A 238,732-nucleotide genomic window follows, 5' to 3' on the forward strand; every position below is an offset into this window, starting at 1 on the left:
CACCGTCTCTCCTGCACTTGTGGGCGTGGCTCAGAGACCACCTCCTCTGACTACCAGGGACCACTTCCTTTGAAGCTCCCTGCGACTTTAAAGTTCGTTTTTATTTTTAATTGTAATAAAATACAACATAAAACTTACCATCTTAAACATTTAATTAAAGTGTTTAATTTTTTGTAAGGGAGATAGACAGAGATTGTCCATCTGCTGGTTCACTCCCCAATGGCTGTAACATCCAGGGCTGGGGCAGGTTGGAGCCAGGAGACTGGAACTCAAGCCAGGTCTCCCAGGTGGGTGGCAGGGCCCCGAGGACTTGAGCCATCACTTGCTGCCTCCCTTGGAATGTATTAGCAGGAAGCTGGATGGAAAGCACAGGTGGAACTCAAACCCAGGCACTCTGATCTGGGCTTTGGTATCCCACGTGCCATCCCAACTGCTGCACAAACCCCGCCCCCATCTTCAACATTTCCGTGTACAGCTTGGCAGTGCTGAGAAGATACCTTTTTCATCCTGCAAAACTGGAACACTGTATCCGTTACAAAGAAGTCCGACAGCATTTTGAATGGATTCATGCATACATATCTTATACGACCAGCTTGCATTCCTGAAAGTCACAATGCACTCCCCACCCCCCCACCCCACCCCACCCCCCCGTATCCTACCTCGCTGGTGTGAGATGCTTGCAAAAACTGCACACAGACGAGCCACGTCTGTATCCCTGCCTCCCTGATTCCTCTGCCCAGGCCTGGAGCAGCGGGCTCCGTAGGAGCAGAGGCACTAAGCGGCCCCCCGTGGTGCGCAGGGGGTGCTCTGCGGAGGGCAGGGAGGAGTCATCGTGTTGGTGATGGGAGCACCTCAGCGTCAGGGGGTGGGGTGGGGGTGAGGGTGCAGAAGGGAGACGCTGGGGACGGAGGGCTGAGTAAGCAGGACTTGACACTGACAGACTGAACGAGGGGACAGACAGGGATGAAGTTGACCAATCACGTGTGACCAAGACACGGAACACGGAAAGGCGAGGGGCCAGCGAAGCCTCGGGGAGCCCCTCCCCATTAGGGCCCTGGGGTCCCAGGTCCCCACGCACAGACCGCGTTCCGAGACGAAGGTACGCGGAGGGCAGCGAGGGCGTGCAGGGTGCCGGAGGGCGGCGCTCGTGGGCCCAGGGCTGCGCAGGCGCCCCCCAGGAACCACAGAGGCAGAGGGGCCGCGCGGGCCCCAGTGTTTTCCCCGCACCCCCAGCCCCCGAGGGAAACCGCGGCGCGTGCGGAGACCGAAGGGAAAGGGGCGTCGGAAACGCGGGGAGGCCGAGCGCGCGGCGGCGGAGGCGGGATGGCCTGGGTCGGATCGGGGGCCCCGGGCGGGACCAGCACGGTCACCTCAGGGCGCGGAGAGCCGGCCGGGGTCCGGGCGGCCGGGGCGCCCCTTCCCTTCACCGAGGGCTCCGGGGGAACGCGGCGGCGGCGGCGGCGGCTGAGGCGGCTGAGGCTTCGGAACAGGGGCGCCCCGCACACCGCCTCGGCGGGAACAGGCTCCGGCAGCCCCGTGCTCGTCTCGCGGCCTCTCGCCGCGCCCAGTGCCGTCCAGGAGCCCGGCTTTGGCTTCTGAGCCGGGGGCAGGCGCGGGCAACGCGGACGCACCCTGGGCACTGCGCAGCCACCTGCCCGCGGCGCGGGACCTGGGCGCGTGGAGCTGACTCCGTCCCGAAAAGCAAAGACCGTTGGGAAGCGAGGGGTTTTGTGCATTCGCCTTAGCACCCAGAACGCCTTCGTGCGCCCACAGGGGGACAAACAGGTGGCCGTCCTCGGGCGTTGCTGTCCCAGGGCGGCGGGGGCAGCGTCCCCACCCACACGCGGCTGTCGTGTGGCCGCCACAGCGGGCGAGCGGTGACTTCAAGTCCTGATGTCCCTGCTGTCAGGAAGAGTTAGGACCAAGACAGCCCTCTAAGGCTCAGCCTGTGGAAGGAGAAGACTCACTGTTTTCACGATTAGAAACTCATTCTTCGAGAAGTTTCCACAATTTGAAAATCCAGGGATGTGCAATACATCGTTAAAGCAACTCAAGATGTCCATAAAAGGAAGAGCACTGGCTAGAATGAGAGTGGAGTCATAGAAGGCATATGTGTATGTATTTTAAAATCACTTTTTATTTATCTGAAAGGAAGAGAGTGAGACAGACACAGAGAGGTAGAGTCTCAGTTCTTCCATCAGCAGGCTCACACCAAGTTCCTGCAACAGCTGGGCCTGGTTCAGGCTGAACTCAGGGGCCTGAAACTCAACGCGAGCCTCCCACGCGGCGGCTGCTTCCCAGGGTGTGCTTTAGCAGGAAGCTGGAATGGGAAACAGAGCTGGGTCTTGAACCCATGTGCCCCAATGGTATCTTAACTGCTGTGCCACATGCCCGCTTAGGTTGTTTTTATAGTGTCCAAAAATATAGGTTCTGCCATAACTTACCTTTTAATAATAATATTTGTTTGAAAGGCAGTTACAGAGAGAGGGAGGGAGAGAGACCGAGATCTTCCATCCACTGGGTCACTACCCAAATGGCCGCACTGGCCAGGCTGGGCCAGGCAGAAGCCAGGAGCCAGTAGCTTCATCCGCGTCTCCCATGTGGGTGGCAGGCGCCCAAGCACTTGGGCCATCACACACTGCTTTCCCAGGCACATTAGCAGGGAGCTGGCTCTGAAGATGGCGCTCACATGGGATGCTGGTGTTGCAGGTGGCAACTTTACCCATTACAACACAATGCTGACCCCATAATCGATTTGCAACTTGTGTTTTTTTCTATTATCCCAAATGAGTATTAGCTCTAGGCGTAGCTTGATGAGCACATTTCTACACAAATGGAATTTGGGGAAACTACTTATGTTAAAGGTTAGTGCACAGGCAGTCTCTGTATTCTTTCTAAAATCTTTTGCCTCTTGGCATTCATAGGGTCAAAGAATGCCAGTGACCAAAATGTGGCACACATTTGGCATTACTAGCAAGAAACAATGTTGGCCCTTATATTATACACTGTATGCATGCAGTGACCTGTCTTACTGTACCGCATAAATATGTACAATTATGTGTCAATTAAAAATAGGACTTTTTTGGTTACTTGGGAGGGAAAGAGGAGAGGTGACAGAGAGAGGCCCATCTGCTGGCTGACTCCCTAAATGCCTACAACTAGTGGCTGGGGCCAGGCCGAAGCTGGCAGCTGGAAACTCAATCCAGGTCTCCCAGCTCCTTGAACCATCATCCGCTGCCTCCCAGGGTCTGCATTATCAGGAAGAGGGAGCTGCAGCTGGAATTTCCAACGTGGCATGCAGGTGTCTTAACCTTTAGGAAAATAGATTAAAACAGCAATATATTTGCTTAATCTATGTTTTGCAACAGATGCATCAACTGTTGTATTTTCCTTTTTTTTTTTTTTTTTTTTTTTTTTTTTACAGGCAGAGTAGACAGTGAGAGAGAGAGACAGAGAGAAAGGTCTTCCTTTGCCGTTGGTTCACCCTCCAATGGCTGCCGTGGCCAGCACACTGCAGCCGACGCAGGAGCCAGGTGCTTCTCCTGGTCTCCCATGTGGGGTGCAGGGCCCAAGCACTTGGGCCATCCTCCATTGCACTCCTGGGCCACAGCAGAGAGCTGGCCTGGAAGAGGAGCAACCGGGACAGAATCCAGTGCCCGGACTGGGACTAGAACCCGGTGTGCTGGCGCCGCAGGCAGAGGATTAGCCTAGTGAGCCACGGCACCGGCCCAACTGTCATATTTTCTTTTTTTTTTTTTTTTTTTTTTTTTTGACAGGCAGAGTGGACAGTGGGGGAGAGAGAGACAGAGAGAAAGGTCTTCCTTTTGCCGTTGGTTCACCCTCCAATGGCCGCCGCAGCCAGCGCGATGCGGCCGGCGCACCGCGCTGATCCGATGGCAGGAGCCAGGAGCCAGGTGCTTTTCCTGGTCTCCCATGGGGTGCAGGGCCCAAGCACCTGGGCCATCCTCCACTGCACTCCCTGGCCACAGCAGAGGGCTGGCCTGGAAGAGGGGCGACCGGGACAGAATCCGGAGCCCCGACCGGGACTAGAACCCGGTGTGCCGGCGCCGCAAGGCGGAGGATTAGCCTAGTGAGCCGCGGCGCCGGCCCCCAACTGTCATATTTTCAACAGCTCCCTTCCAAGGTGTAGCAATGGTTGCAGCTCCTAATGCACTTAGATGACATTTAGCTGATTATTGCTCTAAAGCAGGCTTCAGAAAACTCTAGTATGCACGTCGAAGTTCACCTGCCATCAGTTATGTTGTTCAGCTTTCAATTTTGAAATAAGTATAGATTCACAGAAGTTGCTAAGATAGTAGAGAGGCCCCATGCACCCTGTCCCCAGTTCCCTCTGACATACAAGTAGAATAGCAAAGCCAGTAAGTTGACCTTGGTAAATGTTCCTATCTGATTTTGTCACATGTGGGATTCACCCAGCTGCCACTGAGAAGCTACTTCGTCACCATGAAGGTGTCCCACTGTGCTACCCTCTTAAAGTCACACCCCCTCTCCCCACCCCTAACCCCTGGCGACCACTAATTTGTTTCCATGTCTATTCTTTTGTCATTTCAAAAACATTTCACCTGTGCATTCTGTAAGGTGAGATTCCACTGAGCTGGTGGCTTTGCCTCCAAAGGTAGCCACATGTCTGGTAAAATTCAAGTACTTCAAGTGGAAGCCTCAGATGTATCATTTCCATTCAACTAGTCAAGCCTGTCAGAGCCTTCCCATCGTGTCAGTCCTCCTGACAAGATGATCCACCCCGCAGGGGTGATGTCAGAGCGGCAGGTGACAAGGCTTCCATGAACTTAGCGGTGAGTCATTAGCTGCCTAGTTTCAAATCGGGTGCATTGCCGGTTATATCCAGCAGGTGGCGATGTGGCGCTGCGCGAAGGCTCAAAGGGTGCGGCCTCCCAGTAAGTCTAGTAAAGCACTGGTTTCCCTTTCTCCTTCTGGGTTCTCGTAGCTTCTGTGGTGACCTGAGAGGGGCAGGGACACAGGCTGGGGAGGGACTTACATGCCCCAATACCCCTCTCTACAGGTGGCAGCCCTTGGAAGGAGAATCCCACAGACAACCATGAGGCGGTACTCACGGGCGTCTAACCCATCAGTTGCATTCCAGATTTGGAAGCCACATTGCATGCAGGCAAGCCCCCTTCCGTTCCCCACCACGGAGCGGGTCCGAAGGCCTTTTCCACTCCAGGAAGGCGGATGGAGTTGAGGATGTGTGGCAGTCAGGAGAAGGACACAAAAGATGGCAAAGTGGTTCCAGCTCACACAGCCCTCAACTCCGGGGGGAGAGGGGCAGGCAGCGTGGTTGAAGCGGCTGCCTATGGGAAAGAAACTTATGCGTTCTTCTCCTTCTGCCCCTGCTCCAGGCTGCTTGCCTGGACAGCACCCTCTCCCAGCATGGTGGTGATGTCTTGCAGGTCAGAACCAGGGCCCAGGGGGCTCCCCTCTGCCACCCCCCTCCCGCCCCGGGCATACAGCCACGTCTGACCTAGCCATCTGGGGCACCTTCTGTCACTCTGCACCCAGCACCTTGCCCTCAGGGGTGGTCAAGTCAGCCGTGGCAGGGGTCAGGCTCTGCACTCTCAGGCAAGGCTTCGCATTCACTTCCACACTGGAACTGCGCTGCCAGTTTGTGGCTCAGACCTTCTAACCTTTGCAATCTCCCCGAGGCTCCCAATCAGAAAGACTCGTCGCAGGCCTGTCCCCAGGAAAGCACCCGCCCCCTCTGCCCGCCCGCAGGGTGCCCACCCGCATGCTCAGGACGTGGCTTTCAGCCCCTCTCCTCACTAAACCTCTAAAGCAGGGGTGGGAACCTTTTTCCGCCAAGGGCCATTTGGATATTTGTAGCACCACTCGCAGGCCATCCAAAGTTAACTTTAAAATGAACCTTGCTGCAGATTTACTGAATTCCAAGCCCCGCCTGTGGTTGCCCTGGCAGGGCCAGACCAAATGATTTCGCATTCCACGGACTGGACGTTCCCCACCCCTGCTGGCTGATAGGCAGGACACTAGGACGGGAGGCACGCTCAGTCTCCCCCAGCCTGCACCCCGCTGCCCATCACCTGGGTGAGAACACCTGCTACCAGACCCCAGGGCGTCTTACTTTCCTGAGCCTGGCTCAGGGCTCCTTTTCCGGAACACGTGGTCAACAACCCCTCCTGGGCGCCAAAGCTTCCCGATCTTAAGCTTTCATTTTGTGCTACTTACAAACAAGTCAGTCATCCAGCCGCAGTCTCAGGCATGCTAACAGAAGACAAGAGACTCCTGGGTCAGAGACAAAGGACTTTATCACAGCACAGTAAGCAGACAGAACATCAGCATCTTTGTGCCAATTCCCCATTTCCAGTTCCACAGGGGCTACGCAATGGGCCCGGGTGGACACCAAGCACACAGTGGGTTTATGCTGAAGCCCAGAAACAGAGTGTATGGAATTCACTGCTTTTATAGCAGGACTTAGTCCTGCTCCCTGTCTTCAAGGTCACAAATTGCCTGTATCCGAAGAGATGGCCCAGGAAAAGTGGGAGTTGTCTCTCCCAACAACTATCATGTTCTATATTGTGCTTTGTTCACTCTTTCATGTATTTACCTCTCAGTCTGTAAACTTACACCTCATCAGGCTAGGTGCGTGTGTAATACTTAGTAAGACTTACTTGCATAAGACTTAATGGCTAAACGATGATAAACAGTCTGGTGAAGAATACTGTTAAGAGGCGGTCATCATGAAGTTCAAGTTCTGGCTGTTCCAATTCTGACCCAGCTCCTTGCTAATGAGCCTGGGAAAGCTACAGAAATTGGCCCAGGTGCTTGGGTCCCTTGCACCCATGTGGGAGATCAGGAGGAAGCTCCTGGCTCCTGGTTTTGGCATAGCTCAGCCCTAGCTGTTGCAGTCATTTGGGGAGTGAACCAGCAGATAGAAGATCAATTTCTCCATTTCTCCCTCTTTCTCTGTAACTCTGTGTTTCGAGAATAAATAAATCTTTTTTTTAAAGGGAACACTGTCAAATTACATTTTTAAAGACTTCAAGAACAATAATCACTTCAAAAGTGGCCACCACTTTTTGAGCTACCTATCAGACCTAAGTGGAACTGAGAATTAAAGGAAACTTTGGGTCCATCTTTCTTTAGGAGCTGTGACTAGGGGCCAGTGCTATGGTATAGCAGGTAAAGCCACCACCTGCAGTGCCAGCATCCCATATGGGTGTTGGTTCGAGACCCAGCTGCTCCACTTCCAAATCCAGCTCTCTGATGTGGCCTGGGAAAGCAGCAAAAGATGGCCCAAGTCCTTGGGCCCCTGCATCCATGCGGGAGACCTGGAAGAAACTCCTGGCTCCTGGCTCCAGTTCAGCACAGCTCCAGCCATTGTGGCCATCTGGGGAGTGAACCAGCAGATGGAAGACCTCTCTCTCTCTCTCTCTGCCCCTCTGTGACTCTGCCTCTCAAATAAATGAGTAAATAAAGAGCTATGACCCCTGTCAGTTCCTAAAATAAGGACTGTCATGTAATGAAGTCTAGAAAGTCACTTCCACCTCTCTAGAAAGAGATCTGTCCGTCTGAGGAGGAGGTTCTGACAGCTGGCAAGGCAGTAAGGCGATGTTAAGAGGACCCAGGAATACGTCCGCAGCACAACGCTGAGCTGAAACTACCACTCAGCCAACAGCTGACCACACGCATCTTTTGCTATCGAGTTTTTATGCCAGCCTTAAAAAAATCCCCTAATTTACCACTTATTATCTAGATTCTAAGGTTATATTTTTTAGAGCTGAACTAGAACTGTTTTGAAATTATAAACAAACTTCACTAAATCTCCTATTTGAATTCATAACAGGTATGTGACAAATGTGAGGATAAAAAGGAACGAAAATGAGATGAGTGCTGTAACAACCAACACCACTGAAGGAATGATTCAGCCCATGGATACCGGCAGTAGTTCAGTTTCAGATTCACACAATTAAAGGCAAAAATATATGCCATGACTTGAAATCATTTTCACTGGCAGACACCATGAAGCACCAGCCAGCGGCCTGGAATCTGTGATGTGTACTAAGGTCTGATGCCAAGGCTTGGTTTGTAATTCAGAAAGAATACAATAATAAAGTGATAGAGAAGCAATCATTGGTGTTCCAATTGGCATAAAGTTTTTTTCTGTCCTAAGCAATTTCACAAAATACATCGTACAGTTATATCCTTTTTTGATGTGTTTCTGCCAGAGATTCCAAATACAAAATCCTAACTTTTTTCTCCTTAAAGCCATGGAGATGAAAAAGAGCACGGAAATTATAATGTTTCAACACATTGTCATACAATGCTTTGCGGTTTCTCACTGCAGTGTAAGATGCTCTGTAAGCTGCCTAGTGTGAAGACTTTAGATACTCATCAGTTACATGCAAAAAACCCACATCTTAATCCCATGATACTGGAGGGGATTTAGCTTGAAGAAACTCAGCTTCCTGACTTGGCTAACAGTCTATAATGTAACGAGACAAATGGAAGTAGTTTAAGTAATAAATGTTTAATCAAAGAATTTTACATATTATTAACAGCATTCATTTGGCCAACATCTACACGTTTGTAGAATCCTACCGTATATAAAGTGGGAATGTATCAAGTATAGACTATGAAAGTGCAAATAACAAGTCAAGGTTAGATTAACTTTTTTTTTAACATTATAAAATTAACTGTTTACAAAATAGGCTTTGCCAAACTTTATTACTGAATTGTAAAGTCAATGACTGTGTTGTTTTTAAAGTATGTCCCAAGGAAATACAAATTGGATGATGATCATTTTTCATGCTCAGGAGAGAACGGCACAGAAACTGCACAGGGTGCAAGGCCCTAGGCGCCGCTGCAGGCGCTGCCTCCACACAGGACAGGCGTTCTCCCCTGCCCGCAGCTGCGCGAGACGCCTCCGCGTGATGCAGACTCTCTCGACTGGAAACTCACAGCATGGTCTACAAATTACTGGTGTTGAGATTTTTTACTCCAAAATAAATTTGTAAAAAAAATCCTTGAATGGACTAGTTCAGTTTAACATACAGTAATACACTGTAGATAAAGTCCCCCGCTAACTCCGTAGGGATTGGCATCAAGAGTCTGATAACTGGAGAAACAAAACCGAATGTGGACCTTTTGCTATCCATGGCATAGGAACAATCCTCACACACTTTATCCTAGCAGAACCTGGGAATATCAAATATTTTCATTAAAATGTTCTTGCCATGTGAAGTCACAATACAAAAATATTTTAAAAGCAGGGTTTGGGGGCAAAAAAAAGTAAAAAGTAATCAAAAATCATCATCACAACTCATGAGGCTATCGCTACTAACAGAACCTTTCCCCGGACCCAGGGCTTGCCCGTACAAGTCAGTGCCGACATCCTGGTATCTGCAGATTCCTGCTAACCATCTGGCCAAACAGAAACAGGGTGTTGCACAGATCTACTTTGCTTATGTAATGCTAGCGCTGAGAATATGTAAGTAAAACAGCCATTCCAACAGTTTTCTCTAGTTTTAATTACACACTGTACCACTGTATCTTAATTACAACTAAGACCAGTATTTGCTTCACAGTAAGACACTGATTTTTTTTTTCAACACTGAACAGTAATCACACAGCAAATGAGTATTGTGCAATAGAACACACACACGTCAGCATTGGCAATTTAGGCAAACAAACTGAACATTTAGTTGTTTTATTTACTTTATAGGCAAGGCCATGGGTGGTTTTATGGAGGTCTCTGCAATTCATAGCATAGTTATTTCAGAAGAGACACTGAAATTTGAATTACTCACTTATTTAACTGGCAACTATCCATTCAGGTTAGGCAAAGGCACGGTAAAACATGTTGCGCAGGATGTTTTATTGAATTTTTAAATAATTGTGGGATTTACTATAACTCATGAAAACTCCACTTTTTTTTCTATTTTATAAAACACTTACCATTAAAAGTAATTGCACCCATTAGTAATTAGAATGCACTGTAAAATTGTGAAAACAAAGAACTATGATTGCACTTCCAATAAAGTGTCTCTTAAAATACAGCACCGCTGTTGCTAATCAACTGTATTTTCATATTAAAATAAACTGTTTTTAACAGCAGCATTAGGTTTAGTTAACTTAAGCTACAGGCTACATTTATTTAAATGCAGTCTCCATGGCAACAAAAGCCCATTAAGTTCCGGAATCTCTTTGCTACCAAGTGGCACCTTTTACTCCCGGGACCGCTGGCGCTGCCCTGAGCGCGCTAGGACACTGCACACCTACACGCCTTGTCAGTCAGCGCACAAGTCAGAGTTTGGCACAATGGGGCTGGAAAGGGTCGTGAAAAGAAATCTCTGATTCAGGTGAAAATGAGAACTCACTACGCTGTGGCAGATGCGGCACTACAGAGAAGCCGTGGTTAGCGCAGTTCACGCCGCTCAGACAACAAGGGGAAGGGGGCAGTGACGGCGGGGCAGGCGGGGCAGGAGGTGCCTGCGGACGCACGGCTCACCGGGTCTGTCCGAAGGAACCGCTCGGATGAAGCAGATGGGCGGGAGGGTGGTTTTAAAGGAAAGCCACCCCCAAACCAGGAGGGCAGCCTCGCACTGGAATGGTCCATGTGAGCACTGCAGCCCGGGCGAAACAGAGGGCTGCTTTTTCTCAGAACGTGGAACACGGCCCGTTTACTCTATCTGTGTTTCTCTCCCGCTCTTCTTTCTGTCAGCAAAATGGGGGAAAAGCTATCCACTTAAACACGGAACGCATTCCCTGGATGGTTACAATCGAGAACGAAGCTACCACTTCAGGGAACTGCTTTGTAGGGAACCCCAGGGTCGGTGGCTTGTCACTGAGTTGGGGGTTGAGCGAATCAAAGTCTCTGTGACGCACGCTCGGCCTGGCACCCCTGTCCCTGCAGTGACTCCTAGAGCCCGCGTGTGCGCTCACACCAGGTGCACCTGCTCCAGCCAGTCACTGGAGGCTTGAGGCGTCTGACTGGAACCCCCTGAGCCAGCCCCTCTGCTAGCTGCTTCACGGCCACTGTCACCGGCTGGAGGCGCTGCTTCCTCAGCCGGAAGGCTTCCTCCCGAGGGCGCGTCTTCTGCCTGGCTGCCTCTCCCCTCAGGGACCCCAGTATCCTGGCACACGGAGTCTTCCTGCAGCGGCGCTGGCTCCACGTGCCCCGCGTCCTCTGACCCGGCTTTGGCACACGGGAGCTGCGGTTCTGCACTGCTCTCCGCGGGGGGAATCAGGGCGATGCTCTGCGGATTCATGTCGTGAAACCAAGCCATGATATTGCCGAGCAGATTGTCGTTGATGCTGGGGTCCTGGCCGGCTGAGTCAGGGTCACTGGAAGAGGGGCAGAGACCACTGCCCGCCTCGTGGGGAGGGTGTGAACGCCCCGTGTCAGCCGAAAGCAGGTCGCGCTCTGCTCCTAGCCTCAGGAGGCTGTCACCGAGTTCCAAGAGCTCGGAGCTGCTCAGTGCGGCCCGAGGGCTCTCTGCGCTCCGGGGGAGCGAGTGCAGCCTGGAAGGCAGAGAAGTGCCTATCGCTCCCAGGGACGCTTCGCTGCGGAGGGGCTCTCTCGTCTCCTCGTCCATGGCCAGCCCAGACTCCTGCAGCGACAACTGTATTGCGAGAAGTATGTTGGGGTCATCTTCATCCAAGGAACTCAGGGCCTGAAGCAAGAAAATGCAAAGCCACTTTAAACTGGGACTAAAGGGAACGCTGAACTCAATCAGGCCATCACTCCTGCTTTCCAGGCAGAATTACTTCTAATTCTACAGGTTATTTCACCTACTCAAATCTTCCTCGAACCTTCTCCTTGCTCGTGCTAAAGGAGAACAAAACACCTTACGATAAATCTGAAATACCGCAATCTTCCCGTAGGCATCTTTGAAACCAGGATTTTAGGAGGGAAGTAAGAGAAAGGAAAGCAATAAAAGTGAAAACAGGAAACCATGCTGAACAGAAAGAGCAGAGAAGCAGGGGCCCAGAAAGGCTACCTGAAGAGAGTCCTGGTTTTCCGAGCGACTGGCAGGGGTGTAGTCTTGCAAGGAGGAGCTGTGCAGAACACTCATGGAGGCAGAACTTACCACGGACGTGCCAGGCCTGCGGCCGCTGCCACCTTCCGAAACATCTGTTCCAAAGCAATGGACATCACAGTTACAGACAGGAAGGCCTGTTCTTGCTCCCTTGCATCTTGTTGTTTATGTTGACAATTTCTCTTTCAGAGCTGCTGTCCACAGCTCGACACAGTCTTCCTGGGATTTCTCACCTCCTTCTGCCTCATCGCACTCCCTGATGTGCATCTAATGCTATGGCTTCAAATCCTCGGCGTACGCTCTCCAGGGCTCCCTTCCTACGTGCAAAGCACATCTCTTCCTCTTTTCCCTCAAGCTATAACACATCAAGGTATTTTTACCTCCAGACTTCTGGAAGTTCCACATTTCAACAGTTTGGGAATTCAGTGACCCCCACAGCTTCTCTCTAGCCCCACTGAATAATCAGTTTCTCCCTAATTCGAGTTCTCTTTGTTTTAGAGTCTAGAGGAGTACTCAGGTATCAACGCTACAATAGTGACCGGGCGTTCAGTAAGTGCTAGCGTCTGACCCGCGGCCACCAATTCCGTGCTCACCACGAGCCTGGAAGGTGGCCCCGTCACACCAAGGAAGCGGAAGGGTTGAGTGACCAACTACAGTTACACAGCCACGCTCGGGGTCGTGAGTGCGGGGCTGCCTGACTCCACACCCACGCTGTGACCGCCCCCCACCTGGTTTTCTGTATCCTGTGACAACTTTAGAAGCATTTATATATTCACCAAACATCTCCATTACAACAGCAACGTCATCGACAGCAGCCAATGTTAAAAACAAGCTCAGGAGAATGCAGAGGCTGAGGCGTGCTCAGGCCCCGGGCTTACCTAAAGTGCTTTCGCTTGGCTCGTCGGGGTCGGGAGCGCTCCTGAGCAGACTGTGCACGTCCCCGCGGCGGCGCTGCCTGTGCCGCCTCCGATACTGGAACTCGGCATATTCCTGCACAAAGCAGGGTTATGAAATACGCGGCGGCACGCGGGATTTTAACTGCAAATAAAACCACACCTTTCCCCCAGGGAGGAAAACTGTGCGATTTATAGGCACAGCATAAAGTCACTTGGCCTTAGAACATTAAAAGGCACAGTGGAAAAAGAAAATTTTCAAGTAGTCATTACAATTGCTTAGATAAACTGGGAATATTGCAAGCCCCAAGGCTAAGTTATAACTGAGTCGTATTTCATATCTCATGACATCAAGGTCTTCTCTAATATTATTACTAATTCCGCATTCCTTTCACTGATATAAGTCAGTTGCTACCTTGAGGTCAGGCTTTTAAAAATGACTATGAGAGATGCAGCAGAGGGGGGAAGAAAGAGCACACACGCACACACACACTGCTCAGTACTTGTCAGACGACTGGATCTGCTATTCTTTGGGACTACTACAAACCATATTCACAAGTCAAATAATCGGATGATGATAAAAATATTAAGTTAGCTTTAAAGAAGATGTGACTCGGCTCCTTTCCTACATTGGCCAGTATGTAGTGTTGCCCACAACTCAGGAAGGGGAAGTGTTTCTGTGTAGCATACAGGAAGATCAGATTTAGGGAGATGTCCATGAGTCTACTTCACATTTCTGACAACCACTTACAGTGGGTTTGTTACTACAAGAGGCTACACCCTGAGAGCACCTGCTATTCCCTGGGTATAAACATACTGCTACAGAATTGAGTGACAGAAGAAAAGAGATCAAAGGAGAGAGCAGGGGACAAGACACCAGCAGAAAAAGGCTAAGGATCACCACAGGATCATTCAGTGTCTAAACTTTAAGATGATCCCAGTTGTCCTAAAATATTCAATATACTTATATGGTGAAAGTACTAGCAATATGAATTCAAGTTTTATTTTATTTTTTAAAAGATTTATTTATTTTATTTGAAAGAGTTACGCAGAGAGGAGAGGCAGAGAGAGAGGTCTTCCATTCACTGGTTCACTCCCCAAATGGCTACAATGGCCAGAGCCGCACCAATCCAAAGCCAGGAGCCAGGAGCTGCTACTGGGTCTCCCACACAGGTGCAGGGGCCCAAGGAGTTGGGCCATATCCTACTGCTTTCCTAGACCATAGCAGAGCTGGATCAGAAGTGGAGCAGCCGGGACTTGAACCAGCACCCATATGGGATGCCAGCACTGCAGGCGGTGGCTTTACCCGCTATGCCACAGTGCCAGCCTCAAGTTTTATATCCTAAATAAAAGTTCCGCATCAAACCACTCTAGTGAAATTTATTTAAACTCCTTCATCTGGTTAAGTAGCTGGATGTTCAACAAGAGGCAGGAGGCATCCTCCCAGCTTCGAAATCAACCAATGAGAGACACTGTAGGCGTCCCAAGGGATTGTTTAGGCTCTTGGCGATTCCTGGCTGAGCTGCTGCATCATTTCCTCTGTTCCCGGAGGCCCACGCCCTCGAAGTGGAAGATTTCCCAGGGCTCACTGGCCCACCACTGCTGAGGACCACATTTCTTCCCAATTTCCGATTTAAGAAAAACAGCTTAAAAACAACTGCAAAAGAAACTTTTTAAATTTTTAACTATCTTGATAGGAAACTCTCAAATGCCATTTTCTAATAATGCAATAGGCCTAAAAAACTGTTCTCATACAGTCAAATTTATCTGAAAAATTAAGAATTCCTGAGATCTGAAAATCAGCAGAAGAAAAGTCTTTAGGTGGCAGGTGCTGTGGTATAGCAGGTGAAGTCGCTGCCCGCAGCGCCAGCATCCCATACGGGCGCCCGTTTGAATCTCGGCAACTTCACTTCTGACGCAGCTCCCTGCTAATGGCCTGGGAAAAGCAGTGCAAGATGGCCCAAGTGTCTGGGCTCCTGCCACCCACATGGGAGACCCAGAAGACTCTGGCTCCTGGCTTTGGCCTGACCCAGTCTTGGCCATTGTGGCCATCTGGGGAGTGAACTAGTAGATAAAGACCTCTCTTTCTCCCATCCTCCCTCTCTCTATATAACTCTGAGTTTGAAAATAAATAAATAAATCTAAAAAAAGGAAAAGAAAAAGGCTTTAATCATGAGGGTCCAAATGGCTTAAGAGTGTTAAGGCTAGCCGGCGCCGTGGCTCACTAGGCTAATCCTCCACCTTGCGGTGCTGGCACACCGGGTTCTAGTCCCGGTCGGGGTGCCGGATTCTGTCCCGGTTGCCCCTCTTCCAGGCAGCTCTCTGCTGTGGCCAGGGAGTACAGTGGAGGATGGCCCAGGTGCTTGGGCCCTGCACCCCATGGGAGACCAGGAGAAGCACCTGGCTCCTGCCATCGGATCAGCGTGGTGCGCCAGCCGCGGCAGCCATTGGAGGGTGAACCAACGGAAAAAAAAAAAAAAGGAAGACCTTTCTGTCTGTCTCTCTCTCTCACTGTCCACTCTGCCTTTCAAAATAATAAATTAAAAAAAAAAAAAAAAAAAAGTATTTCAGGATTCCTAAGGCTGGTGTCAGAGCCAGAAGCTGCAAGGTGACAGAATCACAGGTGACTGTGAATGCTCTGACATGGGTTCCATTTTGTTGTGTTTCTTTTATTTGTTTATTTATTTGACAGGTAGAGTTACAGACAGTGAGAGAGAAAGAGAGGGAGCAAGGTGTTCCTTTTCCGTTGGTTCACCCCTCAATGGCCACTACGCCCAGCGCTGCACCAATCCAAAGCCAGGAGCCAGGTGCTTCCTCCTGGTCTCCCATGCGGGTGCAGGGCCCAAGCACTTGGGCCATCCTCCACTGCACTCCCGGGCCACGGCAAAGAGCTGGACTGGAAGAGGAGCAGCCGGGACCAGAACCCAGCGCCCATATGAGATGCCAGCGCCGCAGGCAGAGGATTAGCCAAGTGAGCCACGGCGCCAGGCCCGAGCTGTGTTTCTATCTTGAGATTCTGACATCTTTAGTACTTCGTTTTTTGATAATTCAAACCTGTTTATTCCTCCTTTTGGGCAGAAATTTCCCACAGTACTCCCAAAGCCATAATCATATCACAACACAGAAATAATAAGTGCAGGATCTGAGCAAAGAAAAAGGCTGGTAGTTTATCTTATAATAAAAATTTCACTCATATATTAAATACTTTGTGTAATCCATGTGGGCTTAAAATTCTCAAATCAGAATGGAAAAACACAAATTTTCCCAAGTCATTATTTTCCTGGTCACAAGGTCTGCAAGCATCCTCAGCACTGATTTAAACACACCACAGTCCTTTCTGGACATAATGTAGCTGGCTCCCAGCTGCAGTAACCAATGGGCTAAAAATGATAAAGCTTTCATCATTTGTCCTGGTTCCTTCCAAGAATTACCTTGAGGGGTTTTCATAAAATCATGGTACATTATACTCTAAACAGCAAGGGAGGAGACAGAACACAGAGGACTGCTGAAATCATTTTACAGACTCAGCAGTGACAGTGGCAATTTAAATCTCAGAGAACTTCAGGGTTAACATTTCCACCTCGTCTATTTTTATTTGTCACAACTGCTATTTGCAGTATTAGTATTTTAGACCTTCTGCATTTTAAAATACCAATAACAACAACAATAAAAAGAAGAGTGTGGAAGGGGAAGTGGCAAGCAGCTAAGCAAAGCATTTCTTTCTGCATAAACGTTATTGTCAAGTTTTCCATCTTAGCACTAAGTGGTTATAAAGCAACTCCCTCAGGTTGTTGCATGAAGTTCAAATCACAGATTGTTCATTCAGGTTTTTAACAGGTTCAGACTGAAACATAATTTCAACTAGAAAAATATTTCTAATAAAGTTCATATCCCTATTAACATATAAGTTTTCTTTCAGAAAATCTGTCTGTAAATTTGTCTTAATTCTCTGATTGTTCAATAATTAAAAATAATAATGGGGAGCCGGCGCTATGGTGTAGCAGGTAAGGTTGCCGCATGCAGTGCCATCATCCCATATGAGCACCGGTTCGAGTCCTGGCTGTTCCACTTCCGATCCAGCAATCTGCTATGGCCTGGGAATGCAGTAGAAGACGGCCCAAGTCCTTGGGCCCCTGCACCCACGTGGGATACCCAAAGGAAGCTCCTAGATCTTGCTTCGAATCGGCACAGCTCCGGCCGTTGCGGCCATCCGGGGAGTGAACCAGCAGATGGAAGACCTCTCTCCCTCTCTCTCTCTCCACCTCTCCTTCTCTTTCTGTGTAACTCTGACTTTCAAATAAATAAATAAATCTTAAAAAAACAATAATAGGGGGTTTAGTTAACAATGTGATGATATTCCAAAACCATAAATAGCTGAATGCAGGCCATGTCAAGCACTGTTGATAAATCTCAGAAGGATTTAGAACAGATGAGGATGCAAATGCAAGCGGGACTGTACTAAGGAATAATACAAAAGACAAAGCTCCAGAAAACAATTACCTCAGGTGATGCAAATCCTAAATATTCCCAATCCCAGGTTCCACCAGCAAAGCTACAAAGGAATTAGACACACCATTTGATTTATTATCAGTACTACAAAGTACCCACAGTTAGACCCTTACCCTTTGAATATTAATTTTAATTCTACTTTGAACTTACTTAACTAAATAAATCAACCATGAAAATATAATTAAAATTATATTCTGTGTTTAAAATTTTAAGTTACTTTATATTTGTGTAAAATGATGGAAAAATAAAAATCAGCATGTTCTAACAAAGTATTTCATGATTGCTTCTATTTTTATAAGTATATATATTTATTAATATTTATGTAAAAATAGGGCCAAAGGAATTTCTAATGCTGATAATTATTACAAATAAGAAATTATACTTCAATTTTTAATGGCAGATGAAGTACAAGTATCTGAATAAACTCAATTGGTCTTTAATGGATGAATCTAGATCATTTAAATAATTTTACTACAATCAGTTTCTCATTTCTTCACAACCTTTTAACATGAAAATACAAATATGACCATAACTCACTGGTGAAGTTACACTATGTAAGTTCTACACTTACATAGTGTAAGTGTGGCTGTTCTATCACTTACATACTTTACATGTTTGAAATGACACATTCGAATGCTCTTTGAGTTATGAATTCATGTGAAATGTAAAATTAACCTACTCTAATTTAGTCTGAGGAATTGCATGATGACAAACAAAAAATAAGTAAGAAAAATAAAAATAGTACTTGGGAAAAATAATTAAAATAGGTTAGTATCCTTTTTTCAGCTACCTACATTTTGGGTGTAAATATAGGAACATGAACCTCACGCGGATGAAAACCAAAACCGGCCAGCATTTGTGGTTGGAGCTGGGATGATGGTCACGGGGTAAATCCTTACCTGCGCCTCGGAGCCTCTGGAGAATCTGCAGGAGCCACGCCCCGGGCCACGGAGGCCAGGAATTCTTGTCTCTTCTGCTGGACAAGGCATGCCGCCTTGATGATCTTGTGGCGGGGTGTGCGAAGGTAAGGCCTATTGACTTTCTGGGCAAGGTCTTCAGTGACCATTTCTAGGTCTGTCTGTGTCAAGACAGGAAAAAAAAAAAAAAGGATTACAGGCTGAGCAGGCTAGTCAGTAGCACATCCAGAGTCTCTCTGGTTACTCAGTTAAATTTAACTCTTCTGAAGTCAGAAATTACTCTAAATTTTTATTTATTTATTTTTTTTTTATTTTTTTTTTTATTTTTTTATTTTTATTTTTTTTATTTTTTTTGACAGGCAGAGTGGACAGTGAGAGAGAGAGACAGAGAGAAAGGTCTTCCTTTGCCGTTGGTTCACCCTCCAATGGCCGCCGCGGCCAGCGCGCTGCGGCCGGCGCACCGCGCTGATCCGATGGCAGGAGCCAGGAGCCAGGTGCTTTTCCTGGTCTCCCATGGGGTGCAGGGCCCAAGCACCTGGGCCATCCTCCACTGCACTCCCTGGCCACAGCAGAGGGCTGGCCTGGAAGAGGGGCAACCGGGACAGAATCCGGCGCCCTGACCGGGACTAGAACCCGGTGTGCCGGCGCCGCTAGGCGGAGGATTAGCCTAGTGAGCCGCGGCGCCGGCTACTCTAAATTTTTAAATAACTTACTTTTTAACATGCTTTCAATTTCGTGCATGTTTTCCAGGTTATGAAAGAGACAGAAGGATCATATACAGGAAGTCATTTTTTAAAAAATATTTATTTATTTATTCGAAAGCCAGAGTTACAGAGATGGAGAGGCAGAGGCTATGAGAGATCTTCCGGCCGGCGCTGCAGCTCACTAGGCTAATGCTCCGCCTTGTGGTGCTGGCACAATGGGTTCTAGTCCCAGTCGGGGCACGGGATTCTGTCCCGGTTGCTCCTCTTCCAGGCCAGCTCTCTGCTGTGGCCAGGGAGTGCAGTGGAGGATGGCCCAAGTGCTTGGGCCCTGCACCCCATGGGAGACCAGGAGAAGCACCTGGCTCCTGCCATCGGATCAGTGCGGTGCACCGGCCGCAGCGCACCGGCCTTGGCGGACATTGGAGGGTGAACCAGCGGCAAAAGGAAGACCTTTCTCTCTGTCTCTCTCTCTCACTGTCCACTCTGCCTGTCAAAAAAAAAAAAAAAAAAAAAAAAAGAGAGAGAGAGAGTGATCTTCCATCCACTGGTTCACTTCGCAAATGGCCTGAACAGCCATGGCTGAGCCAGGCCACAATCAGCAGCCAGGAGCTTCAATCAGGGTCTCCCATGCAGGTGCAGGGGCCAAAGCATTTGAGCCATCTTCTACTGCTTTCCCAGGCCACAGCAGAGAGCTGGATCAGAAGTGGAGCAGCTGGGACTCAAACCAGCGCCCACTGGGATGGCAGCACTGCAGGCAGCAGCTTTACCTGCTATGCCACACAGTGCCAGCCCTGGGAAAAGCTTAAATTCAGGAAATTCAGGAAAACAGCACTCATTTGATGACAGGTTGCTACAGAAGTAGTGAGTGCATTGGCTGCCTACAAAGAATTTATAATTTGGGTGAAGAATACGTTTAAAGGTACCATACGTATGAGCAAGTGCATCGTGCCATGGTGCAGATTATCCACACAGGCTTACAGAATCTGAGGCAAGACTACTGAGACTCGTGGTAAGGTCTGCAGGGCACTTTGCAGGAAATGGATGTTAACTTCGAAAGAAATACTGGATATAAATTAGAAGGCAGTTCAAAGGGATGACATGAGAGCTGTAATAAAGAAGTTTCGTGGCTTCAAAAAAAGTTGACGGTACAATGAAGTTAATTAATGACAGTGATGTCAGCTGGCTTAGGTGTTTGTATTTTCAACACTGTGATTTTTTTTGTGTTGTACTTTTACAATAAACTGGCCATCAGCAACTTTTTCATCTGCTATAATGTGGTTTCATCTTCAAAGAGAAAATTTCTAATTATATAATCAGCAATACTCAAGGTTTCAGATTTCAGTTTATTACTGGTAACTTTTCCTTTATTTAGATAGTTTTAAATAGGAAGACAAAATTATTATATTAATCAAAATAAAATTAGATGAAACTTAAATGACTTAAAAAGAAAAAAATCTGCTTTTCATAGTAACTGTTACTATTTAAGTATAATCTTAAAAAGACATCTTACTTGCATTAGTTCAAAAATTTCTTTCTTTGTGCTTTTAGGTTCTAAGAAGAATCCATATGGATAAGAACACTTGAGAATGCGTCGAGTTTTTAAGAGCACATGAACTGCATCTTCAATGAAAGTGGTATCTGGACAGCCTCCTTCAGCTATAAAGAAATTAGGGTACACAGTGAAAAGTCTTTCTGCTAATGTGCTATTATAAAATTAAATAAACTACTATATGTTTTCTTTGAAGAAAGAAAAAAAGGACCCTTAGCAAACTGTCTGAAGTAGCTGTATGATAACACTTCTCTGAACTGGGCTGAAAAGCACCATGAAGCGCTCCCGTGCGTCACGTGAGTGTTTCTAAACGAGACACGTGCCCGGCAGTGCAGGGGCCCGGGAGGCAGCCGGGAAGGGACGCACACCATCATTCAGGATTCTGCTTCCGCCCTACCGGCAAACAAACAGAGCTTCTGGTCATTCCACAGTTTCCATGCTTCACTAAATTTTTTTAGATTATCCTCAGGGAAATTTAGTGCTTAAGAAACAACAAATACCTCTGCTAAATTCCTTGTTAGACGTTAAAAGAGGCCTAGTTATAATACGCCTCTGCTAAAAAAACCCGCAACATCATACAGAAAAAGACACAACCTTCAGGTCACAACTGGGTAAATAATGCTGGAAGGTAAACTTCAGGGGGAGAAAGAAGGGAAGAGTGAGCAAGAAGGACAGAAGCATCTGAATGCTTCTCTCCGAAAATATTCTAACATTCCTCCTTTTTCTTCCACTTTGAGTAAATGGAAATTAAGTAGGAAACTCTAAACTGAAAAAAAATCAGAAAAATTCTGCATGCAAGTAGAGAGAAATTATATATGTATATACATAAACAGGGACCACCCTAACACTGACCACTTCTGAGTACACACAGTCCCTAGCAAGGCATCTGAAAGATCAAGTCCAAACCAAACACGCACTCCTCCCCTATGCCTCACTGAGATATGTGTGAGAAGTCCACACTTGCTTTCCAACTGTTGTAGTGTTTAAAAAAATACTTATTTTATTTATTAGGCAGAGTTACACAGAGTGAGGGGAAGACAGAGAGAGAATCTTCCATCTGCTGGTTCACTCCCCAAATGGCCACAATGGCCTGGGCTGGGCAAAGCCAAAGCCAGGAGCCAAGAGTTTCATCTGGGTCTCCCATGTGAGTGCAGGGGCCCAAACACTTGGGCCATCTTCCACTGATTTCCCAGGCGCATCAGCAGAGAGCTGGATCAGAAGTGGGGCAGCCATGACTTGAACCGGCACCCATATGGGATGTTGGTGTTGCAGGTGGCAGATTAACCTGTTATGCCATGACACTGGTCCCGCAACTGTTACATCTTTTAGTTCCTCCCATAGTTTCCCATCCTGCCTGGAAACTCCCGAATACTGAGCAGGAGCAGTACTTTCCATCTACAAATGCTAACTACACATCAGGAATGTTCTCTCCATCAGGGCCACTTCAGTGATGAGACAAAGATCCCAGCTGAAGAACTAGGGAACCTTGAGGGCTTTTCACTGTGGAAAATGCTTCAAGAGTTCATTACTGGTGGGATATACTTTAATCATTAATAAAGTCTAAGAACTAATAACTAACAAGGAAACAAAGCCTGTACTGACACTCCTCTCTTCACGCTAACTTACGGTTATGTCTTAATGATGGAGTTGTCCTCATGAAGAGGGTGTTAATACTCATTTTTATAAAATAGAGCAAACACAAGTATCACATTTTTAGGCTTACAATATATCTCCTATGTAAGTTACGTGCATTTTAGAAATGTGACCTTCTACAAACAAACATACCAGAACCTGCGCTCCATGTGAGAAACTGTTCTAGTGACGTGGCCCATACTGACTCCGTACTTGGGAGATGTTCTAGTAGCTTCCAGTTAGGATCCACAGGCTGGCCTCTTCTCAGGGATCTGCTCTTTGACCTCAGTGTTCATTATTCACCAGTGAAATGATTCTTTCCCATCTGCACTTGGCTTCTACTCCATCAGGCACTTCGCTAAGTGTTCACAGGATCTCTGGGTGTTCAGTTCTGTGACAACGTGTATCCTGCTTCTTTCACGAGGTCATGCATCCCCCTAGGGCCCCACTTTTTCCAACATTGTAAACTCGCAGGAGTAGGGAACCTATTTTCTGCTAAGGGCCATTTAAACATTTGTAACATCACTTGTGGGCCATATAAAATTATCAACTCAAAAATCATCCTTGGGGCCGGCACCGTGGTGCAGTAGGTTAATCCTCCACCTGCAGTGCCGGCATCTCATATGGGCACCGGGTTCTAGTGCCGGCTGCTCCTCTTCCAGTCCAGCTCTCTGCTGTGGCCTGGGAAAGCAGTGGAGGATGGCCCGAGTGCTTGGGCCCTGCACCCAGTGTGCAGAGAGGAAGAAGCTCCTGGCTCCTGGCTTCGGATCAGTGTGGCTCCGGCCATTGTGGCTGCTTGGGGAGTGAACCAACGGAAGGAAGACCTTTCTCTCTGTCTGTCCCTCTCTTTGTCTGTAACTCTACCTCTAAATACATAAATAAAATCTTTAAAAAAAATCATCTTGTTGTAGATTTACTGAATTTCAAGTCCTGTCTGTGGCTGCCTTGGCAGGCTCAGATCAAATAATTTCTGTGGGCAGGACGTTCCCCACCCAACTGGCAGTGGCACAGAGGAAGCAAAATCGTGATGTGCTTTTATCTAGGCTGCATTAAGAGCAGCAGGTTAGCTGCTGAGTGGGAATCCAGTCACACAGGCCTCATCTGCTAAGCTGCGCTCAGGGCTCCAGAGAACAGTACCAGAGGCGCTAATGGATACGGCCGATGTATCCCTTTAATGGCCTAACCTCCTACCCTTGGATGACTTGGCATGGAAAGATACTTTATATTAATGATCACACACACCACTTACAACTTACTTTCTTTGAGAGCTCTACTCAACTGCTCCATCTTTTCTTTGGCTGTTTTAAGAAGGCGTTGTTCTAACTAAAGAAACAGAAATAAATGATTTAAACCATTAGCTCTATATACAACAGTGCAGTGTAGCTCATCAGAAATGATTTGGGACATACCTGGTAACTATGCTCATGGTTTTTAAATCTCGTGTAATAGTGCATAAATCTGTCAAGCTCCTGAAACCGTTTGTGTTTTTTCTCAGCCTAGGAAACAAAAGTCCACAAATGACTTTTTATAAGAACCAGCAGCTCCTACAATTGTATTAGGGGCATTAACAATAGTTAGGAATGCATACAGATTAGCTGATTATTTCATTGACAAGAAGGAATAACCAGTGGATCTTAAGGGTGCCCTGAACAAAGTCTCACATTTGTATTCTCTGTGACAAACCACTGGATCCACAATCCCAAGGCCCAGAAGGCAAAAGGTCTCTCAATGCCTATGTTTATGAAATTGCCAGTGTTTTATCATATAGGCTCATGGCTATGGGCTGATTTGTGCCCCCTGAAAATTCCTATGTTGAAGCCCCACCCCCACAGGGACAGTGAAGAGGTGATAAAGGTTAAATCTGGTTGTTAGGGTGGGGTCCTGTTCTAACACAGCCAGCACCCTCCTAAGGAGAGGAAGGGACAGGAGAGCTCCCTCCCTTCCCAGCCCACGTGAGGACACAGTGAGGAGACAGCCATCTGCAGGCAAGGAGCATCCTCACCAAGAACCCAGTCGGTTACAACCTTGATACTGAACTTCCCAGCCTTCAAAGCTCTGAGAAATAAATGTTTGTTGTGTAAGCCAGCCGGTCTATGGTATTTTGTTAGGGCAGCTGAGAAGACTAAGATACCTAGAGCATGTCATAATGTAATAGAATATTGTTGATATTGTGTTAAAATTGCTTCTAAAGTCTTTACAGAGGCAGGTTGAGATACTCTAAGACTTTTCATATCTTTACCAAAACAAAAAAAGAAAAAAGCTTAGAGAGTTCTTTTGTTTAAATTAAATGCTACTGTACAAGTATCCAATTTAATGCCTCATTAAGCCGAAGACAGGAGAAGAAGGAATACAAGTACTTCCGCTGGCTCTGAGGGGCTCACACAGGGGTCCTGGCTCCATCAGGTCTCTTTACCTCCACAGTCATTTCCTTGGACTGCTCTTCCACGTGCTGAATGACTTCGTAGCGAGTACATCTGTAATACCCTCCAGTGGAAGAACTATGCTTTTTCCATTCTTCTAGGCAAATCCAGCAAAAGTCATACTTGCACTTCAAGAGAAAACATGTACACAAACATCTCCCTATGTTAGTATGAAAATTATTTCCTGCTTCCCCCTCAGTTTGTAAAGATTCAGCAATACTGCCTGTGTGACCAGGAACGAATCTTCTCATGTTTCTTGCATTTTGGAAAGGTGTGGGGGGTAGTTTAAAATTATTGCTTTATAAGGATTAAGTAAAAGCAGCTTATTTTGATACAAAATTAAGTTACAAAATTTTTAAAATGTATTTATCTGAAGGAACTTTAAAAAGTACATGCAGAATGCTATTATGAAAAATCTATGAGTTGTTTAAAGTTTACATTTTTTACTTTTAAAATTTATTTAAGAGACAGAAAGAGCTCTCATCCACTGGTATACACCCAAAATCCCACAACATTCAGGGGTGGGCCAGGAACTCCATCTGGGTTTCCCACATGGGTGGCAGGAACCCAAATACTTGAGCCGTCATCTGCTGCCTCCCATAGGGCCTATGAGCAGGAAACTGGATCAGAAGTAGAGGAGGCACTAGAATATGGGATGTGGGAGTCCCAAATGGCAGCTTAACCCACTGCACCAAAACACCAACCCTCCAACCTATACCTTTTTCTTTGAAAGTTTTCTAAAAATTGGCTGTGAATTTTTTGTCAAACGCCTTTTCAGCATCTGCAGAAAATACATGGTGTTTTCTCCTTGGATGTACCAATAAGATGAGATGCTGCAACAGCTTTCCCAATACTGAATCATTCTGTATTCCTGGAGGACATCCCCCTTGGTCAACTGCCCTTTTCATATGTTCTGGGAGTATGACTGCTAATATCTGTAAGATTTTTTTCTAATACCTTATTTAGGACTTCTGCATTGTTATTTATAAGTAAGATTAGTTTACTGTTTTATTTTTATAATTTTGTCAAGAAGGATCAATGGGCCTGGCATGGCACAGCACCTCTGATACCAGCATCCTGTATGGGTGCTGGTTCAAGTCCTGGCTGCTCTGCTTCCAATCCAGCTCACTGCTAATGAGCTTGGCAAAGCAGCAGATGATGGCCCAACTGCTTGGGCTGCTGCCACACCCCCCCCCCCCCCCCGGGAAACCCAGGTGAAGCTCCTGGCTCCTAGCTTCCACCTGGCCCCAGCCCGGACAGTTTCAGCCTTTTGGGGAGTGAACCAGCAGATGGAAGATCTCTCTCTCTCTCCTTTTCTCTGTAACTGCCTTTCAAACAGATGAATGAACAAATCTTGAAAAAGAAGAAAAAAAGGATTCTGAGCACTTTATAAAAATGATTTAAATGTTTAAAATAAAAAAAAAAATCTCCCAGGAATCATTTACATAGCATTGGGATTATCTGTTCATTAAAGGTTGAACAAATTCTATTGTGAAACTGTCAAGACCCATCACTGTAAAGAGGGTGCAGCTGGGGACAGCTTTCAAGAACTATTTTTCTTTTATCTATGAAATGAGTTTATTTGGATATTACATCTCTTCCACAGTCAGCTTTAATGAATTTACATTTTCTTAAGAAAATCAATCCATTTCAAACCCAAGTTCAAATTTATCTGCAAGAGTTTGACAAAATTATTCCTCATTATTTTACTTTGCTTTGCTTCCCCTAATTTCCCTTTTTATAGGGAAATGACTTATTTATTTGTTTGGAAGATAGAGAGAGAGAGAGAGACAGACAGATACATCAATCTTCTATCTGCTGGTTCACTCCCCAACTGGCAGCAACAGCTAGAGCTGGGTCAACCTGAAGCCAGGAGGTAGAAACACTATCCTGGTGTGAGTAAATGTAACAGAAGATTAAGCAGAATGTATTTAAACTATATTATTTTATATAATTAGTCTGATTAATTCATGAAAACATTCATCCATATAGTACAGATATATGTATCAAATACTACTGTTAGGGGCTACAAAGGAAGGGTAGTGTAGAATTCTGCCTCAGTCTATAACTGCTGACTTAAGGTTTAGCTACAGTTTTCTAAACACCTAGGTAGTCTATACCAGATTAAAAAAAAAAAAAAAAAAAAAAGAATAGTGATGTTGGAAAGAATACACAGATGAAACAATTTAGGACCAGTCCTACGTTGAAGTGATGACACTTTGGAGTGTTCTGTTCAGAAACACTGCACTAGAGGTCTTCCCTTCTGCCTCTAAGAGACTGCCACTGTTTCACTAATTGGCTTTTGTTACCTTTATAGTAATACAGACTTGTGAAAGCCATCTGGTAACTGGTGTTCTTTTCCAAGTCATAATAATAATGTTCATTAAACTTCAGGGTTCAAAAGTGAGAAACATTTAAAGGGTACTGATCCATTTTATGGGAATCTTCATAACTATTTGCCTTTCTTTGATTTCCTAAATAGAAAATACAACACTATCTTTGGCATAATTTTAAGTCGCCTTTTTAAAACACAGATAATACTTCTAATGAAAGGAAAAATTAGAATGTCATAGTTTCAAAACAAGAATGTTCATAAATGTTGGCATCTATGATAAAACCTTATCCAAAATATTTGTTTTAAACATATGATAATTTCTAAGTCAAGAGGGTATACTTTGGTTATATCATATATTATTTATATTAATTATTCTCAGCTAAACGGATCTTTTCTGGCACTTTCATTTTCAATATAATGGTTATTTATTTAATTGATGGTTTTATTAGCAGGCTTAAAGTCAGGCCACTGTTGTACATACTTATACAGACACCCATATATATATACTACATCAACTTGGACTTAAAGAGATTGCCTGGGGCCTGGTTTGGGTCTTCCTTGAGTCTAAGCTGTATGATTACAACTCTTTTTAAAAGAGATCTATATACGGCAGCACTTTATGATTTGCATAGATTTCCAAAAATGTTTTGCACCAAAATAAACATCTTTTAATTCCACTTTCCATGAATTCTTGGGAGTACCCCTACAACTCTCTCAGGACTCTCACAGGAGGGAACAACCAGCAGGGAAGGATTCAGGCATTTCAGATCTCTGGCCCCAAACAGAATCCTTACCTTGACTTTTAACATTCACTGTGAGTGCACAATTTAGTAATATACACCAATCGTTAAATTATTCAGCTAGAAATGTAGAATGCAATCTCCTAAACACTATCTGAAACCCGACAAGATGTTTATGCTTTTACTATTTCTGCTTTGGACTGACAATCCAACTAAACTGAGATTCCAGCTACAAAGCCTGCAAAAAACCCTCTTTAACCTCTTACCTTGGCACACTGCATGTGATTGCAGCCTTCATTCTTCTGTATTGGAGACTTACAGTTAGCACAGGGCTTGGAGTTGGTTAACAGCCAGAGACAATTGGCAGCATCCTCATAAGCTTCACTAACTCCAACCACTTTGGGTATGAAGCACAAAGACAAACACAAACGACTTAGAGTACAACTTCAGTGGGAAAAACAACCCCGTCTTTTCTTTGTAGGGCATCTCTCCATTTTAATCAATATTTATTTTCCAACTGGGATCTGTGGCAAAGTCATTAAACAGCTTCATTATTAATAGCATAACTACAAGATAAGGAGCCCTACTCCAAAGCCCTGTTCATGAAATCTGGTATGAAGGAGATTCCTCCATGACCTTGTGTCCAAGTAAACTGGAGAAGCACAAACCAAAGGGAGCAATAGTTACTCTCCTTTCTACAGACCAACATTATTTTTAGCTCAGAGGCCCTAACATATTCTTACGGCTCTTATTGTTCATTGTCATAATAAATAAAGCACAGAGCCAAAAAACAAAGCAGCTGTGTGACTTACAACATAACAGTGTTTTTCTCCCGCCCTAGGAGAGAATGCTAGCTGCTAACTGCATGGAATGTCATGTTCAGGAAATAACCAACTAGGACTATGCTAAAAACTTGTGCTGGAAAAAATGCCTCCATTTCCACTTCTCTGCACATGCTTTTCCCACATACCTAAACACACTGTTTACAACACTTTCAGTACCTTACTATCTCCCTTCAACCTACCTGGTGGGCTTTCTTTATCCCTACTGACTTTCAAACTGTCTACTCAGTCACATATCTATTTTATCTTGGTCTTCTTAAGAATCTATTGTGTTGGCGCTGTGGCACAGGTTAATCCTCTGCCTGTGGCACTGGCATCCCACGTGGGCGTCAGTTCTAGTACTGGCTGCTCCTCTTCCAATCCAGTTCTCTGCTATGGCCTGGGAAAGCAGTAGAAGATGGCCCAAGTCCTTGGGCCCCTGCACCCACGAGGGAGACCTGGGAGAAGCTCCTGGTTCCTGGCTTCAGATTGGCTCAGTTCTGGCTGTTGTGGCCATTTGGGGAGTGAACCAGTGGATGGAAGACCTCTCTCTCTGTCTCTCCCACTCACTGTCTATAATTCTACTTCTCAAACAAATAAATAAATAAATAAAATGTATTAAAAAATAGGTCTCCTTGAAAGAAATATTAGCCTCATTTAATAAATTACCAGAGTATAACAATCTAAGATCTATTAGTTAAATCAACATTGATGCACGTGAAAACAGCTGCTTTTTAAAGATTAAATTTTGAAACAGAGAATCTGAATTCCATTGAAAAAACATTTACTGAGTATATAGTATGGAAAAACTAGTTTGAATATTTTATAAAATAACCACTTCACAGAAAATAAAATCATTCCTGCTTCTTGCACTGATTAGACACACAACAGAGGCAATTTCAGTGCTTAGAAAACATTGAATCTTTATATGTAATTGATTCTTTGAATTGATTTCAGCATGCTTTCTTAATACTTTTTTTTAAAGATTTTATTTATTTATTTGAAAGGCAGGGCCACAGAGAGACAGAGGCACTCCCCAAATACCTGCAATGGCCACTCCGCAAATGGCTGCGATGGCCGCAGCTGGGCAGATCTGAAGCCAGGAGCCTCCCCCAGGACTCCCATGTAGGTGCAGGAACCCAAGGACTTGGGCCGTCCTCTACTGCTTTCCAAGGTCATAGCAGAGAGCCGGATCAGAAGTGGAGCAGCCGGGACCCAAACCAGCACCCACATAGGACGCCAGCACTGCACATGGCAGCTTTGCGCGCTATGCCACAGTACTGGCCCCAATACTTTTTCTCATGAACTACACTTCATAACTTTTTTTTTTTTTTTTTTTTGAGTCTCAAGATTCAAAGACTTTGGAACACTACGAGGGGGAGGAAACTCATAAATCTATAGTTAGGTTAAAAATGCTTCTGTGATTTCCTGAATGAAATATAAGGAAAAATGCCTATGCTCCAAAGTGAAATGTAAACTATAAACAGCATTTCATCATATGTCATCAACTTAGTGGTCATGAACGGCACTCCACTGGTCACCGTCCTGTAGCTTGGACAACGCCATCAGCACACTGAGAAAACTCTTCACAGCTGGGCCTCTCTTTGCATTCATGGCTCTCACTCTTCATCTGGCAGAACACTTAGGCACCCTCAGTCTCTTGCCTCTCCTAACAACCCTCCATTGTTCTAACTCAGAAATCCCATCGTGCTCTTCAAGGGTGATCTTCAGGGTTTTTTTTAGTCTCCCTCATCTCTGGCCAACAGAGGAAACCGTGTACTCTCCATGTACACCATTCCCCCCAACATTTCTATTTCTTTTTTCTTATCATCAGGATCACTGTCACGTGCGTGGACATTCTTTCATAGTCCCACCAGTGACGCGTTCTCACCAGTGAGGTCATTCCTCCCTTCCTTCCCTAGGGGAAACTTGTCTGTGGTTATGGAATGGTGGGTCCAAGTTTAAGATGGTAAATGATAATTGTAAGTTAGTACCAATTTCTTTTTTTTTTCCTAAATCTTTTTTTATTTATTTGAAAGTCAGAGTTACACAGAGAGAGGAGAGGCAGAGAGAGAGAGAGAGAGAGAGGTCTTCTATCCGCTGGTTCACTCCCCAGATGGCCACAGTGGATGGAGCTGCGCCGATCTGAAGCCAGGAGCCAGGAGCTTCTTCCAGGTCTCCCACACGGCAGGAGCCCAAGGACTTGGGCCGTCTTCTACTGCTTTCCCAGGCCATAGCAGAGAACTGGATTGGAAGAGGAGCAGCCGGGACTAGAACCGGCGCCCAAATGGGAAGCCGGCACTTTAGGCCTGGGTATTAACCCACTGTGCCACAGCACCAGCCCACCAATTTCAAAATATTTGCTTTGTTCTCAAATAAAACCCTTTTGGGCATCCTCTACTCAAGAATTACCTAACGTGCTGAACTAATTACTTCTTGTGGCGCATTAAATCTTTTAGGCAACTAGGAAGTATACAAGATTCACTACTTAATAATATCATCCTCCCAACTCTCTTGTACACACCCCATCTGCTCTCTATCTGCATTGTCCCTGTACTGTTGAAAGCCTCCTATCCTCCCAACTGGAAGTTCTGACACTGCCTCGGAAAACAGTCCTTACCTAGGGTCTCAATATTCTTTTTTAAGCTTTATTTTATTTATTTGAAAGACAGAGTTACAGAGAGAGGTAGAGACACAGAGAGGTCTTCCATCCACTGGTTCACTCCCTAATTGGCCGCAATGGCCGGAGGTGCACTGATCCAAAGCCAGGAGCAAGGAGCTTCTTCCAGGTCTCCCTCGTGGGTGCAGGGGCCCAAGGACTTGGGCCATCTTCTACTGCTTTCCCAGGCCATAGCAGAGAGCTGGATCGGAAGTAGAACAGCCAGGTCTTGAACCAGTGCCCATATGGGATGCTGGCACTTCAGGCCAGGGCGTTAACCCGCCGTGCCATGGCGCTAGCCCCTGTGCCTCCGTTTTCTCTCTCCTTCAGTGTGCCTTTCATCAGTTATCTTGATAACAATCTGATTCTGCCACTTCGCCATTTAAATAATGTAATCCATGGCTTATTCTGCTAAAATAATAAAGTCAAACAATTTGGCAGGAACACCCCAATGTGGCAACACACATATTGTGGTTTCATCTTTAGCTAACTTCTCCCCTGGATCTTCACCTTAAGTTCTGAAGAAATATACACAGAAACATACGTGGAAGGGCAGTGTAAGTCACTCCTAATAGAAATACAGATTTTTTTTAGCTGCTATAAGTAGGAAAAGAGAGCAACAACCCAATAGTTTTGTGTGTTCACGTATTTGGAACACACAACACACGTGCACGTGCAATAGCTAAAGGTACTAGTGAGTAATTGTGTTCATGTATCTGGAACACACACACACGCACACACACACGAGAGCAGGGAACATGGGTGGGTACCAGGAGCACTGGCAAACACCACCTGGCATTCAGCGGAAAGACACAATGAATCAGGGCGCCAGCACAATCTACACAGGCACTTGGGACTCGGAAAGGTGCCCTGGCACACAGCAAGTACTCATGGAACACTTGCTGCTGGTGGATGCATGAACGTGCCATAAATGTTTAGTCAGGCCTCATGATAGGACATACTGAGAACACCCACCTCTCTCTTCTCCTGGTAAGGTATAGGAGCTTTCTCTTCTCTCATTATCATTTAATAATCTGCCATTCTAGTTGACACAAGAGTCTCAGAGGACAAAATGAACCTCATGAATCTAAAACGCAGAGGGCGAACCCTCCGGCAATGGCAAATCCCTTTATACCACACGTCTGTAGGGTCTCACAGCTGCCAGCCAGTCTCTCCCCATGCCTCTCCGTCGCTAACAGGAATACCGACCACATGTCTGCCTTCACAGATATACTAACACTCAACACACGGCCCCCTGCCTTCTGGAAGATTCTGTGGCGTCTGTTTTCCCCAGAACCTGGGTCAGTTGTTTTTGTTTCTGCACTATCAGCTACCTCAGTTGTCAGATGATACTGTAATCATCTCACTGCTTTCCATTAGCCTCTGTATTCCCTCAAGGTTGGCATCTTCTTTTTCATATGCTTTGTTGCTAAGTGTAGACTCGCTGAGTGAACTTTTTTTGGGGTAAGATTTATTTATTTGAAAGGCAGAGTGAGAGACAGGGAGAGACAGAGAAAGAGATATCCTCCAACTGCTGGTTCACTCTCTGAATTGCACAATAGCCAGGTCTGGATCAGGAACACGATCCTGGTCTGCCACATGGGTGGCAGGGGCCCAAGTACATGGGCCATCTTCTGCTGCCTTCCCAGGCACATTAGCAGGAAGCTGGATCAGAAGCGGAGTAGCCGACACCTGAACCAGTGCTCCGATACCGGTGGATTAACCCACTGCACCATCACAACTGGCCCCACCGAGTGAATTCTTGATCCTGATTTGCAATCCTCAAACTAACTCCATTATCTAAAAAAAGAAAAGAGAAGTTTACAAGGAAAATCAAAAAGACCTGAACTAACTTAATTTTCAATTATATTAATTTGTAAGAAAATAGTTGTCATAGTACATTTTAGGAAATGGGAAATTATGGCAGATATATTATTTGTTAAATATGGGAACTGCTATCGGGAGTGATCAGAAGGAATCCTCTCAGAAATGGAAACCCATTTCGCTCACAGGCACATGCGCTCTGTCACTCAACCTAACCTAAGCATTAGCCTCCTCTATAAAGTAAGATTACTAACAACAACTTCGACATTTCTGTGAGGATGAACAGAGGTAATAAATGTACAGGATTCTTAGTGACGTATAGATACGATCTTTAAGTCTACAGAACGGCAAGAAGTTCACTTGTCTTAGCCTTCACGGGCCGTGCTCAGGGACATGAGAAGCATCCTCCCACTACACATCATCTACTGCTCCCCATGAAGTACCAAGGGGCTGTTCAGCTCACCCTGGGGTGAAAGAGGAAGGCTTGGGGGGACAGTTAAACGTGACCCCCACTGGCCCTTTTCTCCTAGGCTGGAAAGTAAGTCTGCAAACACAGAGTCTAGGACTCCTCCTTGCAAAACCGCCATGATCCCCGCGAACTCCAGCAGGGTGTTAGACGTGGGTGCACTAGTGTTAATAAACGTGGCCACTCAGATGAAGAGAGTAAGAAATATGACACCGTCTTTCGAATGCTATTAGGAAACATGAAACAGAGCTTCCTAAAATTCCTCTTACGTTCTTCTGGTTTCATTTCAGTGATTTTTTGTAGCCAATTTTTCCATGTCTGGCAGTCACAAGGCTCATGTGCTTCACCAAGGCACTCCCTAAAGAAGAAAACATAGAAAAGGCAATTTAAAGATATTATTCATTCACACCACAGTGAAAAAAATATAGGTGGGAAGTAACTTCCAACTTTAAAATTGAAAAAAACTAAGGCACAATGACTAATGAGAAATGAAGCATTTCAATAGAGGAATTGAAAATACGATTCCAAATCTTGACACCATCATACCAGGTTGTTTGCAATCGATGCATTCATTTATATTTTCAAAATTTCCAAATAGATCACCTGATTTTTGTAACTCAGTTTTGTGTACATTAAGAGCTGTAAAAAATATTTTTTTTTTGACAGGCAGAGTTAGACAGTGAGAGAGACAGAGAGACAGAAAGGTCTTCCTTCCGTTGGTTCACCCCCCAAATGGCCGCTACGGCTGCCGCTGTGCTGATCCGAAGCCAGGAGCCAGGTGCTTCCTCCTGGTCTCCCATGCGGGTGCAGGGCCCAAGCACTTGGGCCATCCTCCACTGTCTTCCCGGGCCACAGCAGAGAGCTGAACTGGAAGAGGAGCAACCGGGACAGAACTGGCACCCTAACCGGGACCAGAATCTGGGGTACCGGTGTTGCAGGCGGAGGATTAGCCTAGTGAGCCGCGGCGCTGGCCGCTGTAAAATATTTTTATTAATTAAGTTTTATTCTGTTTTTTTAAATTCTTGTTACTCAATGTGTGCTCCCCTGGCTAGCACCATTGCCATTCCTGGGAGTTTGTTAGACATGCAGAAAAACAGGCCACATGAGACCTCTGCTTTAGACTCTCCATTTTATCAACATTAACACATAACCCATCTTCATTGAAAAGTTTGAGAAACACTGTGTTAAGTCACATTCTTGCAGTTAGGTTTTACTTCTGAATCCCCAGGTAACAGCGAGGGCAAGCCAATGTACTTTTATTAAAATTTAGTGAATTTTGACTTAAATAATTAAAAATATCAAATTATTATTTATAACTCAATTTTATTTTCTTTCTATAGGTATATAGGAAGTTAAACACTAAAAAGAAAATAAAATCCTTCAGGATTGCTCACTTTAATTAGATATGATGCTCTGTTCCTACTGGTTAGTACAAATAGAATTATTATAGTTAGTTTATTACAAAATATTATTTTGAGGAGAGAAAAAACACAATCTGGAAGTGGTATCACTATCACTACCACCACCACCACCATCATCATCATCATTTTAAATGAAGATCGATTGAAAAAGGTTAAATTTGTTAAAAATATACATCAACAGACTTAAGTAGTCATAAACTAAGAGGTACCATTTTACTCTATTAACAAGGTACCAATCCTACTTCACCCCTCATTAAGATGGCTATTACCAAAAAAGCTGGAAAACAATTAAGTTGTTATTTGCTAAAACTGGAACCCTTGTATATTGATGCAAAATAAAAGCATACAAAAGTAACTGCTGATGTAGTTGTTACCGAAAACAGTCTGGTGGTACCTTATAAAGTTACAAATAAAATTATACATTATAATTCTACATTTAAGCATATACTTTAAGGAACTGAGAGCAAGGGTTTAGACTTGTTCAGCAATATTGATAGCAGTATTATTCACAAAAGTCAAAAAGCAGAAACAACTTAAGTGTCTGCCAATAGATAAATTCATAAATCGACTGTGGTATATACACACAATGGAGTATTATTTAGCCATAAAAAAGAATATTTTGATGCCTGCTATGACATGGATGAAACTTGGTTTTGTTACATGAAATAAGTCAGAAGCAAAAAGACAAGTATTGTCTTATGTTAAATATCTAGAAGAGGCTAATTCATAGGGACAGAAAACAGAATGGTGGTTATTAGCAGCTGGGGGAGGGAGAGTTGGGAATTATCCCGCAATGGTTATACAGTCTCGGGGAGAACTCGTGAACACAGAGAGGGGTGACAGTTGCACTATAAATGCAAGTAATGTTCCATACCACTGTAGGCTTAGATATGCTAGCTGGGAAGAGCCACAACAAACAGCATCGTGAACACGCCCGATCTTGTCTGAAAGCATCATGTAGTTTCCTAACATTCCTGACTTATCACCTAACCTGATATTTGAGAACTCTTCCCCCATCTGTGGTTTTACATAGCTCCTAACGACACAGGGGTAACTTAGGCATCCAGAAAACACTGAGTTGATTAAAAATGGAAGAGGGCATATTATATACATTTCAGTGCATACTAAAATCCACACTGCTTTCCAGAAACTAATCAGTGCTAATTTTAATTTAGTACACACTACAGCAGGAACCAAGCTGCAGGTCTAGGAACAGTGTTTCCACACCATGCTTGAGAATACACATGGAACGCAGAGTCTACACTTCTCAGGACTCAAAAGAGAACTCTCTTAATTCCAGGTCAATCAAGTGTGTGGGGGGGTCTTGAGGGGCACAATGCCTTTGTACATCTGCAGTATCTAAAAAATGAAGTTGATGAAATAAATTATTTCTATAAGGTGAAATGTCCCCCTGGACATCAAACAGCACATTCAGAAATCTTTTCCTTGCTGACTCAATACTAGCATACAGGTTCTGCTGTCACTGAAAAAAAGAACTAAAATTAATCATGGGGGTGAAAAGCCTAATATTTTCAAATACAGATGGAAAAAAAGATCACTGTTTAAAAGGCCACAGTTGCTTATGAGGGGGCTTGATTCTGTGGGGCTGGCTTGCAGTAGATACCACAGGTTTTCTTTTCCAAAGCCTCACAGGAAGACAGAGACTCACTGCTTCTGCAGGGGCCAGCCCAATCAGCAGGATCACGACGAGGTGCTATATGGCCCAGTTTCTGTTTCCATGCAATATTAAGAGTGGGCATAAAAAGAGAAGGTTATAAATAAAGAAGCTACACGAAGGGCTGTGAATTACAGACAGCTAGAGGTTGCCATTTAATACTATTTAACAGCCTTGAAAACTAAGGCATCTGGAAAAATATTCTTGGTAATGATCAATTCTACCAGACATTAATAGGTGACTGATGAGCTGGATTATCAATGGAGGGAAGAGTTATTCTGAGAAAAGTAATGGACAAATTGGAATGTTCTGTGGGCACTGGAAAACTAAATTCCTAAAGAAGCTCTAATCACTGAATGGTGACAAGTATTTAAAGGATCTGGTACCTTTTGTTGAAACTTTCCTTTTTTTTTTTTTTTTAAAGATTTTATTTTATTTATTTGAAAGACAGAGTTACAGAGAGAGGTACAGCCAGAGAGAGAGGTCTTCCATCTGCCAGTTCACTCCCCAAATGACTGCAACAGCCAGAGCTGAGCTGATCGAAGCCAGGAGCCAGGAGCTTCTTCCGGGTCTCTCATGCGGGTGCAGGGGCCCAAGGACTTGGGCCATCTTCTACTACTTTCCCAGGCCATAGCAGAGAGCTGGATTAGAAATGGAGCAGACTGGACTCGAACCGGAGCCCATATGGGATGCCGGTACTGCAGGCCCCGGCTTTAACCCGCTGCACCACAGCACTGACTCCAAAATTTTATTTCAAAATGGTAGTAAAGTATACTGGGAGGGGAATCTTGGCACACAGACAGCTAAACGTTAAAGTGAGTTAACAGAAGACAAGAGACAAAAAAACTACCTTTGTAAAAGATGACAAAGAAAAAATAGTTATCTAATCTCAAACCCTCAACCCTGTCCAAAGATGACTGGATGGTGAGCCTAACATCAACAGAACCGGGAACAGCTCCTTCCTTGACAATGTGTCAGTATGCACAGCTGTCAGCAGGAAAATACACAGTAGGCTCCAGGCAGTTCTGGAAAAGGAAAAATCAACTACAGTTTCAGGCTTCGTTACTTGATGACAGAAAGGTTTCATTACTTGATGGAAGAAACTGCTGTCAAGAAGTTGGCAATTTTAGTTCAATGCCATTTGGGAACTTTATTAACAATACCTAGCTAATTAAATAGAAATCCTCATTTTTATGATTCTCCCCTTTAGCTAACATTTTTGATACCACAGGCAATGTTCTAAACACCATACATGCACTGACTCATTAATCCTCCTACAACTCTGAAAGTTGTTCTGTACTTTCTCCTTTTAATGTACAGAGAGGTTCAGTAGTCTGCTGAGGGTCATAAGGTATCGAGGGGATGAGCTAAAATTTGAAGCTCAATGGTTTGGCTCTGGAAGTAGCGTATTTTATGTTGACTGCATCAGATAAAAAGCCTTCTGTTTTGTTGCCGTAAGACAGGGTACTTATCATGAAGCCGCACAGCAAAGCAGTGACAGAGTTGAGTCTCAAATGTAGGGCTGTGTACCCATATTAATATCAATCTGTGCTCTACTGAAATCTGACAAATCACACTGCTAAGTACTATTTATTAAATGAATTTGATTTAAATAGTGTGTATGTTACTCTGCACGGAGTACATGATATTCGAACAAGTTCTGAAGATCAAACTCTGTCAAGGAATTTGCATCATGGTTTTATTTCTGCGCCTGTGTACAGCTGGGAACTGTTCTGCTAGTTGGCAGGACTTGGGTACTTAAGTAGCTAGACACTATCTGAAAAATCTAGAAACATCTTTTTCTATAACCAGAGCTATTAGGTGAAGGGTTTGAGACTTGATTTTCCAAGAGAAAATGAAATTCCTCTATTAGATACACAAGCAAAGGATAACTTCATCTGTTTTGCCTGGAGGACTCCTGGCGTCCCTTGGCCTGTGAAATCTACGAGAAAGGAGAGGAAGCATGAAATGATGGCTTTCATTCAATTAAGAGGCAGGCTCCTAGCAAGGAGGTAGGTGCTATCAAGCTTCTTATCACGGGTGTGGGAGAAAAGCAGAACTAGCTGATGACAACTCAAATCTAGCCACATTCACTTTCATTGGTCTCCCTGAACATCTGGGTAAGTCTGCACATTGTATCTTGATTCACTGGAAACTTCAGTGGATTAGAAACCCGATGCTGTGGTTTCTCAACTGGTTCATGCTAGAAAGTCTGACCTTCCTATCAGGGTTTCTAAGTGTTTCTCATTGGTGGTGACATGGAAGGCTTTTTGCAGTTTTAGTAAATAGATGATCTATCACTGAGTGATAGAGCTACAAATCCCACATTATTATTGTGAATATCCTTGTCAGTGAATTTCAGTGTACTACTCTAAAGTACATATAAAAGAGGAATTCCAGGTAAGTTTCTCAGTTCCCATTGATATTAATGATTAAAAGATACAGGGGCGGCTGGCGCGGTGGCTTACTTGGCTAATCCTCCGCCTGAGGCATCGGCACCCCGGGTTCTAGTCCCGGTCGGGGCACCAGATTCTGTCCCGGTTGCCCCTCTTCCAGGCCAGCTCTGTGCTGTGGCCAGGGAGTGCAGTGGAGGATGGCCCAAGTGCTTGGGCCCTGCACCCGCTTGGGAGACCAGGAGAAGCACCCGGTTCCTGGCTTTGGATTGGCGCAGTGCGCCGGCCGCAAAGCGCCAGCCATAGCGACCACTTGGGGGGTGAACCAACAGCAAAGGAAGACCTTTCTCTCTGTCTCTCTCTCTCTCACACTGTCTAACTCTGCCTGTCAAAAAAACAAAAACAAAAACACAACAAAACAAAAAACAGGGGCACTGTGAATAAAGTAGGGAAATGACCAAGCCCGAGGTTACATTTGAGCTCTTCTCTTCACAGATCAGGATTTTGGTAACTAGAAGTGTTGTGAGAGTAAATCTCTACATCGTTATCAAAGAGAAGAGTTCAGAGGGCAGAGAAGTTATCAAGTAGCACAAAGAAAAACAGGGGAAAGGTGACTGGCTCAAGGCAGAGTCCATCCAGGTTTTTAGTATCATCTAGAGAGAATTCTGCCCAGATAGACAAATCCAACTATCGAGGCTAGGTGGCGGAAGCACCCCAGGTTCAGTGACAAAGGGCAAAGAATTTATTGGTGAACAAACACAACAGCAAGAGCTGCCCTGTGGTGGAAAGGGAGATAACTACAAGTTCCCGCTGCCAACAAGAACTACATTCAATTATATCTCAGCAGACATCTCTTAGGGATGCTCACTGACTCTGTCACGTGTGGTTCATAAAACAAAGAAACTGCTAGTGCCATTTATGGTGGTTTTTGTAATCACCTTCAGATAATTATTTCTGAGCTTTTTGGGGGAAGAAGAAACAAAATCAGAACCACATGCTTTTATTTTGTGAAGATCTCTCTTCCAAAGCTTCCTTTTCATGAGCCTCGCTGAAATAAAAGATAAGAGCAGCAGAAAACACGTGACCACTTCTACTTGGAATTTCTCATTACAGTCAAAGCTCTCATACTGTATAAGAGAAGCCAAGCATATAAGATTATCATAATCATAAAGCCTGAGAAATACCAACTACAGGGCAACAAGATTAAGTTGATGAACTTAAATCTGAAGTTGCTCTTTATTAAAACTTACTTAATGTAAGGCTGCCATGGAACACACCAAACACCAGAGCAAGGGGAAGGGTTTACTGGGGGAAACCCAACAGGCCAGAGGAAAGCGGTGAAGAAGGAAAAAGAGAGAAGGAGAGCGTAAGAGAGAGATTGAGAGTGAGTGAGAGAGAGAGAGAGAGAGAAAGAGAGATCAGGGGATGGGGAGAAAGAGAGCCACGTGTTCAGGAACAGGTCCTTTCAAAACTTTTCCGGGGGACAGGCAGGTAAACAGGAGCAGTGAATCCCATTAGGATGGGGGTGGAGCTGACACCGGTGGGTTGTGCCATGGGGTCACCTGGCTTCTAGCCATGGAGGCGGGGGCTAGAGCCTAGGATGGTGTCCAGGGTATAGATCGCACCACAGGGAAGACTGCGCCATTTTACTAACACTTAGGTCACCTTCTTCTCTCCCCCCCGGGGTGCTATGTTCAGCAAATGATGACTCTACTTACTAAGTTCTCTACTACCTTAGAAAAAGGAGAAAGTAAATCATTACCAGAATTGATCTTAGCTCAAGTAGCCACACACAGATCCCTTGAACTAGGGTAAAATTCCAACTAGGGTCTGTGATCTTGGCTTATGCTCTCCAATGGATGTTGAGTATAACCAGCCTAATATTTTAGGGTGTCGGAAAAGAGCCAGCTGATGCCTTTCTTCAAATATTGATCTAGAATTTTAGAGTTTAAAGCATTTTTTTTTTTTTTTTGACAGGCAGAGTGGACAGTGAGAGAGAGAGACAGAGAGAAAGGTCTTCCTTTTGCCGTTGGTTCACCCTCCAATGGCCGCCGCGGCTGGTGCGCTGCAGCCGGCGCACCGCGCTGATCCAATGGCAGGAGTCAGGTACTTATCCTGGTCTCCCATGGGGTGCAGGGCCCAAGGACTTGGGCCATCCTCCACTGCACTCCCGGGCCACAGCACAGAGCTGGCCTGGAAGAGGGGCAACCGGGACAGAATCCGGCGCCCCGACTGGGACTAGAACCCGGTGTGCTGGCACTGCAAGATGGAGGATTAGCCTAGTGAGCTGCGGCACCGGCTGCATAGTCTTTATACTTGTATATTTTTAGAATATGATCTCTACTGCTAGGTTTTTCCATTAGTTTCTGTATCTTCAGTCTAGGCAAACTTACTACGCACAGCATTTACAACAATGGGGAAAATAAAAGTAAGTAAAAGCTAAACTACAGTGAAAACTAATACAAGCTAGATTACAGAATCCACAGAGCATAAGAAATCACAGGTGTTTCTTCTTGTGTCTGAACTTTATTTTCTCTGATCTCAGCAAATGTTCTCTCTTCCTTTTAACTTTCATTTTGCTCATTTATAGTTTCCTTCTTTGGAACCTCTTCTATTTTTTAAACTGACTCTCTCAATCAGGATCCTCATTCCAACCAGAGAACTCGGAAACTGATATGATTTGAGCAATCTTTTTTCTCCATTTACCCAAGGACTACCATTCTAGATGCACGGATTGCATACAGTGGGTGGGTGCCATGCGGTCAGGCACTAGAGTTTAATTTTCTTAAGAAACATCACACTGACTCAGAAATGTTCTTACTCTACTGTAAAGTAGGTTTTCGCATCTAAATTCCCCTCTTTTGCTAAGTTCAACTGCATTCATTAACTCTTTTATTTCTGTAGCTTAAGCCTTACCTCTCGCATGTTGGGTAGTGGAGTCAGGAACCAACCGCAGACTAAAAACCTAAAACTTTAAAAATGAGGAGTATATCTTTTTCATGTTTTGAAAAAATCACTTTAAAGTAGGTGTGAAACAGGTGGGCAGACAGGATAAATTGATTAGGTTTGTGGGCTGGAAGACGGCGCCTTCACCATGCCCTTTTGTGATCTCATGCCCCTACCTGACTCCACCTGTATGCCCACTTACCAATCAGGCTATGTGACCACGCCCCTTTGGAAGTGAATAAAAGGCCTGGACTGCAGTGGGCCCAGCCCTTCTTTCACCATTATTGACCTCTGTTGCCCTTGCTGCCTCACACCTTTGGGGTGCATGGCCGGCTGGAGCCCACTTTTCTCTCCGCCTTTGCTTCACTGCTCGTGCTAATTTGCTTGTGGCTGCTATAACCAAACGCTCGCTGCATGTGGCTCCTGGCCTGCTCTCTGCTTGGTATGGACCCCAACTTAATTTCTGGACTTTTTTCTCCCTTAAAGCCCTCACTCATTTATGCATTTCTCTCACTAAATACAAAGCCGCCTCGTCTATTTGAGCCAGTATTCAGAATTCTCTGAATACATGGCAAGAAGCCACACAGCTTATTAATTTTGAGAATATTGATAAGCAAAATGGTTTCAGGTGGATATAACCTATTGTTGAGCATTCTGTTGCGTTTTTATTTGCTCAGTCTGATTTAGCCACAAAAGCAGTAAGCATAGCTTCGCTTTCATTAATTAGTAAATCCAAGTACCAGGGGTCAGCAAAAAATTTTCTGTAGAGCGTCAGACACTAAATATTTTGACTTTTGTGGGTCACAAGACCTCTGTTGGAACTACTCCATTATGCCGTCACATCCCCAAGCAGACACAAACAATATATAATTCAATCAGCATGAAAGGTTGTGACTGCGTTTTGATAAAACTATTTCCAGAAATACGTACAGATTGTAGCTTGCTAATCTGTGACCTAGAATTTGGTCCTATACATAAGTTGACAGATCAATAAACATTTTTAGTTAATAATGATCATAAGAGTAAGGAACAGACCGTAGGGTAGTGGTAATTTGACTGACTACCTAGCAATACTAAGATCAGATTTTGGTTTCAGAAAGTATAAAAGTAAAAACTAGAGTTTTATCCCCAAAGTATATCTAGACATATGTGGTAATTCTGGAAATGAACAAAAAAGCAGAATAAATATGACTTCTTTTTTTCTGAGTATTTAATGAACAACAACAAAACACTAAATTACTCTGAATCAAGTAGAATGCCAATGGCTGAGCAACTGTCTAACCAGTATACAGTTACATACCTTTTCCGTTACTGATTTGCCTATCATCAGTTCATAAAGTGAGGAGTCAGATGGGTTAATAGGCAGTCAGGGTGGTCCCAGTGGAATCAGGGGTGTAGAATGCTTGCTTTCCCCCAAAAAGTTATCTTTAGTAAGAACAAAATGTCCACCCTCAATTTACCCTAAGAATAGCAAAGGAGTGGTGATGACAGTTTATTGTGAAAACAAATTAGGTATTCCACTCTTGTGATGGGTTTCTGTTTTATGGTGAGCAAGACAGACAGGATAAAGAATTGTAAATCAGGTCTTTTGTTGGAGTTGCCCCCACCTTATTGATTGACAGATTCATCCCCAAAATTGCACTTGAAAACCCCAGTGCCCTGGGGTCCTTCGGGTTTTGCTTCTCTTGCAGTCCCCCTCCATGCCACTCTGGCTGGAGGTCTCTGGCGCTAATAAATCTTGCTTTTAAGTCTTTAAATCTCACTTTCCTCTTTGCCTTGTCCGCTTGGAAATTCTTCCATGTGAGACAAAGGACCGAGGTAATAATATTTTCCCCACTATCGTTTTACAAATACTAAGTATTTATAAAACACAAGGCACAAAAAGCCTGCAGGCACTGGTTCCTTAGTAGGACTGTGCATTAGAATCACTTGGGAGCACTTCCATGCCTTCCTCAAAAACCTTCTAAATCAAAATCTTACCTGGGGGGACTCAGGATAAAAACTCAGAGAAAGTCTCCATGCAATTCTGGAATCCCTGTTTAAAAATCACTGCTAGAGGCTTCTATTTTAACAAGAGAAGTTAAATATTTTCGGATCTCTGATCAGCAGTTGGTATTACAGTTCAAGCACATGGGCTCTGGAATCAAATAGGTCTAGACTCCAACCCCATTTCCACCGTTGCCCAGCGGCATAACCCTGGAGAACTTCTCTGTGCCTGAATCTCCTTATCTGTACATTAGGCAAACTAACAGCACTCAGCTCATAGACAGCACTGTTGACAGAATTCAGTATTTAATGCCTATCTGACAAGGTACTTGGCACTTATCAAGCACACCATAAAAATATCAACTATTACTACTTATTACACATTTTTAAGATGAACAGGAATTATAGCAAGTATACTACAATTTAAAAGCCTGAATCAAGGTATAAGTTCTCTTTGAAAACTGTAAGAAAGGCAATGAGACTGATTCCAACTTGTCTTATACCAACCAGCAGAAGAGGTGTCCTTTTCCACAGTCCACAGCAGGAGCTCTCAGCAATGGAAAGCTCAGTGTATCAGATCCTGATGTACTTGACCCCTGCTTCGTGAGTCTGACTGCTCTTTCACAGCCTGGGGTAGGACACCATTTAATGGCAGGATTATTTTCAACAAAGGCCTGTTCAAACAGCAATAACAAAACACATAAAAAATTTAAATTCTAAATAGAGTAGACTGTTACTTCAAAGCAAAAAAAAAAAGTGAAATAAAATATAAGGAGTTGTCAGTTTCAATAAATATTTGTAAGAGTAATGCAGAGTATAGAAAACACTTAAGTAGTAACAATATGTTTTCTATTTATTTTAGTATTTAATCAATTATCTGAGAGGCAGAAAGAGAGAGAGAGAGGGGAGCGGGTTGGGGCGGTGAGCAAGTACTCTCCCATCTATTCCCATTTACTCCCCAAATGTCTAAACTGAGGCTGAAGCTAGGAACTCAACTCAGGTCTTCCACATGGGTGGCCGGAACCCAACTACTTGAGCCATCACCATTGCCTCTTGGGGTCTGCATTAGCAGGAAGCTGGAGCCAGGAACCAGAGGCGAGCATTAAACACAAGCACTTGGATGTGGGACACAGACATCTTAACCACTAGGTCAAACTCCTGCTCTGACAGAATTTTCTTTAATCTAAAAGAGGTAAATGATGATAAAGTAAAAATGCAATTACCTGGGCCGGCGCCGCGGCTCACTAGGCTAATCCTCCGCCTAGCGGCGCCGGCACACCGGGTTCTAGTCCCGGTCGGGGCGCCAGATTCTGTCCCGGTTGCCCCTCTTCCAGGCCAGCTCTCTGCTGTGGCCAGGGAGTGCAGTGGAGGATGGCCCAGGTGCTTGGGCCCTGCACCCGCATGGGAGACCAGGAAAAGCACCTGGCTCCTGGCTCCTGCCATCGGATCAGCGCGGTGCGCCGGCCGCAGCGCGCCGGCCGCGGCGGCCATTGGAGGGTGAACCAACGGCAAAGGAAGACCTTTCTCTCTGTCTCTCTCTCTCACTGTCCACTCTGCCTGTCAAAAAAATAAAAATAAAAAAAATAAAATAAAAAAAAATGCAATTACCTAAAAACACCTAATTTAAAAATCTTTTCTAATATGCCACTTTTGTGTTGAAATACAAGTAGATCTTATATGTAATGTAATTAGCAGTTGTATTATAACATTAAGCTTCCAAAGGGAACTTTAATAATCCATAAAAATTAATATTACAAATTTTTCTCTTTTTTTTGGTTTAAGATTTTAAAAAGTATTTTATTTGAAAGGCAAAGTGACAGACAGAGGGAGCGACAAAGATCTCTTATCTGCTGGTTTATTCCCCAAATGCCTGCAACACCCTGGGCTTTGCTGAAACCAGCAGCCGGGATCCCCATCTGGGATCCCATGTGTGGGGCAGCGACCCCATGTACTTGGGCCACCATCTGCAGCCTCCCAGGTGCATTGGCAGGAAGCTGGATGGCGAAGTAGAGGCAGGACTCAATGCTAGGCATTCAGCCATGGGGTGTGGGTATTGCAAGCGTTGCTCAACCCCTTACGCTATAACACCCACTTCTATTATGATGCTTTCTACGAAAAGGAAGCAGGGCATTTTTAAAAAAGTCCTTAGATTAGGGTATATACTGGGAAAAATCTGCTCAAGGTAGCTAAAATGTAACTTTTAAATCACACAAAAGAGATAATGACTTCCATATACTTTTGAGTAACTTCTGAATGAATATATAGAAAAGATGAAATAAACATTCTGATTCATTATACGAAACTATTACTTAGAATGTAAAAATCATAAATTTCTAAGTTCAGAATCTTTTTTTCTAAACATTTAATGTCTTTGGAAAACTTAAAGCAGGTACTACTTTTAATATTACCTCAGTCAGTCAGTTATAAAAGTGTAGTAGGCCAAGCAGTACATAGTTCTGAGCAAAAATTTAATTCTTAACTATTTTATCCTTTCATTTTTCATTTTCTTTTAAAATAATACTTCAGCTGAGAACTTTAATGCCAGCATTCTTTTTGGTAGTTTTTCTGAGAAATGAAAGCTGGAGTCCATGATTTTGTTTTCAAAAATAAATAAAAATAACTAAATATTGTACATTTGAAATTATGGAAACCAGACAGATGATTGGCAGCACACCTTAATATCAAACTGTAGGTACCGTTTATCCATCTCCTTAGAAACCACACTCTCTATGATGTCCACAGGCACCAGCTGGAAGCAATCGTACGCAGGGCAGAAAATGTTGTGAGCTTCACCTTCTTGAATTTTTAGATTCAAAAACCTATTCGCATCATCAGTTGACAAGAGAAGAGCAAACACAAGTTATTTGCACATTCTAAGGACTTTTTCTTTATGCTGAATTTTCTGTTATGTGTGTAATTTAAAAAGTACCAATAAAGTGTAAAAAATCAAGTAATCCTAATTACTTACCCAGGTACTCATTTTTCATATATAGATGAATATATGTATATACATACTTGTGTTTTATATATTTTTACATGTCTATGTCCTGCTTTATTCTATTTTAAAGTCTGAAACAATATTTTTACTTAACATTAAACATTTAGAAATGAGTGGAGTAAAAAGGTCATATTCAATTCTCAATATCCTACACTATATCTTTAAATGAAAGGGGACAATGGTACAGAAATTAACCATAAATAATTCAAGATATTTTGGAGTTACATGGGATATAGCACAAATATTTGAAGAAAAGTTTTTTTTTTTTATATTTCATTTAGATAAATATCAAAATCAGTGTTAAGACCTACTCTAAGTGGGCCTGCACCAGGGTGCAGGTTAATCCTCCGCCTGCGGCACCAGCGCCCCTTGGCATCCCATATGGGCACTGTTTCTAGTCCTGGCTGCTCCACTTCCAGTCCAGCTCTCTGCTATGGCCTGGGAAAGCAGTAGAAGATGGCCCAAGTCCTTGGGCCCCTGCACCCATGTGGGAGACCAGGAAGAAGCTCCTGGCTCCTGGCTTTGGATCGGCACAGCTCTGGCCATTGCGGCCATTTGGAGAGTGAACCAATGGAAGGAAGACCTCTCTCTGTCTCTACCTCTCACTGTCTGTAACTCTACCTCTCAAATAAAATAAACAAAATCTTAAAAAAAAAAAAAAGACCTACTCTAGATACACTTGTCAAGACAATAAGAAAAAAATCACTCTGTAAAGCAGCAGGAATAGAGCTCAAGATCAATTAAATGGTTAAGAGCAGGATTTTGAGTTGGAAAATTCCCGATCTGCCACAAACTGTAGGATCTTAAGGAACTTATTTATTCTTAGCCTTAGTTTCACCACATGTGAAACGAGGTAACAGTCTGTACTTCCCAGAGTTGTTTTACAATATATATTGTTGTTTTACAATATATATATACAATATATATAGTTACAATATATATAGTTACAATATATATAGTTGTTTTACAATATATATATATGAAATATCTGCATGGTGTCTGGCACAGAGGAAAAACTCACAAATTGGAGTAAGGATTATCATTATTAATGTTATTTAATACTGCTTGTGGAAAAGCAAGATTACATTGGATTTAACACTTAATCCTAGAGAAAATAAATGGAAAACTGGACATTTAAATCACCACTCTTGAGTCACACCATTAACAGTTTATTCTACTGATGATACCTTTTTCTTTTAGTTCTCTCAGTCTTAATTCTATTGTGCTTATGACCAAACAAACCTTAATCAGACCTCATCAGATCTGCTCCCTTGGCTCCACACATCATCTTCCTCCACACCCTCAATCTCAGCACCTCACAGAAAACGGAGTCCCCCGGCAGCGCTCTCGGAGTCCTCGCCAGCGCACCCCAAACCTGCCTTTTGCTGTCTTTGCTTTCTCCCCCTCAGTTCGCTGACACAGGGCTTCTTCCTCTCTTGCTCAGGCTGTTCCTCACACAGTCTGGCCAGCTCTAGGACCTGCACTGCCCCACTAACCTGCCCTCGTCTTTGTTACTTTAACGGCTCTTACCCTGGTCACAATACACATATTCAAGTTTCTCCTTTCTTGAAAACCCCTTCTAATCCACGACTCTCTGTAGTTCCACTTATCCTTCACGTCAACGTGTCTTGACAAAACGGCTTATGGTGATTTGTCATTTCTTTCTCGGGTCTCTCTCATTGACTTTTCCACTTACAGCACTCTGGCTTCAATTGGCTGGCTCACAACAGGGCCACGGCAAAGAAATTAGCCCAGTTTATGCAAGACTTCTCCTTTTTAACGTCCCTGGCATCTCTGGAGCATCAGACACGGCTGAATGATTTCCTTTTTCATAGCTCAACAGCTTCTCCTCTCAAATTCTCTCTTCCCTCCAGGTTCCTGAATTTAATTTTTTTCTTCACATGCTTCTTATTTATTTATTTATTTTTTGACAGGCAGAGTGGACAGTGAGAGAGAGAGACAGAGAGAAAGGTCTTCCTTTTTCCGTTGGTTCACACCCCAATGGCCGCTGTGGCCAGTACTGCGCTGATCCGAAGGCAGGAGCCAGGTGCTTCTCCTGGTCTCCCATGCGGGTGCAGGGCCCAAGCACTTGGGCCATCCTCCACTGCCTTCCTGGGCCACAGCAGAGAGCTGGACTGGAAGAGGAGCAACCAGGACAGAATCCGGTGTACCGACCAGGACAAGAACCTGGGGTGCCAGCGCCGCAGGCGGAGGATTAACCTAGTGAGCCGTGGCGCCGGCTGAGACTTCTCATGCTTTTTAACTGTATTTCCTTGTCCATTTATTCTACTAGTGCCCTTGTTACTCCTGACCCCTTATATTTTACTGTTTACTGGGTTTCCACCTCAAAATTCTTCCCTCCCAGTTCCATCCAAACACCCCTAACAACCTGTACGCTAATGACTGAAATTTGAAGCCCAGACTGCCTTCCCTAGCTAGATATCTTAATTACACACGGGATGTTTTCATTTAAATGTCCCACAGGCATTTTAATTTCAACTTGTTTAAAATCTTCCCCTCTAAGGGCCGGGGTTGTGGCACAGCAGATAAAGCTGCCAACCTGCAATGCCAGCATCCCAGGTGGGAGCTGGTTTACGTCCCAGCTGTTCCACTTCCGATTCAGCGCCCTGGGAAAAGCAGTGGAAGATGGTCCAAGTACTTGGGCCCCTGCCACCCATATGGGAGACCTGGATGAAGCTCCTGGCTCCTGGCTTTGGCCTGGCCCAGCCCCAGCAGCTGTGGCCATCTGAGGAGTAACCAGGGAATGGAGGATCTCTCTCTCTGTCTCTCCTTCTCTCTCTGTAACTCTTTCAAATAAATAAATCTTAAAAAAAAAAAAAAAAAAACTTCCCCCTCTAAATTTAGTATAATTTGAAAGCCACACTGTTTTCACATAAAACTCTGATATATCCCAACAGAAGGGCATTTAGTAACTAACTAGCCCCCAATCAAAAGTTGTATGTATTCCTCTGGATGTCAGGGAAAACATTTCGGTGGAAGGATGAATGAAGCACTGAAAGGAAATGCCACAGGGAATCCGTTCTCAAAACATGCTCTTCCGGGCTGCGGGGCTTTCTGGTGGCTTTCAGGGTTCATGAGGTCAGCACTAGCCTCACAGTGGTACTAAGACTGTGTTTTGTTTTGAACTGCTGGTGTTTCGGCATGAATCCCCGCAGCGACACTGAAACTACACCAGCTGTTGTCTCTATCTTAACACTTAGCATCCCACATTTATAGTTTAAAAAAGTTTAATTCAAGAATGTCACTGATGAAAGACTGTTCCTCTTCCAGTCCAGCTTCCTGCTAATGTGCCTGGGAAAGTAGCAGAAGATGGACCAAGTGTTTGGGCCCCTGAACCCGTGTGGAGACCTGGATGAAGCTCCTGGCTCCTGGTTTTGGCTTCCCCTAGCCCTGGCCATTGTAGCCCTCTGGGGAATGAACCAGCAGATGGAAGATCTCTCTCTGTCTCTCCCTCCCTCTCTCTCCCTCTCAAATAAATCATAAAAACAAGGAAGTAAGCAGAATAAACTTCCATACACTAAGACAAGATGGTTGTCTTAGGGAACAACTCTCTGAGATGGTTCATTTGCAAGCAGACACAACTGCTATTTTCATTAAACACTATGTTATCTGAAAAAGTGACTACAAAAATAATTATTCAGAGTTCTGAAAATGACTTTTTTTAAAAAGTGAATTGAGTCTGTCACTTCAAGTATAAAACTAATAGCATTTTTTGCCCATGATAAACTCAAGGTGTCAAGTAAAAATTAGAATTTTGAAAAACTTTTATCTGTTATTGTGAACTTGACAAGCTTCTTAATACTTAAGAGACTTTTTTTTTATTCAAGAGACATGTCAACTTAGAAGATTTACAAAAGTTAGGGGACCAGAATTTTCCAAGTGATAAATGAATGATGCTAAAAATCATGCATTTATTCATGATTTACTCAAATCATAAGACAGATGGATTTTAATGCAATAGAGTACAAAGAGTCTATTGATAAGGTTTCAGAGTTTGCACTTCAACTAAACAACAAAAAGTTATCACTTGCTAAGTTCTGATGTGTATCAAATAGTGTCCATAATTATCTGAATGGACTACTAATATACTTCTCTTTTTTTCACTGTCACATTTGTGTGGCCTGGTTTTCCTTATATTTGTTAGTCAAAAGAATATAGTGCAGCAGATCAATGCAGAAGCAGATTTGAGAATGCAGCAATCTTCCATTAAACTAGACATTAAGAAGATTTGCAGAAAGGTAAAACAATATCATCTTTCTAATTCAATTTTTGGAAATTATAGCTACTGTTCACAGTAAATATTACTTAATATATTATGGAGTTTATAATTGTTATTTTTAAAACGTATTGATAAACTTTTTCCATTGTTAATTCCTAATATATTACATATGGCAATACATAACCTGTAAACGCAAAAGCTTTTAGGAGTTCTTAACAATTTTTAAGAGTGTAAAGGAGGCTCAAGACTAAAAGTTAAAGAGAATTGCTATGGGGCCAGTGGCCAGTTTGAGTCCCAGCTGCTCCACTTCCAATCCAGCTCCCTATAAATGTACCTGGGAAAGCAATGGAGGATGGCCCAAGTGCATGGGCCCTGACACCCACTTCAGAGACCCGGAAGAAGCTCCTGATTCCTGACTTCGGATGGGCCCAGCTCTGGCTATTGTAGTCATTTGCGAAGTGAATCAGTGGATGCTTCCCTCTGCCTCTCCATCCTCCCCCTCCCCATCGTAACTCTGTCTTTCAAGTAAATAAATCTTTATTAAAACAAAAAAAAAAAAAAAAAGGAGAATTGCTATATGTAGATGTTCTTTTTGCATGTAACAGGAATCTCTTCCTTTTAACTATGAATAGGTTCCCTGGAAATTTGGGTATAGTTTATTTTAATACTTAAAAAAGTCCCCTGTCAATGTACACAGTTTTCTTAGACGATGTTTTGAATTGTATGTATTCTAAATACATCAGAGCAGATTTAAATGTTTCTAGGGGTGTATGACAGAATTGAGAAGACCTCACAGAAGACAGGATCAGTTCTCTGCTAGCCATCAACGTCCACTTTTCCACTAAGTCTTAAGAGCAGAACCAAGAGTTGATGAGTCAGTAAAAGGAACAAATCTGGGGCAGACTTTCCCTGTATTTTTATCCTGTAGGTCAGCTTCACAGTTAATCACATGCTTGCTTTGCTTATTACAATGCCAAAAGATATTTATTGGATAATTTTATTATGTGCCAGGCCCTGTTCTAAGCACTTTGCCTGTATTAAGTCACTTAATAAACTGACAATGGTCCTATGGAGTACTTAACTACTATCATAATTTCATAGATTAGGAAACTGAAGCATAGGTAATTTACCATTTACTTAAGTCAGTAACTAATACACAGCAGAGATGGAATTCACAGCCCAGTAGCCTAGTATGTCTAGAACCTGAACTCTCATCCTCAGTACTGAGAAGGCTATTATGGTCTGGATGGGAGACAATCATGACAGTTCATTTAAGCCCTTGGTACAGGTGCTTCATAGCATCTGGTGCACCTGTAAGAGGGGCTGGGAAGAGCAACATAGACTGAGGAGCTTTCAAGTGACGTGAGGATGTTAGAAGCACTTCCTGGTTTTGAGACAGGAGCTTCTTTTCTACAAAAAGACTGCATGAGTTAAAAAGTGATTAAAAAAAAAAAAGACCTAAATGAAAGATCTCTGTGAGTGAGATCCCAGTGGAAAGAACAGGTCTTCAAAGAAGGAGGTACCTTTCTCTGAAAGGAGGAGAGAACTTCCACTTTGACTATGACCTTGTCTAAATAAGATCGGAGTCGGCAAACTCAAAAGGCTTCCATAGCCTTGGCGACTCAAGACAAGAGCCTCGGGTGATTACTGATGCCATAAACAAGAGTGTCAATTTGTTAAGTCAACAACAGGAGTCACTGTGCACTTACTCCCCATGTAGGATCTCTGTCCTTAATGTGTTGTACAATGTGAATTAATGCTATAACTAGTACTCAAACAGTACTTTATACTGTGTTTCTGTGTGGGTGCAAACTGATGAAATCTTTACTTAATATACACTAAATTGACCTTCTGTATATAAAGAGAATTGAAAATGAATCTTGATGTCAATGGAATGGGAGAAGCAGTGGGAGATGGGAGGGGTGCGGGTGGGAAGAAATCCAAAAGCTGTACTTTGGAAATTTATATTTATTAAATAAAAGTTAAAAAAATGATTTTTATCAACATATGAATCGTCCACCATGTAAGTTGTTTTACTGGTGCTTGACTTGAAAGGAAAAGGCAGAGATGGGCAGTAGAATTCCAGGTAGGCCTGTTAGATGCCAGGAAAATAGCAGTGGTTCCTGTGATGTGAGGAAGGTGAGGAAGGTCAAGAAAAGTTCAAAAAATTTCGAGTAAATCGAAAACTGAGAGCTCAGCTTTCACAGCCACTAAGGCCAACAGCTGCAAACCCAGCAGAACCAGGCAACACCTGCTGACACAGCAGAGCTAACTACTTTAAGCTAAATAAAGCTCTGTACCTGGGCAAAATTTAGAGTCCAGGATGGCTTTGGACGGTGAGTGCTGAACCTTGCCAATCAGTTTACTGTGTCAGCCCCACTGATGGCAGCCTACCTAACTAGACTCAGAGTACAGTCTAGCCTGTTTTAAAAGGAATGACTTGATATTCTTATTCATTCTTTTTAAAAAGCAAGCTTTTTTCCTCTTCAAGTGAAATTTTGCCTCATACTCCAATTTGATAAACAAAAATAAAGAAAATGTACTAAAAATGAAACCAGAATGACAGATTGGTAGGCTGCCTTAACATCAGGGGGTACAGTGGGTATAGGAGGGTGAGCGGGAGGCAGAAGGAGGAGGTCAGGAGGCATTGAAGGGGAAATGAGGACATTTTCAGAGTATGGATATAATCATCCTGACTGTGGTGATGATGTCATGATTGTGTACACACACAATCACATAGATGTGAAAAGTTACAAAATTTATTTTTATACATGTGGTTTGACGTACGTCAATAGTACCCCAGTAAAGCTGTTAAATGAACAAAACAAAAACAGAAAATTTGCTTGGGTTCTTGCTCTTTCACTCATATGACGTTCCCCACCTCCCTGCACTTGGTACACATGAAAAAAGTTTGAAAACTTCTGATTTTTAAGACTTCCTTACATACTAACTAACATGTTTCATGTAACATGTAAGTCTCCAAACTGTAGCTCTGTGTTGCCAGAGATAAGGCGACCTCCTACTCTCGTTATACTGATCTTCGTGTTTACAAATCTCTTCCAAAAAGTGTAATCTGAGACCAAAGTCAATGGATAATGAGAATACATTCTGATAAGATAATGGGAAACAGATTAAACACAAACATTTGTAAGATATACCTAACCACGTCTAGCAGAGACATATAACTATACATTGACTAAAAAGGAATTTTAAATATGCACATTCTTATAGATTTTCAAGGCTAACTACTTGTCACAAAATATTAAAAGAAAGCACAAGATCAAACACAAACTTTGGGAGTAATACAGAAATTAATTCTTACTATTTAGGGATAGCTGTGAAATTTACATTTGATGCAACATAAATTAAACCACCAAGAAAATTTGTTCCCAAAAGTACCTGACATTGAACTAAATAGCATTAAATAATATAGCAGGGAAGATGTGAAAAATCAGAAAAATAAACATATTCCTCCCTAGTAGTAAAACACATTTCACTTTAACTCTGAGACTAACATAAAGAAGCCATATTGTTACATTGCAAGCAAACATTTTTCATTACCAAATCAAAATGCTATCATGCAGTAAGAAATGCTAAGTTGTTCATATACTCACGACTCCCAACATCCTCTACAAAAGTCATGTCCACAGGGCATATCCACTGGGTCTTCAAATACAGAGATACTACACATGCAAATGTCACACTGGAGAGGAAGAAGAACAGTGATTGAAACAGTCTCACGCTGTGGGGCAAAGAACAACGCATTCATTTTGTTCATTAGCTTGAAGGCAAAAATATGAGTACAGTACGTATGAATTTTAATAGTTAAGCAGCTCAAAGTTATAAGGGCAGTTAAAATTAGTGTACATACCTTTAAATAACAAACATCATGACTAACTCATTATCAACTACTGTGGAATTTAAATGTTGCATTATAAAAGTCAAACCCTTCAGTTCTAAATTTATGTATTACTCAGATTTATTCAGGTCAAGAGCAAATTGCATGCAAAATAATCACTTCCATATCACATCCTTTTCCCTATACTTACCCTGGGGAATCTGTAAAAACAGAGTAACTTTGTATTTAACACAGCAACTCAGGATATTCTGAGTAGCAACTTGAGGCTTTCTATCCAGGGAATCCTGCTAGAAAACCACGCATCTTCTAACAGACTTCCTGGAAGCAGTCTCTATGTTACAAATGCAAATTACACAGCTAGGATTCTGTTTTCCAAAATGATCTAGATAAAATAAAATATGTAGTGGCTAAATCATTCAACAAGTATCAACGTTTCCTAACACAGCACACCAGCGGTATGATGATTTAAAAACCCAGACAGCGGCAGTACTACTTCTTCACAGGAAAGAAATATCACTGTGGAGATGCATCTGCAGGACAGACGCCAGAGGCTTTACTGAAAGTGCTTTAAAGTGAACAGCTTTTAAGAAACTATAAGAATGTTTTTATATTTTTGGTTTAACTTGCCTATAAACTCAACTTCTAATATTTCAGTAGCTGTGTTCAAAGCTTTAAGCACCTGGAGGTTTTAAGTAAAAATATAGCAGATGACTTCCCCAAACTCTATCTTGAAATGAGCAAAGAAAATCTTTTGTTTTTCAATCTATACTGGAGAAGCCACAAAAGCATTCTGTGATAGTAAACAATAAAGCATGGAAGTAACTAAGCATTCAAAGAATCAGTTACAAACTTAAGGATACTCCACGGAGCAATATTAAACTGGCAAGACTAACAACAAAGTCATGGAAAGGACACTGAAAGCCCAACCATACCAAACTGGTGTCCAAATCCCCAGGAGATAAGCTGATTTCATCGGGAGAGGTGACAGAAGAGCGTGTGGTCCTTGGAGTTCTTGGAGAAGGCAGTGTGTCCCAGGCGTTGTACCCGCTTGGTGGTGGAGTTGGCATCTGTACACCTGATCGCTGGCAGCAATTCTCTGGGTTGGACATCCACGCTTCAAGTAACTTCTCCCTGTCCCAGTCTTTAGGACAAATGGAATAGAGATCTCTCAAAATACATGGAACACTGTAATGTTTATTTAAATACTACATTAATGAAAGAAAAAGTGAGGATAAATGAAAAAGATACAGGTCATTCAAGGGAAACAAGTATTTCTGCATAAGCAGTCACTGCAAATGAGTATCTAGGTATGTTATATTCATTAATGCTTCTTAAGGAAATTAAACTCTTTTATAACCTACTGTGGCTTACAGCCACGTCAGCATCTAACAACATGCTCCAAATTCCCAGTAACTTTTACTGATATTCAGCACAGCTGGCTCAAACCAAATTCTTGTTAACATAGGCTTAATTTAGCTTCTCCATTCTTTCAAGAAAAATATATAATTTTGAAATTGTCCTCACTAATGTCAAATTGTGACGTGATTACGTGTAGCTCACTTTCAGCATGTCAAAACGCAACCGTCGGGTTCTAAAAATCACTTGACAGCTTGGAGGCAGAAGGGACTTCTGAAGGGATCAGGGCTCTAATAAAGCTCTAGTAAACTGGGAATAAATTCCGTTTAACTGAGTTCAAACTTGACTTAACTAAAAAAATTATCTCCCTATTGTGAACACTTCACATTTTTTAAACTCATGGGCAGAAAGAGAGGAAGAGAGTTACCATTTCCTGGTTCATTCTCCAAAGGCCTGTAACAGCCAGGGTCAGGCCAGGGCTGAAGCTGGGAGCTGGGGGAACACTATCCAAGTTTCCCACATGGGTTGCAGCTTCCCAATTACTTGAGCCTATACTGCTGCCTCCCAAGTTTGCATTAGCAAGCAGCTGCAGTCAGAGCTGGGGCTGGATTTGAACCCAGGCACTTTGTACAGGGCCATAAACCCAGTAATCATTTCTTTAAATAAGTTCAGGGCTCATCTGGCTTCATAAGCAGTTTTTCCAAATATTCAAGCAGCAATTAATTTTTGGGTTATTTCATGAGTATAATGAATGAAAAATAGATTCCAAGATATTTTTAAAAAGCTATTGGGGGGGCCAGCGATGTGGCATAGCGGGTGAAGTTGCTGGCTGCAGTGCTAGCATCCCATATGGGCACTGGTTTGAGTCTGGGCTGCTCCACTTCTGACCCAGCTCTCTGCTAAGGCCTGGGAAAGAAGTAGAAGATGGCTTAAGTCCTTGGGCCCTTGACCCAGGTGGGAGACCCAGAGGAAGCTCCTGGCTCCTGGCTTTGGATCAACGCAGCTCCGGCCATTAAGGCCATCTGGGGAGCGAACCAGCGGATGGAGAACCCCCTCCCCCCGCCTCTCCCTGTAACTCTGACTTTCAAATAAATCTTTAAAAAATAAAAAGAGCTATTGGGAAAATATGAAATACCAAAACCCAACTTCACTTACAAATAAATCTTTTTTTTAATTTTTTTTTTATTTTTTATTTTTTGACAGGCAGAGTGGACAGTGAGAGAGAGAGACAGAGAGAAAGGTCTTCCTTTGCCGTTGGTTCACCTTCCAATGGCCGCCGCGGCCGGCGCACCGTGCTGATCCAATGGCAGGAGCCAGGAGCCAGGTGCTTTTCCTGGTCTCCCATGGGGTGCAGGGCCCAAGCACCTGGGCCATCCTCCCCTGCACTCCCTGGCCACAGCAGAGAGCTGGCCTGGAAGAGGGGCAACCGGGACAGAATCCAGCGCCCCGACCGGGACTAGAACTCGGTGTGCCGGCGCCGCTAGGCGGAGGATTAGCCTAGTGAGCTGCGGCGCCGGCCCCAAATAAATCTTGTTATTTGACATTACCATTATACAGAGTTGGTCAGTTAAAATGTCAAATTAAAAGAACAATTATATACATATATGCCAAACATTTAACAAAACATATGCATTAATTTACCAATCCTGTTTATGTAGAGCCAAGTCCTTTTCTTTGGATGTTGTTCTGCTTCTATTTCCTATTTCTTGTCTAAACTACAAACAAAAAAATGCTGTCTGCAATTTCTCATTGTTATTTCCTCAAACTAAGTTTTTTAAAAAAGATTAATTTGTTTATTTGAAAAGGCAGAGATATGCAGTGGAGGGTAGAGGAAGACAGATAGACAAAATCGATCTTCTATCCATTGATTTACTCTCCAAATGGCCACAATGGCTGGAGCTGGGCTAATCCAAGGCCAGGATCCAGGAGCTTCGTCTGGGCCTCACACATGGGTGCAGGGACCCAAAACATGGGCCACCTTTCACTGCTTTGCATTAGCAGGGAGCTGGATCTGAAGTAGAGCAGCCGGGACTCAAACCGGCACCCATATGGAATGCTGACACTTCTTAAGCTTCTATGTTACAGTGCCGGCCCCTTAGAGTAAGATTTTTTTTTTTTTTTTGACAGGCAGAGTTAGACAGTGAGAGAGAGAGACAGAGAGAAAGGTCTTCCTTTTTCCGTTGGTTCACCCTCCAGATAGCCGCTACGGCCAGTGTGCTGTGCTGATCCAAAGCCAGGAGCCAGGTGCTTCCTCCTGGTCTCCCATGCGGGTGCAGGGCCCAAGCACTTGGGCCATCCTCCACTGCCTTCCTGGGCCATCCTCCACTGCCTTCCCGGGCCACAGCAGAGAGCTGGACTGGAAGAGAAGCAACTGGGACAGAATCCGGCGCCCCAACCGGGACTAGAACCCGGGGTGCCGGTGCCGAAGGTGGAGGATTAGCCAAGTGAGCCGCCGTGCTGGCCTAGAGTAAGATTTAAAAAGACAATTGCTTGGGCGCCGGATTCTGTCCCGGTTGCCCCTCTTCCAGGCCAGCTCTCTGCTGTGGCCCGGGAGTGCAGTGGAGGATGGCCCAAGTGCTTGGGCCCTGTACCCCATGGGACACCAGGAAAAGCACCTGGCTCCTGGCTCCTGCCATCGGATCAGCGCGGTGCGCCGGCCGCAGCGCGCCGGCCGCGGCGGCCATTGGAGGGTGAACCAACGGCAAAAGGAAGACCTTTCTCTCTGTCTCTCTCTCTCACTGTCCACTCTGCCTGTCAAAAAATTAAAAAAAAAAAAAAAAAAAAAAAGACAATTGCTTAAGGTATCTGAATGCAAAGTCAGTTGTTTTATTCACACATAATAGAAATTTTCAAAGTAACTTGTCTTTATCAAGGATGTCCAAAGCATCTAACCTTTGTTTTTTAACACATGCTTTATCAGTAATGGGTCATTATGTTATATAATCACAATAAGTGTTGTAACTGAGATGACCAGTTTGGTAACTGATGCCTGACAAGCATGCAATGGAAGGAAACTGGGAATTCTGAGAAGGAGCCTCCCAGCCAGGGGCATCCTGTCTGTTTGACAAATAGAATCCTGAAATTTGGTTAAGAAGAGCACCTAGGGGCAGGCGTGGTGGCACAGTAGGTTAAGCCACTGCTTGTGACACCTGTATCCTATATTGGAGTGTCAGTTTGAGTCCAGGCTACAATACTCTCAATCCAGCTTCCTGCTACTGCAGCTGGGAAGGCAGTGAATGAAGGCCCAGATACTTGGGTTTCTGCCACCCACATGGGAGACCTGCTTGGAGTTCTTGGCTCCTAGCTTGGGCCTGGCCCAGCTCCCACTGATGTAGGCATACTAGTGGGTCGAAGATCTCTCTCTCTGTCACACTGCCTTTTTTTTTTTTAAATAAAAAAACAAACCACATTTATTTATTTACTTGAAAGGCAGAGTGACGGGGCGGGGGGAAGACAGAGAGAGTGGGAGAGAGAGAGAATCTTTCATCCACTGGTCCACTCCTCAAATGGCTGCAATAGCTGCAATTGGGCACATCTGAAGCCAAGAGCTTCTTCCGAGTCTCTACTTGGGCATCTTCTGCTGCTTTCCCAGGCACATCAGCAGGGAGCTGGATCAGAAGTGGAGTGGGCACCCATATGGGATGTTTTACCCATTAGGAAGGGCTTTACCCATTAGGCCACATCACCAGGCCCCACTCTGCCTCTCAAATACATGAATAAGTAATCTTTTAAAAAAGATCATTTACTATATGATGACACTTCAATCTAAGTAAAATATTAGGAAATCAAACACAGTATGACATATACTCAAAGACCAAGTATGTCTTCTTCTTGGAGTAAGAGAACAGCTATGCATTAAGAAAGATCATTTATAATAGTAACATAGCAAAGAAGAAAAATAGTATTATCACTTTTTAATATTTGAAATAAGTGAGTCAAATTGAGTGCTCTTAAAAAGCAAGATAGTTTCTAACACGATAAAGAGAATCTGATTCAAAGCAATAGCTTCTTTAAAAAAAAAAAAAGATTTATTTATTTATTTGAAAGGCAGAGGCAGAGAGAGGTCTTGCATCTGCTGGTTCACCCCCCAGATGGTCACAATGGCTGGGGCTGCACCGATCCGAAGCCAGGAGCTTCTTCTGGGTCTCCCACGTGGGTGCAAGGGCCCAACAGCTTGGTTTGTGCCTTCTTCTACTGCTTTCCCAGGCCATAGCAGAGAGATGGATTAGAACTGTAGCAGCTGGGTCTTGAACCAGTGCCCATAAGGGATGCCGGCACTGCAGGTGGCAGCTTTACCCGCTACACCACAGTGCCGACCCCAATAGCTTATTTCTTAATTTAAAACGCTGCAGGGAGAGCCGGTGCTGTGGCGCAGTGAGTTGAAGCCCTGGCCTGAAGCACCAGCATCCCATATGGGTGCCAGTTTTAACCTTGGCTGCTCCTCTTCCGATCCAGCTCTCTGCCATGGCCTGGGAAAGCAGAAGATGGCCTAAGTCCTTGGGGCCCTGCACCCACGTGGGAGACTTGGAAGACACTCCTGGCTCCTGGCTTCGGATCGGAGCAGCTCTGGCCGTTGTGGCCATCTGGGGAGTGAACCAGCAGATGGAAGATCTCTCTCCGTCTCTACCTCTCTTTGTAACTGTTTCAAATAAATAAAATAAAGCTTAAAAAAAAAAACTACAGGGATTTTCAGAGTTTCAATTATTATCTATTCACTGATGCATTACCAAAATCTATTTCCTGCCCAACTGATTCTGAGCTCTGGATAGTTTCTCCATTTGGATTTCTCAAAGTCTACTACTGCTTAGTACACAGTAAGGTGACACAGAAATTGGTGACTGAACTTCAACTTAGGCCAAGAAAATGATAAGCGTCAACAATACTGAATGTTACTCAGGAGTATTGGCCAATGTAATTAAAACAGATAGGGGCCAGTGCTGTGGAGCAGAAGGCTAAGCCTCCACTTGCCAGCTGGAATCCCATATGGGTGCTGGTTCTAGCCCCGGCTGCTCCTCTTCCAATCCCGCTCTCTGCTATGTCCTGGGAAAGCAGTACAAGATGGTCAAAGTGTTTGGGCACCTGCACCCTCGAGAGAGACCTGGAGGAAGCTCCTGGCTCTTGGCTTTGGATCGGTGCAGCTCCAGCTATTGCAGCCATTTGGCAAGTGAACCAACAGATGGAAGACCTCTCTCAGATCTCTCTGCTTCTGCCTCTCTGTAACTCTGCCTTTCAAATAAATAAATCTTTTTTAAAAAAATAAATAAAACATAAAAGGTAAGAAAAACATGGGGACAGAATTCCCATTATTTACAAATGATATGGTCCCCTCCTTGTAATCCTGAGAAACCTCAAGAGATACTTTGAACATAACAGATTTTCACTTCTGGTAATGGTGATGTAGCTCCTATCAGACCGACCCTGTTACACTTAACAAATATAAATGTTGAACAAAACACAAATCACAACTATCTGAAGCCATTAGACAACTGTGGGGAGCAACTGGGAGCAACTCGGACTAGACTAAGTTACTGGAATTAAGACTTATTCTATGCATCTGCTCTCCCACAATATGGCGCTGGGAGAGGAGGAAACAGCTTCTACACAGCTGCCTCCAGTTCAACCAATAAATAGCAGGAGCTGCTCCTGATTGGAGGAGAGCAGCGTACTCGGTGTGTGGGTAGCAGAGTTGGGATTGGTGGAAGAGGACTATAAAGGAGGAGAGAGACAACATGCACCAGGAACATCTATCTGAAGGAACACCTGTGCAGCCCCTGAGAGAGCCGGCCGGCGGTGTGCCGCTCCCCCGCGGAAGTGAGGAAAGTGGCAGGGGGAACCGCCCTTCCACGGAGGTGGAAGGTTGGTAGCCAACCCGGGAAGAACCAGCAGCAAACCCGGGGAGGGCTGAGCAGACAAAAGAACAGCGCAGGGTCCTGTGTCGTTCCTCCACGAAGATGGGGAACGACATAATGGTGCCGTGACTCAGATAGGAAACTTAGGAGGGAAGAAACGGGAAGAAGTGGGAAAATACCGGAGAGAGAGACTAGCAAAGAGCCTAGGGAAAAGCCGGACGGAAAAGGTGCCGGAAGAAGCTATTGAAAGCCTAGGCATAGACTCGGATACGGACAGGGGGAAAGAAGTTAGGATTTAAAGTGAAAGCAAGAAGAAACTTAGACTCAGATACGGACTGCAGGTTGAAAGCGAAAGTGAAACCTAGAAGAAACTTAGACTCGGATACGGACTGTGGGGAGAAGCCAGGAGAAATGAGAGGGGAATATTGTTGGAAGAAAAGTTAGGAAACATACCGGGTAGAGAAAAATGTTAGGGAGGATGAAGCCACGGGGGCAGGCCGAGGCGGAGACGTAAGCTATGTTGGAATTCTTCAAGTCAGCCCGGGGAGCAAAAGGCGAAATGCTAAACCAGAGGCAGAGACGCGTCAGCTAGGTTGGAATCCGTCAGATTAGCCCGGGGAGCAAAAGACGGGAAGCCAAACCGAAAGGCAGAGACGTGAGCCAGGTTGAATTCGCCAGGTTAGCCCGGGGAGCTTAGACTGAATACCGGTGGCGGAAACGTGAGCTAGGCTGTGTGATTCGCGGAAGCCGCTGCGTGCAGAGAGAGCACGGGGCGTGAATAGATAGGGAACGCGGGGCTGGCGCGAAGGCCGTGGAGACCGCGGAGCGCGCAAAGCCGAGCCGCGCAGAGCCGGGAGCCCGCCGCAGGGCGGGCGCCGGGAAGCGGCGCAGAGCCGGGAAGCCGCCGCGGGGGAGGCGCCGAGAAGCAGCCTCGGGGCGGGTGCCGGGAGGCCGCGGAGATAAGAGAAACAGAAGTTTGGAAGTAAAATGAGAGAAATAGGAATGCTGGCAGATAGAAGTAAAATAGGAGAAACAGGAATGCCCGGAGATAGAGAAACAGAAAAATAAGGCCTCCCCACAACATGGCAATGAGAGGGCTTGGATTCGGTCTGCCTGATTAGTAAGACGATAAGCACCTGTGGGCAGCTGCAGGTCACCGAAGACAGGCACATTATCAACACCAATAAGTCTCCCCACAATACGGCAATGAGAGGGCTTGGATTCGGTTTGCCTGATTGCTAGGGCTTGTAAGCACCTGCAGGCATTTCTAGCAGAGCAGAGCATGCGCTGCAGGGCACCGAACACAGGCATGCATCAGCGCCTAAAAACCTCCTCACAACATGGCAAAGAGAGGACCCGGATTCGGTTTGCCTGATTGGTAGGGCTTGTAAGCACCTGTGGGCAACTCTAGCAAGCAGAGCAGAGTGTGTGCCGCGGGGCACTGAAGACAGGCGTGTATCAACGCCAAAAATAAAAAGAAAGGGGGATCTGTGGGGAGCAACTGGGAGCAACTCGGACTAGACTAAGTTACTGGAATTAAGACTTATTCTATGAATCTGCTCTCCCACAATATGGCGCTGGGAGAGGAGGAAACAGCTTCTACACAGCTGCCTCCAGTTCAACCAATAAACAGCAGGAGCTGCTCCTGATTGGAGGAGAGCAGCGTACTCAGTGTGTGGGTAGCAGAGTTGGGATTGGTGGAAGAGGACTATAAAGGAGGAGAGAGACAACATGCACCAGGAACATCTATCTGAAGGAACACCTGTGCAGCCCCTGAGAGAGCCGGCCGGCGGTGTGCCGCTCCCCCGCGGAAGTGGGGAAAGTGGCAGGGGGAACCGCCCTTCCACAGAGGTGGAAGGGTCGGTAGCCAACCCGGGAAGAACCAGCAGCAAACCCGGGGAGGGCTGAGCAGACAAAAGAACAGCGCAGGGTCCTGTGTCGTTCCTCCACGAAGACGGGGAACGACAGACAACAATCAAAAGCTTATGATGTACATAATATGATAATTACAAAGGATGGAGCAATGGACTCAAATAGGTATAAGATTCTAACACCGTGAAGTGGTCAATATTAATTCTAAGTAGTTTGTAAAAAGATATGAATGTATATGGTAGTCAAGAGAGTATTTCTTAGAAGAATGCAAAGAATGATAGTTAAAATCCCAACAGATAATTAAGATTAATTTCTAAAACTATTCAATTAATTCAAAAGACAGCAATAAAGGAGAAACAGGAACAAGAAGCATGCAATGACAAAAAAAAAACCCATTGAAATATAAGACAAATTCAATGACAACAATAATAAATATGAATGAACAAAAAACAGGTCAATGAAAACTTACAGGGTGTTAGAGTGGATCAAAAAAGCAAGATTTAACTATATGCTATCTCAGACATGTAAATGGCATAAGAAACCTTAAGTGCTATGTTAAAATCACACTAAAAAACAAGTATAGGGGCCGGCACTGTGGTGTAGCAGGTAAAGCTGCCGCATGCAGTACTGGCATCCCACACAGGTGCCGGTTTGACACCCCAGTTGCTCCACTTCCGATCCAGCTCTCTGATGTGGCCTGGGAAAGAAGTATAAGATGGCCCAAGTCCTTGGGCCCCTGCGCCCATGTGGGAGACCCGGAAGAGCTCTTGGCTCCTGGCTTCGGATTGGCTCAGCTCCGGCTATTGCGGCCATCTGGAGAGTGAACAAGTGGAAGAGTTCTCTCTCTCTCTGCCTCTCCTCTCTCTGCGTAAATCTGACTTTCAAATAAAATAATATTTAAAAAAAAAGTATATGAAGGATACTTCATGATGAGAAGTGTCACAAAGACATTAAACGTGCATAAACCTAACATTAGAGGCTCAAAGTATAGTAAGCAAATTGACAGTCCTAAGGAGGATACGTACACAAATCCACACATGTGAATAGAAATTTTAACATTCTCTCATCAACTCACAGAACCAGGCAATAAAAATTGACAATGACATCTTAAACTACATCATCAACATTAATTAACATTTATAGAATACACAAATGCAGTCTTTTTTTTTTAGATTTTTATTTGACAGGTAGAGTTATAGACAGAGAGAGAGATAGACAGAGAGACAGGTCTTCCTTCCGTTGGTTCACTCCCCAAATGGCCGCTATGGCCAGCACTTCGCCGATCCAAAGCCAGGAGCCAGGTGGTTCTTCCTGGTCTCCCAAGCGGGTGCAGGGGCCCAAGCACTTGGGCCATCCTCCACTGCCTTCCTGGGCCACAGCAGAGAGCTGGACTGGAAGAGGAGCAACCAGGACTAGAACCTGGCGACCATATGGGAGGCCACAGGCAGAGGATTAACCAAGAGAGCCATAGCATTGGCCCTGCACAATGCAGTCTTTTCAAATGTAAATGGTACACTCACAAAGACAGACCATACCTACTCAGATTAGGTCATTAAACAAGTCTCAACAAATTTCAAGGAACTGAAATTTTATTGCCTGTGTAAATATTTAACAGTAAATTACCCAGAAGAATAAACTATATCCTAAATAGCAGATGTTGTCAGAGAAGAAAGGGGAATTTTAAATGAATGATGAAAATATAACATGCAAATCTTTGGCCTTGGAGGAAACAAAACAAAATATGTGAACAACAAACCACAAGCAGAAATACAAATTTCCAATAAACATGAAGATATATTAGATCTCACTTGTAGTTAAGAAGTTCAGAGTTTTGGTTAAAACATATTCATGGAATTTTTAATTTCATCGTAAGGAATTTTTGTAAGCAAATAAATAAAGATATGCTTTAAGGATGTTAATTACAGTAATATTTATAATAGCAAAAAATTGTACAAATAATCAATAGAGGATAGTATGTTTATGTAACCTGATGATTACGTAGCCATATATTCACTTATATAGAAAGCTTATTTTTTTAAGATTTTTATTTATTTATTTGAAAGTCAGAGTTACACAGAGAGGAGAGGCAGAGAGAGAGAGAGAGGGGTCTTCCGTCTGATGGTTCACTCCCCAATTGGCCGCAATGGCCAGAGCCGCGCCAATCTGAAGCCAGGAGCCAGGAGCTTCTTCCAGGTCTCCCACGCGAGTGAAGGGGCCCAAAGACTTGGGCCATCTTCTACTGCTTTCCCAGGCCATAGCAGAGAGCTGGATCAGAAGTGGAGCAGGTGGGTCTTGAACCGGCACCCATATGGGATGCCTGCACTGCAGGCGGCAGCTTTACCTGCTACACCACAGCACTGGTCCTTAGAAACCTTTACATCACATATTAATTTTAAAAAGCACATTATAACATAATATTATTGTTAAAAAATGTTGTTTTCCGTGTCCTATTTGATTTAATATAGATGATATATTATTTTTAGAATCACATAAAAATCATCAGAGCTGTTTTCAATTTGAAAATAACTACAGAAAATTCATTTTTGTTTCTTTTATCTTTCTTCCTGGTATAATTACTATATTATTTTATGTTTTAAAATTTTATTCTCAGCAAATGTTTCTTCATGCCTAAATCAGTAAATAGCTGTTTTTGTTAGATCACTTTCTACAGCCTGACAGTATAAGCACATCGGAAATGCATTCCCTACGTAGTTCCTTAAAGCTTCTCACTTTTGCCATTTGAAATGCTGGTAATTAGCTGTCATATAAAGATCATCCTTTGGAATCCAGCAGTCTTGAGTTCGGTTTTACCCAATTTGATTCTAATTCTTTCAACTTCCAGTGTCTGGAAAATATTTGGTATTGGGTCTGCAACACAGAAATGCTAATGGTAGCATTAAGTGGTATAATGTGTTAAAAATATATCTTTGTAATAAAGTAATTCATGAGTAAGCACCAACTGCCAAATTTACTTTAGTTCAGCAAATTAAAGAATATTCTTATATAGAGCCAATTAGACCTGTTGGAAAAGTTTAGGTGTATCATAAAGAAATTGTACTAAAAACAAATTGACATTATGTAAAAATACACCATGTATTATAAAAGCTTGAGATATACAAAGCAAAGATTTTTTTTTTAAAAAAGATTTACTTATTTTATTTATTTGAAAGGCAGAGTGATAAAGAGAGAGAGAGAATCTTCCATCTGCTGATTCATTCTCCAAATGGCCACAGTGTCCAGGGTTGGGCCAGGTAAAAGCCAGGAGCTGAAGCTTCTTCCAGTTCTCCCACATGGGTGAGAGTGCCCAAACATTTGAGCTGTCTTCTGCTGCTTTCCCAGGCACATTAGCAGGGAGCTGGATTGGAAGTGGAGCAGCTGAGTCTCAAAACTGCACTCATATGTGTTCACATATGTTGGAATTATAGGCAGAGGCTTTACCCACTATGCCACAATGCCGACCCCCGAAAATAAATTTTTTAAAAAGGTAAAACTATTTTTTGTGTTATAACAAAGGAAAAGCAACAGCTACTATACACAGATTAAATATGCTAACGTTTACTCCTATCTACCAATAATTTTTTTTTTTTAATTTTTATTTTTTTTTTATTTATTTTTTTTTTTTTTGACAGGCAGAGTGGACAGTGAGAGAGAGAGAGAGAAAGATCTTCCTTTGCCGTTGGTTCACCCTCCAATGGCCGCCGTGGCCGGCGCACCGCGCTGATCCGATGGCAGGAGCCAGGAGCCAGGTGCTTTTCCTGGTCTCCCATGGGGTGCAGGGCCCAAGCACCTGGGCCATCCTCCACTGCACTCCCTGGCCACAGCGGAGGGCTGGCCTGGAAGAGGGGCAACCGGGACAGAATCCGGTGCCCCGACCGGGACTAGAACCCGGAGTGCCAGCGCCGCTAGGCGGAGGATTAGCCTAGTGAGCCGCGGCGCCGGCCCTACCAATAATTTTTTTGGTGACAATTTCGGTTTTGATTCTATCGTATCAGTTATTCAGTAAGTATTTATTGAATGCTTATATGCCATGAACTATATCAGGCAGTGGGAGATACAAATGTCTGGGAAAACCAGATGCAATTCCTGTCTTCATGAATTTATAGTCTAGGAAGAAAAAAGATATTGGTAAAATAAAAGCATAAACAAAACAATCATCTCTGTCAAACGCCATGAAGAGACAGAGAATTAGAGTGAGGGATGCTAGAGACGGTGACGCTGGAACATGGCCTGGAGCGGGCATGTAAAGGATGAATGGGAGTTAACGGGGTGAAAGAAGGCGGTGAAGACTTTCCAGGGGGCCGGCGTTGTGGTGTAGCAGGTTAAGCCACGGCCTGCAATGCCTACATCCCACATGGGCACCGGTTTAAGTCTCGGCTGCTCTCTTTCGGATCCAGCGCCCTGCTAATGCACCTGGGAAAGCAGCAGAAGATGGCTCAAGTCCTTGGGCCCCTGCACCCGCGTGGGAGACCCAGAGGAAACACCTGGCTCCTGGCTTCAGCCTGGCCCAGTCCTGACTATTGCGGCCATTTGAAAACTGAACCAGCAGATGGAAGATCTCTCTTTCTCTAATTCTACCTTTCAAATCAATCAAATTTCATAAGCAAAATGGGAAAAAAAAAAAAACTTGCCAGACATACAGGACACAGCACGTTCAAGGTCCTTAGGAAATTAGAAAATTCAGTGTAGCTGGAACATGGAGACTAGGAGGGAAGTAAATAATTCCAAATTTAGCTTAGAAGTGATAGGAAATCAATGAAAAATCAGAATTGGGGATAGGAAGGACAAGCGGTCACAATTAGATTTGAGAAGATTTCTTCTGACTACCATAGAAACAAGCAAAACAAACTGCCTATGGGAAGAAGGAAGGCAGACCAGACATGAGTAATTGGGAAATAATGGCAGCTACAGCTGGGTGATGGCAGTGGATATGAGGAGAAAACAAGTCCAGGATTTGGGAGCTGACTGAGAATTTGGTGATGATAGAACACATGGGGGTGAGGCAGAGGGACTGTCAAAGCTGATACCCATGTTTCTCCTGTGGCTGGCTGGCTGCTTGGCCAGCACCAACACTGAGATATAGGGAACCAGGGACGGCTGGGAGAGCCTGCCCGCAGTTTCAGACATGTCGAGGTTAAGGTACTTCCAAGATATCTTGGAGTGGCTTTCAAACAGGCAGTTATAAGACAAGGAGTTCAGAAAAGAGGTCCAGTCCAGAGGGAGAAAACAGTATTTATAAAAGCCTTGGGAGATGATATCATTTCCTAGGAAGAGAGGAAAATGAGAAGAGAAGATGTATCCACCGAGGTTTATTGCTCCTTGAAGATGATGGACCTCTAAAGAAGTTAAAAATAATGTTTCAATATAAATTTATTCTATGCACAAACAAATTATCTTTGGTCTCATATGCAGTGAATTTTCCTTATTTTCTCATTAGGTAGCATTTTATTATATGCTACCTTATTATTAAAATAATCATTAAGTAGCATTTATCATTAGGTAGCATTTTTAACTTACATTTATTACTGGGGAAAACTCACAGATCTCCCTTTATATTCCCAACACAGGCCTTCTTAAAACTCAATTACTGGGGCTGAGGCTGTGGCACAGTAGGTTAATCCTCTGCCTGAGGTGCTGGCACCCAACATGGGCACTGGTTCTAGTCCTGGCTGCTCCACTTCCAATTCAGCTCTCTGCTATGGCCTGGGAAAGCAGTAGGAGATGGCCTAAGTGCTTGGGCCCCTGCGTCCACATGGGAGACCCAGAAGAAGCTCCTGGCTCCTGGCTTTGGATTGGCGCAGCTCCAGTCTTTGTGGCTATTTGGGGAGTGAACCAATGGAAGGAAGACCTTTCTCTCTGTCCCTCCCTCTCATTGTCTTTAACTCTGCCTCTCAAATAAATAAATAAATAAAATCTTAAAAAAAAAAAAAACAAACCTCAATTACTACTTAGTAAGTAAGTACTGTCCAGCATTTATGCCTTCTGTTGATTCTAGAACACCTTTGTTACTCTGGGACTCAATGTGACAACAGACAGTATAAAACTCTATTTTCCTGTATAAAGCTGAATGCTTCCCGTATACAGCTGAGAGAACGCTAATAAGGAAATAAGCTACAAACCTCCCGAACAGTTCAGTTTAATAGCTCTGAAACAGAGTCTGTCCTGGCTTTAAAGAGCAATTACAGTAAACTGTGGTTCTGTGCTTGTCTATTTTATTCAATAACGTCATTTATCTCTCTCTGTAAATCTTATTTGATTATCAAATGTCAGTGATACTATCTAGAAAGTACAGAAGAGATGCTCAACTGAAGACCTGCATTACCTCCACTTTATGTCTAACTGGGGAATGAAATATAGAAGAGTAAATTATCTGGCCAGTGCCGCGGCTCACTAGGCTAATCCTCAGCCTGTGGTGCTGGTACCTGGGTTCTAGGCCTGGTCAGGGTGCCGGATTCTGTCCCGGTTGCTCCTCTTCCAGTCCAGCTCTCTGCTGCAGCCTGGGAGGGCAGTGGAGGATGGCCCAAGTGCTTGGGCCCTGCACCCCATGGGAGACCAGGAGGAAGCACCTGGCTCCTGGCTTCGGATAGGCGCAGCGCCGGCCACAGTGGCCATTTGGGGAGTGAACCAATGGAAGGAAGACCTTTCTCTCTGTCTCTCTCACTGTCTAACTCTGCCTGTCCAAAAAAAAAAAAAAAAAAAGAATAGTAAATTATCAAAAAAGTTATTGCAGGATATACACATGTCAAGTAGGAAAACTCAATTAGATTTCACCCTATTAAATTTGTTTCTGTTATGTGAAAATAATTTGGAGAACTATCAATGGAGCTGACCACCTTATAATACTTGATGGTTTTATAAACATATATATATATACACACACATATATATACACACATATAAAGGAATGTTCCTTTTAATTACAATGAATTTAACCATAAAGTCAGTCTTGGATTCTATATGCTACTTTTAATATAGTAAGTGTGATACAATATATCACCTGCTAAATGCAGATGCCTGTGGCAGAGATGGCTGTCTGTACAGGACAATGGTGAGTGTGGAACGGTTGCTCGCAGTTACTGTGGTCACGCATCTGAATTACAGCTAATGGAGTATGTGCAGAAGTGATGTCAGCCACCTCTTGGCCTGGCTCGAAAAGCTGCTCACACTTACTCCTCCTGTCTTTTCCTTCCTGGCTTGTTGGCTGGAATGAAGATGGTCCCAAAGGCCACCCCAGAAGACACTTGTTCAGCATGGCAGTCACAGTCAGATGAGGGCCTCTGAGACAATGTGGAGCAGAGCCCCCATCCCACCTGATCAAAACCAAGATGCTTTTGACCTACTATGTGATTAAGAAACATTCACATGCTGGCGCCGTGGCTCACTAGGCTAATCCTCCGCCTTGTGGCGCCGGCACACCGGGTTCTAGTCCCGGTCGGGGCGCCGGATTCTGTCCCGGTTGCCCCGCTTCCAGGCCAGCCCTCTGCTGTGGCCAGGGAGTGCAGTGGAGGATGGCCCAGGTGCTTGGGCCCTGCACCCCATGGGAGACCAAGATAAGTACCTGGCTCCTGCCATCGGATCAGCGCGGTGCGCAGGCCACAGCGCGCTGGCCACGGCGGCCATTGGAAGGTGAACCAACGGCAAAAGGAAGACCTTTCTCTCTGTCTCTCTCTCTCACTGTCCACTCTGCCTGTCAAAAAAGAAAAAAAAAATTCATAGTGTGTGAGCCTCCGATTTTGCCTCGCAGCCAGCCTACTCTAACCAGCAGAGGAGGGAGGTCCCCTTATCTGCTGAGGGTGTATTCTAAGACCCCAGTAGATGCCTGAAAGTGTGCATGGCACCAAACTCTTTCTATGAGTATACTGTTTTCTACTACTATACATACCTATGCCACTGGTTAATTTGCAAATTAAGCATAGTATAAGATTAACAACCAATAATGAAATAGAATAACTGTAATAGGATATTGTAACAAAGTTGCTGGCAGCGTGACATTCTTGCATTTAGAGGTCATTCCTAAGTAAAATAATGGTTATCTGAACAAGACTGAGAAGACTACTAATATTAGCAAGTGGGTGGTGTATACAACATGGATACACTGCACAAAGGGAGGATTCATACTCCTGGGGGGACTGTGTGGGATTTCTTCACACTACTCAGAATAGGGTATAACTCAAAACTTACAAATTGTTTATTTCTGAAATTATCCATTTAATATATATTCAAACTGTGGTTAAGCATTATCACTGGCTAAAAAGGAAATATTTGGTCTTTAAAACAAAAATGTAGACAAAATATTTTTACATATATGTATATATAAAACATTACCTATTTATTCCATCATTTTCTGAAGGATTAATGTTAGGTATTGTGGAAACAAACATACAAAAACATATTTAAAGCTGCTTTCCAAGAACTCCCAAATTCATAAAAAGAAATTAAGATTATAATACTGTATTCTAAATATATGACATGTATATTTGATGGGATATAAGGTAACAGATAGGAAAAGTCCCAGTGGAGACTTAGAAAGACATAGCAGAAGTTTCCCAGAAAAGATAATTTCTAAAGACAAACTGGAGTGAGCAAGTTAAAGAAATGGGAGACTGACAGCCCAGGTAAAGAAGCCTGCACCTGGGGCTGGTGCTGTGGTGTAGCAGATAAAGCCGCTGGCTGCAGTGCCCGCATCCCATATGAGTGCCGGTTGGAGACCCGGCTGCTCCACTTCGGATCCAGCTCTCTGCTACAGCCTGGGAAAGCAGTACAAGATGGCCTCAATGCTTAGGCCCCTGCACCTGCATGGGAGACCCAGAAGAGCTTGCAGCTCCGGCCACTGTGGCCAATTGTGGAGTGAACCAGCGGATGGAAGACCTTTCTCTCTCTCTCTGCCTCTCCTTCTCTCTCTGTTTAACTCTGACTTTCAAATAAATAAATCTTTAAAAAAAGAAAAAAGAAAGCCTGCACCAGGGACCAGAGTTGTGGCACAGCAGGTTAAGCCCCCGCCTAGAATCAGTAGATGGAAGACCACTCTCTATGCCTCTCTCTCCCTCTCTCTGTCACTAAATCTTCAATTAAATAAATAAATCTTAAAAACAACAATAAAAGAAGAAGCCCATGACAGTGAAGAGTTTTCAGCAGAGTGACAGCTCAGATGGGCATTTTAAAAGAACAACCACAGGGTCCTGGTAGTAGATAGAGCCACTGCCTGCAGAGCCTACATCCCATATGGGCATCCCAGCTGCTCTGCTTCTGGTCTAGCTCCCTGCTAATGGCCTGGGAATGCAGTGGACGATGGCCCATGTGTTTGGGCCCCTGCACCCACATGGGTGTCCCCAAGGAAGCTCCTGGCTCCTGGATTCGGATCCACCCAGCTCTGTCCATTGCAGCCATTTGGGGGAGTGAACGAGCATATGGAAGATCTGGCTGTCTGTCTTTGTCTCTTTCTGTATCTCTGCCTTTCAAATAAATAAACAAATATATCTTGGAGTTCAGCTGTGGACATCCTTATGGTATGAACAGAAAATTATCAACAGGCATCTAGAAACACAGTCTCTAACATTTGATTAAAGCCGAATGGAAGATACAGGCTTTATTGTTTTGGTGGTTTTAAAAGCCGTTGGTTACATGTATCGTATAAATGTGCTGAACAACGATTCTCAGAGAGTAAGCCACTTGTGAGCTTTGTTTACAACACAGTTTTATGCCCCATTCCATACCTGAGGAATTAAGACTCTCTGGGGCTAATCCTAGGAGTTTAGGTTTAGCTTTTATGCTGTTCTTGATTCCCATCAAAACTGAAGAGCCACAGGTATACAAAGTGGGAGAGGGGAAAGAATGTATTCGAGTCAGGACATCAGTTCAGAGGGCTATTTACCAAGTTAGGAACAGCAGTGATCCATGAATGATGGAAAATGGAGTTCTACATTTTCTTCTAATCAAAAGATTACACAAAAGTTTTAGAAGGTAGTATTTTAATTTAGACGACAGACTTACAGTTAAAATAGACAAGCAGAGCCTCGAAGTGACTGGAAAAGAATATCCGTTTACTTGTCATTTTCTTTCTCTTTAAAAAATTTATTATTGCAGAATACTGTTCTTTGAAACCTGCCTAAATGTCAAATATCAAATATGAAACCAGAGGGTCCAATTCACCATGTGACAACTCTCAGAATGGCTATCTTAAGAATCACAGAGAGGGTCGGTGCTGTGCTGGCATCCCACATGGGTGTCAGTTCGAGACCTGGCTGCTCCATTTCTGATCCAGCTCTCTGATGTGGCCTGGGAAAGCAGTAGAAGATGGCCCAAGTCCTTGGGCCCCCGCACCTGTGTTGGGAGACCTGGAAAAAACTCTTGGCTCCTGACTTCGTATGGGCTCAGCTCCGGCTGTTGGGGAGTGAGCCAGTGGATGGAAGACCTCTCTCTCACTATCTTTGCATCTGTGCCATTAAATAAATAAATAAATCTTAAAAAAAAAAAAAAAAAAAAGAATCCCAAAGAACTGGGAGCCAGTGTTGTGGCACAGTGGGTTAAGCTGCTACCTGCCGCAGTGACATCCCATATGGGTACCGGTTTGATCCCTGCTGCTCCATTTCCAATCCAGTGCCCTGCGAATATACCTCTGAAAGCAGTAAAAGATGGTTCAATACATGGGTGGTGCCACTAATGTGGGAGACTTGGATAGAGTTGCAGGTTCCTGGCTTTAGTCTGGCCTAGGCTTGGCTGTTGTGGCCAGTTGGGGAGTGAACCAGTAGATGGAGTTCTCTCTCTCTCTCTCTCTCCCTGTAACTCTGACTTTCAAACAAATAACTTTTTTTATTTTTTTTATTTTTAAAGAATCACAGAGAACTTACAACACAACCTGAGACTTGATGATTTCTTGATGTATTCTAAATGCATGACATATATAGTTGATGGGATATAAGGTAACAGATAGGAAAAGTTCCAGTGGAGGCTTAGAATTTTTCTCTCTTTAAATCTACCTTTCAAATTAATAAATAAATCTTAAAAAAAAGACCCGAAAAAACAAAAAAGCACATTCTGATGTTGATGCTTTAACTTCACTTTGTGCATTTCATAGTAAGAGGAACTGCATTTACAAAAAATAAATGCTGTTAACAAAATTCTTAGGTATTTACTTGAACTGTATACTTGACTGACTTCAACAAAAATTACTGTCAAAAGCAAGATTAGGACTATGCATTCCAATGCCCAATCTAAGTAAAATTAGACGTATTTCTAAAAGGCGACAATCAAAGTTCATTTAATAGTTCAAGTTTTAAAACAACTGCTCAGTTTCCTCCCTGCGATTTGAAGCTAGTTTATAGTGCAAATACAAGGTATTATGAGGATGAGGCACTAAGAAACCCTGGGCTAATTTAACGAGACTCACGTTATCTGACGCGTACGGCATTTCTGATCTTACCGTGAGCGCGAAGCAAAGCTTCAGCAGTGAACAGCGGGGCCTGCAGCATGTCCGCAGTCTCCACAATAAGCATGTCTTTCAGCCTGCGCAGGTCCTGCGGCCTCAATCCTTCGTACGGCTTCAACGAGAAGAAACAGAGGTCGGTGAACTAGCAAGCTCTTAGCAAGACTCAAGATATCCATAAACACATATATACGGCGATCATTCACTCAGTCTTCCGGTCTCAGTTTGGTTAGTGAAATTCAGAAGTCCACTGTCGTGGATTTCACACTCCCCTTCCAGAAAGCCTATTTTAACTGGGAAGCAGGTGCTGGGCTCATGCCTCTTACCATTCTGAAAATCAAAGTATCATCCTATCACGGCAAGGCTGTCTTACCTTACAATCTGAAAATTTGGTTAACAAAAAAGCACTAGAAACAAAAATCTATAACGATACTACTATGCAATAATCATTATTAGAGTTCTTATGTACTTCTACCCAGCCTGTTCTTTCTGCAATTCAGTCACGTGTGAATTCAATGTGTGTGTGTAGTTAGGCAAAGTTTGAGTCACTGAACCATCAAAACATTTACACGCAATCCAGCCAGACTCTACCTGGATTGCTGCTGCGGTTATGTGGGCCCTATTAATTAACTTGGAGAGAAATGACTATGCCGTACTGCTCAGACTTCCTACTCAAGCTCATCTTCTCTACTGCCCCTCTGTTTTCTTCCTAAGGTACTGGATCCTCTCAGGTTTTTCAGTCCTTTGTTATCCTTCATTGACTTAACTTTTAACAGAAAATACAGAGAATAAAGGTCACAATGGTCTTACCATTCAGAATCAATTACTGGTAACATTTTTGCCACACCTGTTTCAAGGCCTTTCTGAAACAAAACCTGTGACATGTTTCTTCATTCTATTTCCCTAATTTTCCTCATCTGTGCCCACAGCAATCACTATCATAAATTTGATTTATAGCCTCATAATTTTATGGCAAAGCATTATATACACCACAGGCAACGTGTTTTCTTCTATTTTTATTCAATATTATTTTACCATTAATTATACATGTGTGTGTGTGTATACAAAGGTATATGTGTGAATACATATATTTCATTCCTTTTAACAGAAGTAATCAGCTTACTGCAGTAAATATAGAACCAAAGGTCCTAGCTTAAAAGTTCCCAACTACTGCTCAGAAAAACAACCCTGGGATGTGCTTTGGCAGCATCTATCACGGTTTTCCTCCCTGCCTCCCTCCTTCCCTCCTTCCTCCCTCCCTCCCTCCCTTCCTTCCTCCCTCCCTTTCTTTCTTTCCACACTAACTGTGAATTTAATTTAGTGTGATAGAACTTCACTCTCTTTGTGTGCACTGATAAAATCATGTCTCCAGAAGTGTATATCCAGGACCATTGTGCACACCAACTTGAAACCTTCCTCTTCAACTTCTCTCTTAACCATCTTTTTACAAATGTTTATGATTATTTAAAATTTCTGATTAACATAATACATTTTTCTGAGACAAGAGCATTAACTGCTCCAATAGGGCAATCAGCATTTCCATTTCTTTACCTTTTATGTTTGCAGCACACCAGCTCCTCTCTTCCAATTCTTTGTATAGTATCTAATTCATAGTTATGAATTCTAGTCACCCCTCTGTAACCCTCTTCTGGTTTAACAACACAAAGTTGGGGCTGGGACTGCAGTGCAGCAGGTAAAGCTGTTGCCTGCAGCGCCAGCATCCCACATGGGCACCGGTTTGAGTCCTGGCTGCTCCGCTTCTGATCCAGCTGCCTGCTAATGCACCTGGGAAAAGCAGCAGAAGATGGCTGAAGTACCTGGGCCCCAGCACCCATGTGACAGACCCAGAAGAGGCTCCGGGTTCCTGGCCTCAGCCTAGTCCAGCCCTGACTGTTGTATCACAGCTTTCTGAGCGCTCGGGGGAGTCAACAAATCACCTCAGCAATTGTAGGTGATTTACATATTCTATAATTAGATATTACTTTTATTCCTGGCTTTGTTTTTTAGAATTATGGTAACAATTTCATCAGTTTTCACTTAAATCCATGGCTAGTTCTATTTACCAGTGGTCACTTCTCCTAGCTGCTCTAACCAGGTTAACTTCCTGATTCTTAGACATTTTCTGCCAGGGATGCATAGGAAAACAATGAGTATGTTAATAACCTAAAAGACTAACACTCTTTGGGCTGGCGCTATGGCATAGTGGGTAAAGCACTGCCTGCAGGGTTGGCATCCCAATTGAATGCCGGTTCAAGACCCTGCTGCTTCACTTCTGATCCCACTCTCAACTATGGCCTGGAAAAGCAGGCCATATAAGATGGCCCAAGTGCTTGGAATCCTGTACCCAAGTAGGAGACCTGGAAGAAGCTCTTGGCTCCTGGCTTCTGATTGGCCCATTTCTGGCCTTTGTGGCCCTTTGGGGAGTGAAACAGTGGATGTTAGATATCTCTCTCTCTGTCTCTCCCTCTTTGTAACTCTGCCTTTCAAATAAATAAATAAATCTAAAAAAAAAAAAAAAAGACTAACACTTTTGACCACGTGAAAATCTACTGAGACTGGAACATATTTTCCCTTTAATGCACAAGGAATCAGTAAGATTTATGATAAGCAGTGAGTTAAAAAGAATTTAAACAGTAAAAAAAATACAAACATCCTCAAGATACAAACTTCATCTAGCAAAATGGCCAAAGTTTAAAAAAAAGACAATATACTTAATGTTGGTAAAACTCAGTGAGCTGGTCCTCAAATACACTTGGGTGAAAATAAAGAACAGTGTATCATTTAATAACTGGGCATCTTTTATCATGAACCTTTAAAATAATCATCTTTTGATCGCATATTTTAAGTGTTGGAATCTATCCTTCACTTAACACAATTTAACATAAATTCTCCTCAGAAAAAAGTCCCCAACTATATCGTGTACAGTCTGCTTTTAACCTTTTTTATGAAACAAACTTTCATCCTCATTCGTGGTCTGCAGTGTTCACTCCATTGTGTGTTAGACACTGTACGTAAACACTGCTCCTAGAAAATGTGCTCCAAGTCCAGTCTGGGATTCCAGAAACCTCTCCCTGCCTCAGCAGTGACAGTGTTTCACCTTATTCCCACCTGCAGCATCTGCCTTTTTCCTGGTCTTATTTCCTAAATGTTCTTTTCCAAATTAGCCATACTTCTACTTCATTCATGCTGAGCCAAATAAGTAGAAGGTGAATGGTGAATTTAATCATGACTCACAAATTAGTGTTATCCAGAAACTGATAGTGAGAGTGACTAATAGGGAAAAAATTGATTTGCCGTGCAATTTTGATATGATATAGTAAAAGATCTGCTTTTAGATACACTAAGAAAGAAGAGAGAAGATAAAGCAATCTTAGATGAAGATAAAATGCATGCAGTTTTAAATTTAAATAGGAAACAACGGAAGAAAAAAAGTTGTTGAAGGACAAAGAAATCCTGCCTTCATGAACACGTTATATATTCACTCCAAACCTCGGCAAGAGAACTGTAATTCAGGTCATGTGAAGCATTTCAATACACTGCTCAGCCCCAAGTGTGTACTAGCTCTCTCTTCTGCAGGAAGGATTAAAATGAAGGTGCCTTTCCCTTTCCTCTTATAAAGATAAACTGCTTCTATTTTCAGATTAAACACAAACCAGCAATAACCTTCAAGGCAGTCAGTACTGATACAGAGAAAGAAAAAGGAAACCAAATTAAAAAGAAACAGTGAAATAAAGGTACCTCTTTTTCATCAGTGCATACTACTGTTACCAGAAGACCACGGGAGAAATATGACACAGTCTAGCATACAAACTGCACTGCTTTGAAAAAATGATAGTTATTTTAAAAAACTGTTTCAGAAAGACTGTAACATAAAGGAATTATGAAAAGTATTTTTAAAAATATTTGTTTATTTGAAACGCAGAGTGACAGGCAAGGGAAGAGGGAGGCTTTAGAGAGACAGAGGGAGCCAGGGTGCGGGGGAGAGACTGATTGATTTTTCTGTATGCTGGTTCACTCTCCAAATGGCCACAAGAGTCAGGGCTGGGCCAGGCCAAAGGCAGAAGCTAGGAACTCTATTCAGGTCTCCCTTGTGAGTGACACGAATGCAAGTACTTGAGCCCAGGAAGCGCAGTAGCAGGCAGCTAGATTGGAAGTGCAGGTAAGATTCTAACACAGGCACTCTGATCGGGAATACGGGCATCCTAAGCAGCGGCTTAACCAGCTGCACCACAATGCCTGGCATGAAAGAAGTATTTTTTTCCCCAAAATGAAAACAGGCTGTTGCTTCACTTGCTGCCCCCAACCGTAAAGGTGAAACATGTTCATTGTCAGAGAGAAAAAGAACAGGTATTTATTTACCCAAATGTGCTGGTAACTGCTTAAGTTTTAAAAGATGTATAAGACATATGGGGGGATAGGCTATGTATTTCTGATTCCTTTTCTTTCTTTCTTTCTTTTTTTTTTTTGGACAGGCAGAGTGGATAGTGAGAGAGAGAGACAGAGAGAAAGGTCTTCCTTTGCCGTTGGTTCACCCTCCAATGGCTGCCACAGCTGGCGCGCTGCGGCTGGCGCACCGCGCTGATCCAAAGGCAGGAGCCAGGTGCTTCTCCTGGTCTCCCATGGGGTGCAGGGCCCAAGCACCTGGGCCATCCTCCACTGCCTTCCCGGGCCACAGCAGAGAGCTGGCCTGGAAGAGGGGCAACCGGGAAAGAATCCGGCGCCCCATCTTTTCTTTCTTTTTAAAAGATTATTTTTTATTTGAGAGAGACAGAGAGAGAGAAAGAGAGAGAGAGAGAGAAAGAGAAAGGTCTTCCATCTGCTGGCTCATTCCTCAAATGACCACAATGGCTGGAACTGGGCTGATCCGAAGCCAAGAGCTGGGAGTTTCTTCCGGGTTTCCCAGGTGGGTGTAGGGGCATAAGCACTTAAGCCATCTTCCACTATTTTCCCAGGCCATAGCAGAGAGCTGGACTGGAAGAGGAGCAGTCGGGACTTGAACCGGCACCCATATGTGATGCCTCCACTGCAGGTAGAGGTTCAGCCTATTGCACCACAGTGCTGGTCCCTCCAATTCCCTTTAATACTAATCTCTCATTAGCTGATCCATAAGCTTTGCCAGAGAGGGATGGAGAGGGAAGAAACAGCCAGGAAAAAGTCTATATTCTATTTTATTTTATTTATTTATTTTTTTTTTTATTTTTTTGACAGGCAGAGTGGACAGTGAGAGAGAGAGACAAAGAGAAAGGTCTTCCTTTGCCGTTGGTTCACCCTCCAATGGCCGCCGCGGCCGGCGCGCTGCGGCCGGCGCACCGCGCTGATCCGATGGCAGGAGCCAGGAGCCAGGTGCTTTTCCTGGTCTCCCATGGGGTGCAGGGCCCAAGCACCTGGGCCATCCTCCACTGCACTCCCTGGCCACAGCAGAGGGCTGGCCTGGAAGAGGGGCAACCGGGACAGAATCCGGCGCCCCAACCGGGACTAGAACCCGGTGTGCCGGCGCCGCTAGGCGGAGGATTAGCCTAGTGAGCCGCGGCGCCGGCCAAAAAGTCTATATTCTTAGACACTTCCCTTCACTTCTGTTTCTTCTCTTCTCATCCAGCTGTTCCTGCCTGGGCATCAAGATCAACACTATCCCTGGCTCTGACCCAACAGGAAGGCGGCTGCTCCTGCAGAGCAGAGTAGGGTAAACCTACTAAGGCTAAGCAGAGCTAAGCTAAGCCAGCTAAGGAAACCTCCAATACAGCTCAGAAAAGAAACACAAGCCTTCCTGAGTTACAGACTGGGACTGGGGAGGAGCAGGAGAATCTTAGATGGGCATACTGCTTACCTTTCCTTCATCGCTCGGACTCTGTCACACAGTCTCCTACAAAGTCTGACCCCCTCCCTATGCCTAATATTCCCTGGGTTTTCTGTTCTTTCCTCTGGGGTTTAAATAAAATGAACACAGTCTTCCAAGATATCACTCTTAGTTTTATTTCCCTACAGTGTTATCACTCTCTGACATTAAAAACTTATTTGTGTGTTTCTCCTTGCTAGGATATCAATACATAGAGAGCAGATGTTGATCTTTGCTTCTCACTGTTATTTCTAAGAACCTAAAATAGCTAAATACTTACATGGATTTTCCCTGATTAATGGGGTTAAGAGGTGAACCTTAAATTAATCACTTAGAGGGGATGATTGAATTAATATGTGTCAAAGAGAAGTTACTGAGATGCAATATTATCTACTATTCAGACTACTAACAATCAAAACTTAGTAAAGAGCTTGGTATTGTGAGGCAGCGTGTTAAGCTACTGAGTGCCAGTCCAAGTCCAGCTGCTTTGCTTCCAATCCAGTTCCCTACTCTTGTGTCTGGAAGGCATGAATATAGCCCAAGTGCTTGAATCCATGACAACCACAGGGGAAACCTGGATGGAGCTCCTGGCTCCTGGCCCAGCCCTAGCTGTTGTTGTCATTTGGGGAGTGAACCAGTGGATGGAAGATCATGCCCTATCTTTCCCTCTCTGTCGTTCTACCTTTCAAATAATAAACAAACAAACAAATAAATGTTTTTTGAAAAAATTTAGTTAAAATAGACACTTTACCAGAACATAAATTTTAAATATCAAATTACATTACAAGGAAAGTCACATAAAACTACTAACATGGGCAATATACTCAAAAGTTGATCACAAAGAGCAACAAAAAATTAAACTTTTTTTTTCTTTATTTAGTTGAGAGGGAGGCAGAGGCAGCGAGAAACAAGGTCCTCATCTGCTGGTTCACTCCCCAAATGCTCACAATGGCCAGGAACTCAGTCCAGGTGTTCCATGTGGGTGGCAGGAACCCAACTACTTGAACTTTCAGGGCCTGCTTCCCAAGGTCTGCATTAGCAAGCAGCTGGAGTCAGGAGCTGGTGCAGCCTATTGAACACAGGTAATACAATGTTGGATGTAGGCATGTTAATTGGGGCCTTAACTGTTAGGCTAAATGACTGCTCGCTCCCCACCCAGATAAATTTTAGAGAAAGCATTCCCTTGCTGTGGGTGTGGGCATCACCCTTTCAATGAAGTAAAATTCACACAACATAAAATTAACCATTTTAAAGCGTACAATTGAGAGGCATCCTGTACATTCACAACGTTGTACAACCACCATCTCTATATAATTCCAAAAATTTTCATCACTCCTAAAGCCCCAGATCCACGAAGCAGTGACTAGTTATTCCCCTATCCTTGCAGCCCCTGCCAACCACCAATGTACTTTCTGCCTCTACAGATTTATCTATTCTGGGTATTTCACTGAAGTGGAATCATTCCAATACGTGACCTTTTGTGTCTGGTTTCTTCCACCTAGCATAATGGTTCTGAGGCTGATCCATATTAAAGCTTGTATTATTACTTTGTTCCCTTCTATAGTTAGGTAATACACCATTGTGTGTATATACCAATCATTAGTTGACAGACATTTGGATTGTTTCTACCTTTTGGCCATAGTGAATAGTACTACTGTAAAAATTTCTGTACAAATATTTACTTGAATACAGAAGTATTATCCTTTATATTATCAAGGCAGTAGATAAAAACAAATCCAATATGGATTCAAAACTACAAAACTAGAAAATAAATAGAAGCATATGGTTATAATATTAGCATGTCACAAATTCATAAGTCATAAAAAATTGCACCCCTTCAAGTGAAAAACTTAGGATCTTACAGGAGGTTACTTAAAAGTAAGCAAATACTCATTGTACTTTGCTTTCAAAGGTAAGGATTTCTAAGTTACTTTAATGTTTATCAATAGGTAAGTGGTTAAAATATGTAGATAATATGTTCTAACTTGGGAGAGCTGCTCAATGATTTACTGTTGAGTTGAAAAAATATTTTAGGAACCAAAAATATTTTACCGTTACATTAAAAATCTAGTATGCCTATGTGGTTGCTTAAGTCTGGGAGAACACAATAAACTATTAGTTCTCAGGGGTAAAGTCAGAAAGGAGAAATTTTTTCATTTTAGTTGTGAATATTTATTATAAATTTCAGGAAATGGTTGAAAATAGAAAACATGAGGCTGGCGCCGCGGCTCAATAGGCTAATCCTCCGCCTTGCGGCGCCGGCACACCGGGTTCTAGTCCCGGTCGGGGCGCCGGATTCTGTCCCGGTTGCCCCTCTTCCAGGCCAGCTCTCTGCTGTGGCCAGGGAGTGCAGTGGAGGATGGCCCAAGTGCTTGGGCCCTGCACCCCATGGGAGACCAGGATAAGTACCTGGCTCCTGCCATCGGATCAGCGCGGTGCGCCGGCCGCAGCGCGCTGGCCACGGCGGCCATTGGAGGGTGAACCAACGGCAAAAGGAAGACCTTTCTCTCTGTCTCTCTCTCTCACTATCTACTCTGTCAAAAAAAAAAAAAAAAAAAAAAAAAAGAAAACATGATTATACCAGGGCACTGCAGAAAGCTCACGGGAGGAACGGATGCGCCTGGTGGTTAAGACACCCATGTCCCACCGTGCAGCATCCCTCCAGCTTCCAGCCAACGCAGACCACTCGAAGAGGTGATGATCAAGTAACTGGGTTCCTGCCACAAACATGGGAAACTTGGATTTTGTTCTTGGCTTTTGGCTCTGCCCTGGTCCAACCCTGGCTGCTGAAGGCCTTTGAGGAGTGAAACAGCAGAGGGGAGCTTGCTCTCTGTTCCTGGCTTCCATCAGCTGCCTCTTTCTCCAAATGCTCACAACAGTTGGGGCTGGGCCAGGCCAAATCCAAGAGACAGGAACTCCAGCTAGGTCTCCCACGTGGTGGCAGGGACCCAAATGCTGCAGTCATCATTGGCTGCTTCCTAAGGTGTACATTAGTAGAAAGCTGAAACAGAAATGGAGCCAGTGCTCAAAGCCAGGCACTCTGGGATGGGATGTGGGAGGCCCAGGCAGCGACATCTCTGCTGCAACCAGAGGCTAATCTTCTGCCTGCGGCGCCGGCACTCCAGGTTCTAGTCCCGGTCGGGGCGTCGGATTCTGTCCCTGTTGCTCCTCTTCCAGTCTAGCTCTCTGCTATGGCCCGGGAGTGCAGTGGAGGATGGCCCAAGTCCTTGGGCCCTGCACCTGCACGGAAGACCAGGAGAAGCACCTGGCTCCTGGCTTCGGATCAGTGAGGTGTGCCGGCCACAGAGGCCATTGTGGGGTGAACCAATGGAAAAAGGAAGACCTTTCTTTCTGTCTCTCTCTCTCTGTCTCCTCTGCCTGCCAAAAAAAAAAAAAAAAAAAAAAAAAAAAAAGTCACTCTGGTTCTTGTGTACAAAATGGGTTCCAAAGGGACCAAAAGGAAGGAGATGAGTTAGGAAGCTGTGACAATGGTTCAGAAGTGAAGGTGACAAGGGCCTAGGGAAGCAGAAGCAGAGACTGGGAAGAACAAATGGATCAAAAACACATGCATGAGGGTAAAACTGATAGGAATTCCTGATTGGCTGGATGTGATGGTTAAAGAGATGTGCCCAATCAAGAATGCTTGCCATGTTTATGTCTGAAGCAACTCAGCAGACGGAGGTCATGTTGACTGAGTCAGGGAAGAGAGAAAGGAAAGTCAGAAGAGAATGTCCTCCCTAAAGCCAAGGGAAGAAAGTTTCATTAAACAGGGAGTGGTCAATTGTATCCAGTGCAGCATGCACTTCAAGAAAGAGGAGGAGGGAAAGGTACCTCCTGGATTTGGCACTATGGGACTACGACATCACAGTCAAAGGGCAGAAAGTCATACAGCAATGGGCTGACTGCAAGGTGAGGAAGCTGATATGTATAGACAACCCTTCACATGAACAGCACAGATGGGGTTATGAATAAAGGAGACAAGGACCGGACTAGAGAAGGATGCTCAGTAGTTCTTAACTTTATTGCTTTTCAAATTTTTTGATTTTAGAGGCAGTGATAGAGAAAATGTTCTTCCCATCAACTGATTCACTTCCCAAATGCCTAGGGCTGGGCTGGGGTCAAAGCCAGGGGCCAGGAACTAAATCCAGGTCTCCCAAGGTGGTGATCCAATTACTTGAGCCATCGCTACTGCCTCCCAGGGTCTACTGCAGCAGGAAGCTGGAGTCAGGAGCTGCAGCTGGGCATCAAATCCAGGCACTCTGATGGAGAACACGGGCATCTTAAACAGCATTTTAGCAGAAAAGCTACATGCCCATCTTATCATTTTTTTTTAAATTGTAGTTACCAAAGCATGTTTGTTGGTAAGAGCATACAGAAAAGCAGAGAATGAGGAAGAGGAGGATTACAGCCTTGGAGTAGTAGGAGCAGATAGGTCTCATATCACACATCAGCACCTCTCTCCACACAGAAGTAAACACACCTATGAGAGAGAAAAGACTTCCCAACCCAGGGTTTCCAGATGTAATTTTACACTTCTGACTATGGAAAGTCAGGATATTAGCATACTGCAAAGAGGATTACATAGACTGAACTTTTAAAAATAAAACTAAAATTCAATTTAAAGACATAATTATTACAAATGGTTCATTTGAGACAATTACCTCTCGTTTGTCTAGCGCGGCGTATTCCGCTTCGATTTCTTCAGCGTCAGGGTCCCGTGAGAACACCATCTGAGACTCCAGATTGAGGGCCAGATCTTTGTGGTGCTGCTTTTCAGCACAATCACAAGGAGTATCTTTATTTTCATTCTCAGCAAACAAGTCTCCTCCATGTTTTACTAAAAGCTAAAAAAGTCTCTTTCAAAAACTTGCAACCACAGGTTAAATAACAAGTCATTTTATGCTATATATTATAAAAACATTTAACAACATGGCAACAACAAACAGGATGTATAGAACCCGTATTTGGATACCAGTGACTTCCGATGTAAAGATGAATAATTTTTGCTTTGCAGTAATGAGACAAGTTCCTCTGGTTACAACAATAAAAACTGCAACAACCCCAAAAGCCAGTTTCTTCAGCTTTATTATTATTATTATTATTATTTTGACAGGCAGAGTGGACAGTGAGAGAGAGAGACAGAGAGAAAGGTCTTCCTTTGCCATTGGTTCACCCTCCAATGGCTGCTGTGGCCGGCGCGCTGCGGCCAGCGCACCGCGCTGATCCGATGGCAGGAGCCAGGTGTTTCTCCTGGTCTCCCATGGGGTGCACTGCACTCCCTGGCCACAGCAGAGAGCTGGCCTGGAAGAGGGGCAACCGGGACAGAATCCGGTGCCCCGACCGGGACTAGAACCCAGTGTGCTGGCGCCGCAAGGCAGAGGATTAGCCTAGTGAGCCGCGGAGCCGGCCAGTTTCTTCAGCTTTAAAGAGAAATTTCTTGGCATTCTTTTTTCCAGTCTCAAGACAAAGTTTCACTTAAAGATAGAAGAATAATTATTTAATGTTGTACATTTAAAATTATCTTACAATTTCTAGCAATCTTTCTTAAACTGCCAGTACTGCTACTTTAACCTCAAATACTTGAATGTCCGGGTATGGCAGACGTGAGTTTTCCCTTGCATATTCGTTATTCAGTGAAACCCTGGTACACTACTAGAGTAAGCAAGTCACTGAGACAAAACTGCTTTCAGTATTCCTCAACGGCGATGGGCAGCGCTGCTGCCAGACCAGGTGGGGAGACACGGGGAGTAACGACTTGCTTGTTCACTGCTGAGGTCTCGGGAGCCCTGACGATGTTTGAGGGCACTGTGACTAAAGGCTGTGAGTTCTAGTTTCTCCAAATGTCTGCAGACACATTAGGGAGGACATAAATACCATAACCTTGGCAGCCTAACTTGGGACAGTCCTAAAGGACAGCTGACAATTAGGCATGAAGATGTTTTTATAGGATTCAGCCATACTCATACATATAAGATCACAAAGGACACCAGCTATTCAATGTTTTCTAAATACCAAGCACTACATTAAGCACTTTTAAATATGTGTTCTTGGTTAATATGAGCAGCCTCATCTGACAGGGGTATTTTAATATGTCAGAAAAGTTAAAGAACTTGACCAAAGCTGCCAAGGCAGTAAGCAGTAGAATGGGATTTAGAGACAAGTTTGGCCAAGTCTGTCACTATGATTGGATCTTACACTGGTACAGGACAGGCTGTCGCATATTCTGAAGGAGGCAAATGCATCCTGGGTCCATCTTGAAGTTCTGCCAGGTTCATATTTATGACCTAAATGTGAACACTGTTTAGAGGTTTTCATTTTGTATGATGGTTGATCAAAAATTGCTTCTTTGTATTTTCTTCCAAATAATTTTATCTCCCTATCTCACCCCATAACAAACACATGGACCTTCTTGCAAAGTTCTTTGAAACTGACTCCTTATGGTTCCCCTACAGTCATCCCAAGACAAAACAGGGACTTATGCCAATGACATGGCTAGAAGCGATGGGCTTGTTGCTGTAGGCCAGGGTTATACCTCAGAGTTAAGATCATTTAAAAAAAATTTTTTTTAAGTTGTGAAAATATGCAAATAAACAAACCAAGTATATAAAATACAGCCTCGTGACCACACAGGTTATTTACAAGCTGGCCTTTTACAGAAAAGTATTTGATGGGGACAGCTCTGAATGGTCATTGTTGTTGTTGCTGCCAACTTCCAAGTCTGAGAGCAAGGTTACATCAGTTGCTGTTTACCATGCAGAACCTTTTTAGTCAAAGGGGAACCTGGGGACCAGTAGTATCATTGGAAGCTTGTTAGAAATGCATAATCTCAGCCTCCCTACCCCACCTGCTCCCATCCTGAGCCTCGGAAGCAGAGTCATATTCTAATGTCCAGAAGATTCTTAGGTACCTAAGAATACATATGGAGAAGCAACGACCCTGGAGTAAAACCAGTGTAGCTGTGGACACTGATGCATTTATATTACCTCATCTATGCAACGCTGGGGACTGATACACAGTCTACAGACTTATCATACCTACAGCAGGATCTATTTCTATTTTTAGTCTCTCTGCTTCACAGGTTATCCAACACCCACATACAAAATAAACTACTTGCTTCTGAATGCTGCAGAATTAAGATAGCTGAATTTATCCTCTGGTTCTCTAAAATGTACAATGGGATAGCTTTCAAAGCCACATTCTGGTTTATTTTTTCAATAGGGAGTAGCACAGAAGAGATACTAATATTCCCAAACAAGATACATCATCATTTTTTTTTTTTTTTAAGATTTATGTATTTGAAAAGCAGAGTTACAGAGAGGCAGAGGCAGAGAGAGAGAGAGAGAGAGTTCCCATCGCTGGTTCACTCCCCAAATGGCTGTGACAGCTGGAGCTTGGCCAATCTGAAGCCAGAAGCCAGGAGATTCTTCTGGGTCTCTCACGTGGGTGCAGGGGCCCAAGGATTTGGACGATCTTCCGCTGCTCTCCTAGGCACATTAGTAGGGATCTGGATAGGAAGTGAAGCAGCCAGGACTTGATCCAGCACTCATATGGGACGCTGATACCGCGGGCAGCAGCTTTACCTGCTATGCCACTGTGCCAGACCTAAGATACTTCATCTTTAAGAGGAAGCTTCTAAAAGGGATATGCTAGGAAATGGATTCTATTCACTGGAGGGTTAAAAAACTGTGTGTATGAAAGGGGATGTGTGAGAAGTCATCACTGACCACTGCTGACCACTACTGGGACTTGGGTGATGCCGACTGCTATGTCTTTGCAAGGAGTCCTTAAGTGAGCTTCGCACAAAGACCTCTATGCACTGCTGTACCTGGTACCTTTAGAGAAACTCTCATTCATTGTGGGAATGGAGGACCTATGTTTATAGGACTTGTACTGATGATGCTTGTATGCATGGAAGCGATCAAACAGCAGGATTATTGCCTAAAACAGGAGGGGACAATGCTACAAGCCTCAGCTTGCTGGCCTAGTCCTTGTGGACTAGGTGGAGATGCCTGTTAAATAGTTGCTGCAGGGGCTGGGATGGTGGCATAGCAGATAAAGCCACTGCCTGTGATGCTGACATCCCAAAGGGGTGCTGGTTTGTGTCCTGGCTACCCCACTTCTGATCTAGCTCCCTGAGAACGGCCTGGGGAAGCAGCGAAAGATGGCCCAAATGTTTGGCAACAGCCACCCATGTAGCAGACCTGGGACGGAGCTCTTGGCTCTTGGCTCTGGCCTGGCCCAGCACTGGTTGTTGTGGCCATCTAGGGAGTGAATCAGCAGATGGAAGATCTATCTTGTTTTTTTGTCTCTCCCTCTCTCTAACTCAGACTTTTAAATAAGTAAAATCTCAAAAAAAAAAAAAAAAAAAAAAAAAAAAGAAAGAAAGAAAGAAGAAAAGAAAAGAAAAAAACAAGTTGATGCATAAAATCAGGTGTTTTGCTTTGACATAACAGTTACATCCAGTTCTGAAGAGGCACTTTTAAAATGCTTCAACCAAAGTACCCTAAGTTACCATTTTTCTCATTCTCAAATTAGCTAAGGATGATTGGATACTGAAGCACATTATTTTATTCTAGTGTGGTTTTTAGCCTATCTTGGTTAGGTAGTGGTAAATAATATTCTACCTTAAAAGAAACATCTAATTATCAATATTAACAGAGCTGCCTTTCTTTCTACTTACAGTTCCAGAGGAAGAGGGGCAAGGGCCTTATCAGGGACAGTCCACAGTATTCAAGACAAATCCCATCCCATCCTTTTGAACCACATTTGAAACGGCTGCTGACTCTGGGCAGCTGCTGTAAGTGTCATTTTACACAGGTCAACATGCAAAATGAGATGTATAATTTTGAGATGAGATGCAAAACAAGATGATGCCTACAGTTCTAGTACTAAAGGTACCATTTCACATGTATGCCTTTGAGCACTCATTATCCACTCCATACCCTCCCCATCTTCATTCTGACTTTCTACCAACTCCTGGCTCGCTGGTCCCTTAACTTAATCCTGCTGCTGTCCATTACTGACTTTCCCAGCAGACTCAGTGACTGTATAATTGCATTTTGATGGTGTATATGATGGCAGTCTGTAGGATTACAAAGGAGCGGAAAACATTCCTATTGCCCAGTGACACTGTATAGACTGTAACATCACAGAGCAATGCATTACTCAAATGTCTGTGGTGGTGCTGGTGTAAGGAAACCTAATGCACAGCCAGTCCTATAAAAGTATAGGTACACTAGACGTGTAGCAGCCTACACCATCTAGGTTTGCCAGAGGGCATTCTAGATGTCTGACAATGACAACATTGTCTTTCTCAGCTATATTTCTTAAATTAGTCACTTAGACTCAGTCTCTACTTCCTCCGCAAGTGAATGGCTCAACCACTTCCAGCAACCTGACTTCTTTCTGATGATGACCGTTTCACTGGGAAAATATTCCTGCAAATCACTAATGCTTCCTAATTCTCAACACATCAGCCATTCACAGTCCTCCACTTCCTGAACATTTTTGTAGCATTTTACATCATTTTCTACTCCCTCTCCTTGAAATTCTCGGCGTCCTTGACACCGAATCATCCTGGTTCTCTTACTTCTCTGCTTTTCCCATTTTCTTTACAGATTCCACTTCTCGTGGAAACATAGGCGCTTAAACAGAGTCAGTCTCTAAACTGATGCTGTGACTTTAACTCTGTTATCTGATCAGTCGCCTAGAACTTTCCTTGGTGCTTTCATGTGTACATTATCTTGTCTCTTGTTGCCAGCTCTGTTGATGACATTCAACTCTACCTCTATATTCGTTATTCCCAGTTAGTTCCTTTTTTTTTTTTTTTTTTTTTTGGACAGGCAGAGTGGACAACGAGAGAGAGAGACAAAGAGAAAGGTCTTCCTTTTTGCCGTTGGTTCACCCTCCAATGGCCGCCGTGGCCGGCACGCTGCGGCCGGCGCACCGCGCTGATCCGATGGCAGGAGCCAGGTGCTTCTCCTGGTCTCCCATGGGGTGCAGGGCACAAGCACTTGGGCCATCCTCCACTGCCTTCCTGGGCCACAGAAGAGCTGGCCTGGAAGAGGGGCAACCGGGACAGAATCTGGCACCCTAACCGGGACCAGAACCCGGTGTGCCGGCGCCGCAAGGCGGAGGATTAGCCTAGTGAGCCGCGGCACCGGCCTCCCAGTTAGTTCTAACTTTTAATTGCTTGCCTACCATTTTAGGTGGATAATCTATGACCTCTATCTCCATTTTTTCAAATGAAAACTCCCTGCCTTCCAACCAAGTCTTCTACCTTCTCTCACTTTTCAAATATCTGTTAATTCTTACAGGCTTGAGAGTCATTCAGGGTCAAAACCATGCTTATTTACTTAAAAATTAAGTTAATTTATTTTACTCTAATTATAGATGTGAGTACAGGTTATTATAGAAAATGTGGGGGGGAATCAAAGAGAAAATTATATCATCCAAATATAGCTGGCCACTATCAGTACTGACATTTTAAATATTTCTACCACTTTCAATGTTTTCTTTGCTTTCTTTGTATCAACTGACCAAGTCACAAATGCTACCAGCTCTTTACAAAGTCTTGTATTTGCCTCATCCTCATCTCCAATGGCACTGTACAAGTGCAGGCTCTTTACCAGTTCACACCAGTGTGTGCAATAATCTTCCAGCTTCCAGGACTCACTCTATCTAGTATACGGGAATTTACCCTTGGCTGTAGGTACATGTGAATCACCTGGAGAACTTTAAAATGCCAGGATCTGTAGTCCACGCAGGGAGATGTTCATTTTGTTGGCTGAGGTTTCCCTGCAGCTGTGGTCAGAACCGTGGTTCTGGCTCAAAGGTTTTCCGACTGTAGGAATCATCTGGGTGGTCTGACGATCCTATTAGATGGATTCAGAAGGTGACATACAAAAGCATTTACACTTTTTCAGGAGGTTCCAAAGAAGGTGGCCACAGACTAAGCTCTAAGCCAGGGCTTCTCCAGTTTTCATGTGAAAACTAATCACCTTCAGGTTTTGTTAAACTACAAATTCTGATTCAGTTGATCTGGGATGGAGCCCAAGATTCTGAGATTCTCTTAATTCCAGCAAGTTCCCGGATGATTGATGTCAACAACTGTCTAACAATCATTCTCTGAGTAGCTGAGAAACATCGCTTCAGAATCAGCCCATTCGAATCTACTCTACATTATGATTATGATTCCAGTCTGATTATATATATGTTCAAAGCATCAATTCTCTAGTAGAATTTTTTCCATATTGAAAAAACACCCCAGTTCTCAACTTTTGCATTTAGTAGTTTCTTCCTAGTATGGCCTTATTTTCCTTTTAGGTCACCTGTGTTCTTGTTGCACAAAAAAATCCACATATGCTCTCAACCTAGAATAGTGTTTCTCAAATTCTGTCATGTGAAATAATCACCAGAAATTGTTAAAACATTCCTGGGAGTAGTCCCAGAGATTTTCCTTTGGAATCCGGAGACTTGGTGGCCTCAAGAATTTGTACTGATGCTATAGGTCAGAGTTATATTTTGATAGCCTCCAAATATTTAGCACTGAAATCTTACCTACTGAAATCTTATTATTCACCTTGGCATATTCCAGGATATATACAATTTAAATGATCTCCACTTCTTTTCAATGCCTGTTAACAGTAACTACCTGAATAATTAATATAACCTAGAGCGTTATATTATTTGGGAGATCATGATGAGACCATAACCCCCCTGATTAAATATTAGAAAACTGATGTCTAGACTGGCAGTTAGTCAGCTGCTGAGCTGGGACTACAATTTCTGTATTCTTTTCAAACTCTAGGTGCTAAAAACACAATATAATTAGGTACAATTCTTCAGTCTGACCAGTGAGTGAATTTTTTATGGCTTTTCAATGAAGTGTAAAATGCTCTGAAAGTGTCAAACAGGCTCTGAGGTTGTAGAGGCAAGTGTGACTTACCGCATTTGATTTTTCTAGTGAGTTCTATGTGATCTGACACTAAGCAGCTACACTTAAAGCTCTGAATAAGCAAAAGGGTGTGAATATATAGGAAATATCTAAAATAACACTCATTTGTAAAGCAATACTTTGGGACTGGCACTGTGGCATAGAAGGTTAAGCCTCTGCCTGCAAAACCCAGCATTCCAAATGCGCACTGGTTTGAGTTCCAGCTACTCCATTTCCAATCAAGCTCCCTGTTAATGCACCTGGGAAAGCAGTGGAAGATGGCCTAAGTACCTGGGCCCCTGTACCCATGTGGGAGACCAGGAAAAAGCTCTTGGCTCCTGGCTTTTGCCTGGTTCAGTTCTGGCCATTGCAGCCATTTGGGGATTGAACCAGTGGATGGAAGATCTCTTTCTCTCTCTCTCCTTCACTCTCTATGTACTTCTGCTTTTCAAATAAATAAAATAAATTTAAAAAAAGAAATACTTCTCACAAATATGAAGCTCTAGCAAAAAGTATCAACCTCTCTTGTAAATCCACAATTTACTAAATTACTATTAGAGGTTAAGCACGAATACAAATAAAACGAGGCCTAATAATTCGGCTTGTTCTAAAAGTCTATCAAAGAGAAAAGTAGCACAGAACCTTTACAAAACCATGTTAATAAACCTGGGCCATCATCCCTCTCCAAAGTCCATTTCTTGAAGAAAAATGTGTATTTAATCATTTTAAATGTTTATACTTTTTAAAAATTAATTTATTTGCAAGGCAAAGTGAGAGACAGAGATTGACTGATTGATTGATTGATTGATTTGAGATCTTCCATTTGCTGGTTCACTCCCCAGATGCCTGCAACAGCCAGGGCTGGGCCAGGCTGAATCCACGACTCTGGAACTCCATCTGGGCCCAAGCACTTGGGCCACGACCTGCTGCCTCTCAGGATGCGTTAGCAGGAGGCTAGGTCATCAAGTGGAGTAGCTGGGATTCGACCCAGCACTGTGATGTGGTATGTGGGCACCTCAACCCACTGCGCCATAATTCTATTTTATATGTTAAAAATACCATCTTAGGTTGTTTTCCCAATTAAGCATATCATGCTTGGATTCATGACAAACTAAGGCCCATGGGTCAAATCCAGCCTGCTGCCTGCTTTTCTATAGCCAACAAACGAAAAGTGATTTTTAAAGTTTTCAAATGCTTGATGAAAAACTATCAAGAGTATCTCAAGGCAAATGAAAATGTTAAGAAACGCCAATGGCAATGTTCCTGAAGAAAGCTTTACAGGACTTGTGCTCCTTTGTTTATGTATTCCCTGCGAATGCCTTCACACGACTACGGCAGAGGTGCCACAAATGCTATCTGGGCTTTCATATAAAAACATTTGCTGACTCCTAAATAATTCTTTGGAATATAAAAAAAATTAGGGGCAGGTGTCTGGCCTTGTTGGTTAAAACATCTGAGTCCCACATCAAGTGCCTAGGTTCAAGTCCCAGCTCTGGCTCCCAATTCCAGCTTGCTGTTAATGCAGACTCTGAGAGACAGCAGGTGATGATGGCTCAAGTAGCTGGGCCCATGCTACCCACATGGGAGACTGGGATTGAACTCTCGTCTCCTGGCTTCTTCCCATGCCCAGCCCTGAACACTGGGAGCATCTGGAGAGTGAACCAGAAGTCTGGAGACATCTCTCAGTGTCCATCTATTTCTCTGACTCTCAAATAATAAAAATAAAAGATATAATTAGAGGGGCTTTATTTGTAGTTTGCTACGTAAGCATTTCCAATTTTTAAACAAGTGTATGTGGCCGGTGCTGTGGCATAGCAGGTAAAGCCACCGCATCGAGTGCTGGCATCCCATATGGGTGCTGGTTTGAGTCCCAGCTGCTCCACTTCCAATCCAGCTCTCTGCTATGGCCTGGGAAAGCTGTGGAAGATGGCCCAAGTCCGTGGGCCCCCGCACTCGTGTGGGAGACCCAGAGAAGGCTCCTGGCTCCGAATCACCACAGCTCCGGCCATTGCAGCCAACTGGGGAGTGAACCAGCGGATGGAAGACCTCTCTCTCTCTCTCTCTCTCTCTTTGCCTCTCCTTCTCTCTCTGTGTTAATTCTGACTTTCAAATAAATAAATAAATAAATCTTCGGGGCTGGCGCCGTGGCACAGTAGGTTAATCCTCTGCCTGTGGCGCCAGCATCCCATATGGGCACTGGTTCTAGTTCTGGCTGCCTCTCTTCCAATCCAGCTCTCTGCTATGGCATGGGAAGGCAGTAGAAAATGGTCCAAGTGTTTGGGCCCCTGCACCTGCGTGGGAGACCGGGAAGAGGCTCCTAGCTCCTGGCTTCAGATTGGCACAGCTCCGACCATTGTAGCCATTTGGGGAGTGAACCAGTGGAAGGAAGACCTTTCTTTCTGTCTCTCCCTCTCACTGTCTGTAGCTCTACCTCTCAAATAAATAAATAAAATCTTTAATAAAAAAACACTTTAAAAAAATTAAACAAGTGTAGATTACTCTTTTTTGCATTATTTTTATGCCGTAAATAATTCTGAATAATGAATACTTGTGAAACTCCAGATTTTCTGACTTATGGAAGCTCTGAAAAATATAAGTGAAGATTCAACAAAAATCAATTGGTGTTAGAGTGGCCACAGAGTAAAAAAGGAAGGCCTGGCAAAAGAAACAAGGAGCTCTACTCCTACTCCTACTCTACTGAAGCCACGGCCTGCAGTGCAGGCATCCCATATGGGTTCTGGTTCAAGTCCCATATGCTCCACTATCCTGCTCTTTGCTATGGCCTGGGAAAGCAGCAGCAGATGGCCCAAGTGCTAGGGCCCTTGCACCCGTGTGGGAGACTGGAAAAAGCTCCTGGCTCCTGGCTTCAGATTGGCACAGTTCTGGCCATTGGAGAAATTTGGGGAGTGGACCTGCAGATGGAAGCCACTCCGACCCATACCTCTCTGTAACTCTGCCTTTCAAATAAATAAATTTTTTTTTTTTTTTTTTTACTTAAAGATTTATTTATTTGAAAGTCAGAGTTACACAGAGAGAGGAGTGGCAGAGAGAGAGAGAGAAGTCTTCCATCTGCTGGTTCACATCGCAATTGGCTGCAATGGCTGGAGCTTTGCTGATCCTGGATCCAAAGCCAGGAGCCAGCAGCTTCCTCTGGGTCCCCCACGTGGGTGCAGGGGCCCAAGGACTTGGGCCATCTTCTACTGCTTTCCCAGGCCATCGCAGAAAGCTGGATCAGAAGAGGAGCAGTTGGGTCTCGAACCAGCGCCCACATGGGATGCCGGCACTCCAGGCCAGGGCATTTTACCCACTGTGCCACAGCGCTGGCCCCTCAAATAAATAAATCTTAAAAAAAAAAAAAAAAAAAAAAAAACAAAACAGTGGAAGATAACAGGTACCAAGACTGGTTACAGGGATAATAGTAGCATCATTAATAGAAATAAGAGTGTCATGAGGAGAAGCTAACACACAGTGAAGTCTGGCTGCAGTTTTGCAAACGCTGAATTTGCAGACTGTTGGAGTATCTATATGAGGAAGTCAATCAATCATCAGTATAGCAGAGAAGCTTTCAGGGGCTGGCATCAGAGACACAGGTACCACCGCAATTCTACACAGCCGGAGGTTCCCAGGAGCACTCTGATTAAGGGGCTTTAACTTTATGTTTTGTGGAACATGGTAATTACAAGGAGAAGGGGAAGTTTTAAATAAATAATGAGTCACAGGAACCTATTCGTTTAAATGATTAAATGCACATATGAAATTGTCAGATGATGACTTCATCAACTCTATCTTTACAGAAATGCACAAAAAGTAAAACATTTTCAACAACTAGAGGTAACTATAAGTCCTTAAAGAGTTAAAAAAATAGGAAAAATAATCTCTTTAATCTTAGAAGTTAGACACTGAAATTAGGATATATCTTGCTTCAATCACAGACTAACAGAAAATTGCTGCTAAAGGAAGACTTTGAGATAATTTTGAGGTTATCTGTTTCAACCTTCCAAGATGAGACAACCACAGAGACTGCGTGACTCCTGCCAGGCCCCGCAGATAGCCACGGTGAGGATCAAGACTGGAAACCAGTGCTCTTTCCACAACATTCTGACCTCTAAATTTTACGAAAACATTTATCTGGTGACACTCTTTTATGCAGCCCGAACCTTTATATCACGCATGGTGCCAGTGAGCACTATGAAAATTAAATGGCATTATACAAATGTTAGGTTTTGTTTAGTCAGTTATTCTTACAGCCAGTTTAAAAATAATGATTTTCGTTTTCTGAAGTATGTTCAGAAAAACAGTATTTACATTACTGAACAAAGTCTAAGTTTTTTCTGTTCATCAATGTAGTATGACACCACCTGTTAGCCCCTGAAAACTGAACACTCTAAGAACTGCAGTTTAACAGCAGACTCTGTGAGAGTTTTGCACAATGTCTGTAAGAAAAAATGAGTCCATTTTATTCCAAAGGCTAGCCGGCCGTGGAAGTTTTCTCCCACCATGAGATAACATAATTTAAAAGGAACTCCGAGTTTTTCACAGTGACAAAAAGCACAAAAACGCTTAGTTAAAACAGTGTGAAGACAGGTGAAACCCACACTGATCACTCCAGACGACCAAGACACAAGCTTTACCACGCGGCACACACACACACACAGTTTACCTCAACACAGGCTTTCATCCCCGAGGCGGCAGCATAGTGCAGGGCTGTGTTTTTCTTGTTGTCCACGGCATCGATGGCCGCTCTCTCGTATTCTCCCTGGTCCAGCTTCGCTCCTTTCCATCTCAGGATCATCTGCAGACAATCCGCTCTCCTGAAGTCGTCTTCCGCGGGGCGCGCTAAGCGAGGATGAAGGGCTCCTTCAGAGATCATAATTTGAGGCCCCATACACAACAAATGCATAGATGTCTCATTGTGCACATTCCGTTTATTTGGATTTCCATCTCTACCAAAAAGAAAAGTCCTAAAATGGAAAGGAAGGATTGAAAACCACTTTTTTTCTGACCTGGAAATACACAGAAAAATAACAAATTTAAAAAATAAACTCTACTTCTAAGTTCGTAATCCAACTTCTACTGATGGGGCTTGGGTCACAGGAGGGTGAATGACTAATTCTCACAGCTTGAAAAAAAAAACCTCCATTCAAGAATAACAGTACTGAGAAAAAGAAATGAATGTTTTTATAGTAGCTGCTAATAAAAAGGGAAAGACATGGAAAAGAAAAGAGGAAATGAAGGGAAAGGGAGGAAAAAAGATATGAAAGAAGGGATGGGGGATAGGAAGGAAAAGATAGTGAGGATAATTTACAGATGAACACAGCACCTACACCAATATCTGATGGAACAGGAAGCATTCCATACCAACTATCTTTTCCTTTATTGCTCTTCCCTATTTCTCTCTTTTTTTAATAGAAAGCTTTTACTTAATAAATGTAAATTCCATAAGTACAACTTTTGGATTATAGCAGTTTTTCTCCCTATACCTGCCCTCCCCCAGGCCTATTTCTCTTACTACATATTTATTTAATAAGGATGGTGACACCTGATATAAGGACAGCAAGTAATACATAAATCTCAAGGTATAAATTGAGAAAAACTTTCTCTACCAGAAAGTCATTAAGTAGCCATGGAAATAACAAGGCAGATATTTATACAGTATCTTAGTTTGCTTGAGCTGTTATGACAAAAATACCCATAAACCGGATGGCTTATAAACAGCAAGCAATTATTTCATTAAAAAAAATCACATTTACTTCTCACAGTTCTGGAGGCTTGGAAGGACAAGATCAAGGTGCCAGTGTCTGGTAAGGGCCCAATGCTCAGAGGGTTTCTTTATTCATTTTAAAGATTTTGTTTTTTGGGGGGGCTGGCACTGTGGTATAGTGTGTAAAGCTACTGCCTGCAGTGCCGGTATTCCATATCAGTGCTGGTTCAAGTCTCGGCTCCTTCACTTCCGATCCAGCTCTCTGCTGTGGCCTGGGAAAGCAGAAGATGGCCCAACTCCTTGGGCCCCTGCACCCATGTGGCAGACCCAGAAGATGTTCCTGGCTCTGGATAGGCCTAGCTCAGGCCTTTGCTGCCAGCTGGGGAGTGAACCAGCGGATGGAAGACCTCTCTCTTTCTCTGCCTCTCTATAACTCTGCCTTTCAAATAAATAAATTAATTAAAAAAAAAAAGGATTTTTTTTTTTTTTTGAGAAGTAGAGTTATAGTCAGAGAGAGGGAGAGACAGAGAGAGAAGTCTTCCATCCGCTGGTTCACTCCCCAAATGACCACAACAGCCAGGGCTGAGCTGATCTGAAGCCAGGAGCCAGGAGTTTCTTCCAGGTCTCCCACATGCATGCAGGGGCCCAAGGAATTGAGCCATCTTCAACTGCTTTCCCAGGCCATAGCAGAGAGCTGGATCAGAAGTGGAACAGCCAGGACTCAAACCAGTGGCCATATGGGATGCTGGCATTGCAGGCTGGGGTTTTAACTCACTGCACCCCAGCGTGGGCCCCTCTTTTTTTAAAGATGTATTTATTTATTTGAAAGTCAACAGTTACAGAAAGACAGGGAGAGACAGAGATCTTCCATCTGCTGGTTCATTCCCCAAATGGCTGGACCAGACCAAAGCCAGGAGCCAGTTTACTTCTTCCAAGTCTTCTGCACTGGTAGCAGGGGCCCAAGCACTTGGGCCATCTTCTGAAGCTTTTCCCAGGACATTAGCAGGGAGCTGGATCAGAAGGGGAACAGCTGGGACATGAACTAGCACCCGTATGGGATGCTGGTGTCACAGGCGGTAGCTTTTACCCTCCACACTACAAGGCCGGACCCAGTGGTAATTCTAAATGCTCTATCACTCTCTGACTCCTCACCTTCCTCTAGACCAAATTCTGACTTCCCAGAAACCCCTTCTCTTGTCTATTTTGTTTCATCTCTTATTCCATGGTGGTCCCTTCATTTTTTGCAATAACTGTCTTATTCTCCCAGTCAGTATTAAATAGTTACACCTTCAGTTCCTTTAAGATCTTTTTATGCAACAAATATTGGTGGAGCACTCATTGTTTTCAAGAAAACAGAGTAAATACCTGCCTTCACAGGGTTTGCTTGGGAGGGGAGGCCTGTACTCAATTCTTTTGAAAGAACTCCCGAAATATAAAAGAGACAAAACATCGAAATCAATAATCAGAAACTCTATTTTAACTAATCCTCAAGGCTACACACCTTGATATTATTATGTCTTTACTAAAAACATACTCTACTGATATTTATTAAATATTTACTAAAGACAGACTCTACTGATATTTATACTTTATTTATACATATTTCCAAAGAAGCAAAAGAAGCTGTTCTCCAGGAGATACAACTAATAAACGATATATCCAAATCATAACACAATGAATCCCGGGCCCATGACCTTTTTACTACAGTCACAGGAAGCAGTGACTATTACTATGCATCTGGTTTCCCATGAAAGAGGCACCGTGCTGTGATAGCATACACAGCTCTTGGGTTCAGAGAGAGACAGATCCCAACCACGTGCTGAACTGTAAACTTCCTATATCATCTTATCTGCCTAAGAAGAGGAAAACGATCACTGTGATTGCGGTCCCGTAGAGATAAAGGAAATGGGGACAAAATCAAGGTTTTATCCCAGATGCTTTAGTTCCTTGACTAATAGTTCCTTGGCTAATAGTTTCTTGACTATGCATACCTACCTCCCCTACACTGACATATGCTAGGAATAAGGCCAAGCAGAACTAGAGTGTATACTTAAGCAGAAGGTAGGCACCCAAGGTTTCAGGAGGCAGCATAAATAATATAGCTATCAGAGGCCAGCACTGTGGCGCAGCAGGTAGAAGTTGCTGCCTGAGATGCAGGCACCCCATGTGTTCGCCAGTTGAAGACCTGGCTGCTGCACTTCTGATCCAGCTCCCTGCTAATGGCCTGGGAAAAGTAGCGGAAGATGGTCCTAGTATTTAGGCCCCTGCCACCCATGTAGGAGACCTGGTTGAAGCTCCTGGCTTCCGCCTGGCCCAGTGCTGGCTGTTGTAGGCATCTGGGGAGTGAACCAACAGATGGAAAATCTCTCTCTGTCTCTCCTTCTCTCTAACTCTTTCAAAATAAATACATAAATCTTCAAAAAAAATAGCCATCTACTAAGTGAAGCAAGGTTAAATATAGTAAAATATATGAAAATGTCTAAAACACAAATAATCAAATAGAGTTATTACTTTACTTAATGCTGTTAATGTTATTTATTCTTATTCTATATGACATGAAAGTGTAAAGAAGAGCTAATTCTTCATTCCAAAAGCAATTAACAATTTAAAATAATAATCTAAGTGAGAAGGCAACCTATGGAATGGGAGAAAACATCTGCAACCCAGATGTTTAAAACCAACACAGGGTTTAAAGCCAATATATAAGGAATTCCAGTAACTCAGCAGCAAAAACAAAGAACCCAATTAACAAATGAATGAAAGATTTAAAGATATTTTCTCAAGGAAGATACACTAATGTAAACAGGTATAAAAAGTGATCAATATCACTAATCTGGGAACTGCAAATCCAAAGGCAATATCATCTTTTACTTATTAGGTTGGCAAATATCAAAAAGGCAAAAGATAAGTGCTGGCAAAGACATGGAGAAAAGGGAACCCTTGTACACTGTTGGTGGGAATGTAAATTGGTATAGCACTTAAGGGAAACATATGAAAGTTCTTTAAAAAACAAACAAACAAACTCTTTTCCTCCCTGGCTATCCAAGGACAATCCTGAATAATACACTAACTCCCTGGACCAGGAAGTTCATGACCAACCAACAACTTCAGAAGAAACAAATGGTCATTGATGTCTTTCACCAGTGAAGGCTGCAGTGCCTAAGACAGAAATTTGGGAAAAAGACCTAATCAAAGACATAAGACCACACTGGATGTCATCTTTGTATTTGGATTCAGAAGGAATTTTGGTGGAGGCAAGAACACTGGCTTTGACAAGATGTATATGATTCCTTGGATTATGAAAGAAAAATAAACCCAAACGTAGAACTGCAACACATGACCTGTAGGAGAAAAAAAAAAAAAAAAGACCTCAAGAAAGCACAGAGAAGGATCTGGAACAGGAGGAAGAGGGTCAGAGGGCTTGCAAAGGCCCATGTCGGTGCTGCCACACAGTGACCTGGGCCAGAGTAACAGCAGGAGGAGGAGTTACTCACAATAGGATTAGCAAACTGTAAAAACCTAAAGAAATTAAAAATAACAACTAAATGATACATTAAACTCACTTCTTGGTATATATCCAAAAGAAATAAAATCTCTGTATTGAAGAGCTATCTGTGCTCCTGTGCTTACCACGGCATTATTCCTAACAGCCCACTTTGACCATGGCCTTGTCTAAAAATGATCAGAGTCAGTGAACTCAGGGGGCTTCCATAGCCTTGGCAGCTCATGACAAGAGCCTAGGGTGATTACTGATGCCATAAACAAGAGTGTCAATTTGTTAAGTCAACAACAGGAGTCACTGTGCACTTACTCCTCATGTAGGATCTTTGTCCTTAGTGTGCTGTACATTGAGATTTAATGCTATAACTAGTACTCAAACAGTATTTTTCACTTTATGTTTCTGTGTGGGAGCAAACTGTTGAAATCTTTACTTAATGTATGCTAAACTGATCTTCTGTATATAAAGAGAATCGAAAATTAATCTTGATATGAATGGAAGGGGAGAGGGAGTGGATAAGGGGAGGGTTGCGGGTTGGAGGGACGTTATGGGGGGGAAGCCATTGTAATCAGTATTCTGTACTTTGGAAATTTATATTCATTAAATAAAAGTTAAAAAAAATAAAAAATAAACCAGCCCAGATATAAAAATAATCTAAATATCGATTGCCAGATGGATAAAGAACATGTGGTATACATACAATGGAATACTACTTAGTTTTAAAAAAGAAAATCCTGGGACTACCTTTGTGGTGCAGCACACTAGGTTAAGCTGCTGCTTGTAACCATGGTATCATATAATCAGGGTGTTGGTTCAAGTCCCACCTACCCTGCATTAGACTCAGCTCCCTGCTAATGCAGTGCATCATGACCCAAGAACCTGTACCCCTGCCAACCATGTGGGAGACCTAGCTAGAGTTCTGGGTTTCTGGCTTTGGCTGGCCAGTCCCATCTGTTGTGCCCATTTGGGGAGTGAACCAGTAGATCAAAGATTCTCTCTCAATATCATTCTACCTTTCAAATAAATAAATACATAAATACATTATTAAAAAAAATCAGGAAGGCTGGCGCTGCAGCTCACTGGGCTAATCCTCCGCCTGCGGCGCCGGCACCCCGGGTTCTAGTCCCGGTTGGGGTGCTGGATTCTGTCCTGGTTGCTCCTCTTCCAGTCCAGCTCTCTGCTGTGGCCCAGGAAGGCAGTGAGGATGGCCCAAGTGCTTGGGCCCTGCACCGACATGGGAGACCAGGAAGAAGCACCTGGCTCCTGGTTTCGGATTGGCGCAGTGCACCGGCCATGGCGGCCATTTGGGGGGGAACCAAAGGAAGACCTTTCTCTTTCTCTAACTCTGCCTGTCAAAAAAAAAAAAAAAAAAAAAAAAAAGCAAACCAGGAAGTGTTGCCACTTGTTAAAACATTGATGAAGCTGAAGGACATATTAGTAAGTAAAATGAACCAGAGAGAGAAACAAATACTGCATGATCTCACTTACATGTATAACCTGTAACAGCTGAACTCACAGAAACAGAGTAGAATGTGGTTGCCAGGAATTAAAGGGTGGAGGAGATAAGGAGATGCTGATCAAAGGATATAAACTTTCAGTTTTAAGGTGAATTAAGTTCTGAAACTCTATATATAGCATGGCGATTATAGTTAGTTACAAGTTGTATACTTGTTTGTTTATTTACTTATTTATTTATTTGAAAGTCGAAGTTACACAGAAAGAAGGAGAGGCAGAGATAGAGAGAGGTTTTCCATCCACTGGTTCACTCCCCAGTTGGCCGCAACGGCTGGAGCTGTGCCGATCCGAAGCCAGGAACCAGGAGCTTCTTCCAGGTCTCCCACGCGAATGAAGGGGCCCAAGGACTTGGGCCACCTTCTACTGCTTTCCCAGGCCATAGCAGAGCACTAGATCAGAAGTGGAGCAGCCGGGACTTGAACCAGGGCCCATGTGGGATGCCAGCACTGCAAGCAGCAGCTGTTTTCCTGCTATGCCACAGTGCCAGCCCTACAAGTTGTTTACTTGTAATTTGCTGACTGTTCATCTAAAGTATTCTCACCACACACACAAAGGTAATTAAGTGAGTTTATGGACATGTTAATTAGCTTGATTGTAGTAATTGGTGTATATGTAAATAGAATATCATAATATCACATTGTTTATCTTAAATATATATAACTTTTTTGTCAGATATACCAATAAAGCTGTGTAAAAACATGATTTATGATTCTGTGCCATGTAAATAAATGTCAAACAGAATATACAAACAAATTAGAGGGTTTATTATTAGGGAAGAAGAGCAATAAGGTAATTTCTGATTCTAGTTCACTATGTTAAAGGTTTTAATACAGAAATTGTGAGCTACTGCTCTCTAAACAATTATGAAAAGAAAGAAAATATTTGAAGATTTTAAGCTGAAGTTGTAAAAACCTAAGTATGAAATAGGGTGTAAAGTATATTAGCCAAATCATAAAACTAATCCAAGCTGGTAAATAAAGGAGAATGTAGGGTTTTGCAGCTGGCCAAGTAGGAGTCCTGTCCTGGAGTGCCTGGGTTTGAAACCCTGCTCTGGCTCCTGATCCAGCTTCAGGCTAATGCAGCCCCTGGGCAGCAGTGATGATGCCTCCTATGGCTGGGTTGCTATTAATGTGGGAAATTTGGACTGGGTCCCTTGCTTCGGCCCTGATCCCCCACCCCAGCCCCACCGTTGTGAGCATTTGGGGAGTAAATCAGCAAATGGTAATGTTCTGTCTCTCAAATAAATAAAAAAAATTTTAAAAGTTATTTTTTCTGTAAGTCTTTAAACAATTATTTATTTGAGAGGCAGAGACACGGAGCTCTCATCTAACAGCTTATTGGGAAAAGGCCTGTAATAGCCCCGGGCTGGGCTCGGTGCCAAAACCAGCTGAGAACCAAGAACACAATCCATCCTATGGGGGTAGCAGGAACCCAATTATTTGAGACATCACTGCCACCCATGTAGGAGACAGGGATGGAGTTCTTGGCCTCTGGCTTTAGCCTGGCCCAGACTAAGCCGTTGCAGGCATTTGGGAATGAACCAGTGGCTGGCAGATCTCTGTCACTCTTACCTTTCAAATAAATAAACAAATTTAAATACTCATTCAACAGAATGACAATCACATGATGGAGATACATTCCAAAATTCTTAGAGGAAACAAGAATACTGACCAGATCAATATTTCTTAAATTTTTTGGTCATATAATCCTTATACAACTTTTATAAACATAATTATATATAACATTTTAAAGAAAAAAATAACTACATTTTAAAAACTTAAGTGAAAAGAGTGGCACTATTCTTCAAGCTTACAAATCTCTTTTATTGTCTGGCTTAACAGAAGACAGTTATACTCACATTGGATAATACGTTGTTTTAGTAGGAGTAAAGAAACAAGAAGACAATCCAAACTTTATATAGTTAGGAAAGGGAGGAATATTTTAAAATAGCCTTTTTATTCTTAATCTTCATATTTGATACTATACCAAAAATTCGAACAAGTAGTCATTTCTTAAAAGTTAGTTGCAATATACTACCTGCAGTCATTATCAGTAAACATTTTGTACTGTTACACTGCTCTTACATTTTAAATATTTTACTCACACATAATTTTTAAAAATCATATACTCATCTTCTGAAAAATATTGAATTCCTGAGTTATGCAGATCTTCTAAATGTTATTCCATTTTATAATATAAGACAAAATTACAAAGTTACATTAGTTTGATTAACTTCCAGTCCCATTAGAAAAGTCTCTAAATACTAGGAAACAAACTCAAACAATACAAAGTTTTCCAAACAATTTTTTTAAAGATTTATTTATTTATCTGCAAGTCAGAGTTACACAGAGAGAGGAGAGGCAGAGAGAGAAAGAGAGAGGTCTTCCATCTGATGGTTCACTACCCAGTTGGCCGCAATGGCTGGAGCTGCACCGATCCGGAGCCAGGAGCCAGGAGCTTCCTCCAGGTCTCCCATGCAGGTGCAGGGGCCCAAGCACTTGGGCCATCCTGTACTGCTTTCCTAGGCCACAGCAGAGAGCTGGATTGGAAGTGGAGCAGCTGGGTGTTGAACCAGCACTCACATGGTATGCCAGCGCTTCAGGCCAGGGCGTTAACCCACTGTGTCATAGCACTGGCCCCTAGTTAATTCATTTTCAAGAAAATGTTGGTCTTTGGAGTTTACCTGATATACACATATACACATACATATTCACATACTTGCTTATGATTCTGGACTAATTATCTTTTAGGGTACTAATACTATACTTTACTGGCAATTAACTTTAAGTCCCTTCCCCAAATGTTTTTCTTCTTGACAAGAAATGCAATGTCTTATTCAAGCCTACATATGTATTAAATGTAATGAAGTAAGTTTTTTTTTGAAGTGTAAAAATTCACTATGTAATTCATATGCAAACAATAAAACAAAAATCTGAAAAAAAAATGAAAATGTTGGTCAGGTATCCAAATCTGAACACCCACTGTTAATTCTGTTGTTACTGTTATTCATAAAATGGTATTCCAGAAAAAAGTGATTCAACTCACAACTCAAACAACTGCACCAGTGCTCCTGCTTCAAGCTATGGGCATCCTTTGGTATGAAGCTGAACAATATAAAACAGATGAATATTCAGGGGCTAATGTTGTACAGCAGTGGGTTAAGCCGCTGCCTGCAATGCCAGCATCCCACGTGGTTCTAGTCCTGGCTGCTTCAGATCCAGATCCCTGCTAATGCCCCAGGAAAAGCAGTAGAAGATGGTCCAAGTCCTTGGGCCCCGGCACCTGTATGGGAGACCTGGGTGAGGCTCCTGGCTCCTGGTTTTGGTTGGTGCAGCTCCGGCCGTTGCAGCCATCTGGGGAGTAAACCAACAGATGGAAGACTCTCTCTCTCTCTGCCTCTCCTCTCTCTGTGGAACTCTGACTTTCAAATAAAGAAAATAAATCTTAAAAAATGATTATTCAAGGATGCAGATTAATTAAAATTAGTAATTTAACTGCCTCATGAAAGATATTTTAAAATGAAACTAACTCCACTTTTTTAAATGCAACTGCCTACCAGTGATGAACACATGATTACTAATACAGTCTTGTGCCACTGCCATGATTCACTCCTCAATCTTTCACCTTACATTTTTTGCACCATCACTGCAAAGCCAGCACAGTGAAAAAGGCAAATAACAACTCAGTTTTATTATAAAAATAGTTTTGACCTTGTGTACTCTTTGAGTCTTGAGATAACAGCAGTCCTCAAAACACATTTTAAGAATCACAAGACAAACTGATGTTCTTATATGATGTTTTTCAATTCTATAAATTGTATTTGTAGAGTGGGCACTTGCCACTTGGGACACCTGCATCTCATATTGAGTGCCTGGGTTTCAGTCCCAGCGGTGTTCTCCGTTCCAGCTTCCTGTTAAGTGTACCCTGGGATGCATCAAGTAATGGCTCAAGTGCCTGGGTTTGTGCCACATGTGGGAGACTCAAAGTGAGTTCCAGGTTCCTGGCTTCAGTCTGGCTGTTTCAGGCATTTAAGGAATGAACTTGCAGTTTCGGGCAGTCTAGTGGAGGAGATGAATTTAATAACAGAAGTACGGCTTTCAACGTAAGTCACAGGGATTTCAGAGGACATAAAGAATACTTGAGGTCAGAGTAGTTGGGAATGCTTGAATAAGGTAGAAAGCGAGTTAGGACTTAAAGGACAGGTAATTCAAGAGGAAGACATTTGAAAATCAAGGAACAACAGTAATAAAGCTAAGGGCACGGCATGCGTAAAGGTGGAGAAGGAGGAAGGTCAATCAGACAATGTGATTGACAAGATTATGTTAAAGAATAGTAAGAGGGGCCAGCGCTGTGGCATAACGGGTAAAGCCACTGCCTGCAATGCCCGCATCCCATATGGGCGCCAGTTCAGTTCCCAGCTGCTCCACTTCTGATCCAGCTCTCTGTTATGGCCTGCGAAAGCAGTAGAAGGTGGCCCAGGTCCTTGGGCCCCTGCACCCTCGTGGAAGACCCGGAATTAGCTCCTGGCTCCTGGCTTCGGATCAGTGCAGCTCCGGCCGTCATGGTCATCTAGGGAGTAAACCAGTGGGTGGAGGACCTCTCTCTCTCTGCCTCTCTGTAACTCCGCCTTTCAAATAAATGAATAAGTAAATCTTTGAAAAAAATAAAAAGACTAGTAAGAAATTTGTCTAACAGGGTAAAAGGAGAGAAGTACAGAGTTTTAGAAACCAAATAGGGCACTTGCTATAACTTTCTCATGATAGAAGAATATTTGAAAGGCTATGTTTTGCAAGATTAATCTGAACATGAGATAAGAAGGGGAATGGACTTGCAAAAGCACTAAGTATTGAGAGCAGGAGTAGGACAATCTTGAGGCAATGGAATGGAGAGAAGTAAACCGAGATGTAAGACTTAGTGAACTTAGCAGTAGCAGGTGAATAAGAGAGAGGGGCAAGTGAAGGACAACTTAGATATTTAGGATTATAGAGGTGAGAAGTAATAGAGACTGTGGAGTGTACATTGTATGTCAGGTAGCGTAAGAGACACATAACACATCAAATGATCTGAAAGCCCAGGGAGGTAAATATTCATTTTACAGAGAAGGAAACTAGACAAGTGGCAGAAGCAGTCCTGACACAAAGGTTGATTTGACTGTAGAGATAAGAGGCTATATTTATAGTAGTTAAGAGCCCAAAGCCTACAGTTACCTAGCTTTGCTACATAAAAACTGGGAGTCCTGGGGCTGGCACTGTGGTGTAGAAGGTTAAGTCTCTACCTGCAGTGTTAGGATTATATATGGGTGTCAGTTGGAGACCTAGCTGCTCCACTTCTGATCCAGCTCCCTGCTAATGCTCCTGGGGCAGCACTGGAAGATGGCCCACATGGGAGACCCAGAAGAAGCTGCTGGCTCCTGGCTTTGGATGGGCCCAGCTCTGGCAATTTTGGGGTGAATCAGCAGATAAAAGATATCTCTCTTTCTCTCTGTAACTCTTGCCTTTCAAATACATAAATAAATCTTTAAAAAACTGGGAGTTTTGAAAAGTTGCCCATTGTAATTCATAAGCTGTACTTTGGAAATTTATATTTATTAAATAAAAGTTAAAAAAAAAAGTTGCTTAAACTCACCATGCCTCAATTTTCTCACCTAAAATTGCAGACAATAAACTACATCATAGAAAGGTAATAAAGATTAGTTGAGATAATATATGTAGATTAATAGTGAATAGAAAACTAATAATGCATGGAAAATAGAAATCCCTAGGGCCGGAGCTGTGGTGTAGCAGTGCCAGAATCCCATACAGGTGCTAGTTCAAGGCTGGCTGCTCCACTTACAATCTCTCTCTCTCTCCTTCTCTCTCTCTCTTGCTCCCTTCCTCTCTCCCTCCTTCCCTCTCTCTCTCTCTGTGTAACTCTGACTTTCAAATAAATAAATAAATCTTTATTAAAGAGAAAACAGTAATTCCTCAAATTAGCATTTGCCATTATTGTATCAGCAGGAACTGTTGGTGTCATTAACAAAGGAAAGATCCAGCTCTAGAAGAAAAACTACAAAATTTCAAACTAGCTAAGTTGGAGATGACTTCTAAGTAGGTATTTTAGATCAATGAAAATAAAAGTGCAATATAAAAGTGAGACAACAGAAATATCTATAAAAGTCAAATATTCTTGATAAAGTCATGGGACTAGATAAACTAAATTATCTATGGTATCTTTTTCATTTAACAAAACGCAATGATGACAGTATTTCCTAGGCAATGATATTATAAAACTCCCATTTATTCTGTGTAAGATATTATAGGGGTGGGTGTAACAGCACAATGGGTCGCACTCTGCTTGGAATGCTTGCATTCCATCTCAGAGTTCCAGCTGAGTCCAGGCTCCTTTGCTTCTGATCCAGCCTCCTGGCTAATGTGCTGGGAAAACATGAGTATTTGAGTCCCTGTGCACCAACTGAGAGACCTACATGGAGTTCCTGTCTCCTGGCTCTGGCCTGGCCTAGCTCCGACTCTTATGGCCATTTAGGGAGCAAACCAGGAGATGGAAGATCTTTCTCTCTCTCACTCTCTCACATAAATTAAAAAAAAAAAGATACTATGCTAGATGATAGAAATACATAGAAGGCACCTGAAAAGAAGTTGTAGGCAGGTAAAGATATCCAAATAGTAAAATACAAGGAGGTAGTATATAGCAAAGAAGTGATACAATGAAATGATGAAGAACACTCAGGTAAGAAAGATAAAGACAGGAAGTGTGGAAGGAGGTCACTGTTGGCAGAGAGAGCAGCATGGACATGGCAGGCAACACCCATGGCATATTTCGGGGATACTGAAAGGAGCAGCTTGACTGGAACAACAATTTGTAAACTGAAGAAATAAAAACAAGATGGAAAGGTAAGTTGTTTTTTTCTTTAATCAAGTTCTAAAGAGCTCTAATGTATTGGTTTAAGAATTACATTTCGTTCTATAAGCAAAGAAGTATTTCTCTTTACTAATATCGGACTTTCACAATTATATGATCAATTTTGAAAAAAATTAACTTGTTTTGGAAACATCTTTGTTCTAAACTGTTTCTTTCATTTTATAAGCTAGCAAATATCAAATATAACTTCCACGTAATTAGATTCTTATCTAATCAGAAACCTGATTCAGACTAGACAAGGCAAACACCTGTTTTTTCAACTTAAAAGAGCTCATCAGAGCTCAGAACCTTGCCGTCGGCATTCACTATGCCCTGCAATTTTTTTTCATAGCTGACAGTACTTTTTAAAAATATAAATGCTTGGGGCTGGTACTGTGGCGTAGCGGGTAAAGCTGCTGCCTGCAATGCCAGCATCCCATGTGGGCACCAGTTCGAGACTCTGCTGCTCCACTTCCAGTCCAGCTCTCTGCTATGGCCTGGTAAAGCAGTAGAAGATGGCACAAGTCCTTGGGCCCCTGCACCTGCATGGGCAGAACCGGAGGAGGCTTCTGGCTCCTGGCTTCAGATCGGTGCAGCTCTGGCCTTTGCGGCCAATTGGGGAGTGAACCAACAGATAGAAGGCTTCTCTCTCTGTAACTCTGACTTTCAAATAAATAAATCATTAAAAAATATAAATGCTGTAAGTTAAATACTATACAATTATCAGGAATTCATACTATGAAACATACCCAGTATCAACCACAAGAACAGGTGAACCTACCTCACTATAAAACCTTTGACCTAATTTAGTTTTATAAAGAAAATCATACTAAAGAAAACCCAATAAAAAACAGGCATATTCAACTTTAGAAAATTTAATTCTATACAGCACTATAAAACACACACTTACCTCTGTATCTCTTCACGAAGACCACTTTTCATTTTTCCCTTTCACTAGTTTTTATTTGCTTTATAGCAATACTCACCCTAATATCCTGTTCATTCCATGTCTAGCAGCGTAGTGCAGTGGGGTATTGTGCTGGTAGGGCTCCCCGTAAGATGTATTTGGATCAAGGGATTCTTTCAGCTGAGGGTTGTTTTCATATATTTGGCAGGCCAGGTTTTCATCACCACTGATGAGTGCTTTACGGAATTTGGTGGTTGTGTTTCCCATGTTTTGTTTTGTTTTGCTTTTCTGATAGGCAGTGGCACTTCTTCCTTCTTCAGCTACTTCTTGAATGCTTCTGCAACATGTTTCACATTCTAATGGAGAAAAGTTATTCACATTAGTTTTATAAAACAATAATTAACAAGTCATATAAAAAAAATCACAATTTGGAACACTAATAAAATCTAGGAAACACACATGAAAGCTTAAGTTATATTGTATTTTGCAAAATTTATCTTAGCCAAACAAAAAACGCTCAAAATTTTTAACATTGTTCAAATTAACTTCTTGTTAAACTGTAACATTTGCCTACATGGCAACTGTTAAGCTGTCAAGGATTGTACTTTGCACTATAAAAGTTATCTACATACATAAACTTTGCTGTTTTCCTCTTCACATGGGCAGGAAATGAGCCTGAGTTTTATGGTTGAATACACTTAAATTTCTGTATAAATTATGTATAAATTCTAGTAAATTGTTGGGATAGTAAAAAAAAAAAAGAAATTTTGTTCAAATAACCTCACAACAGGCATTAAACTACAATAAAGGAAAGGTGAAATTGCTCACGACTTCAAGGACATCAGAGAAGACATTCAAAATGTAAATATGTGGATTATACAACATAACTGATCCTCATTCCCAGCAAAATAATAACACTGATTACAAACAGTGAAGACTCTACTTGGTCAAGATACTATATTTGTTTCCTCTTTGACAAAGAATACAAAACAAGGCTGAAACATCAAGTGTTTAAGTATTCCTTAGAAAGACACTGGGCCTTTGCTACTGAAGCATGTGAGGCAGACAGGGGAGGTCCCAGAAACTCTGAACTTGGCACTTGAAAATTCTGTATCTGCCTACATTATCTATGTAAGTTCAAGCAACTTATTCACTCTCGGAAAGCCTCAGATTCCCATCTGGATAGCAAGGAAGCTGATTATTTCTTAAAGAATGGCCATGAGGACAGTAAACATTTAAAATATCTAGTATATGTTAAAAAAAATGTAGTTCTCTAAAAAGGCCTCTTTTCCAGTGCTCACACCATCTGAGGCTGGGCTATGCTGGAAGGCTGGAAGCCTGGAGCCGGGAACCCAATTCAGTAACCTCATTATTTGAGTCACAACTGCTAGCTCCTAGCACCTACATTATCAGGAAGCTGAAGTCAGGAGCCAGAGCAGGGAATTGAACACAGGCACTCTGATGTATGGCATGAGCATCTTAACTGGTATCTTAAACACCAGGCTAAATGCCTGCCTATGTATATTATCTACAGCAAAAAATAAGATATCTTGTGAACTCTGAAGGGTCTTTCCTAAGGAAATGGAAACTTCCAGTTTTGGTCTTATCTTCCCTGATTGAATGCAGTTCAAATTACGAACATTTTCAGAGTTCTGAGTTAGATTAATGAGCACATAAATTTTTAGTTACATTGCAGTACTACTTTAGTGTAAAGAAAAATAACTGGTAACCAATATATAAAAGAAGAAATGTTGGGGCTGGCACTGTGGCATAGTGGGTAAAGCCGCCACCTGCAGTGCCGACATCCCATATGGGTACTGGTTTGAGACCTGGCTGATTCACTTCTGATCCAGCTCTCTGCTATGGTCTGGGAAAGCAGTGGAAGACGGCCCAAGAACTTGGGTCCTTGCGCCCACATGGGAGACCAGGAAGCAGATCCTGGCTCCTGGCTTTGGATTGGCCCAGCTCCACACATTGTGGCCATTTGGGGAGTGAACCAACAGATGGAAGATCTCTCTCTGCCTCTGCCTCTCTGTAACTCTGCCTTTCAAATAAATAAATCTTAAAAAAAAAGAGAGAGAGAGAAGAAATGTCTAAGAAAGTGATGGTATCACAGTAACAAGATACTGCTTTAAAAAAATCAATACTACTCTAAATGTGCATTAAATATTGCTTTCACTCATGTTGAAAAGCGTAAGAGCATTCAGAAGCCTTTTTGTGGCTTTCAGTTATTTTAAAGTCTGTTTCTCTTTAAAAATTGGATCAATAAGGCCTGAAAGCCTTCAGGAAACGCATCATTACAACACCAAGGCTCTATTCCCCTCAGATTCATCCTCACAAGTCTTGCCTAGAAATGTGCCAGATGGGTCCTTTCATGTTTTCATAGCCACAGCTACTGATGCCTGAAGTGACTGCTTCCTCCCTGAATCAAAATCCTAGGGAGTACTTGTTCATGCAATATATATTACATTTGTATTATTAATCTATATCATATAGGCATGTAATACTGGGTTTATATTTCATTTCTTTGTGTGTGTGGGTACTTCTTATAGATGGTATCTTGGGGTAGGCATTTGGTAGGGAGAGTAAGATGCTACTTGTGTGTGCCTGGGTTCAAGTTTTGGTTCTGCTTCTGATTCCAGCTTCCTGCTAATGTGTACCCTGGGAAGTGGCAGGTGATGGCTCAAGTATTTGGGTGCCTATCACTCATGGGGGAGATTTGGACTGAGTTTCTGGGTCCTGGCTTTGGTCTGGTACAGCCCTGGCTGTTGTGGGCATTTGGAGAGTAAACCAGTGGATGGGAAATCTCTTTGAGTTTCTCTGCCATTGAAATAAGTAAAAACGAGTAAATATAAATGGTACCTAAAAAAAAAAAAAATCAGACTTCAAGAGTTCATTTGCAGTATAGAGAAATACAATTAAATTTAGATTGACCTTGTGCTCTGCAAATTTGCTAAATTTCACTTATTAATTTTAGAAGTTTTTCTTTTCTCTTTTACAGATTCTGGGGGATTGTATACAGTAAACTCAAATTATCCGTAAATACAGGCAGTTTTAACAATTTTTGCTTAATTATTTATTTATTTATCTATTGATTTATTTATTTAAGAAGAAGCAGAAGGAAAATGAGTGCTCCCATTTGCTGATTTACTTCACAAATGCCCACAACAGCCAGGGCTGTCCCAGGCTGCAGCCTGGAGCTGGGAACTCCATTCTGCTCTCCTACATCGGTGGCAGGGGCCCAAGCACTTGAGCCATCACCTGCTGCCTCTGGGGTTGTACACTAGCAGGAAGCTGGAACAAGGTGTGATGTTGAACTTGAACCCAGGTACTCCAATACGGGGTGCAGGCATCCCAAGTGGCATCTTCACCACAAAGCCCAATGCTCTCCATTGCATGCTTCTTACTTCTTTTTCTTGCCTTACTGCATTAACTGGATGAATTTTAAAATTAGTGTGCAAAAGATTGAAGAGAAACAAGATATTTGCACAGACTCAAGGCTTTTCCCCTAAAATAGTTAATAATTATAAAGTAAAAAAATAGCAATTTTACTATGGGTGACAATATCTTAACCAGGTAATCAAAAGGTTAATACCATTGTAACATATGAAGGTTCTTCCAAAAGTTCATGGGAAATACACGTTATAAAATTATATATGGATTTCAAATATTTTTGCACCAAAATAAACTTATCTTTTAATTCCACTTTTTCACAAACTTTTTGACATAGTAACATCAATTATCACAACTTGATGCACTAAAAAAGGTACGTAAGGCATTCTCCTGAAAATTTACACATCTTTAAATATGACTATCTCAATTAATACCAGAAAATATCAGAAAGTCAAATTGAGAGACATACAGAATCACTGGCCAGTCCTCTGTGCAAGCAGTAGGCCATGAAAGGCAAGCAAAGATTGCACAAGTGGCCACTGATTAGCAAAGAGTAAGGCAACATGACAACCAAATGCCCAGTGGAATTCAGACTAAATTCCAGGGAGGAAAAGTGACATGAATGGAAAACTAGTGAATTTCATTCAAATATACCCGGTACAGTTGTCCCTTAGTATCACCTGGGGATTGGTGCCAGGACCCCTGAGAATACCAAAATCCACAGATGCTTGAGTCCCTTATATAAAATGGTATAATATTTTCATATAATTTATGTACATCCTAAATAATCTCTAGCATACTTATATCTAATGTAATGTAAACAGTTGCTATATTGTTTTTGTTAAGAAATAAATACCAGGAAAAAAGGGGTCTATATATGTTTAGCATGGATACAATCTTTTTAAAAAATATTTTTGGGGGCTGGCACTGTGGTGTAGCAGGTAAAGCCACCACCTGCAGTGCCGGCACCCCATATGGGTGCCGGTTTGTGTCCCAGCTGCTCCACTTCCAGTCCAGCTCTCTGCTATGGCCTGGGAAAGCAGTAGAAGATGGTCCAAGTCCTTAGGCCCCTGTACTCGCATGGGAGACCCAGAAGAAGCTCCTGGCCCCTGGCTTCGGACTGCTGCAGCTCCAGCCATTGCAGCCAATTGGGGAGTGAACCAGTGGATGGAAGACCTCTGTCTTTCTCTCTGCCTCTCCTCTCTCTGTGTAACTCTGACTTTCAAATAAATAAATCTTTATAAAAAATATTTTTGAACTTCAGCTGTTGAATTCAGGAAATGCAAAAATCCATGGATACACAGAGGAAACTATAGTCAACAACACTGTACCAATGTTAACTTCTTACTTCTCATAATTAAACTATGGTTTATAGACGATGATAACGACAGGGGAAATTGGGTGAGGGAAGACAAGAACCCTCTGTACCATTTCCCCAACTTTTCTAGAGATCAAGAAACTCAACAACAAAACAAACAACCCAGCTAAGAAATACACAAAGGACATAAACAGATATTTTTCTTTCTTTTTTCTTTTTTTGTTTTTTGACAGGCAGAGTTAGACAGTGAGAGAGAGAGACAGAGAGAAAGGTCTTCCTTTTCCATTGGTTCACCCCCGAATGGTTGCTGCGGCTGGCGCACCGCACTGATCCGATGGCAGGAGCCAGGTGCTTCTCCTGATCTCCCATGGGGTGCAGGGCCCAAGCACTTGGGCCATCCTCCACTGCACTCCCTGGCCACAGCAAAGAGCTGGCCTGGAAGAGGGGCAACTGGGACAGAATCCGGCGCCCGAACCCGGTGTGCCGGTGCCGCAGGTGGAGGATTAGCCTATTGAGCCGTGGCGCCGGCCAATAAACAGGCATTTTTCAAATGATGAAATACAACTGACCAAAAGACACATGAAAAAATGCTCAGGATCACCAGCTATCAGGGAAATGCAAATCAAAACCACAATGAAGTTTTACCTCATCCTAGTTAGAATGACTCTCATACAGAAATCAATAAACAACAAATGCTGGCAAAGATGTGGGAAAAAGTATACCTTAATACACTGTTGGTGGGAAGGTAAACTAGTACAGCCACTGTGGAAAACAGTATGTAGACTCCTCAGAAATCTGAAAACAGATCTACTGTATCACTCAGCCACCCCACTTCTGAAAATTTACCCAAAGGAAATGAAATCTGCATATTAAAGAGTTAACTGCTTTCCCATGTTTGTAGCAGCTTAATTCACAATTGCTAAGACATGGAATCAACACAGATGTCCATTAACTGATGACTGGATAAAGAAAATGTGCTATGCATATATACATGGAATAATACTCAGCCACAGAAAATAATGAAATCCTATATCCTACAACAAAATAGATGCAACTGGAAACCATGTTTAGTGAAGTAAGCCAATGCCAAAAAGACAGATATCATGTCTTCTTTGATACGTGGCAGTTAATACAGAATACAAAAAAGGTATAAGAATGAAAGCAGTATCTTATGATCTGATTGTTATTTATAGCCCTCGTGTACATTCCTGTGAAACAGTGGTCTTTCTACTTTTTACTTGTTCAACATTATGCTTAGTAGTGCATTAAGCCTGTGATTATAAAATAAATTGAAATTATGTTATTGCAAAAATTGAAAAAAAAAAAGAAGGCCCAGTGCTGTGATATAGTAGGCTAAGCCTCCACCTGCAATGCTGGCATCCCATGTGGGCACCGGTTCATGTTTCAGCTGCTCCTCTTTCAATCCAGCTCTCTGCTATAGACTGGGAAAGCAGTAGAAGATGGCCCAAGTGCTTGGGCTCCTGCACCCATGAAGGAGACCTGGAAGAAGCTCCTGGCTCTTGGTTTTGGATCAGTGTAGCCCTGGCCATTGCACCCATTTGGGAGTGAACCAGCATATGTGTCGCTCCCCCTCTTCGTGGAGGAACGACACAGGACCCTGCGCTGTTCTTTCGTCTGCTCGGCCCTCCCCGGGTTTGCTGCTGGTTCTTCCCGGGTTGGCTGCTGTCCCTTCCACCTCCGTGGAAGGGCGGTTCCCCCTGGCCACTTTCCCCACTTCCGCAGGGGAGCGGCACACCGCCGGCCGGCTCTCTCGGGGGCTGCACAGATGTTCCCTTAGATGTTCCCCTTAGATGTTCCTGGTGCATGCCGTCTCTCTCCTCCTATATAGTCCTCTTCTACCAATCCCAACTCGGCTGCCCACACGCCGAGCACACTGCTCTCCTCCAATCAGGAGCAAGTCCTACAGTTTATTGGCTGAACTGGAGGCAGCTGTGTAGAAGCTGTTTTCTTCTCTCCCAGCGCCATATTGTGGGAGAGCAGATGCATAGAATAAGTCTTAATTCCAGTAACAGTATAGTCCGAGTTGCTCCCCACACATATGGAAGACCTCTTCATCTCTATAACTCTACCTCTCAAATAAATAAATAAATCTTTTAAAAGAAAGTTCTGAGGAATCTTTTATCTGAGGAATCTTATATCCCATCCATAAGGCTATATATCTCTGATTCCATAAAATACAACCCTTAATCTTTTTTTTTTTTTTTTTTTTTTTTTTTGACAGGCAGAGTGGACAGTGAGAGAGAGAGACAAAGAGAAAGGTCTTCCTTTTCCATTGGTTCACCCCCAAATGGTCGCTGCGGCCGGTACGCTGCGCTGATCTGAAGCCAGGAGCCAGGTGCCTCTCCCGGTCTCCCATGCGGGTGCAGGGCCCAAGCACTTGAGCCATCCTCCACTACACTCCCAGGTCACAGCAGAGAGCTGGCCTGGAAGAGGGGCAACCGGGACAGAATCCAGCGCCCCGACCGGAACTAGAAGCCGGTGTGCCGGCACCACAGGTGGATGATCAGCCTATTGAGCCGCAGTGCCAGCCACAACCCTTAATCTTAATTCTATTACTATCATGGATTTTAAAAATTTAAGCTGGGGCTGGTGCTGTGGAGTAGCAGGTAAAGCCACCACCTGCAGTACTGGCATCCTATATGGGTGCTGGTTCGAATCCCAGCTGCTCCACTTCCAATCCAGCTCTCTGCTATGACCTGGGAAAACAGTAGAGGATGGCCCAAGTCCTTGGACCTCTGCACCCGTGTGGGAGACCAGAAGATGCTGCTGGCTTCTCACTTTGGATGAGCGCAGCTCCAGCCGTGGCAGTCAATTGGGGAGTGAGCCAGAGGATGGAAGATCTCTTTTTCTCTTTGCCTCTCCTTCTCTCTGTGTAACTCTCACTTTCAAATAAATAAATAAATCTTTTAAAAAAATTTAAGCTATATGTTATAAGCAAAAAATAATCTGCTTTAGTGCAAATGCTAATTAACGCAACTGGAGGAACAATTTAAATCTCACAAATATGCAACTGAAATGTTAGTCACCAAAAACAAAACAAAGAACAAGAATGTAATTTATACTTACATTCACAAGAAAGCTGAAATTCTTGTAAGTATTGATTTTTAAATGTGAGTTATAATACATAAAGTCACAGGCATACAAAAGACTACATTTAAATCATCCCAGCCTGTCTTTCCAAATTTAACACTAAAAGGTTTTAAACATTCAGGGCTTATCGTTAGTATTCTGCTTTCCTTATTAGATTATGGGGAATTTATTTCATTGTTCTTGCCCAAGTCTTATGTCTCACTAAGAATGAAACTCGCAGTACCTCTAAGCAAGGTAAGGTTTAGTGCAGGGGTCAGTAAACTTTTTCTGTAAAGGGCCAGAAAGATAGGCAAAGTGGCTTTGTGAACCAGACAAGGGCACTTGAAGAAGTTCATAGAACATCCATATCCTGAAAAAACTATGCATGGATTTCAAAATTTTTTGCACCAAAGTTAACTTACCTTTAATTCTACTTTTACATGAAATTTCTGAAGTATTCTTGTGTGCTCTCTGAAGCAACAACTCTACTGTGCTGTTGTAGCTGGAAAGAGACAGCACCTAAAAGACCAAACATGGCTGTGTTCCAATACAATGTCATTTACAGAAATAGGCAGGGGGATCTGGCCCATGGGACAGTGTTTGCCAACCCTTGGTTTTGTAGAAGGGTAGCAGAGTAGAACAACTTGGGCTAGAATTCTACATCTCCTTCTCCTTATATTACACATCACTTAAGCTTTCTGCACCTCAATTTTCTCATCTGTAAAACAGGGGAAGGCTATCAACTGTTCAGGATTATCATGATTACATAGGAAATACACGTATTACAGTGCCCAGCACATAGTAGGTACTCAACAATTTGTCCTTCTCCTACTAAGAGCCACAAGCATTTGGTAAAGGGTTGGTCACTGACTTCCAGAACACTCATAATTCATTCCTTTTACAAGACAGCAAGACCTTAAGAAAACGCCATCATCTGCATGTTTTATAGCAAGAATGCTTCATAATTGGTAGCCTAGACTTTACCATTTATTAAGTTCTGACCTTTGGCAAATTAAAAACTGGTATTTTCAACTCTATTTTAAACAAAGAATAATCCCATTTTCATTACTTTTCTAGGTAACTGCCAATATTATCAAAGGTCTTGCCTATGTAACTATGCTTACAAATACTAAAGGAAAGGGGCACAGAATTGGTTAAGTACAAAGCAAGGAGTAGGAGACAGATCTCACACTGGTAGTATATGCCACACACACACACACACCCCCTCTGGCAGTGAGCAAAGAGACTAAGGTCTGAAATGTTGCTAAAAATGAAACCTGGTTTAAGATACTTGGAGTCCAGCCTGCCAAACTACATAATACATTGGAGGCAATCGTGGCTCTGCTCTTGGTGGCTTCCTGGAAGTTCTTGAATACCCACGGCGAACAGAAAGGCTTCTGAGAATTACAGGGTTCTGTGACAATGACCTGAGCTGAGAAACATCTTTTAACAAAGAAAGCAAGTTTTCTGTAGTATGAATTCCAGAATTAAAATCCACCTTTCTGTTATTTCCATATTTTAATATGGCAACATTCAAGATAAAATGATTACAGAAACAAAGAAGTTCTTATTATCATGATGGTAAGAAACTCCAATGGCAGTTTAGTGGCCTGAAGTTTCTCTGTAAGCAAGAAAAGGAGATATACCAACACATCCTGGCTCCTTTTGGATACCTTTTAGAGCTATAAAGCTTTCACGGTATAGAAAAGGATGCAGCAGTTGGGAAAGGAAGAAATGAAAACAGCTGCAAATGGCAGCAGCTGACTGCTTCTTTTCGCCAAACTGGTAAGGGAACACTGAGAATAGCTACCAAGAGGTCCGGAGGTGGAAGACTACGCAAACTTGTGATAATGCTACTGTACGAAACACACTTTGACTTTTCTATTTCTTATTAAAACCTAATTGTCCATAAGGATCACAGCTCTCCACAAAAGTACACTTTTCAGACAGCTCAAATTTTCTCTTGGGCAGTATTTTCATATGTTTGATTTTTCAACTACTTAAAATGTTGTGTATTATATCTTAACTCTCCCTTCACAACTATCATACAAATTTTGCATTCAGAAGTTCACAATAGGGACTGAAAAATAAACATTTCAGGGCCTAATGCTATAACGCTGCCAGCAAATAGTTGAATTCAACAGCTTTGGTATCTTTGGCTGTAATTTTTGAATGCTATATAGTCCTTATTTCAAAAACAAATGTACTAGAAAATGTTAAATTGCAAGTGTTTCTCTTGGAATTCAGAACCCAAGGTCTCTAAGTAACATTAGAGACACAGAGAAAAATTACTTACGCCCCACAAGGCAAACCCTTAGCCTCAATCATATATTTAGTTAAAGGAAAAAGATTATATACTGGAAGCTCAGAAATTTGTAATCAAATATTGTTATAAAAGAGAATCATTCATTTTTACTATCTGTAAGCAATATTAAATACTTGAAATTTTAAACAAGTAAGTTGTAATTGGAAGTTTTATGTTTACACTTCAGGGAACTGAATGCCTCCCAAACATCTCTCTAGTAATTATGTAGACACAAAATTCAGGACAAGCTTACAAAATCATATTCAAAGAGAACAATCCTCCTTCGAAAACTAATTAAAAAGAACAAATACAAATTTGCTACAATATAAAATTGTTTAAATTATCTCCACTGGAAGACTCCACTCCATCTGCCACCCACTGTGTTAGGGTCAGTGAGTCTTTCTGGCTTTGCAGTATCGTCCACTGTAAGGCACTCTATTAAAATTATTATTGCTATGGAAAAAAAATCTAAAAGTACTATATTTTCTCAGAGTATAAAACTATTTCACAGATAGGAGCTCTCACTTTTTCTTATTTATTGTTCTGATGAACTTAAGTTAAACTACATTTATTCAATATTATATTTCAGCCTCACTTTTCTGAGCATGGTCTATACTGTTATGTGGAAATGAGTGTTAACTCAGCGGGCTTGAGGCGCTATTCTTAGAGAGCTCTGTTTGAAATGCAACTGGACTATGCATGGCTGGTATCTGGGAATGCGGATTTCAGCAGAGTTCCCACCACCCCTTGAGTGGTTCAGTGTGTCCAAATTATTTGAACAAACAATGTGGTATATGCTTTGTAACACTTGCTTTCCTTCTGAGAATCTGGAAGTCTGGTACATGCTAATGAAGCAGGTGCCTATGTGATTAGCCTTCAGTAAAACCTTTGGGGACTGAGTCTACAGAGACTATTTCACACACATTGTCACAACTCAAAGCTGGAAGAATCAGGCAAATCTCGTGTGCCCCGATGAGGAGATGGCATTTGGAGGCTTGTGCCTGGTTTCTTCTGGGCCTGGATCCATGTGCTTTTTCCTCTTGCTAATTTTGCTTCCAATCCTTTTGTTGTAATGGGCTTTAGCTGTAGTTACAACTATACACTGAGTCCCTGTGAGTCCTCGAAGAGAATCACTGAACTTGGGGAGGTCCTGAGGGCCCCTAAAAACAGTGTTATCCAAAATAGGATTCACCAGGCCATCTAGAAAAAATATGGTGAAAACAATGATTGGGAAAAGAAGGGGTAAGGGGGTGGAGTATGACGAAAACTTAGGTGATGGAGAAACTATGGAGTGATCCCTAGAATCAGTGAGCCGCTTTCTGTTGTCAGAGATAAAGTTTTTCATGAAATTTGAAGATGACAGACCCAATGCCAGGAGAACTGACTTGCTGATTCAGCCCTTAGCCTTAGCTACACTGGCTACAGGTCTGGGACAGGAGAGCCAGGGTAGCACATCCTGGGTGATGTCTTTGTTTTTGTTTTGTTTTGTTTTGTTTATTTGTTTTTTCTTTTCTATAGATGGAAGGTAAAGGGCCAAACATTCCCAAAGGTGAGCTCTGGGTGAGTCAAAAATGTGAGAGGAGAAAAGATTAAATCAATACACAGGGGTAGAGTCGAGATTTATTTATCTGAAAGGTAAAGAGAGCGAGCGAGAGCGAGCAAGAGAGGGGGAGAGGGGGAGAGGGGGAGAGGGGGAGAGGGGGAGAGGGGAAGAGGGGGAGAGGGGAAGAGGGGGAGAGGGGGAGAGGGGGAGAGGGAAAGGGAGAGGGAGACAGAGAGATATATCTTCCAACTGTTTGTTCACTCCCCAAATGGCTGCAACAGCTGGAGCTGGGCTGACCTGAAGCCAGGATCTTCTCCCAGGTCTCCCACATTGGTGCAGAGGCCCAAGTACTTGGGCTATTCTCCACTGCTTTCCCAGGCACATTAGCAGGGAGCTGGACTGGAAGTGGAGCAGCCAGGACTCAAACCAGCGCCTACATGGGATGCCGGCACTGCAGGTGGCAGCTTTACCCACAATGCCACACTGCCAGCCCTAGAGTAAAGGTTTAGATACACTCTAAGAGAATAAAGGAGCAGGGTACCTTCCAATAATTTCTTTAGCCTGGTTGCTGTTCCACCAACCCTACTCCCCCTGCATTCTAGCCAGTGTAAACACCAACTTCTTACCCCCACTCTTATCCCCACATAAGTAATGTGCACCTATAAATGTGAAATTTACTGCTAATGATTTAAATAAATTTATAACGAGGAAAAAGGAGGAAAGTTTTTGCAAAATTTTTAAATGTTGTGGCTACGGTACCTGAATGTATGGAGTGGACATTAAACATCATATCTGTCGCTCCCCCATTCGCGGAGGAACGACACAGGACCCTGCGCTGTTCTTTTGTCTGCTCGGCCCTTCCCGGGTTTGCTGCTGGTCCTTCCCGGGTTGGCTGCCGACCCCTCCACCTCCGTGGAGGGGCGGCTCCCCCTGCCACTTTCCCCACTTCCGCGGGGGAGCGGCACACCGCCGGCCGGCTCTCTCGGGGGCTGCTCAGATGTTATTCGGATGTTCCCTTTAGATGTTCCTGGTGCATGTTGTCTCTCTCCTCCTTTATAGTCCTCTTCCACCAATCCCAACTCTGCTACCCACACGCCGAGTACGCTGCTCTCCTCCAATCAGGAGCAGGTCCTGCAGTTTATTGGTCGAACTGGAGGCAGCTGCGTAGAAGCTGTTTCCTCCTCTCCCAGCGCCATATTGTGGGAGAGCAGATGCATAGAATAAGCCTTAATTCCAGTAACTCAGTCCAGTCCGGGTTGCTCCCCACAATATCCTTAGAATTTCATAAATGCTACAGGGATCATGCCAATCAAGAAAAGCTGAGAAAAAAAATGTTAATGGCATAAAACTCCTTTGCTTACTCCTACTACTTTCTACAGATAAGCAAAGTGAAATTTAAACACTTGGAATATTAGAAACGGTAAGGCTCAGTAACTGGCCATTTTTGCCTGTTGCTGCCTCTGCAAAAGTGGAAACAACACAGAAAGAGAGGCAATCTCTAAATGTAGACCCGCTTTGAATTGTAAACTAGCTTTTAGTCACTAATGAGCTCTTATGAAATCATATGTCTGACTTTTACAGGCTGACTTTTCACCATGATGTGTGTATTTTTTTAGTGGGTCAATCTGGACTCTAAAATTGACAAGATAATGAGGGCTTAAGAACACCTTACTCGTCGGTTGGCCTTGTCTGGCCTGGCAGAGTCTTGGCTCTGCTGTTGCAAAGACTAGCTGTTATCTTTTTTGGGATTTGCAGATCCTAATTGCCTGGGCCTGACTCTAAGCTAAAATATGATACTGCCTGATATGGGCTGTTACAGCCACAGCATGAGTGCAGCTGAACAGAAAGTAGGCATTTAGGCTCAGTGAACACAACTTGGGCTCTGGGATTGCTGCAGATTTAGGACAACTCTCTGTGGGACCTGAACTATGGAAAGCATCAACGGATGCCAGCTGGACTCTTTGGGTCACATCCAAGCGCCCACAGAAAAAGGCTTATTCTCTAATGGGACAATCTAAAATTGGGCTACTGATTGACTACATTTTTGATACAGTGGCTAACTGCATTCCGAACTTGCGACTCTAGCCAAAAGCTCAAAGTTGGGGGAGGGTACACCACAAGGAATCTGACCTCCTTCAATCACTCCTAACAGACTAGATTCTCCTTACAGATACATTACTACTACTGTGTGCAAGCTAATGAATGGACTGGTAGCCCGACTCTACTTCCCTCACCATGCTCCTGGTACACACACCTTAGTGAGGCACACTGATTACTAAATGCAGCTTTCCCCACAAACGTATTTTTCTCCCTAGGCTGCTCACTAAATACCCGGCAGGAAAAAAAAGGGGGAAGAGGGGAGAAGTGTGACTTATATAAATCCATTAAGAAAATCATTGAAAATTCACAAGTTCTTCCCATCAACTCCTGAAAATACTGCAATATGCCTTTCCGGTCCAACTGAACCAAAATATTTTCTATAAAAAGCTTTTGTCTCTCTTGCACTTAACTTTTCTCGGTAAGAAGTTTGGTGACAACAGGAGACAACTGAAAAAGTATCCAGCTAAGATTGCTATACTACATACAGACTTTCTAACAACAGCCGCAAAAAACAAAAAACAAAAAACAAAAAACAAAAAACAGCCCTGGCACCCAGGAAGGCAAAGGAAAGGGTATTAATGATCTTTGTCTAATATCAGAACTGCATTTGGAAGCGTAGTCCTCTCACCTAAGGAAATCTTCCAGTGCTGACTTTCCAAGTATCTGGAGCACTCCGAATTCAAAGTCACTGCTGGGGTCAGGGTCATGGCCTAGCAGATAAAGCTGCTGCCTGTGGCACCTGCACCTCAAATGTGAGCTGGTTCCAGACCCAGCTGCTCCTCTTCCCATCAGCTCCCTGCTACTGAACCTGGGAAAGCAGCACAGCATGGCCCAAGTACTTAGGCCCCTGGACCCATATGAGAGACCCAGGAGAAGCTCCAGGCTTCAGCCTGGTCCAGCCCTGGCTGTTGCAGTTATTTGTGGAGTGAATCAACAGATATAAGATCTCATTTCCTCTCTAACTCTTTTAAATAAACAAAATCTAGCAAACCTAAGAAAACTGCTGGGTCTATGGCGACACCCAACAGCCGTGACCATGAGACAGCAGAGGGTGGTCCAGCTCCTGCACATCCACACAGAACAACTCTAGAAGTCATTCATACATGTGAGGCAGGGGAACTGGTTTCACAGAAACAAACGCTAAACTGAATGAACTTGGACTGCCCTGGGAAGTAACTCCAAGGCGGGAGACCCTGTTTGCTTGCACTGCCTAATATATGTCTTACTTGTGGTATCCTAACAATTAAAAATGGTTTCCCACACAGATGAAGGGCCAGATGGGGTTTGTGCCACACGTGTGAGCAGCTGGGACTGAGGTGAGAGGAGGCTGTGATGGCGCCCCTATTCGCGCGGGCCCCCACCTTTTTGAGCGCCCCGGAGATGGCAGGGGGTCTCACCAGACTAGCCCTCATGGCCTCCCCCACCCCACTCTGCCCTGGGAACTGAGCCTTGGGCAGCAGAGGGCCACTAAACAGGGTGTCCAGGCACCCTGCCCTGAGCGGAGGATTCCGCTCTCCCCACCCCCACCCCCTGCCTTCCTCCTCAGGATTCTTCCTCTCACATCCGGCTTCCCCCACCCACCCACAGAATTCCTACCCCAGCCCCTGCTTCCCTCCGCAGACAGGACCCGCCCCAGCCCTGCTTCTCCCCTCAGGATTTCTCCTCACAGACCCTGCTTCCCACCGGGTAAAGCTCTGAGTCAGGACAGCCACTGGGCAAAACACGGGAAGGGACTTCTTATGGGGGCTTGGCGGGATTTTATGGACTGGGGGCCCTGTAGCTCATAATTTAAGCAAGTTAACCACTCCCCAATAAAAAATAATGGAAATTGCTTCCAAGAGTACGGCGAGTGCGGCTTCTGGAATTGTCCTTTCATGCGTTCCCTATGAGGATGCTGCTTCTGCAGACGGCGCCCAGGCAGTTTTAGTGTGGACCCCAACTGGTACTATCGTTAAGTCTATTCTTTTACACCAGGTAGAGGAAGGAAGCAGAGGGAGCTCTTGTCAACCAGTAAAAGAAGACTTCAAAAAGTCTGTGGAGAATGGAATTTAAAGATTAAAAAAAAAAGATTTCTCAACATAAGTTCCATCAAGTTCAATGCAAGTTTGTCACTGTTGATACCAGTCATTTACTCTCTCCCTGAAGAATCAAGAGTCCTGGAATTTAACCACATCAACGCAGTCTTTTATTATATTATCAGCTGAGGAAACACAGGTGTTCTTTAGTTTTTTTAAGATTAAGGAACAAAATCAAAAGGAATCAAATCCTGTCAGAGGGATGCCTAGTGATTTCCCATGGAAACTCTGGCCAACCTGTCCTTGTCTGATAGGAGGAGCGCTGTCATGGAGAAGGAGGACTCTAGGGAAGCCTTCCTGTTGGTTTTTTTCTGCCAAAGCCTGGGTAACTTTCACCAACCAATCAGCAGATTCGATCATTCTTTGGCCCTCCAGAAACTCAGCAAAGACAATGCTCTGCGCATCCTCAGACACTGCGGCCATGACCTCTGCTCCCGAGCAGCGTGCTTCTGCTGTGACCAGGTCACTTCCACCTGTTGGGAGCTGCAGCTCTGATTGTGCTTCGTCTTCAGGTTTGTACTGGAAACGCCACGTTTCATTTTCCGTTCCTACCCTTCAAATAAATGCTTCAGGACCTTGATCCTACTTGTTCCAGATTTCCATTGAAAGGTCTGCTTTTGTCTGCAGCTGACTGGGCACAACAGTTTTGGCACCCAGGCAGTAAAATCTGCACCACTTTAATTTTTTAGCCAGAATTTTAAGTTGAACCAGTTGAGATGTCTGTGGTGTTTCTGCCGTTAAGTCATCGTCAATGAGGGCTAGATATTGTTTCCTAATAAATGATGTGGGTTGTCTGCTGCTGTGGGCTTCATTGTCAACATCATCTGGTCCCTTCTTAAAATGAGTTACCCAATGGTAAACTTCTGATTTCTTTGGGAAATTGTCCCCATAAGCTTTATGTAAACCATCAGTGACTTCATTCTTCCTTCTAAGCTTCAGCATAAATTGGATATTTGTTCTTGCTTCAATTTTGGTTGAATTCATGTTGATTTGAAAGGGGCTTTTTCAAACTATTTTATCATTCTTAGTGCCTCAAACTAGATCCTGTGCAGACATAACAATTCACTAAGAGTTTATATTGGTGCAAAAAATGTTTGAGGCCAATATACAGTTTTTATAACATACACATTTTTCATGAATTATTTGAAGACCCCTCCCATGCATACTTTGGCCTAATCCCATTCCAGAGTGTTGCATCCCCTTAGCTTTATGTCCTTGTATTTTCGGCCATTTTTGCCAGGTTAATACACCTATGTGTTATTCTTGTAATTTAGGGTTGGATTAATTTTCATTGTGTAGGACTGCCCCTCACACTTGGCAATACTGTCTCTGCTCTATGTCTAATAAATATCTCTAGTGCTTCCCAGATAGTGTTATAATTAGAAAAAAGGAAACATACAAGTATTTCCAGATATTCTGGTGGGATGGGCATAGGCAGCATCACCCCCAAACAAGAACAATAGTTTTAAAATAGCTACCTAAGGCCAGTGTTGCGGCGTAATGCTGGCATCCCATATGGGCACTTTTTTGAGTTCCGGCTACTCCACTTGTGATCCAGCTCCCTGCTAACGCACCTGGGAAAGCAGTGGAAGATGGCCCAAGTCCTTGGGCCCCTGCAGCCATGTGGGAGACCCAGATGAAGCTCCTGGGTCCTGGCTTCAGATAGGCCCAGCTTCAGCTTTTGTGGCCATTTGAGGAGTGAACCAGTGGATGTTAGATCTCTTTCTCTCTCTTGATCCCTCTCTCTGTAACTCTGTCTTTCAAATTAAAAAAAAAAAAATCTGTCCTTGAATTATACTCCATAGTAATCATAGACAACAGAAAATTTATTCGGTACACTCCTGAAACCCCACTAAATGAAAACAATTAAAGAGAAAAGGATAAATGTACAAGGTCAAAAAGAGTAAGAGAAACCACAGCAGATGAAAGGCTTCAAAAAAATATTTGAAAAGTTGAAAATCAATACACAAAAGGCAGGGCCACCACTGTGGCACAGCGGGTTAAGCCACCATCTGCAGCACCAGCATCCTGTATGTACTGATGCTGGTTTGAGTCCTGGCTGCTCCACTTCTGATCCAGCTCCCTAATAACGTGCTTGGGAATACAGCAGAAGATAGCTCTCACCCACGTGATCAGGAAGAAACTCCTGGCTCCTGGCTCCTGGCTTGGGATTGGCCCAGCTCCCACAGTTGCAGCCATTTAGGGAATGAATCAGAGGATGGAAGACCCGTTCCCTGCCCCTATCCCCATGTAACTCTACCTCTCAAATAAATAATAATTAAAAAAAAAAAAACTTTAAAAACTGAGTGCTTTGGCCTAGTGGTTAAAATGTAGTGGTTAAAACCTGCATTCCACCCTGGAGTACCTGGGTTCAAGTCCAGCTCCTGACTCTAGCTTCCTACTAATATGGCACTAGGAGGTAATGGTGATGGCACAGCCAGATTCCTAACACCCACATGAGTTAACATGGGTTAGGTTCCTGGCTCCCGGCTTTGGTCAGGCCTGGCCCAACCCAGCCTAGGTAACAATGGGCATTTGGGGAACTGGCAAGTAGACAGGAGTTCTTTCTAAGTAAATAAATATATTTACAAAATTATTTACAGTCACTTGGATATTAGGAATATAATGATAGCAATAGTTCAGGTGACAGAGGAAATATAAATTCTTGATTGGAAATAGAAAAATTTAATGGCCAAAATGCTGTCTGAAACATAAACCAATCTTTTTTTTTTTTTCTTAAGATTTTATTTATTTGAGAGGTAGAGTTACAAACCGAAAGAGGGAGAGAAAGGTCTTCCATCTGCTGGTTCACTCCCCAAGTGGCCAAAACAGCTGGGGTTAGGCTAGTCCAAAGCCAGGAGCCAGGAGCTTCTTCCAAGTCTCCCATGTGCTGGAGGGGCCCAGGCACTTGGGCCATCTTCTACTGCGTTCTCAGGCCATCGAAGAGAGCTGGATTGGAAAAGTAGAAGCTGGGACTAGAACCAGTGCCCATTTGGGATGCTAGTGCCACAGCACCAGCCCCATAAACCAATCTTTTTTTTAATTATTATTATTATTTTATTTTTTTTTGACAGGCAGAGTGGACAGTGAGAGATAGACAGAGAGAAAGGTCTTCCTTTGCCGTTGGTTCACCCTCCAATGGCCGCCGCGGCCAGCGCGCTGCAGCCGGCGCACCGCGCTGATCCGATGGCAGGAGCCAGGTACTTATCCTGGTCTCCCATGGGGTGCAGGGCCCAAGCACTTGGGCCATCCTCCGCTGCACTACCTGGCCACAGCAGAGAGATGGCCTGGAAGAGGGGCAATCGGGACAGAATCCGGCGCCCTGACCGGGACTAGAACCCGGTGTGCCGGCGCCACAAGGCAGAGGATTAGCCTAGTGAACCGTGGCGCCGGCCTAAACCAATCTTAAGTAGTCAATCTGTAAACGAGTTGTTTCCAAAGTGCTCTAAACCCCCAGTGCAACTGCACTGGTGTGGCTTTCCTCTCTGGCCAGAAGACCACTGTAATGAGCTCCAGCTACTCTCCCTGCCTTCACTCCCTTCTCCTTCAGGTTTCTAGATGTCATTTCTGTAACAGCGATTCCCATCACTCAGGCAATGCAATTTTGGGTGACCCTGGAAAAGTTCCTTAACCATAAAAATGAAACTCATGGTAAGAAATCATGTCTTCTGTCTCTGGATGTTGTCGAAACAGAAAAGGAAAAGCTGAAAGTGGAAGACGGAAACATGCAAAGAACCCCAGTCCTTGATGACAGTACTGAATCACTAGGTTAACAACCCTTGAACCATCCTACCTGGATTCATCTTGTTGAGTAAGATTATAAATCTTTCTTACTGCTAATGGCATTTTGTGTGAGAAAATGAATTCCTCATTGTATATGCCTAGATAAGCTTCCTGTTATGTGAAGCATCCTAATTAATACGTTTTCTTTCTTTCATAACTTCAACTTTCCTGGAATTGATAACCATATTTTTTGTTCCTATATACTTGCAATTTTTTTTACAAGTAGGACTATCTTGGGCTTTCTAGCCTGGTAGTGCTGCACAGGCTCAGACCAGATCTTCCCTTTCTTGAGCCAGGCTCTCATTTTGCTGGAGCCTGTCCTCTAGTAGCTTACTGAGAAAGAGAACACAATAGAGGGAAGTGTTTTGTCCTTTCATTTCTTCAACCCTCTCAAGTTATACGGTTGCTAGCAATTTTGAAGTAATAAGTTCACCACCTTACATTTAGTTATAGTTTTATTGTTGAGTGTCTTAACTCCTAATACATTTTATGCTACCTGTCTTGTTTTCTCTTAAACTTCTTCAGGATCTGTCTCCTTAGGGTATGCTTTTTTTCTTTTATAGTTATGTAAAATACATATCACAGCTAGTTCACCATTTCAACCATTTTTTGAGTTGTACGGGTCAGTGGCATCAAGTCCATTCGCAATGCTCTGCAACACCACCACCCCTCTCCATAACAACATTTTCTAGAACATCAAATCCCTACTCTTCACGTCCCCTTCACCCAGCCTCTAGCAACCACCATTCTTTCTTCTGTCTCTATAAAGTTGTGTGGTTCCTTACTTAATTCACTTTTCCCAATATGTGGATCCATCTCCATTCAGTTCCAGGACAAATTCTTTGATTATTTCTGGTTGTCCATTTAATTTCTCTGCCCTACCTTTCAGGAACTCCTATTATTTGGATAATAGAATACTGGCTAGAATCTTTAATTTCCCAATTTTTCTCTCATCTTTTATCTCCTCACCTTTTTGTTCTGCTTTCAAAGAATCTCATTAACGTTATCGTCCTTTAAAGTTCCTTAACTTCATCTACTAATTATTCTACAGAATTTAGATTCTAGCTATTACATTTTAGTTTCCTTAGCTCTTTTGGTCGCTGTGGCTCCTAATTCTACAATAGTCTATATTTGCACTGTGGATGTAACATCTCATGTCTAAGAAGACATTAAACACTCTTTTTTTGAAAAATTATTTTGTTTATTTAAAAGGTGGGGACCCCGTCCTCAAGCGCAGGCTGAAGTTGGAGGCACCCCCATCCCCAAGCCTAGGATCTGGCCTTAGAGCAGAGCCTCTGCCCCCAGACCCCTCCTCCAGCCCTGAGCAGAGTCCACCCTCCCCAGCCACAGACCAAAGAGGCGGTGGCCCCAACCCCTCCTGCTGCATGAGATTATTTAATTTAAAAACTCAAAGAAAAAAAAAAAAGGTGGGGAAGAGAGGAAGAGGGAGAGAGGGAGAGAGGTGGAGGGAGAATGAGAGAGAAAGAAAGAGAGGCTGATCTTCCATCTGTTAGTTCACTCCTCATATGCCCACAAGAGCTGGGCTGGGCCAAGCCGACATCAGGAGCTGGAAAACTCACTCCAAGTCTCCCATGTGGGTGGCCAGGACCCATGTACTTGGGTCATCACTTGCTGCTTCACAACGTGCACATTAGCAGGAAGCTGCAATTGGAAGCAGAGCCGGGACTCAAACCCAGGTACTCTGATACCAGATGCAGGTGTTGTAATTACCACCCTAACTACTGTGACAAACCCCTGACACTAAATATAGTCTTTTAAAGAAATTTTCTAGGTTCAGCATAGAGATGTCATGTCTCCCTAAATTGATTTATAGATTTATTACAATTACAATAAAACTCTTAGCATGAATTTTTACAGATATATATATTTTTTTACAAATTCAAAGTTTGCATGGAAAGGAAAAAGGAATTGAAGTAACTCCTCAAACTATTTGTTTATTGATTTGTTTGAAAGGCAATGTTAATGGGGGGGGGGGGGAATCTTCCATCCACTGGTTCACTTCCCAAATGGCTGCAACGATCAGGGCTGAGCCAGGCTGAAGACAGCCAGGGATTCCATTTGAGTCTCCCACATGGATAGCAGGGGCCCAAGTACTTGAGTCATCTTCTGCTGCTTTCCCTGGTACATTAGCAGGGAGCTGGATCACAAATGGAGCAGCTGGGGCCGGCGCTGTGGCTCACCTGGTTAATCCTCCACCTGAGGTGCTGGCATCCCATATGGGCGCCAGGAGGGTCTAGTCCCGGCTGCTCCTCTTCCAGTCCAGCTCTCTGCTGTGGCCAAGGAAGGCAGTGGAGGATGGCCCAAGTGCTCGGGCCCTGCACCCCATGGGAGACCGGGAAGAAGCACCTGGCTCCGAGCTTAAGATCAGCATAGTTCCAGCCGTAGCGGCCATTTCGGGGGTGAACCAACAGAAGGAAGACCTTTCTCTCTGTCTCTCTCTCTCTCTCACTGTCTAACTCTATCTGTCAAACAAAACAAAACAAAAAACAAAAATAATGGAGCAGCTGGAGTTCTGGAACTGGGACTTAAATGGATGTTAGTGCTCCAGGTATCAGCTTAATCCACTGCGCCTCTACCCCAGCCCCAACACTTTCTGGTTTTTAAATGGAATTCTCTTTATTAGATTTATCTGAAAGGCAGAGACAGAGAGATCTTCCACCTGCTGGTTTTCTCTCCAAATGCCTGTGACAGCCAAGGCTCAGCCAGGCTGCAGTCAGGAGCCTGAAATTCCATCCAAGTCTACCATGTGGGTGGCAGAGACCCAACTACCTGAACCACCACCTGCTGCTCCTTGGAGTATACATTAGTGGGAGGCTGGAATCAGACGTGGAGCCAGGATTTGAACCCAGGAACTCCGATACGGGACATGGCATCTTGGTTGCTGCATCAAGCACCCACCATACTAATCCAATTTTCTAAAAGAATAAAGTAGAAGGAAACAAACTAATTGGTTTAGGAATTACTCTAAATCTAAAATAATTAAGACAATGTGGTACTGGCAAAGGAATAGAAAAAAGTTTATGAAACTCAGAAATATACCCATACAAGCATAGTCAATTTTTAATAAAGATCCAAAAGCAATCCAATCAAGCATGGATAGTGTTTTCAACAAATAGGGCTGTAACTTCTGGGTATCCATGTGCAAAAAAAAAAAAAAAAAAAAATTCATTAACCATGGCAAAGATGCAAGGATAAAAAAGTAACACACAAATTAACTAAAAGTTAACTAAGTCTTAAAGTAAAGACTGAAACATAAAACTTCTGGAGGAGGAAGAGCTAGGAAAAAATTTTCAGGACCTGGGATTAGGCAAAGAGTAATTCTTATCAGGACATCAAAGCGTAATCTATAAAAAACAAGAGATAAATTGGACTTCATCAAAATTACAAACCATTACTCTACAACAGATACTTTTTTTTCTTTTTTTTTTCTTTTTTCTTTTTCTTTTTTTTTTTTTTTTGACAGGCAGAGTGGACAGTGAGAGAGAGAGACAGAGAGAAAGGTCTCCCTTTGCCGTTGGTTCACCCTCCAATGGCCGCCGCGGCCGGCGCGCTGCGGCCGGTGCACCGCACTGATCCGATGGCAGGAGCCAGGAGCCAGGTGCTTTTCCTGGTCTCCCATGGGGTGCAGGGCCCAAGCACCTTGGCCATCCTCCACTGCACTCCCGGGCCACAGCAGAGGGCTGGCCTGGAAGAGGGGCAACCGGGACAGAATCCGGCGCCCCGACCGGGACTAGAACCCGGTGTGCCGGCGCCGCAAGGCGGAGGATTAGCCTAGTGAGCCGCGGCGCCGGCCTAACAGATACTTTTTTTTAAGAGAATGAAATAACAGGCTACTGATTGGGAGAACATATTTGCAAATCACACATTCAAAAAAGCAAATACGCAACTTGTGTGAATCTCAAAGGCAGTATGCTGAATGAAAGAAATCAGTGTCAACGGGATATATCCTATATGCTTCCATATATATGACATTCTCCAGAAGACAAAACTTTAGTGATGAAAAACAGATCAGCACTTGCCAAGGGGTAGGGGTAGGAGAGGGTATGACCATAAAGGGACAGGACAAGGGAGCTTTTTGGGGATGACAAAATTATTCTGTATTCTGATTACAATAGTGATTACACCAACCTTCATGAGCACTACAATTTTAAGACAGTATGCTAAAATAATTAATTTTACTACATAGTAATTTTAAAAATAACATTTAAAAGTCTTCTTCTGGTCCCTGAATTACCAAAAGCTCATCTGGGTCTCCCATATGATACATCAGTTATTTGTTTGTTTCAGCCTCTATCATTGCACAGAAGTTCCTCACTATTGGCTCACTATTCACAGCGAAGAGTAAAGCACTGGAAACTGTACTATGGACAGTCAGTCAAGAAGAGATAGTTAAATGCTTGCACACATGGGGAAGGAAGAGATACAATGCCAATGTTCCCAGTATATTTTGGTTGATGCTTGGAAGCAATTAACAAATCAATTTCCTCTAGGTTTGTTCAGAATAAAGTCAGAATAATTTTTGTCTATACTAGGGTTATAAGGTCTCCAAGTAATGTTGGTTAACAGAAGAGCTTTCCCAAAAAAATCCCATATTTATATATTCGTCAGAAACTCAGATGATGTTATTGAGATATCACTATGTGTCAAACCAGCCAAGCTAACAAAGACACTTTTCTATGCGGTTCTTCTTTTCTCTTACTGAAGGGAGCATACACAAGACAATACGAAGACATTTTTCTATGGCCTTCTACTTCCTTTTTCTAATTTAAATAAAAGATCATTTCAGATCACAAGCATATCTGATGTTAGCCAAATTCTTCTACTACTAAATAAGTACAGCCCTCAATCGACGGAAACTGGTGTAGAATCAGGAGATTTTATTACCTCTCAACGCTATCCCACTCTTTCAATCTAAGAAACGGGGTAAGATATGCTAACAGAAAAGATTTCAGAAGAGCCCTATCCTAGAGGCACTGCACAACACTTTCAACTGTAAGAAAAAAGACACAATTTCTCATGTTCTTTGTATTGTATTTAAAGTTAAACACTAGGAACAGTAAGGAAACTATGGCCCACTGTCAGGCCTGCAAAATTATCTTCTTATGAGGAATAATCTATACCTTAGAGTACTGCCCTCCCTAACTTTACCACAAGCTGCTCTAATCATGCAGGGTTTTTCTCCTTTAAGTCCCTTGAACAAAACTTATAAAACAAAAACTTAATGTACTGTAAAGGAGGCAAAGACACAAGGGCACAGTCCATTGCATCAGTGTTGCTAATAAGTCAAAGGACACCAGAGAACGGTGGAGACAAATTCTAAAAGATGCGCTTGCACAACATGATTGCCTCAGTTTTAATTCACCGATTTTGCAAAAGACAATCACTCTCCTTTAAAGATCAAAGGACTGCAAGTGCCCTCCCCCATTACACCACAATGTTTTCTCCTTTACCCGCAGCTGTCCCACTCCTCCTCTAACACAGCAATCCGGTTTTTCTGGCGAGATTCCCTTTAGACCACAGGCAAGACATGGTTTAGTAAGGGTGGTTCCATGTGAGGGGTTCAGCAATTCAATGGAGTACAGAAGTTTTTCTCAAAAAATGGTGTGGTTGCCGGCGCCGCGGCTCACTAGGCTAATCCTCCGCCTAGCGGCGCTGGCATACCGGGTTCTAGTCCCGGTCGGGGCGCCGGATTCTGTCCCGGTTGCCCCTCTTCCAGGCCAGCTCTCTGCTGTGGCCAGGGAGTGCAGTGGAGGATGGCCCAAGTGCTTGGGCCCTGCACCCCATGGGAGACCAGGAGAAGCACCTGGCTCCTGCCATCGGATCGGCGTGGCGGCGGCCATTGGAGGGTGAACCAACGGCAAAAAGGAAGACCTTTCTCTCTGTCTCTCTCTCACTGTCCACTCTGTAAAAAAAAAAAAAAAAAAAAAAAAAAAAAAAAAAAAAGTGTGGTAACAACTAGACATCTACCTGTTAAAACAACAAAAATAGTCTCTAACCTTCCCTTCCTTGACCTGTTTTCTCAAACCCCACCTTTGTCTCAAGAACACACAGAAACACACAGGGAACCCCTTTGTCCTCCATAGTCAAGTTCATAAGCCACCTGGCTACATGAAATTTGTGTACCTCAAATAAAATTTTTTAAAAACCACCTTTATTTGCACTTGTTTTCCTTTTTATTCCTGCTACAGTGATAGCACATCCTCTTCAAAGCAGAGGTATACATTTTATTTGTGCTATGGATCCTTTTCTTTTTTTAGAAGATTTATTTATTTATTTGAAAGGAAGATTTACACAGAGAGGCAGAGGCAAAGAGAGAGAGAGAAAGGTCTTCCATCCACTGGTTCACTCCCTAGATGGCTGGAACTACGCAGATCTGAAGCTAGGAGCCAGGAGCTTCTTCTGAGTCTCCCATGCAGGTGCAGGGGCCCATGGACTTGCGCCATCTTTCACTGCTTTCCCAGGCCATAGGAGAGAGCTGGATTGGAAGTGGAGCAGCCAGGACTCAAACCTGCAACCATGTAGGATCCTGGCACTGCAGGTGGCAGCTTTACCTGGTACACCACAGCACTGGCCCCAGGACCCTTTTCTTTTTAAAACTTTTCCAGCCGGCGCCGTGGCTCAATAGGCTAATCCTCCGCCTGTGGCAACGGCACACCGGGTTCTAGTCCCGGTCGGGCACCAGATTCTGTCCCGGTTGCCCCTCTTCCAGTCCAGCTCTCTGCTGTGGCCAGGGAGTACAGTGGAGGATGGCCCAAGTGCTTGGGCCCTGTACCCGCATGGGAGACCAGGAGAAGCACCTGGCTCCTGCCTTAGGATCAGAGCGGTGTGCCGCCCACAGCATGCTGGCCGCAGCAGCCATTGCAGGGTGAACCAACGGCAAAGGAAGACCTTTCTCTCTGTCTCTCTCTCTCACTGTCCACTCTGCCGAAGGAAGGGAGGGAGGGAGGGAGGAAGGAGAAAGAATAAGAACATTTTTCCTAGGGCAGGCATTGGGCCTAGTGGGTGCCGTGTACCGTATCAGAGTACTTGGGTTCAATACTTGCCTCTGGCCCCTAGTTCCAGGTTCCTGCTAATGCAGACACTGAGAGACAGGGGTGATAGCTCAAGTGGTTGGATCCCTGCTACTCACTTGGGAGACCTGGACTGAGTTTCTGGCTCCTAACTTCAGCCTGGCCCATCCCAGTGGTTATGGATATTGGTGTAGTGAACAAGCAGATGGGAGCTCACCATCTCTCTGCCTCTCAAATAACCAAATTTTTTTTAATTTAATGAAAAATGTTTCCTTATCAAAAATCATGGTCTCTTATTTACCCTATCCAATTCCTATGCTGCCAACATCCTAGAATCCAGACTCATAGATGCTTACATCACCCACCAATGTGCAAACATGTTCTATTATTTTTCATCTTTATAATATCTCCCCCTTAAAGGACGAGCTTAATAAAAACTCGGTCAATTTCTATATACACATAAGAAAAATTGATTCAAAACCCTACCTAAAATCCCACATGGAAGTCAAATTCTAGATGAATTACAGATCCACATCTGAAAGGTAAAACAATGCCTTCAGAAGATGGAGGAATAGCTTCGTAACCATAGAGTAAATAAAGATATCTCACAAAAGACAAATAAAAATCTCTAAAGAGATTTGGAGGAGTAGATACATAGTTTAAAAACATGATAATAAAGAAACTAGAACCCTCATACAACGTACATATCCGTGTAAACTAGTATAGTCACTTTGGAAAACTAGTAAAGTTGAACATATGCATATCCTATTACTTGACAGTTTCACTCCCAAGTATGTGAACACATAGATACTGATCAATACGGAGGGACAACAGTGCTCACAGCAGCATTAGCATTAATTCTAATGGTGGAAAGCTGGACACAGCCCACATATCCACCATCAGTGCAGTGAATAAACTCCAGTGTATTTACAAACTGAAATATTCACATAGAAATAAAAACCAACCACTATACATAACAATATGAAGGAATACATTTTGAGTGGAAGAAGGCAGACACAGATTAGCACATACTATATGAGTAATTTTATACAAAACAACAAAACTCTCTTGTTGAAATTTCAATAATGGTTCCTCACAGGAGGCAGGATTTTGACTGGAGGCCCGAGGGATGCTTCCAGATACGTTCTGCCTCTACCCTGGGTGCTAATTACATAGCTGTGTTTCACTTTGTGAGAATTCACTGAGTTGAATACTCAGCATTTGTGTATGTCCCACTCAGTATAATATTTATAACATTCTAAGAAAGATAAATCAAACTTGCTATACCTCCCACAATGGCTCCCTCCACTCATCTCAGCTCTACTTCACAGAGAATCCTGTTGACAGAGTCGTTTATATACCTGTTCCACTCATCATTTCCCACTCTCTCTTCGGTTCACTGCAATCCGGCTTCTATTCCTTCTGCTTCCTGACTTGACTTACCAAGAAAACCAACAACTTCCTACCTGTGCCAACTATCACATGATTTCCTCTCCCACTCAAAATTCATCCACCATTGTCTGCTATGCACCATGGAGGTGGCCACTGGAAACTCCCTCCCTCTGTTGGCTGCCATGGCCTCAGCTTTGCCAGCAGAGGGAATGGGAGGGGATGCTACAGGAGGAAGAGGGCTCTCTTCCCCGTTCTGCTGTGCCGCTCTCAGCAGGCTCCTACAGTGCAGCAGCTAACAGTGAATGGTACCTCCTCGGGGGCAACTTGCCTTGGGATCTGGAGGGTGCTTCTAGGGACACACCCATCCCACTGAGTAGACTCCAGGGAATCCCAGAGCGTGGCGCCTCCCTACGAATATCCTCCATGTCCCCCTCCACCCAGTACCTGAGGAGACGGCCTCCTGGGCAGTACACGGCTACCCCACTGAGTCCTGCTAGTGGGGTACCTTCCTTGGGCTGCCTCCCCTGGCCTCCTCAGAGAGGGCTTTTCTGTCAGTAAGTTCTGGCATTTGAGCACAATCCCTAATAGGAAAAATCTGAAGCACAGGCAAGCACATAAAATTCCAGTCTTGTTGGGACAAGAGAAACTGAGTAACCAAGCAAGGTGAGATTTAACTACTCCAGTCAAGACAGTTCTTAAACACTGGCTACCAAAAGCATTAGTCTACAAAATCTTCAAAAATCACAACAGGATCAAGTGGATACTATTGATCCAGGCTTAAAATTGGCACTGACAAATTTCAGAGATTATGAAAGAAGCTGTAGTATAAAGTTATAAAGCATGATAAAAGTTTAAAAGCAAGATGTGTACTAGAATATTACTATGACTGTTAGATCTGGCCTGGAGATCCAATTTGGAAGTTGACAATGTATACATGTTATTAAATCACTTGTACAAAATGTTTACAAAGATACAAACATACTGAATTTTTGCACATACACTTTCCCATTTTGAAATGCTAAGACTTTTTTCTCCTATCTACATTACTTTATAAACTTCAAAATACATACATATTAAATAGGATACAAAATTAGAAGCCAAAAATCCAGATAGGGAACATATACCAACCACACCAAGGAGTAAAGGGTACAGATAAGGAAGGTGGTAAGAGGAATTATGGAGAAATTCAAATATTTAACTATACAACTTTTAGGTTACAGAATCGTCACACCGACATTATGGCACGTGCTCTACTTAAAATTGGCCCTTGATGTGTAGTTGCCTAGGTCTAAAGACAAAAAATTCCAAGTAGATAAGTTTCTTTTAAACCCCATTCTGGAGGCCAGCTCTGTGGCACAGTGGGTAAAGATGCCTGCAGTGCCAGCATACTATATAGGTACTGATTTGAGTCCTGGCTGCCCCACTTCCAATCTAGCTCTCTGCTATGGACTGGGAAAACAGTAAAAGATGGTCCAAGTGCTTGGGCCCTAAATTTATCCAAATGCATCAATTACAGGTGAGAAAATGTGGCCACATTGGTCACATGGCAAGCACACTTCTTATACTTTTTTCTTTATCAAAGAACAAAATTACTATCTTCACCCCTCTTTACTTGGCTTGAGTCTAAATCACTAGTTTAACAGACTAAAGGACAGACTTAGGGTGAAAGAGGGAATAATAGTCTTTATTTTCATAAGTGCTTTCTGGAAATAAAAACAAATACACTATCAAAACCCACAAATTGGGGCTGGCGCTGTGGTGTAGCAGGTACAGCCACCACCTGCAGTGCCGGCATCCCATATAGATGACAGTTCAAGTCCCGGCTGCTCCACTTCTGATCCAGCTCTCTGCTATGGCCTGGAAAAGCAGTGGAAGATGGCTGTTGCAGCCATCTGGGAAGTGAACTAGCAGATGGAAGACCCCTCTCTCCCTCCCTCTCTGTCTCTCCCTCTGTCTGCCTCTGCTTCTCTGTAATTCTGCCTTTCAAACAGATAAATAAATCTTAAAAAAAAAAACACAAATTATTTACTTGTTTATTGGTAATAGTATATGCCCTTCTCTCATTCACAGTTCCAGATACTAACTATGGAAAGAAGAGACAACACTAAGAATGCAGCCAGCTATCTAATGACATGACATGTCATGCCATACTACTGTCTTGTTCCCCACTGTCCTAGCTCTTCACCACTGTTTCCCAGAAACCAACCTCAAGACTGTTCGCAGTAACAGCTCCATTAACATAATGTGGCAATTCTTCTGACCATTTCTCTTCCTGACCAAAACCAGAGTGGAGCTTGTTTGATACTTTGTGTCTCACACTGAACAATTACTTGTACTCTAATCTTACTTCTCAGGGGTTCTAGGGAAATGTATAAGCAACCTACAGATAATTTTAAAAATAGGCAGTTAAAAGTGCTGTGGAAGGCAGTATAGTACACATGGAAAGACTGGCTTGTATGAGCAATGGAGCCACAAAGATTTTAAAAGATTTTATTTATATGAGAGGTAGTTACAGTGAGAGAAAGAGAAAGAGAGAGAGAGGTCTTCTATCCACTGGTTCACTTCCCAAATGGCCACAACGGCTGGTGCTGCACTGATCCAAAGCCAGGAGCTTCTACTGCATCTCCCATGCAAATGCACATGCAAGTGGAGGGACCCAAGTACTTGGGCCATCTTCCACTGCTTTCCCAGGCCACAGCAGAGAGCTGGATTGGAAGTGGGGCAGCCAGGACTAGAACTGGTACCCACATGGGATGCCAGTGCCGCAGGTGGACACTTAACTTACTGTGCTACACTGCCCGCCTCCCCTCATTATTTAAGAAGTCATAATATTAGTATACTGCCTTATATTGTTGATATCTAGCCTTTATTTTAAAATAAAATCTTCTTGATCATAGGACCTACATGTTTCACACACATCTCTAATCCCTGACATTATATTATACTCGTGTCTAGTAAATACTTAACCAATACTGAGATAGATTTCAGATGTTACATAAACTTTCCAATACAGGCCCTGATTTCCAGATCCCACCCCCAGCTGCACTTTCCATATTACAACCAAATGAACTGATTGTATCAAAGGGTAAATTTGCTCTCCTTCAATTCCATTTAAAAATTTCCAAAGGCTCCCAATCCTAAGAAAAGGTCTCTACCATGACCAGCATTTCTCTCTTCACAGCCCCTCTCTTAAAGCTCAGCCCCACCCATCAAACGCCTAAAGCTCCAGCGTGTCCTCCTTCCCACCTGCTACAAACTCCTTCCAACAGGCTGTCTACCTCCTACTGGCCATTCAGGTCTCGCCTTGAGACATTTTCTCCATCAAGTTCCATGATCACAGCTCAAACTCTCAACTAGCCTAGATGTCTTGCCTCCCTAACTTGATATTACACTCAAATCACTACATACAGCTGTAGTAAAATGTTTATCTACTTCAGACAATGATCACACCATAGTCAGTTTTATAGACACTGCTTATCATAGTTAATGGTACATACAACACTTTAATAAGTATTATTTATTGAACATAATGATAACGTTCTGTGTCCCCTAACATTAGTTTCAGCTTTGAGAAGATAATCATGCTTATCTCACTGTTTACATGTAGACAATTTTGAAAAAAATTTTTTAAACTATGGCAGCCCAACAAGTTAAAGGAAAAAAACTTCTGGGACCTTATGCTGCAGATACATTTATTATGGTATAGAATGCAAAATCAGTATTATTTTTCCAAGAGAAAAATAGTATTTTAAAAGAACTTGTTATTCTGTTATAGTCACCAAACTGGACATGCTTCTCAGTGCAAAGGCTGTGCCACGGATGAGGAAGCAACAGGAGAGAGCGCCATCTCAGCGTGGATACCCACACAGGAAGACAAAGCAGCCTGCAGAGCCCCACACAGCCCTCAACAATCGACTGCTAACTTGAGGAAAACAATCCCCTGATTTGTTTATACACCTCTGTTTCTGGATTCCTGTAGCAGCTGAACATGACTTCTGTTCTAATAGGAAAGACAATACAAAGTTAGGAAACAATTCAGGAAAAGGTTTGTATAACCTAGATAGGACAGCTAGCCTCAAGTCAGGGATATCAGAAATCACAGAGAAAAAGATAGATGTAAATGATTACATGAAATGCCAAAAGAGAAATTCATGATAAATTATTCCAAAACTGTACAAAAAACAAAGGACAGGTTGACAAACTATGTTTGCAAATAAATTAATGGGCTATATCCATAAGAAATACATCAAAGATTGCCCACAAATTGGTAAGAAAAAAAACTGATAAAAAAATAGACAAATAAGCAACTCATAGCACTGAAAAAAAAAATTACCCATAATATATCAAAAGATGTTTAGCCTCACAAGTAGATAGGGAAACACAGTTAAGAACCACAAGATTTGAAAAATTCACTTCATTGTCAAAGGAAAGTACTCATTCATATGAGTGTTTAGGGGAAACAGTGACTCTCAGACATTAATGGTGACAATAAAAATTGTGTCAACATTTCTGGAAAATGACTTGGCATTATGTACAAAAATCAGTATATACTCTGTACAAAGATACTCATTAAAGTATTATTCATAATAGAAGGCTAGAGACAACCTAGAGGTCCAAAATGCACAATTACAGCTTCAGATATCTATTGCTACAAAGTCAAACATCACAAACTTAGGACACCAACTTCACCTCATATTATTGATGGCTAGTCCTCCTTAGGTAAACAACAATATGTGATTTCTCATGACCTGTAGGTTGGTTGGCAGTTTCTCTGCTTGTTTCAGCTCTGGTTGCTCTGTGGGGACATTCTGTTAATGGGTCAGCTGGGCTAGCAGGTTCAAGGTAATTCACGTTCACATCTGCTAGCTGGTGCTGGCTCCCAGTGAAACAACTTGGTTCTCCTAGAGGCTAGACCAGCTTCCTTATTAGGAGCTGCAGGAAAGCATTCCTTGAAGCCTCTTAAAGACTGGGCTACAGTACTCACAAATCACTTCCACCATACTCACTGGTCCAAACAAGTCATGAGAGAGAGAGAAATAGGTTGAACCTCTAGATGGAAAAAGTAGTGAAGGCATATTGCAAAGAGGACTGTGTATCAGGATGGGAGGAAATGTATGGCAGTTAAACATTCTACCTCAGGTAGGTAGTAGGTATAGGGTATGTGTGCGTGTGCCTGGATGTATACAGATTATTAAAAGAATGAGGTGTCGCTTTATGTACTCATGCTTTAAGTTTTTAAAGAAGTAGTAAGTGAATAAAAGAACGAAGGTGCAGAAAACTTAATATTGTAAGTTATCATTTGTGTGTGGGGAAATTACATATGTATCTTCTCGCCTGTTTGTAAATCCTTGAAATACAGATAAACTACACAGTGGGACACACACAGGAGTCAGGATGCTGGTTGAGGATACAGAGTACTGAGGATACACTGGGAAGAGCAGCAGAGGTGTGAGTCAATTAGCCCAGAGGTGAGGACAGGAGGTATTGTGTGAGGAAAAAAGAGCTGCACAGACTTATGGGCCCAGGGCGGGGCTGTGGAACCACAAAGGGGACTAGGCCAGCAGGTCCAGTGGTGAATAACACAAGGTCAAGGAGGCAGAGTCAAGCAGATGGTCTAAATAGCAGGGAGAGTGGGAACACACTGAGCAAATAAGTAAAACAAACTGGACAAATGATAAATATATTGAGGCTAAAGTGAGGCCAGGTTTCTTAATACCAGAGAAGGCATCTATAGGCATGGAGAGAGGGAAGGCAAGAGAGAATCCTGGGGTACTGAACTGGAATTGGAATGACAGAAACAAATTTATGATTTTATAATACATATATATTTATGTATAAAAAATAATTATGTGAGTGTACCATACAAGGGTACTTCAAAAAGTTCATGGAAGGGGCAGGTGTTTGGGTAGTGCAGTTGGGATACACACATCCCACATCACAGTACTTGGCTTTGGTCCTCAGCTCTAGCTACCAATTCCAGCTTCCTGATGGTGCAAACCCTGGGAGGCAGCAGTATTGGCTTCAGAGGTTGAGTTCCTGCCATCCACACGGGTGATCTGGGTTCTTCTTGGTTCTCAGCTTCAGCATGGCCCAGCCCTAGCTACTGACAGCATGTATGGAGTGAGCCAGGACAGGAAGCTCTTCCTCTATTTGCTTCTCAAATGATTAAATAAAAAACAATTTTTTTAAGTTCACGGTAGAGGTAGGTGTTGTGGCACAGCGGTTAAGCCTCTGCTTGCAATGTCCACATCCCCTGTGAAGTGCCTGATTCAAGTCCTGGCTACTCGGTGCGCCTGACCTCGCTTCCTACTACTGGCACCTGTAAAGCAGCAGACGACAGCCCAAAGTACTCCGGGTTCTCATCTTCCATGTGGGTAGCCCAGGTGGAGTTCCTGGCTGCTGGCTTCAGCCTAGCCTAGCCCTTGCTGTTATGGGCATCTAGGGAAGTGAACCAGCGGATGGGAGAACTCTCTGGTTCTTTCTCCCCCTCTCTGCCACTCTGTATTTCAAATAAATAAATCTTCAAAAAAAGAGTCCATGGAAAATTAAATTAAAAAGTAAGTTTCTTTCGGTGCAAAATATGTTGAAATCCATGTGGTTTTTCATAGTACATGTATTTCATAAACTTTTTGAAGACCTTTTACATTTCAAAAAATTTTTACACCAAAACAAACTGACTTTTTAATTCAATTTTCCACAAACTTCTTGATGTATCCTTAAAATGTGTGTACATACAAATCATACACATATGTGTCCCAATTATGTCTACTGAGTGCTTGGAAGCAATGACACCCAATAGCAATGAGCACACTAAGCCCCCAAATTTTGTTTTTAAATTACATTTCTTTATATTATTCATCTGAAAAGCAGAGAGAAAGAGAGAAATCTTCCAGCCACTAGTTCACTTCCCAAATGCCTGCAACAGCCCAGTCTAGGCCAGGCCAAACCCAGGAGCCCAGAACACATTCTGGGTCTCCCACCTGGGTTACAGGAACCTAAGTACTCGAGCCATCTCCTGCCTCCTCCCAGGGTTTGTGTTCGCAGGAAGCTGGAATCTGATGTCGAGCCAGATCAAACCCAGGCACTCAGAAATGAAATGTGTGTGCCCTAAGTGGCATCTTAACGCTACACCAGTTGCCTGTCCCTAAATCTTTGTTTTTAAATATCACCTTTAACAAATAAAACAGCGCAACAAAAAACAGGACTTCTTGAGGAAATGGCTGATTCTAGAACCAGACAAGGCAAAGCACCAGATGAACCAGGAACAGTTTGTTCTGCCAGAAAGTCCTAAGGAAATGCACAATAAATGAGATAGGACCATGATAAATGGGCACAAGAGCCAGCTTAAAGGGGTTCCCACTGGCTTAATCAGGATAATTTAAACACCAAAACTGAGGCTGGCTCTGTGGCACAGTAGGTTAATCCTCTGCCTGGGGTGCCAGCATCCCATATGGGTGCTGGTTCTGGTACTGGCTGTTCCTCTTCTGATCCAGCTCTCTGCTGTGGCCTGGGAAAGCAGTAGAAGATGGCCCAAGTGCTTGAGCCCCTGCATCCATGTGGGAGACACAGAGGAAGCTCCTGGCTCCTGGCTTCAGATCGGCCCAGCTCTGGCCACTGTGGCCATTTAGGGAGTGAACCAGCAGATGGAAGACCTTTCTCCCTCACTCTCCCTCTCTAAGTCTGTAACTCTACTTCTCAAATAAATAAAAAAGCTTAAAAAATAATAAACAGCAAAATCATAATAGTAACAGACCACAATATAATAAATAAAAATCTATGAGCTTTTTCTGATCTAAATAATAAGAGGGAGAAAGAAAGTAGTAGTATCTTACAACAAAACACCAACTTATGTAGAAGGAATAATGAAACTGAAGAATTATCATTGCAATCATAACATAAGTGGTTAGTTTAGGTAGGAGTCATTAATGACACCCTCTAAACTTAGCTAGTCATGTCAGCAGAATTTTGGAATATATGTCCACAAATACAATCAACCAAAACGGGGCACAAATACGGTCTTGCTAACAGCAGTCCTAGAGGCAGAGTCTGTCATCAGATGGCTCGAGTGAAATGCACTGAGGCCACAGCACCACTTCAGGGGCATTCCTGCCAGGAATGCAAGACCTGAATGGGATCACGAGGAAAACTTTACAAACCTGAAATGAGGGTCACCCCACAGAATGTAGGGCCTCTGCTTTCTAAAACTGTGAAGCACATAAGAGGAAAAACTGAGGCTGAAGAAGTCTAAAGAGCTATGACAATTAAATGTAACATATATTCCAGATAGGATCCTAAGCCAGAGAAGAAAGATATTGTAGGGACAGTTGACGAAACTAGACAGCAGCGTGTACCGTAGCTGATTTTCTGACTGTGAGGGCTGTATGTTGGTTGGATAAGAGTGCTTTGTCTTTAAGAAAGAGACAGTGTGGTAGTAAAGGGTGATGGGATACCACATCTGCTGCTCGCTGAAACGGTTTATGAAGACTGATAAATGGGTGTGTGTGTGTGTGTGTGTGTATTTAGTCAACCCAAGTATTTATGCATGTAGACTGAGGGCAGGCAACAGAAGAAACACTGCAAACAATGGAGGAAATCTGGGTGAAGAGGTTCCCGGAGTTCCGGTACCTTTTCTGGAAGTCTGAAGTTATTTCAAATGATTTAAAACATCTGCAGTAAAGATGTGATATACAACAGCCAGTGCTAGTGCAAATGTCAATCAGCAATCATCTGAAGCCAGGATCAGAGAATGCCCTGGCTTAATATATTTATTTACAGACTTCCCTTCACCATACTGTGGGGGGATGCATTAACAAGAAGGGCAATATTTTCATGCCTGTTTGGAGAACTAAGAATATCTGAATATTTAAGTACACTTTCCTGGGGGAAAGCAGTTTAAAAGCTGCAGCTTGCGATGCTGGAATCCCCAATTAGAGTTCCAATTCTAGCACCAGCTGCTCCTGCTAATGTGCCTGGGAAGGAAGCAGAAGATGGGCCCGAATACTTGGGTCTCTAACACCCATATGGAAGACCAGGATGAAATTCCTGGCTCCTGCCTTCAGCCTGGCCCAGCCCCAGCTGTTGCAGCCATTTGGGAAGTGAACCAGTAGATAGAAGATCTCTCACTCAGCCTTTTAAACAAAAACAAATAAATATTTAAAAACAAAACAAACAAAAAAACCCTCCTTTCTATTCATGGATTTTAAATGGGTATTTTACAGCTCAATGAGGAAAGGCATCTTGACTTGATCATCTTTGTAGTCTCAGCACCTAACACATTTATAATTTAACTATTACTGTCTTGAACAGAACGTTATTGTCAATATTGTTCCAATCAGAGAAACAGAGTGACTTGAACAGTACCATGGATTTTACTACACTGAAAGAGAAGGAATGTTTTACCTCGAGTTAAAATGTCTGTGGTCAGCCTGAGAATAGCAAATATCAAGGATTACCTTTCTTAGGAACTCAAGGAGTATGACTTATCCACCCTACAGTCCTACAAACAGAAGCGTGTGTAATCAGAGGTAAAAGGCAATATCCTAAAAAATAGCAAACCGTTCACAGTTTTCGCAAGAAACATAGAATAAAATGTTTATAACACAAATGAGGCTTTTAGAAAAAAACTGACAAAGGAAAATCTTGTTTAAAAGAATTTGCTAGGGGGTCTAAAAAACTACTGCATTGGACCATATCAAATTGCTAAGGAAGTACACGTCTTACTAGTAGTAGATGAGCAAGGTAGTTTTCAAATATGAAGGAAAACATTTTAATTGCGGTAACCCACTTTTCAAGGCATTTAGTTGTCAAAAATAAACTCAACAAGTCTTTAAAAGCTGGATAATGTCACATGGCTCAATATTCCACCCTTCCTGAAAGGTGTGCACATTTTTCAGTACTTTTCTTAGGTTCTTGGTCCCAATGCTAATATACATGTTCAAAGATCTGTTAACTATCTTTACAAAAATTTAAACATTTAAAAAGTTACATTTGATAGTATGTCTGCTTTCAAACACAAAAGATACTGATACTTATGAAAGTAGGATTTTTTTGTTTGAAGCAGAGAATAGAGAACTGAAATCTGTTATGACTGTATTATTACTTCTCCCTGTTGAGGAGTATAGGTCAAATCTTTTCTAGCATATTATAAATTTAACAATACAAAACAAAAACATTCAACAATCCTATAAGCCAGAAATCGGTGTGGTTTCTAAATGAAGATAAAATACTTCTTAGCAGTGTTCTAAGAATTAAATGAGAAAATGTATGTAAAGAAGCCTGGTTGGGGCGGGCACTGTGGCGTAACCGGTAAAGCCACTGCCTGCAGTGCTGGCATCCCATAGGGCGCTGGTTTGAGTCCCAGATGCTCCTCTTCCAATCCTGCTCTCTGCTATGAGCTGGGAAAGCACTAGAAGATGGTCCAAGTCCTTGTGCCCCAGCACCTGTGTGTGGGAAGACCCGGAAGAAGCTCCTGGCTTCAGATCAGCACAGCTCCAGCATTTGCGGCCAACTGAGGAGTGACCAGCAGATGGAAGACCTCTCTCTCTCTCTCTGCCCCTCCTTCTCTGTGTAACTCTGACTTTCAAGAAAAAATAAAATAAACCTTAAAAAAAAAAAAAAAAGCAGCCTGGTAGCTGGCACAAATTAAACACCCAATAAATGGCACTGCATTCATTCTTCATAGAAAGGAAGTGAAAACATACAGTAAGGCCAAGGGACTTAAAAATCCATTAGAGAAGCCTGTGAAAGCAGATGGATACAGTCCAGTCAAATATCTAGATCGATAAATTCAATGAGGAAAGGAATATTGATACATTTATCCTTAGAGTTCCAGAACTAACACAGGGCCTGGCACACGCAATAGGTGTTCAATAAAGACTTGCTGAAACGAAGTGAGCGTGAAAATATGTTATCTGGAAAACTTTTTTTTTAAAGAGGCAGTCTCAAGTTTCCTGAAAAATAAACTGAATGTCCCAAATTACCATTCCCTAGACAAGTAACGTTGGGAAAGGAGTGAAACTTTTAAGCATTTCTTGAAGCAGAGGAACTCCCCTCAGACTGTCTCTTTAATGACTAAGCCCACTTTCAAATCCTTTTTTACAACTATGTAATATACAAGGTCTATTATGTGACAGAAATACTTAAAATTGTAATCTTAATCAATGTTGTATGCATCCTTGAAGGGGGCGGGGGTGTTACCCACAGCACAGAGGAATCTTTCCCAACTTCCATGCAAGGAGGATCAGATAAACCTAACTCACAGCTCTTCCATCTGCTGAACTCAGCTTTCACCTACAAGCAGGTTGTAAACACATATTTTGTAACCATATTTCACTTTCACAAGTTTGAGTGCACACTCTAGAAAAGGAAGAGGGAAGAAAACCAACTCTCTCCAAAGTGGAGAGTGCCACAGAAGTACAAGAGTGCCTAACAAAACTCGCCTCCCATGTCTCAGCAGCCACCTGTTAGAGCCCCAGCTTACTGTCTGGTTTTTGCAAACTCAAAATTCTCCGGGGAGCAGACAAGGAAACAAGTACAAAGTTAAAATACGGTCCTATCTTCCCCACCACACCATGAGAGGAGATCAGAAGAATTCTTTTCTTAAAAAGACTTCTCCAAGTTACTGCCCAGCATCTCACTACAGCATCCATTCTTCTTGTTCGGAAACTAATCAATTTTACAGACAGCAAAAGCCACACCCTTAATAACACACAGCTCTGCACAGTGCTTGGCTTCCCTGCCAAGTCAAGTACATTTCCAGGCAGCCAGTCGGAGCTCCATCTCCTGAGTCTGCTTCAAACTCAAATCTGTTAAGTGTGAAGTCAGAAATCAAAGAGCCCCAAATCAACTGCACAAAGGATTTTTTTGAGAGCGGGGAAAAACATTAAAAACATCTTTCTTAATGAAATGACACTTTTTTTTTTCAGAAAAACAAAACACCTAAACTACCAGATTAAATGACAAAGTAGTTTGTAGAATATTAACAAAGAACCTATAATACACAGAGTAAAATTATGCTTAAATTATCACTTGTTTCCCATATATGGTGCCTTGAAAAGTAGCAAATTCATGAAGGCATTGTCCAACTACTGGCACTTTAGTTATTTTTTAACATAATTTCTGGAAAGTTCTTAAGTAGCAGTTTAAAAAGCAAAACAAATTTTAATGAGAAAAAAAAAAGCCTACTCCAAACTCTGGTAAAATACATTGACGATATTCACTTTTTTTTTTTTTAATCCAAGAAGCAGTAAGGTCACAGGCACAAGTGTGTGACATCTGTGGGTAGTTGATACAAATCAGAATAAAGGTTTCTCTGGAACTAAGCACTAAAACAGCACTCAATACAATCTGACACGATCTTTAAAAATCATTTTAACGCTAACATTTTTTAACTGCTATGTGCGTCTCCAATAGCAAAGCCAAAGCTTTCCAAATCAAAGATTTTTCACTTCACGCACACACGCTTTTGTAAATTAAAAAAAAAAAAAGCTAAATGTCAATGAAAACACCGAAAAATGTTCAAGGCACCCGGGACACACTATCGGAAAACATCTGTTTTCACAGTCATTTCTCAGAGTTCCTGGCAGCGCCCTTTGCAATCCGGGCTTCTTCGGAATGCCGTCCCGGGTGCACAGAGCCGGGAGCATGGACCTCGGCGCCTCCTCGGGAGACGCGTTATTACAGATGGACTTCCAATGCCCTCCGACTCAAACAACGCACAGGCACACACAGTGAGCAAGGGAGACGATTCGGGGTACCAGGGGCGCCACGTACTTTTATTTTTGGTGGCAGCGGCTGCAAATGAAGGTTCCCTGAGAGCCGTCTGCACCTATCCCCACCCATCACAGCCCTGCGGAGCTCGGGACCCGGTCCGCTTGTCCCCGGGATGGAGGAACCCGTGCCTTTCCGCGTCTCCCAGGGTGGGCCGGGGGAGGCTGTGCGCTCCGGGCTACGGACAGAAACCCAGGGAGGACGCGGATCCTTGGCGGACAGGACAAGGAGAGGCATCCGGGTGGGGAGGATGGCACGCCTTGCGGAGACCCCCGGGGCTTGCAGATCCGCCTCCCGAGGGGCAGACAGGGTGCTGCCCGCTCACGGATGGGGACAGACAGACAAAGCTCCACAGGCGGACAGAGGCACACTCGCCGGAGACCTGAGAGGGCGTGAACCAGGCGGCTCCGAACGCCAAGCCCCAGATGGTGTTGAGAGACCCGACACCTCGAAGCTGAGACTTACGGTTACTTCCCGGGCTGAGAGTGAGGGTCGGGGGTGGGGGGGACCCCGCAGGTCTGCAGTGCTGCCCCTCGCGCCGAGCCGGTGACCTCAGGTACCCTCTGCGCCCCACCCACCCGGACGGTCGCCCCCTTCCTCGCCGGCCCGGGTGCGCGGCCGGGCAGACGCCGCTGGGGTCAGGGGTGCGCACCGGAGGCCCGCGAGAAGCGCTGCGTGAGCCCGAGGCGCCGCGGCGAGGCTCAGACTGGGCGGGCGGCCCCCATCCCTCTCCAGCCGCCGCGCCGCCTCACTCGGGGGAGGGGAGGAGGGGGCGGTGGCTCCTGCCTCCGCCTCGCGGTCAAGTCCGGCTCATGCTTCAGCCTGGCGCGCGCGCCCGCGCCCGCGCGCACAGCCCCGGCCGCCCTCCTCCCCTCCCCCGCCTCCGGCTCTGCCGCTGCTGCCCCTGCCGCCGCCACCTCAGCCTCGGAGCCGCCCGCCACCAGCCCCAGGGAGCGTGCGGCGCCGGCGAGCAGCGGCACGAACGGCAGCAGCTAGGCTGCCGACCCGGAAGCTCTTACGCCGCCAACCGCGAGGCTGCGAGGGGTGTGAACCCGGAAGCGATTTCCTTGCCCCGGTAGCGGCGGTTTAGAAAGCGGAGGCCTTGGGAGATCTGGGAGCCCGTAGTTTCGGGAGAGGGTGAGGGGCGAAGGGTGCCCAAGTGCCAGGAGAAGGAAGGACTGTCAAAGAGCCGGTGCGCAGAAGGCTCTCCGGACTCCAGGGGCCCGAGCTCGCGGGCGCCGGAGCGCAGCTCTAGGCGCCGGGCGGCTCTCGCTGGCCACCGAGGGTGCCCCTGTCACAGGAAGTCAGGCCGGGCCCGGAGCCCGGGACCGCGGCCCGAGCATGGGAAAGCGGTGAGGGTCCCGCCCCGAGTGTTGAATGTAGCGACCCGAGGGGCAGCCGGCCGCCCGCGCGGGTGAGACCGCTCGGTTTCCTTGGGGGAAACGAGGAGGAGCAGGATCCCGACTGCAGCGAGAGAGGACCGAGGTGGGAGCCTGAGCCGTCTGGTTTCTCCAGGCAAGGAGTTCGTTTTTTACCTGCAGCTGCGGAGAAGCCGCCGCCTCGGGGGGAGGGGGAGGAAGGGGTGGAAACTCTGCCGGCTTCCCGGGAGTGGACCTCGAGGGGCGGTGGCGGAGCACGAAGCCTCCCGGGGCCGAGGGTGGGTCGTGGCCGTTGCAGGGAGAGCGGGCCACACAGCTTCTCATTCCAGCTCGTTCCTAACCCTCTGCGTCTTTTTTTTACGGGTTTCCGCTTTCGCTCTTTGCTTTTTCCCCCGGGCTGGTTTCTGTTTCTTTGCTTGGTTATTGATTTGGGGTTTTTGCTGTTTAGTTCTTTTTGGCTCCACCAGAAGTCGTTTCATCGAGCGGGCTAGGTCAGGCATTGGGCCCCGCTCCTTCCTTTCCCGCTCTGTGGAAGGGCTGCTGTGTCTGTGCACTTTCTTTAGGGACAGACCTGCCCCGGGCGCGCGAGGTGACCCCGCAGTTGTACACCTGCCCTCCGCAGTCGCCGCGTGAATCGGAAGTGTTCTTAGCGGCTCCTAGACAGCTGCTACCCCTAACACAGAACCACGCCCACCGCTTTGTTTACAGAGGAGCCTGACTACAGCAGTATAGCTATCCTCTGCCTAAACGTTTGCCAGCAGAGTCAAGCCCTAGTGCCACATATTTCCTGTGTGAATCAATTGAACTCTTAGGCAAAGCTCAGTCTAGCCGTCGCAGACTGTTTTTCTAACTGTTCAGTTTAGTTCGTTCCCCTCTTCCATCCATTTGTATGTGTTTCTGTCCTAGCATGTTTAGCTTCCTATAGGAGAAGCTGTCCTTATTTTTCTGGCTTAAGCCGTTGTTTCTTCCTTTCACGGCACTGGAAGAATGTACATTTCTTTAAAATCGATTTTAAGCCCGGCACCGCGGCTCACTAGGCTAATCCTCCGCCTAGCGGCGCCGGCACACTGGGTTCTAGTCCCGGTCAGGGCGCCGGATTCTGTTCCGGTTGCTCCTCTTCCAGTGCAGCTCTCTGTTGTGGCCCGGGAGTGCAGTGCAGTGGAGGATGGCCCAAGTCCTTGGCCCTGCACCCGCATGGGAGACCAGGAGGAAGCACCTGGCTCCTGGCATCGGATCAGCACAGTGCGCCAGCCTTAGCGGCCACTTCGGGGGTGAACCAACAGAAAAGGGAAGACCTTTCTCTCCGTCTCTCTCTCTCTAACTGCCTGTCAAAAAAAAAAAAAAATCGATTTTAAGACGTTAAATGACTTTAAAAACAGAATGCTATAATGCCAAAACCTCATATCTAAGGTATTTTTTATTAAGGTTTATTTATTTATTTGAAATAGTTACAGAGAGAGAAAGAGGCAGAGAGAAAAGTCTTCCATCTGCTCATTCACTCTCCAAATGGCCACAACAGCCAGAGCTATGCCGATCCGAAGCCAAGAGCTTCTTTTGGGTCTCCCACGCAGGTGCAGGGGCCCAAGGACTTAGGCCATCCTGTACTGCTTTCCCAGGCCACAGCAGAGCTGGATCAGAAGTGGAGCAGCCAGGACTCAAATCGATGCCCATATGGGATGCTGGCACTGCGGGCAGCGGCTTTACCATGCCATAGCACCTGCCCCCATATCTAAGTTTTAGTCACATCCCATTTGTTTACCTTTTGAAAGCTGAAAGTTTTGCGCAGTACCACATATTCTAGAGGAGTGATGAGCACAAAGCATTTTGCTGATAGGCGTTTTCTCGATATGAGTTGATCAAGACAACTTAGAAAACTAAGAATTATTTGATCTCTGTTTTAGGTGCCTAATAGAAAACGTTGTTTCTGTAATTGTGCAATGTGTACTACACAGTGTATCATTAGTATATCATTAGTAGAGTGTCTCTTTGGGAGCTTGCAGTTTTCACAGAGGCATATATCTCATAATTCGTAAAATTTTATTATTTTGAAGTCATTGTCAATTTAAGGTGAAAAGTAATCAGTAAATAGAAATTCCAAAAATAGGCCTTATGGCCTAGGAAGCTCTGTTGCATGAGGTAGGTTTAAGAATGAGCTATTGAAAAAAGTGAACTGAAAAAAAATTCTATGACTATGGAATGAGAATGAATATGTCTTTATAAACTCACAAAATGAAATGCCTCCATCCTAATGTTTTACTATAGTTTCTCTCGGGAAATATCCATAGCTCTTTGGTCCTAAATTGATGAAGACTTAAAATAAAATTTTGCGCAGTATTTTAATGTTTGTTTTAATCTTAGGTTGAAGTTTTTTAAAATGTCAAAAGTTACTGGATATTAGAAGAATTTTTTTTAAAGAAATTTTCCAATTATAAGAAATAATTAAACTGATAAGAACAGATATTACACTTGATCTTAGCCAAAAGGCTGAGAAGGAATAAAAAAACATTTTTTTAATTTATTGCTTAGAGAGATGGATTAAAAGTTCCAAAGTGACTTTATCAGTGGCAGTTGGGAAACAAAGTAAATTACTGTGTTTCCTCTCTAGTAACACTAAAATCCCCCTTGTTTGCAAATGGTCTCATTTTTCTCTTGAGAGTTGGAGCAATAAGGAATTCATTAAACATGAACAGGTCATTTTAATGCTTGAAGAGTTTTTTATAAAAATTGAAGACAGTTCATCTCAACATGGCTTGGAAACGAACTTTTTTATTTTCTTTTAGAAATTTGCTGGCCTATAAGTGAAAGGAAACTTTTTTGAAAAGAGTAAATAGGGGCCAGTGCTGTGGCATAACGGGTAAAGCTTCCACCTGCAGTGCCAGCATCCCATTTGCCTCCGGTTCGAGTCCTGGCTGCTCCACTTCCGATCCAGCTCTCTGCTGTGGCCTGGGAAACAGTGGAAGATGGCCCAAGTCTTTGGGCCCCTGCACCTATCTGGGAGGCACATTAACAGGGAACTGGATTGGAAGTGGAACAGCCAGGACTCCAACCAACACCCATATGGGATGCTGGCATTGTAGGCAGTGGCTTTGCCTACCTTGCCATAAAGTTGGCCCCATTAGATGCTAAGAAAAAAAAATTGACATTTTAAAAATTGTTTTTCCAAAAGATTATGGAGAAATAGAAACTGTCATATTAAGATGTAGTATTTTTTTGCTTTGCCACCAATTTTGTCATTTAATCTTTGCAAGGATTTTTTTTTTTTTTGTCTTTCTATAAAGCAATGGGAAATCCAGAAAACATAGAAGATGCATATGTTGCTGTTATTCGTCCGAAGAATACTGCCAGTCTCAATTCTCGGGAATACAGAGCTAAGTCATATGAAGTAAGAGAATTTAATGACATTCGATTTCTACTATTGACTGTCATTCTCTTGTCATTTACCTATAAACTCTTACCATAGCCAATAAATTCTTACTGACAAACTCATTATTCTGAACCTACCCATCACTGTCTTTTGTGTGCCGCAGCCTTTTGACCATTTGCTATTCATTGACATGATAGGTTATTACGTGTTAAAAGTTACTTGTTTGAATTATACTTAGAATTTATAGGCTTAGATTCGAGTATGATTTATGGAATGGTTCTTGAAAAATAAAAACCACTGCAATGTCAGTTCACTCAAAATTTCAATCTAAACATTGTTCTTGGTTATTCTGTCAAATTACTATTTTTAGCAGTTCATTACTATAAGTTTTAGTCAAGTTACTTCTCTGTAGTACTGAGTCGTATTACATATATTAGCAAACGTGTAACTGAGGCAAAATATATCTATAACTGAATTGTTACCTTTTCTGTGCAGTAAATTCTAAGCACTGTGAAATACTTCTGGTCTAACCTGAGTGACTCTCGGGTTTTGCTGGAGCTGCTTGTTAAGGTTAGCTGAAGTCTGCGAGGGGACTACGGAGGCTCTCAGGAGGGCGCCCCTTCCGCCGTGCTCTGGCTTTGCCGCTTCTCAGTCCTGGCTACCCTGAAAGTCTTGAAGATGCCAGTCCCAGGTCCAGACTTCAGACACCCTCATTTAATAGAGCTCAGATTGGGCTGGGCGTTGGCATTATTTTTATGACTTAGCAAGTTCTTTTAATTTGCAGCTATGGTTGAAAAAGGCTGCTAGCTTATTGTAGTATTCTGTATCAACTAAATTTTATTCTAAACTTTGTCTTAATGTTATTTTTCTTGTCGCAGATTTTGTTGCATGAAGTTCCCATTGAAGGGCAGAAAAAAAAGAGGAAGAAAGTTTTGTTGGAAACTAAACTTCAAGGCAATAGTGAAATAACACAAGGCATATTGGATTATGTAGTGGAAACTACTAAACCAATTTCTCCTGCCAACCAGGGTATCAGAGGTAGGAAATTCCTCTCCCCACACACACCTTTTAAATTAATTAATTAATTTCAGAAGCACACAGGGAAGATCTCTCTCATCCACTGGCCCACCCCCAGATGTCCACAGTGAATGGGCCAGGAACTCAATCCGGGTCTCCCACGTAGTTGGCAGGAACCCAGTCACTTGAGTCATCACCTGTTGCCTCCCAGGGTATACCATAGGCAGGAATCAGAAGCCACACCCAGGAACCAAACTTGGCACTCTAGGCTGCAGTTGTCTTAACCATGGGTGGCTTTAAATATTTGTAGAGAAAGGTATTTTTAAAACATACTAAAATCTATTTATTTTTATGTTGCTTTCATTAAAAAAAAAAAACTGTGGGTTGGCACTGAGGCATAGTGGGCTAAGCCTCCGTCTGTAGCGCTGACATCCATATGGGCGCTGGTTTGTGTTCCGGCTGCTCTTCTTCCGATTCAGCTCTCTGCTATGGCCTGGGAAAGCAGCAGAAGATGGCGCAAGTCCCTGGGCCCCTGCACCCATGTGGGAGACCTGGAAGAAGCTCCTGGCTCCTGGCTTTGGGTTGGCCCAGTTCTGGCTATTTGGGGAGTGAACCAGTGGATGGAGGACCTTTCTGTCTGTCTCTCCCTCTTTCGTTCTGTAACAGTACCTCTCAAATAAAATTAGATGTTAAAAAAAAAGCAACTTACACTATAAGTTTTTGATGAAGTGGCTCAGCCCTGCTTGGGATGCCAGCATCCCATGTCATAGGTGCCAGTGTTCCAGTCCTGGCTCCACTCCTGATTCAACCTTCCCGCTAATGAGTACTATGGGAGGCACCAGCTGGTGGTTCAGGTACTTGGATTCCAGCCAATGACATGGGAGACCTGCATTGAGTTCCTGGCTCATGGCTTCAACTTGGCCCAGCCCTGACTATTGTGAGCATTTGCGGAGTAGACCAGTGAGTTTGAGATCTCTTATTTTCTTTTTCTTTCTTCACTGTCCCTCTACCTTTCAAATAAAGTAAATAAATAAAAATGACTTAAAAAGAAGAAGGAAAAAAAAGTGCAAAAGACTCAGAATTTTTTTTTTTTTGGCTATAGCCAAGTACTTTCAAGAACTAGCATGACAAAAAAAGAAGAAAACACTAATGACTATTTTTTTACACTTAAAAAGTGTTATTCTACATGTTCAGAAAAACTACTGTAGTAGCGAACTGTAGAAATGGTCCCTGGAAGTCTAGTCTTAATTGAAAAGTGTTTAGAGAAGTCATAGTGTTGTGGCACAGCAGATTAAACATCACTTGGGACACCAGCGTCACAGAGTGAAGCTCTGCTTTGGATCTGGCTCCCAGCTAATGCACCTGTGGGAGATCCAAATGGAGTTCCTGGCTCCTGTCTTCGGCTTGAGCCAAACCTGACCATTGCGGCCATTTGAAGAGTGAATCAGATGGAAGATCGATTTCTCTCTCTCTCATTCAGCCTTTCAAATAATTAAATAGATAATCTTAACAACAAAAGAAGTCCTATGTTAATGATTTGTTCAACAGTGAGGAAGGCGTAGATATTTGTCTCAGTAGCTAATATGCCATTTGGGACATCAGTGTTCCATATTGGAGTTCTGTGTGTGAGTCCTGGCTCTGTTTCCAATTCCAGTCTTGCCAGTGTACACTCTGGGAAGCAGGAGATGAAGGCTCAAGTATTTGTGCCCCTGTACCTATACGGGAGAGACCCAGTTGAGGCCCCTGACTTCAGTCTGGCCTACTCCCAGCTGTAGGGGCATTTGGGGGATTGACCAATAAATGGAAGGTTTCTGTCTCCCTGTTCATTTCTTTCTCTTTCTCTTCCTTTCAGATAAAATGAGTTAATAAAAATTTATGACATAAATTAAGTCAAGATTCAGGCATTATAATTTTAAAAGGTAAAGTAAATTTCAAACAGTTGAAAGCAGTTCGGTAAACCTCTCTGTACCTACTTTTTTAATTTTTTAAAGCTTAGTGTTTTAGGGAGGCAGAGGCAAAGAGAGAGAGGTCTTCCATTCGCTGGTTCACTCCCCAAATGGCCGCAATGGCCAGAGCTGATCCTATCCAAAGCCAGAAGCCAGGAGCTTCTTCCGGGTCTCCCACGTGGGTGCAGGAGCCCAAGGACTTGGGCCATCTTCTACTGCTTTCCCAGGCCATAGCAGAGAGCTAGCTCAGAAGAGCAGCAGCCGGGACTTGAACTGGCACCCATATAGGATGCCGGCACTGCAGACAACAGCTTTACCTGCTATGCCACAGCACTGGCTCCCCAGGTTTACTTTCTTTTTTTTTTTTTTTTTTTTTTTTTTTTTTGACAGGCAGAGTGGACAGTGAGAGAGAGAGACAGAGAGAAAGGTCTTCCTTTGCCGTTGGTTCACCCTCCAATGGCCGCCGCGGCCGGCGCGCTGCGGCCGGCGCACCGCGCTGATCCGATGGCAGGAGCCAGGAGCCAGGTGCTTTTCCTGGTCTCCCATGGGGTGCAGGGCCCAAGCACCTGGGCCATCCTCCACTGCACTCCCTGGCCACAGCAGAGGGCTGGCCTGGAAGAGGGGCAACCGGGACAGAATCCGGCGCCCCGACCGGGACTAGAACCCGGTGTGCCGGCGCCGCTAGGCGGAGGATTAGCCTAGTGAGCCGCGGCGCCGGCCCTTTTTTTTTTTTTTTTTTTTTTTTTTTTTTTTTTTAGGTTTACTTTCAGTAAAATGAGTTAGAAACCAATTTTAGCTACCAGTAAAATGTATTAATATATTTTTAGTCAGCTTTTCATAAGAGAAATTGAAAGAGAAGTTTTATTTAATTAAATAGAAAATTATATAATTTAGCCATTTATATACAGAATATCCTATTCAATGGAGTTTTTATAAATGTATAAGATATTTTTAAAATGATATGGTACTTTTTGTAAGCAGAACAAATAAGTCACAAATGTAGCAGTAGTTAATGCTTTAAATTTTTGTGCATTGCTGTATATAGTTTACAAAGTTCTACCCAACTTACTTATTTGTAAAATGCTTAAATTGATTTTATAAATTGCTCTGAAGTCATTTTCACATCTCTAAAATGGAAATGTAGACATGGGTGTCACCTGCTAAGAGCAGATTACTAAGTGGTGGGATTAGGACTAGATCCTGGATCTCTCATTGTCACTGTTGCTTTCCCCACTCAGCAGATCTGATAGTTATGTCTCTGAGTGTGGTCTGCGAAGTGGACAGTTCAACAGTGGATCACACCCAGCTTTGAGGAAGCAGCAGAGCAGGGAAGGTTAAGTGAGGGAGAAACCTCAAGCAGACCAAAGAAATAATGCCTGTGGAATTCATTAGAATTTTATTCTGTATCCAACACTTATATTTCATATAAGTGCTAGTTTTGTAAAATAACTTTTGGGGCTATAATATAATAGACTATTCCTTACGATCTTAATATTATCTGTCCATCCACAGAGAGCCCATTCCTGCCACTGTGCATTTCTGCCTGAGTCAGGAACCAGGTTCTCTTTCTTAGGGTGAGAACTGGAAGGGTTAGTAAATATGACAAAGGATCTAGAGGATGAGGGGTTTTCGAGCACAAGACTTGCAGATTATTATTTATAGCCCCCTGACTGCCAAATTCAGAAAAGCAGACCAATAGTGGGAGTTAGAATTCAAAACAATAGTTTGTAGCCCAATCATATTTTTATAAAACCTGGAATTAAGAATGGATGTTAAATGTTAAATGAAGAACTACTAAACATTAAGACTTTGAAATCTAATTATATCTCCCTCCTTAGCCAGCCCAGGCTAACAAAATTCTAATGCCTATAATCCCTTCTGAGTGAGCACTCGTACGTCTGTTGACTGCATGGTGCTTTGCTGTTCACTTGTTCTCTCCATCCTTATAGATCAATTTTCTTTGATCTAGGAAGTTTCTCTTGTAATGAGCAATACTACAGCATGGACTGTACTGGCTGACTGTCCACAGAATGTTCATTAGACTGGCTGTTTTTTATTTCAATTCCTCTTGATATGGCCTTTTAAAACTGTATTTTTTAATTCTCAAGGTAACTTAAGATTTAAAGTCTGTTATTGTTATTTTTATTGACTTAAATGATTAGGCAAACGAGTAGTACTGATGAAGACATTTCCTCTGGATGGAGAAAAGATGGGCAGAGAAGCGGCATTATTTATTGTTCCATCAGTTGTCAAAGGTAAAGTCTACATTCATTTTATGAATCTTTGTGTATTTTAGATGTTAAGTTGAAGTCCATCGAGGAACTTAGGAATTTTCATTTAAAATTCATAATAAAATACATGTTTTTAAATTAAGTGAGGGGCTGACACTGTAGCATAGCAAGTAAAGCCACCACCTGCAGTGCCTGCATCCCATATGGGCACTGGTTCGAGTCTCAGCTGCTCTACTTCCGATCCAGCTCTCTGCTGTGGCCTGAGAAAGCAGTAGAAGATGGCCTAAGTGCCTGGACCTGTGCACGTGGGTGGGAGATCCGGAAGAAGCTCCTGGCTCCTGACTTCAGATAGGCCCAGCTCCAGCCATTGAGGCCATTTGGGGAGTGACCTAGCACATGGAAGACCTCTCTCTCTGCCTCTGCCTCTCTGTAACTCTACCTTTCAAGTAAATAAATAAATATTTAAAAAAATTAAATTAACTGAAAAAGGGAAATATTTTACTTAAAGATGTTTTGATTTCAAAGTAATAAATAGGCTTCCTAGCTCAATGGTAGTGTTTTGGTTTTGGTTTTTTGAAGTAGGATGAAGAAGTGAGGGAAGAGTAAAGGCACAACTGAAATTAAAATAATCCAGGCTATAATAAGGGAGTTTTCAAATGATGGGCTATAGATAGAATAAAACAGATATTTAAGTATTCTGGAGAATTAACATATTATAATCAGGGTCCAATTCGTATTTGGGACCAGAAAATGTCAATAATAGTTCTAAAATACTCCGTGCATTATTGGTAATCTTTAAAGAACATGGATCTAATATGAACATTTAATTTGAGCCTTCGACATCCTGGAATAATGTTCACGGAAAAACATTGAATTTCAATGCAGACCTTATAGCCCTCTAATTTTTGACCCTGAGCAGATGGTTTCTTTAAGATTTAGTTTACTACAGGGGCAGGGACAGTTTTTTACCTGCCCTTGCTTGGCTCAATTGTGGAAGAATTCAGTGAGTTAACAGATTTGAAATCACTTTGGCTACTAGAGTTCTGGTAATGTTACTAGTGACGTAATGATGAGCCACCGTGGACAACCCATCAGCTTGCTGCTACACAATACTTAGATGTATGTTGTCCACCCTCTCTAGCATTCCAGATATGTTTCCTCAGGAGGTATAGGTTAAAAAGCTCAGTATTTTGTTTTATTTTATTTTTTGAAGATTGACTGATTTATTTTGAAAGAGTTACAGAGAGATCTTCTATCCACTGGTTTAGTCCCCTGGGCCAGACCAAAGCCAGCAGCCAGGAGCTTCTTCTGTGTCTCCCACATGGGTGGCAGGGGCCCAGGTATTTGGGCCATCATGCACTGCTTTCCCAGGCCATTAGCAGGGAGCTGGGTCAGAAGTGGAGCAGCCAGAACTTGAACCAGCACACATATTGCTAGGATATCAGTGTCTTAGGCATTGGCTTTACCTGCTACACAACAATGCTGGCCCCTGTTTTATGGTTTTTTTTTTTTATTTTTTTATTTTAAGCTATTTGAAAGAGTGAGGAGAGAGACAGAAGAAGAGTGATCTTCTGTCTGCTGGTTTGTCTCCCAAATATCTGCAGCAGCCAGGGCTGGGCTAAACTGAAGCTAGGATTTAGGAACTCCATCCGAGTCTCTCACATGGGTGACAGGAACCTAAGTATATGAGCCATCACTTTTTGGAGGTGGGACTCCATCTCAGGCATCCCAAGTGGCAACTTAATCTGTTGTACCACAACACCTGCCCCTAAAAGTTCAGTATTTTAAACTATGTTTGAAGTCTCAGTAAAAGGTTTTGTCACACCATTGAGGGAAATAGGAAAGAATTTCTGCAGCCCTCCAAGGTTCTTTTTTTGTTTTGTTTTAAAGATTTATTTATTTGGAACCAAAGTTAGAGAGAAGGAGAGACAAATTGAGATCTTCCATCCCCTGGTTCACTCCACATATGGCCACGATGACCCGAGCTAGGCTAGGCTAGGCTGAAACCAGGAGCCAGGAGCTTCTTCATGGTCTCCCACGTGGGTACAGGGGCCCAAGACTTGGGCTATTCTCCTCTGCTTTCCCAGGTACAATAGCAGGGAGCTGGATAGGAAATGGAGCAGCTTGGACTTGAACTGATGCCCATATGGATGCTGGCACTGCAGGCCATGTCTTAACTCTCTGAATTACAGCACCAGCTCCTCTTCCAAGATTCCAAATGCTACGTTCACTCAAGTGTACCAGGTCACAGAGCTAGCCAACACTTGAATGTAGGCCTTCTAATTACAAAACTAGAATGATTTATATTCTATTTAATAAATTTTAGTATTTAAAATGTGTATTTTTATTTATTCATTTGTTTGAGAGGCCTAGAGACAGAGAAAGAAAGATCCTATACACTGATTCACTCCCCAAATGCCTGCAACAGCTGAGGCTGGGCTGGGGCCAGAGCCAGGAGCTGGGAACACAATCCAGGTCTCCAATGAGGGTGGCAAGAACATAGTTACTTGAGCCATTACTGCTGCCCACCAGGGTCTGCATTGGTTGGAAGGTGCAGTTAGGAGTTGGAATCAGAATTCAAACACGGGTACTCTAATATGAAACATGGACATCTTAACTACTAAGTTAAAGTAAACTTTTGTTGACTTTCACTGTATACTTTAAATGAAAACATGCAACTATAAACCTTTTATATGTCGGCATAATTCTCTTTTTCTTTTTCAGATAATACTAAATATACATACACTCCAGGATGCCCAATTTTTTACTGCTTACAAGATATTATGCGAGTGTGCAGTGAATCCAGTACTCAATTTGCTACTCTTACAGCAAGAATGTTAATAGCTTTGGATAAGTAAGAAATGCCATGAAAAATATTTTTTAATTAATCAAATATATATTCATAGTGGAGATGAGTTCTCATAGATACAGATACTTTTGGAAGACAGTTTTTAAAAATAATATGTAAAGAAAGTGTAAGTTTTTCAGTTATTATATAGAAATGAGTAGCTCCCAGGACAGGACTGTCCTGGTCTCCTTACAACATGTTAATCTTATTCTGCAAAAATGACTAACATGAATTAAGATTCCCCTGTTATTAAACTAGATTTAGTATTGAATTTCTCTTATAATTGTATATGTCAGTTACCTCTCCTGTTTTTGTCTTTCTGTAATAATAGGACTAAAGTCACCTACATCTTGGTGATTTAAATTTTAAAAGTTCTTCATGTATTTTGAAAGGAGTTTTGTAAATTATAATTGTTACATTTATTAAAAATGTTTGCTCTGTCCATTAATAAAACTTTTATTAATAATAAATGACTTGGGGCCGGCACCTTGGCTCACTTGGTTAATCCTCCACCTGTGGCGCCGGCATCACATATGGGCGCTGGTTTCTAGTCCCGGTTGCTCCTCTTCCAGTCCAGCTCTCTGCTGTGGCCAGGGAAGGCAGTGGAGGATGGCCCAAGTGCTTGGGCCCTGCACCCGCATGGGAGACCAGGAGGAAGCACTCGGCTCCTGGCTTTGGATTGATGCAGCACCGACTGTAGGCCATTTTGGGGTGAACCAATGGAAGGAAGACCTTTCTCTATCTGTCTATAACTTTACCTGTCAAATAAATTAAAAAAAAAAAAAAGAAAAAGAATAATAAATGACTTAACCAACACTAATTAAAATTCTAAAAATCTGAAGGTAATATTAGAAAATATCACATATTAGAGTTGGAAAATAGTCTGCCCTTCTGTCTTCACTTTTGACACATTCTTCTACTGCCTTTTTTTTTTTTAATGTTTTGCCAGGTGGTTGGATGAACGGCATGCACAATCTCACTTTATTCCAGCTTTATTCCGACCCTCTCCTCTTGAGCGAATAAAAACTAATGTCATAAACCCTGCATATGCTACTGAATCAGGTCAGACAGAAAACTCACTACATATGGGCTATAGTGCACTAGAAATCAAGAGTAAGATGTTAGCCCTAGAGAAAGCAGATACCTGTATTTACAACCCTTTGTTTGGATCAGATCTTCAGTATACAAACCGGGTAAGAAGTGAACAAATTTTATCTCTGGTTGCAAAAGATGTTCCATCTCAAATGTAATTTTTTTTCTGAGATAAATACATCTGTTACTAACTGTGAACATTAAGATGACATCCATATTCTACTTATTATGTATACAAAAATCAAGTTTCTAAACTCTTAGGAGTTTTTGTTTTGTTTTCCCTTTCTAGGTAGATAAAGTGGTAATAAATCCATACTTTGGTCTAGGAGCTCCAGACTACTCAAAGATCCAAATCCCTAAACAGGAGAAATGGCAGAGAAGCATGAGCAGTGTCACAGAAGACAAGTACTGTTTTGCTTTTACTCCACATTGCTTTATTTAGAACTTGCATTCTAATGTTAAATTACTACTTAAGGGGCCGGCTCATTTGGTTAATCCTCCACCTGCAGCACCTGCATCCCATAAGGGCACCTGGTTCTAGTCCCGGTTGCTCCTCTCCCAGTCCAGCTCTCTGCTGTTACCCGGGAAAGCAGTAGAGGATGGCCCAAGTGCTTGGGCCCCTGCACCCAATTGGGAGACCAGGAGGAAGCACCTGGCTCCTGGCCTCGGATCGGCGCAGCGTCAGCCGAAGCGGCCATCTCTCACTGTCTATAACTCTACCTATCAAATTTTTTAAAAAATTACTACTTAAGATTATATATGCAGTGTAATCACTACTTAGTTTGCAGCTGCACTGTTACATATAGCATAGATGTGTCACGTTTGTTTTAAAACTTTGAATTCAACAGCGCTATTATATTTTTAAAATTTCTTTTTAATGATTAGAGAACGACAGTGGGTAGATGATTTCCCTCTCCATCGAAGTGCCTGTGAAGGAGATTCAGAATTACTTAATCGTCTTCTCAATGAAAGATTTTCAGTCAACCAATTAGATAGTGATCACTGGGCTCCCATTCATTATGCATGCTGGTAAGTGGATTATTTATTCTTTTCTTTTCTGAAAGAATGAACTCTTGGTTATAAGTGTTTGTCCTTCTTATCAAAACTATTTCCATTCCAAACACTTTTTTTTTCTCTGCCATGTTTACCTTTAGAGCTTTCTATTTTGGTCTTTGGTGCTTTATAATGCCACTATTCAAAATTGTAACATCTTGCTCCATTGGACAAGTATGCCAGTGTTCCTAGGAACTGCTGAGTCATGCAGTAGGATAGTCAATAACTAGTAAATGTCATCATACAGTACAAAGTCCTTTTGTCATTCTTAGTTTCTGGTTTTTTGTATGGATGTGAATATTATGTTAGTATATCCTTAATATAAAATGTGCATATATTAACTACTTAAAATGTGACCCTGAATCTTGTCAGGAAAGTATCCTTTCAGTTCTTCGAGAAGCTGTGGTATCAAAAAGTCTCCAGAAGCCTTCATTGGAATCACAGTCTTCCTGCTTTTAGATGTGAGGGTTGCAACAGGACTGGGGTTAGTTCTTTCTTTTTCTTAAAGATTTGTTTTATTTATTTGAAAGGCAGAGTTAGAGAGAAAGAGAAGTCTTCCATTCACTGGTTAACTCCCCAAACGGCTGCGATGGCCAGGGCTGGCCTAGGCCGAAGCCAGGAGCTTTATCTGAGTTTCCCATGTGGTTGCAGGGCCCCAAGGGCATGGGCTGTCTTGTGCTGCTTTCCCAAGCACGCTAGCAGGAAGCTAGATCAGAAGTGGAGCATCTGAGACTCTAACTGGTGCTCCTATGGGATGGCAGTGTTGCAGGCTGTGGCTTTACCTGCTACACCACGATGCTGCCCCCAGGTTAGCTCTTTCTACTACTTGTCAAATATAGCTCTGACTCTCCTCCTGTTTCTCCATAATAACTCTTTTCCTCACCTAGGCTAAGTTCTTAGTGCTCACAGCTTAGTGCTGTGAATTTCCTTTGCCTGTGTAAGAACTATCATGTTGGGTACTGCCTGTAAATATCAGTAATGCCAGCTGTGTCACATTAAGTAAGGAACTCTACTTCCCTGCATATCTGTTTATTTATCTGCATGTGTAGTACCATAGTGCATTTCTAGAGTTCTCTTGAACTCAAAATTCTTTTGCTTTCTCTGATTCTAATGTTTGTGATTATATAGCGAAATATGAGGGTGCTTCAAAAGTTCATGGAAATGAAATTAAAAGATAGGTTATTTTTGTGCATAACATTTTTTCAATCCTTGCATGATTTTTTTTTCACAGTATGCATTTTCCATGAAGAAGAAGTAAACATACAAAGTGTCTTCAGAAAGTTCATGGAAAATACACATTATGAAAAACTATGCATGGATTTCAGTGGGGAGTATTTTGTTTTTGGTTTTTGCACTAAAATAAACCCCCCTTTTTTTAGAGAGAGAGAGAAAGAGATAGAGAGCACTCCTATATGCTGGTTCGTTCTCCAAATTCCCACAATGTCTGAGGCTGAGTGAGGTCCTTAGGCCAGGAGCCAGACACACAATCCAAGTCTCTCATAAGGATTGCAGAAACCCAATTATTTGAGCCATCACTCCTGCCTGCCAGGGTTTGCATTGGTGGGAAGCTGGAGTCAGAAGTCAAAGCTGGAAACTGATCCCAGACACTCCAGTGTGGGACACGGGTCTCTTAGCTGCTGAGCTAAGCACTCACTTCAACAAATCAGATTTTTTTTTTTTAATAAGTCAGAATTACAGAGAGGGAGAGAGGGATATCTTTTATCCTATGGTTCATTCCCAAGCCAGGAGCTTCTTCCAGGTCTCCCTTGTGGGTACAGGGGCCCAAACACTTGGGCCATCCTCCACTGCTTTCCCAGGCACACTAACAGAGAGCTGGATCAGAAGAGAAGTGGCTGGGGAATTGGGCTGGTACCCATATGGGACTCGGTGTTGCAGATAATGGCTTAACCTGCTGTGCCACAGCACTAGCCCCAAATCAGTTTATCTTAATTCCATTTTTTCCGTGAAATTTTTCCAGTACCCTTGTGTAGTTTAAACCTCAAGAAAGTATGTTGTGGAATTAGAACAGGCAAAGGCAGTGAATTTTAGTCTAGGAATTCCAGATTTATGGTTCTCTTTTGCTCTTTTTAAGTGGCAGGGGATTATTCTGTAAGAAACAATGATAATGTTTTCAACTACCTATAACATAAAAACAAAATATGTATAGTATTTGATGTACATGGAATGGACCTAGGTTTCAGTCCCAACAGTTAGTTCCTAAAAGTACGGCCAAGTTATTTAAGTCTTCAAGGTCTTTTTAGTTATCTGTAAGATGGGGTTTTTTACTTTCCCTAAAATTTGAATAGAAAATGCAAATAAGGTGCTTTGAAAGCATATAGTAAGAACTAGGTAGATGTTGGCTTTTATTAGTAAATACTGTTAAAATACAAAGATTTTAATGTCTAAACCTAAAATTTATTATCATGGTATTTTTAAGATTAATTTTTTGTCAGCTGGAAATACTAATATTTAGTTCACCAGGAGCAATATAGTTCACTTTGCAGTACTTTTAATCAGATGCATCATTTGATTGATATGAATTTGAATTTAAAAATTACTTAAATTACTTTATCTTGGAAATATATTCTTAGTACTAATTGGTGCAAGGATTGAGGCGAGTACACTGGGCTATGATTGAAACACTGAGGTTTGGTCCTGTCTTTGTAAGGTCAGACAAGGCATTTTACCCCTCTTAGTTTTCTCATTTTTAAAATAGAATTTTGGATTAGGTCAATAGTTCTCAAACTTTCTGGTCTGAAGACCCCTTTATACTGCTAAAAGATACAGAATATCAAAGAACTTTTGCTTATGTGGATTAAATCTAGTAGTATTTACCATATTAAAAATTACAACTGAGAGGTATTTTAAGTGTTTATTTTATAACAACAATATGCATATTAATATAAAAATTAATTTTAGGAAAAATACCATATTTTTCAAAATTTAAAAAAAATCAGTGAAAAGGGTAGCATTGCTGTACATTTCCACACATCTCTTTATGTCTAGGTTAATAGAAGATAACTGGATTCTCTCATTTACTTCTGCCTACAGTCTGTTACAGTATTACATGTTATAAAGTTTCTAGAAAACTCTGCACTAATGAATTATGAAAATTAAAAGGGAAAATAATATATGAATATTATTATTACATTTGACCCAGAGAATACCCTGAAAAGTTTAGGGATCCTCTTTGGTTTCCATATTACCTTTTGAGGTTCATTTAATGAGGTCACCCTAGGATTGCTCTAAGCTAAGATTTCTAAATTGGTGACCAGGCACCTAAAATCTGTTCTTTGCTTTCTGGAGTTAACATTTTCCCAAACTGTTTAATTAGCTTTTACCTAGTCAGAAAACTTGTGGAAAATTTGTCAGCCACTCAGTAAATATGTCACATCTCATATTCGCTCACCTCTTTATTCTTCCTGTGCAACCTATATCAGACCCTCCATTTTCAATTAGAGCAGTGTCGTCTTTCTCTGATAGTACTTTTAGGCATCAGATCACTGCTAGAGGGTGTTTTTAGAACAATGGTATTATGACTCCCTATAAATTATGCCATCTCATTTCATTTGGGCCTCTAATATAGCTTAGCTAACTCTCCAATTTTTTGAATTCACTATGTCAACCTTTTAGTCCTCCCTTTCAAACTATCCTAAATCTTGTTACTCTTGAGAATTTAAACTGCTGCTACTTTCTCTGCTTTCATAACTCCCCATACTTTTACCCTCTGTTTCAAAGAAACTTGAAGCCATCAGAAATGTCCTCTGTTTCTAATGATTGGTTGGGTTTTGTTCCCACATCTCCTGTATTGTAGGATTTGCATGTAAAAATCCTTCCTGTTCCTCATTTCTGTTTGTGCACGGTTCTTTCCTCCGTCCCTTCAAAAACACCTACTTCTCTCTCTCCTTGCAAAGCACCTTAGTGTGGCCCTGCTGCCTTTCCTTCCCACTATCCTGTTTCCCTTTTACAGCAAGACTTCAGAGGTGAGTGCGCCACATTCGCACTTTTTCTCTTTCGCTCTTCATTAACCTTCTTAACCTGCCAGAATTTTTAACCCTTTCCTTTCTGTACACTGTTCACCATCCCTACATTCTAGGAACAAATTGGAGTTGAAAGGGCATATTAGAGCTTTGTCAGTACAAATGCAAGATATCATTGCTACCTTACCATCATTATTATTGAAATACTGTTCTCCACTCTGTGATCCAAGCGTTTGTCAAAGTATGGGAAAAGAGTAAGATTCAGAAAGCTGGCTTCTAACTCTGGCTGGTAACTGTGAGACCTTGCGGAAATTATTTAACTGGATCAAGCTTCGTTTTTCTTGTCTGTTGGAATCGAAATGCCTCTGCTTACCTCATAAGTTGCTATCAAAATCATCTTAAGTAATTATATAGGAAAGTGGCTGGAAAATGTTTAAAGCACCACATAAAATATATGCTTGATTATTTTTATTATTCTTTTAAAAAATGTTTATTTATTTATTTGAAAGTCAGAATTACATACACAGAGAGAGAGAGAGAGGGAGAGAAGTCTAACATCTGATGGTTCACTCCCCAGTTGGCCGCAATGGCCGGTGCTGAACCGATCCAAAGCCAGGAGCCAGGAGCTTCTTCTAGGTCTCCCACATGGGTGCAGGGACCCAAGCACTTGGGCCATCTTCTGCTGCTTTCCCAGGCCATAGCAGAGAGCTGGATTGGAAGTGGAGTGGCCGGGTCTCAAACTGGCGCCCATATGGGATGCCAGTGCTTCAGGCAAGGGTGTTAACCTGCTGCACCACAGCACCAGCCCCTGTTATTACTTCTTAAGTAGCTCTCACAGTGTTTTCCTATAAGGGTGTTTTCCCAGATGTATTTCATTATTGTAAGATGCTTATCTTTCTCTAAATTCTCTCTCAAGAAGGTTTCATTCATTCTTCAAGTGATAACAATAATTCTTTTAAGTTAGATGATTTTACATACTCTCAGTTATGCCTTTGTCTTCCTCCTGAGTACCAATCCTGCAAATTTCAGCTGCTTACTAAATGGTTTAATCGCTCATCTTTTGTGCATAAGGCTCATTGGCGACTGCAAAAAGATAACTCCCTGTCCTCAAAGAATTTTCAGGTTGATTTTAAAGAAAAGGGATATGTAAGTCCCATAAAAGAAGCAAACAATAAAATGCTAATTATAGTGAAAATAGAGGAATTTGATCTTCTGTGTTAGAGAAATAATGGAGTGTTTCTGAAGCAAAAGACAAAAAATATAAGCAAAAAATCACATAAATAAGAAAGTGTAAGAGTCAAGTAAACAGTTCAGGGTATAAGAAAATCATACTTTATATAAATGGGAAGAAAAATTGTGGGCAGTTTGTAAAGATGTGCTCTTTTCCCCTCCAGTGCACTGTATCTAAAAATCAAATTCCCCTCCCCCTTGCCTCCGTCACTGCTTTATTTCGAGCATCCACTTTGTGCCGTTGCTTCAGATCGCAGCCTTCTGTGAATCCTCGTCTTCAGCCTGACGTGGGTGACTCATGGGGCTGGCACATGCTTTGTGCTCTTCTGAGACCTTGCTTCGCTTCCCCCCTTTTTCCCTACCTAAAATACTTCATATGTCTTCAATATCTCTTCCATTATTCCTGTTTAAAAACAATCCAGTTTGTATTGTTCTATCAAAACACTTTCCAGGACTGCCTTGGGCTGAGGTCATATCTCTCTTTTCCTGTAATTTTTAAAGCATTAATTATGTGCCAGTTTGGCTTGACAAATATAAAATGTCTTATTTTGTTGATTGTTATCCTAAACCATCATTTACACATTAAAGCATTACCCTACGCTTGTCTTTTACCTGATTACATTATAAATCTTCAGAGCAGAGACTGTCACATATCTTATGTATTTCAATGTCTCTCACATTGCCTGGTATAGCAACTGTATGTAGGGTTATCTTTGTGTCTGTTTTGTAAAGCATCATCAGGCCTATCTGAAAAACATTCTTACTAAGTTTGTTTATGTTTCTTTCTGATCCTGAACCTATTTTTTACTAGAAATTATATCTCCCTAAGATAGAACTTCTGTTCTCTGTGTGGGGTGTTTCTGTTACCTGCCTTATTTGATGTTATATTTTCCCCCAGTCGATCAGAAATAGAAACAGATTGAATTGAACCAGAGTAGTTCTTAAGAAATTCCCAAGCACTGAAAGCATTTATGTCGGTGTTTAATGTCTTAATCCTTTGCTCTCTGTCCTAGAACATTCTTAGATTTCTGTGAAATATCATGTAAGATTTGGATTTTGAAAACATTTCAGATAACTTTCTTAGGTAGGTTTTATTTTTTTTATAGGTATGGAAAAGTTGAGGCCACTCGCATCTTATTAGAGAAAGGAAAGTGCAATCCAAATCTGTTAAATGGACAGCTTAGTTCCCCTCTTCATTTTGCTGCGGGAGGAGGACATGCTGAAATAGTCCAGATTCTCCTAAGCCACCCAGAAATTGACAGAGTAAGTTATTTTCCAGGTTAACAAATAATGACACTAAATAATATATATATAGTTGAAAGGTCAGCTAAAAAATAAAAACAAATTTCACTTTATATTAAGTAAGTAATGTATGCATTGTGTTTTTGAACATACATTTTAAAAAATTATTTATTTGAAAGGCAGAAAAATAGAAAAAGACAGAGATCTCCTATCTGCTCACTTCCCAAATGTGTACAACAGCCTTGGCTTGGCCTGGCTGAAGCCAGTAGCTTGAAACTCAGTTCAGGTTACCCAAGCGGGTGGCAGGGACCCAGTTACTTGAACTGTTGTTACCTGCTGCCTCCCAGGGTATGCATTAGCAGGAAGCTGGGATTGGGAGCAGAGCTAGGACTTGAAACCAGGCACTGCGTAAGGAATGCAAGCATCACAATTAGTATCTTAACTGCTAGGCCAAACGTCCACCCGTGACTGTGAATTTTTAAATTTTTATTGTGCTAAAGTACATCTCAAAATTTACAGTTTTATCCATTTTTAGGTATACAGTTGATTAGTGTGCAGTCATCACCATTATCCCATTTCTAGGAAGTACATTAAATTTAACCTCTTGCGATTTTATATTGTATTTCTCCAAAAGTGTCTTGAAAAAGAAAAAATATTTCTATTTTCTAAAAGTTTGAATACTTAAGTAGAAAATAATAATATTAGTAAAATCTTTTTTTCTTTTAAAGATTTATTTATTTACCTGAGAAGTAAAGTTATAAACAGAGGAAGAGACAGAGAGAAAGGTCTTCTGTCCGCTGGTTCGCTCCCCAAATGGCCCCAACAGCTGGAACTAGGCTAATCTGAAGCCAGGAGCCAGGAGCTTCCTCTGGGTCTCCGATGTGGATGCAAGGGCCCAAGCACTTGGGCCATCTTCCACTGCTTTTCCCAGGCCATAGCAGAGAGCTGGGTCGGAAGAGGAGTGGCCAGGACATGAACCAGTGCCTATGTGGGATGCCCCTGCCACTGCAGGGGCTTAGCCCACTACGACATGGCTCCGGCCCCAGTAAAACCTTTTGATATCTAATCTATATCAGAACTTAAAAAAAATTCCATTGATTAGTGCTTTCACTCTTTTATTTAATTGTGTTTAATATTAAGTGTGTATTAAGTGTGTCTAATATTTAATACTTAACAAGAGTCTATTTTTATTAAACTTTGATTTGTTGAATATAGTTGCAGTGATCATTTTTTCCTTTTTCTCTCCCTTATTTCTAGCATATAACAGACCAACAGGGAAGATCTCCATTAAATATTTGTGAAGAAAACAAACAAAATAACTGGGAAGAAGCAGCAAAATTGTTGAAGGAAGCCATTAACAAACCAGTAAGAATTATGTTCATAAATAGAGCCAAGCATAATATTGAAAATAATAGATTATTTCAGAGCCTTTGGCAAGGATAAATGGATGGAGGAGTTCTTTATTAGTATAAAACTCAGAGCTATACTAGTATAAAACTCAGTGCCAAAATAAAACACAAAATATCATGACATTTAAAAAAATAACCTAATTGAAAAATAACCTAATTGAAAAATAACCTAATTGCTGGACTTCATCTGGACTTCATATTTATTATTTTTGTTATCCTTAACACATGGACATTTATTTTTATATCACAAAATAAAACTTATAAAATAAATAAAGCTTCCAAGATCCTTAAAGTTGATCTAAATTCTAGTGTAATCTCTATAGTCATGTGTTTTTATTCTAGCAAACGCATCACTAGCTACTGTCCTTCACAACATACACTATGCAGTAGCACAGTTCTAACAGGAAAGTTCTAAGAAAGGCATCTTTAAGTGATTTCACCATGATGCTAACATCATTGGGTGTACTTACACAAAGATGGTATAGCATACTACACACCAAGGCTGTGAGGATTATACCGTCAAATGTGTGGTCTGTTGTTGCCCAAAACATCATTATGTGGCATATAACTCTCCTGGTGTGCTGATTACAGGTAAGTCTAATCTATTCATTGAAGTATAGCTTTCTGCTTAGGCCTTCCAAGCAACATTTTATATTTGCAAATAAAAAGTCTGCATGTCATTCACTAGCTTAGACTCAACAAGTTAGTTTTTGTATAACAGATTCATTTTCCTCACAAATATGTAGTAATACCCTGTTCTTTTATTGTATTAATTCATTCTGATCTTTCCATCTGACTACACCTGAAATTAATTCATATACCTAATGCTGAACACATATAGCTATAAAAGAATATTGTGTTAAAAGATTAAGGTTTTGGGGCTGGGTTAAGCTGCTGCCTACAACACAGACATCCCATATTGGAGCACTGGTTTGAGTGCTGGCTGCTCTGCTTCCAATCCAACTCTCTGCTAATGTGTCTGGAAAAGCAAAGGAAGGTGGCCTAAGGACTTGGGCTTCTGCTACCCTTGTGGGATACCCAGTAGTTCAGGCTTCTGGCTTTGGCCTTGTCCAGCCCTGGCCATTGCTGCCATTTGGGAAGTAAGCCAATGAATGGATCAATCTCTCTTTTCTCTCTCTCTCCCTCCCTCTTTCCCTCTCCCTCCCTCTTCCTCCCTCTTTCCCTCTTTCCCTCTCCCTCCCTCCCTCCCTCTCCCTCCCTCTCTTTCCCTCTCCCTCTCTCACTCTCTTTTCCTCTCCCTCTCTCCCTCTCTCTCTCCCTCCCTCTCTCTCCCTCCCTCTCTTTCCCTCTCCCTCTCTCACTCTCTTTTCCTCTCCCTCTCTCCCTCTCTCTCTCCCTCCCTCTCTCTCCCTCCCTCTCTTTCCCTCTCCCTCTCTCACTCTCTTTTCCTCTCCCTCTCTCTCTCCCTCCCTCTCTCTCCCTCCCTCTCTTTCCCTCTCCCTCTCTCACTCTCTTTTCCTCTCCCTCTCTCCCTCTCTCTCTCCCTCCCTCTCTCTCCCTCCCTCTCTTTCCCTCTCCCTCTCTCACTCTCTTTTCCTCTCCCTCTCTCCCTCTCTCTCTCCCTCCCTCTCTCTCCCTCCCTCTCTTTCCCTCTCCCTCTCTGGCTCTCTTTTCCTCTCCCTCCCTCCTTCCCTCCCTCCCTCTCCCTTTCTCTCTCCCTCCCTCCCTTCCTCTCTCCATCTCCCTCCTTCCCTCCCTCTCTGCTTTCTCTCCCTCTGTGTCTGTAACTCTGCCTTTCAAATAAATAAATCTTAAATAAATAAAAGATTAAAGTTTTATTAGTGATATTGAGGTAGAGGAGAATTAACAACTAGAAAAAAATTCAGGTACACCTAAAAGTTATGTGATAATAAAACTCATCTGAAAACTTACAAACTAGACATAAAGATTTATACCATGAAAACTTCTTACCAAAATATATAACCCTTTTCTATATATTAATGATCAACTAGACAATAAATATTGAGTGTCGATGAATTTAACACTATAAAATGCTGAAAGTGATAGGAATATGTGATCTCTGCCTTAAAGGAATATTATACACACCTAAGTACTGCACACCTGTACATATTTTGCCAAGACTCTATTCTAGGAACATAAGAAAGACATAATCAAGTTACAGATAAAGCTGTACAGACACACTTAGGTTATACTTCATTACAATTTATTTTCTAACTGTATAGTTGTAATAGATTTTTCATTCCTGGCATAATTGTTTTACTGTGAATGGGTAAGAAGAATTAGATACTTTTATGCAATATGAACTGGCTTGGAAATTGGGAGGTACCATTTGCTTCCCATGACAATAAAAATCGTTAAAATGCCCCTACTCTGGGATTTTCTAAACTGGCAGATTTTCTGAACTAGCTCAGTTTTTATTTGCTGGAAAACTTAAATCTACTAAATCTTCCATCACAGATTCCTCTTAAGAGACATTACTATGGCCACACATTTCTTGTATAATTTGCAGCCCATTAGATTCATGAGCTACTTGATGAACACCAGAATCAGTAGTTATCTCTGTATCCCCCACACGATATTTACGTGTACCTTAAAAGCTCTGAAATAACCTCTATTAAGAACCTCTTGAAGTGCAATATTTTTTAAGAAGCCATTTTGCTTATTTTCCAAAACTTATTTAATCATGAAACCTTCAGAAGAAAATATTTTTGGAAAATACAAATAATAGAAATAAAATATCTTTTAAAAAACAATTATTTGCTTATTTGAAAGGCAGAGTTAGAGAGAGATTGATCTTTCATCTATAGGCTCACACCCCAAGTGGAGGATTCAGCCAGACTGAAAATGGGAGCCTCCATCCAGGTCTGGCCCGAGCACCCGTGCCATCTTTCTCTGCCCTCCCAGGTGCATTAGCAGGGAGCTGGATCAGAAGTGCTGCAGCCAGGACTGGAACTGGGCATTGCAGGTAGAGATTTAACCTGCTGAGCTACAATGCCAGCCCCTAGAATATCTTTAAAAAGCTGCCAACAGATTCTTACTGGAAGCAGTTTTTCTGATGTTTTCCATGTTAGAAATCTAATAAAATATCTGAAGTTTAAAGTTATCTTGTTAGATTGTGATATGTAGTTTTTAAGCAGGTTGTATAATTTACTGTTCCTTGTCCTAGTATGAAAAAGTTAGAATATACAGAATGGATGGATCATACCGTTCTGTTGAGCTGAAGCATGGAAATAATACCACGGTACAGCAGATAATGGAAGGAATGCGTCTCTCTCAAGAAACACAGCAGTATTTCACTATTTGGATCTGTTCAGAAAACCTTAGTAAGAAAGTTTTTTTATTTTGTTTTTTAAACTCTTATTTCATTTTGGGAGTGATGTTGATAAACCTAGATATAACATTTTATATTGACCTTTGCATTTTTAAATACTGCAGTATTACTCTCTGTTTTATAAATTATTGTTCAATTCCTGAAACAGGTAAGCCCCTGGGCCCCCCTCCCCTGCTTCATTCAAAGCAGTGTTTAAGTAGTAAAACCTCAAATCTTCTCACAGCAGTATTTGATTCAAAGGATGTGAAATGTGGTGTTTACTCGTACAGCTAGCCATTATTTTAACTGCCGATCTTAAACTAATACAATTTGTTCCCCTGTATTAGCTTTCTTTCAAACTTTCTGATTCAGAGTCAACCTAGTGCTGCTGTAGGCTTGTCCCTCGAAATATTGGAAACACACGAAGGATTTAACTGATGCTGCTGCTGATTTGACGGTGTAATATGTCTCTTTCACACCAAATTCTCATTATGTCATCAATAAGCTATAATGGAATGAATAATTTTATGTACAGTATATATTTTGTTAAGAATGCTAACATTATTAGAAACAAGCAGTTAACCACAAATTGGGTAATAATATTGATTCAAATAAATATTGATTTAATTTTAGATTTGTGTGTGCAGATAGTCTAATACAAAGTTTCTGTGCATTGATAGAATTGGTTTATTTTAGATTATCACTTAATAAAGAAGAGCTGTTTTTCAGGCCTTCAACTCAAGCCTTATCATAAACCCTTGCAACATGTTCGTGACTGGCCAGAAATTCTTGCTGAATTGACTAATTTGGATCCCCAAAGGGAAACGCCACAGCTTTTTCTGAGAAGAGACGTGAGGCTTCCTTTGGAAGTTGAAAAAAAGGTTTGCTTAGAAATCTATTCACCATCATTTAAATGCACTGAATCTATTGAGAATCTGTTGAGTAGGCACCAGAGGTAGAAACTGTAGTGTTCCTGTATTAAGAGTTTTACTTCTGATTTTCTGTTCAGTTCTTACATGCCTGTGGTAAGTTGCACTTTCCGTTGCAATCCACTCCCATTGTCTTAAGAATACAAAAGAAATAAACTATCCTGAAGAAAATTAGCAAAGAGACAAATTATGGAGAAAATTAATTTTTATAATAGTTAGGAAATGGTGTCAAAGACAGACAGTAAATGGTACTTAGTCATGTAAATTTCAAAGGCAAAAAGATATTTTTTAGGGGACAGAGCAAGAAAAACACTTGGTAGAAAAACTTAAATTTGCAAAGAAGAGGTAATTAAGTTATTAGTGTTAAGTAGATGTTCTTGAATCAAGCAGAGAACTACATAGATAGTAAAACATCGTTACAAACAATTATTTTAAGATTTAAACTGCTGTACATTTTAGAGAAAAGGTGAGATAATGCCATTAGATAAACAAGCAAGGGAGAAATCTGAGAGATTATAACAACTTAAACGATGTATGGTGATCTAAGTATGGAAGCTATGAAAATTGGGAGAAAAAATATAGTTGAAAGGTTTCACAATGTTAGTGAAAAAAAGTGTGATTTTTCATCTGAGGGAATGTTACAACAGACAAGACATGAAGATTTCCATGCCCACATTCAATCTTGGTAAATGTTTTGTATCTCTGTCTTGTCACTTTCATATTTTCCCATGAACTTTTTGAAGTTCCTACATATTCTGAAGCCAACAGATTTGATCCTGTAAGCCAAATATATGTTAGTTTCATAAAAATTTGTATGAAATTTACCAAAAACTAAGGTTTTGAAATTTGTTATACACATTTTTTTTTTTTTTTTTTTGACAGGCAGAGTGGACAGTGAGAGAGAGAGAGACAGAGACAGAGAGAAAGGCCTTCCTTTTCCGTTGGTTCACCCCCCAAATGGCCACTATGGCCGGTGTACTGCGCCAATCCGAAGCCAGGAGCCAGGTGCTTATCCTGGTCTCCCATGTGGGTGCAGGGCCCAAGCACTTGGGCCATCCTCCACTGCCCTCCTGGGCCACAGCAGAGAGCTGGACTGAGAATCCAGTGCCCCAACCGGGACTAGAACCTGGGGTGCCGGCACCGCAGACGGATGATTAGCCAAGTGGGCCGCAGCACCAGCCTTAACAAATTCTAATACCTTTTCATGGTAAGAACTCAGAAAACTAGGAACAAAAGGGAACTTCCTCAATGTAATAAAGGGTATTTATGAAAACTCCACAGCTAATGCCGTATGCAGTGGTGAAGGTCTAAAAACTGTCCTCCCAAGATCACGAATAAGACAAGGATGAATGTTTCATCATTGCCATCTTACCTTGTACTGAGAATGGTAACCAAAGCAGCTAGACAAGGGGAAAGTAAAAGGGGAAGGGAGACATTTGAATTAGAAAAGAGAAAGTGAAATTTTGCCTATTTGCAAATGTCAAATATATTAGAAATTCCAAAAAAAATTTGTTATTTGGGGAGTGAAACACCAGATGGAAGATTCTTTCTGTATCTCTCCATTTCTCTGTCACTCTGCATTTCAAATAAATAAATCTTTTTTAAAAGATTTTTTAAAATTTATTTATTTATTTGAAAGTCAGAGTGACAGAGAGAGAGGAGGAGAGGCAGAGAGAGAGAGAGAAAGAGAGGTCTTCCATCTGCTGGTTCACTCCCCAGTTGGCTGCAGCGGCCGGAGCTGCGCTGATCTGAAGCCAGGATCCAGGAGCTTCTTCCGGGTCTCCCACATGGGTGCAAGGGTCCAAGGACTTAGGCCATCTTCTACTGCCACCCCAGGCCAGAGCAGAGAGCTGGATCAGAAGTGGAGCAGCCAGGACACTGGCACTGCGGGCAGCGGCTTTACCCGCTACACCCCATAAATAAAGCTTTTTAAAAAACAAGTGTGTGTGTGTATATATATATATATATATATATATATATACACACATATACACATATATATATGATCATCTGGTAAACTAATTTTGACATTCACTCATAATTTCTATTTGTACCATCTGAAAAATAAAAAATTATATGTATTGATTAGTATCTTTTTTTAGGATGAAAGTGGCTTGATTTCATTAGGAGAGAATTGTTTGCTAAAAACTCATTAAATATGCCATTGGAAATTGCAAATATTATGAGCTACTCAGACTCTTCAAATTTATTAAGTCTATTTTTATTAGAAAAATATGCTTTCAGTCTTTTTCCCCAATATTTTATTTTGGAAACTTAAGGGGAAAAAAGCCCATAGGAAAATTGAAAAAGTAATATAATTTACACTATGGACCATTCATTGAATGGACTAGTTGTTAACATTTTGCTACATTTACTTTATCTTTCCTTTTTTTTTCCTTTGTGAATCATTTTTAATTGAGTTGCAAATGTCACGGCACTTCATTGTCCACATGTTCTGGCATGCATCTAAGAATAAGGACATGTGAAAGTACTTCAAAGAGTTCATGGAAAATGGAAATAAAAGATGTTAATTTTGGTACCAACCATAGTATTTTCATAACATGCATTTTCCAGGAGCTTTCTGAAGACTCATCGAAACTACATACCACAGTATCATTTTCAACCTAATAAAATTAATATTTTCATGTTAACATCTATTATTTGATCCAAATTCAGATTTCTTTCCCAATCCTTCATAAAGTCTTTTCTAACTCCCACCTGCAGAATCTAATCAGGGTTCTTGCTTTGTGTTTGCTTTTGTTTAATCTCTTTATATCTAGAATAGTTCTCCTGTCCCAGTTTTTTATATTGTGATAGAATATTGTAAGATAGAAAAAATAGTATTTTATTTAGTATGACAATTATTTTTGCCACAAGGACTTAGGGTCATTGTAAATTATATTTGGAAATGCTTTAATTTTTTTTCAGAAACTTTATAATAGGTGATTATTTCCAAGTACAAGTATATTCTTTTTTTTTTTTTCAAACAGGCAGACTGGACAGTGAGAGAGAGACAGAGAGAAAGGTCTTCCTTTTGCCGTTGGTTCACCCCAATGGCCATTCTGGCCAGTGTGCTGCAGCCAGCGCACCGCATTGATCCGAAGCCGGGAGCCAGGTGCTTCTCCTGGTCTCCCATGCGGGTGCAGGGCCCAAGCACCTGGGCCATCCTCCACTAGCTTCCCGGGCCACAGCAGAGAGCTGGACAGGAAGAGAAACAACCGGGACAGAACCGGTGCCCCAACCCAGACTAGAACCCGGTGTGCCGGCGCCGCAGGTGTAGGATTAGGCTATTGAGCCGCGGTGTCAGCCAACTATATTCTTTATAGTAGTATTTCTCAATCTTTATTACTCTTACTGGATAAAATGAAACTTCAAAGTTTTTAAAACTTAATAAACAATCTATACTCCAATGTTATTTGAAACTGTAAATTATGTTTAACATTAAACCAAAAACTGTTTGAAAACAAACTTTTTAAAATTAGATTTGTCCTGGTAATTGACAATTCTTTCTGTCTTCTTTGAAGCTCACTACTATATTGTACAAAGCATAGATGACAAAAAAATGTTTCAGGACTATAAAGATTTAGGCAAAATTGTTGCTAGAAATTATCCTTATTCATAAGCTAGTGATAGCATTATTAGATGGTGGCAAACAACAGCCTCTGGCTGTGTCCTTCCTGCTGCCTCATTCTATACAGCCCACAAGCTAAGAGGAGTTTTTAATATTTTTAATGGATAACAAAAATGAAAATAATATTTCAAGTAGAAATTTTATTAAATTCTGATTTCACTATCTTATATACAGTGTACCAAAACCTAGCGCCACACCTATTTGTTGATGTGTTGCCTGTGACTGTTGCTGAGTGGTTGTAACAGAGGTTGTAAGGCTAACAAATCTTAATAACTGTCTTAATTACGTAACAGTAGAAGTTGCTGATCCCTGTTCTAAAGTAGTACCAGTTCATTTATACAGATACGTACTTTTGCTTTTTCCATACTAGACAATGACAAGTTGTACATTTGTAAAAGGAAATTGTAGTCTAATAACCAAATTATACTTTCTCTTTTTAAGATTGAAGACCCACTAGCTATTCTTATTCTCTTTGATGAAGCCAGATATAACTTACTAAAGGGCTTTTATACAGCTCCTGATGCCAAATTGATAACTTTGGCAAGTCTACTGTTGCAAATAGTTTATGGAAATTATGAGAGTAAGAAACACAAGCAAGGTTTCCTGAAGTAAGTATTTAATAGGATGTATGATCTTGTAATTTTAGAATCTGTTTAAGAAAGTTGAAAAATATTTATTAGAAAATATTTGTACATTTGTTTGGAATTAAATATTTAAGTACAATGCATAGAATGATAAAAAGCTACTATAGTAATGTATATTTATATTCTTATATTTTCCAAAGTTATTTTTCTTTTATTTGACTATAGTATGATATGCTTTAGATTTTCTTTAAATTTCTTTACTATATATTTAAATAATTTCACTAGTACCTGACTTGAATAAAGAGTAAACAAAATTTAAAGGTTAAAAACTAATGGCATGTTCAGTCTTTGAGAGAACACTGAGATTGTAGTACATCTGAAGTTTGTCTTTTGTGGTTTTCAACTTTCAAAAATATTTTCTGGTTATTGAAAGAAGAAACATTTCTCTACATTGATATTAGGATCGTGACTTTTTTGCTTAAAATTTTTAAAGTTCTCTAATATTTTAGAGCATTTTTCAGCTTAAAAATTGTTACTTCAAGCCACTTGTAACATGATTATTATAATTTAGCTCTTAAAGGTGATTCATTTAATATATGTTGGCATGTGTATTTACAGTGAAGAAAATCTAAAATCCATTGTACCTATCACCAAACTGAAGAGTAAGGCACCTCACTGGACAAACCGAATACTTCATGAATACAAAGTAAGTTATTTCATAACCATAAAAAGCATTTCATAGCTTAGTTGAAATTTTATTAATGTTATTAATGATTTGAATTTGTATAGTTTTAGTTCTGAAAACTAAAAATGGATGTAGATCATGATGCCTGTAGCTTAAAATAGCAAGCTATTTTTTACTTTAGTATAATGTAGAGTCTAATACCAAATACCATATGCTGAATGTTGAGATATGGGACAGAGGTAAAAATTTGGAATAATATACTGTCCTTGCCCATGAGGCACTTAAAACCTAATAGATTGTACAAGCAATATTTTTTTTAAAAAATTAAGATCACAAAAGAAGATACTTTTGGGATAATGTGCCATAATTCTGTTTTTTGGAGTCAGCCTTGATTTTAGAAGCTGCCTAGTTAACATTATTGGATTATCAAAGATAATGCTTTCCTTTCACATCTCCTTTATTTTTATTTTACTTTATTTCTAGAATCTTAGTACAAGCGAGGGTGTTAGCAAAGAAATGCATCACCTTCAGCGCATGTTCCTGCAGAATTGTTGGGAAATTCCCACCTATGGAGCAGCTTTTTTCACAGGACAGATATTTACAAAGGCAAGCCCCAGCAATCATAAAGTCATCCCTGTGTACGTAGGAGTGAATATAAAAGGACTTCACCTCCTCAACATGGAAACTAAGGTAGATGCTCAGCTGTTTTTGACCACTCACAACATCTGTTATCTAAAATAGCAGGACAGCCTACACAAAGAATCTAGAGATGTTATATGTACAAAGTTATTCATTGTAAAAGATCAGAGAGAAAAGTGAAGTGACTGTTGATAGGGGGTTAATATTATTAATTATAGTACATTTCTGCATTGGAATACCTTTCAGTCATATAAGAATAAAGAATATTTTTGTGTGAAAGGATCTCCAAGATGTATTCAGTGAAAAAGATGTTGAACCATATGTAATACATATCAGTGGTGTAAAAATGGGCGGAAATGGAGACTATCTTTGCATAAATATATGTTGCTTTTGTATGCATTGAGAACTATCTTAAAGCCTTTAGGGAAAGGATCCAGTTTACTGGGAATAGGAGTTAGGAGGGAAACTTTTTACTGTCTTAATGTCTCAGTTTTGGCCGCTGTAACAAAGTACTGTACTGTATAGATTGAATGGTTTCTAAATAACAGATGTTTACTTCTCCTGGAAACTGGAAGTCCAAGATCAGGGCTCCTACATTTTGGGTTCCGGTGAGGACCTGTGTCTGTGTTGCAGACAGCCACCTCCTTGTTGTGTCCTCACATGGCTGAGAAAGCAAGAGAGCACACTAATTGCTCATGACCTGATTGCCTCCCAAAAGCCTCACCTCCTAATACCATCACAGTAGGGGATGGAATTTCAGCATAGGAACAAGAGAACAGAGACATAACAATACAGTCTGAACTTTGTGAATGTATTATCTGTTGACAGCATCAAGTGGTGATTGAAATGAAAAATACAGAGATTTAAAAAGACAGATAGCATATATGATGCAAGGGTTTTGCTCTGAAAATTATGATTAATACAAGCTTTTGGGGGACAAGATAATCATGGAAGAGATTATGAAAATCAATTAGAACATTAAATACCTTTCAAACAGAAGTTTGTTACTTTATGATACTCCTTTTTCTAATTAAAGCACTGTAATACAAAATACAGGGTTATCAATTATTTTCACATATTTAGCACATTTAAGCAAGATAAACAGCTTTTTAGTTTATGGTAGGAAGCTAATAAAAATAAAATCTGTTCATTGATGTCAGGAATAGCCGATTTTTCATTTCAATGAAAGTGGCAGTTACACTTACCCATTTTAAAAGCCATTTCATGGGGCCGGCGCTGAGGTGTAGTGGGCTAATCCTCCGCCTGCGGCACCGGCATCCCATGTGGGCGCCGGTTCTTTCCTGGCTGCTCCTCTTCCCATCCAGTTCTCTGCTGTGGCCTGGGAAAGCAATGAAAGATGGCCCAAGTCCTTGGGCCCTTGCACCTGCATGGGAAACCAGGAAGAAGCTCCTGGCTCCTGGCTTCGGATCAGCATAGCTCCGGCCATTTCAGCCATTTGGGGAGTGAACCAACGGAAGGAAGACCTTTCTCTCTGTCTCTCCCTCTCACTGTCTAACTCTACCTCTCAAATAAATAATCTTTTAAAAAAAAAGTCATTTCAGTTTCTGAAAGTGTTTTAAAGACTTATTTTATTTTATTTATTTATTTATTTGAAAGGCAGAGTTACAGAGTGGGGTAGAGACAGCAAGAGATAGAGGGAGAGGTCTTCCATCCGATGTTTCACTCCCCAGATGGCTGCAACAGCTGGAGCAGCGCCGATCCGAAGCCAGGAGCCAGAAGCTTCTTCCTGGTCTCGCATGCGGGTGCAGGGGCCCAAGGACTTGGGCCAACTACTACTGCTTTCCCAGGCACAGCAGAGAGCTGGATGGGAAGATGAGCAGCCGGGACTAGAACCAGCACGCGGGATGCCAGCGCTTCAGGCCAGGGCTTTAATCCGCTGCACCACAGCGCCAGCCCCCTCAGTTTCTGAAATTTTATCATAAGCCTAGTGTTTGTTTTCTTTATTTTTATTTAATTATTTTTATTTCAAAGAGGGAGAGAGGCTTAGACACAGAGACCTCTCTTCCACTTGTTCATCATCCAGATGCCCACAATGGCCACAGTTGGGAGTCAGGAACTCAGTCCAAATCTCTCGTGTGGGTGGCAGGGACCCAACTCCTTGCCATCACGTCACCCAGGGATATGTGTTAGCAGGCAGGTGGAGTCAGGAGTGGAGCCAGGACTTGAACCCAGGCAGTCTGGTATGGATGTGGGATCCCACCCGATGTCTTAACCGCAAGCCTAACCATCCGCCTCTTGTTTCCCTCATTTTTAATGAGGAAATTATGTAATTATATAACTTTTTAAAGTATGCCAATCAGTTACTTTGCTGTGCCTTTAGATATGCCTGTGGATGAAGCTAAAGATTAATCTGGGGACATAGGGTGGAATAGGGGTCTGGTTTCAGTAATTGACCTGTACCTTGATTTCGTGAAGTAACTTACATAGCTTGCTTTTGGATCATCTGCTTATCATTTTCTTCAATTTTTTTTAGCTAAAAATTTATTTATTTAAAAGGCAGAGTTACAGAGAGGAAGAGAGAAGAGAGAGGGAAATCTTCCATCTGCTGCTTCATTCCCTAAATGGCCCCACAGCCAGGGCTGTGCCAGGCTGAAACCAGGAGCCTGGAATTCCATCCCGGCCTCTCACTTGGGTTACAGGAGCCAAAGTACCTGGGCCATCCTCTGCTGCTTTTCCAGGAGCATTAGCAGGGAGCTGGATGGGACCAGCGCTCATATAGAATGCCAGCATTGCAGGCAGGGACTTACGTCACTGCACCACAATGCCGGCCCCTGCTTATATCAATATCTATTAAAACGATTTTGTTCAGGGCTGGCATTGTGGCATAATGGGTAAAGTCGTTGCCTAAGTGCCAGCACCGGTTCAAGTCCCGGCTGCTCTACTTCCAATCCAGCTCTCTGCTATGGCCTGGGAAAGCAGCAGAGGATGGCCCAAGTGCTTAGGCTCCTGCACCCATGTGGGAGACCAGAAGACTGGCTCCTGGCTTCAGATCAGTGCAGCTGCAGCCATTGTGGCCATCTGGGGAATGAACCAGCAGATAAAAGACCTCTCTCTTTGTCTCTGCCACTGCCTCTCTGTAACTCTGCCTTTCAAATAAATATTTAAAAAAAAACTATTTTTCATGCAGAGTAACTTCCTGCTTATTATTACGGCTGCTTTCTACTTCTGTTGTCAAATATTTCTTAAACGAAATGAAGGAAGGGTCCAGTATTATGGTATAGCAGGTTAAGCCTCTGCCTGTGACACCAGCATCCCATATGGATGCCAGTTCAAGTCCTGGCTGCTCCACTTCCAATCCTGCTCCCTGCTAATGAGCCTGGGAAGGCAGCACAAGATGGTTGGTATACTTGGGTCCCTGCTACCCATGTGGGAAACTCAGAGTTCCAGGTTCCTGGCTTTGGCCTGCCCAGCCCTAGCCATTGGAGCCAGTGAACCAGTGGATAGAAGATCTCTGTCTCTCTCCCTCTTTCTTTCTTTTTTTAAAAAAGATTTTCAGACAGTGAGAAGGAGAGACAGAGAGAAAGGTCTTCATCTGCTGGTTCACTCCCCAAATGGAGCTAGATCATTCCAAAGCCAGGATTCAAGAGCTTCTTCCGAGTCTCCCATGTGGGTGCAGGGGCCCAAGCACTTGGGCCATCTTCCACTGCTTTCCAGGCCATAGCAGAGAGCTGGATTGGAAGTGGGGCAGCCGGCACTCAAACTGGTGTCCATGTGGGATGCCAGTGCCGCAGGCAGAGTATTAACCTACTGCACCACAGCGGCAGCCCCCCCCTTCTTAAACTCTGCCTTATCAAATTATAATAATAAAAAGCCTCCTCGCCCATTTCAAGAAATATTTCCTCTGCTATTTTGGAATATTTTATGCCAGCATCGACAAATTTTTCTTTATAGAACTGAATAGTATTGCTATGGATGTGATACTGTGTCATTTCTCTAAGCTATATTTTATGTTTGACTTGATCGCATTCTGAGTTGGGGGAATAATTAAAAGTTTTTACAGTATTCAAATGATGATTCAGCACTATATTACTTCGTTTATGAAAAATATTCTGGTCCAGGAGTTAAATAAGTGAGATTAGCAGTAGCAGGCAGAAGGATGACAGATAGCAATGTTATTGGACAGTCTGCTTTTTCAGGATAAGATAATTCAATTTCTAGAAATAGAAATAGAAATGCTGTCCTTGGGTCTATAAAAAGATGATTGGGCCAAAGGCTAAAGATGTGTTTTGTCCATCTAATTATTACCTTATGGTCTGTAAGTTACTGATAAACTGGGGGCACCTTTGAAAGCTATAAGATGATTATATTTTCCAGTCATCAAAGGTGGACACAGCCGGTTGTCCCCAGTCATCTTAGCTTGACCAAAGTCTGCCTAGGGTTCAGTTTGACAAGCTTTGCTAAAATCAACACCTTCATCTGCAAAAACACCTTCATTTGCCTTTGAAACTCTGCATAGGATACCTTACCTCAGAAATTAATTCTCAGGAAAAACTATAGAATATAGCCACATTGTGAAGACAGTTACTGCTACCTTCTCTATCTTCTTTCTCTTTAAATAATAAAAGTTACCCATCAGAAAATACAGCTCAGCCACTTGCACACGCTCACCATCTGGCTGTTCTACTTAGGGAAATGTAAGCACTGTTGAATGGGAAAATGTACTGCCGGGGCTCACTGTTGCATGGCTGTGAGTCAGTAAAGTGGCACTGCCACACAGACCATAGATTATCTTTTGCTGATGGCAACTTATGTTGACCACAGTGTCCGTCTGTAACGAAAGCGTTTGTTGACATGTCATTAGTGGGTGTTTAAACAACCAGTTGTCAGCATATCATCCCCCTGACCAGTTGTTAACATTCCTGGCTCTCCTGTCTGCTGGTCGCCAGTGTGCTGCTGCTGACTGCTGCGGTTGGCCCCTCCCTGCTCTCTCTGTCCGTGTCCTTTGCAGCTGTTTCTCGCGTGGTTTTTGACTTCCTCACTGAGCACCTTGCCTGCTGGAGGGCCCGTGTCCTTCTGGGCGCTGCTTTTTCCTTCCAAGCGGACTGACCACGTCAGCCACCTGCGGCCCTTGACTCTTGAGCTCCACTCGCTTATTTTCATTATTTGGGGTTTCTCAGGAATGCCTTCCCACTGCACATTGTCCTTCAACACAAAACTTTTATTGTTACCTTATGGACTCGGTACTTTTGTTAGAAACCTGGCCTCCTTATAAGTGAAGAGTACCACGGATGTATTTTGTTCTGTGTAACTAAACTGCTTTGACGCTGTATTAATGGACTATTTTCTGCCTTTGATGAAATAAAATTCACGTGATTAATCCAAAAGATAGACAGTGTTAGGGATTATATCTTAACTCAGTTTTTTAGTCTGCACGTTGATTGACTATTGCTAGCTATAGCTATATGCTAGATATCCATGTATAAAGTTATATTTTATAGTATGAATGCAGATGGCTAGTTTTTAGATGTTAATTAGGTTTTTATTATGTATAATGTACCCTCATAAATTAATTTCATTTAATTGTGTTTCATTTACCAGAACTGCACTAAACTATTGTCTTTTTTTGTATCCTTAGGTTATTTTCAATCAGTTAACAAGAGTAGCTATTCATAGAAAGCTAGTATTTCTAAATGTCTTTTATTTTTATTTATTTATTTATTTACTTTTAAAGATTTAGTTTAGTTATTTCAAAGGCAGAGTCACAGAGTGAGGGAGGGAGACACAGAGACAGATCTTCCATCTACTGCTTCAGTCCTCCAATGGCCACAAAGGCCAGGGCTGGGCCAGGTTGAAGTCAGGAGCCAGGAGCTTCATCTAGGTCTCCTATGAGGGTGCAGGGACCCAAGCACTTGGGCCATCTTCTACTGCTTTCCCAAGTGCATTAGCAGGGAACTGGATTGAAAGTGGAGTAGCCAGGACTCAAATTGGTACCCATATGGGATGCTGGTGTTGGAAGTGGCCTAACCTGTTACCCCACAGGGCCAGCCCAACATGGACCTTTTAAAGAATGACACCACAGTTTCTTTGTATATGTGTACACAAAGAAAACGCAAGCTACTGCTAAAAGAATTATTAGAAAATAATCAAAAATATATCTAAGCTTCCTTAAAAAAACATTGTTAGGAAAATGTGGAGACAGATTAGTTGGATATTGGTTTTTTAATGGTTTTGTTGAATTTATGAGAGGTACAATACTGATTTTTTTAAATCATGCTTATTTTCACAATAAGTATATCAGTGTACTTATTTTCAGGGAGACGAAATTGCCTGTCCACCTATTCCTAATGCATGAATCTCAGACCCGAATGTACTATCTGACTATTCAAAAAAAAAAAAAAAAAAAAAAAAAACTGAGTAATTTAAAGAGATCATTTTTTAACCCGCAGAAAATAAAAGTTTGTAGTACACGTAATTGTCCTTAAAATCACTGGTAGAATGGGCATCTTTAAAAAGTTTTGCCATGGCTGGCGTAGTGGCATAGCTGCTGAAGTCTCTGCTTAACAGTGCTGGCATCCCATATGGACACCAGTTCAAGTCCTGGCTGCTCCTCTTCTGATACAGTTCCCTGTTAATAGCCTGGGAAAGCAGTGGAAGATGGCCCAGGTTCTTGAGCCCCTGTACCCACATAAGAGACTTGGAAGAAGCTCCTGGCTCCTGGTTTTGGCTTGACCCAGCCCTGGCCATTGCTGCAATCTGGGGAGACAACCAGCAGATAGAAGATATTCTTTCTCTCTCTCCCTCTCTTGCTCTCCCTCTCCCTTTTCTTCTCTCTTCCTCTCTCTCTCCCCTGCCCCCCCACATGTAACTCTTATTTTTAAATTAATTAATTAATAAAAATTTTTTTGTTAATCTGACGCAAAGAATAGCATTGCACAAGCCAGTCTTCCCAGAATCTACCATATGTGATGCAAGTTGTGTGAGGTTAGTGTAGGCACTTTGAATAGTCTTTATTATAGCATTCAAAACCGAAACATTATGTTTAGACCTAAGTATATAGATGGAAAGATGTTATTTTTAATATCTATCTCAATACAATGATTTCCAATTACGTTGCAGGCTTTACTCATCAGTCTTAAGTATGGCTGTTTTATGTGGCAGTTGGGAGATGCTGATACTTGTTTCCAGATCCATAGCATGGAAAACAAAATGAGCTTTATAGTGCACACAAAGCAGGTAAGTCTCTACCAGTTATTTTGGGCTTCTAATAATGAGCGATTATATCAGTAATTTTACTTTTTTACCAAATAGCATAATCCATTTAGCCTCGATGAAAATCTTTAATATTAAATTAAAATGTTTAATATCAAGGCAGGCCTTTCCTAAGCAAGGGGAGCCAGAAGTGGGCCTGTATAATTCATTTCAGTTTTACGACAAATCATTTCTTGTCCCATTCTTGATAATTCCACTCAGTAGACCCTGTCCCTTCTATCAGGGTATGAGGTAGTCCTTCCCTCTCTGAACCTGTGTCCCGTATGAGCCACTAGTCTGTCCAGTGGGTCACCTCTTAAATCCCTTCGGAAATCTTGGGTAATTCTCCCTCTGTATTTCTTAGCAAGTTGCCTCCCGATAAGAAAGTTCCTTTGCAAATAGGTAGGGAGGGAACTTCCCGTATGTCCTTTAACTATTCTTACATGTTTGATCTTTCTTGGTGACATGTATTTTATTTTGTAGGCTGGTCTTGTGGTAAAATTGTTAATGAAGCTAAATGGACAGTTAATGCCCAGTGAAAGAAACTCATGAAAGGAAAGCAGCTGGTACTCAAGTAACCACATGTTGTAATACAGACTTTTTTCCATGAAAGATTTCTTAAAGTATTACTTTGAACAAGGTGTTTAGTCTCTTGTAATATATATGTATACTGTTATGTTGTACAGAATCTGTACTTATGTTTGGTGTGTAATATACCAATTAGTTTTATATAATAGCCTTATAAGCTGTTCTAATTTTTGAGAGAAACACGTAAAAATTGTAGATTGATGGTCTGTATAATATTAGACGAAATAGGTATATAAAAATTATTTTTGATAAAATGGTAAAGAATTTGGAGTGGAATGTTAATGAAATTAAAATGTAGCTTTGGTATAGCTTTGTGAATTATTTCAAAATATAATGAAAGTCAACATGATTTGAATAAAGAAAATGTATTTTCTACTTAGATCATATAACATTGTTATTTAAATTATTTTCTGCAACCTATATACATTTCTTCATGTGTTTTTAAACTCTTAAAATGTATAGCTGGTATAAGGTAGTGTTTCTCAAAGTATAATTCTTAAACACCTTGGGTCATAAGTTTGGTTTTTGTTTTGTTTTTTTCTTTTAGAATAATTCTAGACCCAATAAGGAACTTAGATTATTAAAGCTGAGAAATTACACAAAACTGACTAGCACACAAACATATATAGACACATTTTAAGTGACAGTCTTTGGATATTAGTAGTTGAATTTTTTTTATTAATGTATACTGTATTTTTGAGTTGACTTAATGGTTATTTATATTGCCTTTACATTGTAGGAAGTAGATCATCAAATCTCACTGTTTCATGTAGCAGAGTGCTGAGATCACAGGGAAAGAGCCAACTTGACCAATGTGCTACCTAATAAGCTAGAATCTACAGTTTTTCAAACTAATAGACTAATGTGTTTTAAATGAGTTCAGAGATAAAGTAGTCATATTTAAAGTTGCCCTATGGGAGCTGGTGCTGTGGTGTAGCGGATAAAGCCGCCACCTGCCGTGCTGGCATCCCATTTGGGCGCTGGTTCAAGTCCCAGCTGCTCTACTTCTGATCCAGTACCTTGCTGATGCACCTGGGAAAGCAGAGGAGGATGGTCCAAGTCCTTGGGCTCCTGCACTCACATGGGTCTAGCTTCAGATCAGCCCAGCTCCAGCTGTTGAGGCCATTTGAGGAGTGAACCAGCAGATGGAAGATCTCTTTCTCTGCCTCTGTGTTACTCTTTCAAACAAATAAATAAATCTTATAAATAAATAAAATTGTCATACAGAATGAAGATAATTTTTATAATCATCTCTTCACATTATTTGTTTTATTCTATTTTTAATATTATGTCTAAGCCTTATTAAAATTAAGATTGTATGGCTGGGGCTGGCGTGATAGCGCAGTAGATTAATCCTCTGCCTGTGGCGCCGGCATCTCATATGGGCACTGGTTCTAGTCCCGGCTACTCCACTTCCCACCCAGCTCTCTGCTATGGCCTGGGAAGGCAGTGGAGGATGGCCCAAGTCCTTGGGCCCCTGCACCCACATGGGAGACTGGAAGAAGCTCCTGGCTCCTGGCTTCAGATTGGCACAGCTCCAGCCTTTGTGGCCATTTGGGGAGTGAACCAACGGATGGAAGACATTCTCATTCTCTCTCTCTCTTTCTCTCTCTCTGTAACTCTGCCTTCAAATAAATAAATCTTAAAAAAAATTGATTTATCTTCAATTCTGTGCTAGGCATTATTGATTCTACATAAAATATATCCTGCTCAGGGACCAGTGCTGTGGCATAGTAGGCTAAGCTTCCACCTGTGGTGCCAGTCTCCCATATGGGCACCAGATTGTGTCCCAGCTGCTTTCTTCCAATGCAGCTCTCTGCTATGGCCTGGGAAAGCAGTAGAAGATGGCCCAAGTAGTTGGGCTTCTGTACCCGCATGGGAGACCCAGAAGAATTTCCTGGCTTCTGGCTTCAGAACGGCCCAGACCCAGCCATTGTGGCCTTTTTGGGAGTGAACCAGTGAATGGAAGACTGTTCTCTCTGTCTCTCCCTCTCTCTGTAACTCCACCTCTCAAATAAATAAAATCTTAAACAAACAAACACAAAAAACCCCGATGGCTTCTGTTGTTACCAAATAACCTGTTGATTCGCAAACCTAAAATTTCAGCCTCAACCTCTCTTCTAGAACTGTAGATCTTTTTTCTTTTCTTTTTTTAATTTGAGAGGTAGAGTTATAGAGAGGGAGAGACAGAAAAGTCTTCCATCCACTGGTTCACTCCCCAAATGGCCACAAGGGCTGGGGCTGGGCTGATCCAAAGCCAGGAGCCAGAAACTTCTTCCAGATCCCCAAAGCAGGTGTGGGGACCCAAGCATTTGGGCCATCTTCCACTGCTTCCCCAGGCTGTAGCAGAGAGCTGGATCAGAAGAGGAGCAGCAAACTGGTGCCTGTGTGGTATCTCAGCACCGCAGGCAGAGGCTTAGCCTACTATGCCACAGCACTGGCCCCTAGAACTCTAGATCTTAATTTCCAAGTTGTGTTATTTTTGCTCCATCCAAATGGCCTACAGAGAATTTAGGTTTTATCATAGCTAGAAGAAGAATTTGTTTCCTCTTTTTTCCATTCTGTCTTTGCACTCATATTTCCTATTTGATTAATGGCATAATGAAGTTACGTTCAGTTGCTTAGCCTAGAAATCTTGATATGGTCTTCAACTTCATTCTTTTCTCATGCTATACATTCCATTGATCAAGTCCTATCAAAGTCTTATGAATCTTTTCCTAGTCTCTTTCCTCATTCCCTGCAGCGACACTGAAGCCCTCATTCATTCCTTGGCTTATAGTACAGTCACGCATCGCTTAATGACAGGGATACATTCTCAGAAATGCATCATTGGGGGCCGGTGCCGTGGCTCACTTGGTTAATCCTCCACTTGTGGCGCTGGCATCCCATATGGGCGCCGGGTTCTATTCCCAGTTGCTCCTCTTCCAGTCCAGCTCTCTGCTGTGGCCCAGGAGGGCAGTGGAGGATAGCCCAAGTGCTTGGGCCCCTGCACCCACATGGGAGACCAGGAGGAAGCGCCTGGCTCCTGGCTTCAGATCAGTGCAGTGCTGACCGTGGTGGCCATTTGGGGAGTGAACCAACAGAGGGAAGACCTTTCTCTCTGTCTCTCTCTCACTGTCTGTAACTCTGCCTGTCAAATAAATTAAAAAAAAATTTTTTTTTTAATTTAGAAATGCATCATTAAGTGATTTCATACTTGTTCAGACATCATAGAGTATACTTATGTAAACTGATCTGGCTACAACATTACTACATGACATAATTTTTTTTTTTTTTTTTTTTTGACAGGCAGAGTTAGGGAGAAAGAGAAAGGTCTTCCCTCCGTTGCTTCACACCCCAAATGGCCGAAGCCAGGAGCCAGGTGCTTCCTCCTGGTCTCCCATGCGGGTACAGGGTCCAAGCACTTGGGCCATCCTCCACTGCCTTCCTGGGCCACAGCAGAGAGCTGGCCTTGAAGAGAAGCAAGCAGGACTAGAACACGGTGTGCCGGCGCGCAGGCGGAGGATTAGCCTAGTGAGCCACAGTGCCAGCCAACATAATTTTTTTTTAAGATTTTATTTATTTGAGAGGTAGAGTTACAGACAGTGAGAGGCAGAGACAGAGAGAAAGGTCTTCCTTCTGTTGGTTCACTCCCCAAATGACCAAAACGGCCAGAGCTGCGCTGATCCGAAGCCAGGAGCTTCTTCCAGTTCTCCCATGTGGGTGTGGGGGTCCAAGGACTTGGACCATCTTCTACTTCTTTCCCAGGCCATAGCAGAGAGCTGGATTGGAAGAGGAGCAGCCGGGACTAGAACTGGTGCCCATATGGGATGCTAGCACCGCAGGTGGAGGGTTAACCTACTTCGCCATGCCGGTGGCCCAACATGATATAATCTTATGCAACCACCACCATGTACAAATCTGCCCATTACTGATGGAAACATCATCCTGCAGCTTATGACTGTAGCTCCTACCCCTACCTCAGGCTCTACACCCTGATGTCAAGTTAACCCTTTCCAATTCCCTAGGAAAATCTTACATGGTTCCCCTTTACATGTAGAATTAAAATTCAAAATTCTTTAGAGTTGAACATAGGGTCCTTAATACTCTGTAACTCACCTACCTATTCAGAGTAATGTCTAAGCACTTCTACTCTATCCTATGCTCCAACTTGATGTTTCCTTTCTCTGGCTCTACAGTCCCAAGATGAAATTGAATACTTTTCTGGTTTCTATTTTTTGGGTATCCTGGGTGCTTTTGAAGTATAGCTAGGAGTTAGAGTTGTTGTTAATAATGAAATTTATCTAGGAGATAGCTGAATGTTTTTCCTTTCAAAAGCAGGAGTGAGAGTGCAAGTGGTACCACGTCAAACAACTTGTTCTGCAGAATACAGTGTACATTCCTGAAGTTGAATAGTATTGCTGCACCATTAGGAAGGGAAGAGGGGACTATTAGAATAGTGTAATATTATAAACTGTTAAAAGTGACATTTAAAAAAAAAGTGACAAAGTCATTTTTCAAAATTAGAATTGAGAAAAAATAATCATCATTATTTATAAGACCTAACAAATTAGAAATGAAAGAATAATGGGGAAACTCAAAAACCTTTTAAGATAAGATACTGGGTTTTTCTTGTGTGTGTGTGTTTTGTTTTGTTTTTGTTTTTTTGTTTGTTTGTTTTTGACAGTCAGAGTTAGTGAGAGAGAGAGACAGAGAGAAAGATCTTCCTTTCGGATTGCGCTGCGCTGATCTGCAGCCAGGAGCCAAGTGCTTCTCCCTGTCTTCCATGCGGGTGCAGGGCCCAAGGACTGGGACCATCCTCCACTGCCCTCCCAGGCCACAGCAGAGAGCTGGACTGGAAGAGAAGCAACCGGGACTAGAACCCTGGGTGCCAGTGCCGCAGGCAGAGGATTAGCCTAGTGAGCCACGGTGCCGTCGATACTGTTTTTTTTTTTTTTTTTCCTTTTCATTATTCTTCATGTAAATTGGAGTACCTTTTACATGCCAGTGATCCAGTGATTAGAAAAAGCCCTTGCCTTAAGGGAACAAGGTTTAATGAGGAAAGAGCAGCTATCTAAGTTATTGCGGATTAAGAGAGATTTGAGACGACCAAAGGGGTATAAAGCATATTCAAGGAGATAACTGAAAACATTTGAAACCCAGAGAAAAATAAAACTAACCATATACAGGAAAATTATAGATCACCAATAACAATCAGTTCAATCAAGTCTGCCCCAAGATATAATCAAGTTGACTCTCCATGACTAAAGATAAAGAGGATTCTCAAAGCCACTAGAGAAAGAAACCTAACACAAGGCTGTCCCAATTTGCCTGACTGCACACTCTTCAGCAGAAACCTTGCCTGCCAGAAGGGAGTGCTCAGTAAGTACTAACGGAAAGACAGCGTCAACCAAGAATGTTATACCCTGCAAGACCACACTATAGATACGGAGAGATAAAGGTATTCCTAGAATGTATCATAACCAGATGTTAAACTCTTCAAATTGAGGGAGTTCTAACAAGCAAGGAGAAAGTATCAGAAGACAGAAGTTCCATGAATGCAGAGCCCAGAAATAAACCCATGTATTCTCAACCGATTTTTTTGAACACATTTCTAGGAACATTGGAGAATGGACCACTTATGAATAACATACTGGGAAAAGTGGATATCCACATCCAGGAGAATGTAACTAGACCCCCGTCTTTCATGATAAATAAAAACTAGCTCAACATGGATGTTTTCTTTTTAAAGATTTATTTATTTATTTGAAAGGCAGTTACAGAGAGGCAGAGGCAGAGACAGAGGTCTTCCATCCACTGGTTCACTCCCCAAATGGCCACAATGGCTGGAGCTGTGTTGAATTGAAGTCAGGAGCCAGGAGTTTCTTCTAGGTCTCCCACATTGAAGCCACCGCCTGCAGTGGTGACAGAAGAAGCTCCTGGCTTCAGACTGGCCCAGCCCTGGCCTGCATTGCAGCCATCTGCAGAGTGAACCAGTAGATGGAAGACATATTCTCTCTCTCTCTCTCTCTCTCTCTCCCTCTCCCTCTCCCTCTCTCTGTAACTCTTTTTAAATAAATGTAAAAAGCACAGAAAACAAAAAATGTATGGGATTTCTCAAACCGAAAAGCTCCTACGCAATACATATGAAAGACTACGTAACGTGTAATGTCAAAAACTAGTAAGTAGGAGAGTTGAATCCAAAATCTAACAATCTGGTTTCTGAATTCAGACATTAGTTTGGTAAAGGAGAGGTAGCTACAGAGGATTTAAAACCAAACTATGAAGAGTGTTCCCTGCTAATGGGGAGCCACTGACTAACTCAGATTTGCATACTGAAAGACCACCCTGGGCCAGTGCATCTATAGGAGGGCTCCAAGTGGGGATTCTGAGTAACAAGGTGTAAGGCAACCTGGGCCTAACCTAAGGTAATGGCCATGGGAGAGACCTTTTAGATGGGGGAATAATGGAAAGGGGAGAGTACGAACAATTCCCCTCGCTGTCCTGAGCAGCTGGGAAAATGGTGCCATATACTGCCTACAGTAGCGGGTAGGAGAGGAAGTTTTGAAGAAATAAATTGAGTTCCTGGTGCCCAGGGGAATGCTGATGGAGATGTGCAACAGACGCTCCAGTTCCCGGGGCTGAAGTTCACAAGACTGCAGGAGATGGCAGTGGAATACAGGAACAGACTGAACACACCAGGGAGAGAGCAGAGATGCAAACCCACATTTGAGAAATGCGCAAAGGTAGGGGAGTCCACAAAGCATCCTATTAGGACAATGGATGTTGGTGTGGAAAAGAAATAGCTTGGCTCCATTTTGCATATGGTGTAGCCAATAAATTTTATATGTCAAAAAGTAAACATTAAAAGAATATTTGATGTTACTAGGGAAGATAGACCAGCATATTTTAGTGTCAGCATATTCATCTATGTATATTTTTAAATGGCTGAGATAAGAGGTGTTCAATGACTGATTATGAAATTGGAAGTTTAGGGGCCGGCACTGTGGTGTAGCACGTAAAGCCCACTGCAGTGCCGGCTTCCCATATAGGCACTGGTTTGAGTCTCGGCTCCTCCACTTCCAATCCAACTTCCTGCTAACGCACCTGGGAAAGCAGAAGATGGCCCAAGTTCTTGGGCACTTTCTCCCACAAGGGAGACCCAGAAGAAACTCCTGGTTTTGTCCTGGCTCAGCCCTGACCTTTTACAATATTTATTTTTTTGACATGCAGAGTAGACAATGGGAGAGACAGACAGAGAGGAAGGTCTTCCTTTTCCGTTGGTTCACCCCCCAATGGCTGCTGTGGCTGGCGCACCGCGCTGATCCAAAGCCAGGAGCCAGGTGCTTTTCCTGGTCTCCCATGGGGTGCAGGGCCCAAGCACCTGGGCCATCCTCCACTGCACTCCTGGGCCACAGCAGAGAGCTGGACTGGAAGAAAAGCAACTGGGACAGAATCTGGCGCCCTGACCGGGACTAGAACCCAGGGTGCCGGCACCGCAGGCAGAGGATTAGCCTATTGAGCCGCGGCGCTGGCCTACAATATTTATTTTTATTTATTTATTTGAAAGGCAGAGTTACATAAAGAGACACAGAATAAGATCTTTCACCCACTGTTTCACTTCACAAATGGCCACAACAGCAGAAGCCAGGGACCAGGAGCTTCTTCCTGGTCTGCGTGGGTTCAGGAGCCCAAGCACTTGCGCCATCTTCCACTGCTGTCCCAAGTGGATCAGAAATAGAGCAATGGGGTGAGGGAGCGGTGCTGTGGTGTAGCAGGTAGGGCCACCACCTACAGTGCCGGCATCCCATATGGGTGCTGGTTCAAATCCCAGTGTAGAATCAGAATCAAAATGGAGTGAGTGTGGCTAAAAGCTAATTGGAGGTCTCTTGCTTCTGTACATATCAGCTTTGCTTGCTAGCGGCCAAGGGTGTGACTTGTGAAACTATGTGGACCCAAATTCCCAGGAACTAGGTTGACCAAAATGTGTCCTTCACTGTTATCTTAACAACCAAATCTTGGATCTGTTATTGGGTTTGTTATTATTAACTGTTTCTTACAACCATATTCTGGTTTTCCTCTTTATTGTTCACTGCATACTAGGGGCCCGGTTTGAAATTGTGAGCCCTAGTGGACAGAATACTATAAAAAGCTGTGTAACCTGCTGTTCGGGGCCACACTCTGGTAAGGAGTGTTGGTCCCGATAGGTGGCTGATCCCGATTGGTTACCTTGTCTCTCATGTGTCTCTCATTTGCTTCTCATTTTCAATAAAATGCATGTCTGACTGTCACTGGTTTTTTTAATACTCTATTTTAGCTTATGAGTGAATGCAACACCAGCTGCTCCACTTCCAATCCAGCTCTCTGCTGTGGCCTGGGAAAGCAGTAGAAGATGGCCCAAGTCCTTGGGCCCCTGCAACTGTATGGGAGACCCAGAAGAATCTCCTGGCTCCTGGCTTCAGTTCGGTGCAGCTCTGGCCGTTGTGGCCAATTGGGGAGTGAAGCAGCGGATGGAAGACCTCTCTCTCTCTGCCTCTCCTTCTCTCTCTAACTCTGACTTTCAAGTAAATAAATAAATCTTGAAAGAAAGAAAGAAAGAAAGAAAGAAAGAAAGCAAGCAAGCAATCGGGACCTATGCCCATATGGGATGCTGGCACTGCAGGCAGGAGGGCTTTACCTGCTATGCCACAGCACCAGCCCCCTAAACACTGTTTCATTTCATTTTCTTTCTTTCTCATTCTCTCTCTCTCTCTCTCTTTCTTTCTTTCTTTCTCTTTCTCTCTTCTCTTTCTCTCTCCCTCTCTCTCTTCCCCTCCCCCCCTTTAAGATTTCTTTATTTATTTGACAGAGTTACAGAGAGAGGGAGACAGAGACAGAGAGAAAGGTTTTCCATCCACTGGTTCACTCCCCAGATGACCACAATAGCTGGAGCTGTGCTGTTCTGAAGCCAGGAGTCAGGAGTTCTTCCGGGTCTCCCACACCAGTGCAGGGGCCCAAGGACTTGGGCCATCTTTTATTGCTTTCCCAGGCCATCAGCAGGGAGCTGGATAGGAAGTGGAGCAGCCAGGACTTGAACTGGTGCCCACATGGGATGCTGGCGCCAGATGCTTCATCTACTATGCCACAGTGTTTAGATTCTTTAAAAGAAAGAGTAAAGCCAGGTTTGGGGGGTGGGGGGACTACAAAAACCAAAGGTGATGGAAACTGCCAGCCCATGATAGAGAAGTTTTATCCATCTCCACCCCATGCTAGGCAAAAGACATGGGCAACAGCGTTAAATGCCTTCTATTCAAAGACCAAAAAAATTAGACTTCTGGGACACAAACAAATTGTATTTCCAGCTAATTACCAGGTTCTGTTAGCGGGACAACACATTCATTAGGCAGATTAGCATACAAAAGGGCTACGAATGCAGAACATTCATAAATTCTTAGAAAGCAAGTTGCATTCAGTTTCACCCTTAAATTTCAACTTGGGGGCTGGAAGGGGAGCTGTCCCAGGGATCTGTGCACTAAAACAATGTGAGCGGTCGGAATCTGTGGCAAAGAGTCCTGGGGGAAGCAGGCTGTGGGCCAGGCATTCCGTTGTCAAGGAGGCTGGCTCCAAAGACAGCACAAGCCCTGCAAGTGGAGCCGAGCCTTGGCGAGGAGGCTGGGACCGTAAGCCCCGGCAGGTTCCCACGAGAGAGCGCTCTGGAGAACACGTTAACCTCGCCTTGTAGCGTGGACGGAGGTCATTGTCCATCCTTCTATTTCTCATCAGGTTCAAGTGGCATTTAGAATATTACACAGTACAACTCCTACTGGTTTACTCAGTGTTGTTAAATATTAGATGTTGGTATTAATAAGATCCTTTTTCCGATTTCCTCCTTTCTAAGAGCTCACAGCTGGTCCTTCAACTGAATCCCCACGTTCTACAAATACTACTTGTTTTCCTGGTGTATACTGGCTAAAGCAGGCTGGGACTAACCCCAGCTTCTTTTTTTTTTTTTTTTTTTTTTTTTTTTTTTTGACAGGCAGAGTGGACAGTGAGAGAGAGACAGAGAGAGAAAGGTCTTCCTTTGCCGTTGGTTCACCCTCCAATGGCCGCCGCTGCAGCCGGCGCACCGCGCTGATCCGATGGCAGGAGCCAGGAGCCAGGTGCTTCTCCTGGTCTCCCATGGGGTGCAGGGCCCAAGCACCTGGGCCATCCTCCACTGCACTCCCTGGCCATAGCAGAGAGCTGGCCTGGAAGAGGGGCAACCGGGACAGAATCCGGCGCCCCGACCGGGACTAGAACCCGGTGTGCCGGCGCCGCAAGGTGGAGGATTAGCCTATTGAGCCACGGCGCCGGCCTAACCCCAGCTTCTAAAGAACTTTCTCCCCCTCTCCCTGCCCTACAAGTGACTCCCCAGAGGCACCCAGTGCTTCCAAAACTCAACTCCTTCGGATGCCTTTCAAACTGGCTCAGCCGTTACCTTCTTCATCCTTGGTTCCGGTGCTCGCCTGCGCCTGCGTGCGTGGTTTGGAAGCCCCGCTGTGCCTGCTCAGTAGCCCGCGGTGGTGCGGGGGGGGGGGGGGGGGGGGGTCGGACTGGCTGCACAGCGACAAGCTGGGTCCTGCACGTGTTCAAGTTCATGTCCACCGTGCCTTCACCTCACCTGCCCCTCCGTCCCGGCGGCCGACCTGCAATCAGGCAAGGAACTAAGGCTGGGTGGAAGCACCTGGAAGCGCGCTCCCCGCCCTCACCTAACAGATCGGCACCCTGCGGGCGGCTCGCGAGGATGTCCCGGCGAGGCTCCGGCAGCAAGCCGAGGACGCAGACGCGCGTCCCGGCCCCGCCGCGGCGGCCCACGCGGGAGCTTGAAGGACAGCCAGGCCTGCCCCTCGGGTGTCCTAGTGTGACCGAGGGCCAGCTCACAAACGCGCAGCGGGCGCGGCCGGCGTCTCGGCCCGGGGCCAGAGCAGCCGGGACCTCGGCCGGCTTCGTCGCTGCAATCCCTCGACTCGCCGCCACGCGCGCCCCCTGCCGGTCCTGGAAGGCGCCGCAGCGGCCGCCGGAGGCCCAGGTGAGGCCAAGGTCAGCTCTCTCATCGCCCCTCAGCTCCCACTCCTCCTGGCTCGCATTCTGTCCCTGGCTACTCCAGCCTGTGTGGAATGGCCTCGCCCCCACCCTCCAGGTGCACAATACGAAGAGTCCCGTGGCTCCCTCAGTGTCACGAAGTACCTCGAGTCGTTTAGTTTTACTAATGTGTACGTTAAAAGTTGGCTCTATCTTTGCCTATCGACTTGGTAATATCTGGTTTTGAAAGAGACTCAGCGTTTCTGAGAGTGATGGGAGGGACCCTGTGCATTTCTAGAACGTTATTTGGCTGTAATTTAGCAGCCTTTAAAATGCCCCCATGGGAATGGCTACATAATCGATGGCACATCTTTTCACTGGCATATTTTGCAGCCGGGAGTACCTTAAACAGTGGCGGTATGCTGGCCCGTGGTTGGGCACGTGGCCTGAGCCTGGAACAGCGGATCTCATGTCAGTCTCAGTGCACCCTCTGCTACTCTGCTGGGCATGCCTTCGGGTCTATCTGTGGGAGTGCAGCCCTTGTTTAATCAGATCCACAGCTTCTCAAAACGACCCTTCTGTTGCATAGCAATGTGAATGTACCCAGTGCCACTAACCGTGCACTTAAAAATAGTGAAGCTGATGCGTTTTTGTTGTTTTGTCTTCTACGACCCTAACAAGAGGAGGGTGAGGGAGGGGAAGCACTTTTTGGTGTATAAACAACCAAACACTTGGAACAAAACTTCCACAAACTGCGGCAGCCCCTCAGGATCACAGCCTCACATGTGCCGTGCTTACTGGAGCCCAAGCTCCAAGAAGTTGTGCCCACAACAGCCACAGACACAGTCTTGGGTGCTGCAGAATGCCAAGGTCAACCCTAATATCCTGAATATCATGAACTCTGGCTGTTCCAGAGCCTTAATTTAGCCATTTTTCCAGCAGATCAAATACCTGTTGTGTGTTTTTCAACAAGTTCTGCTGATGCACCAGGTGTTGGAATTTGAGAAGCTGTAAAACACTAACACCCTTTCCACCCCTACCCCACCCCCTGCAAGTTATATATCATAAAATATAGTCTGGGCCGGCGCCGTGGCTCAATAGGCTGATCCTCCACCTTGCGGCGCCGGCACACCGGGTTCTAGTCCCGGTCGGGGCGCCGGATTCTGTCCCGGTTGCCCCTCTTCCAGGCCAGCTCTCTGCTATGGCCAGGGAGTGCAGTGGAGGATGGCCCAGGTGCTTGGGCCCTGCACCCCATGGGAGACCAGGAGAAGCACCTGGCTCCTGGCTCCTGCCATCGGATCAGCGCGGTGCGCCGGCTGCAGCGGCGGCCATTGGAGGGTGAACCAACGGCAAGGGAAGACCTTTCTCTCTCTGTCTCTCTCACTGTCCACTCTGCCTGTCAAAAAAAAAAAAAAAAATAGTCTGGCAGATGACAGTGAAAATATCACCCTTGTTACAGATAAAGCAATTTAGAGGAAATGGAGTTAGTCTGCAGTTAAGCAATCATTATAATTTGCCCCTGAATATGGCATAATTACTCGGCCATCACACAGATGGACCACAGGTGGGCAGCCTCTTGTTCCATAGAAGACAGCTGGCTAGAACACAGATCTTGTAGGCAGAGAGAAAAAACCAAAGTTCAGAGCCTGAAGGAGCTGAGCTCATCAGTCATCTGGACCTCTTCTCAGCAGGTGAGAAATGGCAGAACCAGGCTCAAGGCCAAGGGCATGATGCAAAGGGTTACCTCCAGGTGGAAACAGAAAGGGTGGGAAATCCCCCACAGTCCTGAGAAGAAAGAATATCTGAATAAACCAGTAGCCACTCGAGATCAGAAAATGAATTTTACTGGGTTGTCAGTATCCCTTAATGTATAAAAAGCTGCTACAAACAAATCCTTAAGGGCAAGTTACCCATCTCATCTGGGTAGCATAACCTTGACACTGAAACTGGACAAAGCTCAAAAAAGTTCAATAATCAGGAAGACTGCTAATGAACATTTGCATAAAAATTCTCAGCAAGTGTTATTCAGTAATATAATATGGCAAAGTTTATAATGTGATCTATAGGTAGTATGAAATATGACTCTATTAATGTTAATTATGTTATCTAGTAATACAATATAAGTAATGCACCATGACCATGCTTGATTTATCCAAGAAATGCCTGATGTTCTATGAAGAAACTCTACTGGGGCTGGTTTTATGGCATTGCAGGTAAAGCCGCTGCCTATGATGCTGGCATCGCATATGGGTGCTGGTTTGAGACCCAGCTTTAGATCTAGCACCCTGCTAACGTGCCTGGGAAAGCAGTGGAGGATGGCCAAAGTGCTTGGGCCCCTGCACTCACCTGGGAGCCCCGGAAGAAGCTCCGGGCTTCTGGCTTCAGTCTGGCCCAGCCCTGGTCATTGTAGCCATTTAGGGAGTGAGCCAACGGATGGAAGATCTCTCTCTCTCTGTCTTTCCCTCTCTCTCTCTAACCCTACATTTCAAATAAATAATAAAAAAAAAAGTTAACGCAATATACCACATTAGTGATTACAAGAACAAGACGAAGATAGCTACTGTCATTCCTACTATCCTGCATTGTACCAAAGGGCTTAATACATGCAAACGGATACTAAAAATAAGTCAGAATTGGAAACAAAGCTGACAGTATTTGATATTATCTTTATAGAAAGTCTAGGGAAATGTATAAAGTTATTAGAAGTAGTAAGAGGGCCGACGTTGTGGCACGGCGGGTTAAGCTTCCACTTGTACCACAGACTCCCCATGTCAGAGCACTGTTTCAAGTCCAGCTGTTCTGCTTCTGAAGACTGCAAAAGATGGCCCAAGTCCTCCGCTGCCTTCCGAGGCCATTAGCAGGGAGCTGGATCAGAAGTGGAACAGCCAGGACGCAAACCAGCGCCCAAATGGCGCAGCTTTACCCGCTGTACCACAGCGCTGGCCCGGCTTACACAACTTGGACTGACAACTTTAAGTGGAGAAAGCTTTTTGCTCAACGCATGCCAAAACTGCTGCACCCTGATCAGCTGCCAACAAGAAAAGGGAATTCTTGGGGCCGGCGCTGTGATGTAGCAGGTTAAAACCCTGGCCTGAAGCGCCAGCATCCCATATGGACGCCGGTTCTAGTCTTGGCTTCTCCTCTTCCAATCCAGCTCTCTGCTATGGCCTGGGAAAGCAGTAGAAAATGTCCCAAGTCCTTGGGCCCCTCCACCCACGTGGGAGACCTGGAAGACTTCTCCCTCTGTCTTAACCTCTCTCTGTAACTTTTTCAAATAAATAAAATAAATCTTAAAAAAAAAAAAAAAAGGAATTCTGAGCAAGTGAAACCAAGACCCTAAAGCCAGTGTGTGAAGGATTGTAACAGGAGTGAAACACGGTTTTACCTGAGACATCGTCTGTTGATAAGGTAGAAAGGATGGCACTGATGTGGTTAAATCCCTGGTTTCCTCAGGTCTTTAGGGCCAGTGCCCACTTACAAAACTGTCTTGAACTTCATGGGGGCTCATGTTGAGAAATAAAGTTTGTATTTTTAAATTTTTATCTTTTAATTCCATTTTCCAAGAACTTTTCAAAGTCCCTTTGTGGACAGGATTTAATATAGTAAGTTGTTTAGACAAGCACTGGAGGACTAAAGAGGTTAAAAAAAAAAAAAAAAAAAAAAAAGGAAAGTAACCCAGGGTGGCCTGGTTCACATAGGAGGTGACCACCGGTGCTAGGGATGAAGGGCCATAGGAGGAGGCGGGATCATTAGTATTTACAAGCGTGGGGAAGAGACCTGAGCGGAGATGGAGATGTGTGAGGATCCGTGCTCCCCAGCTGCGCTGGTCCCGCAGGACTGCACAGGAAGATTCAGGCTGCAGCCCGTGCAAGGACAGTTCATTTCCAGGTGACTCCTACAGAAAGCGCCCTCTTCCACAAGACTGTTTGCTTCTCCCCACTGGAAAGCTGCCATGATGTCTGAGTTCTCTGAATGAGGCATGGCAGGGCCGCGGTGGTCCTGTGATGCCCACGGAATGAATGGCGCCCCTGCTCTTTGAGCTTCAGCCTTTCCCCTCCCTGTTTTCCTAAGTTTAGCAGGTTCCTTCATTCCTTTAAGTCGTCTTTCTTGTTTTCTTTGATTTCTTATTTTTTTAAAAGATTTTATTTATTTATTTGAGAGGTAGAGTTACAGACAGTGAGAGGTAGGGACAGAGAGAAAGGTCTTCCTTCCGTCGGTTCACTCCCTGAATGGCCGCAACGGCCAGAGCTGCGCCGATCCGAAGCCAGGAGCCAGGTGCCTCTTCCTGATCTCCCATGCAGGTGCAGAGGCGCAAGGACTTGGGCCATCTTCTGCTGCTTCCCCAGGCCACAGCAGAGAGCTGTATTGGAAGAGGAGCAGCCAGGACTAGAACTGGCGCCCATATGGGATGTGGGCACCGCAGGTGGAAGATTAACCTACTGCGCCACGGTGCTTGCCCTTCTTTGATTTCTAAAAATTTTTTTCTGTGATTTAATGTGATTTCAAGAGTAGTATCTGAAAAATTCATGCAATCAATAACCTATCCTTAACCAGGAATCATACATACAATTAGATTGTTATGAATATATTGTGGTTTCTTTTTTTACAGGTTACTTTAACTTAGCTTTAATAAGTCAACTGAAAATAAATAAAAATTTTACCTGAAACACAAAAGCTGACTTGAAAACATTTTAAAGCTATTCTAAGTAACTTGCTTTAAGAATAAATCAAAATTTTACTTACAGAAAATCTAGGTGTAAGAAGCCATGAAGTCATTGCATCTCCAAGTCTTTTTGTATTACTGTTTTCTTATTTGTTAAATTGTTCACTGTAGAATAAAATAAAATTACCTTATTAAAATTCAGTTGTAGTACCATCATTACTCTTACCTCTCTTCTTTCAATGTCCACATTTATTTTGTAGGTTCAAAGGGAAAAAAAAAAAAAACATGAAAATTAAAATCCAGTTCTATCTTGAGTTGGTGTAAAACTTCTCAGCCAGGACAATGTCTGGGAAGGAGGGGAGCTCGGAAGAGCCGGAGGATCGCACTGGTCAGCTCAGGAAAGGATCTCGATCGCTGTCGGTGGAGGAGCCTGGATTTAGTAAAGGAACAGCAGATGTGTCACAGGAGGCTTCTGATGCCTTGGAAGAGAAACCTTCCAGTCCGATTTATGCACCTGCTCCTGGAAGGGGTACACTCGACTCAGCATCTTCCTCTGGAAGCAAGCCTAAGGGAGATGAAGAGACCAACCGTCAGGTTTCTGAAGCAAGTCCTGGAGATGCCAGCCCACGGTCAAAACCAGAAACGGCACAGAATTCGTCATCGTCGGTAAATGAGACTACAGACTCTCAGGTGTCCGCTGACTTGCTGCCGTGTCCACAGATCCCTGAAGAAAATCAGCAAGGACTTGACCTCGAGTCGGATAACTTCACAGTTCACCTCGAGGCGAAAGGGCTACAAGAATTCCCACAGGATATTTTAAAAATCAAATACGTGAAATATCTGTATTTAGATAAGAATCAAATCAGAACTTTTCAAGGGACGGACCCAGGTGACCTGCGAGGGCTTGAAATTCTATCCTTACAAGAAAATGAGTTATCATCACTTCCACCTGAAATTCAGTTACTTCATAATTTAAGGATATTAAACGTCAGTCACAACCAAATAGCACATATACCCAAAGAATTATCACAGCTTGGGAACATCAGGCAACTCTTCCTTAATAACAATTACATTGAGACATTTCTCTCTGACTTAGAGAGTCTGGGAAACCTGGAAATACTAAGTTTGGGTAGAAATAAGATGAGGCATATACCAGACACGCTGCCTAGTTTAAAGAACTTGAAAGTTCTCAGTCTGGAATATAATCAGTTAACCATATTTCCTAAGTCTCTGTGCTTCCTTCCAAAGTTAATTTCACTCAACCTTACTGGAAACCTGATAGAGAGTTTACCAAAAGAAATCAGGGAGCTGAAACATTTAGAAAAACTTTTCCTGGATCACAATAAACTTACTTTTTTGGCAGTGGAAATGTTTCAGTTATTCAAAATAAAGGAACTCCAATTGGCCGACAATAAGTTGGAACTTATTTCACACAAAATTGAGAATTTCAAGGAACTTCGGGTTCTTATACTTGATAAAAATTTGTTGAAGAATATACCGGAGAAAATTTCCTCCTGTGGAATGTTGGAATGCCTGAGTCTAAGTGATAACAAATTAAGTGACCTGCCTAAGACTATCTATAAACTCAAAAATTTAAGGAAACTCCATGTAAACAGAAATAATATTGTGAAAATAGTTGAAGATATCTCACATCTTAATAAGATGTGCAGTCTGGAATTTTCAGGAAATTTAATCACAGATGTTCCCATTGAAATAAAAAACTGCAGGAAAATAACTAAAGTTGAATTGAATTATAATAAAATCATCTATTTTCCAGAAGGACTGTGTGCTTTAGAGTCTCTTTATTATTTGAGTTTTAGTGGAAATTATATTTCAGAAATACCTGTGGATATATCTTTCAGTAATCAACTGCTTCATTTAGCACTTAATCAAAACAAGCTCCTCATATTTTCTGAGCATTTATGTTCTCTTATTAATCTTAGATACCTTGATCTTGGTAAAAACCAAATAAGGAAAGTTCCACCATCTGTCTCCAAAATGGTATCACTCCAGGTACTGATTTTATATTCAAACAAATTTGAAACTTTCCCAGTAGAATTGTGTACTTTGGAAAATTTGCAAGTACTTGATTTTTCAGAAAACCAATTACAAACGGTCCCTTCTGAGATCTGTAATTTAAAAGGAATCCAGAAACTGAACTTCTCAAGCAATCAATTTATATATTTTCCTGTTGAACTGTGCCAACTTCAGTCACTGGAAGAGCTGAATATGAGTCAGATAAATGGAAGAAAGGTAAGAGACTGATATTTGGGGCTTTGGAAGGAAGAGGGGATGGTAGCGGATCAGAATCTCAGCCATAGTGTGTTAGTGTGTACATGTGCTTTAAATTCAGAGATCTTCCATCTGCTGGTTCATTATCCAGATGACCACAATGATTGGACCAAGCTTAAGGCAGGAGCCCGGGAATCCATCCAGGTCTCCCATGTGTGAGGCAGGGGTCCAAGAACTTGGGCCATTTTCCACTGGAAGTGGAGCAGACAAGACTCCAACAAGCACCCATATGGGATGCCAGCCTTGCAGGCAGCTCTAACCCACTTCATCACAACACACACACACACACACACACATTTAGATTTAAATTCTTGTATTTCACTTAACATTTCATAACATTTCTTTGGTACAGCATAATTCTCTCAATAGTTAGTAGGTAATTTTATGAGTTGTACAACAAATCATCTGTTGTTAAGTACTGGAGTATAATTTTTCTGTATAATAATGCTAGAATGAATTTCTTATAAATACTTGCCTAGCCTTTATCATGTTTGTCTATTTCCTTTGGAAATTTCCCCTGAAGAAAAAAACATTTTAACGGTTTTAAGATTTCTCTTTACTCAAATTCAGAGAATGAATTTGATGAAAATGATTTTTAAAAATTAAAGCATTATTGATTTATATTAAGGTATCAGTAAACTAATGAAAGAAGCCACAGCTATTATCTGGCTATTTTTAATGTTGGGCTGTTATCTAAAGCAATATTTCCTAAAGTCTGTTCCTAAAAACCCCATGAGCTTTAACTCCAAAATAAAAATAAAAAGTATTAAGATAAGGGGCTGTTTTTGTGATAAACAACCTTGAGAAGCTTTGAGCTGTTGTCTTAATCACAACAGGTCCTGCCCTAAGGAAACCACTTTGTCTCCTGTTATCCCATATTTCCCCAATGTATTTGACCTTTTTAAACATTACACCTGGGGCCGGTGCTGTGGTGCAGCAAGTTAACACCCTGGCCTGAAGCGCCTGCACCCCATATGGGCACTGGTTGGAGACCCGGCTGCTCCACTTCCGATCCTGCTTCACTCTATCCAGCTATGGCCTGGGAAAGCAGTAGAAGATGGCCCAAGTCCTTGAGCCCCTGCACCCGCATGGGAGACCCGGAAGAAGCTCCTAGCTTCGTATCGGTGCGGCTCCGGCCATTGCGGCCAATTAGGGAGTGAACCATCGGATGGAAGTCTCCCTCTCTCGGCCTCTCTTCTCTCTGTGTAACTCTTTCAAATAAATAATAAATAAATCTTAATAAAAAATAAACATTACACCTATTATATAATAAATTTCCAGAGAGGCTTCAAGGGAATACTTAACTGAAGTAGATGGAATGAATAATGATACAAGCTGCGTTTAAAAAATTGCTTTTGGGAGCTAGTCTTGTAGCACAGTGGGTTAAGCTGCTGCCTGTGAGACGGGCATCCTGTGTGAGCACTGGTTTGAATCTCTGCTGGTCCATTTCTAGTCCAGCTCTCTGTTTATATTAAGGCAATGAAAGATGGCCCAAGTACTTGGGTCATTGACACCCACATGGGAGACTCAGATGGTGTTCCAGACTTCTGGCTTTGGTCTGGGCCAGCCCTGACCATTGTGGCCATTTGGGGAGTGAACCAGCGGATGGAGGATCTCTCTCTGTTTCTCCCTCTCTCTCTAACTCTGCCTTACAAATAAATAAATCTTTTTTAAAAAGTTGCTTTTGTACTGACAGACACTTTTTAGTTCTGCAATGTAATTGTCAGCTATTTCCTTGACTGATTATCATCCCCTCACTTTCTACTTCTTCATCATCTTTACTGTGGGTGTCTCCAAGATTGTGTCCTTAATTTTTTTATTTTTTTGACAGAGTGGACAGTGAGAGAGAGAGACAGAGAGAAAGGTCTTCCTTTGCTGTTGGTTCACCCTCCAGTGGCCGCCACGGCCCGCACGCTGCGGCCGGCGCACCGTGCTGATCTGAAGGCAGGAGCCAGGTGCTTCTCCTGGTCTCCCATGGGGTGCAGGGCCCAAGGACTTGGGCCATCCTCCACTGTACTCCCTGGCCACAGCATGAGCTGGCCTGGAAGAGGGGCAACCGGGACAGAATCCGGCGCCCCAACCGGGACTAGAACCCAGTGTGCGGGCACCGCAAGGCGGAGGATTAGCCTAGTGAGCCGCGGCGCCGGCGACCTTAATTTTCTCATTTGTATTATGTCCTTTCTATCTCCCACACCTGCTATTATTTACATACAAAAGATTCCCAAATCTACATAATCAGAGGTAATTTTGCACAAGTGACCTGGCCTCACAGTCTCCAGTTTCCCCTGGAAATTCTGTGTTCTATTCTTCAGTTGTCTCAAAATCAACTGTTTTTTTCTTTCTAGCATAACTCTATTCAAAATGTCTCCATTTCTGTTTGTGATGCCAACACTTTATTCATACCCACAAGGCTAAAATCATGAAACCATCTTTTTCTGTCATCATTGATGCCAAATCTTAAACCAAAATTGTCTTCTTTTCCCTCTGAAGGAGCTCTTGGATTATCTTCTCATTTTCCAATGTCACTGTCTCCATTACCCTGGAAGCCTCCTGGCCTCCTAGGCATTGTAGCTGGACTCAGACGTCTCCAATGCAGCAGCCTCATCAGAGCTGTCGGTTCCATCCCAGAGGACTGCTCTCCGTGCCTGACACCTGCTTTTCAGGAATCCAGATTGCATATCTACTGCTTACTCCAAGTGGGTGGTTGTCAGAGGCACCAGTCCACATTGTTGCAACATCATTCCAAAGGTCACTAGATGAGAAAAAAATATTTACAAGAACCTTCCTTAAAAGACAGGCACTTAGCCTCATGGTTAAGATGCTGGCTAAGATGCCCTTGTCCTACATTGGAATACCTGGTTTCTATACTTGGTTCCAGATATAAATTTTTATTTGAGGCCACAATGAAAACTGGGTGACCCCACTATTTTGTTTGTTTGTTTGTTTTCCTCTATTTGAAAGGCAGAGAGAGAGAGATCGCTCATTTGCTGATCATTCCCCAGGCCACAGCAGAGAGCCGGATGGGAAGTGGAGCAGCCGGGGCTAGAACCACAACAGCCAGGGCTGGGCCAGGCTGAACCCAGGGGCCAGGAACTCCATCCAGGATTCCCACAGGGGAGCAGGGGTCCAATCAGTTAAATCATCATCTACTGCCTCCCAGAATGCATTAGCAAAAAGCTGGATTCAGCAGTGGAGATGTTGGGACTCTAACCAGAACTGAGGATTCAGATGTCCCAAGCAGCTTAAACCACTGGGCCACAATGTCAGCCCCAACTCCATTACTGAGCATTTACCCACAATGCATTATGCTTGGGAACACATGCATGAAAAAGCTTTCAACATACCCATAACGTCACTTCAAAACCTGAGGGAAACACACAAGGTCTAAACGAGAAAAATGTTAATGGAAGCACGAATAAAGAGAACAAAGGTATGGCCGGCGCCGCGGCTCACTAGGCTAATCCTCCGCCTAGCGGCGCCGGCACCCCGGGTTCTAGTCCCGGTCGGGGCGCCGGATTCTGTCCCGGTTGCCCCTCTTCCAGGCCAGCCCTCTGCTGTGGCCAGGGAGTGCAGTGGAGGATGGCCCAGGTGCTTGGGCCCTGCACCCCATGGGAGACCAGGAAAAGCACCTGGCTCCTGGCTCCTGCCATCGGATCAGCGCGGTGTGCCGGCCGCAGCGCGCCGGCCGCGGCGGCCATTGGAGGGTGAACCAACGGCAAAGGAAGACCTTTCTCTCTGTCTCTCTCTCTCGCTGTCCACTCTGCCTGTCAAAAAATTAAAAAAAAAAAAAAAAAAGAGAACAAAGGTAGGGCTGAGTAGTAGTTGGCGACAATTTCAGGGAGGAGAAGAAGCCAAAGCAGCCAGGTTTAGGGAGGCAAGGAAGGAACAGGAGGCAAACATCGAGCGTTAGGAGGGTGAAGGAAGTGGGCTAACAAGCCACAGGGTGGAACTCCTAGCACTGGTCAGATTGGGGAGGTACTTAGATATACAACACAGTGTCTTGTGGATTGTAGCTAGGAGAGGATGTCCTGCCTTCCTAAGACAGGTAACAAATAGAATTCCCTCCTTCCATGGAATTTTTAGAAAATATTTAAATATTTTATTCATACAAATATTATTTATTCATAAAAGTTTAATTTTTGTTACAGTTAACAAGAATCCCAGAAGAGCTCTCTAATATGACTCAACTTAAAAATCTTGATATCTCAAATAACGCAATCAGAGAGATTCCAAAAAAGATGGGGGAACTGAGAAGTTTGGTGAATTTATATGCACAAAACAATCAAATAAGTTACCTTCCACCATCATTTCTATCTTTAAATAATCTCCAACAACTAAACCTGAGTGGTGAGTGGCATGCATAATCAGTAAGTATAATCCATAAGTAGAGTGTTACGTCTGCTGGCAAATTTGGCTAAGATACAGAATAGCATAGTCAGCATAATGTATTCAGTGCGCCCTGGAGGAAAACGGCTATCCTAGGTACAAAGAATGAGAGAGAAGTGCAAGATGCTGGTCCTGCCCTGAAGGAGATGATCATCCAGCCGGGGAAGGTGAAGGTCCCGTCATTTCTTTTCTGTCTTCCCTGCCTATTCCTAGTCCTTCAGTGTTGCTTCCCTTTCTGAAGCTGACCTTGCCCCTCCCCCTGCTCTGCGGCTTCTCTCTTCGGATCCCACTCCCCTGCCCTAGGGTTCCTTACCGCCTCACACACAGCCTCTTACCAAGGAAATCACTACAGTCACTAAAACAAAATCAAAGTGACATAAAAGCTGTAAGCCACTCACTTTAAAGATACCAGAAAAGATTTCCTGAAGCACAATTATTAGCTTGATGTTTTAGTTAGTAATTTCTGTTATGAACTCCTTCAAACTTAGGAAAAGTAATACACACCTGTGTACCTACTCCCAGAAACAGGATGCAAACACCTTGTGATACCTACTTGGGACATTTTCATTGCTAGTAAATAAGGTAATAGAGGTGAAACTTTTTAAAAATCTTTCCCTATGCTAGAAGTAATCACTGCACTGGGGCCGGCGCCATGGCTCACTTGGTTAATCCTCCGCCTGCGGCGCCGGCATCTCCTGTGGGCACCACTTCTAGTCCCGGCTGCTCCTCTTCCAGTCCAGATCTCCGCTGTGGCCTGGGAAGGCAGTGGAGGATGGCCCAGGTGCTTGGGCCCTGCACGCGCATGGAAGACCAGGAAGAAGCACCTGGCTCCTGGCTTCAGATTGGTGCAGTTCCGGCTGTTGAGGCTATTTGGGGAGTGAACCAATGGAAGGAAGACCTTTCTCTCTGTCTTTACCTCTCACTGTCTGTAACTACCACTCAAATAAATAAATATTTTTTTTTAAAAAAGAAGTAATCACTACACTGAAATTGGTATATATCTTTTGTCTACATTTTTATCTCTCCATAAGATAGTGGTAGTATTTTTAATTTTTAAACCTTAATAAATTGTATCATACTATATAACAGCATTCTATAATTTGCGTTTTACATTCATTATACTTCTAAATTTAGTCTGTTAATATATACATCCACCTAGTTCATTCATTTTTTTAAAGATTTATTTATTTGAAAGTCAGAGTTACACAGAGAGAGGAGAGGCAGAGAGAAAGAGAGAGAGAGAGGTCTTCCATCCGCTAGTTCACTCCCCGATTGGCAGCAACAGCTGGAGCTGAGCCGATCCAAAGCCAGGAGCCAGGAGCCTCCTCTGGGTCTCCCACATGGGTGCAGAGGCCCACAGACTTGGGGACATCTTCTGCTTTCCCAGGCCACAGCAGAGAGCTGGATGGGAAGTGGAGCAGCCGGGACTAGAACCGGTGCCCATATGGGATGCCAGTGCTTCAGCCAGGGTGTTAACCCACTGAGCCACAGCGACAGCCCCTCGTTCATTCATTTTAAGTTTTTTTTTTTTTTTTTTAATTTTTGACAGGCAGAGTGGACAGTGAGAGAGAGAGACAGAGAGAAAGGTCTTCCTTTGCCGTTGGTTCACCCTCCAATGGCCGCCGCTGCAGCCGGCGCATGCGCTGATCCGATGGCAGGAGCCAGGATCCAGGTGCTTTTCCTGGTCTCCCATGGGGTGCAGGGCCCAAGCACCTGGGCCATCCTCCACTGCACTCCCTGGCCATAGCAGAGAGCTGGCCTGGAAGAGGGGCAACCGGGACAGAATCCGGTGCCCCAACCGGGTCTAGAACCCGGTGTGCCGGCGCCGCAAGGTGGAGGATTAGCCTATTGAGCCACGGCGCCGGCTCGTTCATTCATTTTAAATGCTGTATCACAAGCAATCCATTATCCTGTTGGTAGACAGGTTGTCTCTTTTTTATAAAAAATTATTTATTTATTTTTATTTATTTATTTGAGAAGTAGAGATACAGAGAGAAGAAGAGACGAGAGAGGTCTTTCATCAGCTGATTCACTCCCCAAATGGCTGCAATGGCTGGAGCAGGGCAGATATGAAGCCAGGAGCCAGTAGCTCCTTCCAGGTCTCCCACATGGGTGCAGGGCCCAAACATTTGGGCTATCTTCCATTGTTTCCCCATAGCAGAGAGCTGGATTGGAAGAGGAGCAGTGGGACTTGGCACTACAGGCAGTGGCTTTACCTGCTATGCCACAGTACCGGCCCCAAAGATTTTATTTATTTGAAAGGCAGAGTAGGGGGAGAGATAGAGATAGATAGAGATAGAGATAGAGATAGAGATAGAGATAGATAGAGATCGAGAGAGAGAGAAAGAGATCTTCCCTCTGCTGGTTCAATTCCTAAATGGCTGCAACAGCTAGGATTGGGCTTGTCCAGTCTCAGTAAGGAGCCAGGAGCTTCTGCCAGGTCTCTCACATGGGTGCAGAGGTCCAAGCACTTGGGCCATCTTCTGCTGCTTTCCCACGTGCATTAGCATAGAACTGGATCAGAAGTGGAACAGCCAGGACTCGAACTCTTGCCCATTTGAGTTGCTGGTGTTGCAGACAGTATCTTAACTCTCTATGCTACAATGCCAGCCTCAACAAGTATGTTGTTTCTAATTTGTTTGCTATTATAAACATCCTTGTACACTTCTTTGTATGCATCTGCTGAGTTTCTGCAGGGTGTACAGCTGTAAGAATTGTTAAATTAGAGCCTAAGTGAATCTTTAGCTTCACCAGATGTTTACAAAATGCTATCGGTATTTGTACCAGCTAACCACTTGAACAGTTGAGGTTATGGCATTGTGCCTTTCAGTTGCAAATAACATTTATAACCAGAGTTTATTAAATGTAGAAAACCGTGGCCGGCGCTGTGGCTTATTGGATAAGGCTACTGCCTGCAGTGCCAGCATCCTATATGGGCGTCGGTTGGAGACCCGGCTGCTCCACTTCCAATCCAGCTCCCTGCTAATGGCCTGTGAAAGCAATGGAAGATGGCTCAAGTCCTTGGGCTCCTGCACCCATGTGGGACCCAGAAGAAACTCCTGGCTCCTGGCTTCAGATAAGCCCAGCCCCAGCCATTGCGGCCATCTGGGGAGTGAACTAGCAGTTGGAAGATCTCTCTTTTCTCTGCCTCTGCTTCTGCCTCTGTCTCTGCCTCTCTGTAACTCTGCCTTTCAAATAAATAAATAAATATTAAAAAAAAACCTGAGAGCTATGTGCATGATGTGTGTAACATAAAAATCACAGTATATAATCATTAAGGTCTGATTCTTTCACTTACCACTTGGCGGTTCATCAAAGTTGTATATTCCAATAGTTTTGCCCCTTTTTATTAGTGAGAAATATCCCATTATCTGGATATATATAAGTTATCCATTCAGTAGATAAAGAGCATCTGAGGAGTTTCTGGTTTTGGTGATTATGAGTAAAGTCATTTGTACTCAATTTTTTATTATGATTTTTCATTTCACTTGAATTTCACAGAAAAGTATAGCTGAATTGTGATTAAAAGGTCAAATGTTAAGTATATATACAGCTTTATAGGAAACTACCAAAATGTTTTCCAAAGTGGTTATACCATTTTGCATACCCACTGCCAATGTATCAGAGTTGCAGTTACTCCTATTTCAATAACTCTTGGTATTGTCAAATTTTGTTATTCTAATAGCAGTATCTTAAGATCTGCTATTAGAATATATATATAGGTTGGTTAATTTGCATTTCTCTAGCACCTAATGATATTGGGCATGTTTTCTCATACTTATTCTTTGTAATGTACCTGTTCAGAATTTATAGCAATTTTTATTGAGTTCTTTGACTTCTGCATTTTATTTTCAGAGTTTTTTTTAATGTATTCAGAAAATATTTTCTTCTAGGCTGTGACTTTTCATTCTCTTAAAGGTTCTGAGAAGCAGAAATTTCTTTTTTATCAATTATTTTTATTTATGATTGTGATTTCAATACTGCATCTGAGAGATTTTTGAAGGTTATACATCTTTTTCTTCTATATTTGTATCTATAAATTTTATTTATTTTTCATACACACACACACACACACACTCCCTGGTTGTTGGCGATATTTGAGGAGTGAAACATCTTTCACTCTCTGTCTCTCTCTACCTTTCAAATACATAAAAATGAAGTTTTAAAAATTAAGGAATACAATCTTATTTATAACAGTATCAAAGGAACAAAAATACTTAGGAATAAACTTTTTTTATTTGACAGGTAGGTTTATAGACAGTGAGAGAGAGAGAGGGACAGAGAGAAAGGTCTTCCTTCTATTGGTTCACTCCCCAAATGGCCGCCACGGCCAGCGCTGCACTGATCCAAAGCCAGGAGCCAGGAGCTTCTTCCTGCAGGTACAGGGGCCCAAGCATTTGGGCCATCCTCCACTGCCTTCCCTGGCCACAGCAGAGAGCTGGACTGGAAGAGGAACAACCGGGACTAGAACCTGGCACCCATATGGGGTGCCGGTGCCGCAGGCAGAGGATTAGCCAAGTGAACCACGGCCCCCCTAGGGATAAACTTAATCAAGAAGGTGAATGTGTACTGAAACTACCAAATATTATTGTAAGAAATTAAAGACATACTGGAAACATATCCCATGCTCATGTATTGGAAACCTCACTGTGGTTGATATGTCCATACTATCTAAAGCAATCTCAGATTCAGTGCAATCCCTATCAAAATCCAAAGGCTTTTTTTTTTTTTAACAGAAATAGAAAAAAATCCTAAAGTTCACAAACTACAAAGGCCTTCAAATAGCAAAAATAATCTTGAGAGAGAAGCAGAAAATGGAGGACTCACATGTCCTGACTTTGAGACTTTACAAGGCTCTAGTAACTAAAGCAGCCTGTAACAGGCATGAAGACACTCACACAGACTGAGAGCAACCAACCTTCCATGGACATGTAGCTAAATGAACTTCAGCAAGGGTCTGCAGCTACTCCGTGGGGAAACAACAGTCTCTCCAACAAATGGTGTTGGGAAACTGGGTATATACATGCCAGAGAATGCGCACCTGCACAGTCAGCTCCCTGGGAGTTCCAGGGCTTTGGGGACAAATGTCAATTGCACTATATCTAAGTACTGTTACATTACTATAGGTGTTATCACTCTAGTAATAATGTTGTAGTCAAAAAAGATGAGCTTCTTTCTAATCTAGAGGTTCTCTACATTTTTTTAAGGTTTATTTATTTATTTGAAAGGCAGATATACAGAGACATAGAAGGAGAGAGTGCTGGTTTCTTTTAAAAAATTTATTTTAAATGTATTTGAAAAGCAGAGAAACAGAGATTGCCTATCCCCTGTTTCACTCCCCAAATGCCTGCGACAAGCACTATGGGCCACACCAAAGCCTAGAGCCCGAACTCAATCCAGGTCTTCCATGTGGGTGGCAGGGACCCAACTATTTGAGTTACCACCTGCTGCCTTCCAGGGTGTGCATTAGCAGGAAGCTGGAATGGAGAAAAGACAGGGCTCAGATCCAGGCACTATGATATGGCTTGTGGGCATGCCATGCTGCGGCTTATGTGCTGTACTAAACACCCATCCCGTGATGGTTTCTTAGCCTGAACAAATGTAATATGATTACGTGAGATAACATTAGGGGACACTAAATCTGGGTGAGGAGTATATGAGAACTTGCTACAATTTCTGTGACATTTCTGTAAATCTAAAATTATTTTATTTAAAACATCATCATTACATCTCTCTGTAAAATGTTTTGCTATATTGTAAGCCTCTTGTCTCATTTTGCCACCTCTAGGAGAGAGAAAGAACCACAGCTATTTCTAGTTCTGTATGCCCTCCTTTTCACCGTAGCCCAGGGTGGGGGAACTGTTTTTATCCTCATTTATAACATCATTTGTGGGTCCCACAAAATGACCAACTTAAAAATCAGCTTGCCATGGGTTTATTGAATTTCAAGATCCAAGATGGTGGCAGCCTTGGCAGGGCCAGACCAAAAGATTTTGCTAACTTTATTTGGCCCTCAGGTGGGATGTACCCCACCCCTGCTCCAGTGCATCAAGGCATCAGGAAGAACTTAGGACTTGCCAGCATTGTGAGAGTGCTCTAGAACTTTGCCAACAACACCTAATAGATTCTTCTTACATAGGCATTGTCTGTCTCCATAGCTTTCCTTTAGTGTGGGGTGTAACTCAATTATAACATTTTTCTATTAGGAAATAATCTGACAGCTCTGCCTGGCGCTATATGCAATCTTTCTTCACTGAGGGAGATAAACTTTGATGATAACCCTTTGCTGAGACCTCCAATGGAAATCTGTAAAGGAAAACAGCTACATACTATTGCATGCTATCTACAAAGGGCAGATGAAAGAGATGGTAGGTGATGAATGATTTACTATCTTACAAGTAAGTTTCTAGGTGTAAGTTTAAAGATAACGGAGGCTTCCAATCTAGAAGAGACATTAAAATATTTATCATCTCCCCTTTTCTGAAGGTTAGGAGTTTATTTTGATAATTCAGATTAACCCAAATCTGTCTGTACAGATTGAGCCACTGAAAACAGACAAATCTGACTGGAGGAGTGAGCCTTAATATGCCCTCTGAGAGGTTTGTCATCCTGGTTATGGCCAGACTCAGAGAATCTGTACCTGGTTTCTTCATTTGTTCTGATCTGCTTACCAGAGGTAGATGTTCTGAAAGACCTGTCTGGACTTGAAGGAAGTCCACAGATCCCTTGCACTTTGGGGCCCACCATGACTGCCCATCTGAAATCCTGGGACACTCTTCATCTCTCTAAACTTGAGCTCTCCTTTCTCTGTGTCTAAGAAGCCTTCACTCTACAGACCTGGCACCCAGTGATGGCAGGGAAAAGCTGGCATTGGAGCTGTTTGTATTCCACGATTAACAAAGGACATGGAATCCCTTTCTTAAACTTTTACTTAGAGGACTGAGATGTCATTTAGAGCATTAGCATGCTATGTGGCCTGAGGGATTAACAGAAATTTTTTGAAATAGAAAGACTAGAGCACATTTGAGATGATTGTGGGGGATGAGAAATTTCTAGTTCTTGAAAACTCATATAGCATATTAGTTAATAAAATAATTTAGTTTGAATTAACTAGAAGCTTTTAAAAAGCTCTAGTATCTGAGGCAATATTTATTAAATAAGTTATTTGAATATAAATATGCATGTATACACCATATTTATAGTAGATGTGAACTTGGTTTCTCAAGTTGGTATATAAAGAAGCACATTTTAAAAAGTCAGAATTTAAGGAGTCACATTCTGAAAGAATTAAGGAAACGATTTGGAAATGTCTTGGAAGTTGCTTATAATGTCTTTTTAAACAGCCATTTTTAAGTTGTATGATTTTTCAGATTTTAGAAGAAATGGAACAGAGGATTAAACTTTCAATTCATATTTTAGATCTACATTGTCATGTTCAATTTTACTTGACATATACATTTGATAGTAGCATAAAGGTAAGAAAACTAGATATAACTCAAAATAGAGTATCTTTTTCAAAAGTGATAAATTTTCTTTTATGCTCAAACATAGAGAAAATCTTAGAGAAGACATTCAAGATAGTTGCCAACAATATCACTGAGACGAATTTTGTATTTTTGTGTCAAAAAATGAATCTGCCAATTTCAGACACTGATATGCCTACAAAGAGGTGGGTATGAATGACATTTGGTACAAATTTATTGTCCTGGTTTCTATAATATTGATATTACATGGTTTTGGAGTATTCATATTAACATAAACTCTAATTTGCTGTAGATTTATTTTAGTTGATTACATACTTGTGATCCATGTAAGGAGACCTTGTGGTGTAGAAAGTTAAGAGCAAGGGCTTCGAAGACACCGACTGCTTGGTTTTTAATTTCAGCCAGCTTAATGACCTTGGGCACATCCTTTAACTTCTCTGTGCCTCAGTTTCTTCACTAGTAAAATGGATATACTTACCTAAGAGGATTGTCCTGAGGACCAAATGAGATCAAGCTATAAAAGCTGTAGTACAGTAGCAGGAATATACTGGCTTACAGTAATAATCCAAAATAAATATTTGGAGGGAATGTAAGTGAATTGGTTTTCTGTAAAGACGCAAAGGATGAGATAGAGCTAACCTTCACTTTCTGTGTGCCTAGCTCTGTGCTAACCTTTCTTACAGTCTCTCTTCATGCCCACTTCAATCTGGTAAGTCAGTCTGAAAAACCTATACACACAATATTTAAGTAGTTTAAAATAATTTTCTAATTGATAATAAACATTATTGTTATTTTAATTTTTTTTCAGCACTGTTTCATTAAATGAGAGAGTCTATCAAGCACTTGTTAAATGGAAAATGGAAAGTAACAACTTACCACTAACTGCTGCTGCTTTAAAAGACCAACTAGTTCGGGCATTAACTATGATAGGAGCCTATGAAATTATGGACAAAATAACAGCTTTAAATCTTTTTACACGTGCAATTAAATTCTAGCCAGTTGATCCATAATAAAAATTGAACACCTATAATGCAAGTGGGTTGCTGAGCCATCACTGCATTTATACAAGATGATTGTGTGTCACATCGGTTTTTTATGCATTCCTAATAGATGATGACAATTTATGACTATCACATACAACGTTTTGCCTTAGAATGATGAAACTAAATTTGAAAGTAATTTAAAGTTTCTAATGGGACTTTGGTGTAGTGGATATGCTTTTAACTTCTTTGAGGTTAAAATACTGAACTATTATTTTATCCCTAGGGTGAATTCCATTTGATCATGGTGAATAATCTTTTAAAACTGTGATTAAATTTGGTTTTCTAGTATTGTGTTGAGGATTTTTCGTCAATTTTCATCAAAGATACTGGCCTGTGGGTTTCTATTTTTTGTTGTGTTCTGGCCTGGTTTTAGTATCAGGGTAATACTGGCCTCATAGAATCAGTTTAAAAGAATTCCCTCTTGTATTTTAGAATAATTTAAGAATAACTTGTATTAGTTACTGTTTAAATGTCTGGTAGAATTCAGCAGTGAAGCCATCTGGGTGCTGAACTTTTCTTTGATGGGAGAATTTTTATTACTGAGTAAATCTCATTACTCACTATTGGTCTGTTTAGACAGTCTATTTCATGATTAATTCTTGGCAAGATATGTGTTCAGGAATTCCCCATGTCTTCCAGGTTATCAAATTCATTGGCATCTAATTGTTCATAACAGACTAAAAATCCTTTGTATTTTCTGTGGTGTCCATTGTTATGTCTCCCTTCTCATCTTGGAATTTATTGATCAGAGTCTTCTTTTTCTTAGGTAAGGGTATGCCAAATTTGTTTATCTTTTCAAGGAACCAGCTCTTTGCTTTTTTTTTTTTTTTTTTGGTATTTTTATCTCTATTCATTTCTGCTGCGAATTTTAGTATTTCTTCCCTTTTAGTTATTTGGGGTTTGATTTGTTCTTACTCATGTAGTTCCTTGAGATGCAGTGATAAATTGTTTATTTGAAGTTTTTCTGCTCTCTTGATGTGTAGGCACTGATTGCTATAAACTTCTCTTTTAGTACCACTTTTCCCATAGGTTTTGGTAAGCTGTGTTTTAATTTAAATTCATTTCAATATTTATTTAAATTTATTTTGTTTTTCTTTCAAAGGCAGAGGAACAGAGAGAGAGTTTCCATTTACTAGTTCTTCTTCCAAATGCCTGTAACAGCAGACTGGGCCAGACTAAAGCCAGGAACTGGAAACACTCCCATGCTGGTGGCAGGGACTCAAGTACCTGAGCTATCATCTGCTGCCTCCCTGGGTGCACATTAGCAGGAAACTGGAATCAGGGTTATAATGGGGACTCAAACCCAGGCATTCTGATATGGGATGTGCGCATTTCAAACAGTGGCTTGATAGCTACACCAAATACCCATCCCTAAATTTCCTTTTTTAATTTCTTCCTTGATCCATTGGCTCTTCATAAGTAACCTTTTTAGAAAAGATTTATCTATTTATTTGAAAGTCAGAGTTACACAGAGAAAAAAGAGGCAGAGAGAGAGAGAGAGAGAGAGAGAGAGGGAGAGAGAGGTCTTCCATCTGATGGTTCACTCCCAAATTGGCCACAACTCAGAAACCCTCTGAGGACAAGAAGAGAAGACTACTTATTCTTTAGGTATTGAAGGCAAAGTCTGATGCCAAGTGTTTGGCATGGCTTCCTAGCCCTAAAATTTCAAAAAGTCAATGTGAAAGAAAGTCAAATGGCCTGCACCTGACAGCAGCAGTCTCTGCTGGATGGGCATGAGTTAGAGTTGGAGCCTCTCCCCAGTCTGGAAGGCAGCCAGCAGCAGGTGCTTACTGACCGCTCTTCATTCACTTATTGCTGTCTCCTCAGTGGGAAGGGTAAGCCGCCAGTTTCCAAAAGGTCCAGGTGCTATTCCACCCACCATCACTGGAGGGCCCCAAATACCAGGCCTGCTTCTCATCACCCACACTGGACAGGTGCTCAGCGAGCTCACCGACCATAGCACCATCACTTCCTGGGTACCATCTCAGTTTGATATTATCCCAAGAAGCTGGTTCCCAGCCCATCGGAAACATCATCACTGAGAACAGGCAAGACATCCAAGTAGGAAATCTACCACATCCACATTTCCAAATCTAACCTTGGGAGAATACAGTCTTCTAATTCAGAGACATTGGGGATCCTTTAATCAGGGAGTGCCCCAGATCAATCAGAAAAGGAAATTTCCAGGAAAACCTTGGTTCCAGTGCTCAGTCCCCAAACCTATAGGGAGCTGTCAGTGTAGCACTTCAGAGATTACTTTCTGTGTTGTAGCTGATGTCCAGACCCCAAACCTATTATTTGTGAAGAAAGAACCCATTCCTTCAGATCAGAAGGAAAAAAGCCTTCAAAGCTTCTTGCTCCACATTGTTAATCCTAACAGCTCAGGGCCTGGGCCTGTTTTGGTTTTAGACACACCCTGTGATAAGTATGAGATAAGGGAGGAGATGGTGGCACCTGTTTATTTATTACAGGAATAGAAGGAAGCTGAGCAGATGTCATTCCTTGTGAAAATTGACTGGATCTCTCAGACATCATTCTTCCTCATTAGTATTCTCAAGAAATTGCTGATTTTCAGAGAGTTGCTAAGTTGCACTTCTGGCTCACAAAAGAGTGTATCAACAGGATAAAATAGAAATAATATTGGGGCCAGTGTTGTGGCATACCAGGTAAAGCCGCCGCTTGCAGTGCCGACATCCCACATGAGCACCGGTTCAAGTCCTGGCTACTCCACTTTCGATCCAGCTCTCTGCTATGGTTTGGGAAAGCAGTAGAAGATGGCCCAAGTCTTTGGTCTCCTGCACCCACATGGGAGACCTGGAAGAAGCTCCTGGCTCCTGGCTGGATCAGTGCAGCTCCACCCATTGCTGCCTTCTGGGGAGTTAACCAGAGAATGGAGGACACCTCCCCCCCCCCCCCCAACACACACCTCTGCCTCTCTGTAACTCTACCTTTCAAATAATCTTTTTTAAAAATCAGTTTTAAAAAAAGATATTTTAACTACAGCCCAGTACACAGGTTTGATCCCTCATCATAGTTAAGTGTCATGAATGGTTCCACTTCCTGCTTTTTCTTGTATTTGTGGTATTGTGGTATTTTTTGTTAAAAATTTAAAAATATCTTGTAGTGTTTAGGTATACATAAATAAGGCATTGTGGCACAGCAAGTTAAGCGGCTGCCTCCAATGCCTTCATCCCCTACGGGTGGTGGCTTGAGTCCGGTTGATCTACTTCTGACCCAGCTTCCTGGTAATCTGTCTGGGAAAGGAGCAGAGATAGCCCAAGTGGTTGGGCCACTACCATCCACGTAGTGACCCAGATGGAGTCTTCAGCCTAGCCCAGCCCAGGATGTTGTGGCATTTGTGGAATGAACCAGTTGATAAAAGATCTCTCTGTCTGTCTCTGTGACTCACTCTTCCCTCCTTCCCTCCTTCCCTCCTTCCCTCCCTCCCTCCCTCCCTCCTTTCTTTCTTTCTTTCTTTCTTTCTTTCTCTCTCTCTCTCTCTCTCTCTCTTTCTTTCTTTCTTTCTTTCTTTCTTTCTTTCTTTCTTTCTCCTTCTCTCTTTCTCTTTCTTTCAGAGATTTATTTATTTGAAAGTTAGAGTTTACAGAGAAATAAGGAGAGATAGAGAGAGGTCTTCCATCCGCTGGTTCACTCCCCAATTGGCCACAATGGCCGGAGCTGTGCCAATATGAAGCCAGGAGCCAGGAGCTTCTTCTGGGTCTTCCCACACACAGGTGCGGGGGCCCAAGGACTTAGGGCATCTTCTACTGCTTTCCCAGCCATAGCAGAGAGCTGGATCGGAAATGGAGCAGCCGGGACTTGAACCGGCACCCATATGGGATGCCAGCACAGCAGGCAGCAGCTTTACCCACTATGCCACAGCACCGGCCCATCTGTAACTCTTTCAAAAAATTTTTTTAAAAGATGTACATAAATAAGTGGCTGATGAAAGTTGTTTTTTCCCCTCCATTTTTCTGAAAATTTTTTTAATTTGAAAGGAAGAGGGGTGGGGTCGGAGAGAGGCTCATATGCCCACAAAAGCCAGGGCTGGGCCAGGCCAAAACCGGGAACCAGAAGATCAACCTGGTCTCCCACATAAATGGCAGAGACCCAAGTACTTGAGCTATCACTGCTGCTTCCCAGGATAAACATGTGCAGGAAGTGAAATTGGAATGAACACAGGTAATATAACACAGGATGCAGGCAATCCTAGCAGTGGCTTAGCTACTGCTCTAAATACATATCCTCGTAGAAGGCTTTTGGAGGAAAAAAAAATTCCAGTAAAGCAGACAAAAAAATGCTTATATGGGCTGGCGCTGTGGTGCAGTGGGTTAAAGCCCTGGCCTGAAGCGTCTGCATCCCATATGTGGGATAACACAGTTCTAGTCCCAGATGCTCCTCTTCCAAACCAGCTCTCTGCTATGGCCTGGGAAAACAGTAGAAGATGGCTCAAGTCTTGGGCCCCTGCACCCAAGTGGAAGACCCAGAAGAAGCTCCTGGCTCCTGCCTCCTGCCTCCGGATAGGTGCAGCTCCACCCGTCGCTGCCATCTGGGGAGTGAACCAGTGGATGGAAGACCTCTCTCTCTGTAACTCTTTCAAATAAATAAAATAAATCTTAAAAAAATGCATATAAAGGTGCCAGCATTGTGGCACAGTGGGTTAAATAGCTGCTTGCTATGCCGGCATCCCATATGGGCACTGGTTCAAGTCCCAGCTGCTCCACTTCCTTCTGGGAAAGCAGTGGAAGATGGCCCAAATCCTTGGGCACCTGAACCCATGTGGGAAACCTGGAGGAAGCTCCAGGCTCCTGGCTTCAAATCAGCCCAACTCTGGCCACTGGGGAGTGAACCAGAGGATGGAAGACCTATCTCTCCTCTATCTAACTCTGCCTTTCAAATAAATTTTAAAAATCTTAAAAAAAATGCTGGAGCTGGACAACTTGGTATAAATTTCAGAGGACAACTTCATGCCTGCTGAAGCCTGGGCCCTTAGGGAGTTCACTAAAACTGCTTATGGCTTAACTGCATTCAAATTGAAAACTAGAAAGCATACTGCAATTTTAAATCTAGGAATCTTGACTGCCATTTGGACTTAGAGACTGAGTTCATAGTTTGTTCCAGCCATTAATCTTTGTTTTTGTTTATTTCAGTTGGTTTGGTTTGTGAAGGCCTGGGCCAAGGAGGATATTTCAGTCTCTTGGAACATCCCCCAATAGTCCTCATTATCATTTCCCTGATGTGCTGTATTCTCTCAAGGCTCTTAAATGTCTGTTCGCAGCCATCAACAGTATGCCACATGGTCTCACTGCGATTACAGCAACAAATATGAGATGGACAACAAAAGGAGTGTTTCTTCATTGAGCCTGCTGTCATGACCTTATGAGTACAATGCTGAGACAAAGACAACCCGGCCTGAGGGTGACAGCAAATGGCACTCATGCCCAACTTTTGGTCATTCATAAGTGAGACTGACCAATAATAGGAGTAAATGATGATGATGATGATTTATTTGAAAGGCAGAGTAACTGAGAGGAGAGAAGAGAGAGAGTTCTCTTCTACCCAGTGACTGGTTCATTCTCCAAATGTCTGCACAGCCAGTGCTGGCTAGGACAGGCAGACGTTAAGAGTCAGGAACTCCATCCAGGTCTCCTATGTGGGCAGCAGGGACTCAAGCATTTGATCCATCATCTGCTGCTTCCTGGTGTATTATCAGGAAGCTGGATTGGAAGCAGATGCAACCAGGGCTTGAACTGGGCTCTCTGCTATGGTATGCAGGGTCCCAAGTGGTGGCTTAACTCTCTGTGCCACAACACCTGCCCTGGAGAAAATTATTTAAAAAAATTTTAATTGGGAGGCCTTTATGCTGGGGTAGCTCCAGCAGTTTAAGCTCTTCATAAGCAAATTGAAGCCCAACATTAAACAGTAAAGGAAACAGACATTACCAAGCAGAGAATGCAACTAACCTCTCACTGGGGCCTTTCCCCACTAACCAAGTATATTTTCTGTAGTCTTTCTTTGGCATCTAGCTATAAAAGCTTGCTACCTATCCTGCTGCAGCAGAGTTGCCTGATTTCATCAATCATTCTTTGCTCAAACACTACTACATCTATTTTGTCTGAAGGTTTCACTTCCATCCATAAAGAGAAAATTAAATTCATTTTTCTAAAGAATGGAGCTTTTCTGCTTTTTTACATAACTACATTCAGAAACTAAGAACTGATCGGGGGCCAGCGCCATGGCTCACTTGGTTAATCCTCTGCCTGCGGCGCCGGCATCCCATATGGGCGCCAGGTTCTAGTCCCAGTTGCTCCTCTTCCAGTCCAGTTCTCTGCTGTGGCCCGGGACGGCAGTGGAGGATGGCCCAGGTTCTTGGGCCCTGCACCCGCATGGGAGACCAGGAGGAAGCACCTGGCTCCTGGCTTTGGATTGGCATAGTTCCGGCTATAGCGGTCATTTGAGGGGTGAACCAACAGAGGGAAGACCTTTCTCTCTGTCTCTCTCTCTCTCACTGTCTAACTCTGTCTAAGAAAAAAAAAAAAAAAGAACTGATCAGAATTCTTTTTCTTCCTCTTAACTCCTATCTGTAAGAGCCTCATTTTCTCTGTGACATGGAATGCCTGATGTAGTTCATGGGAAGAGAATGAGAGAGGAACTGATTTACCTCTGCAACTGGAAAACCTAGAAAAGGGGTCTGATTGGCTTGGATTGCACTGTGAACATACATTTTGGACCAATCACTGGTCAAGGAGGTGGGGGCCTGTGAGGTACTATGTTTGCCATGACTGGGAACTCCACCATAACCACCTCACATAGGGGAAGAAGTAGTTCCCATTAGAGAAGCTAGAGGAGGTGCTGTTAAGAGAATGAGAACTTTATGGCTTCTGGGCAGATGAAAACAAGATATACCCATGATACACACACACACCTTCTTTTATTATGAAACTTGAAACCAACATCTCCTGTAGAATTAAACCATGTTGAAGACTTGATTAATCTTTATCAGATAAATTTTATTAATCTACAACCTGAACAGGTAAGTAGTTACCCTTTACCTCTAATCTCGTTTTCACAATTCTGATGATGAAAGAAAAACAGCAGCAATAGGAAACTAGGCATTCCTAAAGCCTAAAACAGCGATGGCATAATCTATCCTTTCCAGGCCGGGTTACGGGGGTTGTGGTAACTACTACCTCTTTACCAAACCCCGTTTTCTTTTCCTTTTAGGAGTGGCATATGACATTTCTAGCCTCCCTGTGGTTAGGTGGGGCTCTGTGATTGATTTCTCAATCATTAAATGAGGGCAGAAGTGATGTAAGTTGCTGGCAGACCCATCTCCCACAAATGTTTCATGGGATTCTCTGTTTGGACTGGACTTCCTGGGCATGGTAGATCCATAGGATTGGAAGCATGGGTCCCTGAATGTAAACTTGGAAGAGACTCCAAAACCAGGCACAGCCAATTTGCACTGTTGAATAAATGAGAAATAACCTTTCATTGGGAGTCTGAGCTTGGGGTTGGTTGTTACATCAATTAGCCTACCCTAAAAGGCGTGGCATCTCCCAGCATAAGCTGCTATGGGCCTATCCTGCAGCCAAACTTGCAGGAGAGAAACACATTTATAAGGATCTGTGACGCAACGAATGCCCTTGCCTTTTCTTTATTCACGCTAGCATTCCTCCTTATTGGTAGAATAAAAAGTAGAACTGAGAGGAGGCTGGAACATTCTCTAGAGGTCACCAAAAGAAAAATACAAAAGATGCTTAATAAGTTTCACTTAACATTAAAAATGTTAGGGCTTGTTAACTTTAGGAGTTTGTATATCCCTCTGGTAGATTTCTAGTGAATGTCCACAGTTTACCTTGGATTATTATTACATTGTACATTCACTTAACTACATCTTAATTTGAAAAGACGATTAAGCAACATTAAAAGAAGTTCTAAAACATGAGGCAACATAATAGTGGTTACCACAGCTCCTGTGGAAGCGCTGAGTAGCCCAGGAAAACTGTGTCGTCAGCTGCATCTTTCCAAGGCCTACTGGTGTCACTGATGGCTGCCTCCTGTTCCAGCAGGTCTGCTTGCATTGAAACCAGTGTTGGAGTCCTCACTGCCCTTGGAGTCCCCTCAGGCCTCCAGCCTCGTAATCACCTGTGGCCTAGCTCTAGAAGCCATGAGGAAGTGGCCAGGAGACAGCCCAGCCAAGCCAGCGCTGGGCCCCAGGCCTGACCTGAGCAGCTGCCACAGCCTAGGCTTCAGGTGGTGCTAGGCGGTCGGAGCCCCGCCTGCCTGCCCAACCTGCAGACCAGGCGGGCTGCAGCAGGTAGAGAAGCAGATGAGTTCTTTTATATCAAAACAGCAAACACCAGAAAGGATGCTGAGAAAGCCCCACTCTATTGTTCAGATCTCATGTGGGATACTCCACTACCGTTTGCCCTGGACTAAATGGAAAATAAACTCCAAGAATCCAGCCCCTCCCACCCCCAAATAAATCAAATTAGAGGACTAAGGTGACAGCTTGTGTATTCTTTTTGTTAATCTGTATCTTTTAAATGAGTGTGTATCACAAAAGGAGTAAAAATGAAGTCACATAATCTTGTTCTCTTAACCCAGTCAATGTAACCCTTGCGTGTTACCTTGAGGTGTGTAATCTTATGTCTATGGCTTGTTTTTATATAACAGCAGTGCAGTAAATATACATGCTTTGAAGTCAAATCGTTTTTGCATCCCTGTTCTGCTGCTAATTAGCTACTTGGTCTTGTCAAAGTCATCCAGTCTGTCTTGGTTTTCTCTTCTGATGGTGAGAATTCCCAAGGTGCTGCGCTGTAGTGAAGATTTACTGTATGTAATGTAGTTCATGTTTAAAGATAAAAACATAGGGGGGCTGGCGCTGTGGCGTAGAGAGTAAAGCCGCTGCCTGCAGTGTCAGCATCCTGTATGGACGCTGGTTCCAGTCCCAGCTGCTCCACTTCCCATCCAGCTCTCTGCTATGGCCTGGGAAAGCAATAGAAGATGGTCCAAGTTCTTGGGCCCTTGTTTTTTATCTTATGAATCTGAAATCCTTTATCCATGAAAAGCGGTCCTCTTTTCTCTTTCTCCCAATCTACTGGTAACCACTGTTCTACTTTTAGTCTATGAATTTGACTAGTTAGATAATTTCATGTAACTAGAATCTTAAGATATTTGTCTTTTTTTTAAAGATTTATTTATTTATTTGAAAGTCAGAGTTACACACAGAGAGGAGAGGCTGGGGGGGGGGTGTCCTCCATCTGCTGGTTCACTCCCCAATTGGCTGCAATAGCCGGAGCTGCGCCGATCTGAAGCCAGCAGCCAGGAGCTTCCTCCGGGTCTCCCATGCGGGTGCAGGGGCCCAAGGACTTGGGTCATCCTCTACTGCTTTTCCAGGCCATAGCAGGAAGCTGGATGGAAAGTGGAGCAGCTGGGTCTCGAATCGGCGCCCATATGGGATGCTGGCGCTTCCGGCCAGGGCGTTAACTCGCTGTGCCACAGCGCCGGCCCCATGTCTTTTGAAGATGCTCCCTTCTCTTATCAAGGTTTTAAATGTGACATGTGCCAGAATTTTTTTCCTGTTTGAGGCTGAGTGATATTTCTTTTTATATATTACCTTTTGTTTATCTATTCATCTGCTAACACACATCAGAGTTGCTTCCACTTCCTGGTTACTGTGAATAATGATGGGTGTGCAAATATGTTTTTGAATCTTTGCTTTCAATTCTTTTGGATGTACACATATAGTCAGAAGAGAGATTTCTCGATCATATGGTAGTTCTATTTTTAATTTTTTGAAGAACCTCCACACCACTGCTTTTCTATAATGATTGTATCACTTTATAATCCCAATAATAGTGCTCTATGGTTCTTTCTTTTTACTTAATTTTTAATATTTATTTTTGAAGATTTCTTTATAGGCTAGTATTGTGGTATAGCAGATAAAGTTGTTACTTGAGACGGTGGCATCTCATGTGGGTACTGGTTCGTGCCCTGTATGCTCCACTTGTAATCCAGCTCTCTGTTAATGGCCTGGAAAAAGCAGCAGAAGGTGGCTCAAGTATTTGGGCCCCTCCCACTCACATGGGAGACTCAGATGAAGCTCCTGGATTCTGCCTGGCCCAGCACTGGCCATTTGGCCATCTGAGGAGTGAACTGGTGGATGGAAGATATATAATAAAATAAAAATAAAAAATAAAGATTTATTTTTGTATTTGAAAGGCAGAGTGATAGAGGGAGAGGGAAAGACAGAGAGATCTTCCATCCACTGATTCACTCCCCAAATTGCCACTATGGTCAGGGCTGGGCCAGGCTGAAGCCAAGAGCCAGAAACTCCATTGTGGTCTTCCATGTGGGTGGCAAGTACTTGGGCCCTCTTCTGCTACCTTTCCAGGCACATTAGCTGGGAGCTGGAATGGAAGTGAAGCAGCTGGGACTCCTAACGGTGCTCTGATATGGGATGCTGGCACACAGGCAGTGGCTTCACCTGTTGAGCCACAACTCTGGACCCTAAGCTTACTTTTATTTACTTGAAAGACCCAAGGTGGGGGGGGGGGAGGGAGAGGGAGGGGGAGAGGGGGAGGAAGAGGGAGAAGGAGAGGGAGAGGGAGGGGGAGAGAGAGAGAGAGAGAGAGAGAGAAGCACAAAGAAATAATCTATCCTTCTGAATCCTTCTGATGGTTTACTCCCCAAATACCTACAACACCCCATGCTGAATCAGGCTAACTCCAGGAGCTCAGAACTCAACCCAGGTCACCAATGAGGGTGGCACAGATCCAAGTACTTGAGACATTATCTGTTACCTTCCAAGGTATACATTAGTTGGAAGCCAGGATTGGAAACAGAGCTGGGACTTAAACCCAGACACTCTGATATGGGAAGCAAGTGTCCCAAGCAATGTCTTTGCCACTGAGCCAAATGCCTGTCCTTCTACATTCTTGCCAATATTTGCTATTTATTTTTTCAAGGAGTAGCCATCCTAATGAGTGTGAGGCTTAACGTGTTTATAACTAGCTTCTGTTAAAATATATTGTTGGGGCTGGTGCTGTGGCATAGCAGGTAAAGCTGCTGCCTGCAGTGCCGGCATCCCATATGGACACTGGTTCGAGACCCGGCTGCTCCACTTTTGATCCAGCTCTCTGCTATGGCCTGGGAAAGCAGTAGAAGATGGCCCAAGTCCTTGGGCCCCTTCACTCGTGTGGGAGACCAGGAAGAAGCTCCTGGCTCCTGGCTTCGGATCGGCAAAGTTCCAGCCGTTGTGGCCAAGTGGGGAGTAACAGCAGATGGAAGACCTCTCTATCCTCTCTCTCTCTTTCTCTCTCTCTCTGCCTCGCCTTCGCTCTCTGTGTAACTCTGACTTTCAAATAAATACATCTTTTTTTTTATTTTTTTTTTGACAGGCAGAGTGGACAGTGAGAGAGAGAGACAGAGAGAAAGGTCTTCCTTTGCCGTTGGTTCACCCTCCAATGGCTGCCGCGGCCGGCGCACCGCGCTGATCCGATGGCAGGAGCCAGGTACTTATCCTGGTCTCCCATAGGGTGCAAGGCCCAAGCACTTGGGCCATCCTCCACTGCACTCCCTGGCCACAGCAGAGAGCTGGCCTGGAAGAGGGGCAACCGGGACAGAATCCGGCGCCCCGACCGGGACTAGAACCCGGTGTGCCGGCGCAGCAAGGCGGAGGATTAGCCTAGTGAGCCGCGGCACCGGCCTAAATACATCTTTTTTTAAAAAAAGGATATATTGTTACATATTTATTCTATTTCATATTTTCCACTTTTCTATAGGGTTTTCATAATTATATTTTGATGGTTATTCTCTGTTTTTAAATATTCCATCATTACAGTAATACAGTAGTCAAGAGAGTTGGTAATCTGGCATGTAGGTTGTTTTTAATACTTTCATGACCACTGCTGCATTAACATTTTTGTTTTTGTTTTGAATCTTCCTAGCTAATACCCAAATGGAGAAATCAGTTTACATAAATAATGTAACTACCCTGCCTTCTATTGCCACGCTTTTTAAACAAGGACTGTGCCCTTAGTCCACTCCTACATGGCCACCACCATAACCTTTTGCTGACACTTGTTGGCTGTGTTTCTACCACCCTCTTTTACAAAGTGGAATCTGATAAAACTAAAAAAAAGTATCAGAAAGGAGTTAAAATTGAGAAACTACAAGCATGTTAATTTGAAGATGGCAAAGTGAAACTATTCTGTGGTAAGTATTGAGGCAGTAATGATAAAAAATTTAGTCCATTAAGAACATAAAACTATAAGCATACAACCACAACTGAATTCCAAAATACATGAAACAAAAACTTATAGACTGGAAGGGCCAACTTCAACAATTCAACAATCATAGATTTACACTTCAGTCCCTCATTTTTAATAACAGATTGAACAACTAGAAGATCACCAGCACCGGGCTGGCGCCGCGGCTCACTAGGCTAATCCTCCGCCTTGCGGCGCTGGCACACCGGGTTCTAGTCCCGGTCGGGGCGCCGGATTCTGTCCCGGTTGACCCTCTTCCAGGCTAGTTCTCTGCTGTGGCCCGGGAGTGCAGTGAAGGATGGCCCAAGTACTTGGGCCCTGCACCCCATGGGAGACCAGGAGAAGCACCTGGCTCCTGCCATCGGATAGGCGCGGTGTGCCGGCCGCAGCACGCCGGCCGCGGCGGCCACTGGAGGGTGAACCAACGGCAAAAAGGAAGACCTTTCTGTCTCTCTCTCTCTCTCACTGTCCACTCTGCCTGTCAAGAAAAAAAAAAATCACCAGCACCACCAACAAAAGGACTTGAAGGGCACGATGAGCAAGCAGACCTATTAAATACCTAGAGAAGACTAACAAACGACAAGAGAGACGCTAACAGACACACTGTGCACGTGGAACCTTCTGCAGGATCACCTGTGTTAATCCATTTTCTGTTACTGAAATACTTGAAGCTGGGTACTATAAAGAAAAGAGGTTTATTTAACTCACAACTTTGGAAGCTGAAAGTACAAAATAGAGGTGGCCCCATCTGTTTGGCTTCTGGTGAGAGCCTCATTCGCTGTGTCACAACAGGGTAGAGAAATGGGATGGGAAATGGGCACATGCAAAGTGTGTGGGTGGCAGCCTTGCTTTGTAATAACTCATTCTCGCAAGAACTGTGATCCTGAGAAAATTGCAAGCACCACCAATGACCTAATCACCTTGCACTAGGTCCACCTCTTAATAACACCACACTAGGGACCAGGATTCCGGCACACGCACCTCTGCAGCGCAAACCATGTCCAAACCAAACGTTCAATGAAAAGTGTTTAAATCATGTGACGCATGTCTCCAAGTAAGAGTGAACTTGGAAGTGATAACAAAGGAACTTTGATAAATTAAAGAATATAGAAATGAAACAACACATTCCCAAATGAGAAACTGGCCAAAGAAGAAATCTACCAGCAAACCAAATACAGTAATATACAAAAAGGATTACAAGTGAGGTTTACCCTAGGAATACAAGATTCAACATATAAAAATGAATGTAATATGACACATTAACAGAATAAAGGACAAAAACCATATAATTGTCTCAATGGGCACAGACAAGGCATTTGACAAAATCAAACACTACTTCATAATAAAACAAAAAGCTAGGACTAGAAGCCAATATCTGACTCTAGCTTCTGAAGCCCCGTCGCTCCCCCTCTTCGTGGAGGAGCAACACTGGACCCTGCGCTGTTCTTTTGTCTGCTCGGCCCTCCCCGGGTTTGCTGCTGGTTCTTCCCGGGTTGGCTACTATCCCTTCCACCTCCGTGGAAGGGCAGTTCCCCCTGGCCGCATTCCCCACTTCCGCAGGGGAGCAGCACACCGCCGGCCGGTTCTCTCGGGGGCTGCACGGGTTCCCTTTAGATGTTCCCCATAGATGTTCCCGGTGCGTGCCGTCTCTCTCCTCCTTTATAGTCCTCTTCCGCCAATCCTAACTCGGCTGCCCACACGCCAAGTACGCTGCTCTCCAATCAGGAGCAAGTCCTACAGTTAATTGGTTGAACTGGAGGCAGCTGTGCGGAAGCTGTTTACTTCTCTCCCAGCGCCATATTGTGGGAGAGCAGATGCATAGAATAAGTCTTAATTCCAGTAACAGTCTAGTCCGGGCTGCTCCCCACAAAGCCCTGCTAATGCAGACCATGGGAGACACTGGTGATGGCTCAAGTAACTGGGCTTCTGCCACCCACATGGGAGCCCTGGATTGCATTCTCAGCTCCCAGCTTTGGATCCAGCCTAGCCCAACCCCATCTTTGCAGGCATTTAGGGAGTGAAGTAGCAGATGGCAACTCTCTTTCTCTGCCTCTCAAATGATATTTTAAAAAAACTGTCATTTGTCTGCACTGCCATTCCTTCCAGCTGATAAAGTTCTACAATTTTAAAAATAAAACTGCCTTTGTGTGAAGAAGCAAGTATAATTACTGACTAGTTGGAAGGTAACTATGTGCAGGATAAGATATGAAGATATGCAATGATGTTGCTGTTCAGTCATCAGTACTGTTTTCACCAAATTCGAAATGCTATTCATCAAGATGTAAAATTTCAAATGACAGCTCATGGTATGAAAGTTAGCCAGCTCACATGGACTGCCCTGTGTAATTGCCCACAATCTATCCCTGTAATATACTTTTTCATAGTTTGACTTTTCTTCTGTTTTAGATTTTTCCCCATTATTTTAAGTTGTCAGCATTATTTTTTAACAATATAATTGTTTTATTTTCTTTAAAAGATTTTATTTATTTATTTATTTATTTGAGAGGCAGAGTTACAGACAGTGAGAGGCAGAGACAGAGAGAGAGAGAGGTCTTCTCTCTGATGGTTCACTCCCCAAATGGCCACAATGGCCACAACTGCGCAGATCCAAAGCAAGGAGCC

At 42.9% G+C, this 238,732-nt stretch overlaps 4 protein-coding genes, 1 long non-coding RNA gene and 2 pseudogenes across 12 annotated transcripts; 2 read left to right on the forward strand and 5 right to left on the reverse strand.

Annotated features, from left to right (window-relative positions):
• Positions 1-644: 644 nt before the first annotated feature.
• Positions 645-1,874, reverse strand: LOC149121843 (uncharacterized). Its single transcript, XM_089316176.1, has 2 exons — positions 1,371-1,874; positions 645-807 (listed from the first exon to the last, which is right to left on the reverse strand). The coding sequence occupies exons 1-2, from the start codon at positions 1,734-1,736 to the stop codon at positions 775-777; spliced, it is 399 nt and encodes a 132-aa protein (XP_089172302.1). The 5' UTR covers positions 1,737-1,874; the 3' UTR covers positions 645-774.
• Positions 1,875-8,502: 6,628 nt separating this feature from the next.
• ANKIB1 (ankyrin repeat and IBR domain containing 1) lies at positions 8,503-154,418 on the reverse strand. Of its 7 annotated transcripts, none has more exons than XM_008261743.5 (21): positions 153,066-153,351; positions 120,026-120,122; positions 111,882-112,158; positions 97,944-98,244; positions 86,010-86,192; positions 75,513-75,630; positions 55,952-56,160; positions 54,775-54,863; positions 46,597-46,741; positions 44,430-44,596; positions 33,771-33,859; positions 27,998-28,128; positions 24,650-24,784; positions 23,646-23,732; positions 23,493-23,559; positions 20,566-20,711; positions 18,334-18,512; positions 17,426-17,477; positions 12,911-13,022; positions 11,994-12,127; positions 8,503-11,666 (listed from the first exon to the last, which is right to left on the reverse strand). In XM_008261743.5, the coding sequence occupies exons 3-21, from the start codon at positions 112,067-112,069 to the stop codon at positions 10,932-10,934; spliced, it is 3,267 nt and encodes a 1,088-aa protein (XP_008259965.2). In that variant the 5' UTR covers positions 112,070-112,158; positions 120,026-120,122; positions 153,066-153,351; the 3' UTR covers positions 8,503-10,931. The 7 variants fall into 7 exon arrangements, with proteins under 7 accessions (XP_008259965.2, XP_089172303.1, XP_069915922.2 ...); XM_089316177.1 differs by lacking the exon at positions 153,066-153,351 and adding an exon at positions 124,211-124,377; XM_070059821.2 differs by lacking the exons at positions 120,026-120,122; positions 153,066-153,351 and adding an exon at positions 154,136-154,418.
• On the forward strand, positions 153,579-193,334 carry KRIT1 (KRIT1 ankyrin repeat containing). 2 transcript variants are annotated; one of them, XM_008261745.5, is made up of 17 exons: positions 153,579-154,115; positions 157,258-157,361; positions 158,222-158,381; positions 162,469-162,561; positions 165,262-165,391; positions 166,335-166,578; positions 166,767-166,882; positions 167,363-167,506; positions 173,847-174,003; positions 175,240-175,347; positions 178,540-178,696; positions 179,413-179,564; positions 183,685-183,851; positions 184,446-184,533; positions 184,996-185,202; positions 192,229-192,345; positions 192,844-193,334. In XM_008261745.5, the coding sequence occupies exons 2-17, from the start codon at positions 157,260-157,262 to the stop codon at positions 192,910-192,912; spliced, it is 2,211 nt and encodes a 736-aa protein (XP_008259967.1). In that variant the 5' UTR covers positions 153,579-154,115; positions 157,258-157,259; the 3' UTR covers positions 192,913-193,334. The 2 variants fall into 2 exon arrangements, with proteins under 2 accessions (XP_008259967.1, XP_002713856.1); XM_002713810.6 differs by having other exon boundaries at positions 153,653-154,085.
• On the reverse strand, positions 156,366-156,475 carry LOC127492698 (U2 spliceosomal RNA; annotated as a pseudogene).
• Positions 159,526-159,606, reverse strand: LOC127492708 (small nucleolar RNA U3; annotated as a pseudogene).
• A 263-nt stretch (positions 193,335-193,597) lies between the features above and the next one.
• LOC138845905 (uncharacterized) lies at positions 193,598-203,837 on the reverse strand. The gene is made up of 2 exons (XR_011383222.2): positions 203,384-203,837; positions 193,598-194,126 (listed from the first exon to the last, which is right to left on the reverse strand). It is a non-coding gene; the product is annotated as an uncharacterized LOC138845905 (long non-coding RNA).
• Positions 203,838-208,832: 4,995 nt separating this feature from the next.
• On the forward strand, positions 208,833-223,787 carry LRRD1 (leucine rich repeats and death domain containing 1). Its single transcript, XM_051853357.3, has 5 exons — positions 208,833-210,883; positions 215,071-215,269; positions 221,515-221,676; positions 222,860-222,977; positions 223,601-223,787. The coding sequence occupies exons 1-5, from the start codon at positions 208,973-208,975 to the stop codon at positions 223,785-223,787; spliced, it is 2,577 nt and encodes an 858-aa protein (XP_051709317.2). The 5' UTR covers positions 208,833-208,972.
• Positions 223,788-238,732: the final 14,945 nt, after the last annotated feature.

The sequence above is a fragment of the Oryctolagus cuniculus genome, chromosome 16, assembly GCF_051225735.1.
Source record: "Oryctolagus cuniculus isolate XC-2025 breed Fujian yellow rabbit chromosome 16, ASM5122573v1, whole genome shotgun sequence".
In the NCBI taxonomy this organism is placed as follows: domain Eukaryota; kingdom Metazoa; phylum Chordata; class Mammalia; order Lagomorpha; family Leporidae; genus Oryctolagus; species Oryctolagus cuniculus.

Bases quoted from the DNA above. Each gene is read 5' to 3' on its own strand.
- LRRD1 (XM_051853357.3), top strand. From the start codon at position 208,973: ATGTCTGGGAAGGAGGGGAGCTCGGAAGAGCCGGAGGATCGCACTGGT. The intron at 210,884-215,070 runs GTAAGAGACTGA...TTTTTGTTACAG, and splicing joins GTCAGATAAATGGAAGAAAG to TTAACAAGAATCCCAGAAGA. The intron at 215,270-221,514 runs GTGAGTGGCATG...TTTTTCTATTAG, and splicing joins CCAACAACTAAACCTGAGTG to GAAATAATCTGACAGCTCTG.
- KRIT1 (XM_008261745.5), top strand. From the start codon at position 157,260: ATGGGAAATCCAGAAAACATAGAAGATGCATATGTTGCTGTTATTCGT. The intron at 166,883-167,362 runs GTACTGTTTTGC...TTTAATGATTAG, and splicing joins AGCAGTGTCACAGAAGACAA to AGAACGACAGTGGGTAGATG. The intron at 167,507-173,846 runs GTAAGTGGATTA...TTTTTTTTATAG, and splicing joins CCCATTCATTATGCATGCTG to GTATGGAAAAGTTGAGGCCA.
- LOC149121843 (XM_089316176.1), bottom strand. From the start codon at position 1,736: ATGCACAAAACCCCTCGCTTCCCAACGGTCTTTGCTTTTCGGGACGGA. The intron at 808-1,370 runs GTGACCGTGCTG...TGCCCTCCGCAG, and splicing joins CCGGCTCTCCGCGCCCTGAG to AGCACCCCCTGCGCACCACG.
- ANKIB1 (XM_089316177.1), bottom strand. From the start codon at position 124,231: ATGTCCACTCCATACATTCAG. The intron at 75,631-86,009 runs GTAATTGTCTCA...TTCTCGTTGAAG, and splicing joins CCGCGCTAGACAAACGAGAG to CCGTACGAAGGATTGAGGCC. The intron at 56,161-75,512 runs GTAAGATCAGAA...TTTGTCCTAAAG, and splicing joins AGCTTTGCTTCGCGCTCACG to ACTGGGACAGGGAGAAGTTA.